The sequence below is a fragment of the Bufo gargarizans genome, chromosome 9, assembly GCF_014858855.1.
Source record: "Bufo gargarizans isolate SCDJY-AF-19 chromosome 9, ASM1485885v1, whole genome shotgun sequence".
In the NCBI taxonomy this organism is placed as follows: Eukaryota; Metazoa; Chordata; class Amphibia; order Anura; family Bufonidae; genus Bufo; species Bufo gargarizans.
In genome coordinates this window covers 160,068,663-160,357,020 of record NC_058088.1, presented here as the reverse complement: position 1 = coordinate 160,357,020, position 288,358 = coordinate 160,068,663, and the positions used below count along the sequence as shown (strand labels likewise).

Below are 288,358 nucleotides of genomic sequence, written 5' to 3'. Positions count from 1 at the left end.
GGGGGAGAGGCTGAAGGAGGACTGACTCAAACCAAGGGGGGGATAGAGAGGAGAAAATATTTTTTAAGAAAAGCACTAGAGATGGCCCAAAAATGGTCATAAACTAAGGCTGACTATATGGGTAACAGCTTGCAAATTTCTAAAGCCACTTTTTCACACCAAAATCATCCTCCCAGTGCCTCCCCATGACATCACTGAGTAGTTAAAAATGTTACGTATACCCTTGAAAGCATTTTTGTATTGTTCAACTATACACCACCAGTCATTTGGGCATATCTTTTTGATCCATGTCTTGCTTTTTTCTACATTGTAGATTTGTATTAGAGACATGAAAATATTGAAAAAACATATAGAATTAAGTAGTAATCAAAAAAGTGTTAAACCAGAATATGTTTTAAATGTTAGTCTACATAGTCGCCCTTTTGATTTGATGACAGCTTTGGATTCTCTGTCAGCTTCATGAGGTAGTCATCTGGAACGGTTTCTCAATAGCCTTGAAGGAGTTCCCTGAGGTGCCAAGTACTTTTTGGCTGCTTTTCCTTCACTTTGTGGTCCAAATCATCCCAACTGGCTTAAGATTGGGTAATTGCAGAGGCCACGTTATCTGACGTAGAACTCTCTAACTCTCCTTTTTGGTCAAATAGCCCTTACATAACCTGGAGATGTGTTTTGGGGTCATTGTCCAGTTGAAAAACCATTGGCAGCCATGCTGGCTCAGTGTGCCTTGAATTTCGAATAAATCACCTGTAAAGCACCCTCACACCTCCCCCATCATGCTTCATGATGGTAACCACACATGCAAAAACCTCTCACCTTCGGTTGAAGACAGAATTCAAAAATTTTGAGTGATCACAACAGATTACAGATTTATATTGGTCTAATGTCCATTTGTTTTGTTTCTTGGCCAAAAAAATGCTCATCTTCTTCTTGTTTCTCATCAGTGGCTTCTTTGCAGTAATTCAACCATAAAGCTCTGATTTTCACAGTCTTCTCTGAACAGTTGATGTTGAGATGTGTCTGGTATGTGATCTCTGTAATGCAGTTATGTAGGCTCTAATTTGAGGTGCTGTTACTTAGCAGTTTCTGAGGCTGGTATCCTGGTCTTTATACCTTGGAGCAGAAATAAGAGTCAATTTCTTCGTAGCGTTTGATGGTTTTCATTAGAGATTGTGAATGTTTCAAATAAAAAATAAATAAAAATCTGGTTTGATCAAAATACATTTGCTGTGAATTTAGTTTAAAAACGACTATTTCCTGGCTGCAGAGAGCCTTTATACTGGTGTAGAACACTGTGCCTTGCAGTAAAACGCATAGGGAGTCTGCTTTGGTAGTGAAATAATACTGTGAGTCTGTATTACATGCAGATGACAGGCGTTGTTCTTAGTATCACTGCACACTTCACTTATTTGGGCAATCACGGTGCCAAAACTGTCCAAATATCTCAAGTATGAACTCAGCCTTACAGGTCGATGTAAGTGCCAAGAAGAAGCGCACTCCTTTCACACCGTCGTCAGCTGATTCCACATAGATGTCTACAGAACCTGTTCTATTAAACGCTTATACAAGTAGAGCTCCCCGACAGAGTGGAGAAGGTGTCAGCAGTAAGTTTGTGTTGACGTCAGAACAATAACACACAAAAAACGGATCCCGTCTGTAGAGCATTCGCCTTCACTTGGTCAGCATTTGGTCAGTAATCCATCAGCATTGCTAATGCCAAAAAAAACCAGGAGTGGATCCAAAACAGAGATGACACATGAATGGAATATTTGCATGTCTTCTGTGTTTTGTACCCACTCCTGCTTTTGGCTACTAAATCATAAGCCAATTCTGATTGGACCATACAGGCCTTACTGCTGCTACACAGACAGGATCCATTGTGCGTCACAGGATCCATTGTGCGTCCCATTTTTCCTTCCTTCTGACAGATCAGAAGAAGGGTCAAATAAATTATGTCAGCCAACCCAAAAAGGCTAAATAGTGGCCCAGTCATGAAGTGGGGAGGGTGAGAACAGCATGAGAAATCCACAGAGTGGCCCTATGACATAGTGGTGAGGTGAAAGCAGCATGAGGAGACCACAGAGTGGCCCAATGACAGAATCTGGAGGTGGCAGCAGTATCAGGAGACCACAGAGTGGCAAGGTGACATATTGTGGAGGTAGCAGCAGCATCGGGAGACCACAGAGTGGCGAGGTGACAGTGTGGAGGTGGCAGCAACAGCATGAGGAGGCAACAGAGTGGCAAGGTGACTCTGTTGCAAGGTGACTCTGTGGTATTGTGGAGGTAGCAGCAGCATCAAGAGACCACAGAGTTTTAGGATGTCTTGCAGATGGGTGGAAGACTTCAGGAACTGATTGACAACCAGATTGAACACGTGTGCCATGCAAGGCGCATGGCTCAGCCCTCCTTGATGCAGCGCCGACACCATGTTCTTCCCGTTGTCGGTCACCATGGACCTGAATTTGAGTTGTCGTGGAGAAAGCCAAGATTCGATTTCTTGCTGAAGGACATGGGGCAGTTCCTCCCGTGTGCGACACTGTTTGCCCAGGCAAACCAGATGCAGAGCAGCATGAGAGTGATGAGAGGGGTCGCACATGGCTTGCATACACTACATGCCTCCAACATAATTCTTGGATCTCTAAATGAAAATAATGTATTTGCTGTAAATTGCGAGGGGCATAGTTGGAGACATTAACTTTACAAGAGATACAGAGCAGCGGTGTTCAGCCACCTCTATTTGCTTCCTGCTGTTTACTGCTCCTCAATTAAAATTGGGGCAACTAGCTTCAGCTTACTCTGATGTGTATGCCTATGGAGTTCTTTTGTTATGGCTTTGCACAGTGAGCAAGAATGTTATGCACAATTATGATGGAACTCCTGATCTTAAGAAACTGGACTTGGAGATCGAATGCAGATGGAGCAGATAAAAACACATGAATATTTTCAGCTTACTGAAGCTGCTTGATTTAATTGTGAATAGACTGTGTGGGGTTTTGCTCTGGTAGATAGGGTAAGCAGGCACAGTACAGAGGCAAAATACAAGTTTTTAACTCAAAACATACACTTGAGGTAATTGCACAAAACAGCATGTAACTTTGCAGTCTTGGTGTTAATTCACATACAATGGAAAGTTCATATAACATAAGTCACCTTGCTAGCAGTTCTGCATCCAGTAGTCCCCAGCAGGCTTTAGGGGGCCTGTTTCCCCAGCGTGCAGCTCTCAGCCCTCCAGCACGGCACAAAGCCTCACATTCCCAAAAACAGATACAGCTCTGCTGAGCCCAGCTGCTTATTTAAGGACAGCCAGGTGCTGCCAAAACCCGGATCGGCATTTAAACTCTGGTCCGGTATTTGACCTCACCTGGCTGGAAACCATCCCAGCCACACATTCTGGCCTCCATCTGCAGATAAGCCTCCATGAAGGCCCTAACAACAGGCTTCATTTTGTCATGGGGCACTGGTTGTAATACAGGTGGTTTAATGTACGACTTACAATTGTGCCTGAAAAATGCGGAAACCAAAAATATTGGAGTTCACGCCATCTTCACCAATTGTGGGGTTGGGCTCTGGTAGATAGGGTAAGGGGGCATGGTACAGAGGAAAAATGCAAGTTCTTAACTCAATACATCAGTGTTTATTCACACTTGAGGTAATTGCACAAAACAGCATGTAACTTTGCAGTCTTGGTGTTAATTCACACACAATGGAAAGTTCATATAACATACAGACGTGGACAAAATTGTTGGTACCCTTTGGTCAATGAAAGAAAAAGTCACAATGGTCACAGAAATAACTTTAATCTGACAAAAGTAATAATAAATTAAAATTCTATAAATGTTAACCAATGAAAGTCAGACATTGTTTTTCAACCATGCTTCAACAGAATTATGTAAAAAAATAAACTCATGAAACAGGCATGGACAAAAATGATGGTACCCCTAACTTAATATTTTGTTGCGCAACCTTTTGAGGCAATCACTGCAATCAAACGCTTCCTGTAACTGTCAATGAGACATCTGCACCTCTCAGCAGGTATTTTGGCCCACTCCTCATGAGCAAACTGCTCCAGTTGTGTCCGGTTTGAAGGGTGCCTTTTCCAGACTGCATGTTTCAGCTCCTTCCAAAGATGCTCAATAGGATTGAGGTCAGGGCTCATAGAAGGCCACTTTAGAATAGTCCAATTTTTTCCTCTTAGCCATTCTTGGGTGTTTTTAGCGGTGTGTTTTGGGTCATTGTCCTGTTGCAAGACCCATGACCTGCGACTGAGACCAAGCTTTCTGACACTGGCTAGTACATTTCTCTCTAGAATTCCTTGATAGTCTTGAGATTTCATTGTACCCTGCACAGATTCAAGACACCCTGTGCCAGACGCAGCAAAGCAGCCCCAGAACATAACAGAGCCTCCTCCATGTTTCACAGTAGGGACAGTGTTCTTTTCTTGATATGCTTCATTTTTTCGTCTGTGAACATACAGCTGATGTGCCTTGGCAAAAACTTCGATTTTTGTCTCATCTGTCCACAGGACATTCTCCCAGAAGCTTTGTGGCTTGTCAACATGTAGTTTGGCATATTCCAGTCTTGCTTTTTTATGATTCGTTTTCAACAATGGTGTCCTCCTTGGTCGTCTCCCATGTAGTCCACTTTGGCTCAAACAACGACGGATGGTGCGATCTGACACTGATGTTCCTTGAGCATGAAGTTCACCTTGAATCTCTTTAGAAGTCTTTCTAGGCTCTTTTGTTACCATTCGGATTATCCGTCTCTTAGATTTGTCATCAATTTTCCTCCTGCGGCCACGTCCAGGGAGGTTGGCTACAGTCCCATGGATCTTAAACTTATGAATAATATGTGCAACTGTACTCACAGGAACATCTAGTTGCTTGGAGATGGTCTTATAGCCTTTACCTTTAACATGCTTGTCTATAATTTTCTTTCTGATCTCTTGAGACAGCTCTTTCCTTTGCTTCCTCTGGTCCATGTCGAGTGTGGTACACACCATATCACCAAACAACACAGTGATTACCTGGAGCCATATATATAGGCCCAATGGCTGATTACAAGGTTGTAGACACCTGTGATGCTAATTAGTGGACACACCTTGAATTAACATGTCCCTTTGGTCACATTATGTTCTGTGTTTTCTAGGGGTACCATCATTTTTGTCCATGCCTGTTTCATGAGTTTATTTTTTTACATAATTCTGTTGAAGCATGGTTGAAAAACAATGTCTGACTTTCATTGGTTAACATTTATAGAATTTTAATTTATTATTACTTTTGTCAGATTAAAGTTATTTCTGTGACCATTGTGACTTTTTCTTTCATTGACCAAAGGGTACCAACAATTTTGTCCACGTCTGTAAGTCACCTAGGTGGCAGTTCTGCCTCCAGTAGTCCCCAGCAGGCTTTAGGGGGCCTGTTTCCCCAGCATGCGACTCTCAGCCCTCCAGCATGGCACCAAGCCTCAGATCCCCAAAAACAGAGACATCTCTTCTGAGCCCAGCTGCCTATTTAAGGACAGCCAGGTGCTGCCAAAACCTGGACCGGCACTTAAACTCTGGTCCGGTATTTGACCTCACCTGGCTGGAAACCAGCCCAGCCGCACATGCTGGGAGGAAAATACCTGCCTTGCCAGACACAACCCCTCATTGTGTCACAACGGTAAAGGCAAAGTTTGCTGGTGTGTGGTCATCAGCGTCTTCATTATGTTTACTGCAGGACCCACGATGACGTAATTCGATCCATACAGCAAAAGGAGGTATACAATCACCCATTAATTTTCCAAAAAAAAACATATTTGAAATAAAAAATGTCTCAAATGAAAGGATAATGGAATTCGGTTCATACCGAACAAAGTCTACAATCACCCATCAATTTTCCCCAAAAAAGCCTGTTGCACATAAAAAATTTCACCACTACGTCATTTGGTCCATACAGCAAAAGAGGTCTACAATCACCCATCAATTTTCCAGAAAAAAACATGTTTGAAATAAAAAATTTCAACAATGAAAGGATAATGAAATTCGGTTCATACCAAACAAAGTCTACAATCAAAAAATGTCATCACTACGTAATTCGGTCCATACCGCAAAAAGGGCTTTACAACATATAACTGCACTGCTGAACGGCAAATAGGCCCTAATGTTTTTCCACTTTTACACTACACAAGGCTTTTCAACATATGAGTGCAATGCTGAATGGCGAATATATTTTTCTTTTGCCACCAATACACGGCAGACAGGGCTTTAGAATATATAACTGCACCACTGAACGGCAATTAGGCCCTAATTTTGTTCCACTTTTCCACTACACAAAAGGCTTTTCATTATATAAGTTCAACGCAGAACGGCGAATATATTTTATTTTGTTAGTAATACAGGGCAAAAAGGGCTTTAGAATATATAACTGCACCGCTGAACGGCAATTAGGCCCTATTTTTTTTTCCACTTTTCCACTTTACAAAATACTTTTTAACATATAAGTGCAATGCTCAACGGTGAATATATTTTTCTTTTTCCACTAATACACGGCAAACAGGGCTTTAGAATATATAACTGCACTGCTGAACGGTAATTAGGCACAATTTTTTTTTCCACTGCACAAAAGACTTTTCAACATATAAGTGCAACACAGAACGGCAAATATATTTTTCTTTTGCCACTAATACACGGCAAACAGGGCTTTAGAATATATCACTGCACTGCTGAACGGCAATTAGGCACTCATTTTTTTCCACTACACAAAAGGCTTTTCAACATATAAGTGCAACGCTGAATGGTGAATATATTTTTAATTTGCCACTAATACACAGCAAACCGGACTTTAGAATATATCACTGCACCGCTGAACGGCAATTAGGCCCAAATTGTTTTCCACTTTTACACTACACAAAAGGCTTAGTGCATAAGTGCAACGCTGAACGGCAAATATATTTATCTTTTTCCACTAATACATGCCACAAAAGGCTTTAAAACATATGAACTGCACTGCTGACTAGCAAGTATATTTTTTCTTTTTCCACTAATACACGCTACAAAAGGCTTTAGAACAGATAACTGCACCGCTGACCGGCAAATATATTTTTTCTTTTTCCACTAATACACGCTACAAAAGGCTTTAGAACAGATAACTGCACCATTGATCGGCAAATATGTTTTTTCTTTTTCCACTAATACACGCTACAAAAGGCTTTAGAACAGATAACTGCACCATTGATCGGCAAATATGTTTTTTCTTTTTCCACTAATACACGGCACAAAAGGCTTTAGAACAGATAACTGCACCACTGAACGGCAAACATATTTTTTTCTTTTTCCACTAATACACGCCACAAAAGGCTTTAGAACATATAACTGCACCACTGAACGGCAAATATACTTTTTCTTTTTCAACTAATACACAACAAAAAGGGCTTTAGAACATATAACTGCACTGCTGAACAGCAGATATATTTTACTTTTGCCACTAATACACAACAAAAAGTGCTGTATTTTAGCACTTCACCACACAACGGCTAATAAACTCTTTTTCCCACTAATACAAGCCAAAAAATGCTTTAGAACATATAACTGCACCGCACAAGGGCAAATAAGACATATAAATATTTCCTTTTAATAAACCCTGTTAATACCTGTTCAAACAGCACTTGCACCCTAATAAGAAAGGTTTGCTGGAATTACAGAGCTGTATAATGGCAATTCGGATCCCCAGTCAGTACTGTAACCTCCCCTACCGAACCCTGTTCAACATAAATGCTGCGGTAGGAACCCCCCAAAAATCTGGGGGGGGGGACAGCATTTTTGCTCGCCGGGTATATTCTTATTCAGTAAACTGCAAGTTGTTTATATCGTTAAATTTTAAGTGTGTGTGCGTGTGTGAAAAATCTCACAACAAAAAAAATATGCAAAAGGAACAGTTCTTTGTTTATCAGGTCACAGAAATTATATTGGCATATATTTCAGTTATTCCGGGTACTTTCTCTGGCAATCCCCCCGCCGAAACAATAATCTCCCCCTATTTATAATTTACTTACAGTTCTGAAGACTCAGGGGTGCTGGCTGTCTTGGCCTCAGGGGTGCTGGCTGGCTTGGCCGGGCAGAAGGAGTGTGGGAGACTGTGAGGCCTTTTTCTCCAAGCTGCTCCGAATCAGCGCTCTGGGCAGCTGGGCTCTGGGCTGGAAGTGGGCACAATAAGAAAAAATTTTTTTTCATTACATCTCAGGTCAGACCATCAATCAGACCCCCAATGTTAATCAGACCTCAGCTAACAGCCCCAATAAGATCCCCAATGTTAATAAGACCTCAGCTCACACCTCAGCTGAGACCCCAATATGAATGACCCCCAATCAGACCTCAGATAAGAGCCCCATGCCTCATAGCAGCCCCCAGTGCCTCTCATCAGCCCCCCCCCCCCAGCGCCTTTCATCAGCCAGTAATAACAGCCCCCCTAATCATGTGCCAGTAATAACAGGCCCCCCCAATCATGTGCCAGTAATAACAGGCCCCCCCCCATCATGTGCCAGTAATAACAGGCCCCCCCCAATCATGTGCCAGTAATAACAGGCCCCCCCAATCATGTGCCAGTAATAACAGGCCCCCCCAATCATGTGCCAGTAATAACAGGCCCCCCCAATCATGTGCCAGTAATAACAGGGCCCCCCCAATCATGTGCCAGTAATAACAGGGCCCCCCCAATCATGTGCCAGTAATACCAGGCCCCCCCAATCATATGCCAGTAATACCAGCCCCCCCCCCAATCATGTGCCAGTAATAGGGCCCCCCATTATGTGCCAGTAAAAAAACTAAGCATTGTACATAGTAGTGCCGGCAGCCTATCAGAGGAACAGGAAAGGGACACACCTCCCTGCCCTGCTCCTCCGCAGCCTTCTGTTTGTATCGCTGTCCTGAGGACAAACAGATCACTATGGAGATGAGTGCTTCGCTTCCACAATGGAAGCGCTCATCTCAGTGTCTGCCCCGCCGCACACACTGCTGCTGGGGGGGATTTGACCAAACCTGTCCCCCCCCCCGCATTATTTCCTGGGGGGGATCCGTCCCCCCTGTCTCCTACGCCCATGCTCTCTATACTTTCCCTATACCTTGAATAATCTTGTCCTGCACTTGTAAATATTTTTTTTTAGCACAATGAAGTTTTTTTTCTAGCAATGTCCCTAGCGCCTGTTGACGTCTCTCCCTGCACTAAGTACACTGTAAAATGCCAGAATCCAAGATTGCTGAGGCTATTTATAGGGCTGTGACATCACAGGGCTGGCTGGCTGATGATTGGCTGCATGCATGGCATTATGGGCGATTCCCCGCTTTCCAAGAGTTCCTTTCTCCATGTCCTCACACGTGCAGCAACCATTTTAGGAAAAGTTACCACGAATCGCAAGGAAATTAATCTTCGGTGCAAATAGAATTTTTCCTGAAATTTTACTTCGTCAGCTTTGATTAGCTCATCTCTAGTTTTTTGACTGCACTTAAGCATAAATTCAAAATTCGGGAAATTTTCCAGACTGACTGACCTTCATATTTGAAAATAGGGATGGACTGTCATTTCTCTTTACTTAGTTGAGTGGTTCTTGCCATAATGTGGATTAGAACAGTAGTAGAATAGGGCTATACGCTGTATAGAACTGTGTACCAATCCTACCTTCGCACAACACAACTGATGGTCTTAATTGTATTATGAAGACAAGAAATCCCACAAATTAACTTTTGACAAGATATACCTGTTAATTGAAAACCATTCCAGGTGACTACCTCATAAGACTGACTAAGAGAATGCCAAGAGCGTGGAAAACTGTCATCAAAGTAAAAGGTGCCCAAGGAGACGTCAGTTAATACAGGGTGCCCGGCCGTCTGGTGCCCAGCGCCTCCTTCCCAGTCATACTCGCCGCCTTCCTCACCTCAGCGCCGCCTCCGCCAGATCCGGCCGGCCCTCTGCTAGGACCGGCACCCGCGCACTATGCTCAGCCTGATGCGCCGCAGACTCCTGGCAGCGGCTTCGTTGAGCGAAGTGCGCATGCGCCCGGGCCGGATCTAGCAGAGGGCCAGCCGGATCTGGCGGAGGCGGCGCTGAGGTGAGGAAGGCGGCGATTATGACTGGAAAGGAGGTGCTGGGCACCAGACGGCCAGGCACCCTGTATTAACTGACGTCCCCTTGGGCACCTTAGGTAGGCACTTGACCGGTTATAAAAACCTGTTTTATGTGCTAATAGAGGCACAGGCAGATTTAATAAGTACAGTTTCGGATTCATGTTATTTGTACGGACCTGGCCCTATGTTTAGGTTATAGGGCTAAAATGTCTGACAGAATCCCTTTAAAATGTTCTGCAAGTTAGGTTTTAAATGATGAGAGTTCTCCTCATTTTTATAGCACATTACTGCACTGGCAATTCTGCTGTCCTCTTCCAGCTGCTTTTGGGAACCCACAAGTACTCGGGCTTACATGTTTGAACACACCCAGCTGACAAACATCACATAAACTTGTTTTTCATGCACAAGATTACAATATAACTGAGCACAACGGGTGCTGAAAAACATTTTCAGAATCTGAGCTCATTTCCAGTCTTTCCTATGTTTTTGTAACTGAATCCAAACTTGGACGCAAACCAATGCGTCTGCTTGTTATGAGACGTAGGAACTAAATCAAAATTTCACTTTAACTTTACATGTAGGGAACGATTCTTATTATTGCAGTCTGGTATTACAGTCACGTGGGTGATATTCTGTGAATTACATGAGAGCTGTACCAGCTTTTCCAATAAGTAAGTTCTAGTATACATAGCCACAAGCTGGAGCCCTCCAAATACCACAACCTTGAACATGGCACACACGGATCTCATAGGGTCCCATAGCAAAATTTTGTATACTTCCCCTGAGGTTTCTGACTATTAGGGCTCATTCAGACGACCGTATGTACGGGTCCACATCCGTTTCGCAAATACGGACCTATTCATTTCAACAGGGCCGCCAAAGATGTGGACAGCACCCATTACGCTGTCCGTATCCGTAGTTCTGTTCAAATTGCGAATAATATACAGCAGGTCCTATTCTTGTCCGCAATCAACAAGAATAGGCATTTCTATATAGCGCTGGACCTGTGGACCGCAATTTGTGCTGGCAATTTGCGGACCGCAAAACACTTACGGCTGTCTGAATGAGTCCATAGTGAATAAAATTCTACCAGGCAATGTGGAATGCAAAGTGCAATGCCCCAGCTTTCTGATTAACTTATTATTATTTTTTTTATTAAGCTGAAGACTTTTTAATAAAAAATATGATAAAAATGGCACCCTCGGCCTAGCTTCTGTGTCAGAAAAAAAGCAAAACGTGTGCTTCATCAATAAATAAGGTGCTTCATTCTAAACACCCTATTCGTGAAAGCATTTATATCAGACAACTGGCATAAATACGCTGATAAATCTCCAGCTTACCTTCACAAAGTGTAGTATAAAACTGACTGCCTACGGGCTCAGTGAATAGGAATTTATGCAGTTACCATTGACTGCAATGAAAGTTTTAAAAATCTCTTTGCACTGAGCTCCCACTAGTGGCAGCTGCATGAAAATGCAGCGTTTACATGTGGTAACAGAAAGAATTCAGTGCCAGGTCCCATACCAGTCATGTGGTCAGGCTCCATGAAACCTTCAGCATCATCTGCAGCTGGATATTGATGGATGTCACAGCTGATGCTTGATGATCAGAAAGCTAAAGTTTTAATGTCTCCAAAATCATATTCTCAGCCTATCCACCCCATCAGAACACCATATTCCTCTTCCACTTTTTACAACATAGAAGTTGGCATGGCTGAAGGCACCATATATTATATATATTATGTTATAAAAAAAATTACGACAATCAATATCTTCAGTATCTCACTGGGAGGGCCATAAGTTTTGTTACAGTGCCCTATTACATCTGTATATAGTGCAGGTACAGTACATGGGGATATTATGGTTTGAGCAATAAAGGTTCCCACTGCAAGCAGGGAAGTAGCTATAGGGGCACAGTGGTAGCAGTTGCACCTAGAGGCACACCTTGAAGCTCCTGGTAGCAAAATCTGTACCCATGCCCCATACCCACTATATGCCATTGGTGAGACAGCTGCTTCTGTATCTCCTACTGTTACACCCTGGTATCGCTCGGGCCCTGGTGCATAAGAGGTCTAAAGGCCCCTCTGCCACACACTTCAGTATTATAAAATGGTAAATAGGGGTTCCTTTGCATATGTTGCACTGGGGTAGCTTTGAGATATGCTTCTGACTACACACAGAGAGATCTTACACCCTGGGTAATTCATACAGAAAGTATATTAGTCAACATGCAATGAACTAGCTTTATTTGCTGATACCAGAATGCCCCTTTAATTAATAGAAAATGGCCTTCCGAAGGCTACAAATACTCTTGATTTTCCAAAATACTGCATCAGAAATGAAAATTATGAAATGTGTACAAATGTTTTTTTCCCCCTGATCAGTTCCGGTCATGGTTTGTCATATTTTCTGATGTAGTCATTGGTATGGCTTCGGTTCCACTGACGTAATTCTGTTCTTTTGGCATTTGGTAAATAGACAGTCCAGCTGCTTGCTATACAGAGGCAGTTTAGGGAAATCAGAATGGGACTAGGAAAAAAATTATTTCCAACCACGGTTATTTATAAAATCAGCTGCCCGGTTAACTTGTGAACAAATAAAAAATCCCCGTAAGTCATCCACATTTCCTGAATGCACTTTATGGACTGAGAGGAATAGCAAGACCTTCAGTAAGATAGGCCAGAAACTTTGCAAGCCTAATAAGCGTTATTCTTATTAATCCACAACTATAGTATTTGCATGTGACTGGCTACACATAGGGTATATAGGGCATATAGGGTAAGTTATAGGGTACAGATATATTGCAACGCAGGATGCGCAACTGCTGTGGCAGGCAGGTTCACAGATCAGCGGGATTCCATAGAAATGAATGGGATCGCAGCGCAAGTTGCAAAAAATCCAACACTGCTGACATTTTTGGGACTCACGTTCCAATCCCAATAATTATTTATGGGATCACCACTACTCCAACCAGCGTCGGCATGTAGCCATTCCCTTAGGCCCCTTTCACACGGACGTTGCGGGAACACCCGCGATTTTTCCGCTCGAGTGCAAAATATTGAAATGCGTTTTGCACTCACGTGAGAAAAATCGCGCGTGTTTGGTACCCAAACCCGAACTTCTTCACAGAAGTTCGGGCTTGGGATCGGTTTTCTGTAGATTGTATTATTTTCCCTTATAACATGGTTATAAGGGAAAATAATAGCATTCTGAATACAGAATGCATAGTAAAAAAGTGCTGGAGGGGTTAAAAAAAATACAAATTTTTTTAACTCACCTTAGTCCACTTGATCGCGCTGCCCGGCATCTCCTTCTGTCTTCATCTTAGCTTTGTGTAGCAACAAGGACCTGTGGTGACGTCACTCCGGTCATCACATGATCCATTACCATGTTGCAATAGCAGCTGGTTGGTTTCCTGCTGCTGCTTATTAGACTCCCACTGTTGCAAGTTAGCCTCCATGACGGCTTTCACGACAGCTTCCATTTTGTCTACAGACAAAGGTTGTAATCTCGCTGGTTTGATGTAAGACATACAACCATGCCAGGAAAAACTAAAATATTTCGGCCTTCACGCCAGCCTCACTGCACTTGCACGCATCCTCCACCAATTGTGGGGATTCGGTCTGGTAGTTGGGATAAGTGGGTGCAGAGGCAAAGTTCAAGTTTGTAATTCAAATGTCCATGTTTATTCACACACAAGGTCAAACAAAAAACAAACACTCTTTGCAGGTTTAGTGTTTGTTCACACCGAATAGAAAGTTCATGCATAACAAAAAAAAGTTACCTTGTCTGCGGTTCTGCCTCCAGCAGTGTAAATGCAGGCTTTAGGTGGCCTGCTCTCCCAACACACGGGTCTCAGCTTTTCAGCCCAGAACAGGGCTCAGATCATCACAACACACATGGCGTTCTCTGCTGCTGAGCCCAGCTAAGGATAGCCAGGTGCTGTCAAAACCCAGCCTGGAACGTGAGGAGTAGTCACCCATCCAGCACTTTGACTACTCCCAATAAGAGCCGCCCCGGGTCAGTTATTTACAGCTATACTAAATAGCAAAAGTGTCAATCAGCATTAGCTGCTGCTGACACATAAATATACCGACTCTTACTTCACAGAGGCCAAGAACATACGGTAGGTATCAATGACGACCCCTTGTACCTTCCTACAGTAGTTAAAAATGAAATTAATATTTTTCTAAATTATGGACAATAAAGAAGTCAGGCCAGTTGAACCTTTACCTTATATAATGTAATGTGGAAGCATGTGTCAATGATTTTGCATCTGACCCAGAATCCAAATTAACTAAAAAAAAACATAAGTGTACCTAATGTCATTGTCTTCATATCAGGCTAAATCAGTACAAATCATGTAAGAAAATTACAGTAAGTCTTTAGTTTGAAATAACCTGATTGCTGAGGGTTCTGCACATTGTCCTTATGAACGTTATGTAAAAATGAAATAAAATAAATCATAGGAAAAATGTTGCCATCATTAATGACTCTCTTTAAACATGCGTGAAACAATCTCGTAGAAATCTGTGTAAATGAAAACAAAAAGTAAATTTCCTTTAAATCACCTCTATTTCTTTGGTGTTTGTTTATAGGTAAAGGGATTTGGGTTACCTGTTGCCCTATAGCAGGTGGGAATGAAGTAGGCTTTCTACCATAGATCGTGTGATCCAAGGTCTGTGTATAAGGGACAAAATGGATGCCCCCTCCCCAGGATTTGACATGAACAATTTCCTTAGGAACCAAACAAATGTAGAAGATGGGTGTTTCAGTTCCCTTTCATAACATAGTGTGTGAAGGTAAATTTCCAGACAATGGCTGGCTATGTACTATCAAATGGCAATTCAGTTGACAGCCATCTTTCCAACCCTCCACCCGATACACATGCATGCATTGCTTTCAGAACGGCGAGAGGAGAAAAAGCGGCACCAGACCATGGCTTATCAACCAGAGAAAAAAAGGACTGGGCAGGTAAAAATACAACTGCCTGAACCTTATCTCCCTATCCAGGGCCGGCCTTTGGGGTGTGCAACCCGTGCGACCGCACAAGGCGCATCACTCCAGAAAGATAAAGGATTCTTAGTAAAGTGCTGCTGTGCGCTGCTGTCAGCTAGCCTGCCATCAAGGAATATTCAGGAGGTCCCCCCATACAACTACATGGTTGGCCGATCCCGTTGGAATTAGCAAATTCAGCTAACATTTTGGCCTCTTTCACACTACCGTATGGCTATTTCAGTGTTTTGCGGTCGGTTTTTCACAGATCCGTTGTCCCGGTTTTTTTTGTTTCCGTTTCGTTTTTCCGTATGGCATATACAGTATACAGTAATTACATAGAAAAAATTGGGCTAGGCATAACATTTTCAATAGATGGTTCTGCAAAAATGGAACGGATACGGAAGACATACGGATGCATTTCCGTTTGTGTTCCTTTTTTTTGCGGACCCATTGACTTGAATGGAGCCACGGAACGTGATTTGCGGGCAATAATAGAACATGTTCTATCTTTCAACGTAACGGAAATACGGAAACGGAATGCATACGGAGTAGGTTCCGTTTTTTTTGCGGGACCATTGAAATGAATGGTTCCGTATACGGACCGTATACGGAACGTAAAAAACGGCCCGCAAAACGGAAGAAAAAAAAAAACGGTAGTGTGAAAGAGGCCTTATCCAGTGTGTATGGCCAGTACAGGCTCTATTCTGTTAGCTCAGGTATTTATGTGAGGGCAGAATGGGTTAAAGGTATGAGACGACAGACGCACAGACAGATAGACTGTGAATACGAGGCTGCATCAGGGCATTTTTTCTGGATTATCATCTGGATTAGATTACCATATTAAGATGAAGTCACACCATTACTTTATACCTGCCTGTTACACACATTACATGGTATATGGTGTTTATTTTTTCGTCACCAAAATTATCCATCACTTAACCCATTCAAGTGACAGCCAGTTTGGATTGTATGCCAGAGCCCCATTTTTCAAATCTGACATGTGTCAGTTTATCTGGTAATAACTTTGGAACGCTTTTACTTATCCAAGCCATTCTGAGATTGTTTTCTCGTGACATATCATACTTCATGTTAGTGGTAAATTTGAGTTCATATGTTTTACCTTTATTCATTAAAAAAAATCCCAAATTTACATAAAATCTGGAGAAATTCGCTATTTTCAAATTGATAATTTCTCTGCTTTTAAGACAGATACTTCATAAAATTGTTATTACTTTATATTCTCCATATGTCTACTTTATGTTTGCATCATTTTGTAAATGTCAGAAAGTTAGAAGGCATAGAAGTTTAGAAGCAAATCTTAAAATATTTAAGAAAATTGCCAAAACCCACTTTAAGGACTAGTTCAGTTATGAAGTCACTTTGTGGGGCTTATATAGTAGAAACCACCCATAAATTACCCCCATTTTAGAAACTATATCCCTCAAGTTATTCAAAACTGATTTTACAAACTGTGTTAACCCTTTAGGTGTTCCACAAGAATTAAAGCAAAATGCAGGAGAAATTTTTAAATTTCTTTTTTGTGTGCAGATTTTCCATTTGAATCCATTTTTCCTGTAACATAGCAAGGGTTAACAGCCAAAGAAACCTCAATATTTATTACCCTGAGTCTGCAGTTTATAGAAACACCGCATATGTGGTGGTAAACCGCTGTAAGGGCACATGGCAGGGCTTAGAAGGAAAGAAGTGCCATATTGTTAACAGAGGGCAGCTTTTGCTTGAATAGTTTTCAGGAGCCCTGTCACATTTGAAAAGACCCTGAGGTACCCCTAGAAAGAAAACCCCCAAAAGTGACCTCATTTTGGAAACTACATACCCTCATAGAATAAATCTAGGGGTGAAGTCAATGCTTTGACCCAACAAGCGTTTCATAGAATTTAGAAACACATGGCTGTGAAGATGAAAAATTAAAGGGAACCTGTCACCGGGATTTTGGGTATAGAGCTGAGGACATGGGTGGCTAGATGGCCACTAGCACATCCGCAATACCCAGTCCCCATAGCTCTGTGTGCTTTTATTGTGTAAAAAAAAAGATTTGATACATATGCAAATTAACCTGAGCTTAGTCCTGTCCCTGGCTCATCTCACGTACAGGACTCATCTCAGGTAAATTTGCATATGTATCAAATCGGTTTTTTTTACACAATAAAAGCACACAGAGCTATGGGGATTGGGGATTGCGGATTTGCTAGCGGCCATCTATCAACCCATGTCCTCAGCTCTATACACAAAATCCTAGTGACAGCGTCCCTTTAACTTTTATTTCCAATATAATGTTGCTTTAGTCCCAATTTTTTTTTTATTTTGACAAGGGAGAAAATGCACCCCACAATTTGTTATGCATTTTTTCATGAATACGACAACACCATTAATGTAGTTGTAAACTGCTATCTGGGGGCATGGCACCATTTAGAGGGGAAGGAGAGGCATCTGGGCTTTCTAATGACATTTTCTGAAATTGTTTTATTGTATAGGGGCCATAACATTTTTATTTTTTTCACCAATATAGCTGTTTGGGCGCTTGTTTTTTTTGCGGAACGAGCTGTAGTATTTGTTGGTATAATTCTGGGGTAAATATGTCTTTTTTATCACTTTTTATCACTTTTTTGTAAAGGTGAAGTGGGTAAAAATGATATGGGTTGATACTGTTATGGCAATACCAAATTTATATAGTTTTTTTATGTTTTACTACTTTTACAGCATAAAATCCCTTTTTGTTAAAAATAAATGATATTTTGCATCGCCATATACTAAAGTCCATAACATTTTAATTTTTTCAACAATGTAGCTGTGTGGGGGCTTATTTTTTTTTCCGGGTGGGCTGCAGTCTTTATTGGTATTATTTTGGGGTACATATGTGTTTTTGATCACATTTTTTTGTAGAGGTGAGGTGAAAAAAACAGCAATTTCGTCATTGTTTTTTACATAAATTTTTTATGGCGTTTACCATGTGGGATTAGTAACATGATACTTTTAGAGATCAGGTCGTTATGGATGCGGCGATACCAATTATGTGTAGTTTTTATTTTTATTTTTCCATGAAATATAAATGGATTTGAAATGGATTGAAAGAATGGATTTGAGAAAAGAATTTTCATTTTATTTTAATTTAAATTTTTTATTTATCTTTTTCCCATTTTTTTTTTACACTTTTTAACTTTTTTATTTTTACACTTTATTTTTTATTTTTATCAAGACCTATTTGGATCTTGAAGATCCAGTGGGCCTGGTGGATATACAGTGCATTGCAATAGTCATCTATTGCAATGCACTGTATAGTCAATGCTACATTTACACTATGGCTGATCAGACCCCCAGGGTCTGATCAGCCTTAGGTACATGTCAGCCCGGAAGCCTTTGTTGCCTTTTGCCATGGCAACCGTCGGGCGCTGTCTCTCCATCTCAACCCCATGGATGCCGCTGGTGGCTACTGATCGCAGCATCTATGAAGTTAAACGACCGAGATCGGTGCCAGCAACAATTTCGGCCATAGCAGCAGTTACAGCTAAGTTACAGCTGACACACTCTGCTGATGGCTGCGGCTCTGTCCCTGAGCCGCTGTCTTCAATGCCGGCAACAAAGGAAGAAGCTGTAGGGGGCATCAGGGGTAGTGGGGGCATATGGGGAGCAGTGCATATATTAGGGCCACAGTGGCAGTAATGCCTGATTTCATGCTGGAGATCACAGCCTGAAACCGGCATTTCCTCAATGAAGCGCTCAGATTGGTTAGTCTGCAGAGACTAGCCAATCGGAGCGCTTGCCGGCAAGGGACCACTCCTATTGGTCCCTTGCCTGCTTCCCCGGTGTCTCTGCTCTCAGAATGAGCGGAAACACCACGGCTGTGACACTTTATAGTTACTTGCAATTTAGACGTAGAGTTATGTCAAAATGCCTGAAGGAGTTATAAACTGGAAAGTCACGGGCAGCCACTACACAATGGATGGAGCTGTGCCGATCGGATACCGATGACCTACCTATTCTAAGGATAGGACCTCAATATTTAAATCTCAGAAATCCTTTTAAGAACTGGAATATAACATTGATTGGTTATTACCCCTTATAACAAAGTACTGGCTTGGTAAAATGGCTTCTGGGTACTGGAAGAGTTGGTTGACGGGTTGTTTCTGGAGCGTCTTCTCCGTCAAGGATCACTTAGAGCACTCCAGATTTATGATGGCCATGCATTGTACATTTTTGTTGGTAGATCCATAACCTCTGAAGAAAGTATGGTCCCAGCCCAACGTTTGTTAAACATCTCCTATAGGGGAATGTAAGCTGCACCAGAGGTGTCTTGGCAGTCTCTTATCTCCCCACACTAGGATTGAGCTGAATATACACAGTTATGGAAGAGCCAGGGACCAAGCAAAACCTTTCATTACTATTTGCTTGCATCAATATAGGACAAGATCAGTTATATAATTTTTATCTTCATACTCCGTTGCATTATGACGCTGTGCTCCAGCAAACCAGCAGTAAATGCATTAAAAGGAGTCCTCTGTAAGTCATCTCCTTTATGTGCTTGAGCTCAGGAGTCCTCTCAATACATTTTACTGCTATACACTGTTCACTCTAGTTTTAGGGGTGTTTTGGTGGTTCCCTTTAACCAATGTAAAGTCTGTAAATACAGCAATATTGCAATTTAAGTGTGGCAATAATCGCTATTTTCAAGCAAAGGGATGGGAATATTACAGCCATGACTGGCGGCTGCAGCAGCTCAGATCATTCGACTTTTCACCTTTATTCTCCATTTTATACTACAAAAGCAAAGCTGTTAAATGTACAGTAGTCGGCCATTTATTATGACTGTAGCCCTGGCATTTAATGTGCCAGGCTTCACAATAGAAAATCCATGTCATGTCAGAACACCAAAGCTATTTAATATTTCTGTAGCACAACAGCACAGCCAGGAGTAAGGGGAAATCAATGGGCTCTTTAATGCAGCCATTTGAAGTGATTTAAAAACGTAAGCAGAAATTGTATTTAAAAACGTTTCTTAAGTTTACCACAAATGCTTTGAGGGCTCCCGCAGCTTGAAGTAGCATAAAAACTGGTTATTGAAAATTATAAAAGAATTGGTATTTTCTCAATGATAAAAGACTGATAGATTTTTAGCTGTATTTAACCCCTTAGTGACCAAGCCTGTTTGGGCCTTAATGACCTAAGCCAGATTTTGGAAATCTGACATGTGTCACTTTAGCAGAGAATAACTTAGTAAGGCCCCTTTCACACGGGCGAGTTTTCCACGCAGGTGCAATGCGTGTGGTGAACGCATTGCACCAGCACTGAATCCGGACCCATTCACTCAAACGGGGCTGTTCAGATGAGCGGTGATTTTCACGCATCACTTGTGCGTTTGGGTGAAAATCGCAGCATGCTCTATATTGTGCATTTTTCACGCAACGCAGGCCCCATAGAAGTGAATGGGTCTGCGTGAAAATCACAAGCATCCGCAAGCAAGTGCGGATGCAATAATATTTTCACGCATGGTTGCTAGGAAATGATGTTAGAAAATTGATAAAAGTCAGTTTACTGTATTATTTTCCCTTATAACATGGTTATAAAGGAAAATAGTAGCATTCTTAATACAGAATGCTTACTAAAATGTGGCTTGAGGGGTTAAAAAAAATAAAAAATTAACTCAACTCATCCTCTTGTTCATGCAGAAAGGCATTGTCTTCTTTCTTGACCTGCAAAAGGACCTTTGTTGAGGTAATCGCGCTCACCACGTGTCGTCAGCGCAGGTCCTGCTGAATGAAGATAGAAGATCCTTTACATCATCAAAAGTCCTTTTGCAGGTCCTGAAAGAAGAAGAAAGAAGAAGATGATGCCGGCTGCGCGAACTAGAGGATGAGGCGAGTTAAATAATTTATTTATTTTTAACCCCTCAAGCCACATTCTACTAAGCATTCTGTATTAAGAATGCTATTATTTTCCTTTATAATAATGTTATAAGGGAAAATAATAAAATGAATAGAACACCGAACCCAAACCTATACTTCAGTGAAGAAGTCCGGGTTCGGGTCTGGGTACCACATTCAGTTTTTTCTCATGTGCGTGCAAAACGCACTTGCACTCGCGTGGAAAAAACTGAACATCGGAATGCACACTCGCACACGCAACACATCCGGAGCAAATCCGGGATGCCCGTGTGAAAGAGGCCTAAAGGTTTTGCACATCAAAGTAATTCGGACATTGTTTTCTTGATAAAATATGCGTATCTTTATTAAAAAACTTAAAAACTGTTGTGCCTTTTCATAGGTAAATGCATTGATATCCAATTTATTTTAGTCAAGATGAATGTTCATTACCTTTAAGAGCCATGCTCGACTATAGTTACAATTTTGTATGTCTTGAGAAGGCCAAAGTAAGGTCACACGAAGGTTTCTACTTTTTAGTGTTATTCTTCTCATGAATGTACCAGTCTGAGAAGAGGCCTTCTTATGTACTTTTAAATTTATGACGGAAGATAAAGATAAGCTTTATGCAGCTGGTGATAATTACCTATACAATTAGGCATTTATCAATGAAGCAAATATATAATATTCATGTATTCATTTAATGAGCCTTAGTCCTTAGCATAAGACAATCAGTAGGACATATATATATATTATATTATACTGTTATATGTTATGAAGACAACATGTATCCAGTATATTATATATATTTCTCATTAGGAGAATCTTTGTCTCTAAAAGAGTGTCTGTGAAGATGTGTGTTTTGTAACAATTATTCACCTCTTTGGTATGAGAGGAGGTACTGATATCTCTGAGAAAACAAAGCCATTGAAGTTATTTATGATTCACAAATAAACAGTGTGAGAAACATTCAGAGAGACGCCTAGAGGTCTGTCTCTAATTGCTACAAGTGTCAGAATTAATCCCTATAGCCTTGAATTAAAGCTTTTAAGGATAAAATGTATATTATACCTTTATTCAGACTTACAGAAGTTAACCCTTTATACTATGATGCAAATAGCTTACACAGCAGTGCCACCTAGGTATGAGTAGGTGACATTACAACAGTAGCAAAAGTGCATTCTGGGTAAGGTTATGATGTAATTTCTTATCAATAGTCACACCCATCCGACAATGATTGGAAAGCTCCAAACTAGGAAGGTGTGTCTAACTGATAAGTTTGTGATCATAAACCATACACAGGGGGGAGAAAGGACACAGGACACACACACAAGAAAGGGAGGAAAGAGAAGTTAAGCTCTCTAGAGGTGTCTATCAGGATGAAAGCCATGGTTACATGCTCTATGATGGATCACCCAGCTTTCCTAGTAGCAGAAGTGAGATTTCTACTAGGACTTGGTAAGAGATACAGAAAATGATATTTCATTTTATTAAGACTAATTTGATAGTGTGGGTGAAATTATACCATCTAGATTGGCGAATAAATAAATAAATTAATTAATTAATCATCTCCATTTTGAGATGTAATCTTAGGATATTGTGAGACTTCATTCTACCTGCAGAAGAATTAAGACTCATAATCTAGCAAAGCATTAAATGATTGCTTTTATATATATATATATATATATATATATATATATATATATCTTGATAGAACATTCTTCGCCAAGCTAATTGATGGATTCCCACAGGAAAGACATCTTTCAAAGTCCTTCCCATTTAAGATATGATCTAGCAATGATCCTAGATCCCTGTTTTTTTGTCTTAATAGTCTTACCAAAGTCATATGTGTGAAAATAGTCCAGGATGGGGCGGAAGGATACAGTTATCTCTTCTAAGTTATATCCTTGAATGGATTTGCCCATGCCTGAAGTCATGTGATGTGTAGTTGGTTAGAGGGGGGTGGAATGTATTTAGCATTCCATATTGATGTCTAGGATTAGACATGTCCGTCCTGATATCATGAGATTTTCTCTGAACAGAAGTAATGTATATAAATTATGTTCATATTTTTGATATCCTAACCTAATAATAGCTTGGTTATAATGTGACAAGTTATTTCCACTCACATGTATTGTTAAGCTTGTAATGCTTTATATCAATGCTATATATATTCATTTGCATGTTTCATTGTATTTATTTACTTATATATGTTTATAATCTTGTAACCAATAAATCTGCATATTTTTATAATACCTGTGTATTATTGTATAATGCAGAACTACATGTTTTATCATTAACGTCATCTCACGTCAAAAAGAACTTATTTATCTGAGGAAATAGTCGGACTCAGATGTGAATTGTATCAATTAGGTTGTCTACAATTCACCAGGTCATGATTTTAAGAATTTATGACAAATTTTATAAATTTTTTTATGGTTAATTATTTTTATGACCATAATTAATAATTCTTAATTGACTTATTACAACCCGACAAAACCTATGGAAATTTTTATTAATTGGCACATTTTCCTATTTTCAACTGCAATATTTCACATGCATAAATACTATTCAATATTTTTATCAGAAATATATTTCCACATCTTTACTTTATTTTGGCTGCACTTACAAAAAACTTTAACTTTTTTTAATTAAGCATTTTTTTAAAGACAACTTAACTGCTACAATACATGGGGTAGCGCCATCCTGGTTTGGATACACTAGCTCCATAGGTGAGTCTCTCTTGTTCATTGCAATTATTTTTCTATTGTCAGCAGTCTGTAAGATTTTATGTCCCTGTTTATGGGCAGTATATCTTCCTGTGATATTTATTTTCTGGACCTCTGTGTATTTTTTGTGGAGACTTTTTGTCCCTCAGAGACTCAGCCACACAGATATATTATAATAATCAACACTTTGTGAGAATCTAACTTGTAGCTATTGTCCTACTGGGATGGTGGTTTTCTTGATGCTACCTTTTTAATCACAACGTCTTTTATGTACAGTACAGACCAAAAGTTTGGACACACCTCAATCAAAGAGTTTTCTTTATTTTCATGACTATGAAAATTGTAGATTCACACTGAAGGCATCAAAACTATGAATTAACACATGTGGAATTATATACATAACAAAAAAGTGTGAAACAACTGAAAATATATGTCATATTCTAGGTTCTTCAAAGTGGCCACCTTTTGCTTTGATTACTGCTTTGCACACTCTTGGCATTCTCTTGATGAGATTCAAGAGGTAGTCACCTGAAATGGTTTTCACTTCACAGGTGTGCCCTGTTAGGTTTATTAAGTGGGATTTCTTGCTAAGTAAAGAAAAACTAGTGGCCATCATTACTTTAAGAAATGAAGGTCAGTCAGTCCGAAAAATTGGGAAAACTTTGAAAGTGTCCCCAAGTGCAGTCACAAAAACCATCAAGCGCTACAAAGAAACTGGCTCACATGCGGACCACCCCAGGAAAGGAAGACCAAGAGTCACCTCTGCTGCGGAGGAAAAGTTCACCCGAGTCACCAGCCTCAGAAATCGCAGGTTAACAGCAGCTCAGATTAGAGACCAGGTCAATGCCACACAGAGTTCTAGCAGCAGGACACATCTCTAGAACAACTGTTAAGAGGAGACTGTGTGCATCAGGTCTTCATGGTAGAATATCTGCTAGTAAACCACTGCTAAGGACAGGCAACAAGCAGAAGAGACTTGTTTGGGCTAAAGAACACAAGGAATGGACATTAGACCAGTGGAAATCTGTGCTTTGGTCTGATGAGTCCAAATTTGAGATCTTTGGTTCCAACCACCGTGTCTTTGTGCGATGCAGAAAAGGTGAACGGATGGACTCTACATGCCTGGTTCCCACCGTGAAGCATGGAGGAGGAGGTGTGATGGTGTGGGGGTGACACTGTTGGGGATTTATTCAAAATTGAAGGCATACTGAACCAGCATGGCTACCACAGCATCTTGCAGCGGCATGCTATTCCATCCGGTTTGCGTTTAGTTGGACCATCATTTATTTTTCAACAGGACAATGACCCCAAACACACCTCCAGGCTGTGTAAGGGCTATTTTACCATGAAGGAGAGTGATGGGGTGCTGCGCCAGACGACCTGGCCTCCACAGTCACCGGACCTGAACCCAATCGAGATGGTTTGGGGTGAGCTGGACCGCAGAGTGAAGGCAAAAGGGCCAACAAGTGCTAAGGCTCTCTGGGAACTCCTTCAAGACTGTTGGAAGACCATTTCAGGTAACTACCTCTTGAAGCTCATCAAGAGAATGCCAAGAGTGTGCAAAGCAGTAATCAAAGCAAAAAGTGGCTACTTTGAAGAACCTAGAATATGACATATTTTCAGTTGTTTCACACTTTTTTGTTATGTATATAATTCCACATGTGTTAATTTATAGTTTTGATGCCTTCAGTGTGAATCTACAATTTTCATAGTCATAAAAATAAAGAAAACTCTTTGAATGAGAAGGTGTGTCCAAACTTTTGGTCTGTACTGTATGTACTAATGTAACTCAATAAAGTATATCTTTTGTATTGGTACCTGTGAGCTTCAATTTTTGTAGGTCTTTGCTACAATAAATGGCAGAGGTGCCAGAAACATCTGAATAAGTAGTAATAGATCACTAATTCCCCAAATGATGTCAGGATTTCTAGACGTGTTATGGGGTGTCCACAAAAAAAAAAAATCTTAATAAAGCCCTTAGGCCCCTTGCTAGGTCCGGATGCCTTGCAAATGCGTTCAGTGAAAAATGCGCGATTTCACAGGCAAAGTCATTCATGCCTGTGATTGCGGTCAGTTTAGTTTTTATAGCGCGGGGCAATGCGTTTTGATGCGTTTTGCACGTGCGTGTTAAAAAATGTAATGTATACAAACAACATTTCTTAGCAACCATCCGTGAAAAACACATCGCATCTGCACTTGCATGCGGATGTGATGCGATTTTGACGCAGCTCCATTCACTTCTATGGGGCCAGCATTGAATAAAAATCACAGAATATAGAACATGCTATGATTTCCACGCAACGCACAAGTGATGCGTGAAAACCAATGCACATGTACACAGCCCCATTAAAATAAATGCGTCCGGATTCCGTGCGGGCGCAATGCGTTCGCATGACGCATTACATCCGTGCGGAATACTCGCTCGTGTGTAAGGGGACTTAGTGTACTGGTGAGGAACAACTCAATCAATAGAGATCCTCCAAATAAAACAATATCATGCCAATATCATGATACAGTAATGTGAATGGAATTAACAGCTTTGGGTGGCAGGACATGGTCCTAAAAAATTTAATTAGGAAAATTAAGAAAAATCAGTAAAGGTCAAATTTGTTCCAATGTCTGAAAAAAATAATTTGCTCCACAACCCATCCCAAAAGGATCCCTCCCTCCCTGTAAAGCCCACAAACTAAACAGAAAATGAGAATAAATTGACTTCCTGAAAAGATTTTTGGCACAATTTTTGGTATTAAATAAAATTAATAATTAGCAACCGTATGGTACGTCTCAAAACAGGGATAATTGATGAGGCCTGGTTGTGATGGGCAACTGGGGCAGTAAAATTAGGTGTCCCTCCTCTTTCCGTGTTTGCTACACACCCGGCATCGTTTCTGAGGATATGCATATTCTGAGGATACTTGCAGGCAGTGATTGGGTAAGGGAAGTGGCGTTCTGAAAGCCTTCGAACATCCTCAGATTCAAAGGCTTGCCCAGGTGCGGGGGACTCAAACAGGAGACTCTCAACCACCTTCTCCTAGAACTCAAGGAAGTTGAGCGTTCCTTGGGCCTTTTTGAACAAAACAAAACTATTATAGGTAGCAATCTGAATGAGGTAAATTGCTACCTTTTTATACCAGGCCCACTTTATTCACTTCACCAGGTAGGGTTGAAGCGCCTGGTCCGAGAGATCTACGCCTCCCATAAATTTATTATAGTCTGTCACACAGACAGGTTTGTGCTTTTCAGCAGTAGCCCCCCTCTCCCTAACTGCCACTGTGGTGTCTGCGTGCACGGTGGTGAGCATGCAGACATCCTTCCTGTCCTTCCACTTTACTACAAGCAGCTGGTCACTTGCAAGGGCAAAGGATGCTCCTTTCTCAAAACGCTTGGACACCAGCGGTTGTGGGAATTCCACTCTATTTTTACGGACTGTCCCACAAGCCCCTGTGTTTGCAGCATGGAGGGATTTAAAAAAGGGTATGCTGCTATAAATATATATATAAATATATATCAGTGTAAACGTGGTACCCTTTGTGTAGGATGGCGCCCACGCAATTTTTCCCGATGTCCTAATATTTTCGGGGCAGCCTGGGGGGTTAAGTTGGGAGTCTCTGACCTTATATACAGGCAGACCGCAGGTGTAGCCGGTTGTTATGTCGCACACCTTATATAATTTTACCCCATATCTGGCACGCTTGGAGGGAATGAACTGACGGAAGGAAAGGCGGCCTTCAAAACTAAAAAGGGATTCATCAACGGATAGATTTTTATCAGGGGTATATCATTTTAAGAATAAATCCCTAAGGAGGTAAATAAGGGGTCTCAATTTATTTAGGTGGCCGTCGGCTCGGTCAGTTCTGTGGAGGGAATTGTCTGAAAAATGCATAATCCGCATTAGGGCTTCATAGCGGTTTCAGGACATAACTGCTGCAAACACAGGGGTTAAGTGGGCAGTACTCGCAGCACAATAGGATCAGACAGATGGCTTTTTTATAATGCCCATGTCCAGGGTAAGCCCCCAATTTTTTTTTATTTCAGGGACACTTGTGGGGGTCCACCGTCTTATATGGGGCTTTTGTACAGATTAGTCTTCTGCACAATTAACTCCAGGACTTTATTGTCCACAAATAAATGAAAAAAATCATAAGGGGTAAAATTGGTGACGTCCACATTAATTTGGGGAGTAAATAAAAATTGGGGTACTTGGGGAAATGAAATAGCAGGAACCTATGTAGCAGAAGGGACGGGACCGCTGAGTGGAGAATGAGATGAGGTGGTGACTTCTACCACCATTGGGCTATGGGGTCTGGAAGCAAAACTAGAGTCCCTGCTATCGGAAAATATTTCCGCCTCTGAAGTTGTGTCGGATTCAGAGTTTTCAGCACATAGAAATTCATTTGCCTGCTCTGCACTGAATAATCTTTAAGCCGTTTTTTTTTTTTACTAAAAAACTCAGAAAGAAAAAAAAATATATATATTCCACCCTAAAAATAAAATGTAAATGTTCTCTACCGTTAGTAGCGATGCGTTCACTGACCGACAATTATGGACAGACCCTTACCCACTGAGCCAGCAACAGACAGACACAGGGTCCCTAATGAAAATAACTGACTGTCCCTAATAGACGCCTAATGACGGACACCCACTGACTGCCAGTTACGGATGGACAGTTTATAAATGTATTTATTTTTTCCACAGTAAATCGCACTATTAGTCCCTGATGGTTACTGTGCTGAACGCAGATCTTCAGCACAGTAACCACTGCGCATGTCAGCGCCATTTTGTTATTTTATTTAATGTGGGGTGGGGCCCTACTCTTTAATAAAACATTTAGGGGCCATATAGCCCCGATCGGGTTGCTGGGTGACCCAATCGGCGGCACATGCGGCAGGCCGCCATCTTTCTTGAGGGCACGCAGAGGTGGGGTTGAGGATCAGGACCCAGGTTTCTCTTATGGGGAAGCTGGGGGACCCGATTCTTGCACCGGAGACTTTCTCCCTCCTCTCTTACATGAGCGGAGGGAGAAAGTTTACTGCCAGTATTTTCGATGATACAGTGTATCACGGCGATCTCATGATCAGAGACCGCTTGTCACAGTCTCTGATCACTGCCCCGAGCTACCTCCAATAGCTGCGGGCACCGAGCTCTAGCCCTAACTTAGGCTGAAGTGCAGTCGTAAAAAAGGCGGCGCTCCAGCCTTAGTGACCGCCGTAAAAAAACACGTATGGGTGGTCACTAAGGGGTTAAAATTAAAGCGCTGACATGAGGTTAACAATGTCAATGAAGATATCTAGAGTGATATTCAGAAAGAGGACATCAAAGAATAAATCAAAGTGTATATATATATATATATATATATATATATATATATATATATACACAGTTGCAAGAAAAAGTATGTGAACCCTTTGGAATGATATGGTCATTCCAAAGGGATCTGATCTTCATCTAAGTCACAACAATAGACAATCACAGTCTGCTTAACTAATAACACACAAAGAATAAAATGTTACCATGTTTTTATTGATGTGCCGGTGGAAAGAGTATGTGAACCGCTAGAATAATGACATCTCCAAGAACTAATTGGAGTGAGGTTTCAGCCAACTGGATTCCAATCAATTAGATCAGATTGGAGGTGTTGGTTACAGCTGCCCTGCCCTATAAAAAACACAAACCAGTTCTGGGTTTGCTTTTTACAAGAAGCATTGCCTGATGTGAATGATGCCTCACACAAAAGAGCTCTCAGAAGACCTACAAATAAGAATTGTTGACTTGCATAGAGCTGGAAAGGGTTATAAAAGTATCTCCAAAGGCCTTGCTGTTCATCAGTCCACGTTAAGACAAATTGTGTATAAATGGAGAAAGTTCTGCACTGCTGCTACTCTCCTTAGGAGTGGCCGTCCTGTAAAGATGACTGCAAGAGCACATAGCAGACTGCTCAATGAGGTGAAGAAGAATCCTAGAGTGTCAGCTAAAGACTTACAAAATTCTCTGGCATATGCTAACATCCCTGTTAGTGAATCTACGATATGTAAAACACTAAACAAGAATGGATTTCATGGGAGGATACCACAGAGGAAGACACTGCTGTCCCAAAAAAAAACATTGCTGCATGTTTACAGTATGCACAAGAGCACCTGGATGTTCCACAGTAGTACTGGCAAAATCTTCTGTGGACAGATGAAACCAAAGTTGAGTTGTTTGGAAGAAACAGACAACACTATGTGTGGAGAAAAAGAGGCACAGCACACCAACATCAAAACCTCATCCCAACTGTGAAGTATGGTGGTGGGGGCATCATGGTTTGGGGCTGCTTTGCTGCGTCAGGACCTGGACGGATTGCTATCATCGAAGGAAAATGAATTCCCAAGTTTATCAAGACATTTTGCAGGAACTTAACACAATCTGTCCACCAGCTGAAGCTCAACAGAAGATGGTTGTTGCAACAGGACAACGACCCAAAGCATAGAAGTAAATCAACAAAATAATGGCTTAAACAGAAGAAAATACGCCTTCTGGAGTGGCCCAGTCAGAGTCCTGACCTCAACCCGATTGAGATGCTGTGGCATGACCTCAAGAAAGCGATTCACACCAGAGATCCAAAGAATATTGCTGAACTGAAACAGTTCTGTAAAGAGGAAGGGTCAAGAATTACTCCTGACCGTTGTGCACGTCTGATCTGCAACTACAGGAAACGTTTGGTAGAAGTTATTGCTGCCAAAAGAGGTTCAACCAGTTATTAAATCCAAGGGTTCACATACGTTTTCCACCTACACTGTGAATGTTTACATGGTGTGTTCAATAAAAACATGGTAACATTTAATTCTTTGTGTGTTATTAGTTAAGCAGACTGTGATTGTCTATTGTTGTGACTTAGATGAAGATCAGATCACATTTTATTACCAATTTGTGCAGAAATCCATATCATTCCAAAGGGTTCACATACTTTTTCTTGCAACTGTGTATATATGTATACACACACACTGTATATATATGTGTATGTATATATATATATATATATGTGTGTATGTATATATATATATATATATATATATCTTATGCCAGAAAATTGGAAGGTTGCAGTTGAAAATCAAGAGTCAAAAGACCTATAGTAGGTAATTTTCTAAAAAAAAAAAAGGTCATTTTCCCTTTTTTTTTTTTTTTTTTTTTTTTTTTCACCTTGCAAGACCCTTAACTTTTATTGACTGCTTATTTTTCTACTGGACAAGTATTTTGGCATATTTGGTGGGACAATTTAACTTATCATGTCATGTATTAGAAAATAGGAAGAAAAAATTATCTTTTTGGGTTGATAATAAAAAACAACCCTGCTATTGCTATTTTGTGTTACGGTGTTTACATTCACTAAAAATGACAACTAGCCTTTATCGTGCGGCTGTGGAGAAGGGGGAATCCAGTATCCACCATCAGGATAAAATCAGTCCTTTAGTGAAGTTCCTTAAAAATCCATAACACAAAAGTATAGTAGCAAAACACCTACACGTTTCAGACACTGGCCCTTAGTCATGGTTTACCGGATACTGGATTTTCTCTTCTCCACATTACCACGTGTTTCCCTAAATATCCAAACATTTGCTGTGTCATAATAGTTGTTGGGTAAGCTGGACTTTCATGTTGCTATTTATCGTGTGGCTAAGCAGGGTTACGGCCATAACAAATTTATAGTAGTATTCAGGGGTGCACTTAGCCTTTCTGATGCCTTTCCTCCAGCCCTACTGTTAAAGACATACTTGGAAAACATTACATACAGCACTACAGAACATACAGGGTAATACACTGCCACATACCTCTTACATCCAGTGATGTGTCCTCCGATGTAGATGTTCTCTTTCTTTGTCTTCTCCACCACGATGATTTCTTTCAGCCATCTCTTATCTCTGTAGAGTTTGACAAACAGACATCTTAGTTTCCTACTTTTCCATCCTCCTTCCTACCTTCTGAACACCCCATCCTGCCACCTCTAATACTGTGTCAACTGTGCTTCCCTATACTATACTGCAGAAACAGATAATCCCCCTGAAAATATTAGTACCATACAGATAGTGACCCCCTTAATAATTATTGCCACACATTGCCTTAAAAATAACTGTGCCCATCAAATAGTGCCCCTGAAACTTATAGTGCCATAAACAGTGTCCTCCAAAAATAATTGTGCTAAGCTGATACTCCCAATGTAACAGTCCTCTCAAAAGTCCCACCAATAGTGCACTATGTGGTAACAGTTCATTCAATAGTAATAATGCCCCTTATTTTGTCCCCCCCCCCAAAGTAAAAATGCACCCATAGTGGCCCAGTAGTAATAACTCCCCCTATAGTGCGTGTCTGTACAAAAAAAAAAAAAACCTTAGTGTGTTCCAGTACAAAAAAATGACTGCTTGTAATGTTTGCTAGTAAAATAATTCCCCCTTGTAGTGTGTGCCAGTGCAAAATGCTCCCTTATAATGTGCAGCAGTACAAAAACACCCCCTTATTTGTGCCAATACAAAAAATGCTCCCTTATAAACGTGTGCCTGTATAAAAAATAAAAATTATTTTAGTGCTAGTGCTCCCTGTAGAACACATTTCACCAAGGTGGCCACATTAGAATGTGTGCCAGTATATAAATGCTCCCTTATAATGTGTGCAAAGTACAAAAATCCGCCCTTATGTGTGTAATACCCCAGAGTGGTATTACCATTCCTACACTCTGCTACTGTCTCTAATAGTTAACATAAATGTAATCTTTGTATTTATATCTAGGTCCTTCACATTGTGCATTTCAAATATTGTTATGAAACTGGTATGTTCATGTAATATGCCTGGTTTATCAGCAGGTGGCAGCATGTATGGTAGAGCTATCTTTAGACAGAATGGAACTTACCATTCCATTCTCCCCATTTTGGGCAGTCCCATTTCCTACTAAAGGGAGGGGCAGCAGGAAGTCTAGTCAGAGTAAGTTAGGGCAGTGTTCGATGTGGACATGCCCATGATGTAGCAGCAGGGGGAAGATTCCTCTGCTGCGGCAGGAGTCTCTCCACAGGGAAGTAGCTCATAGAGCACCCTGACTCCTTGCAGATTTGCAGAGTGTCGCTAGGGTAGTCAACAACAACCAAAGGCACCCCACTCCAGAGATATCAGAACAGTCCTAAAGTCCAGCTACCAGACAGAGTACTCAGGGTTGCCTGACTATTTATGCCAAAGCCTGCTGGAACCAAGAGAGAGCCTGAATATTGTCTGGATGTAACGGGGTGCCGAAGGCGCACTCGGTCTCCTATCAGCCGCAGACCTGCTGCTTAGCTTCGGATCTGTGTTTGACCTCGTTCCCAGGGCAGCTTTGCTAGCTGGGAGGCTCCCTGCTCCTAGGTCTGTCTTGAGCGCCGAGCTGATCACTCGGTGCTCGACTGGTCGGTCATGTGACGCTGGCCATGTCACATGATCCTCACTCCCCACTATAAATACAGGCAGCCTGCTGCCCACAGGTTGCCTGTTAATTTAGGTTCCTGTCAGTTGTTGGATACCTATGTACTTACCTGATCCTGTTCCCTGACGATCCTTTGCCTGCTCCTCCTGTACTGCGCATCCTTCCTGGTATATTGACCTCGGCTTCCACCTGACTATTCTTTGCGGACTCCTTTGGTACTTCTCGACTGTCCTGGTATTTATGACCCCGGCTTCTCCTGACCTTTCTTTGCTTATCCCTCTGTACTGCGTTGTCCTCTTGATTTTGACCCGGTCCGTTCACTATCCGTTATTTGTCTTGTCTGTCCTTCCCACACGTATTCTAAGTTAGGGACTGCCGTCCAGTTGTCCCCTGTCATCAGGACTCGTGAGGCAAGTAGGCAGGGCCAGAGGTGAGGGTGGAGCGCAGTGGTCACTATCCTCCCCCCTGTGTGTGTGTACGTGACCGTTACACTGGATACAAGTTGATGCAAGTAAAGCTGTTGAACTTTATAAAAGTCTGGACTCTACTTATTCTCCACCTCCACCATTACTCATCCCCTTTATTGCTTCGGAGCCTAACCTTGGGAATCAACAGTATCCAGGTAGGAGCACTGTGACACACACAGAGACAGTTAAGGCCACACCACTCAGCATTCCTATAGACCTGGGACACGATAAGTCCTAGGGGCGGCATGTTGCATGTGCCAGTACAAAAAAATGCTCCCTCATAACCTGTGTCAGTACAAAAAACGACCCCTTTTTAGTGCCCCCAGTAGAAAAGATGTCCCCTTAGGGCCACCTTATAAAATGCTCCTTTTTACAGCCACAATGTCCCCATAGTGCTTTCTCCGGTTACAAAATAATGACTCCCACCCCATTGTGGCTCAACACCATGCTTCCAAATAAAATTAAACTCAAATACTCACCTCCATTCTGCGGTCAGTGATGCAGTGCAAAATACAGAGCTCTACAAGTCTGTACCCTGAGCTCTATGCAGCCCGGCTCAGACATCAGGATAATAATGACACTGGCCTGTGATAGGCTACAGGAACTAGGACTAAAGCCTATTAGAGGAAACAGTGGGCTAGGGAAACATCCCTCATGTGCCCCATCACAACATTCAACTGTATTGCTGTCCTAAGTACAGCAATGCAGTTGAATATGTAAAGATGAGTGTTTCCACAATGGATGTGCTCATTGCCCATGGTCCTTCCGCTGCCCCCCTCTTGCCCCTACCTGGTGCTGCCTGAGGCAATTGCCTCACCTCATTGACAGTGCTCCCCTGGTAGTTTTTCTTTATGCTTTACTACATATAATTTTACTATATTTCTGTCTACCGAGCTGTGTGAGAGCTATGGTTCGAACTAAGCTCCTAAGCCGTGGCCATAGTTTTTTTTTTTTTTACTTTCGCTGTGTATATATATATATATATATATATATATATATATTGTGAGGGGTTAGCTCTTCTCCGGGGGTTATTCACACCGATACGGCTTAAGGACACCAGGTTTCATGTCCAAACAGTGCATTTATTGGGACACACCAGCACAAGCAAAATGACAAAAAATAATAAGCAATCGCCCGTCCAGGCTCTAACTAAACACAATACTCCTGACTCACCCTGTGAACACATGCGGCTTTCTCAGCCAATGTCCCACAGCCTCCTCCACAGTTACCCCCACTGTCTCCATTCCAGTGTCTCTTGGGGAATAGTGGTCTCTCAGCCCTCCTGGTTTGGACCACACAGAGCCTCCAGGCCCAAAGTTCCGGCTATCGCTCAGGCCTCACCAGGACTCTGCTTCAACAAACACTCCAGAGTGAGCCACACCCAAGATCCAGTAGCAGGATTAAATAGGATCCCTGGACATGAGCATGCCCTAAGTCCCGGACTGAAGCATGGGGAACAGGCACGCACCCAACACATTGCCTGTTCCCAGTAAAAGCCCGCCCTGAAATAGCTGAACCAGCTACACTATCTATATGGTTTCCCCCAATACTTTAGTGGACACCTGAACTAGGACTTTTACTCCACCAAGGCCGGGCCCTTGGCGACACGCTCCCGGTGCACACAACACCCCTTTTATCCTGCTTCCCGTGACTTTACTGCACACCTCAATGTTCACATTGCCACTATATATATATATAGTGGATGTCAATAAGTGGTTAAAGATGTTGTCCAGGATTTTGGCAATATTAATACAGGCAGATGGAATGTGGTTAAAAAAAATTAAAAAAAGTGTAGTCTCTGAACCTGGCGGTACTAACACTACTGCTCTCAGTTGAATCAAGCTTCTCACCACTTTGGTCACGGTCATCATTGCTGCTACAGATGTTGCATCTGCAGCCATCTTCTCTGCAGGACATCACCCCATCGGCAGCTGTCTCATCTCCTTCAGTGGCACACTTGCAGTTGGGAGACTCCATTTCCTCTACATGACCAGCTCCTAGGGCTGTTCCACATAGAGTTGGGCGATATATCAGTATCTGCGATATACCGCAGTATTAAACAACAGCGATACCACCATTTCTTAATTACCCCGGTATTTTAATGATGTCATAGGGGCGGTCAGACTTGACAGTGCTGATTGCTTCTAAAACAGACGCTGTGTATGTCAGTCCTGAGTTCACATCTTGTTCATTCCACAACCTTTTCTCAGATTGCAGCTCTACACTGTACTGGCCACTAAACGCTACTTTCCTCCCCAGGAAGTGATGAGACGAAGCAGCCAGTGTTGGCTGAGCATGTGCGGAGCATTGGAGTTCCCTCTATGGCACTGGCATGGTAGCAGGGCTGAGGAGCTGCAGTCAGAGAACAGACATTTCAGTGTTGTATGCGCTGACCTAGTGCCTCCCTGCACCTACTGCTCAGTGTATAGTGGGCACTGCTGGCATGGCATATCGCCTATCAGGAGCGGAGTCCACTTGTTGATTGTAAGTTCTCCAGGAATAAGGCCCAGGACGTGACCAGCCACTGTCAATGCGTGCAGTCCTCCAACACTAGCTATCTGCGGCAGCGCTGTGACTACCTGCACCATGACCTCAGCGCCCAGCAGTGGGACGTTTTATTGTGCAGGAAGAGGTTGCTGGTTTGTGTGCGGATGCACACAGTAGGGTATTTGTTTGGCGCACAAAAGACGACCTCAGTCAGTGGACTTTTGGTGAAATAGCTGTTTTTATTGTTCAGTAGACAACGCGTTTCAGAGTTTATAACTCCTTTATCAAGTCTTATCGGGCGTCAGCAAAGAGACTGGCCAGAAGCGCCGGCGCTTCCAGCTTAACCAGACGCTCCAGCCATATGGCCAGTCTTTTTGCTGACGCCCGATAAGACTTGATAAAGGAGTTATAAACTCCGAAACGCGTTGTCTACTGAACAATAAAAACAGCTATTTCACCAAAAGTCCACTGACTGAGGTCGTCTTTTGTGCGCCAAACAAATACCCTACTGTGTGCATCCGCACACAAACCAGCAACCTCTTCCTTCACAGTCCCTAGGAGTCCTTGGCAACTCCACCCTAAGGGACCGAACGGGTATTGGCAGCACCGACCACCCTAAAAAAAAAAAAACACGCCCACTTGTTTCTCCACGTGTACCTGCCTCCACGGACGTTGTGCTCCAACCCGCATAACACCAAAAGGTGAGCACACTTCAACCACTACGCCAAACCACACAACCGCTACCCACCACCCTATGAGCGCCTCTCCCTTCTCTTTTTTCTCTCGCCAAATTGCTGTTTTATTGTGCAGGCAGGATCGGCCAAAGCTCAGCAAGCGGCCTATACACAATGGACTGCTAATCAGCAATGAGCAGGAGAGCTACACTGACATGGCCAGCCTGGTGTTGTGGTGCATGGGACTGGGTATCTCCTATGTCAGCGTCTATGACCCGCAAGCTAACCATGGCAATGATCAGCCAATGACTTCACTAAACTGCCCGATCACACGGGCAGTTTAGTCGATTGGCACATTTAGTCAAGTGGGATATTTTTTTGCGTAGTGGCCAAAAATATCCAACCTGACAGATTAACCACTGTCCAGACTTTAGTCGCTGATCAGTGACTACTTTTTTGGAAGGCCGAATGTCAAAAATTTGCCATTTTTGCAACAGAAAATCTAATGTGTATGGCCACCTTTAGACTACAACAGACAGTTCAGGTCATGTCTTCGTTACATAGAATTTTCACTTATTACTGTGACCATTATCAGTTACAGGATATGTAAATATAGTTTTTTTTTCTTTAAATCCTATGACTATTTGTAATAGGAGTAACTGTAAAATGTGTTATACTTTACAATTAAAGACCTGAAACGCAAGTACATTTTGAGTGTTTTTTTTTCTCCTAAATGGATATTTATCACAATATAGATCGTTATTGTGGGAATATTTTTGATATTGCCCACCCCTAGTTCCACATCACTGGCTGTTCCTTCACTGTGGTCATTTTTTAGGTCACTGCAGCTGCAGGGATTGCTGTTCTTAGTCCCAAGCCAGGGAATTGCTTACTCTCCCAGACCGTTGCTTCCTCCCCTTCTTGATTGACCGGGCAATGTTCAGTCATCTTGTATATCATGTTCTGAAGCATGCTGTTAAGTATGATCTCTTATTAAATCCTTAAGTACATTTCCACCTGTTGACATTAAAATTATAAAAATTTGTATTTCTTTGAATCTTTTTTTGAATGTAGATATTACATTGACTTGTCACCCCCTTGATATTATGCTGGTAAATTCATAAAGATAGTGCTTTGGTAACTACTGCTCTACATTCCCCTAAGAACTTGAGAATGTAAACTATCAAGACAGGCCCTCATTTTTTACTCATGTTAATCTATCCAAGACCTTTTACAGACCTCTACTTCCGTCTGACAGGACAAGTCATTAGTTGAGATGCATTTGGTTGTATTTGAAACCCTAGCAGAGTCAGTTCTCTTGATGACACATGACTGAAACTGTATTCAATGTCCTTTCAATGTCACTCATGACCATATTCACTTCTGGATCACAAAGGGATGAACATTTCCAGAAATATAAATATTTACCATCAATAAACTCAAAAGCATATACAGGTGAAACTCGAAAAATTTGAATATCGTGCAAAGTTCATTTTTTTCAATAATGCAACTTAAAAGGTGAAACTAACATATGAGACTCATTACATGCAAAGCGAGATATTTAAAGCTTTTATTTGTTAGAATTTGGATAATTATGTCTTACAGCTTATGGATCCCCAAAGTCACAATTTTGAGGTCCCCTTTGCTCAGGGGATATGGATTAATTAGCCGACTAGTGTGACACTTTGAGCCTAGAATATTGAACCTTTTCACAAAATTCTAATTTTAAGCTGCATTAATGCAATTCCTTTTAATTTGCATTACTGAAATAAATGGACTTTTGCACGATATTAAAATTTTTCGAGTTTCATATATATATATATATATATATATATATTTAAATAAAATTAATAAAATAATTTATAAATAATATATATATAAAACATATAAAATGCACATAACATTAAAATGGTTGGCCTATTATATAGCCTGTATGAAAACTGGGATAGTTCAAGATTTCCATTATATGGATGGTTACGAGGAATGAGCGAATCGACTTCAAATGAAACATCCGAAGTCGATTTGCCTAAAATTTCGTCTGAATACTGTACGGAGCGAGCGGTCTGTACAGTATTAGAATGTATTGGTTCAGATAAGCCGAAGTTCAGGAAAAGGGTTTTTAACAGTAGAAATTAATTTTTGAAGTTATTATAGTACACTCATTGACAAAAAAAAGTTGTTGGAATCGAATGAAACCTTATACTGTATGTGTGAATGTGATGATGATATATAGAAGGCTAGTTTCACACTAGCGTTTGGGAGATCTGGCAGGGAACATCCTGCCAGATCTCTCTGTACCCTGCATTGCTGGAAGCTACAAGGATGCCGTCCGGCACCATTAACTATAATAGGAACCAGAGGATATCTGGCCGCAACCCAGCAAATATGCTGAGAATCAGCTGGAAAAATACAGCTGCATGCAACAGTACTTCATTAATGGGACCGGACCACCTCTAGCCTGGATAGAAGATACGGTTGGGCACAGATGCGTACAGGTCCAGTATGGTATCCTGCGGCTCAATTGTCAACAGATGTTGTAGCTGGGCCTGTAGATTCTGCACACTTTTAGATTGCTGAAGCTGGTGTCCCAGCTGGTCCCATAAATGCTCGATTGGCGATACATCTAGCGACTGGTAAGGCCATGGAAGTGTTGTAATCTGGCAGAGACATTCCTGGAAAACCCTTGCTGTGTGGCATTATCCTACTGTAAAATGACAGTTAGGTGCCCCCTATGCAGGATGTCCTGCATATATTGCTGAGCTGTTCCTTCATATCATTGCTAGGGGTGACCGACTGTTGTATGCGATGGCTCCCTAGATCAGGGATGCTCAACCTGCGGCCCTCCAGCTGTTGTAAAACTAGAACTCCCACCATTCCCTGCTGTAGACTGTCCGTCCATGCTAAGAGTTGTAGTTTTGCAACAGCTGGAGGGCCGCAGGTTGAGCATCCCTACCCTACTGTAGATCATCACACCAGCAGTTGGGGCAGTGTGTTGCTCCACAACAAAGGCAGGACTGAAGTGCTCACAACAAGCCTCCATACTAGAACCAGACAGTCGTGGGATCCAAAACAGAACCCGGAGAAAGGGGTGTGTAATGAAGATGCCATCTGTGTCTGGATAGTGGGCAACAAAACTGTGCTTGTGGGATCAAACACTCATCTCTACTGGTGGCCTGTCTGGGTTATCCACAGCTTGTGCGTGCCTTCACGTAACCACTGCTTTCAACCTCTAACAGCTGTGTCAGAACGGCCTACATGGAGGCAATTCACCAATATGACCATCCTGTTTCTCTCAGTCCAATAAAGTCAGTCAACTGGACAAAATGTCTTCTATTGTGCTGCAGAGCCATGTCTAGCAGTTAATCTCTCACCAAGAGGTACACTACCCAAAAGTATCCTCTGAGAGCATTTTTATAGGGCAGCAGGGAAAGCACTTTTACAGCCTCTTGTGGCAAGACCCAATGTTTAATCAGACCACCTCTATGGTCATTTACATATCTGCCTGAGACATGACTGCATGCTGAGATTTGCAGCAATCTGAGATTTCTATCCGGGTGCATTATTTTTTGTCAGTGTCTATTCCCTGTAAATGTTTTTTTTTTTACCTATATGGCGGTTTGATACAAGTTGCACAGATGTAATGTTAGAAATAATCAGTTTATAAAACATGGCAATACTTCTGACAATACAATCAGTATGGTTTGATGTGCTAAAGCGTAACTGCTAAATCACTAATGTTTCCCGTTGTCATCTTATACTCACACATTAGGATATCGCACAATTCTTGAAGATGGGTAAGAGTGATGGGTATATTTTTAGAATATAATGCCAGCATAATACACTTACTGTCTTCACAAGCCTCCTCCTCGTTCTCATTCCCTAGCAGAAAACTAAATGTGAACTGAGGATAAGTGGTTGCATCACCTATATCGGAAGAAAATGTCCGGCAATAAGATTTATTTGATATTAGAAAAGAGAAAACTATTTGGAACTCACTGGACCACAGTGCCCGTTACACATGACATACAAAACATAGGGGTAGTGACTAGTGGGGACGCTTTGGTTCATTGTTAAAACACCCTATTAGTGCATTATTTGTAAACAGGAGGGACCTACTTTCCCAACCTTCATCAACTAGTAAGGGTATAAATTGGCTGCAGTGGGCAACTCCCTGAACCACCCAGCATGTCTGGATGACATTTAAAGGGGTATTACCATCACATACAATGTGGGCATATCGCTAGGATATGCCCCCATTGTCTGATAGGAGACAAGGAGAACGGAGCAGGGAGAGCTGTGGCTGGAGGACCCCGGGTTTCCCAGCGTCCGTCTACCACCAAGCACTGCTCCCATACAAGTTAATGGGAGCGCAGCGCCCGCGTGCGGCCCCTGCTCCCATTCATTTCTATGAGGCAGATGGAAATAGCCGAGCCAGAGCTCAGCTATTTTCAGCAGCCCCATTGAAATGAATGGAGGGCAGCTGAGCATGCGGAGTGCGCCCTCCATTAATTTCCCCACTCTGTTCTCATTGTAAGACAATAGGGGCATATCCTAGCGACATGCCCCCATTGTGTGTGATGGCAAAACCCCTTTAAGGCCTAGTTTACACAAACGTTTTTTTGCGAGTGTACGGGCCGTTTTTTATGTTCCGTATACGGTCCATATACGGAACCATTCATTTCAATGGTTCCGCAAAAAAAATGGAATGTACTCCGTATGCATTCCGTATTTCCGTTCCGTTGAAAGATAGAACATGTCCTATTATTGCCCGCAAATCACGTTCCGTGGCTCCATTCAAGTCAATGGGTCCGCAAAAAAAACGGAACACATACGGAAATGCATCCGTATGTCTTCCGTATCCATTCAGTTTTTTTCTGAACCATCTATTGAAAATGTTATGCCCAGCCCAATTTTTTCTATGTAATTACTGTATACTGTACATGGCATACAGAAAAACGGAATGGAAAAACTGAAAGGAAACACAACGGAACTCAAAAACGGATCCGTGAAAAACGGACCGCAAAAAACTATAAAAGCCATACGTTCGTGTGAACTAGGCCTAAGGGGCCCTGCAGGGAAACTGGATGCTTCTAGTATTTGAATGACTCCAGCTAATACCCTTACTTGAAATCCAGAGGGATTCAATGGCAGAAAATGGATTTACCAATGTGTCTGAAACAAAGCAGTAATGCAAAGAATGAGCTAAAGTAAAAAAAAAAAAAACTAAAAAAAACAAAAACAACCAAACCAAAATATATAGAAATTGCATTTGTAATGCTAAAGCAATTGTAAGTAGTTATTAGGATTGAGGGGGCAGTCACTTTTTTACATTTGACACACAGAAGCAATTACAAAGTAAAGTAAATGCAAAGTACTGTAAAACAAAATGCATTTCCTTTTTAACAAATCTAATAGTTGATGGTTGTTTTTTTTATACATTTGATTTTTTTTATCAGTTATTGCTATAAAACAACAATGGAATGGAAAGATCCTGCATTAGGCCTCTTTCACACAAGCAAGTTTTCCGCGCGGGTGCAATGGGTGACATGAACACATAGCAACTGCACTGAATCCTGACCCCTTCATTTCAATGGGTCTGTGTACATGAGCGTTTTTTTTTCACGCATCAGTTCTGCGTTGCATGAAAACGCAGCATATTCTGCGCGGGTACAATGCGCTTTGATGCGTTTTTCACGCGCGTGATAAAAAACGGAAGGTTTACAAACCAACAGTGAAAAACGCATTGCATCCGCCAAACATAGCACATGCTGCGTTTTTCACGCAACGCAGAACTGATGCGTGAAAAAAAAAAACGCTTATGTACACAGACCTATTTAAATGAATGGGTTAGAATTCAGTGCGGGTGCTCACGTCGCATTGCACCCGCACAGAAAACTCGCTCGTGTGAAAGGGGCCTTACTGCTGACAGTTGAAGACAGGGACAGTCCAAGTCTGCCTAGAAAGTTTTTATGAGATGGTACTTGCTGCCAACCTGCACTGCACATTATGTTCCAAATTGCTCCTTGCTTGGTTCTGGGGGATATAATTACCTGGTGACATGATACATACATGACAAAAAGATCTGCATAAACAGTCTTTTCCACTTAAAGGGGTATTCCCATCACAGATAGTGGGATGTGGGACTTGCACCTATCTTGTAAATTCAAGGCCACCCTCTTCATTTATATGGGGCCACCGAAAATAGCCGAGCGAATGGTCGTCTATTTTCGTCGATCCCATAGAAATTAATGGGAGTGCAACGACGGAAATAGTTGCGCTAGTGCTCAGCAATTTTCGGTGACCCTAAAGAACTGAATGGAGGGCGGCTGAGCATGAGTGGTGCACTCTCCTTCACTTTGCATGCTCAGCTTACGAGATAGATGCGGGACTGGGACCCGAACCTATCAGACAATGGGGGCAATATTATAGCGATATGCCCACATTGTCTGAGATGGGATTACCCCTTTAATAATGTGCAAGGACCCTTGCAACTTTCCAGCAACATGCTGACTTGCGAACATTGACACTTTGAAAGATCATGGGCATCCTCACAGAACTCAAGGCAAGGATAGCAAAAAAGCATGGTTGTATCTAATACAAATTTAAAGGGATTATCCAGGTATTGATAATGATGACCTATCCACAGGATAGGTCATTATAATTAGATTGGCAGGGGTCCTGGCCGATAAGCTGTTACAGGAAGCAGCCACACTGATCAGTAGGGGTCTCGGGTTTTGGACTCCGGCTGATCTGATATTGATGGCCTATCCCGAGGGTAGGTCATCAATATAAACTGCTGGATAACCCCACTAAGAAAATCTGATGACCATGGCTCACGTGTATTGACTTTGCCTATCTTACCAGTTTGTTTTCTCGCTGCTTTACCATCATCTGCTGTACTGTTAAAGGACGGCCCTTCCTGGAGCCTTATTTTGAACATACCCATCTGCATGACTACTTTGGTTATCTTGTAGTATGCTTACCACTTGTTACCAACCATAGTTTTTTCTTCTGCTACAAAATATAATGTTTTTGGACAAATACTAATTAAACGACATCTTGACAATTAGTAGATACAAAGTTCCCCCAGATGGGACGCCCAGCGATCATATGTATTCTGTGGGGAATCCTGGCAGCATGGGTTCAAGATGACTGCAGTGCCACCACAGAGGAAAATAAGCAGTTTGTCCCAAGATTTACAGTCAGATCCATAAATATTGGGACATTGACACAATTCTAACATTTTTGGCTCTATACACCACCACAATGAATTTGAAATGAAACAAACAAGATGTGCTTTAACTGCAGACTGTCAGCATTAATTTGAGAGTATTTACATCCAAATCAGGTGAACGGTGCAGGAATTACAACAGTTTGCATATGTGCCTCCCATTGTTAAGGGACCAAAAGTAATGGGACAATTGGCTTCTCGGCTGTTCCATGGCCGGGTGTGTGTTATTCCCTCATTATCCCAATTACAATGAGCAGATAAAAGGTCCAGAGTTCATTTCAAGTGTGCTATTTGCATTTGGAATCTGTTGCTGTCAACTCTCAAGATGAGATCCAAAGAGCTGTCACTATCAGTGAAGCAAGCCATCATTAGGCTGAAAAAACACAACAAACCCATCAGAGAGATAGCAAAAACATTAGGCGTGGCCAAAACAACTGTTTGGAACATTCTTAAAAAGAAGGAACGCACCGGTGAGCTCAGCAACACCAAAAGACCCGGAGGCACATGGAAAACAACTGTGGTGGATGACCGAAGAATTCTTTCCCTGGTGAAGAAAGCACCCTTCACAACAGTTGGCCAGATCAAGAACACTCTCCAGGAGGTAGGTGTATGTGTGTCAAAGTCAACAATCAAGTGAAGACTTTACCAGAGTGAATACAGCGGATTCACCACAAGGTGTAAACCATTGGTGAACCTCAAAAACAGGAAGGCCAGATTAGAGTTTGCCAAACGACATCTAAAAAAGCCTTCACAGTTCTGGAACAACATCCTATGGACAGATGAGACCAAGATCAACTCGTACCAGAGTGATGGGAAGAGAAGAGTATGGAGAAGGAAAGCAACTGCTCATGATCCTAAGCATACCACCTCATCAGTAAAGCATGGTGGTGGTAGTGTCATGGCGTGGGCATGTATTGCTGCCAATGGAACTGGTTCTCTTGTATTTATTGATGATGTGAATGCTGACAAAAGCAGCAGGATGAATTCTGAAGTGTTTCGGGCAATATTATCTGCTCATGTTCAGCCAAATGCTTCACAACTCATTGGACGGCGCTTCACAGTGCAGATGGACAATGACACAAAGCATACTGCAAAAGCAACCAAAGAGTTTTTTAAGGTTAAGAAGTGGAATGTTATGCAATGGCCAAGTCAATCACCGGACCTGAATCCGATTGAGCATGCATTTCACTTGCTGAAGACAAAACTGAAGGGAAAATGCCCCAAGAACAAGCAGGAACTGAAGACAGTTGCAGTAGAGGCCTGGCAGAGCAGCACCAGGGATGAAACCCAGCGTCTGGTGATGTCCATGCGTTTCAGACTTCAGGCTGTAATTGACTGCAAAGGATTTGCAACCAAGTATTAAAAAGTGAAAGTTTGATTTTTGATTATTATTCTGTCCCATTACTTTTGGTCCCTTAACAAGTGGGAGGCACATATGCAAACTGTTGTAATTCCTACACCGTTCACCTGATTTGGATGTAAATACCCTCAAATTAAAGCTGACAGTCTGCAGTTAAAGGACATCTTGTTTGTTTCATTTTAAATCCATTGTGGTGGTGTATAGAGCCTAAAATGTTAGAATTGTGTTGATGTACCAATATTTATGGACCTGACTAAGTTTATCCCGCATCCACAGGCGACAAACCATTTTTTCTATTAGAATTTTAACTGTAGACCAGATATTGATGACCTATGCTGAGGATGTGCCATCAATATCTGATTGGTATGAGGTTGACTCCTAGCACCCTGTCAACCAGCTATTTGAAGAGCCACTGAGCTCGAGCAAGCCCTTTATGCCATCTCCCTTGTTGTGGCAGTGCAATGTAATTACAAATTCCTATTCCTTTCACTTGAATTGGAAGCATAGCTGTAATTACACTGCAACAAGGGAGAAGGCATGCAGGTAAACACTGAAAAGCATGCAATGCTTGCACAAGTACTACAGCCCCCGCCCATATGATATTGATCACCTATCCCGAGAACAGGTGATCAATATCTGTAGCCTGGAAATGCCATTTATCTGAACTTGAGCTACAGACTACAATATAGTCCAAAGCAAAATTTACAATTCTACAGGCTGCAGAGCTGAAATCTCTCAGCATCATTTGCTTGCTCAGTGCCTGCTAATTCTGGTCAACCTGTGAGGGTGTATCCCAAAAATTGTTGACCGTTTCCAATAACCAGCAGAATGCAGTTATACAACCTGCATCTCAGGGTCAGAGAAGTACTACAAAGGTATTTACAAAGCCACTTAACTTTTTACATAGATTTTGTGATGGAAACCCCAAGTAACACAATCATCAAAATTCACTGATCAGTAGTCATGTGTTTATGAATTAGAGTTTTCCATAGACTCTGTGAGGTTGTATTCAGTGAAATGAAATAGAGTGCTCAGTAGTCAAATTTAATAGTACTTTATATTTTAGTTCATTGGGTTTACACACCGCACCTACACCAGCACTATTAGCACACTTTGAAAATAAGAACAGCAATCTTTTTATCTTTAAAACAATAAAGGACGTCTGTAGCAGATATGGGAAAGAAATCTTTAGCAGTTCATGTTATGTTTCAGATATATAACTTTTACAGTAGCTAGCGTTAGTACAGGAACTAAGAAAAAAGTAGATATACAAAATAAACCAAACTTTTTATATACTGCATATATACACAAACCAGTGCCTCTTAGTGTAACCTGCTTACACTTAAAACAACGTTATCACTGATGCAGCAACTGCGAGCGAAACAAAACCAAGTATAAATTAAAAAAAAGGTACAAGGTGCAAAACCGCCATTCTATGTCTGAATTCTACACGACATTGTAACTCCAAAGGAATGACGCGTGCGTTGTGTTTAGCACCTAAAGTGCAGATCTCATACTGCTGCATACTAGCCCTAGAAGTGGAGCAATCTGAGAGAGTCTCTCCTAAGTGGGGAAAAGAACAATTGGCCCACTCTTTCCAAAGCTGCTGGAGATTAAATATGAGTCTTCTGTTCAGGATCTTTTTCTGTAAAGGTCCATTAATGGCTCCAGATATTAGCTGTTGCTTGCTCCTTTTTGAGGCATTCAGAGAATTGCCGTCCGATCTACCGCGGGCCCCAGACAAAACAAGAGCTAACGGATTAACAAGTTATATACAAATTCTATAACAGTAGCTGTGAGGCGTGAGAGCTGAAATGAACAAACTAACATTGCCAGAAAGACAAAGACAAGTGCTTTAAACCCAGGAAAGTAGAGAACAAAAGCCCCTTTCAGTGTTGTAAGTTGCCTGGAGAACAGGCCATCTGAAGATATTTGACTGTTCTCAACGACCTTCTTCGGTATCTGTGGACTACCTCCCTGACTGAGTGAGCGCAACACATAGATACGCTGTACAGCTACACGGTGCAGACAGTGCTTTGTGGCTACAAACTTGCATTGGCCACTAGAAAGGAGGACAACATACTAACGTGGTCTCATTCCACTTCTTAGCATTATGGTGGGTATGGAGATAACAGTCACCTGCTCTAGACGTGAGGTTGGCATGAGGCTCCTTTTTGTCATCATATATTTCAGTGAACTCTACGGTTTCAGTACACGATAGGGATACGTCTTGGAATTATTAGATGGCCACATAATTTAACATCTGGGGCTTAAAAAGGCTGAGCTTTTGATGTTGAAGACGTGTTACCCCCTATGATAGGTTTATAGCAGCTCAAAATACAGTATTTTTTAAAGCAGTTTAGGACAATTAGTCTATAATAAAACTCCATCTCAGGTTGTAAGAACAAAAAATAAATGTGTTGCAATAGTTTAAGCCTAACAAATTGATTTTGGTATTAACTGTATTAAGCGAAGATGCATTAAGAATCACCGCTGCTCATGGCCAAGCACCGACTAATCAGCTCATGATTCCATAACGTACAAGTCGCTTCGTAAGCTCAGTGGCTTTATAAATGTCCTTATTCTGCATATGGAAAAAGGCCTAATGATTACTCATTATTTCGTTGTTACCTTAAGAACAATTCCTCGTCACTGAACATTTAAAAAGAGAAAAATGGAATCCACAGTGCGTAAATGATGGAAAGCTAGGTCTTTTCTTCACCATTCTCTGGAGGTGTTAATAGGAGGCCAGAGATACCTTATCGTACATATATCTGACAAGCACAGACGTACTACCATCCTGCCATGCTGCACTGCTGGTCCTCTTACATACAGGCAAACCAAAATATCTGGCCAAGGAAGGCAACAGAAGGTATCATGTTTTCATAAAGACGTAACTATTTTACATGAGTTGGGGGTGTTAAGAGGTCTCTTTTCCTTGCACACCAGTGGCTGTTTTTATGGAGCTGAGGGTCCTGTTGAACCAGGTCTTCTTTGCTGCTTGCACTTCATTTATGGCAAGGCCAAGATGGTGCTCCAGATCCTGAAATGCAACCATGTAAAAATATATTAGAAGCCTAAAACTGGCCATATACACATGACAACTGCAAACCAAACAAGTATTTAGCTGTAATTTCCTCTGAATGTACCAAAGACATGCAGGCCCAGATGAGCAAATGGGCATATTAATGTGTCCTGAGAGCTGAAGCTGGTGTCCACTTGCACAAGACAGACTGTGGACTGAACAAGCAGAGCAACTCTACATGGAACAGACTTGATCAGGCACAAATGGATCATCTGGTGCATGGACATCTTGAAGTGGATTTCTTTATTGGAAAACAACGCATGTTGGGGCTCAGAAGCGCCCTTCATCAAGTGAAGTTGGTGGACACACATTGGATTCATATACACATACACCTGAGAATGTTGGCTGATTCTGCCCAAATCAACTTCTTCAAACAACTTTTGTCTTTTAAAGTCCCCATCCATACACCTTAGACTACTGTCATCCAAAACGGTCATTTTCAGCAGGACAGGAAAACAGTTTAGGGGGACATTTATGAAGTCGGGCGATTTAGATGTTAGTCTTCGACCCTACTGCACTATGTAGAGGTGCCGGTGGACTTCCACTTAGTTTACACCAGCTCCCTTGCTGGCATAGATTTAGACTCTTTTCTATGCTTAAAACAGGTGTAGAAAATGACGAATGAGACGGGCCTGCTGGCTGCTCTTTTTCCGGCCCACAGCACGCCCCATTTTTGACCTACCATGTGTGGTGAAATGGGGGAAGAGTATAATATCCTTTGCGCCACAATCTGCGACAGATATACGCCAAAAAGTGGTATATATCTGTCCGTAAATTACCCCCTTAATGTGTATGAGAACTCTCGACTCCGCCACAAGAAATTATGTTGGGGGAGAAAAAGTTCAGGCACGCTTAATTTCAAACAGGTGTCTGGCATCGTCTAACTGTCAACTGCTATTGAAGGAACATGGGCACCAGTTGAACCTACGTATTGTAGAGAATAGGCCTATATACAAATAGGAGACATCTGACAATAGGCTCTTAGGGATTTGTAGAACTTTAATTCCGACAGTGTCCTACAAATCCATCCTCAGAGTAATGTCTGCCATTAAGTCTATTTAATAGCGTACAACTTTACTTTTCCTGTAAAGATAAGGCCGACTGCCCTAATGAGTGTTAGGGCTCATGCACACAAATGTATTTTCTTTCCGTGCCCATTCCATTTTTTTGCGGACTGTATGTGGAACCATTCATTTCAATGGGTCCGTCCAAAAAAAACAAAAAAATCAGCCGAAAAAAAAACCGGAAGTTACTCTGTGTGCATTCCGTTTGTCCGTATTTCTGTTCCACAAAAAATAGAACATGTCCTATTATTGTCCGCTTTGCGGACAAGGATAGGACTGTTCTATTAAGGGCCAGCTGTCCGGTTCCGCAAAATAACAGAATGAACACGGACGTCATCTGTATTTTTTGCAGATCCGTTTTTTGCAGACCGCAAAATACATACGGACGTGTGCATGAGCCCTTATGAGTAGGACCCTCGCTGATGGTTTACCTGTATCTTACACTCTGCTTCCACCAGCTGAAGTTTAGTTTGAGCCAATTCTAGCTCCATTTCCCGTAGCTGGTTCTTCAGACTCTCCTTCTCTTCATCAGTGTCTTCCTCAGAAGAGTTCTCCTTCTTAGTGCTGACCAACTTCACTCTTCCTTCGGTGTTAAAGAACTCTCTGCAGCGTTCACAACCATCCACCTTTTGCTGAGTGGTTAAAGACCGAGAATGATTATGGGAGTCAGGACAAATACACATTACTTAATAATTAGCTTCAGCACCAATACATCTAAATCTGGAAAGACAGGTTCCACCATGTCCAGATAATGGAAAGTGCCATGCTTGGCTGACACTTATGGTTTTTCCTCCTGTTTCCAACTGCACTCAAAAAGGTACAACACCCCCCCCCCCCCCCCCCATTGTCTTCATATATTTTCTCCCATACAGAAGGTATAGGATTCTGAGTGTGCAGATATAAAAAATGTCATTATTAAAGTTTCAATAACTACTCAGGTGAATAAACATAAGACTCAACTTTTAAAGGGGTTCTTCATGTATGATTTAAAATGGCCGCCAGCAACCTGTCTTAGAATGTGAGCAGGACTGGTTGCATTCACTTGCAGAGTTGTCTGGGGGAGGCGCACTATGTTTGCCCTAAGATTCCTAGCCACAGAGTAACCGCCCTGACAAGGGAGACCCCGTCCTGAACCTGGCACTAATCTATGCAGCCCTATACTGGCCTACTATACTAATATGTCATGTTTGCTATGTCCACTCATCAGGGAACACAGATAAGATTGGAGAGCTCTGCTGTGTGCAGTATGGGCACTATGCATATGGCAGTAAAGTGCAGTTTACAGGTGTAGAACACAGAATCTGTACACACATATATGACTATAGTTTACAGGTTCTGTATGTGCGACAGTGAAAAACACTGCAGACAGGCCCAAACAGGGGCCTATTTTGCTACAAAAACAATAAAATCAATAAATAAAATCTACTACAAAAATTATTTAGGATGTTTTTAACATTTTATGTTTGGGAACAATTTAATTTAAATATATAATATTGCATTAAATGGCTTCGAAGATTTTGAGATACCTGGGCAAATATATTAGAGACCAGCACTGTGTTTAACCCTTAGGATACCGGAGGTTTTTCGTTTTTCTTCCCGATATTCCTTGAGCCATAACTTTTGTATTTGTCTGTTCACATAGCTGTATGGGGACTTATTTTTTGCGGGACAAGTTGTACTTTCTAATGCCACCACTTAATGGCATACAATGTAGTGGGCAAGCGGGAAAAAATTCCAAATGGGGTGGAATTGGAAGAAAAACGCAATTCCTCCAGCGTTTTATGTCCTACGGCGTTCCGTTAGTGGAAAAACTGACCCGTGCCCTTCATTCTCTGGGTCAGTACGATTACAATGATACCACATATGTATATATTTTTTTTTTTTCTAAATAGTGTAAAAATAAATTTAAACTATGAGAAAATGTATTTTTTTTTACACCATATGCTGACCCCCATAACTTTTTTTTTTATATAGTTAAATCTACTGAGCTGTGTGGGGCTCATTTGTTGGGAAACAATCTTTAACCCTTTCACATCCAATGACGTACATGTACGTCATCGGGCCGGTCTTTTAACATGGCGCCCGCTCACGCGCGCTGTAGCCGCTGGGTTTCTGCAGCACATGTATGCGATCAGTCATAAGGCTGATCGTATACATTTTCCCCTTCAGATGCCGTGGTCAAATGTGACCACGGCATTTTCGCAGTCCCGAAGCGGAAGTTGCGTACTTCGGCTCCGGTAACAGAGCTAAAAAACAGCCAATTTTTGTCACTTCAACTACCCAATAATTTATTTTATAAAAAGTGATCAAAAACACTTCAAATTGGTATCACTGAAAATAATCGTCCTGCAAAAAATGAGCCCTCACACAGCCCCGTACACAAAACTTCAAAAAAGTTATAGGGGTCAGAATATGGTTAAAAAAATGTATATTTTTTTCCACAAAGGTCTTAATTTTTTTTCAGTTTTAAAACACAAGAAAAAATATACATGTGTGGTATAGTTCGAACTAAACTGAATTTGAGAATGAAGATAACAGGCCAATTTTACAGCATAGTGTACAGTGTAATAAAAAAAAAACAAAAAAAAACCTTTATCAGAATTGTATTTTTTCCCCCCAATTCTACCCCATTTGGAATATTTTTTCCGCTTCCCACTACATGATATGCAACTGTAAATGGCGCCTTTAGAAAGTACAACTTGTCCCTCAAAAAAGGGCCTCATAAGGGTATGTGAATGGAAAAATAAAAAAGTTAGGACTAGGGGAAGGCGGGGAGTGAAAAACAAAAACGCAAAATGGCCCGGGCCTGAAAGGTTTAATTTTTATTGATACTATTTTGGAGTGTGTGTGACTTTTTGATCACATTTTATGATTTTTTTTTTTTGGGCAAGAGAAGCAATGAAAAAATTGCAAATTGCCCATTTTGACCCTTTTATCCATTATGCCATTCCCCGTATTGGAAAAATATTTTTATATTTTAATAGAATGTTATTTATGTACGGTATTAATTTTTTATTATATCGAAAGGGGGGTGTAACTTTTATATATATATTTTTTTTCTATGCCATGGCCCAGCAGAGACCCGCGGGCCATGGCACCTGCTGCACATGTACGGCACCGGTAGCAAAAGGGTTAAAGGCTATGTACACCTTTGAGAACAATTTTTTTTTTATTATTGCATTGTACTCATTTTGAGCTAAAAATATATATTTTTAATTGGTCTTTATTAAAACTATGGCTTCCTTTTTTCTTTTTAGAGCTCCGGTAGAACCCTTTGGATTTTCTGTCTTTTCCACCAGAACAGGAGCAGACGGACTCCTTATCTCTGCTCTATGAGCTCCTCATTATAGCTCAGTCCTTATCTTACTGATACGAATGTGGCTTAAATAAGTGTTTATGACCTCTCAGTAGTTTAGAGATAAGGTTTATTAGATGACCGGCACAAAGTGAAAGTACCAGGGAAGAAAGAGATGCAAATGAGCACTTAACAAGCTCTGCCTATAATGCCACCAGATGTAGGGCAGCTATCCTATAAGTCAGTGATGGCGAACCTTTAACAGACCGAGTGCCCAAACTGCAACATAAACCACTTATTTATCGCAAAGTGCCAACACAGCAATGTACCTTGAATACTACAGTCCAATATAGTATATCTTCCATGTATTTTATAATTTATCTACAATATCCTGCCTACATTCAGTGCGCTGCCTGTGCTGTTCATGGTGCGCCCTGCACTGATGACTGACAGGAGAAGTCTAATGCATATTGGTACACCATAGACTTTTTCCAGGGTGTGGGTGCCCACAGAGAGGGCTCTGAGTGCTGCCTCTGGCACCCGTGCCATAGGTTCGCCATTACTGCTATAAGTCAATCTTTAACCCTTTAAATAGGCCTTGAGACAAGACCTCAATATTAAATAAGCCAGCACTTCATCTGCAGACAGCTGTTTTAGGGTGATTGCCGCCATCAGTGTAGAGCAGAGAGTACTGGCTTAACTGGATGAGAGGCATGTCAGGATTTGGGGGGTACTCTCTATCCTTGGGTAGAGCGCCTTAATCGGTGTGAGGAGACTTATAGGCCATACATGCTCCTCTGGAATTCTGGGAAAAATGGATGCAAATTAGCTCAAACAAGCTCCATCTCTAATGCCACCAGATGTAATTAAAGTCATGTCTCAAGGCCTATTTAAAGGGTCAAACATTGACTTATAGGATAGCTGCCTTAAATCTGGTGGCATTAGAGGTGGAGCTTGTCATGAGCTCATTTGCATCCATTTTTCCCAGAATTCCAGAAGAGCATGTATGGCCTATAAGTCTCCTCACACCTATTAAGGTGCTCTCTCCCCAGTGAAAGTATCAGTCACACAGTTAGAAAAACAGTTTACCATTTGAATTGAAAACATTATTTTTAGCCAAAAATTTGTAACATAATCATAAAAAAATGCTTCTGAAGTTTTACATAGCCTTTAACTCCCTAATTAAACTTTCTTAAGAAACACAAAAGTGCAGCGACACAGAATTTTGATTCTCAGAATACAGAAGGCTGTTTATAGAGGTCTCTGGCATTCATACATGATGCAGGTACTGAGACTAGCAAAACAAAATGTCTGTAGTCATGTAACAAGCTTCAGCAAACTTTATTGCCGCAGGAGAAATTATATCAATTGAAGTTTATTAGGAAAATGCACACAGCATGATAATCTAATGACAAAAAGTCATGACCCATGGTTCAGTCAGTGTGAACTTACCCGGATTTTCTCAATTTCAGCTTTGTTTGTAGACTGCTGCTTCTCCAGTCGATCGCTCAGCTGGGAACATATCTGCAAACAAAAGTTTGGATTTAGATGACGAGGATTTCCATTCATTATCCAAACCTGGTACTCGGAACACAAAACTCTAAAAATATAGAAAAATACTAAACAATCCTAGCACTTCTTTCCTTAACCCCTTAAAGACCAGCCTGTTTTGGGCCATAACGAGCAAGAATTTTTTTTATTTTTTATTTTGTTGCATTCCAAGAGCTATAACTTTTTTTATTTTTCCATCGATATAACCATGTGAGGCCAATGCAGTAGTAAAGTCCCGGCGCAGGCGTGTGTGATGACGTCATTGCGCGTGCCTGTGTCGGGACGCAGCAGCACAGTGAAGTGTGCGTGCCTTCCTCTGCAAGCAAGCGCAGGTAAATATTTAGCTTTTTTTTTATTTTTATGTGCCAACTTTGGGGGACATGGGGGAGGGACACACAGGAGGACATGTGGGGGAAAATATTATGGTGAGATACTGTGTGGGGGCAAATTATTATGGGAGGGATTACTATGTGGGGGCAAATAATTATGGGAGGGATTACTATGTGGTGGCAAATAATTATGGGAGGGATTACTATGTAAGGGCAAATGTGGGGGAAACTACTGTATGGGGCAAATTACTATATGGGGCAGTGTGGGGGAAACTACTGTGTGAGGCCAACTACTGTGTGGGGGAAACTACTGTATGGGGCTAGTGTGGGGGGAAACTACTGTGTGAGGGCAGTTTGGGGGAAACTACTGTGTGGGGAAAATTACTGTATGGGGCAGTGTGGGGGGAACTTACTGTGGGGCAAATTACTATATGGAGGCAGTGTGGGGGAAATGACTGCATTGGGGGGCGAATTACTATGGGAGGATTACTATGAGGGGCAGTGTGGAAAAAATACTATATGGGGCAGTGTGCAGGGCTTTGCTATTGGGGAGGCACTGGAGGGGCAATTCTATTATTTTTGGGGACACTATACAGGGATTATTGCCTGGAGCACAATATAGGGTGTTATTATTACTGGGGGCACTCTAGGGGGCATTTTAACTGCTGTGGACACTATAGGGACATTTTGGGTAATTTATCAAACTGGTGTCAAAGTAGAACTGGCTAAGTTGCCCAGAGCAGCCAATCAGATTCCACCTTACATATTTGACAGCTCTTTTGGAAATCAAGTTCTACTTTACACCAGTTTGATAAATGACCCCAATTATGTCTACTGGGGTCACTATTTTTTTTAGCAGTATAGTTCCTGGGGCATTGGGGGGCACAACGGGCACAGTATTGGGGGTGGCAGCAGGATAACACTGTGGGGACACCAGGATGCGGAGGTTGATGGAAAAACTGAGAAATCTAACATGTCTGTATTACAAACTCCGTAGAGACGAGGTGCGGCTAAAAGAATTTGCCATGGCGGTCTGGGTCAAACAGAGGAGAAGAGGAAAGAGAAGTTCTACATGACAGGAGATGTCCCTGGATGTAAGAGGTATGTGGTCAAGTATTAGGGGGAAGGCGGAAGGGGGCCAGAGAAAGGACCTGCCCTGGGTGACAAACACCATTTTTCTTTTCGGCTTTTACCATACAGGATAAATTACATGATAATTGTGTAGTGCGGGTCGATACCAAATATGTGGAGAGGATTTTACTTTTGAAATTCTTTTAACTAAAAAGCATTTTTTTTTTTTACAATGGAAAATTTTCCATTTTTTATTTGGATTTTTATTTTTATTTAATAAAACTTTTTAATCACTTAGTTTAACAGACGATCTTTTGATTGTTTCTATAATATCCTGCACTGATTATGCAGTGCATTGTATTATACTGTCAGTGCTATACTGACAGTCGCCAGCAGGCTGCCCCAGAGAAGCGCAGCCTGATGTCGATGCTCTACAATCGGGCCTGGAGCCTTCATTAGGCCCCGGGATGCCATGCTAAGACATCGGCACCCAGTGATCTCATTCGCAGGGTGCCAATAGGACACAGAAGTAGCGCCCTCCCTCTAAACCACTTAGATGGCGCAGTAGCTATTGACACTGGCATCTATGGGGTTAAACAGCCCGGATCAGAGCTTACGCCAGTCTGGGCCATTAGAGCAGGAGCCACTGCTCTCCGCTGCACAAGAGACCTGGGCAGCGCTTAGACTAGGATGCCGTAAAAAGGGGCGTCCCAGACTAAGGCCTCTTAATATTGCCGTAAAAAGGCGTATTTGTGGTCACTAAGAAGTTAATTGTTGATTATATTTTATCTTATATTTATAATTCTCGCAGTAGATTAACCATTTCCCCCATTCTCCTCACAATCCTTTGACTGTAAAGAATCCTGTAGATAATTGCTAACAAACACTCATTCATCGGGTAATAGATCATTTGTGCAGTCACAAAAATGACTGTTTGCCGGCAGCAGATGGTGCTGTGCATAGAGCATCTACTGCAGGCAAACGAGTCAGAATAGGGACCAGCGACGGCATTAGTGATCGCCCCCCATATTCTGAAGGAGTGGGCAATTGTCGGGAAGGAATGCTTCTGATATTGGAGGTCATTGAAGTGAATGAGGCCGAGCTGTGATACCAAACACAGACGCTACTGTGGACATCACTGTGCTTGGTGAGCAGAGAGAAGGCTCTGACGTTACTGTGAGCACTGGTGCCTTCTCAAACAGCTGATCGGCGGGGCTCCCGAGTGTCAGCCCCCCACTTATAAGATACGGAGTCATCAGTAGAAAAGTCCCTGTAAACCTCTTTAATGTGGTATCAAGACAAAACCAGTATCTTTTCATTGGTTTGTATTATATTTGGGAAAACAGGGAACATGTCGGAAAATGCATTCTTTTTTCTATGTAAAATGTAATTTCCCAAAAAGCTTTACAGCATATTATAACCGTCTCTCATGTGTAAAGCAATACCAAACATATACTCTGCCCAACATACAATTGCTGGAACGCCGCTATTTTATCCACTACCACTATCTGGTATATTAGATCTGTAAAATGGGCGCAAGGTACAAGCAGGGGCCGAGTGGCCATAGACTTTTCATAAAGTGTATGACAGTGGAAGTTTCTGGGGACGTATTTTGTGATGGACTGTGGTATTTGGCTCTGTTGGGGTGGTATAATGTGCCACAATATGGTATTGCTGGCCCTGCCTTCCATCAATTTGGGACCAAACTACAAAGTGGGACTTTAAGTATTTTTTCCAGGGCCACTTTAAGTTCCTAGTCCGCCCCTGGGTACAAGCATTTTTATTTTAGGTGTTAAAAGCAAAAACGGCGGTGTTTAAGAGACGAAAAAACTGTGATGTTTTGTATGATAATAATGCCGTATACTATGGGTGGGGCCCATGTGACGTAAACCCATGTCCTGGTGACACAGGCGAGTTAGGAGAGTATTTGTACTATTATATACACACATATACCATTTATCTAACTTGGTGAAGCTGGGATGACATGACATGGCTTCCACCGGGCAGTCTTCTACAGTGATGGCCAGTTCGCAGTGTTCGCCGACGAACACATACGATCTGCCATCTTTATTCCCAAGCCCGGCGATGCAGAGGTAAGTCCTCACCTGTGCCTGCGCCGCAGCCGCTCTGAAACACATGCAAACTGGCCATCACTGGTCTTCTGTATACAGATCACGGATAATGCCAGGCATTAGCTGTGATCAGTATGCAGACGAATGCTAGGATACAGACCATGTCCTCTGAGCATGCTCCTCATCTCCATGTGACAACTGAAAGCTTGTGATGTCATCATGACATCAGCCTAAACCTAATGCTCGCTTTAAGTGCTGTGTTTGCTAATGCTCTCTGTCATCTTAGAATTGGCTTGATGCTCTGGGATGGCCGAGAGCTACACAGAGCATTCTGCCATTAAAGTCGGGACTATAGATATAGCGTCGTGTGCAGCACTTTGGCATACAGCTGGGCCATACATTTGGCTTATATGCCGTAAAAATGACTTGTGAATACAGCCTTGGAAAAAGATGACTGAAATTCACAACTTATTAAATTCCTCTAAAAACTACAAAGACGTAAAAGCATCACTGAATGTACGGAAAATAAAATTGGACCTGTCAACTGCGTCAAGGACTGTGAGCAGAAGTATCCAGCCGGCAATCCATTCACTAGGAATCGGTGACGTCAGTATGAGACCAGACTTATCAGCGATTCTGACCACATCGGCTATTTCTGTACTTCGCCCAGCTCTTCATCTAAGCTTTTTTTTTTGGGCTTTCATTGTTTAAGCGATGCAATGGTAGAGTTTTCATATGAATAATGAATGTTTTCGGCACCCACTCAGAGCACAAATATCTCCGGTAAACATCCTCAGCACATCCGCTTGTGTCGAATGAGACGCCCACCAGTTAACCTATTTTTCTATGTTCTGAATTTTAGGCAGATGACAACATTGCACAAGTAGCTGATGGTCAAAATAACCGACGGCAGCTACTTCAATAAAAAGGCAGATAACACTGCTTATTGTCAAATGTGGTGCCTTCCATAAGAGAACATAGCTCCTTATAGATGGGGGCTATAATCCGCCATGCATGATAAGATGCCCGGGTCATGAACATGAGATATGTTCAGTGGAATGGCTGATTTCATCTTTCTTGATTTTTCACCTAGTAATCAATCTGCTGATATCTTGATCAGTTTATGCTGGGTCATGGTTATTGGGACTGTATAGGGGATTGTTCATATTGTGTTTCTGCTGTACGTGAGCCTATACTTTTATAAACTGAAAAACATATTGAAACATTACTTGATGTAACCACTAGACTATAATGGGGCAAACGTAGTATAACGAGTGGCCTCGTTATGCGAAGTGCGCCGGCCGGCGCATGCGCACTTCTCATAACGAGGCCGCTGCCAGGAGTCCCCGCTCGTGCGCACTAGGTATAACCTGATGCACCCGTGCGATCTGGCTGAGGTAGGCGGCTCTAATAAAAGCTGGGCACCGAAAGGAGATGGCTGCAGCCGGGCACCCTGCATCGTGAGACGACCCCTTGGACACATTTGTGATGTGAGTGACAGGTGATATAAACCTGTTTTATAGGATTATAGAGCCACAGGCGCATTTGATAAGGTCACTTTAGGATTCTGTGTATTAGTAGGGACCTTGCCATATGTTTAGCTTATAGGCCTAAATTCTGATGACAGAATCCCTTTAAGGTCGATGGATACAAAGAACGATATGTTGGCGTATGTTTTTACTGTTTACAAACGTATTCGCTTGATGTACAGCCAAAAACAAGATGTGAACAGCTCCTTAGTTCCCTAAGAACAAAAGGATTGGGCATGCTGAAATCCAACACAGCAACTATATCCAACATAATCTCTCCACCTGAGGACAGAATCGAGAGGTCAGATACAGATTAGATGGCCGTCCGGTCCTCTTGAAATTGCAGGTACCGCCATCATTTCTCTAATGTGTACAGACAGATATAGGGCTTTCTGCTTTTTGGGATTTCAGCAGGACCATCTAATATGTATGAAGCCTCCCAACTCTCCTCCGATTTCTGTATACACAGAGATAGCTGTCAATCACTCAATAAGCCCGCCCTCTCTAATCCTAAAGAAAGAATAAATTACAAGAGTCACTTAATCTTTTCCCATATAAACTATATATCAATCTGTTCAGCCCCTCCTACTCTGTAACAGGACGCCTTGCTTTTTCATGGTGACAGGTTTGCTTTAAATGTGAGTGTTGATTTGGGACCTCAGCAGTCGGGAATTTACTTCAGTAAGGCCTCATGCACACAACCAATCCGTTTTTTGTGGTCCGCCGCAACGGAAGCCGCGCGTGTTGCCTTCCGCAATTTGCGGAACAGGCGCCGGCAATATAAATGCCTATTCTTCAAAGCGCGGACAAGAATAGGACATGCTATATTTTTTTAGCGGGGCCACGGAACGGAGCCACGGATGTGGACAGCACACGGAGTGCTGTCCGCATCTTTTGCGGCCCCATTGAAGTGAATAGTTACGCATCCGAGCCGCCAAAACGGAGGCTCGGATGCGGACCCAAACAACAGTCGTGTGCATGAGGCCTAAGGATGCATTGCTCCACAATACTCACATAAGGACAGAAGAAGCTTCTGAACCCACAAAGCTTTTGATTTCCCATTATACAAGCACTGATCATATTCCTATTAATTGCTTACTAACCTTTATGGATCAGTGGCCTGAGTGCCCTTCCATAGTGAATGGGATTTTAACTGTGTCATTGATCCTGAAAGGGATAGGATCTTTATGGAGAGGGATGTTTCTACTCCGCCCCAGGGGTCCCCTTTATCCTGCTTCTGCCAGGGATCTGGTTTTGTGGATGTATGGGGACATTTGGGGCCGGTGAAACAGGTGCATTCTTGTGTTAGTAAATCCGTTAAGACCATGTCTAGGGTAGATCTAACTTTGATAAATAAAAAGTATTTGAATTATATAAAACTTATGAAATACAAGGCTAAGTCTCTATCGGATCACCTACCTCTCTCCATTGAGCTATGGATGGTGGAAGAAAGATTAAAAGGGGTTGTCTAGGTTCAGAGCTCCGATGCGCTCCCTTGCCCTGCGCAGGGCACGGGCTCTTTTGTTTTCAATAATACACTGCTGGGCGGAAGCTTCCGCCCGGCAGTGTGTTCGGTGACGTCACCGGGCTTCCTGGCAGCCCCATGGAGAGCCCAGTTTGTCACCTGTAAATACCTTTTCCCTGCGCGATTTAGCATGAACTGCCTGGAAGAAAATGGAGGTACGTCCGGGTTCAGCTCTGAACCCGGACAACCCCTTTAAGATTAGGTCCCTATTTAGATTAAATCCTTACTGGATTTCTATAATGGATAACCATGAAGCAAAATAACAGGAGATGGAGTTATTTTGGGATCGTAACTACAATACATCAAAAATATGTTCGGTATGGGATGCATTTAAGGCCTTTATGAGGGGAGTGTTCATTAGCAATAGCTCTAATTTAAGAAAAAGTTATGCCAGGATAGAGAGAGATCTGCAAAAAGCAGCTGTTGATGCTATGGACGATTTCTCCACTAACAATACAGAACAAGCTAGAGAGACTATGCAGAGAGCGGGGGAGCAGTATACTTACCATCCGTGCGTCTCCCGGGGCGCTTCAGAGTGACGTCAGGGCGCCCCACGCGCATGGATGACGTGATCGCATGCGCATGGGGCGCTCTGACGTCATTCTGGAGCGCCCCCGGAGCCGCACGGACGGTAAGTATACCGCTCCCCACTACTACTATGGCAACCAGGACTTTATTAGCGTCCTGGGTGCCATAGTAACACTGAACGCATTTTGAAGACGGATCCGTCTTCAAATGCTTTCCGTTCACTTGCGTTTTTCCGGATCCGGCGTGTAATTCCGGCAAATGGCGTACACGACGGATCCGGACAACGCAAGTGTGAAAGAGCCCTAAATAATATTCTTTATGTCCAGTTATTTTTATTGATGAAATATCTTCAGGATAGGTCATGGTTATCAGATTGGCAGGGGTCCAACACCCAGACCCAGCTGATCATCTGGTTGAAGTGAAGTGCTTGTTCCTCCTCAAATGTATAAGAACCAGTTGACCCATAGAAGCGAATGGGACAGCTTAGGTGTAATTACACTTGCTCACCGCTGCGGTTGCGATGTCGAGCAGGTAAACAATGAAGAGAAGGTTGCGCTGGCACGTTGCGCACCTTCTCTTCAACCAGGTGCTGGACTCCCACTGATCTGATATTGATGACCTATGTCGACATGCTACAGTGCTGAAATAAGTAGCTGCTTTGACAGACCACTACTGATGCACATTTAACTAGATGTAGAAAGAATATGATATGATGACACACTAGTGTTTCTTAAATCTGCAGAACTGAATTCCCTTATATGACAGGTAACATACAGGTATAGCAGGAGATGAGAGAAATCATTGCTGCTCATAGTTCATCAGTAAGGCTATGGCTATGCCGTTTAAATATTACATTGAATAACATTGAATAACCATTTGTGTATCATCAGTATGAATGAAGACTAAACCCTCATGGAATCATAGATGCAACAATTGTACATATTGTCAAGACCAGCAAAGCGGGGAATAACCTGAAATTCTGAACAGATATACTTACCTTCTCTTCAGAGGAATTCCCATGGGGAACCTCATGATCCAAAATAAAAAACTACTCTAACTCACAGATGGTGTGCACTAGGGATGAGCGAATCGACTTCGGATGAAACATAAAACTTTGCATAAAACTTCGTTCTAAACTTCGCAGGAGCTCCATACAGTATTGGAATGTTTTGGCTAGAGATTAGTGAATCAACTTCGGATGAAACATCCGAAGTCGAGTTGCATAAAACTTTGTTCTAATACTGTATTAGAATGTATTGGCTCCGATGAGCCAAAGTTATTGCTGTGCGAAGTATCACGGGAATTCGTACAATAAGTTCATAAATTAATTTGTACTGTAAAAAACTATTTCCCGAACTCTGGTTCGGTTCCAAGGTACCACTTGGAACCGAACCCGAGTGTCACGGTGCGGTGTGGGGGGAAAACTCCACACCGAACACTGATGGGAAACGGGAACAGAAACTAAGCCTGGACCCTTGGGAAAGGGAGCTGGTCACCTCCTAGAGCAACCCTAACAAACTACAAGTATGAACAGGCCTCGATGGTAGGGAAGTTCTTACACCGGAACCTAGGGCCCTAACTCACCCTGTAGAACCCTGGTAATAGTGTCAGGACTAGAGATGACCAGTTCCTCCACCAGAAGGATGAACCAGAATCTCCCTCAGGTCTAGAAATAAAGGAAAGAGAAAGGCAAAACTTACTAACATGTTCTAGCGCAGGTCCACCTGACCCCTAGAACATCTAACAACAAGTTTTCAATGAAGTTCTGGAACCCATGCATATGTACTGGAACCCAAACTCCATACAGAACACAGTACAAACAAACACAGAACCCAGCACACCAGTAACTGCCTGGACCCCCATACGTAGAGGAAGCATGGCGGCCTCAGGCAGAGCTGCACAATGACTCGTTGTTCCCCCTCCGGGGAACTCAATAGCCCTTTCACCGAAGGCACAGACAGGGGAAAATGTCTAGCATCCATGCAGCACTATTCACACCAGAAACGGACCAGGCATGGGAAAACAACTAGACATACAACACCTACCCGAAACATAAACCATACCACACATATAAACATAGTAGGAAGGGAAGGTGACATCAATGTCTCACTAGGTGGCCCTCAAGAACTGGGCAGATGGAACACCCAGGACAGGAGCAAAGCTCCAGCACCAAACAAAGGCTGGAGGACAACTAAACCTCCTGGCCCTCAGCAACAGGATGAAATAGCACCTAGTGACCACACCCTGCCCAGAACCTTTACCGCACAAGTACCAGACAGGGAAGGAACCAGGATACAGTGCACACACATGCTGCAAAAACTACATGTTGCACCAGGCAACCAGCATACAAGGCAAACGTGTCACAGCGAACAACACCGAGACCGTGACACTGAGTTTGGGAAATGTTTTTTTACAGTAAAAATTAATTTATGAAGTTATTGCGCAAAGTCTCTCGGGACTTCGCGAAGCAATAACTTTGGCTCATCGGAGCCAATACAGTCTAATACTGCACGGAGCTCCTGCTCCGTACAGTAGTAGAATGAAGTTTTATGCAAATCAACTTCGGATGTTTCATCCGAAGTAGATTCGCTTATCCCTAGTGTGCACCAGTATCACTGGGTAGAGCATCAATAATATCTGGGTAGGTATATTGAAGGTTTTTGAAGTGCCAAAGAATGAAGATCCTCATGGGCCTGAAGTGTCTGACTATTGAGTACGTTTCTGATCTGAATCCTGTGATTAGCCTTTTAAACTGCTACCCTACAAAAATTGGGGAAACTTCTCTGTATCATGATATATTGTTGTTAGGCAGTCGCATACCCTTCAATCACTGAGCCATGCACCGCCACTGAATAGATAATTTAGAGAATTCACAAAACACATAGTATAAAAGTCTATATAAAATGTCTATTAATATATACTGTAGATATCAGTTAAAGTGACCCCATTAAGAGAAACTTAAGATACCTTAACTCATAGGGTAATAGTCATCCAGTCAAACTGGCCCCAGGCATGGCTGTGTGTCAAATTAGCGGCACTAATGAAATAACAGGAATAACGCATGCCTGGTGCATGGCACCAGGGGGTTTGGTTGTGTCTGAATCTCTGCGTCGCGCAGCACCCCCTTAGGCTCTGTGCTGGGCATAACAGAATGCATTATTTCTGACCGGCCTCTATGTACTAAAAAATGACAATGTAAACAACACCCCTCCACAAATCAGAACATACAGAAATAAGACTGTCAAGAGGTATACCTGCTTGTAATCTCCGATGATAGAGCTGTTCTTCTTGATTTCCGATTCTGCCTTATCAAGTTCTCTTCGACACATTTCCTTCAACTGCAAAACAATATAAAAAGAACAGAAGTAGGCTACAATTGTGGTTGCACGTGTGGTTTTGCAGTCACAATGATGTTACAAAGGAGTCCTGAAAGAAGCTATTTTAGATTTCAGGCTTCTGCCAAATGCAGTTGGTGAACACCTTCAAATAGTTTTTTTTTTTTTTACATATGTTAGTGGTTACCTTGAGTTGAAAGAAGTGGCACTAAGTTTCATTGTGCAATATGTGCCACCATTAAATGTAGTTATTGTAATATAATGCAGCATAAAAAACGAGCTACTTTTTAACACACATGCTCTAGTTCTGGTGCTTAATCTGTATAGTTATGTGCACGTCCACCTACTTAGGAGGTCGCACATGTTCAATTCCACCAGTCACATCTATTGTTAGAAGATGTGAAAGTTACAGGAAAAGAGCTGCTGCTATGGATAATAATTCTCCTCATTGTGCTTCTCTGCACAAATTTATATATACGGTACATGTAGAAAATTGGTTGCAGATATTCCTGTGACTGCCCCATTTATATGAACTATCATCGGATAAATGGTGTACAAATATGAATTAACCTCAGAATTTCACCCCCACCGCCAAAAACCCATACTTACTAAAGTTTATAATGTTGATTAGCTGCGTTCGTGTATAGTATAGTGCAGAACTAGTTTACTTCCCTGCAGGACTTATGGAAGAAACAAGGTGGACACTGATGTATTTACTTCTCAGACTAAGGCCTCATTCACATGGCAGTGACGGCCGTCACGCAGCCGTTTTTTTTTTTAAAAGGCAGGTACGTAGGTAGACAGGGATGCACCCATCTGATGGCCATTAAAAACAGTTACAAGGGTATTTCAGGGGTTAAAAGTAAAAAATTAAAAATCGCATTATCCACTTGACTGCAGATGGACATTTGCCCCTCAGCGGAGGCAGCAGGACCTGATGCTCTCAGCATAATGTCACATGATCACGCTGGGAACACGGGTCCTGAAGCATCCTGTGAGCAGCAAAACTTTCAATTGCAGTTTTAATAAGCTGGTAAAAAACTGCCAGGAAATAGATGCACACAGTAATGCAAAATGGACATGAAAAACTAACAGTGTATCTGTTTTTAAATGAACTTTTTTTTCACTATCGGGTAAGTAAAGTCTAACACTGAATCCACAGGGTCAATAAAATCTATTACGACAGAAAGAAAGGAACTTGGGAGCAAAAGGGTTAACTGATTTTTTTTGTAGTATTCAGCCTTAATTACCATTTTATTTGATCTCAAGGAAATCCATTATTCAAATCATTCAGTCAAGTGATCTCATCTAGTACTGTTAGGGCCACGACAGTTGCCCCTCCGTTGCTGTATTGCGGCCCGCATACGGCGGATTCGCAATACACGGGGCACTGGCTGTGTGCATTCTGCATCACGGATGCGTACCGGTTCACTTGAATTGGTCCGCAAATCCGGAGATGCGGAACGGAAGCACGGAAAAAGATAGAACTTGCTCTATCTTTTTGCGGAACGGACGGATCACTTGAATGGGTCTGCGTTTCGCATGCGGCTGGCCCACGGTCGGTGCCTGTGCATTGCAGACCGCAATTTGCGGTCCACAGCACGGGCACGGAGGGGCAACGGTCGTGTGAACGAGCCCATACCAACATGACTAAAAAGTCAATAGACAATCTGAAAGTTCTGAACAGTGGTAATTCTGTGCTACTACAGTGACAACTCTGCACACACTACACTTTTATTAATTGGAGGATACATTTAATTACTGTAAGTGGATGACAAACAAGTAGAAAACCTACACTAACCGAAAGAGTAAGATAATAAAACTGTTCCAAAAAAACACACACGATCTTCTAAAAGGAACACTCCAGCCAAAAGCATCCACTGTGTTATGCCCAGTGCACCATTCCTGTGTCATGCTCGCCCCCTAGGCCCCTTTACTAGGTATAACACAGGATGAGTTTTTTCTGGAGTGTCCCTTTTAACAAGGAAGATGGAAGACTGTCCACTGAACTGTGGCTGTAGGTGACCACCACACCTCCTGTGTATTTAGGCATACGCAGTGTGTAATATCCAGGGGGAGTCAATCAAGTTCAAAAAGACAAAAAGATTTTTAACTAGACACCCCTTTAAATGTGCGTTGTATAGTACACCAAGTTATTATGTCAAAACCTGTACCTGACCAGACTCTTCTTCTAGTCGTCTCTTTTCCTCTTCTGCATCAATCAATTTCTGCTTCGTCATCAGCAATTCTTTATTTAGGGCATCTGCCTTTTCCTCTGCCTAAAAAACAAAAGAATCTTTTATCGTTAGTGTGCGTTATGTGTCTTTATTACAGGGATCTGCTGTCATGGTTGTCTAAGTAGAAGTGGATCAGCGCTCGCCCTTTGATGCTAATAAATCTTCACTTAATTGCCATAAACAGAATACAGGCAAATGTGACGCGTTTTAGTTAAACAGCCTTTTTCAAACTGCTTTTCAAAAAAGTCTGCATAGCCAAAACGCGTCACATTTGCCTGTATTCTGTTTATGGCAAAGTGAAGATTTAGTAGCATCAAAGGGCGAGCGCTGATCCACTTCTACTTGGATGTATAGGCCTGAAATCCCAGGATACGAGCACCACCACCTTCTTCCAGAGAGCTGACTGATTATCTCTATGAAAGGGTTGTCTAGTCTGGAAAGAGCCAAGTGCAGTCATGTGGTTCAGTATGGCTAAAACGGATCCGTACTGCCCTAATGCATTCTGAGTGGATCCGGATCCACTCAGGATGCATCAGTCTGGCAGAGTTTGGCCTCCGCTCTGCTCAGCAGGCAGACACCCGACCACAGCTTGCAGCGTTCGGGTGTCCGCCTGGCCGCGTGGAGGCAAACAGGTGCTTTTGAATTTGACACTATATGGCTCAATTTTCAAACGGATCCGTCCCCCATTGACTTTAAATGTAAAGTCTGGACGGATCCGTCTGAGGCTACTTTCACACTTAGAATTTTTTCTACAATATAATGCAGACGGATCCGTTCTGAACAGATCCCATCGTCTGCATTATATGAGCGGATCCGTCTGGGCAGAACCCAGACGGATCCGCTCTAAACGCAAGTGTGAAAGTAGCCTAACATGAATGTCAGAAGTGGCTACCCCTTTACGATTAATTCACATAGGACTGGACGACGTTTGGTCACATGGGACGTCACGGTGATGCTCACGGCAGCACAAGAGGAGTGCAGGGACCTTGTAAGAGGCAATCACCTGTCGTCCTGAGCTATGAGACTTGTAAGAATAAGAAAGAACATGACAGGGACAATGTCATATGAGGAGAGGAAGCGCCAGAAGCCACAGATTGTGGAAGAAGGGCATCAAAACAAGGTTAATAATCAGTGACACTTTAAAAAAGGAGGTTACAAGAACTTTCAGAAAGGCAAAGTTCAGTAAGCTAAAGGTGCCCATACAGCTTTCACACGACCGTATGTATTCTGCCGCCTGCAAAATATATGGATGACATGTGTAGTGTCCGTGTTGCATCCGCGGATCTATTGTAACCATGCCCATTCTTGTTCGCAAAGCTGCCAATTTGTGTAGGATAGAAAAAGTTGTCTGCTTCTTTTTCTGGAAACAGCACCACTTTTTCCCCATAGGCCAGTTATGGTATTGCAGCTCAGCCCCATTCAAGTAAATAAGGATAAGCTGCATTACCTGACACAGGTGCTGTTTTCAGATCTCTCTCTAATCTCATACAATCCTACCAACCCTTTAATTTCCAATCAGGTAAATATTCTATGGTGAAGAAGATATATTTAGAATAAGTAATCTCTGACCTTACCATATATGATACGATGGCGCAGTATGCTGTAGAGCAGTGGTCTCCGAACTGTCGCTCTCTGGCCGTTGTGAAGCCCTGAGTATGCTGGGAGTTTAACTTCCCAACAGCTGGTCCACCACTGGATGGAGACTACTGATACTCGGAATAGCCTGCAGGAGCCTCTGTAACTTAAAGGGGTATTCCCATCTCAGACAATGGGGGCATATGGCTAGGTTATGCCCCCATTGTCTGATAGGTGCGGGTCCCGCACCTACAACGGGAACGAAGTGGGGAGCGCTGTGGCTGGAGGACCCCGGGAGATTTCCCGGGGTCCATCCACCACAAAGTGCTGCTCCCAAAGAAGTGCATGGGAGTGCACCACGCATGCGCGGCCCCTGCTCCCATTCATTTCTATGGGGCAGACGGCAATAGCCGTTCATTTCCCGACTCCGTTTTCATTGTAGCGATATGCCCACTGTGAAGGAACCCAGCACCACCCGCATCCTCCGAATCTCCTCCTTGCTCCCCTGATGTCACATAGTTGAAGTGCTGTAATCTCGCGCGTGCCGGCTCGTTCCCTGAGGCTGATGCCAGCACAGGGAATGACCACCATACCGTCAATGCACATACGCTTTAGTTTTGTGACGTCGGGGAGCAAGGAGGAGATTCGGAGAATGCGGGCGGTGCTGGGCTCCTTCACAGTGGGTGTGGCTGGGCACCAGAGACATTAGTAACAGCCCCTTGGGCTTCTTACTTGCCTCATTTACATACATATATATATATATATATATATATATATAAAATTGTTTTTTTTAACAAAATAAAAGCACTGAGAGCTATAGGGAATGTATATTGTGGACGTGCTAGCGGCGATCTAGCAGTGCATGTCAGCAGCTCTATACCCAAAATGCAGGTGACAGTGTCCCTTTAACACACATGACTGCTGAGGCCAGTAATTGGCCGCAGTGGTCACAAGACCGAGCCACTTCATGTCCAACAGGGACAATGGCTCAGTCGGCTCTTAAGGGTGTATTAGACTGTCAGATCCTATAAAAGATGAGCGCTAACGAGTATTCCTATGAACGCTTGTTAGCAATCGTTTGGCAGTCTAATACTGCCTCCAAATGCCCAATGCATGCTTAAAAATCACAATGGTGCCGGTGGCAGATTGCACTGTGTAACAGCGATCTGCTGGCTGCAAACTGCTGCCCTGGATGGGGACGAGTGATGACCTAGCGATCGCTCCTCCCCATGAAACGGAGGACATTGCTGCATGTAATAGCTGTGGTGTCCTCAGCTAGCTATCTGACGATTGCCGGGAGGGAACGCTACCATCCTGACAATCGTCTGCGGCATTGCGGTGTCCAATACACCCTTTAGATTGGGCAAACCATTTAAGCAAACAGTTAGGTCAAAGAAAGTAAGTGACCCAGTGTTTTAGGCTACTTTCACATATGCGTTTTTGCTGTCTGGCTTTGAGATCCGGCATGGGATCTCAAAACCACGCAAAACGCATCTGTTTGAATAATACAACCGTCGGCATCCGTTCAGAACGGATCCGGTTGTATTATATTGAAAATGAACATGCCGGATCTGGCACAACGGAACGCATTCTGGCGCACTCCGTTCTGGTTTGTTCAGCTTTGTCCCCATTGACAATGATTGGGACAAAACTGAAGCTTTTTCCTCTGGCTTTGAGATCCTCTGACGCATCTCAAACCCGGAAAGGGAACCGCAGATGTGAAAGTAGCCTTAACCAGATTGTCACCAGTTTATGTTAATCTTAGACAAGGTAGCATAAAAATGGTGACCTATTCCCTTTAACGTAGTTCCCAATCAGCATCATTCTTACAGGTCCTCATAATATGGGACTAAGCATAGGTCTATGGAAACGTTACAGGTGATTAGTCAAAACTCAAAATGTAAGAGATATAAAAGTGTCAAGGGTAGAGATAAATAGCTATTGTCCTTACATTATCCAGGTCCTTACGCAGGGCAATCTTGCTGGTAACTAACTCATGAGCCAAATCATCATTTTCTTGCTCCAGCCTCATATTTGCCTCCTGGAGCCGCCTGTTTTCACGCTAGAAAAACAAGAGAGAGTTTTTATATTTGCCAAAAGTCTTAAGCTTTGGGTGTATGTACAGGAGTGTACTGTATGTTGTGTTCCCCTCGTATACAGAGGCGGTCAGGAGAGAATGAGTAATCCAAGCTCCACCAAGCTTTGTTAGATATGAAGTCAACCTGAACAAACGTATAACTTGTCCGGACGCCAAGGGTACAAACTAACTACACTAGGCTGAGTGATGTGAAGACAGTAACGCGCTGATCACATCGATTTAGATTAGGCTCAACAGAAAAATAATGAATATAGTAAAAGTATGTTCCATCAGGTCAGTTACAAGCAGTTCTGTGCAGTGTTAATGAATGCTGAAGATGAACATCACCCATTTATTAATATATCCTTTCTTTAAGTTCCGCACTATTTTCTTAAAGGGGTTGGGCAGCCAGTACATATTGATGACCTAACCTCAGGAGAGGTCATCAATATCTAAATCAGTGGGTGTCCGATTCCCGGCACCCCTGCCGATCAGCTGTTTGAAGAGAAGGCGGCGCTCGTACGAGCTCTTCTTCCTCTTTAACATCACACGCCGCGACGTCTCTGAAGTCTCTTTATTTAAAGTGCTTGTTCCATTCACATTTGCCGCCGCTGCAAGCAAGATGACGCACTCTGTGATCTTGAAGAGGAAGTAGGGCTCATATGAGCACCGCCTGCTCTTTAACCAGGAGACGGGTCTCCACGCTATCAGATATCCTAACGATATGTCATCAATAGGTAGCTTCTGCACAACCCCTTTAATTTTTTAAGCCATACACTCACCCTCTTGTTCAGCAAGCCTGCTGTCCCATCCGCACCCAGCTCATGCCCCAGCAATGGCTGCCGATGGAGGGGCATGTGACCGTACATAGCACTCCACCGCTCAAACACACTGCACTGTCCCACTGCGCTAGATTTATGACCAGAGCAGTGTGTCTGAATCATGGGGGCTGAATGACGTGTATGGTCATAAGCCCCTCCGTCAGCAGCCATCTTGTGGACATGAGCCTAGTGCGGGAGAGATAGTAAGAAGGGCATGGCTTCAAAAATTAGGAATCAAAAGCAGTGATAGACAATGGTTGACATTGCACATTCCACCTCGTCTATTCCGACAACGGAACATATATGAATTACATACAGCATTCTTAAATATGTTCTACATTTTCCCTACAATGTCTCTGTGGAAACACGCCTACACTCACATACTGGGCTAGAAAATACTTGGGGCTTTTCTGGATTGATGCACATCAATAAAAGTAAATCCATTCTGGTTGACCAGTGTAACTGTATAATATTCTATGAAGTGTGAAAAAATTAACAGAAAATGAATGAAAGTGTAAAACACGCCATTACTCACCTCAAATCTTTCAACTGGGTCTTCCTGCTGTGCTTGCTGCTCTCTCATCATGTGATACTCACGCTCGTATTTTTTTAGCTTTTTCTGACTAATCTGAAATGTAAAATATAAATGTTAACTCATTCGGAATGGCATTTATTTCCCCATAATGTTTCAAGCTGAAAAAAAAAAAATAATAATAATAATAACAACACATTAACCCCTTAAGGACCGGCCATTTTTCCCCTTAAGGAACAGATTTTTGCAAATCTGACATGTCACTTTATGTAGTAATAACTTTGGAACGCTTTTACTTATCCAAGCCATTCTGAGATTGTTTTCTCATGACACATTACACTTCATGACAGTCAAAAATTTGAGTCGATATATTTCACCTTTATTTATGACAAAAACCCAAATGTACCAGAAATTGGAAAAATTTCTATTTCTCTGCTTTTAAAACAAAAAGTGATACCTCATAAAACATTTTTTAATTAACATTCCCAATATGTGTACTTTATGTTTGCATCATTTTGTAAATGTCATTTTATTTTTTTTGGAACGTTAGAAGGCTTTAGAATTTTAGAAGCAATTTTTAAAAAAATTAAGAAAATTTCCAAAACCTACTTTTTAAGGACCAGTTCAGGTCTGAAGTCACTTTGTGGGGCCTACATAGTGGAAACCCCCCATAAATGACCCTATTGTACAAACTACACCCCTCAAGTTACTCAAAACTGATTTTACAAACTGGTAACCCTTTAGGTGTTTCACAAGAATTAAAGGAAAATGGAGATGACATTTCTAAATTTCACTTTTTGGGCAGATTTTCCATTTTAAACCATTTTTTCTTTAACACATTGAGTGTCAACAGCCAAACAAAACTCTATATTTAGTACCCTGGTTCTGCGGTTTACAGAAACACCCTGCATGTGGTCGTAAACTGATGTAAGGGCGCACGGCAGGGCACAGAAGAAAAGGAGCACCATATGGTTTTTGGGAGGAAGATTTTGCTGAACTGGTTTTTAGATGCCATGTCCCATTTAAAGCCACCCTGAAGCACCCTTACAGTAAAAACTCCCAAAAAGTGACCCGCTTTTGGAAACTAGGGCAGAGATGGCCAACCTGAGGCTCTCCAGCTGTTGCAAAACTACAACTCCCATCATGCCTGGACAGTCTACAGCTATCAGCCTACAGCAGGGCATGATGGGAGTTGTAGTTTTACAATAGCTGGAGAGCCAGAGGTTGGCCATGCCTGAACTAGGGGATAAGGTGCCAGTTTTATTGGTACTATTTGGGGTACATATGATTTTTAATTGCTCTATATTACGCTTTTTGTGAGGCAAGGTAACTAAGAAATTGATTTTTTGGCACTGTTTTTATTTTAAAATATGTCTACTTTCTTTGTTTGTTATATTCAGTTTTACATAATAAAGCATTTTTTTTAAATAAATTATGTTTTTGTGTCTCCATTTTCTAAACGCCATATTTTTTTTTTTATTATCCGCTGATTGGTTGTTTTAGCACAATTTTTATTTATTTATATTTACAGCGTTCACCCGAGGGGTTAGGTCATGTGACATTTTTATAGAGCAGATCGTTACGGACGTGGCAATACCTAATATGTAGACTTTTTATTTATTTAAGTTTTACACAATAATAGCATTTTTGAAACAAAAAAAAATGATGTTTTAGTGTCTCTATAGTCTGAGAGCCATAGCTTTTTTTTATTTTTTTACCGTTTGTCTTAGTTAGGGTATCATTTTTTGCGAGATGAGGTGACGGTTTCATTGGTACTATTTTGCGGGGCATACGCCTTTTTATTAGCTTGGTGTTACAATTTTTGTGATGTAAAGTGACAAAAAATGGCTTTTTCTGGTACGGTTTTTATTTTATTTACGGTGTTCACCTGAGGGGTTAGGTCATGTGATATTTTTATAGAGTTGGTTGTTACGGACCTGGCAATACCTAATATGTATACTGTTTATTTATTTAAGTTTTACACAATAACAGCATTTTTGAAACAAAAAAATGATGCTTTAATGTCTCCATGTTCTAAGAGCCATAGTTTATTTTATTTTTTTGAGCGATTTTCTTATTTAGGGTCTCATTTTTTGCGGGATGAGGTGACGTTTTTTTTAGTACCATTTTGTGGGACATATGCATTTTTGATCACTTGGTGTTGCACTTTTTGTGATGTAAGGTGACAAAAATGGCATTTTTTTTACATAGTTTTTATTTATTTTTTATGGTGTTTATCGGGTGGGGAGGATCATGTGATATATTTATAGAGCGAGTTAACGCAAAACACTGTGCGGTGATACCTAATATCTGTGTTTTTCTATTTTTTTATTATAAAATCTGGGAAAATGGGTGTTTTTTTTTACTTAAAAACTTTTATTAAAAACACATTTTTTTTTAAACTATTTCTGTCCTACTCTGGGACTTCAACTTTTAGGGGTCTGATCCCCTCTGCAAAGCATTACACTACATCTGTATTCTAATGCATTGCCTTTAGGTGTATTACACTGAATAATACACCAACAGGTTGCCTAGGAGACGAGCCTGAGGCTGGATCTCCTCAGCCCCCTTAAAAGGCAGGTACCGATGCTGTGCAAGGCATTGGGCAGATTCTGCACGGCATCAGGCTGCTTTGTCACACATCGGGTCGCTGCCACAGCAGAGCGGGGACCCGATGGGCGCCCTCACCGGCAGCAAACCCCTTCTATGTCGCGGTCAGCGATGACCGCGGCACAGAAGTGGTCAATCCGCCGGCATCGCTGTAAAGAGCGATGCCGGCGGATACAGCAGGGGCCCGGCTATCAGGGACTGCCGGGCCCCTGCAGTGATCGGGCGGGCGCAGCTCCTGCACCCGCCCGATCAGCCCGCCATGCATGTACGGCGGAATGCGTTCTGGCACAACTTACCCTGCCGTACATGCACAGTGTTTTGCGTTAAGGGGTTAAAGGGATTCATTGATGCCAACGCCACCACTCAAGAGAACAGGGGACCCTCTACTGTGTTAAAGGGGTTCTGCACTTTCAATTAACTGATGATCTATCCTCTGGATAGATCATCAGCTTCTGATCGGCGGGGATCCGACACCCGGGACCCCCCGCCGATCAGCTGTTTGAGAAGGCAACGGCGTTCCATGGGAGCTAAAAATGGCATGACGTCCTTATTCTGCAACTTAATTCGATGACGGCGATACCAAACTTGCATAGTTTTTATTCGGTTTACTTTTTTTTTTTAATACAAAAATCGAAATTTTCTTTGCATTGCCATTTTAGGACAGCCATAACTTTTTTATATTTAAATCTACAGAGCTGTATGGGTTGTTTTTTGCGTAAAGAACTGTAGTTTTTATTGGTAGCATTTTTGTGGTCTGTACGACTTTTTGATCACTGTTATTCAATTTTTGGGGGGACATGAAAACTAAAAAATGGCGAATTGCGTGTGTCTCCCCCCCCATTACGGTGAAACACAGGAAATAAAATATATATTTTTTTAATAGTACAGACATTTTGGGATGCGGTGATGCCTAATATGTTTTATTTATTTTTTTGTTAGTTTTTATGTAAAATTGGGAAAGGAGGGTGATTTAATCTTAATACTTTTTATTTTTTTTATAACCATTAGCCCCCTTACTTAATGGTAACCGATTGGAGCCCTGCAATTTCACTGTGGGGGCTCTGATTAGAAAGCAGAGGGAGCAGTTACCCGTCACTGTGGCCGGGTGCCTGCGGTATGATACAGCCGGCACCTGCCGAGTATGGAGCAGCATTACCTTAAGGCCCCTTTCACACGGGCGAGTTTTCCGTGCGGGTGCGATCCGTGCGGCGAACGTATGGCACCCGCACTAAATCCTGACCCATTCATTTCTATGGGGCTGTGCACATGAGCGATGTTTTTAACGCATCACTTGTGCGTTCAGTTGAAATCGCAGCATGCTCTATATTTTCCGATTTTGACGTGACGCAGGCCCCATAGAAGTGAATGGGGTGTGTGAAAATCGGATGGCATCCGCAAGCAAGTACGGATGCCGTGCGATTTGCACGCATGGTTGCTAGGAGACCATCGGGATGGAGACCCGATCATTATTATTTTCCCTTATAACATGGTTATAAGGGAAAATAATAGCATTCTGAATACAGAATGCATAGTAAACCAGCGCTAGAGGGGTTAAAAAAAAATAAAAAAAAATTTAACTCACCTTAGTCCACTTGCTCGCGAAGCCGGCATCTCCTTGTGTCTCCGCTGCTGATGAACAGGACCTGGGGTGAGCTACTCCATTAAATAGAGCTTAAGGACCTTCGATGACGTCACTCCGGTCATCACATGATCTTTTACCATGGTGAATCACCATGGTAAAAGATCATGTGACGTACCATGTGATGACCGGAGTGACGTCATCGAAGGTCCTTAACCTGTATTTAATGGAGCAGCTCACCCCAGGTCCTGTTCATCAGCAGCGGAGACATAAGGAGATGCCAGCTTCGCGAGCAAGTGGACTAAGATGAGTTAAATACAATCTTCAGAACATCAATCCCAAGCCCGAACTTCTATGAAGAAGTTCGGGTTTGGGTACCAAACATGCACGATTTTTCTCACGCGAGTGCAACGCATGACAATGTTTTGCACTTGCGCAGAAAAAATCGCGCATTTTCCCGCAACGCACCCGGCTCTTATCCGGGCAAAAAAACTCACGCCCGTGTGAAAGAGGCCTAAGGGGTTAAACCTGCCTCAAGATGTAACAGTACAGTAATTAACAGCTGGCATCCCATTGTAATGGTCAGGATCAGAGATAACTGTGATCAGGGCCACCACAAAGTGTAGTGTAATCTTCAGGCAGAATGTTATAAAGCTGGAGGAGCTGAGCAAATTTGTAATTTATACATTTAAACCTCTACTCTTAAGAACATGTGTACAACTATCAGTGAGTGGCAGTTATCTCTGTATACACACTTATGGCTCATGCACACAAATGTATTTTCTTTCCGCTTCCATTCTGGGGGTTTTGCGGACCGTATGCGGAACCATCCACTTCAATGGGGCTGTAGAAAATACAGAAGTTACTCCGTGTGCATTCCGTTTCTGTTTGTCCACATGGACATTCCGCAAAAAAGTAGTGCATGTCCTATTATTGTCCACAAATCACAATCCGAGGCCCCATTCAAGTCAATGGGTCTGCAAAAAAAAAAAAAAAAAAAAACGTGGAACACATCCGTATGTTATCCGGATTTCATCCGTATTTTGCGGATCCATACTGTAGAAATGCTATGTCCAGCCCATATTGCTTATGTGTTTGGTGATTAATAAGTTACTGTTTCTGTATACGATCCGCAAAAAAACTGATTAAATACGGAAACAATATGGAAATGTTTTGTGCAATAACGGAATGGAAGAGGACTTAAATCAGAGGAAAATAACCTCAGATACTGAACGGATCCGTGAAAAACGGACCGCAAAACAACAATGGTCGTGTGCATGAGCCCTTATACAGAGAATGCCATCAATCACTGATAACAGCTCCCCATCTACAATTATCAGAGACTGACAGCTCTGTATACACATGTACACGGAGAATGTTATCAATCATTGATAACACCTCCCTCCTGTACAGCTATCAATGACTGATAGCTATCTCTGTATACACACTTACACAGAGAATACTATCAATCACTGATAACACCTCCCTGTGTACAGATATCAGTGACTGACAGCTATGTATACACACTTACATAGAGATTGCTATCAATCAGTGATAGCACCTCCCCCGTGTACAACTATCAGTGACTGACGGCTATCTCTGTATACACACTTACACAGGGAATGCTATCAATCACTGATAACACCTCTCTGTGTACAGCTATCAATAACTGACAGCTATGTATACACACTTACATAGAGATTGCTATCAATCAGTGATAGCACCTCCCCCGTGTACAACTATCAGTGACTGACGGCTATCTCTGTATACACACTTACACAGGGAATGCTATCAATCACTGATAACACCTCTCTGTGAACAGCTATCAATAACTGACAGCTATGTATACACACTTACACAGAGAATGCTATGAATCACTGATAACACCTCTCCCATGTACAGCTATCAGTGACCGACAGCTATCTCTGTATATACACTTACATAGCGAATGTTATCCCTGATAACACCTCTCTGTGTACAACTGAACTCAGAAAGAGCTGATATTTAAATGTATAAATTACAATTTTTACTGAATATTTTCCCACAAAACTATATATCAATCTGCTCAGCTCCTCCTGCTCTTTAACATGCTGCCTGCAGAATGCACTAAATTTTGCATTAATAGGTCCTCTTTAAATGCTACAGATATCGCTGCATATCTAACAGCCCATATAACGTTATATACAGTGAATGGTGTAAAAAAAACAAAAAAAACAATAGCAGATGTAGATGCCATTGTTATGAAAAGTTTAACAATACAACAAGCTTTCATACTGCTAAAAAAAAAATAAAAAAAAAAATTCACAGCTCATTGTATGTGAAAAATATTTTAGAGCAATATAAAAAAAATATAACAAAAAAAATAAGTACCGTTCATGCACCTATGACATATCAATAATGTGAAAGTAATGCGCAAATACACAGCACCAACATACTGTACAGTGCTATATAGTGTACACAATTCTTCCCTTTACCTTTGCTAAACTGAGGGGGCAGAAAGAAGACGTAAAACCTGACTGCAAGCTAAGCGCAGGATTTTGTGTTAACCAAGGAAACACAAAAGGTCTGCAGAGGAGCTGAACAAGACGGTCGGATACTTTAAAAATAATATATCTTTTTATTTTATTTTTGGATGAACAGGAACAATTAAAAAATGTTGCAAATATGTATATAATCATTAAAATATAAAAATATTAACCTAGAAAAGATGTTTTACAGGGTTATCCACAGAAATGAATTATCACCTATCACAAGGACAGGTGATAAATATCGGATTGCAGGGGTCCGACTGCTAGGACACCACCCTCCCCCCACAAGTCTTCTCTAGTAGTGCACGTCTGTCCACCGCCCCATTGACTTTTATGAGGCTGACGTAGACAGCGTTCCATCAGTGCCATAGGAGTGAATGGAGCAGTGCACTACCGCTAAGTTCAGAGTGTCACAGGATGACAGACAGCCTTCTTGTACACACACTGTGTGAGCGGGGTAATCAGGACTCTTACCGTGTTCCGAACTGTAAGGATTTACTCGGCTTTTTACATAGAAATCCTGCCCCAAATCATATAAACCTATATATTCTAGCCCAGACTACCTATTGTATCCTGTTCTCAGGAAAGGGCAGCATAAATTATCTGACACATTCACTTTAAAGGGGTTGTCCCACCAAAAATATTCTGCAGTTTTCAAAACAGAACCTAGATCTGAATACTTTTGTAATTGCATATAATAAAAAATGTATTCTAGCTACAGAGTTACTCAATGAAATATTATCTGTATAGCGCCATCTGCTGTTTGCTCTTTCTAATTTCTCTGTCCTGCTCACTGAGATATGCTCAGTTCCATCCTTCAACTGCCACCAGCTGCAGCAGAAAGGACACACCCCTGAGAAAGGACACGCCCCCTGAGCTGCCAGCTTGAAATAAATCTAGCAGGACAATTGGGGCAATGAATGGGAAGATCTCTGGTTCCATGTGAGGCACAGGGTTGGTTCTAGATTTAGTAGAAAGAGGTCGGCATGTACTAGCCCCTTTAAGCAAGCAAAGTTCCATCCAAATCAGTGTCAATCTGCTTACAATGTGCTGTAAGAAATATCTGAGTTAAACCCAACGGTTATAATCCTTCTGCAGAACCCTTTCATTCTAGAAATCAACGCTAATGTGATCTTCTCCCACTTACTATTACTTATCGGATGACTGATTTTATGGGATTTCACCTTAAAGATTAAAGAGGTTTTCTGAGATATTTTTATTGATGACCTATCCTCATGACACTCTGTCCGACACCCAGCCCCCCGCCGAACAGCTGGTTGAAGAGAAGGTCGTGCTCCGTGCGAGCGCAACCTTTCCTTCATTGTTTACCTGCTCGCCGTCGACATCGCAGCGGCGAGCAGGTGTAATTACAAGCCGTCCCATTCACTTCAATGGAACGGCTCTGTAGTATACACTTGAATAGGAAGCATAGAAGTGAATGGGATGGCTTGTAATTACACCTGCTTACCGCTGCGATGTCGACGGCGAGCAGGTAAACAATGAAGGGAAGGCTGCACGCGCACGAGCCAGGCCCTCTCTTCAAACAGCTGATTGCCGGGGGTGCCGGGTGTCAGACCCCTGCCAATCTAAAAAACTGATGGAGAGGATAGGCCATAAGTAGTGAAATCCTGGAAAACCCATTTAAAGGGACTATCTAATCAAGATGAAAAATGTCAGTGATTGCAGTGGTTCTGGAATCAAAACTCCTGCAGAAAATTGGGGCCAGCCATATATTCCCCTGCTGCAGACCGCCAAATAAAGCAGGGACGGGGCCAGCCATATATTCCTCTGCTGCAGACCGCCAAATAAAGCAGGGACGGGCAATTTTCCACCTGGATAATCAGAGGAATCCCGAGTGGGAGACCACTCTGTACTGAGTCCATACATCCTAACAGGACATCTGAAAAGTGATAGCCATCTAGTAATACAGAATTATTCATTATGTCTCGTTTACAGATAAACACCAAGCAAAAAATAGCAAATGCTCATCTACATATTACTAATGCTAAAAAAATGCACATTTCAGAGGTTTTTATGCACTTTTTGTATCAGTAAGTCATCAGTACATACAGTTTTTCCAAGCTGTCATTCAAGAGATGAAACTTGGGAAATGAACAGGGCCCACGAGGACTGGCCTAGACTGTGGTAACGGGGGTCCTGGAACGGTTCCATGCCGTTCTAATCTCTAGGACTCCATGTTCGGCTATAAATTGCTATACACCAGAAGCATGTGGAAAAGTCTGATAACTGGGAAAAGGATCCCCAATGACACAGATAAGAGACAGAACGCAGCAATCGGCAGGATACTTACAAACGTGAATCAGCAAAGAGGAGCCGCCAATGAATGCAGCTTTCCTCGGGCATGCTAGGAGAGCAGACAGGATATCCTTGGATGGAAACAAAACCTCCTGCATTATTAACCACTTTCCAGAATAGCAGGGCTCGCCAACGGCGTGCATGGAGCGCAGAGCTAAGCAAACCATTACAGATCCTGATCACAGGGCAGAGAGTTAAATAGGCACCGCAGATCACCCAATACATGGTGCCCTATCAAAGCCTCCATAATGCAAAAATGGTTTCTGATGATCGTTATGGGCTTTAACGTCTGAAAATCAGATTATGTCCTAATACAGGCATGCTCAACCTGCGGCCCTCCAGCTGTTGCAAAACTACAACTCCCATCATTCCCGGACAGCCCACAGCTATCAGCTTACAGAAGGGCATGGTGGGAGTTGTGGTTTTACAACAGCTGGAGGGCCGCAGGTTGAGCATCCCTTCCCTAATATATCAGCATTACTCTGAGTGGTGTGTACCCACAGCAAAAAGTAATACTTATCCAGAAGGACCACTAAAGCACGAAGTACAGAAATGCTTCTGGAGATCATACGACTGCAGACGAAACAGGGGAGGGGGATCCTGCTGCAGCCAGAAATATCAGTCAAACATGTGTATAGCAAATCACAAAACGAGGCCAATGTATATTCACTACACTAGTTCAGGAATGCCCAACCTGTGGCCCTCCAGCTGTTGCAAAACTACAACTTCCAGCATGCATGGACAGCCGACAGCTATTAGGGCATGCTGGAAGTTGGAGTTTTGCAACAGCTGGAGGGCCACAGGTTGAGCATCCCAGCACCAGTACAATATAACATTGGTCCAAACAAAATAAGGCAACATTGAGAGACGCGGCACAGGAACATGGCAGGCTGTTCCAGCAGAGAATGGGAACAACATAGCCAGATACTGCCACGTGTCCGTCAGATCTCATTGACTATAATGGGAAACTTAATGGATTTAACCGGACAAAAACAGTTTTGTGCAGCAATGGAATCCTTGTGGAATCCCGGAATTTTTGCCAGGGAGCGCCCGAATCACTGCCGCTTCCCATAAAAGTCAATGGGGTCCAGCAGGCACGCGGCACTATCCAGCTATGCTGGATACAGAGAACTCCAGGAAGCCGTGTTCTGCCAGAACAGCCTACAGGACTGCCATGCCACATGTGTGAAACTAGCCTCAGGCACAACTGCCGTTTCAAAATGGTAGTGCCACCCATGGCAACCATTGAGGTTCTCTTGGCAGCATGGTGAAAAACGGAGGCTATAGTTGATATTTTTGTAGCACCAACAATATTAAAGGGGTTGTCTGGGCTACAGATATTGAGGACCTATTTTAAGGATAATTCATCAACCCTAGATCGGCGAGGAGGGTGGGGGGGGGGGGGGGGTGCCTCCTGGAAGAGGCTGTGGTACTCATGTGAGAGCTGCATCCTCTTCAGTGTTTACCAGCACGGCGTCTCCATTGTAGCGGCAGTGCAGTGTAATTACAGCGTTTTGTCCCATTTGAATTAGCCGCCCACCGATCTGATGCTGAAGACCTATCACAAGGACAGGTCATCAATATCTTTAGCCCAGATAACCCCTTTAAGACCACAGTGTACACTCAAGAGGCCTCAAGGACCCATATTCAGTTTTTCCGGTAGTAATTACATTTTATCTAATGCCTGCTACCTGCTTCCAGAAACAAAAGATTTATACTTACCTGCTTCCGCTGTTCCCCGCACTGTCTACATCTGGCCGTTCGGAAGCATGGTCATAAGTTCCGCTGCAGCCAATAACTGGCTTCAGCAGTGATGATGTGCTGCTTGTGGCCAGTTATTGGCTGCGGCAGATCACGTGACCATGCCCATGCACTACCGGATGTAAACAGTGCGGGAACCGGAAGATAAAGACAGCAGAGGCAGCATGAAGGACCGGAGTGGTGAGCAGCAGGTCAGTATGAATCTTCTTGTAGGAGGGAGGCTGTGGACATTAGATAAAATGTAATTATTACAGGAAAACCCCATTTATACACCACAGACTGGAGGGGACTTACTGACTACGGGAGCGTTTGCTCTGTGACCTCTGCAGAGGTCATTGTACAAGGAGGGAGTAGACAAGCTGTGATATCAGCCACTGTGAATGGTGGATCCTATGGTGCAGTTATTTTTATATAGCTTTAACCTTTCATTGTAATATTGCCAGTGATAATAATGAGATGACTGCTTAAAAGTGATCTGTACATACCGAGAAGTGGCGTCTATTAGGTTTATTGGCTTGTGCAAATATTGATTGTGACACGGACAATAAAAAAAAAACAAAAAAAAAAACTATAAACACAGAAGAAAATCAGCCGGCACTCGGTGTGTATAGTAAGTGGTGTGGGCGTCCAGGGTCGGCATCCCATCAAAGAACAAAGAAGACTGGCACTCGCTGTATTGGATTAAACTTTTATCCTTTTATTCGCACATGGAGGAACAAAATTGATGCGTTTCAACTCAAACACGAGTCTTTGTCAACCTGCTTGACAAAGACTCATGTTTGAGTCGAAACGCGTCAATTTTGTTCCTCCATGTGCGAATAAAAGCTGCATCCAATACAGCAAGTGCCGGTGTTCTGCCAGATCTCTATACCTTGCGAAAAGTCTATACCGGAAGTGACGCAGTCGCACAGGAATCAGCTGGAGGAGGGTGAATGCGGCGCTGTGCAAGCGCACATCCTCCTCCAGCTGATTCCTGTGCTGCCACGTCACTTCCGGTATAGACTTTTCTTAAGGTATAGAGATCTGGCAGAACACCGGTTTTCTTTGTTCTTTAAAAACCCTATAAAAACATTTATGTTTAACATAATTTAATTTAAACCATAGGTTATTTTCTGATGGCGCATTCCCTTTAATTCTGATGACTTGCATGGTACCAATAGTTTGGCGTAAAGCTGAAAGCTGCTCATAGTAAAAACAATTAAGAAAGCATCTGTCAAACAGACCTTTGCTCAAATATTCAACAATCTCCAACCATATTCTAGATCTGCGCCTAGTCTGTATTTTTTGCGAATCTCCCAAGGTCCCATTTATTTCTATGGGTGCTCCTCACCAAAAAAAGACAGCAGTGATAAGTCACATTTTTATATCAATAGGGAACAGGAAGTAGAGACCAGCCCTGTACCTCAGATGGATCCAGAGATCTCCCCATTCATTGCTCTGCTAGATTTATATGGAGCTGATCGCTCAAGGGGAGTGTCTTTTCTGCTGCAGCTCAGGGGGCGTGTCCATGCTCTCCCTATCACAGCTCAGGAGGTGTGTCCATGCTCTCCCCATAACAGCTCAGGGGGCGTGTCCATGCTCTCCCTATCACAGCTCAGGGGGCGTGTCCATGCTCTCCCTATCACAGCTCAGAAGGATGAAACCGAGCATGTGAGGCCCTCGCAGTGAGCAGGACAAAGAAATAAGAAAAAGAACACACAGCAGATGGCGCTATACAGATAAATTTTATTAGCTCAGCGGCAATAATACATTTTTAATTACTGCAATTATAAAATGTATTCAGATCCAGGCGCTGGTTTGAAAGCTGTAAGAATTGGTGGGACGACCCCTTTAATGAGTAAACAAATAGGTCATCATGTGACATGCCATGTGATGATCTCTTCATTCATAGAGGATTGCTATGCTTTATGGGTCCAATTGCCATTACCCAACCACTGATTAATGTCACTTTTTTTTTTTACAGACATAGCTATAGTCCATGTAAACAGATTTATTTTTTTCAGTTTGCCAATAAATGTATCAATTCTACAATACTTTTGTAATTTTTTATGTAAAAGTATTTAACATCACATAGCCATAGCGCATGAATAAGACAACAAGGTCGCTGTGCGCCATAAAGCGCCATTTCCCTTCTATTTTCTTATTCAAGTGGGGGTCTTAGCACCAATGACACTATTTTGGCAATTTTATGAAGCATTCCCTAATTTTTTACATTAAAATTCTATTGCCTACAGTATCTCAACATATAAAATGATGTCTTGAGAATGACCTTTCAGTGCTTTACACCACAGCTACTTGTCCCCATTAAATACATTACTACACAAGCAAGGACTAGCTGTATTTACACCATTTTCAGATTTTTAGGCCCCTTTCACACAAGCGAGTTTTCCGTGCAGGTGCAATGAGTGAAGTGATTGCATAGCACCCGCACTGAATCCTGGCCCATTCATTTCAATGTGTCTGTGTAAATGAGCGTTTTTTTTTCACGCATCAGATCTGCGTTGCGTGACAATTGCAGCATGTACTATAGGCTACATGCACATGAACGTTGTTTGTTTCCGTGTCCGTTCCGTTTTTTTGCGGATAGGATGCGGACCCATTCATTTAAATGGGTCCGCAAAAGATGCGGACAGCACACCGTGCTGTCCGCATCAGTATGTCCGTTCCGTAGCCCCACAAAAAGAATAAAAATAGAACATGTCCTATTCTTGTCCGTTTTAGGGGGGGGGCGGACTGCAAAACACATACGGTCGTGTGCATGTAGCCATATTCTGCGTTTTTCACACAGCCCTGGCCCCATAGAAGTGAATGGGGCTTCAGTGAAAAACGCATTGTCCAGATGCAAAGCATTTTTCACTGATGGCTTGTAGGAGATGTTGTTTGTGAATCTTTAGGGTTTTTTCACCCCCACCCAAAAAACTGAAACACTGAATGCAATTGCAGACAAAACTAACTGAACTCGCTTGAGAAACGGTGCGAATTTCACTGAACGCACCCTGACACGATCTGTATAGTTCGGGTGAAAGAGGCCATACAATGAACTCCCCAGACGCCATAATCAGAATATACGATGATCCGGAAAACTGAACTACCCTGGAAATTGTGTTATATCAGATGGGTTTATTGTCTGATCACGCACTACAAGAAATATTCACGTAGTCAGGAAAACCTAAAAAATCCCCCAGAGGTACAAAGGACGTCACAGTAAAAGTAAAACTCATCCTTGTTATCAGTAATGTGCAGTGCGCAAATCTAAATAACGTTGTGTCTTTATGTGCGGCAATTACAACATGAAGCTCTGAGCCGAGTCAGCAGTATGTTACATCAAATAGTGCAAACCCGAAAATATATCTGGAATCCATAATCAAAAGTGTATTAACCCAGCCATGGGTGTATTAACCTCAGCCATGACATTTACCTTTAGGCTGCAGGCCAGTTCCATTAACTTTTTCGCATTGTCCTCCGAGCGATATCTCTTTGGAAGCTGGACGCGGAAGAATTTTAGAGCACCCTCAAAATCTGTAAGGAGCAGATCGTCCTTAGAGGTCTAGGAGATATTGAAGCAGACAGGTTTTTGTAACAGTGGAAAAAAGAACTGAAAGTCCAAATCTAGCCGTCCAGGTTACTGCTACTTGTTACTACAATTTCTTATAGAAAAAAAACCTACCTTTAATAATCCCAGTGCAACGTTAAAAATGACACTTATTCCCTGTGGACAAAAACGAAAAATCATAATGAAGTTATTGATAGCACACTACTAATCGCAAACGCATAAAGCAATGGCATCCTGCTTATGACTGGTGGGGATCCGGCCTGTGTACCACCCCAATCCTGAGAACGAAGGGGACGCAGCACTAGGTTAGCACAAGGAACTGCAGCCGTATGAAGTGGAGCATGCTGTAGTTCTCAGGATAGACCTCTGGGACCCCCATAGCTGATACGGCCATGCTATCACCATCTTGGACATTTAAGTCACTTTTAGGACCCCGACCTATCAGGAGAACAGGTGTCCCCTGTGTATATGCCACAAATGTCGAAAGGCTCATCATCATTATTAACTCGTTGCTTCCCAATGACCTGGACGATAACTGACTTGTGTAAATGAAGAAAAAGATGAGCTATATGTGATTATTTCCATTTGATCTTCATCAACTGGACCGCTGTAAAAAATGTCTTTACTGGCAGCAAGATCTGAGAAGGGAAATTCTACTTGCAGCAACATTTCCAGAGAGCAGTGCTGCTTAAAGGGGTTTTCCGGGATTTTAATATTGATGACCCATCCTCAGAATAGGTCATCAATATTAGATCGGCAAGGGTCCAACACCTGTCACCCCTGTCGATCAGCTGGTTGAAGAGAAGCCTGTGCTCAGTGCAAGCGCAGCCTTCCCTTCTTTGGTTAGCTGCTCGCCGTCAGCATCACAGCGGCGAGCAGTGTAATTATAAGCCCATTCACTTCTATGGGATGGCTCTGTAATACTGAAGTGTATAGGAACGAGCCGCCCCATAGAAGTGAATTGTAATTACACTGCTCACCGCTGCAATGTCTATGGTGAGCAGGTAAAGAAGGGAAGGCTGCGCTTGCACTGAGCACAGGCTTCCCTTCAACCAGCTGATCGGTGGGGGTGCTGGGTGGCAGACCCCCGCCGATCTGATACTGATGACCTATCCTGAGGATGGGTCATCAATATTAAAATCCCGGAAAAACCCTTTAAGGCCCCCATACACATTAGAGGATTGGTGGCTGAACTATCGGGACAGATAAGTATCGGGAAAATTAAACTTCATTACATTTTTATGTTCCTTTGGGATGTAAGCCACCGTCAGAGGCTTGGCTGTGTTTTTTCCTCTTCCCTCATTGAAAACACATACATGCTCGACCAAACCGAACAGATTTGTGTACATGGGAAGAGTCAGCGATCGGCCGAACATGCATTTGGCTGACATCTAATTGAGGCGTATGGGCACCTCTACAGTTTCAATAAGGACTCATGCCCATGAAGGTAAGGGCTCCATGCCTGTGCTGTGGACAGCAAATAGCAGCCCGCAATACATGGGCACTAGCCGTATGAACTCCGTGCTCCAGATGAGGCCCCATAGACTTGGATGTGTCCGCGATCGGCAAGATAGGGCAAAAGGTAGGAGACGTCTTATCTTTTGCGGTGTGGAGACATGGATCTGAAAGCCCACATAAGGGCTTCACAGTGTTTCTGTGGGCTTCCGATCTGTGCCTACGCTCCGCAAAAGATAAGACATGTTCTATCTTTAGCTGTATCTTGCCGATCTTGGACCCATTCAAGTCAATTGTTTGCGGTCTGCAATAGGGGCATAGAGCCCTTATGTTCGTGGGAATGAGCCCTAAATGTCAAGTTAAGATATTGGTTGAAACTGTAATATTACACATTAACCTTATAAAGATATATAATGGACGTATTCAAAGAGTTTGAGCTTTACCACACAAACAAAATTAAAACATTTTAAATGACAAATATCATAAAAATGTGTAAATGTTAAAATAGGTGTAAGCATTGCCCTATATTCCAGCGCACTGAAGAAAACATTTAACACTTATACAGGTTTCAAATTCTATTCTGAAGTCTGTGAAATCTGGTTATCCAGCATCACAACTGTCCTGAGTATATACTGTATTAGCAGACGTGTGGGTGAACACTGGACGTATGAGCTAGGATATCTCTTATGCCACCAGCAGAGGGCAATGCAGGCCAACAAATCAGGACCATAGTGCTAGAGCTCATTGTTCTGTGCCAAGCGGTTATATCTGCCGATGTATAAAGATCTATCAGAAGATGTTCAAAAACATTTCATTTCCACACATCACTGCACTGATTGCATTAGGCAAGTCTCTGAAACATGTCCCAGATTGTCAAAGATGCTTTAAATGGGACGCTATCTATTTGTTTTAACTGACCTCTAGCAATAAGATGATCATGCAGTGTCCCACTGCTGGGCCCTAGTGATCTGTGGGGGAACCCGGCAGCAACTGTTTATTTCCACTGCACCACCATTGCAGGGAAAATATACTAATACAGGTCCTTCTAAAAAAAATTGCATATTGTGATAAAGTTCATTATTTTCTGTAATGTACTGATAAACATTAGACTTTCATATATTTTAGATTCATTACACACCAACTGAAGTAGTTCAAGCCTTTTATTGTTTTAATATTGATGATTTTGGCATACAGCTCATGAAAACCCAAAATTCCTATCTAAAAAAAATTAGCATATTTCATCCAACCAATAAAAGAAGTGTTTTTAATACAAAAAAAAGTCAACCTTCAAATAATTATGTTCAGTTATGCACTCAATACTTGGTCGGGAATCCTTTTGCAGAAATGACGGCTTCAATGCGGCGTGGCATGGAGGCAATCAGCCTGTGGCACTGCTGAGGTGTTATGGAGGCCCAGGATGCTTCGATAGCGGCCTTAAGCTCATCCAGAGTGTTGGGTCTTGCGTCTCTCAACTTTCTCTTCCCAATATCCCACAGATTCTCTATGGGGTTCAGGTCAGGAGAGTTGGCAGGCCAATTGAGCACAGTAATACCATGGTCAGTAAACCATTTACCAGTGGTTTTGGCACTGTGAGCAGGTGCCAGGTTGTGCTGAAAAATGAAATCTTCATCTCCATAAAGCTTTTCAGCAGATGGAAGCATGAAGTGCTCCAAAATCTCCTGACAGCTAGCTGCATTGACCCTGCCCTTGATAAAACACAGTGGACCAACACCAGCAGCTGACATGGCACCCCAGACCATCACTGACTGTGGGTACTTGACACTGGACTTCAGGCATTTTGGCATTTCCCTCTCCCCAGTCTTCCTCCAGACTCTGGCACCTTGATTTCCGAATGACATGCAAAATTTGCTTTCATCCGAAAAAAGTACTTTGGACCACTGAGCAACAGTCCAGTGCTGCTTCTCTGTAGCCCAGGTCAGGCGCTTCTGCCGCTGTTTCTGGTTCAAAAGTGGCTTGACCTGGGGAATGCGGCACCTGTAGCCCATTTCCTGCACACCCCTGTACACGGTGGCTCTGGATGTTTCTACTCCAGACTCAGTCCACTGCTTCCGCAGGTCCCCCAAGGTCTGGAATCGGTCCTTCTCCACAATCTTCCTCAGGGTCCGGTCACCTCTTCTCGTTGTGCAGCGTTTTCCGCCACTCTTTTTCCTTCCCACAGACTTCCCACTGAGGTGCCTTGATACAGCACTCTGGGAACAGCCTATTCGGTCAGAAATTTCTTTCTGTGTCTTACCCTCTTGCTTGAGGGTGTCAATGATGGCCTTCTGGACAGCAGTCAGGTCGGCAGTCTTACCCATGATTGCGGTTTGGAGTAATGAACCAGGCTGGGAGTTTTTAAAAGCCTCAGGAATTTTTTGCAGGTGTTTAGAGTTAATTAGTTGATTCAGATGATTAGGTTAATAGCTCGTTTAGAGAACCTTTTCATGATATGCTAATTTTTTTAGATAGGAAATTTGGGTTTTCATGAGCTGTATGCCAAAATCATCAATATTAAAACAATAAAAGGCTTGAACTACTTCAGTTGTGTGTAATGAATCTAAAATATATAAAAGTCTAATGTTTATCAGTACATTACAGAAAATAATGAACTTTATCACAATATGCTATTTTTTTTTTAGAAGGACCTGTATATAGTTCTCATAAAAATTGTGCTGTCCATCTGAATTCATGGATTTATTCTGAGCAAGAGAGGCTCATTATAGCTTTATCTAATTTTATTTAATAGATAAGGGTCCTAAATGCCCATCTAAAATGTCAGAAATGATCTTGTGTGCTAAACAACTTCTTGAAGAGGTGGTCTCACTTCAGCAAATGGCATTTATCATGTAGAGTAAGTTAATACAAGGCACTTACTAATGTATTGTGATCGTCCATATTCCTTTGCTGACTGCTCACATTATACACTGCTCATTTACAGGGGTTATGACCACCTCTGCAGCGCAGATACGAGGTGGCCGGGACGGGAGCTGCTGTGCATGTGCCTATGCGCACTCCCATGGTCCTGGTTAGGTTTGAGCGAATCAAGCTCCGAATCGTAGATCAGAAGTGGATTTGTTCAAAGACTTTGATGTTAATGCAGCTTCCGTACACCATTAAAATGTATTGGCTTCGTGGAGACAAACTTTGTCTCGCCCAAAGTGGCACAAGACTTTGGTGAATTACTACTGTATTCATATCTGTGTATTGAAAAACATTTTAAAATAGGCTTGGTACTGGCTGGTACCACTTCAGATTTCTATTTTAAAATGTTTTAAAATACGCAGATACGAATACAGTAGTAATTCACTGAAGTCTAGCGTGACTTTGGGCGAGACGAAGTTTGTCTCCACGAAGCCAATACATTTTAATGGTGTACGGAGACATCATTATTATAGAAGTTTTATGATCCCAAGCTCAATTCACTCAAGCCTAGTCCTGGCCATCAGAGGCCGACACTTTCTCCTATAGTGTGCAAGCACGACCACTACTGATGGATTGCAGGGTGGTCTGTAACCATAGAAACTAGCAGTGTATAATGTGAAGGAGAAATGAATCCAGCCAGCAAAGGAGGCAATATGGACAACAACAATACATTAGTGCCTGGCATTAACTCTCTCTACATGATAAATGCCATTTGCTGAAGGATGTGTTCACATCTACATCAAAGGTTCTGTTAGGAGCCTTCATGGCCGATTCCATTACAATATCCAGACAAGACAGCGCAGCATGCTTCCAATTTTATAATTTTTTTTGTAAAATGCCAGGCTCTCTGATGGAAGCACGACAGGCACCATTTGGTTCCATCATGTGAAGGCTGCTTTTTCAGTTTTGGTTCCTTGGTTAATTAACCCTAAATGATCAGTGAGGCTACTTTCACACTAGCGTTCGATCGGATCCGTTCTGAACGGATCCGCTCATATTAATGCAGACGGTGGCTCCGTTCAGAACGGATCCGTTTGCATTACCATGAACAAAAAAAAAAAAAAAATAATTTTTTTTTTTTGTTCATGATAGTTCAAACGGATCAGTTTTGACTTTACATTGAAAGTCAATGGGGGACGGATCCGTTTGAAAATTGAGCCATACTGTGTCAACTTCAAACGGATCCGTCCCCATTGACTTACATTGTAAGTCTGGACGGATCCGTTTGCCTCCGCACGGCCAGGCGGACACCCGAACGCTGCAAGCAGCTTTCAGGTGTCCGCCTGCTGAGCGGAGCGGAGGACAGACGGAGCCAGACTGAGGCATTCTGAGCGGATCCGCATCCACTCAGAATGCATTAGGGCTGACCGGATCCGTTCGGGGCCGCTTGTGAGAGCCTTCAAACGGAACTCACAAGCGGAGCCCCGAACGCAAGTGTGAAAGTAGCCTAAGATCACATCTGGAAGTGTCACATAATATTGCCTATTGTACCTACCTCACACAAGAGCAAGTCAATGATGTGGAAGACCATGTAGAGCGGGAACTTGGCAGTAAAGAGTGTCAGAAACCATTGGGAAGCGTACATGTGGGCTTCAAGGCTGATCTCCAGGAAGTGAGAGTACAGGTCTGCAATATATTCCTGACAACCGGGAAAAAAAGACTAATTGAAGGTTCTCTGATACTAAACATATGATGTTACATGCATTAATTACTGAACACCAATCATATATATGGTTATCATCAAAGGGGCTTCCAGGCAGGAAGAACTTGCCCCAAAGGATGGTAATTGTCTACCAAGGAGGCCAGAAGCGCTCACATGTTGCCAGGCTGCATGGACAGCACGGTGGCTCAGTGGTTAGCACTGGTGCCTTGCAGCGCTGGGGTCCTAGATTCAAATCCAACCAAAGACAACTTCTGCATTGAGTTTGCATGTTCTCCCCTTGTTCGTGTGGGTTTCAAACAGGTTCTATGGTTTCCTCCCACACTCCAAAGACATACTGAAGGCAGCCATGTTTTTCTACTCCTGGACAGCCCCTTTAATATATTTATTCATCCCCTTCCAGGAAAAAATTTGGAAAACTTCTTTAAAGACAATCCTGGCTTTACGTTGCTAATGATATTTATCTGCCTGCACTGATGAGACCCAAAAGGCTGAAGCACATTTCTGTAAACTGTGGTATTCTAAAATTGCTGAGAAACAGACTCGGGCTTCATGCACATGACCGTTCCGTTTTTTGTGGTCCGCAAATTACAGAAGCCGCATCTTTTGCGGCCCCAATGAAGTGAATGAGTCCGCACCCGAGCCGCAAAAACGGCGGCTCGGATGTGGACCAGAACAGTCGTGTGCATGAGGACTTATAGGGCAGCGGAGAACACTGTCGTATGAAGGTGATTTGCTCATCTGAGACATCAAAGACACCCATCAGTCACCTGCAGTCGGGCAGACACTTCCCAGCAGAGCAGAAGCCTCAGCCGGTGAGCGGCTATCCGCATGGCTCATACAGGGGAGTGATTCTGAACAGTTTTTTCATTTTAAAGAGAATTATTAAGCTCTCCAAGCTGGTTTGAAGGCCATTCGCATGACCATTAACAGCAGGACTGACACACAAATACAGCAAGGGGGCCAGAGAAATTTCAGCCAGCCAGCACGCTGGATAGCCTGTGTCCCATATACAAGCTACAAACATAGACGTCTATTGGGTGCAATAAGAATCCACCCTCATCAAAAGTGCAGTAGTTCCCTATAATATTGAATTGGAAATCATTCATTTAGCAGTGCCATAGCACTGTATGCAAACCTCCAAGCAGAGGTTCCCTGTGGTATGCAGAGGACTGGCTACATCTTTCCGGGCTTACCCCGAAATTCTTTCATTTTAGAGACTCAATGAAAAGTTAAACAAAAGTTTCCATATTTTTGGGAGAAATTCAACTATTTCTGCCGCTACTAAGAATAGCCAAGCTAAACAGGAATGTCTCCAGGTGAAGAAACACACTGATAGGCATCGAGACGGGCGGAATCGCTGGGCACCAGCTGTGTCTGAACCAGATGTATTACTGGAAGCAGAAGCTGATGAAGAACGTATGGGACAGCTAACAAGCGTCAGGTGAACTGAGGATCAAACTAGTAGGTGTCATACGGCGGCATAAGGGTAGATTTCTAGGGAGGTGATGAGTAAGGTCTTCATGTTTTGCCATGTATCTTCCATTTTTTTTAAACTGAAACCAAGCTCAACCACGCTAAATCCTAGAGGATATTTCTATGGGCAGCATGGTGGCTCAGTGGTTAAGCACCGTTATCTTGTAACCGCTAGAGCTCTGGGTTCAGATGTGACCAAAAGTAACATCTGCATGGAGTATGCACGTTCTCCCAGTGTTTGTGTTGGTTTCCTCTGAGGAATCTGGTTTCCACCCACACTCCAAAAATACACCGATAGGCTATCTGGCTTCCTATGACATTGTTCCTGATGTGCGTACGTCTGCAACTTAAAACTAAATTAGGAACAGGGACTGATGACAACTTCTGTACAATGCTACATAATATAATTAGGTTATGTAAGCGACAGAGACAGAAACAAATGACTGAATTTGTAAATATTTATACCAGTTTAAGTGAGAATATGTAAATAATAATTTTGCAATATGGATGTTGAAATAGAATAATAAAAAAATATACAAAAAAAAAAAAACGCAACAGAAAACAATACATATTCTGTATTTTTTAGATGCAAAACTTTAAGGGCATCTGTCAGCAGGATCAGCCCAGCCATAAAGCCTGGTAGGGCTGACACTGCTGATTAAAAACATACGGTAACTTTGTTCCCCAGATCAGTTGCTGTGTTTAGGAGAAATGTGTGTTTTAAAGGGGTTATCCAGTAATAAATACTGATGATCTATCCCCAGGAACCCTGCCGATCAGCAGTTAGAAGAGGTCAGGTGCTCAATGAGCACCGCGGCCCCTTCCTACGCCATGTCAGGTCACCATACATCGGTCACAGGGGCTAGTTGCAGCTCAGTCCCACTGAAGTGAATGGGGCTGGGCTGCTGTACTATGTAAGGCGCCGTGCTCACCAGAGCTCCGGTGAGAGTGGCGGCTCCCTGTAACAGCTGACCGGCAGGGGTGGCGGCGCTTGGACAACCGCCAATCTGATAATGATGACCTAACCTGAGGATAGGTTATCATAATATATTACTCTACCCATTTAATGTATATGTAGGCTTAAGTGCACTGAAGGTGGGCCCTAGCTACTCAGTGCACCTTAGCCCCTCTGTTCTGCTACCCTAGATACTCCTCATTTCACTTGATTAACAGGGACAGTCATCTAGGTGAAGGGTGGACAGTCTCTTGCTGCAGAGCTAAGGTGCACAAAGTAGGAATTGCTTGCACTCAGTGCACTTAAGCACTCATTTAAAAATCTTTAAAAACACTTATTTCTCCTAAATGCAGCAACAGAAGGGAGACAAAAGGTATGCTTTTAATCAGCGGTGTCAGCCCTAACAAGCATTACGTCTGATTTAGTTGGGTTGCTCCTGCTGACAGATGCTCTATAAAGAGGTTGCCTGAAAGATTTTTTTAAAACTCCCCCAAAGTCCCTAAATGCGTTAAAATAATACAAAATTGTATACTCTGTACCAGTTAATAGCCCAGCCATTTCCAATGATGTGGGAATAAGTAGCGAGTGTAGGATCTTTTATTATTTTACCATATTTAGGGATTTTGGGGAGATTTTTAAATACATTGTACCCCTTTAACTTAAGAAATCTAAAAGGTGGACCTCGCTTATTGTGCTGATGACACTGGAATGAGCTTCTCAAACAATATATAGCAATATTATAAAAAGGCTATTCTCTAGATTAGGGTTAGGCAACCTCCGGCACTCCAGTTGCTGTGAAACTACAACTCCCAGCATGCATACTTGCTCTTCTCTTCTCAGACCTCCCATAGAAATGAATTGAGCATGCTAGGAATTGAAGTTTTATAACAGCTGTAGTGCCGGAGGTTGCTGACCCCGTGCTCTAGAATGTCACTATACAGGATTGTCCTTCACAAGAACTAAGGGGATTCAAGTGCATTGTAAAGGTTGAAACCCTATTAACGGATTAAAAACTCACAGGGCAAGTCTGTTTACCCTAAAGGTTTTCCCCACAGTGTGCGTTTCTGATTTCTGAAATCACAGCCACTTCGCTGCTGCTGCAAATGCTGTGGATTTTCCGCATTAAATTCTGATATGGAGAATCAACAGTATTTACGCCACGTCTGGCCAGAACCTTAGCATTGATGTCCCCACTCAGAGTGATCTACCACTTCTTGGCTCTCCTGTGGTTCTTCCTCGATATTTTAAAAGGTCATTAACTTTTTGCAAAGCTTTTGATATGTTGTACAGACTAGGGCTGCGGCAAACAATAATTTTAGTAATCTAGTATTCTGATTATTTTTACGATTAATCAAGTACTCCAATAAGAAAAAATAAATTAATAGACTGTTTTCCTTTCTAAAAACTCATTAGACCCCCTGCCATCAGTCCCCAACACCCTTCGTTCCCCCCGTGCAATCATCCCAAGTGCATCAGCTCCACTATCCCCCAGTGCCATCAGCTCTCCCCCACCCCAGTGCCATCAGCTCTCCCCCACCCCAGTGCCATCAGCTCTCCCCCACCCCAGTGCCATCAGCTCTCCCCCACCCCAGTGCCATCAAGCTCTCCCACCAACCCCAGTGCCATCAAGCTCTCCCCCACCCCCAGTGCCATCAAGCTCTCCCCCACCCCCAGTGCCATCAAGCTCTCCCCCACCCCCAGTGCCATCAAGCTCTCCCCCACCCCCAGTGCCATCAAGCTCTCCCCCACCCCCAGTGTCATCAAGCTCTCCCCCACCCCCAGTGTCATCAAGCTCTCCCCCACCCCAGTGTCATCAAGCTCTCCCCCAACCCCAGTGTCATCAAGCTCTCCCCCAACCCCAGTGCCATCAGCTCTCCCCCAACCCCAGTGCCATCAGCTCTCCCCCACCCCCAGTGCCATCAGCTCTCCCCCATCCCCAGTGCCATCAGCTCTCCCCAACCCCAGTGCCATCAGCTCTCCCCCAAGCCCAGTGCCATCAGCGCCACTCCCCCAGTGCCTTCAGCTCATTAGACCCCCTGCTATCAGTCCCCAACACCCTTTGTTCCCCCCCGTGCAATCAGCCCAAGTGCATTAGCTCCGTTCCCCCAGTTCCATCAGCTCTCCCCCACCGCAGAGCCATCAGCTCTTCCCTACCCCAGTGCCTTCAGCATTCCCCCACCCCAGTAAAATCAGCTCCACTCCCCCTTGGGCCATCGTCTTTCCCCCCTTGTGCCATCACCTCTGCTCCTCTTGTGTCATAGTCTCTGCTCCCCCTTGTGCTATCACCTCTCCCCCCTTGTGTCATAGTCTCTGCTCCCCCTTGTGCCCTCCTGCCCCTATTCCTGACACCCGGAGTGCACAGCGTCATTAATTGCCATGACACTGTAGAGTATGGGCGCCCGGCCATAGTCGCGTCGTCACCGCCTTGGTGTCACCGACTTACGTTTCCAGCAGGGGTGCCACCGACACTCCATCGTTCCGCGCTGCTCTGGGCCTGACGTCACACAGTGCGTCAGGTCACGGTGTGCGTAAGTCAGGAGGAATGCAGAGCAGGACGTGCTGTGGAGTGTCCGGAGTGAGTTTTCCTGGTGCATTGCAGGCCAGCGGGAGACCACAGACCGGAAGTAATAGCAAGCGCTTCATTCCCGCTCCGTGGTCATGTGACACATATGAATCCTCGATGCAAAGGGTTTTTTTTTGTGTCGAATTACTCGATTTAATAGAGTACTCGCTGCAGCCCTAGTACAGACATCAAAAGTTTAGCTCGGAGTGATCCCTGGGACAAGCGGAGAGAAGCATGCATATAGCCTACTCTCTCTCCTTGCTGCACAAGACGGGCTCCAGCATGTGCTTCCCTTTCCCTTCTAGGTATCATGGGGGGATATCATTTTGATATGTCTACAAAATATCAAAGATTTGCAAAACTTTAGTGACCCTTTAAGTCTACAATAGCAGTAGCTGCTATAAGAAACTAACCTGCCGCAGAAGTGTGGAACCCTTTGGCACTGCTGCTTCCAAGGCTTCGCACTGAGCCAACCATCTGATGAGGGTGAAGCTCCCTGAAACAGCTGTCTACAGATAGATATCTGGCTTGGCCACATTCCCCTGTCAAATCCCAAAGTTTTTTGAAATTCGTATCTTGACTCAAAGGGAGCCAATTTGGCGCTGGCGAGACAGTTCTCGTTCTTGGGAGATACCTCTCTGCATATTCGTTTCCCATGGAGCATTGCCAATAAGTCTCCATACCATGGAGCACTTCCAGCAAGCCTCTATACAGGACTGGTCTCTTCAAGGAGATTCAGCACCCTGCCTAAGCACTGCCATACTGACATTGACTAAGCTCTGGGAAATGACCCATGGCTGTTTGCAATGAGCGTAACCTTTGCACGTGGTTTCCACAATTGTACAAATTGTACAAATTCAGCGTTTCTACATGCTGACCTGCATCAGCCGCTCCAGCTGGTAGAACTTGCAGTGCAGATCTTCAAAGTTCTGTTTGAAAAGTTCCCTGAGTCCATAATCGAACATGATTTTGACCAGGACGCTGAAAGCTTGTTCTTCAGGCATCTGTGGAAGCAGAAAAAAAAATTGTCATCTTCCTGCCGGATCTCTTCAATGTAAACACTACTGCTATTCTCCAGACACATGTTTTTATAAAACATCCCAGATGAATAAGATCACAAAGGCCATGACAGGTCAGGTCTTCACTATCGGCATCGCTACACACCAGCATAATAATATAACGCGTCCTACCTGGTTACTGGCAAGATGCACTGACATGCGTTGTCAACACAGCAAAAAACCGACATCCCTTAATGATCAGTTTGGAACTCAAAAGGATTTCTCAATTTCAACCTTTCGTAGCCAAGATGTGATTAATTACAATGCTAGTGGTACACTGACAGGCATAATAGTAAGGTATCGATGGCAGCATGATGCCATGTTGTAGGGTGCCAATGGACTGGCGGGCACTGGCAGAGGAAGCCCCCTTCCTCTCTCAAACATTTTTCATGCCATGTCATGCCCCCTCCACAATCTCATGGATACACTAGGCACTTTGCGTAATCTAGACACTCCTGTAATGTGAAGAAAAAGGCAGCACGGATGAATCCCCCGGATCTGGGGTCATGAGAAACTACAGTGCATAATTTTCAATGGATCTGGCCCCTTGGAATTTGGGATAAAACGCAAGTTTTATTTACTTGATTAAAAGAACTCCATGGTCCCACGGGAGGACGCGTTTCGTGCAGATGGCGCTTCATCATGGAGTTTTTTTAATCATGTAAATAAAATTTACGTTTAATCCTAAATTCCAAAGTGCTGGATCCACTGAAAATTTGTCACTAAACACCCCCAAGATCACTGTGATTGATATATCCACTGGAGGTAGTTCCCACCCATGAAGAACATATCCATCATTCGTCTTCGTTAAAGGGGTAGTCTCACTTCAGCAAATGCAAGCAGTGTATAATGCGATGGAAAAAATGAATCCAGCCAGCAAAGGAGGCAATATGGACAATCACAGTACATTAGTAAGTGCCTTGTATTAACTTTATCCAAATAATAAATGCCATTTGCTGAAGTGACACAACCCCTTTAAAAGGGTTAATATATAGTGTCCGACCCAAGAAAATGCAAGATTTACTGAAACAAACAGGAGCGTAAACCTACGTGTAGCAAGAGAACTGCAGCGAGGAAGGACTGTCCTTGACAATACCCGATCTCCTCATCGTACACAGAATAGGCCTGGAAGAAGAAGACAGCAGACAGATGGTCATAACATCCTCAAACAAGTCGGAAACTCTGAGCAGAGCCAATAGTAGTACTTTTCAGATACTCACCGGGTCGTGAATCACAAGTACATGGCAGGCATCTCATTCTGTGATTTATACTGTTTACAGAAGTGAATGAACGCTCACATACTAGTCATAACGGTGGAAAGACACATGGGAGCCATACGGGTAGTCAGATCAAAGACATACATCGCACAAAAAGGGAAAACACAGTGAGACAAAATCCATACTGTATGTGGTATTTCCCAGAGCTACAGGTGAGTTCTCGACATGATGAGGCCAGGGCAATGCCTTGAAGGGTGCAGCAGTGTGTTCCTTAAAAAGAGGTCCCTGCAGGCTGGATAGCACCCAGGATCCCTGACCACTGCCCCTTACAACTGAACTCTCATCCTTGGGAGCCACCACCACCACTTTTTTCTCACTTTTTCTGCAAAAGTGCAGTACAATAGTGCAGGACAATAATCCCGCAGGCGGTCCGACGTGCACAGCATCATTGTAATCTATGATGCTGTATACTGCTGTGCGCGCGATCATTGTCGCTCCGGGACATATGGCCCGCATATCTCGGAGGGCATACGGTCGTGTGCAAGAGGCCTTACAATGAGAAATGACACAGGGAAAAAGTATTGAACACAAGAAGAAAGAGAGGTGCAAAAAGCCATGGAAAGTCATGACCCCAGCTGACCACCTTTACATATCTCTCCCTAACACGTGTTGGGACTATACAATTATTTATTTACAATTGGTCACTAGGACCATAGATGTCCCTGATTGACACGTGTTACTAAGTCTAAAATTTAAACTTTTATTACTTGTCCTTAAAATGTTTCGAACACTACAATTAAAATAATCAGCTATGCTTGCTAGATACATTCATCATAGTGCCAATGACTCTGTTTACTAGGTGATCCCACTAGAGGGCGCTTGTAACTGTTAGCTGTTTGAGGCTCTGCTGCCTATTATTACGGTGCCCCAGTGCTATATTACTGCGCTCTGTTATTGTCACAGTGCGCTGTTTCAAACAGCAGTCGCCCTCATGAGGTACACTTTCTCTCTTTGTATTAACAACAGATCATTTCCTAGCCATGCATACACTGGCTAAAACACGCTATCTGCCCCCCGACATGTTTCGCCAAACACTTGGCGTCTTCAGGGGTTTGGGCACTTCACTCTATCAGTAATTAGAAAGCAATCCCTCCACTGGTTCAACTGATGGCCTATACAAAGGTGTCTCATTACCAAGGTGCCACACGAGAAACATGATGGGTAAAACGATTAAGCTCTCTCAAGACCTTTGCAACCTTATTGTTGGCCTTGGTTACAGAAGATACACACACAAAAGGCACTACATATCACCCCAAAAACACCATACCAACAGTGAGGTTTGGAGGTGGGAACATCATGGTGCGGGGCTTTTTTTTAGGATACGGCACTAGCAAACTTCATATAATTGAAGGAAGGATGACTGGACAAATGCACTGAGACATTCTTTAAAAAGAAATCTTCTGCCGTCTACCAGGATGATGATGATCCCAGCCATGTGTTCCCTCCTCCTCATACAGATTCATGGTTTCTGACAGCATGATCTGCTGCCCTGATTGGTAGTGCCTGCATGAACGGTAGGATCACTCGACAAACGAGCGAAACGGCCGTTCGCAGGAATAGACATCCGCGATAATCTGCCTGATTCTCGGGCCATCTAAATGCACCTTAACCCCTTAGGGACCACCCATACACCTTTTTACAGCGGTCACTAAGGGTCCTTAGGCTGGGCTGCCTCTTTTTTACGGGGGGCCCCGTCTAAGCGCTGCACGGGTCGCCGAGAGCCACAATCCCGCTCTAACAGCCCCCCATCGGCACGCCGCAAATGTGATCACGGGGTGCCGATGTGTGTGAAGGCTGGCTGGGGTCTGATGTAGGCCCCAAACCAGGCTTGGGAAGTTTTTAGTAAAGCACTCACATTAAAATGCAATGCACTAAAGAGACAGTGCATTGCGTTTTTAAATCAATCAGAATATTGTCTGTTATAGCCACCTCGTGGGACTATTAAGTGGTATAAAAAATAAAAAGGGGACGGGGACACATTAAATAAAAAAAACTATTCCAGTAAAAATAAAAACATGCTTTTCAATGAAACCCCCCCCCCCTTATATTTTGCATCGCCGTGTCCGTAATGACCTACACTACATAAATATCATGCAAACTTATACTTAGCTGCCACTGAAAAAAACTTAATAAGTGATCAAAAAGAGTAATTTACTCCAAAATGATACCAATGAAAACTACACGTCGTCGCGCAAAACTCAAGCCCTCACACAACTCTATAAAAAGAAAAAAGTTATGGGTCTTGGGACGCAGTGATGCAAAAATTGTATTACTTTTTTAAAAAGGGGTTTTATTGAACAAAAGTAGTAAAACAGAAAAAAACTACATGTATTTGGTATCGCTGTAAAAAAATGAACGCCGTAAAAACAGGCTGCATGTCTGCCCCTGTTCTCCGGGTACATGGCTCATATAGTGTACTACAGGTTTAAAGTCAAGATGAGATAAAATGACATTTTATGTTTTCAGCGGTCTATGATGCATGCATTACCTTGCAGATTTTGTAAAGCGAGTCCTGTCCATCTCCTCCAGTATCTTTGAAGTAGTCATGGGCTGGGAACGTCCTGTTGATATCACGTGTGATGGCGCTGTCCTGTGGAGACTCCTGAGAAAACAAAACCGTATCATATGAAGTCCCCAAAGTTTTACCTTCAATAACCTTACATTCATTCTTCTCCTGAAGAAGGCAGAGGGGTAACATTAGTACATTTGTGTGTATCTGGCATGATGTATACAATTCACCAACAATTATAAATATAAGGGATCATTTATCAAACTAGTGTAAAGTAGAACTGGCTTAGTTGCCCATAGCAACCAATCAGATCCCACATTTCATTTTAGACAGCTCCGTTAGAAAATGAAAGGTGGAATCAGATTGGTTGCTATGGGCAACTAAGCCAGTTCTACTTTACAACAATTTGATAAATGACCCCCAAAATGTGCAAATATAACGAATTATAGGGCATTTGGGTCTAATGCAATATATACAAGGATCCTGCCCTACTATTCCGAACACATATATATATGTGTTGGCAAAATGCACGTGAATTGAGCACCACACATTTTGGAACCACGACAGGCCCAACCTGATGAGCACTGCACCAGTATGAATGATCTTCTCCAAAGTAGTTGAAAGTCATGAGCAGATGGTTATCAGAATACAAAGGGTCATAGTGTTAAGAGCTTTTTTTAAGTCGCAGAGCTTCAAATCATCTGCTTCCCTTCACACAGCCATTGAGATACCTGGTAAAATGATATCTACCTGCAGCCAGGTAAAGGTAGGTTCACACTAGCATTTAAAGAAGCCACCAGGCTGTCCCAGAAACCGGCAGGACCCAGCCTAGTTGAATACTGCTGTTCACCGCTGGACCCAATTGACTATAATGACATCTGGCGAGGATCTGGCTGGTTTGATAGTCAGGTTTCTGTCCAACAAAAACCGTTGCATGCAACATTTTTTGTCCGGCTAAGAACCAGTGCTCATGCCGTAAAGCGTCTAGATCCCTGGCGAATCCCATTATAGTCAATGGGGTCCGGCGGTGAACGGCAGTATCCAGTTACGCCAGATCCGGTGAACTCCGCCAGGCTGTCCCCTGCCAGAACACAATGCCAGATCTGGTAAACACAAGTGTAAACCTATCCTAAATCACACCACAGATCTAGGCAGATTTCCCATTCAGAAATATAGGACAGCTGGGATACTATGTTGTCTGTCACTCAATTTTTCTAGAAAAATATGCAACCAAAAAAGTCTACTCACAATTTAAGGCTACGTTCACACTGGCGTTTTGGCTTTCCGTTTCTGAGATTTGTTCAGGGCTCTCACAGGCGGTCCAAAACGGATCGGTTTTGCCCTTAATGCATTCTGAATGGATAAGGATCCGCTCAGAATGCATCAGTTTGCCTCCGTTCAGTCTCCATTCCGCTCTGGAGGCGGACACCAAAACGCTGCCTGCAGAGTTTTGTATCCGTCTGATGAAACTGAGCCAAACAATGTAAGTCAATGGGGACGGATCCGTTTTCTCTGACACAATCTGGCACAATAGAAAACGGATCTGTCCTCCATTGACTTTCAATGGTGTTCAATACAGATCCGTCTTGGCTATGTTAAAGATAATACAAACGGATCCATTCTGAACGGATGCATGCGGTTGTATTATCTGAACGGATCCATCCGTGATGGATCCGCACCAAACGCAAGTGTGAAAGTAGCCTAAGAGAAGATGCAGCCAAGTTTCCTTTAAAACGTGTACCTGCACTTAAAGGGGTTGTCTCTCTCCAGAAAATCACATTCATCATGTTGAGAAAGTTAATACAAGGCACTTACTAATCTATTGTGATTGTCTATATTGCTTCCTTTACTGGCTGGATAAATTTTTCCTTCACATTATACAAGGCTCGTTTCCATGGTTATGACCACCCTGCAATCAATCAGTGGTGGTCATACTTGCTACAGGAAAAAGTGGTCATGCACATTACAGAAGAAAACATCAGCCTATGTGCGCTCCCACGGTCCCGGCCACCCGAGAGGCCGACGCTTTTTCCTATAGTGTGCAAGCACGGCCACCGCTGCTGGATTGCAGGGTGGTCGTAACCATGGAAACGAGCAGTGTATAATGTGATGGGAAAATAAACCCAGCCAGAAAAGGAGACAATATGGACATTCACAATACATTAGTAAGTGCCTTGTATTAAGTTAACTTTCTCTTCATGATAATTGCCACTTGCTGAAGTGAGACAGCACCTTTAAAGGGTTACTCTGGTTACCCAACCTAATTTTTAAAAAACATACTACCCACGGCGACTATCTAACACTACCTAACCTTATGACTTTGGCATTTATACACATTCTAAGTACCTTTTTCAGGACCTAGTCTGAATGTGTGATGCCTGGTTTTTGATGTGCACCATCATGACCGCAATGCTTGTAACATGTCCAAGTGCCAAAAACTACCATTCAGACAGCCCCTTGTTCACTGGCTTGCCTTTGTGCGTGTTCATGTGGACTAAGGCTCCCTCATTGGTTGGCACCAGCCCTGTAAGATGCTCACTCATTGGTTGGCAGCAGCTCGGTGAAACGCACCACCATTGGCTGGCAGCAGCGCTGTGATACGCTCACATCACAAAACACCTAGAGCACCTCCTGCTAGCGACCCATAGACAGAGGCTGTAAACACTCATGAAGTGAAGCGCATGCACGTGGCTCGGGATGAAATCTCACTCTCGCAAGGACAGCAACGAGACTGTCAGTTCCCGCACATACCTTTCCTTCATAACGGGAAGCAACTGCACATGATCCACCAGTGATAGGCAGATGACACAGGTCCTTCCCATGGGGAACCGCTAAAGGTATTAATTTTTTTGGGCGAACATTAGAAAACTGTAAGGGCCAGTTCACATGACTGACTTTGAAATACACGCTTAAAAAAAATCTGCACGGAATACAATGCGGGGAAAAAGTGTGCTTTTTTTGTGCAATTTTTTACGCTTTTTTTTTTTTTTTTTACCAATGGGTGTTCACTTCAATACAAAGCAGAATTTTCAGCATTAAGTTTTTGAAGCAGATCTTTGCCAAAAATGCATGGACTTTCACGGAGCTGTTGTTATTTTCTGCTTTCTATTTATTTCAGTGGGAGATTCAGCGCTGCTTCTGCCCCACGATAGGGCGCGCTGCTTCTGCCCCACGATAGGGCGCGCTGCTTCTGCCCCACGATAGGGCGCGCTGCTTCTGCCCCACGATAGGGCGCGCTGCTTCTTTTTTTTTTTTTGTCTTCTTTTTTCCACGTGTAAAAAAGAAGCAAGTACTGCTTCCCATTGAAATGAACGGGAGGCTGTTTTGAGGCATTTCTCGAGCTGATTTGAAGCTGATTTTGAGGCAGAAACGCTCCGAAATAAGCGCCAGTGTGAACTGGCCCTAAATTACACTATATTAGACATTATTATTTTGGGAAAACATAACATAAATTGAACTTTGAGAAAACAGAATACTCGTTTACTAAAATCTTTTGATATGTCATAGTGAATTATCAAGGTTTTTCTTGGTGGGGGTCTGAATGCTGAGACCCCCACTAATCTAGGACATGGAAAGAGAAGCAATCATCCAGAGTGCTCACTCTCCTTGCTCCAGGAGACAGTCTAATGGGGGAGATTTATCAATCAATCTGCGGCAAAATTACATGCAAATGAGGCCAAATTTATCACATAGCAGAAGGACCCGGCTTCACACGGGTATATTTCATGTATATCATTTAATGTTTGTGTATGAGGTTAAAAGATATTCACAGTGTTCTCCATCACAGTGACCTCTACAGCATCCTGCCCCTTTAAAACAGTAATTTCCACAGTACCCTGCTCACTTTCCAGTGACCTCCACAGTACCCCACTCTCTGAGGTCTCCTGCACACGAACGTGTGTGCCCCGTTGCCATATTGCGGATCCGCAATACACGGGTGTTGTTCCGTGGGCATTCCGCATCACGGATGCGGACCCATTCACTTCAATGGGTCCGCAAATCCAGAGATGCGGAATGGTACGGGACGGATGCACATAACGGAACCCTACGGAAGGACTACGGACTGCTTCCATGGGGTTTCGTCCCGTACTTCCGTTCCGCAAAAAGATAGAACATGTCCTATCTTTTTGCAGATCGCGGACCCATTAAAGTGAATGGGTCTGCGATCCGCTGCGGCTCCCCCACGGACGGTGTTCGTGCATTGCGGCCCGCAGCACGACCATGGGGCGCACACATTCATGTGCAGGAGGCCTTAACAGTGACCTCCACAGTACCACGCTCCCTTAACAATGACCTCACAGTATCCCGCTGCCTTAACAGTCACCTTCACAGCAGCTACCCCTTTAATAGTGGCCTCCACAATCCCCTGGCAACTTAACAGTGACCTCCACAGTGGCCTGCCCCCTTAACAGTAACATCCACAGCACCTGCCCCTTTTAACAGTGACTTCCACAGCGGCTGTCCCTTTATTAGTGACCTCCACAATACCCAGTCTTAACAGTGACCTCCATAGCAGCTGCCCCTTTATTAGTAACCTCTACAAACCCGCGCGAGTAGGTACCCAATTGCAGTCAGTTTTGACTGCGATTGCGTTCCGTTGCTCAGTTTTTATCGCGCAGGTGCAATGCGTTTTGCACGCGCGTGATAAAAAAAACTGACTGTGGTACCCAGACGCGAATTTCTTCACTGAAGTTCAGGTTTGGGTTCGGTGTTGTGTAGAGGTTATTATTTTCCCTTATAACATCCTCATCATGCTGTTCACATTTTGACATCATGAGACCAAGACAACACCTAACAAATGATCAACACTACCTCGCCATTGCGAGGCTTCAAGCCGGATGTCACAGAGTGTCATCAGCAGGTTGCAACAGAGATACAGAGACACTGGAAGTAGGGGTGGGCGATATGGCCTAAAATCTATATTGCGATATAATTTTAAGCATGTGCGATATATATCGCGATATATTGTTTTCTATATTTTTTTGGGGGGGGGGGGGTTAAACTTTTTTTTTTTTTTTACTTTTTATTTAATAACTATTAGCCTCCTTAACGGCTAGAACCCTTGTCATATTCACCCTAATAGAATAGGACTTTACACTCTCCCTGCTGCCCTGTGCTTTGTGCACACAACAGCAGGGAGCTGACCATGGCAGTCAGCCTCTCATGTGCCCCCCAGCCCCTGATCCGCCCCCCAGCCTCTCATGTGCCCCCAGGCTCTGATCAGCCCCCCAGCCTCTCATGTGCCCCCCAGCCCTTGATCCGCCCCCCAGCCTCTCATATGCCCCCAGCCTCTCATATGCCCCCCAGCCCTTGATCCACCCCTCAGCCCCTCATGCCCCCCAGGCTCTGATCAACCCCCCAGCCTCTCCCTCTTATCAGCCCCCTCTGGTAACTCAACCCCCCCTCCCTCCCCAGTATTGATCATTGGTGGCAGTGGCCACAGGGTCCCCCTGCTCCCCCCCCATATCATTGGTGGCAGTGGGCAGTTCCGATTGGAGTCCCAGCAGTGTAATGCTGGGGCTCCGATCGCTTACCATGGCAGCCAGGACGCTACTGAAGTCCTGGCTGCCATGGTATGTTAGTGAGCAGCATTATACTCACATGCGCCGTGGCCGCCGAGCGCTCCTTCTTCTCATAGGTCTGTGCAGCGCATTGCTAATGCTTAAAGCATTAGCAATGTGCCGCACAGACAGAAGGAGCGACCGGGGGCCACGGCGCACGCGAGTATAATACTGCTCACTAACATACCATGGCAGCCAGGACTTCAGTAGCGTGACTCCTGGCTACCATGGTAACCGATCTTCACTACCGCTCCACGACCATATCGCAGTCCGGCGATATACACAAAATCCATATCGTGGCACAAATTTATATCGCATATGTCACCTATATCGCCCACCCCTAACTGGAAGAGTTACAGAAAGGCATAGAAGTGGACATCCTTTGGCTACATCCCACACTGATGACCGCTTCATTGTGAACAATGCCCTCCGGAACCGGATGATGAATGCCACACAACTCCAGGCACATTTAAGAGAGTCAAGAGGCACCCAAGTGTTGTGACAGACCATTTGCACCCGTTTACATCAGCATGATCTGTGCGCTAGACGACCTGCAAGAGTATCTGACCACACCACCAGGCACAGGCGTCATCGTCCTGCATGGGCAAAGGGAGCAACTATGCTGGACGAGGGACCAGTGGGTCTCAGTGCTGTTCACTGATGAAAATCGATTTACGCTGAGCAGAAATAATGGCCGTCGACTATGTTGAAGACATCGAGGAGAGCGCTATGCATCAGTCACTATTTTCCTTTGGTGGTGGTGTTACAAGTGTGGGCAGGTGTGTCTAGTCAATACAGAACTGTCCTATACTTTGTGAATGGTACAGTGACAAGCCCATACTACTTGAATAACACCATTATTCCAGTTATTGTGCCTCTGCATGAACAGCACAGGCCTGATTTCATCTTCCTGGACGACAATGCGCCAGGTCGCATCATTAGAGAACGGCTGCTGGAGACTGGAGGACCTCAAATGGAGTTGCCTGCACTTTCTCCAGACCTGAATCCCATTTAAACCCTATGGGAACAGCTTAGTCGCTGTGTAGAGGCTCTTAACTCTGTACCCCAGAATCTCACTGACCTGAGGGCCACCATTCAAGAAGAGTGGGATGCCATGCCTCAGCAGACAATAAGTTGACTTGTGAACAGCATGAAACGTCGCTGTCAAGCTGAAATTGATGCTCAAGGCCACATGACAAGTTATTAAGACATTGACATTTTTGTGGGGTATACCCACCACTGGTGTTGGCTTTTGTTTCAATAAATTGTTTGAGATGAGGAAATCATCACTGCATGCTTCTACTTAAAGAGGACCTTTCATTAAAATAAAAAGCTAAACTAAGCATACAGACATGGAGAGCGGCGCCCAGGGATCTCCCTGCACTTACTATTATCCCTGGGCGCCTCTCCGTTCTCTTCAGATTTTCAGCTCAACTGGGAGGAGTCTGCCGGCATCTCCTTCTCCCAGGCTGTAGCGCTGGCCTGAGAGAAGGAGACTCCGGCTCCTCCCAGTTGAGCCGAAAATCTGAAGATACCGGAGCCTATACCGGGAGAACGGAGAGGCGCTCAGGGATAATAGTAAGTGCAGGGAGATCCCTGGGCGCCGCTCTCCATGTCTGTATGCTTAGGCTACTTTCACATTTGCGTTCAGAGCGGATCCGTCTGAGACGGATCCGCTCATATAATGCAGACGATAGATCCGTTCAGAATGGATCCGTCTGCATTAGGGTCCATTCACACGTCCGTTGTTTCTTTCCTGATCTGTTCCATTTTTTGCGGAACAGATCTGGACCAGTTCTGTACACATTCATTTTCAATGGGTCCTGAAAAAAAATAAGACATTGAGCTGTCCGATTTTTTTTCAGGACCCATTGAAACTGAACAGATCAGGAAAGAAACAACGGACGTGTGAATGGACCCTTATATTGTAAAAAAAAAAAATTCTAAGTGTGAAAGTAGCCGCAGACGGATCCGTCCAGACTTTACATTGAAAGTCAATGGGGGACAGATCCGTTTGAAAATTGAGCCATATTGTGTCAAATTCAAACGGATCCACCCCATTGACTTACATGGTAAGTCTGGACGGATCCGTTTGCCTCCGCGCGGCCAGGCGGACACTCGAACGCTGCAAGCTGCGTTCAGGTGTCCGCCTGCTGAGCGGAGCGGAGGCTGAACGCTGCCAGACTGATGCATTCTGAGCGGATCCGCATCTACTCAGAATGCATTAGGGCAGGGCGGATGCGTTCGGGCCGCTTGTGAGAGCCTTTAAACGGAACTCACAAGCGGAGCCCCGAACGCAAATGTGAAAGTAGCCTTAGTTTAGATTTTTTATTGTAATGAAAGGTCCTCTTTAAATACCCTACTCTCATGATATAATATCATTGTAGCGTGAACTTTTTTTTGTGTTCCATCTATTTCACGCAAAAGCCAAATACCCCTAACTTTTTGTGAGTAGTGCATCTAAAAATATATAAAAAAATTTTTACCACCACAAAAATAAAACATTGTATACAATAGAAACCTTATGTAGGACTGTATATGTCCTTACATAAACGCGTGTGTATCAGTCCAAAAATGAGGACAATCCTGAGTGCCCAGACAACTCCTGCCTGAGGAAGCTGGTTATTCTAGTGATACGTATTGGGCTAGGCTGGTGAGCATACATGGACCTGGAAACTCACTTTAACATCATGTGTATACTTGCTTAACATTTTGTATTGGATGTCATGTTTTAGCATCTTGCATGTATTTATTGCCTTATTTTTGAGTTGTCTGGGCACTCAGGATTGTCCTAATTTTTGGACTGGTGTGCCCACGTTTATGTAAGGACATATACAGTCCTACATAAGGTTTCTATTGTATACAATGTTTTAATTTTGTGGTGGTAAAAAAAAATGTACATATTTTTACATATGTTGGATGTACAGCTTTCTTTTATATAATCCTTCTGGTTGTGGAATTGTATTAGCATTAGTAACCGGGACTATTGGCTAGCACTCTATTACATTTGTAGTGTGCCCACTGGTCGTTATTTTTCTATTGATCCCATCTCCAGCATGAAAGAGAGCGCGCTATGTGACTGCTTCTTTCTCCTGGTTTCTAGCATCAATGGGGGAGGGGGGTCAGTATTCTCCCACTAAGCAAAACCTTTGATATAATTTTAAATGATTTTACATAAAGTCTGTGAAGGTTCTCATTTATCCAGGTCATGGTATATCTGTAAAGAATAAGTCAAGGCAACTGGACTTACTGTAGATTTCTTGAAAACGTTTCACTCGTTCTCCCAACGAGCTTTCTCAATTCTGAGTGACTGTACAAGAATTCTCTGGAAAGAAATATGTAATTGAATCAACATCTGGTAATTATACCCAGCATGGGGTCAAAGGTGTTGATTTCATTATCCTAATTGGAGTCAGTAGGTGATAATGACCTCCCAGAAAAAGGTGTCAAGACAGCATTGTATGTGGCAGACAATAGATGTCTAACCCCCCCCCCCCCCCCCCCCCTATTCAAGCTTGGCTTCTCCATTTTTAAGTAGATGGCCTCCTTCACACCTCATTTGTACCAATCGGCCTCCTTATCCAAAACACGTACTTGACTGTCTTCAAGGACCTGTTTCGTTTAGATGTAAGTACATGGCTAAATCTTGACCAGAGGTTTTGGCTCTTCTATGCTGAGCCATACGCTGATGTAGTTGTTGTTTTGTTTCGCCGATATACACCTTTTTCTGAAAGGTCATTATCACCTACTGACTCCAATTAGGATAATGGAATCAAACACCTTTGACCCCATGCTGGGTATAATTACCAGATGTTGATTCAGGTTACATATTTATTCCAATAGAATTCTTGTACAGTCACTCAGAATTGAGAAAGTTCTTTCTTCTTTACAGATTTTACATAAAGAAATCTTTTCAAACTTTTGTATTTCCAGGAAAAAACATGAAAGAATATGTATTTCTCCTAAAAGCGTCATATAAATAATTAAATCACAGTAAATCAGTCACATCCGTGTTACCTACATCTATAGCTTGAAATCTAACAAAGTCTCCTAGTGCCCTTTATTAACTTCCTTCAAGAACCACATAAAAACTGTGAACATCTAGAACAATAAGGACATAATCGTTAGAAGAGGAGATTTTAAAGGGACGTGGTGAGTTGGCATTGAATAAATACTCATTACACATAAAGGGAATTATGCATGAAATAGGGATTCTTCCATCACCTCACATGCACCAGTCGTGGCTCTGAGGAAACTCAGCCAGAAGTCTCACATGTGGTTCTTTCTATTCGATCCCATCTTGAGGAAGCGATAACAACACAGAAATGATTTAAACAAAGAGCATGTTATTCTAAGCTGGGTCCGCACAGAGGACTGTGCCATAGGCATTGGCTAACCTCCTCCTATTTTTATACCTTTCTGTGAGAACTGGCTCCCTGGGCAATTTCTCAAGCTTGAAGGGGAGTGGGAACCATAGGAAGCCCTTCAGAGTCCACACCCTGTGTAAACGCAGGCTCAGAATGGCAGGAAGATAGGGAGAGCAATAAACATTGAAGGAGCCATGTGAAATAAGCTTCGTAGTACAGGCTTATGTTCCCATAGCAAGAAAAAAAAAGAAAAAAGTTAAATATAGAAGAAAAGAGAAGAGGAGCAGAGCTTCATAACAAACATCAAAAAGGTTCCTCAGACAGCTCACGTCACAGAACAAACCAAAACCCTCAGTGTCATCAATATCTATTAACTTCTGCATTATCCCTGCCAATTAGGGTTTATGTGAGCGGCCTGACCCTTTGTGGGGGTAATCCATGCTAAACTAACTGCTGACATGCCACAGCCCCATGTCAGAAGACATTATCATGGGGGTCTGCGAGAATGCAAGAACCGTGTCAGATTCCAAAGTTAACCTATGACTGTGGCTACTGGGATGTAGGCGCTTAGGATCCCCTAGATCTTAGGAAAAGTGACTGAAACATCCTGAAGATGAGTTGGCATGGGTTTAAAGGGGTATACCCATCTAATAGAAGCAACACTCACCAAAGCCAACAGCAAAGGGCTACCACCCATTGCATCCAGAAGGAGAAGGAATGGAAAGGTGAATTATTCCATTCAGGTCTATGAGAACACAACATTTGGCTGAATTGGTAACTCCCACAGAACAGAATGAAGAAATGCGCATAGTTGCAAGGCCTCCTCTCAATTTTTTCTCCACTTTGATATGATGGCCAGCGGCCACCTTATTAGGCAGGAGGGGGGTTAGGTGTGGATCCTAGAAATGGACATCCTATGATTATACCATAAATCTCTGAGATAGGAATACCCCTTTCAAATGTACTTCCAGGAAAAAGTGCGTTTAGATCCTCCTGTACAGAAGCTTTGTGAAGTAATTTGCCATGTCTGTCTACTATGGCTCCTAATTCACTAAGAGGAAGTTGTCATTGCCGTATGACAGACACAGTGGAGCGACAGCCTGGACACAGTCTCTACAAACATGGCTAATCACTCCTCTCCCCCCCCCCCCCATACTGGGAGGTGGCTGCTTTCTTCAATCAGTGCCAATGCTGCCATATTCACAGGATTCCATAAGCTGCAAGTTTCCTCTGCCGACAAACAGGCAGCATGCAATTTCTTATTCAGGGAAGATACCCAAGATACTTTAGCCATCTATCTTTCTCAGCAGGGTGGAAGTAAAGGGCTGATGTAATTCAAGTCATCTACTTGCCCAGTATTGAAATGACTTTGAAATGCATTTTGCAAGTGAATGAAATCCAACTGCATACAGCTTCATTTATTTTTTATTCTAGACTAAAAAACTTACATTTACAAGTTCAATGTGTCCCTGTACGATGTCTAACCAGCGCATACCCTGTCAGGGAATGGCCACAGGGCGCAGACATGCTGCAGTTGGGACGCAGTGCCCTATGGCCAAGTGCCGCACATTCATAGAAGGTGCTGCAAGATCGAATTAACAAAATACAAGATAACAGTTTATCTGTTTATTGAGCATCCATTAATAATGAACACCAAATAAACAATTTTGTTCTAATTAATTAATTCTGCAGCGGTTTCTATGGCTCCACAGTGCTCATCCACAAAGCACCTCATCCTAACTGCAGCATGTCCATGCTGTGTGGCTGCATCCTCAGAGTATGTATGGAAATTACCTTCTAGGAGAATGCTAACAACCAGTTACACGACCTCAATGTTTCCCCAACCTCCACTGTGGTCTCAAAGTCTTCATTGGGCCCCAATTGCCGAAACAAGCCATCAAAACCCTGTAATAATTTTGTGCGGGGCTGAATGCACAGTGGCAAAGCTCTTAGATGTCACAGTTGCTATTGACGGCAGTATGTAAGGAGTTGGTGTCCATTCACACGTCTGTTCCACAATTTTGCAGAACGGGTGCAGACCCATCCATTTCAATGGGACAGCACACCGTGTGCTGTCCACATCCATAGTTCCATTCCGTGACCACGCAAAAAAGATAGAAATGCTCTGGGATATGTTCTATCATAGTGCCGGCCATGTGCGGTCCGCAAAATGCAGAACGCACATGGCCAGTGTCCGTGTTTTGCGGACCACAAAACACTTACGGACGTGTGAATGGACCCTTAAAAGAGTTGGGATCCAGTTATCTCCTATCCTGGCCGTTGCTGCAGGATGTCAGCTCTATGTAATGGCCGACTTCCCCTGCTGCTGCTGCTGATTACATCATTTGATATAAATGTATGAAGGGTTGTGTGAACTACCCGCCTGCTGCACCATAAACAGATGGAGCAGTATGTGAATGGGTTAAAGAAGCGTTCAGCGTATTTTTGGGAGGTATAATGCTAACTCACCAGCAGTATTCTAGCTGTATGATTTGGGTAATTTGAGCTTGGCTTATTCAGACACGCAAATTTTAAAATCAGGTTTTTGAATGCAGTTTTTGATGCCAAAACCAGGAGCGGATCACAAAAGGAAGGACCAATACTATTCTCTCTCAAAGACTGTACATGTGAATATGGAGGAAAAGTGAAACATAGTCGCAAAATGCTTTCATTATACAGCGTTATAAAGCGGGGAAATCATTGTTTAACTCCTCAGTAACCAGAGTACATGTGAGTTATAAGAAGAGTACTTTATAAGTAATAGCCACCTTCCTCCCATTGTCTGACTGCAGGCAATCTCTCAATGCGGCCTCTTCCACACGAACGATACAGATTGTGTCAAGATCTGTTCAGGGTTTTGCATGGAAGTTCAGTCAGTCTTGTCGGCGACTGCTTTCAGCGTTTCGTTTTTCTCCGCGCAGTTGCAGTGATAAACACATTGCATGCGGAATGCATCCAGATGCAATCCGTTTTTCACGCAAGCCCCAATTCACTTCTGTGGACATGCATGAAAACCGCAGAATATGAACATGCTACAATTTTTCTGATAACAGAAATAATGCGCGAAATATGACACTCATGTGCACAGACATATTGAAATGAATGGGTCAGAATTATGTTTCACGCATCGCTCCCGGACGGACAACTCGCTTGTGTGAAAGAGGCCTAAGGGTAGAGGTGGGAGGATCGCTCCCCCTGTAAATACAGTGGACGGAGGTCTAGCCTTGGATATCTGCAACAAACCCTCTTGAAAAATACGTTAGATTTGTCAGTGGCTAACCCGAGACTTGTGCTTATACCCTTACATATCCGTGGTACAGGGCCACAGTAATCTATGGGGCCATACTGTAACATATTTGCATTCAATTTTTAAACATCGAAACAAGATTTTATTTTTTCTGAAAACTGCTCGAGAATCCAGAAGAAGCCAAGGGAGCCAATGGTGGCATGCAGCACTGCATACATTAAAGGGAATCTGTCAGCAGTTTTGACTATGCTAAACTGAGAACAGTACAAACATAACTTTTGTGGATTTTTTTTTATGATCAGGAGTAGTGTGCACTTTTTATTCTGGCAGATCTTACTCCTAGAGGAGTGCTTCACTGTGAAGGGCCCTTTACACCGGCCGACAATTCAAGAGATTATGGCAAACACGTTAGTTAGCAATGATCTTGCGGTGTAAATGTACCGCCGATTACTTGATGAATGAGCAAAACGCTCATTCATTGGGTGATTGGATCTTTTGTGCAGCACAAAAGATAGTCTTTCCCAGTGGCAGATCGTGCTGTGTAAACACCAACTGCTGCCGGGAAACAACGAGCTAGTATGGGGCAGAGCGATGGCATAGCCAGCTAGCGATCAGCAGATTGTCGGCAAGGACTTCCTGACAATCTGCTAGACTGTCGTCCTGTGTAAAGGGACCTTGAAGTGCTCTCTGCTTTAAGCTGCTTTAGAGCCCCCCCTCTGCTCTCAGTGACAGCTGTAGTGGTCTCCTGGTTTGATGCTACAGCTGTCACTCAGAGTGTGGGGGGGGGGGGGGCAGTGAAGCAGCGTAATTTAGAGTACTTCATAGAGAAGGTCTGTCTCAAGAACACTTGCATGATCAAAGCCTTGCAGAATAAAAGCTCATACTAACACTACTCCTGATCATAAAAGCTCCATAAAAGGCAAGTTTGTCCTCAGCCCCTAACTAGTGCTTTTGGCAGTTTAAAGGGGTTATCAAAGACTGAACAACCCCCCCCCCCCCCCCCCTACGATGCCCGGACCCCTCATATTGACAATACTTACCTCGACGCTGGTTTCCTTCCAGATCGCTCCACAGCCGTCTTCGCATCTCCCCTGACTGCAGAAAACAACATTTGTCGACTGAGGGGGTGCAGCCAATAGCAGGCCACGCCAGTGACCTGCCCCCTTGTGTTTTTTATTTTTTTTAACTCCATTTCCATAGAAAACCCCCCTTTTTTTTTTTTTTTTAAAGCATTTTGGGCTTATTTAATTTTGGCAGTACTATACTACTGAAATATAAATATAAAACATGTCCTTCTTTAGCGGTCAGAGATAAAACTCCTACGTAGTTAGATAACCCATTGTTATCTGCTAGTAAAAGAGTAGATTAGTAGAATTGAGCAGATTGATAAATAGTTTTGTGGGTAAAGATTCAATAAAACTTGTAATTTATACATTTAACCCCTTAATGAATAGCTCATTTTTGTCAGTTTTTGCAACTCCATGTTTAAACATGTTTGTTTCATTCTCATGGCTGTATAAAACCTTTTTTATGCAGGGGTACCGTAATTCCATTTTGTGTGTCATTTGAGAGTACATATACAGGAAATATAATTTATATACAGATTATTATTATTTTTTGCTTTATTGTTTACACTGTTTAATCTAACACTGCATAACCTGCCAAATGAGTTGCTCAATTTATTTTCGTCACGTGGATGGCTGATAATTGTAGATTTTTTGCAAGCTATATTTTTTATTTTTTTTACATCCCAGTAAGGGATTATTTTATAATGTATATTATTTATAATGTATCAGCATAATCCTGTATGCTAATACAGAATGCTTCGTGTCTCTATGGCACAGGTTGCAGTTAGGGTCCCAACAGTGTGACTACTGAGTGTACAGTTTTTGGCTCCTTTGTAGGTCCCCAGGGCTAACTGCAGAGGGCTTACTCAGCCTCTGATCAGATCACTAGGACCCAATCAGAGGAGGAAATCCCCTTTGATCATGACAGACTGCAGCAATCAAATGGTTAAAAGGGTTGGCCCATCTTACACATTGATGGCATATCGATATGCCACCAATGTCAGATGGGAGGCCCAGAGGTGGACTTCTAGGGGTGCACCATAAAATAGCTGAGTGTTAGCTCTGCTATTTCTGGAACTCCTATGGAACGCCTTGCGTGGTGCGTTCTCCAGTTGCTTCTATGGGATTTCTGGAAACAGAGTATGCTCGCTTGTCTCTTTTCAGAAGTCCCTTAGACATTATTGTAGAGCACGTCATGCATGTGCGGCCCATTTGGCGATTATCAGTGATTGACAGCGCTCTAAGTGTGTATGCCCAGATGTCACTGACAACCCTATACACAAATTTACTCCGAAACAGAGAATTAAAGGAAATGCGTCATCAGAAAATGACCTGCTGTTTAAATCACTTAAGTTTAATGTATTTTTAAATAATTTTTGGTTATTTTTAATTTTCCATGTTATTTTTTATATTTAAACTAAAACGAAAAATCCTGCAGTTTTCACACTGGCCACTATGTGTAATAATTAACATAGTTTATAAGGCTGAAAAAAGACTTCTGTCCATCCAGTTCAGCCTGGTATCCTGCAAGTTGATCCAGAGGAAGGCAAAAAAACAACAACAGGAGGCAGAAGCCAATTTTCCTCACTTTTGGGGGGAAAATTTCCTTACTGACTCCAATCAGAATAACTCCCTGGATCAACAACCCATCTTATAAGGGCTTTACACGGGTCAATGCAGCGGCCAATTTTCCAGAAGGAATAGTTTGTTCCGGACAGTCTGCTGCTCGTTCAGTGGAGGAGACCGCAAGCATTTACATGCAGTGATCTCCTTCACTGTATGAGACCACGCGATCTGCTGCCCAGTAACCATGATTAGTGGTACCTGCACGAGTGACAGGATCACCCGATGAACGAGTGTTTCGCCCGTTCATCGGGTGATCAGCGGCATATTGTCGGGAACAATCGTTCCCGTTAATCTGCCCGAATATTGGAGCTTCTAAATCCACCTTAATCCTGCCTGTAATGATATCACCTCTGTGAACAGATAAGACAGGATCCACCACTCACAATAGGCGATTGTCCGAGCTTATCTATTCCCTCCTTGTACAATGACCTCTGCACAGGGCACAGAGCTGCCTAGAAGACTCTCCCATAGACGTCAAACCATTGTGTCTATGGACCATGGGGCTGCCGTAAAGCAATTTTCTTAATGCTGTTAAGAACAGCTCAGGCAGGATGGCCGCCCCCACAATCAGAAAATAAAAACAGATTTGAAAAAAAAGGATGTGTTACTATCCGATTTTAGCTTTAACATTTTTGTGACGCATTTCCTTTAAACCTTTAAAGTAAAAGTTTTGCTGGATCTCTACCCACAAAACGATACATCAGTCCGCCCCGCTCCTCCTGCCTTCAGATTGCATTGCATTTTCATGGTGTCAGGTTCTCTTTACAAATCACCTTACAGAAGTATAAAATAGTGAACTGTAATCTAAAAAAATCTGATAGAATATAACCAAATAAAACCTCCACGTGCTCGAATGAGTCAGTCACTTTCTACCGCGCCGTTCCGTAAATTATTAATAAGGGACTGCTCATAAATTATGCCTGCAGATGAAGGGCACATTACTTAGTGATAACAATTAGTGAACCTGCTAAACGCTGCCCTAGTTAACGGAATCATTATATTTAGGAGTCCGACCTTCTCTGTCTGGCACAGAATAAACACAATAATGTAGCACTTTTTTTAAAATCCTTCCACTTCCGGGTTTTGTCTGTGGCTCAGACATTTGTATTTGTTCGTCTCCTATCTCCATTTTTAACAAATGGGCAATTAATCTGTGCCCCAATTGTTATGAATTGCTATGGAAATTGCAAATCCTAGTCCAACGTCTGGAGCCTGATGCGCTGTGCTGGTATATGGAGTCGAATCTTTTATCCATAGTGTTATTATAGCTTGCTTCTAAAAATAACAGTCCCCTGTGAAATTGGCTTCCTCAGACATTTCTTCCCTTTTATGGCTGATGTTGCCCCACAGGCAAGTTCCTTTAGTGTTCTTTGGCAATAATATAACATCACGTAGAAAAAATAAAATAAAAATTCTGATGAAAACCGTGTGGTCAACATTTTCACTGCATTATGGAATGTTAATTAGATAGGAGAATACTTAAAATTCTGGGGAACGGCACCACTCCTGACCTGCGATGGCGGCAGAATCGTATAATGGAGGGGATTAGCAGTTTTGTTCACATAATGAGGACACTCTGACACTGGCCTAAATTATTAGCATGGAATAATGTGCTAACGTAAATTTGCAAGCGCTGGAAATGAATTAGAGTCTTCCTCTGTAATTACAGGCATGGAAATCAAAAAGCAAGTTCATAAATTGAGATCCGCCAAAAGCTAATAGGGTTTTTAACTGATGGAGTCTCTATCTGATCGGTGGGGGTCCGACACCCGGGAAGTGAACCAGGCTGAGCTGCAATACCAAGCACAGCCACTAAAGCTTGTATGGTGCTGTGCTTCGTAAGCTGAGACAAGGCCATGGTGCATACAAGAGCCTTGTCAAACAGCTGATGAGCGCGGGTCCCAGGTGTTGGACCCCCACCTATCAGATACTGATGACCTATCCAGAGAACAACCCCTTTACACTCTATCCAGTACACATGATTCCCACATTATATGACAAAACTTTTACCAGTTGCTGAACAGGGATGTTATGAGGGCAACTATTATTTTGTATTCCAGGGAGGATGTAACTTTTGAGCTCTGTTCATCCTGGAGGTTTTTTTAAGGCTATGTACAACTTTGAAGGCAATTTTGGTTTATGATTGCATTTTACTCATTTTTGGCTAAAAATCTTATTTTCAATTGGCCTTTATTAAAAATATTGAGCCATTCTGCAACAAAGAGTTAAAGGGGTTCTGCAGTTTTTTTAAACTAATAATCTATCCCCTGGATAGATCATCAGCATTCGATCGGCGAGGGTCCGACACCCTGGACCCCTGCCGATCGGCTGTTTGAGAAGCTTGGAGCTTAGGCCAGTGATACTAGTCGTGACTGGGCCTGCGGTAAACAGCGAGAAGGCCGCTGCACTACTGCCAGCGCTGCTGCCCTCTCAAACAGCTGATCAGCAGGGGTCCCGGGTGTCAGACCCCCGCCGATCAGATGCTGATGATCTATCCAAAAGGATAGATCAGTTTAAAAAACTGCAGAACCCCTTTAACTGTTTGTCTAGCTGTCCGACTGGTATTTTCACTTAGTGCCGGTCATCTAATAACCCTTATCTGTAAACAACTGAGAGTTCATAAACGCTTATTTAAGCCACATTCTTAGCAGTAAGACTACTTTCACACTTGCATTTAACTACTCCGGTGTTGAGATCCGGCAGAGGAAAACGCTTCAGTTTTGTCCCGTTAATTGTCAATGGGGACAAAACGTAACTGAACAGAACAGAGTGCTGCAAAATGCATTCCGCTCCATTTGGTTGCGTTCCCATACCGGAGAGCAAACAGCAACAAGCTGCGGTTTTCTGTGCGGCATGGAATGCGGAGCAAAACAGATACAGCATGACACACAATGCAAGTCAATGGTGCCGGATCCGTTTTCTCGGACACAATAGAAAACGGATCCGTCCCCCATTGACTTTCATTTGTGTTCATGCCGGATCCGTCATTGCTAATTTAAAGATGAAACAACCTACCGGATCAGGCAAAAACTTAAGTGTGAAAAAAGCCTTAGATAAGGATTGAGCTTTGATAAGGGTTTATAAGGTCAGAGATCAGAGATAAGGAGTCTGTCTGCCCCCCAGATGACGGAAAAGAAGGATAATCCACAGGCAGCTAGTACAGCATCGCAGCTATGTACAGAGACATTGATTTTATATTTATAAAAAAAAAAAAAAAGTTTAGCTAGAAATAAGTACAATGCAATAATAAATAATTGCCCCCTAAAAGGTGTATGTAGCCTTTAAGGTTATCTTTAGACCAGATGTGAGCAACTGAGAGCTTGAAACTCTGTGTGCTTACTGTATGCTTAAATTCTTCAGCGATGACTGGCTTCTTTTCAGATCTGATTCTAATCTCCACACTGTATCATCATGTGGTTTTAGGATCTACGCTGAATAATTCCTTTATTTGCACTTGAACTTGGTTAAACTTAAAACTAGAAGATGAGTGAATCAAATCTAAAATTCGACCCAAATGTAACAAATCCGAATTTTGTATGATTAGGAGGGAGAGGGAGAAGGAGAAGGGGGAGAAGGAGGAGAAGGAGAAGGACTTTTTCCGGCTATTGGGCCACTTTTGATTTGGGTCAAATTTATTCAGATCCGAATTGGAAGGCTGAATCGAATTTTTGTTCGCTAATCTCTAGTCAAAACAATGGAAGCTGCAATTCTATGTTTTCAAAAGTAAAATCATGCCATAGGGAGAAGGACTCCTCTGTCGGAGTCTGATATTGGCAGTTCTGTGTTATCCAGGACTTCAAAAAGAGAAATATTTAGAGGACTGATTTCTTCAAAATGAGTGCACAGTGTGGGCAGTAGAGAAAGCAAATAGGATGCCGGGCGGCATTGCTAGAGGTATAACCGGCAGAAAGAGCAAGTGTATGACCCTGCTATATAGAGAGCTAGTGATACCACATTTGAAATATTGGGGCACATTTATGAAGACAGGCGATTTAGACGCCGGTCTTCATCCCTCCTGCACTTGTGGTTCTTCCTCCGAAGTTATTCACAGGCGCCGGCCTCTACATAACTTAGGTGGCCTTTACACTTGTCTAAATCTAGGCCAGTTCCCTTGCTGGCATAGATGTAGACCATTTCGTACATCTAAAACGGGCGTAGAAAATGATCAATAAGACAAGCTTGCTTGGTCCGCCCTTTCCCCGCCCACACCCTTTTTTTTTTAGGGGGAAAAGTCGCAGATTGTGGCGCAAATTACCTTTGCTCTTCAATCTGCAATAGATATACTCCAAAAAGTGGCTTATATCTGTTCGTAAATGAACCCATTGTGTTCAGTTCTGAGAAGCTCACCTACCCCGTACTCATAAAATAGAATGGAGCCAAAGACAGGCTATAAAAAATGGTGGAGAATCCCAAGTATGAAACATATAAAGAAAGACTGAGGGCCCATTCACATGGTATCTGCCATATATACCACTGTAATGCTGGGGACCCACTGAAGGGAGCTAACCCACAAATGGATACCCGCCGCAACTTCAAGCAGCATGCATCCAGACACCTAAGAAGGGACATATCCGGCTGTAAAATGCCAGCACATTAACTACAGCACAGGTAGATACCATGCAGCGGCAGGCAAAATTTTAGAGTGGTGTCCGGGTCAAAATTCTGGCTGGCGAATTCCGTAATGTGAATGTGGAGGGCTCCTTAGTTCGACATTTTTTTTACCCCCTGTACACCAGAAAACTGGCACCCAAAAATGTAGTGCATGCCATACTTGGAGCCCCAACTTCAGGACTGTGAAGTCAGTAAGCCAAAGTTCTGACTCCAACTTCTGCATTTTATCAAAATTCCGACTTCTTCATAAGTGGCCAATATTTTAGTAATAACAGTAATTTCCAGTAATAAAATAGCGATGTCTGGTTTATCACTCACATAGAGGCCTAGGAGCACTTCACACTTGCGGCAAACCTATCTGGAAGGTTGTTGCGGCTGGGCAAAAACCACTGCATGCAACGATTTCTGTTTGGTCAAATCTCGGTATTTATGACGGGGAGCGGACAGATCCCATTATAGTCAACAGGGTCCGGCAGTATCTGGCTATTCCGGATCCGGAGAACACCAGCAGGCTGTTCTCTGTCAGAACAGCCTGAACGCTTTGCAAGTGTGACGTTAGCCTTAGATTGACAGAACATAAAATATATTTATTAACATTTCTGAACTTTATGAATTTTCTGAACATTTATATGAAAGTTAATATATAATAACAGATAATATTATTTTCAAGCTGGGGTCAGAACATTTCTACCTACTCCACCCAAAACTAGCTTGACTCTGACTCCACAGCCCTAGATTTGTTATCATCTACACCAGGGAACTCCCTGCTGGTGTAAATTTCCACTTTGATGCAAGGACTTGCAACAGATGCACCACAATTATTTAGAGGTGTATCTGACGACAGAGGGGGACAGGTAAAGACTGGCGTGTAATACGTGAGTCTTAGTAAATGTCCCCTTCAGTATATACGGCCTTGAGGAAAGAACCCAGGAGGCACAATCTTGGGGGAAGATCAGACACATTGTCAGAAAATATATTTTTCTCCAAATAGTAATAGATTCTTTGACACAAAATTTCAGCAGATGTGGTTGGAAAAGCAACGGTAAGTGAACAAATAAAAAGATAAATATAAAAAGGTAGTCTAGAAGATGGACCATGTGGTCTTTTTCTGCTATTATTCTTATATTTCATTTTTAAAAAATGAACAGATTTCAAAGGTTCTTCAAAATATACTATGTAATCAAATGTGCATCTTCATTGCCGCGGTCTCTGAACGTACGGCTGTATTACACCAACAGATTATCTGACCAATTTCTGTCCAATCAGAGCAATAGTTGGTGTGTATAACAGAAAGATCTGCGTGTGTAAACGGCCATCTGATCAATGATTGATAAGAAAATCTGTCAGTGTAATACAGCCCTAAGGCTGGGTTCACACCTGAGCGTTTTACAGCGCGTTCCTACGCGCTGTAAAACGCTCAACAAGGAGAAACCAATGATTCCCTATGGGAATGGTTCACACTTGGGCGTTTTACAGCGCGTACGATCGCGCTGTAAAACGCCCGACGCTCCAAAAAGTACATGAGCGACTTTTGGGGCGTTTGTGGCCATAGGACACTGTAGTGAATCACACAAACGCGCGTCAAACGCGCGTTTACTATTACAAAAACGCGCATAAAAATGCGCGTCAAAAACGCGCGTAAAACGCGCGTTTGCGCAACGCTCAAGTGTGAACCCAGCCTAACAACGAGCATAAACAAAAGACACTGACAATCTGGTTACTATGGCTACGTCCATGGACATTTTATGTACAATAATATATACCGTATTTATCACCCTATAAGATCCACTTTTTTCCCCAAAAATACTGTAGAGAAAAGTCCTTCATGAAGGACTTTATCGACAAAAAAATAAATAAAAAATAAAAAAATTACTGAATTGAAAACTGAACCGATCCCATTATAAATTGGACGTTAAGTTATATGACAACTCCAGCTTTTCCGTTATTTCTGTTCTTCTGCCCCTATAACGGAGCAGAAGACAGGAAAATAATAGCGACGATGTGAACAAGCCCTAACACGACCAACTAAAGGTGTAAGAAAGGAGAACTGTGCAGCTTTTAGGCTCTGCTCACATCTGCCTTGTGGCTTCAGTTCTACAAAGAGACCTTGACAGAGTGCTGGATAAACCCCATGACCGCCACCACCCGCGCCTGACAGAACCCACTGACTTACAACTGGGTCCATCAGGTAACACTGAGTTGCCTGTAGGGGATAACCGTGCTTTGCGCAGCGCTATTCTTCAAATGTGACTGCATCCATATCGAGGATCCGCAGTATGCGGACCACAAAACAGATATGGTCATGTGCATGGGGCCGTATGCATAAGAACTGTAGACGTGAAACAAAAGAACTATTTTGAATCAAGACTATTTGACAAGTTGGTTATTCTCTTATTCTGGATGCACAAGTCCAAATGGTTAACATATCGGGGGACATGTAGCATTACATGCTATTCATTAAAGCAGATTTCAGAGAATGTTGCTCCAGTGAAGTTGGGTGTTCATCTAGCCACATGACCACTGCAGCCAATCACTTGCCTGTCACGTGGGTAGATGAACGCGTCATTACCAGAGACCAGTGAGTAAGTAATTGGTGAGGGATTAAACAGTTTGCATTGATTTTTTATTTTTTTTCCGCTTTTTATTTTAGCCCAATTCCTGCCACAGTTTTTACATTCGCAGAAGGCCCCTTTAAATAGGAAACCTACATATGTCCCACAGAAGTCAATGGGTACCAAATGACTGCTCTCTACAAGTGGAGGTTGTATGAAGCAGTAAGGGCTCTTACACACGAGCGGATGCCATGTATGGAATCCGCTGCGTGAAAGACAGCCAAGCCCCGCTCCGGACAGCAGAGACTCGGAGCATTAACATGATTGATAATGCTCCGTGCCTTTCTGTGATCTTTTTACTACAAAATCACAGTGACAACTTTATCTCATTGTGATTTTGTAGTAAAAAGGACACAGAGGCACAGACCATTATCAATGATGTTAATGCTCCGTGTCTCTGCTGTCCGGAGCGGGGTTTGGCTGTCTTTCATGCAGCGGATTACCCGCACTACATCCGCTCGTGTGAAAGAGCTCTAATATAGTCATGCGCATTAGCCCCTTATTTGTCACCATGGTACCCAAATACACAGGCACAGAAGCGAGTGCCTCGTCTCATAGACAATGGCTTTTCTTATTAAGCTCTGCATGGTTTTTTTAAGTATTTTCAGCCCCATTCACTTTAATGGGGCTCAGCGCGATACCAAGCACAGCTGCTATTCAATGTACGGCGCTGTGCTTGGTGAGCACGGAGAAAGCTGCGGCACTCCAGGAACGCTGGTACCTTTTAGAACAGGTGACTGGTGGGGGTCAAGGCTGTCGGACCCCCACCAATCTGATACTGATCACCTATCCAGAGGATAGGTCATCAGTAGAGATGGGCGAAGTATTGTACAATTCTATTCTATTCTATTTGCCTGCGCTGCTCCCCGTCATTGTACCTTTTAGATGCCAAAATCATACATAATCGCGGAATCCGATAGTAAAAATACAGTGTAAAATTAAGAGAAAAACTAATTAAAACATACTTACCTTCTCCATTTGCTTGCGACAGGCCGCCCGCTGCCGCCTTGCTTGAAGGCAGACGTCACCGTGCACGGGATTTCGTGCAAGATCTTCAAACCAGATGGCGGCGGCCCGCCCATCGCAAGCAAATGGAGGAGGCAAGTATGAGTTTTTTATTTTTTTTTACACTATTTCAGGTTAAAATGATTTGCTACCACGAAGCACGAGGAAAATAGTCTTTGCAGTGAATCAAATTTAGCTTAAAATTCTGATCAAATTCCACTTGGTCTGGTTAGATTCGCTCAACATTAGTCACGAGTATCGAAATTCTGGAAAACCCCTTTAAAGTTTTTTTTGTACGTAATGTTGTTTCTAAAGGTCAGGCCCTAATAAGGAAGGCTGGATGTATAAGGACCTTTTAACTGTCGATAAAAAAAAAAAAAAAAAAAAAACAAAGATCCAATAACTACATCTGAGAATATTTCTATTATTTTTTTTTTGCATTTTTACAGCTTTCAGTCTAAACAATACATTCATGTAGTATGGGACATCACATCATTAACAGTTTTGCTGCCAAGATAAATTGCAAGGCAAAAGTTTAATTAAGAAGACTAAGTGCAGGCCATGACTGTTCAGCTTGTGCTGAACTACTACTCCCATGGTCAGGAAGTAGTACAACACTCGCTGACAAGTCACAGAGTACCATTAGCCCCACTTAACGCACACCTGGCATCTAGATACAGTGATAACTAGATATTATATTATTTAAGGGTGTCTGATATAATTCATGAGAATACAGCCCCTCGGTCCTCTAGAAACCTTACATGATGAAGTAGTCAGGCTTCATACACATTAGGCAGCGGTGCAATGTCCTCCTTCACTCCTAGCAGACGGAGGGGTTATGTACTGGTTCGGGTCACCACAAACTCTCCAAAATGTAGGTACCAGACGCACTCACATGGCTGCCCTAACATATGACTATTACAAACATATTAAGCTAAACATTCTTAAATTACACTTAAAAAAATTCCAGTGGTCAACAGTTAAATACCAATAATATATTATATTCTTTTCCATTTAGAAAAATATTGTACTACATTTGTTTGGAACCAAAATTACCTATGCATGTAAAAATGCAAATATATTAAATGGATGGGCTCGGCATGATGGCTTTCTTATGGAGACATGGGGGATGGTCATTATGTTTGTTTAAAGAACTCCCAATAAGGATAATCCATTATGCTAACAACCAGATCCAGCTTGAGTGGAAATCCAAATATTTGGCCCCAGAAGTGGCGCGGTTTGGAGACAGAGACCGCTCGCCGGTAACATTTCCACTCTTGGGAGATGAATCCAGTGGCGTCAATGCATCCCCAGGAGCGTGGAAGTCACTAAACAGATAGAAAAAGCAGCTGGATCCTCAGGGATGGATCTTAAGTGATAATACGGGAGCAAGTTAGGAAACCACAACCTAGAAAGCCACAATCTCCAGTAAGATTATTACAGCTACATGTTGGGTCCACAATAGGACTAAAGCACTCAATATATTCTGGCATCACTGATGCTGTTCAAATGCTCCTGGTGGAGACTCCATAATACTGTGAACACATTTCCTAATGCTAGAGTACTAAATGTACTAACATTTTTCACATTACACAGTTTGGGTAGACGTGGTTTGGGTTATTTAGGGATTGCAGTCAGTTGTGGGTCTCTTAGGGGCAGCACCAGTATCGTCATGACCTTCACCTTGCCTGGAGCAGGAAGCACAAACAGCCCCAGAAAGGCGCTTCAGACCTTTCTGGAAGACACTGTTGGACATGCTGTAGATGACACAGTTGCAGAAACTGTTGCTGATGGCTAGCCAAGTTGTCAGAAATGAGGCAGTCTGATTGGAATAGACCCTAGAGCTCTCCAGGAGGAAGTAGATGATATAGGGCAACCAGAGAACGTAGAAGACACTGGTAATGCGGAAAAGTACAGTTGCATAGCGCTTCTCCGGACTAGGTTGTCCCTGGGCAGGTTCACTGTCAGTGGTGCTGAAACGTACACGCCTTTCATTTATCTCCTTGGTGTGCTGCTGGCAGATGCGGAAGATATTGAAGTATGTGAAACAAACAGTCGTAGCCGCTGGGGCATATAGCATCACCACAATAAAGGAAGTGAAGTATGGACTGGTGTGCCACGAATACGCACATGACTGAAAGACATCTCCATGGTACCCTGGTTTTCCCCATCCTAAAAACGATGGCAGGAAAATGGCACACGAGTAGATCCAGAGCAAGAGGATGCAAAAACGTAGACGACATGCGGTGACTAATGTGTTGTACATGAGCGGTTTCGGTTATGGCGATGTACCGGTCGATGCTGATACAAGCCAAGGAAGTCATGGAGACACTCTTCAGGACAGACACTACATAACCAAACATCTTACATACAATCTGTTCTGGAAGCAGGTCAGTCTGATTAAGCAGAGTAAACGATGGAACCAAGCAGCTGACTCCAACCAAAAGGTCTGCATAGGCCATGGTCTGAATGAAGTAACTTGTGGTATGGTGGTTCAGGAGGGGAGCACAGTGGAAGACAAAAATAACTATTAAATTGCCAGAGATGATGAGAACAGTCAGGAAGATGATGATCCCCACTTCCAGGAGGCAAACAGGAATGGCTTCATGAGATCCCAAACCCAAAAGGCAGAATGGACTACTACTGCTGCTGCTGTTAGTTCCTTCAAAGGAAGAGTTCATTTTCAGATCTCCAAAGATATCAGAGTCATGCCTGCGTCTCTGCCGTCCTTCAGCTAGAACTCCAGCCGTGCTGCGTCTGTAATGTGGACCCCCTTTAACTTCAGCAAAGAGCAACGCCGTGCCAATTTCCTGCCATGGCAGAAAGAGAGGAGAAAAAGCTCGGGAAAGGAGCTTGGGACAAAAAGGTGCAGTCATCAGGAAGCTAGGGTCATGTGGGTTCTCTGTCCTCTATCCGAGGCAATCCCACTCCATCATTACGCTTCCACACAAGACATCAGAGCAGCTGAGAGGAGAGAATGTGACATTGTTTGTACATTATCCAGCCCATCACTGCATCTCTTACACTTTTCGCATCCCCGTGCTTTATCACATACATAAATAGCCATTTTTCAACGTCCTGAGATTTAAGGACATACGACAATTCCCATACGGTGCAGATCTGCCGTCCCTGAGCTACAGACGGCACAAATTGCATTAATATAAGGATATCAGGAATGGGAGACTGACATTCATTTTAGCATGCGGTCTGTGCCTTCTCCCAGTGACATTTAGAAGCCCCCCAGTCTACATCTGCAGCCCTGCGCTGGTATCTACTGCAGCCCTAGGACAGAATAAAGGACACCGGCTGCCGGCATCAACATCCACCCCGCAACTCAGCATCTACACTAATCTAATATCCATCTAGTCATGCACATCTAACACCGGCATACAGTCTATTACATGTAAATTAAGTAATACCCTGACTGCTGCTTCAATCCCCTCAATGCTGCAGAAATAAAAGCCCAGACCATTGCTCAGATGATTTACCTGGTAATGCACATGGGTCGCAGGCTCTGTAGAAGTCCCGCAGAAGGACTGCAGCTCACTTTGCTGCAGAATGGAGAAAATGTCTTTGTGAGTGTGGTCCTCTGCAAACCCTCCTCTCCTCCGCCCTCTCATGCATTGCCAAGATCAGCCAGGATCCCGGACTGCACTACAGCACCCAGACACGGGGTCTGCAGGCATGGAGGAGCAACATCTGCAGCCAGAGAGGCAGGACAATGTAAGCTTTACACGTATGACCAGACACAGGGACCTGGCGAGGCTTATTATGTTCAGTCTTAAAAGGTCAGTGCAGAAGGCACAATTGGAGGCTCTCGGGCTCAGAAACACAGGATATTTACTACAGATGGCATGACGGGGATATAGATGGGACATCAACACTTAACAGCCTTGGAAATCGCATCCTCTAAATCCAATCCTCATTGTATGTGGGCTATAATGTGCATTTAAAGTTTATTCTTTTAATTACTGTAATTATAGTCATTTTGTAACAATGCACTTTCTATAATGTTACATCATCTGCCGATAAAATCATACACATCACTCAAATCACATCAGTTTCTGTTGACTCGCAGCATGACCAGACACATTGGAGCGGTAGTATATAAACTACACTCAGCTTTCCTACAAGCAGTGTGCCGGGGTACTACTAGCAGAAGATTCTCACATTTACACAGGCATTGCGGATTCAGCAAATAAAAGTTATTCTTCGTATTATGAAGAGTAGCGCAATTTCCAATATATGTTCTACATCAATCCCTCCATTTTCAAGGTCTCTGCTTGCTGTCATTCAATAAGAAACATTGCGCACTTCTTAGGGATGACACGTCCTGGCCATGTGATGGCTGGCTCGCTATCAGAACTATGTCTTGCAAAGAGCTGGGCACCGCCTAATGTAATGTGCACAATGTGTTCAGCTGCCCACAGACTTAAAGGGGTTGTCTCACTTCAGCAAATAGCATTTAATATGTAGAGAGAGTGCCTACAAGGCACTTACTAATGTATTGTGATTGTCCATATTGCTGGCTGGACTGATTTTTTCCATCACATTATACACTGCTCGTTTCAATGGTTACGACCACCCTACAATCCAGCAGCGGTGGCCGTGCTTGCACACTATAGGAAAAAGTGCAGGCCTATGTGCGCTCTGCCGCCCTCGGCCACCAGAGAGGCCAGCACTTTTTCCTAAATTGTGCAACCACGACCACCACTTATGAATTACAGGGTGGTCGTAGACATGGGAAAAAGCAGAGTATAATGTGATGGAAAAAAAATTAAAATCAATGAAGCCAATGAAGCCAGCAAAGGAAGCAATATGGATAATAACAATACATTAGTAAGTGACTCGAATTAACTTTCTCTACATGATAAATGCCACTTGCTGAAGTGAGACAACCCCTTTAAGATGTTGGGAGAACCACTAGCTATCCCTCCTATGTACATGTAAGTCCAAGCATGCATGTGTTCTGGTAGCTGAGAACAAAAGAAGAGCACACTAAATAATCCAGCTACCCAATACTCCCCGAATCCACCATTTGTGACACCTCCACACACATTAAATGTGGACGGTTTTCCACAATCACATTTATAGGTTAGAAACATTTCTCTACACTCCGAATGACACAAATAGACTAGGGCCAACTTCATCAGGAGCCAATTAACGTGCCAGCGCGCTAAGTACTGTGGGAGGAAATCAGAACATCAGAGGAAGTCCTTGGGAGCACAGAAAATATGTCAAATATGGACTAGAAGAACGCAGAGATGGAAAGCGCAGACTGATATCAGAGAGCGGGCCTTTCCTTCATCAATCCCACAAACATGGGTCTGGCGTACCAATCCAAAAACAACATAAAAGCAGAAGGGGTGCAGGTCACGGCTACTCCGGATCATACAAGCGCTGAATATGGTGGCTTACACATCTTGCACGAAAGTAACCTCTCCTAATAAGAAGGACAACATTAAGAATGGACTAAACACTAGTCAATTATTCAACCAATTTTCTGGTACAAGTGAAAAAAATATGTAAAAAAAAATTTGATGTGTATATATTATATAAAGGCTGTGAAAAGCCTACAGTATGTAAAATCATTTTCCATGTGTATGTTAGCGACCTTCTTAGGTTAAAAAAAAAAAAAAAAAAAAAAAGTTGTGCTGTTTCAGTCTACAGTCTTCATTCAGGCCCCTGCCATTCAGTTTACAGCCTGCTCCTCTAAGGCTCGGTTCACACACGCGCTTTGAACTTTGGCAGTCTGTTTCGGCAGAGGAACAGACTGCCGGAATTCACTGTATCTGGACCGGCATACAGGCTGGCTTTCAACTGGACAAAATATACTACACACAGCAGCTTTCTGACTGGCTGAAAGCCGGCATATACGCTGGAAAGGAGATGGATCCCTGCCAGATCCTATTACAGTGGCAGCGAACCTGGCAGTGCACGGTGGTACCCAGCTATGCCGGATATTCCTCTGACAGGACAGACTGCCGGAATTCACTGTGTCCCGCATACATTGCAGGGGACCCGGCAGTGCACGGTGGTACCCAGTAGGGCTGCACGATATGGGAATTTTGTGCAATTGCGGGGGATCTGTGGATGATGCGCAGTTATGGGGTGGATCTGTGGATGATGCGCAGTTATGGGGTGGATCTGTGGATGATGCGCAGTTATGGGGTGGATCTGTGGATGATGCGCAGTTATGGGGTAGATCTGTGGATGATGCGCAGTTATGGGGTGGATCTGTGGATGATGCGCAGTTATGGGGTAGATCTGTGGATGATGCGCAGTTATGGGGTGGATCTGTGGATGATGCGCAGTTATGGGGTGGATCTGTGGATGATGCGCAGTTATGGGGTGGATCTGTGGACGATGCGCAGTTATGGGGTGGATCTGTGGACGATGCGCAGTTATGGGGTGGATCTGTGGACGATGCGCAGTTATGGGGTGGATCTGTGGATGATGCGCTGTTATGGGGTGGATCTGTGGATGATGCACTGTTATGGGGTGGATCTGTGGATGGCACTGTTATGGGGTGGATCTGTGGATGATGCGCAGTTATGGGTTGGATCTGTGGATGGCACTGTTATGGGGTGGATCTGTGGATGGCACTGTTATGGGGTGGATCTGTGGATGGCACTGTTATGGGATGAATCTGTGGATGGCACTGTTATGGGATGAATCTGTGGATGGCATTGTTCTGGGGTGGATCTGTGGATGGCACTGTTATGGGGTGGATCTGTGGATGGCACTGTTATGGGGTGGATCTGTGGATGGCACTGTTAAAGGGGATGTGTGCTATGACACATAGGGCCATGAGGGGGGGCCAGCATAAGACACACATATAGCATCTTATGCTGGTCCCCCTCATGGCCCTATGTGTCCTAAACTGCGCACATAACTGGCTGTGTGTGTAAAGTATTTTACTACTGTGTAAAACAATCTCTCTCCTATTGATAACATGGCCAGCCTCTGTACTCACTTTCACAGTACTATGAATGCAGTGCAGCGAGCGGGCCGGCCGGCGCGTGACTGACGTCACTTAGTAACGCTCCTCCCACTTCAGGAAGTAGGAGCGTTACTAAGTGACGTCAGTCACGCGCCGGCCGGCCCGCTCGCTGCACTGCATTCATAGTACTGTGAAAGTGAGTACAGAGGCTGGCCATGTTATCAATAGGAGAGAGATTGTTTCACACACTAGTAAAATACTTTACACACAAAGCCAGTTATATGCGCGGGGCCCCTTCATATATAATCGTGGCATTTTCGGGTCGGCCAAATCGCCATATCGCATTTGCCGATTAGCGCAATTCGATTAATTTTGCGATTTATCGTGCAGCCCGAGTACCCAGCTATGCCGGGTATTCCTCTGACGGAACAGACTGCCGGAATTCACTGTATCCGGCATACATGGCAGGGGACCCGGCAGTGCACGGTGGTACCTAGCTATGCCGGGTATTCCTCTGACGGAACAGACTGCCGGAATTCACTGTATCCGGCATACATGGCAGGGGACCCGGCAGTGCACGGTGGTACCTAGCTATGCCGGGTATTCCTCTGACGGAACAGACTGCCGGAATTCACTGTATCCGGCATACGTGGCAGGGGACCCGGCAGTGCACGGTGGTACCCAGCTATGCCGGGTATTCCTCTGACGGAACAGACTGACGGAATTCACAGCACACATGTGAAGAGTGGTCATACAGATTAGTCTAAAGTTGTTTAAAATGGATAATTTCAACCAAAACACGTCTGTCGGTTAAAATTGAACAACAATCGTTTTAGATGACTGATGGCAAACCATTATCGTTTGAAAAGAATACGGCGCCCTTTATATTTCCATCCCATAGATCTTTCGTTGAAAGAAAGAACATTTGTGAATGAAAAAATCTTTCTTTGAAAGAAGGTTCCCAGAAAGATCTTTTGTCCATCGCCCAATTTCATTGACATGTATGGCCAGTTTGAGCAATGGCCGATATGGACTCGTGTGTATGGCCGTTTCCACGAAATAATCGTTGATCAATGACCGTTTAACCCCTTGGCGACCAGCCTGTTTTTGGCCTTACTGACGAAGCGTTTTTTCTTCCTTTTTGCATTGTTGCCTTCCAAGAGCCGTATGAGGGTTAGTTTTTTGCGGGACAAGTTGTAGTTTGGCACCATTGTGGGGTACACATAACTTTCTGATTAACTTTTATTAACTTTTTCTGGAAGGGAGATGTGAAAAACCCTAATACTATTTTTAAGTTATACATTTAAGGCTACTTTCACACTAGCGTTCGATCGGATCCGTTCTGAACGGATCCGATCATAATAATGCAGACGGAGGCTCCGTTCAGTACGGATCCGTCTGCATTATTTTAGCATATAACAGCTAAGTGTGAAAATAGCCTCGGACGGATCCGTCCAGACTTTCAATGTAAAGTCAATGGGGGACGGATCCGCCTGAAGATTGAGCCATATTGTGGCATCTTCAAACGGATCCGTCCCCATTGACTTACATTGTAAGTCTGGACGGATCCGCACGCCTCCGCACGGCCAGGCGGACACCCGAACGCTGCAAGCAGCGTTCAGCTGTCCGCCTGTCCGTGCGGAGGCGAGCGGAGCGGAGGCTGAACGCCGCCAGACTGATGCAGTCTGAGCGGATCCGCTCCATTCAGACTGCATCAGGGCTGGACGGCTGCGTTCGGGTCCGCTCGTGAGCCCCTTCAAACGGAGCTCACGAGCGGACCGACGAACGCTAGTGTGAAAGTAGCCTTACAGCGTTCATTTTTGAGTATAAATAACATAATATCTTTATTCTCTGGGTCAGTATCATTACAGCGATACCAAATACATAGTTTTTATTTTTTTACGTTTTACACTATTTTTGTGCAATAAAACCCCTTTATTTAAAAGGAAAAATATATATTTTTGCATTGTCGCTTCCCAAAACCTTTTTATTTTTCTTTCTATGGAGTTGTGGGGGGGGGGGGGAGCTTGATTTTTGCAGGATAAGGCCTCCTGCACACGACAGTTTATTTTCACGGTCCGCAAAAACGGGGTCCGTAGGTCCGTGATCCGTGACCGTTTTTTCGTCCATGGGTCTTCCTTGATTTTTGGAGGATCCACGGACATGAAAAAAAAAGTCATTTTGGTGTCCGCCTGGCCGTGCGGAGCCAAACGGATACGTCCTGAATTACAATGCAAGTCAATGGGGACGGATCCGTTTGACGTTGACACAATATGGTGCCATTTCAAACTGATCCGTCCCCATTGACTTTCAATGTAAAGTCTGGAGTTCTTTTATACCATCGGATTGGAGTTTTCTCCAATCCGATGGTATATTTTAACTTGAAGCGTCCCCATCACCATGGGAACGCCTCTATGTTAGAATATACTGTCGGATATGAGCTACATCGTGAAACTCAGATCCGACAGTATATTCTAACACAGAGGCGTTCCCATGGTGATGGGGACGCTTCAGGTTAGAATATACTGAAAAACTGTGTACATGACTGCCCCCTGCTGCCTGGCAGCACCCGATCTCTTACAGGGGGCCGTGATCAGCACAATTAACTCCTCAGGTGCCGCACCTGAAGGGGTTAATTGTACTATCATATCCCCCGGTAAGAGATCAGGGCTGCCAGGCCGCAGGGGGCAGACCCCCCCCCCCCCCCTCCTCCCCAGTTTGAATATCATTGGTGGCCAGTGCGGCCCCCCCCCCCTCCATTGTAATAAATCGTTGGTGGCACAGTGTGCGCCCCCCATCGGCCCCCCCCTCCCTCCCTTGTAATAAATCGTTGGTGGCACAGTGTGCGCCCCCCATCGGGCCCCCCCTTCCTCCCTCTATTGTAATAAATCGTTGGTAGCACAGTGTGCACCCCCCATCCCTCCCTCTATTGTAATAAATCGTTGGTGGCACAGTGTGCGCCCCCCATCCTCTATAGCAGTAACAACATTGGTGGCTTGGTGGCAGTGTACGGCCTCCCATCTCCCCCCCGATCATTGGTGGCAGCGTTGTTCCGATCGGAGTCCCAGTTTAATCGCTGGGGCTCCGATCGGTAACCATGAAGCCACTGCAGCCCTGGTTGCCATGGTTACTTAGCAATAGTACAATAGTAGAAGATTCATACTTACCTGCTTGCTGCTGCGATGTCTGTGACCGGCCGGGAGCTCCTCCTACTGGTAAGTGACAGTTCTTTAGCAATGCGCCGCACAGACCTGTCACTTACCAGTAGGTGGAGCTCCCGGCCGGACACGAACGTCGCAGCAGCAAGCAGGTAACTATGAATCTTCTACTATTGTACTATTGCTAAGAAACCATGGCAACCAGGACTGCAGTAGCGTCCTGGTTGCCATGGTTACCGAACGGAGCCCCAGCGATTAAACTGGGACTCCGATCGGAACTCCGCTGCCACCAATGATCGGGGGGGAGATGGGAGGCCGCACACTGGCCACCAATGTTGTTACTGCTATAGAGGGAGGGGGGCCGATGGGGGGCGCACACTGTGCCACCAACGATTTATTACAATAGAGGGAGAGAGGGGGGGCCGATGGGGGGTGCACACTGGCCACCAACGATTTATTACAATAGAGGGAGGAAGGGGGGGGCCCGATGGGGGGCGCACACTGGCCACCAAGCTATTATTACAATAGAGGGAGGGAGGGGGGGGGGCCGCACTGGCCACCAATGATATTCAAACTGGGGAGGGGGGGGTCTGCCCCCTGCTGCCTGGCAGCCCTGAGCTCTTACAGGGGGATATGATAGTACAATTAACCCCTTCAGGTGCCGCACCTGAAGGGGTTAATTGTGCTGATCACGGCCCCCTGTAAGAGATCGGGTGCTGCCAGGTAGCAGGGGGCAGTCTTGTACAAAGTTTGTAGTGTATTCTAACTAGAAGCGTCCCCATCACCATGGGAACGCTTCTGTGTTAGAATATACTGTCGGATATGAGTTTTCACAAAGTGAAAACTTAGATCTGAAAAAGCTTTTATGCAGGCGGATCTTCGGATCCGTCTGTATGAAAGCAACCTACGGCCACGGATGCCAATTTTGTGTGCATCCGTGTTCTTTCACGGACCCATTGACTTGAATGGGTCCGTGAACCGTTGTCCGTCAAAAAAAATAGGACAGGTCCTATTTTTTGGACGGACAGGATACACAGATCACGGCCTCGGCTGCAAAACGGTGCATTTTCCGATTTTTCCACGGACCTATTGAAAGTCAATGGGTCCGCGAAAGAAAACTGAAAACGGCACAACGGCCACGGATGCACACAACGGTCGTGTGCATGAGGCCTAACTTGTAGTTTTCACTGGTATAATTTTGGAGTAAGGCTACTTTCACACTCGCGTTTTGGCTTTCAGTTTGTGAGATCCATTCAGGGCACTCACAAGCGGTTCAAAACGGATCAGTTTGCATTCTGAATGGAAAAGGATCCGCTCAGTTTGCCTCCGTTCCATCTCCATTCCGCTTCGGAGACAGCGTTTTGGTGTCCATCTGACGAAACTGAGCCAAACGGATCCGTTCTGACACACAATGTAAGTCGGATACGTTTTCTATGACACAATCTGGCACAATAGAAAACGGATCCGTCCTCCATTGACTTTCAATGGTGTTTAAGACGGATCGTCTTGGCTATGTTAACCCCTTCAACCCCGGTCTGTTTTCACCTTTCTGCCCCGACATTTTTTGTAAATCTGACATGTGTCACTTTATGTGGTGATAACTTTAAAATGCTTTTACTTATACAGGCCGTTCTGAGATTGTTTTCTTGTCACATATTGTACTTCATGACAGTGGTAAAAATTAGTAAATAAAAAAAAATACCAAATTTACCAAAAATTTGGAAAAATTTGCAAAATTTCCAAATGTCTATTTCTCTACTTTTATAATAGATAGTAATACCTTCAAAAATAGTAATTACTTTACATTCCCCATATGTCTACTTCATGTTTGGATCATTTTGAAAATGCCATTTTATTTTTTAGGGGACGTAAGAAGGCTTAGAAGTTTGGAAGCAAATCTTGAAATTTTTTGGAACATTTTCAAAACCCACTTTTTAAGGACCAGTTCAGGTCTGAAGTCACTTTGAGAGGCTTACATAATAGAAACCACCCAAAAATGACCCCATTTTAGAAACTATACCCTTCAAAGTATACAAAACTGATTTTACAAATTTTGTTAACCCTTTAGGTGTTTCACAAGAATTAATAGAAAATGGAGATTAAATTTCAGAATTTCACTTTTTGGGCAGATTTTACATTTTAATCCATTTTTTCCAGTAGAAAAGCAAGGATTAACAGCCAAATAAAACTCAATATTTATTACCTTGATTCTGCGGTTTACAGAAACACCCCACATGTGATCGTAAACTGCTGTACGGGCACACAACAGGGCGCAGTAGGAAAGGAACGCCATAAGGTTTTTGGAAGGCAAATTTAGCTGAACTGGTTTTTAGATGCAATGTCCCATTTGAAGCACCCTGATGCACCCCTACAGTAGAAACTCAAAAAAGTTACCACATTTTGGAAACTACGGGATAAGGTGCCAGTTTTATTGGTACTATTTTGGGGTACATTTGATTTTGAATTGCTCTATAATAAGTTTTTTGTGAGGCAAGGTAACCAAAAAAAAAATGGATGTTTTTGCACAGTTTCTATTTTGTATTTTTACAGCATTTACCTGAGGGATTAGGTCATGTGACTTTTTTATAGAGCAGATTGTAACGCACGTGGCAATACCTTATATGTCAACTTTTTCTTATTTATTTAAGTTTTCCACAATAATAGCATTTTTTAAACCGAAATAATGATATTTTTGTGTCTCCTATAGACACTGCCATTGCTTTTTTATTTTTTGACCGATTCTCTTAGGTAGGGTCTAATTTTTTGCAGGATGAGGTGACGGTCTGATTGGTACTATTTTGGGGGGCATACGCCTTTTTGATCACTTGCTGTTGCAATTTTTGTGATGTAATGTGACAAAAATGGCATTTTTTTTAATTTATTTTTATTTTTACAGTGTTCACATGAGGGGTTAGGTCATTTTTTGCGGGATGAGGTGACTGTTTAATTGATACCATTTTGTGGGAGTCAGTGGGACATACACCTTTTTGATCGCTTGGTGTTGCACTTTTTGTGATGTAAGGTGACAAAAATTGCATTTTTTTTATTTTTATTTTTACGGTGTTCACATGAGGGGTTAGGTCATTTTTTGCGGGATGAGGTGACTGTTTAATTGATACCATTTTGTGGGAGTCAGTGGGACATACACCTTTTTGATCGCTTGGTGTTGCACTTTTTGTGATGTAAGGTGACAAAAATTGCTTTTTTTTACACATTTTTTATTTTATTTTTTTATGGTGTTTATCGAACAGGGTGGATCATGTGATATATTTATAGAGTCGGTCATTACGGACGCAGCGATAGCTAATATGTGTGGGTTTTGTTTGTTTATTCAGTTTATTATAAAATAAGGGGAAAGGGGAGTTTTTTACTTTATTAATTTTATTACTTTATAAATTTTATTTAAAAAAAAAACTTTTTTTTTACTTTTACTTTCTTTACTTTATTTATGACATTCACTTTTAGGTGTCTGATCCCCTCTGCAATGCATTACAATACATCTGAATTGAATGCATTGCCTGTTAGTGTATGACTTAGGCTGGGTTCACACCTGAGCGTTTTACAGCGCGTTCCTACGCGCTGTAAAACGCTCAACAAGGAGAAACCAATGATTCCCTATGGGAATGGTTCACACCTGGGCGTTTTACAGCGCGTACGATCGCGCTGTAAAACGCCCGACGCTCAAAAAAGTACATGAGCGACTTTGGGGCGTCTTGTCGCGCGTTCCCGTACATAGACTTCCGGGAACGCGCGACAATGGGCGTTCGCATACTACTGGAGCCGCGTAGGTGAGACGCCGGAGAATCGCGCATACACAGTGCTCAGGTCTGAACCCAGCCTAAGGGTCATACACTAACAGGTTGCCTAGGAGACCCAGCCTGAGGCTGGATCTCCTCGGCTCGAGTAAAAGGCAGCTCCAGATGCTGTGCAAGGCATTGGGCAGCCTCTGCACGGCATCGGGCTGCATTGTGTTGCATCAGGTGCCCGCCACAGCAGCGCAGGGACTCGATGCGATCACTCACCTGACACAAACCCCTTCTATGTCGCGGTCAGCGCGGACCGCGGCATAGAAGGGGTTAATCCGCCGGCTTTTACAGCGATGCCGGCGGATACAGCAGAGGCTTGGCTACCACGGACTGCCGGGCCCCTGCAGTGATCGTGCACACACCGCTCCAATGCCCGCGCGATCACTATGACGTACTATTACGTCAAATTGTGGGAACGCAGTGGTTCCCATGACGTAGTAGTACGTCATAGGTCGGGAAGGGGTTAAAGATAATACAAACGGATCCGTTCTGAACGGATCCGTCTGTGCAGATCCATGACGGATCCGCACCAAACGCGAGTGTGAAAGTAGCCTAAACTACACTTTTTGATCGCTTGTTATTAAGTATTTTACGGCGTTCACCGTAGAGGATAATTTACATGGTATTTATGTAGCCCGGGTCGTTATGGACTTTTTTGCTAGATTTTTTTTTTATTGAAAAGTGTATTTTCAATGGAAAAAAAAATATAGCAAAAAAGTCCATAACGACCCGGGCTACATAAATACCATGTAAATTATCCTCTACGGTGAACGCCGTAAAAAAATTAAATAAAGAAATTACAGATTTGCTAATTTGTTCTTAGTTGCCACCGAAAAAACGTAATAACAAGCGATCAAAAAGTGTAGTTTAGTTTTTTTTTTTTTACTTGAATTTTTTTATTTAATAAATGTGTTTGTTTGTTTTTACTTTTTTTTTTTTTTACCACTTAATTGTCCCACAAGGGGACTATAACAGGCAACATTTTGATTGCTTTTAAAATACAATGCACTATCCCTATAGAGCATTGCATTTTAATGCCTGTGCTATACTGACATTAACCAGCAGGCTGTGCCAGAGAGGCAGGCTTGGGGCCTACATCAGACCCCAGCCAGCCTTTACACACGATCTCATTTGTGGAGTGCTGATGGGAGACAGAGGGGAGGGAGTACGCTCCGTCTGGCAGCACTTTATATGCGGCGGGCACCATGGCCCGCAGCATGCAAAGCGTTAAACAACCCAGATCATCACTCCTGCCAATCCGGGCTGTTAGAGCAGGACCGTGGCTCTCATGTGAGAGCCTGGTCCACATGCAGCTCTTAGGCGGGGCTGTCGTGAAAAAGAGGCGGCCCAGCCTAAGGCCCCTTAGTGGCCGCTGTAAAAAGATGTATAAGTGGTCACTAAGGGGTTAACTGCTGTTCAACCAACAACCATCTTCTATCTAATGTTTATGGCCATACTTTTCTCATATGGTTTTCCCTCCCAGCAATACATGCTAGATGTGAGGTATGTGTGTCCCGGATGCTGCTACTTTTACTAGTTCTCCATCAGCTCAGCTTCATTTTTGGACTGGTTTCCCTTTCTACAGCTCATGAGGGATCTCCTCCTCTCCCTTGTCTGGACAATTACTGATACTGAGGAGTACGTGATTCTCCTTTCCCCTGTAGAGTTTGGCTATGCTTTTATTCTACACTTATACACAGCCTATGTGATTATCCTCTTGCAAACTACCTTGTGTGTGCTTTATCTCCAGCCCAAGAGAGCTGAGAGATGGGAGGGGAAAGACAGAATGAATAGTCATAAACAAAACAGAGTCCTGACTGATTTGTTAGTTTCTGCAGCACCAGCAGCTAGGTGAAGGATGTACACACACTCTACAAAAGAAAAACGGAAACTGACAAATTTTGTATTTCAGAAAAAAATGTACACAAAAAAAACAAAAACTGTGCAATGTTTGCAATCTTTAGCAAAACGTCTGAATATCTTTCTTGATCACGTTCTGCTAGCACAGTAGACATTGTTTACCAAATGATGAAGCACAAGATTATGAGATACATGTAACAGATTTTGGGTGGTTACGGACATCGGACTCTCTATACCATACACACAGTAGTAGTTTATTGCCTAGAGAACCTATACTGGATACATGAAGAAAAGAGGAGCTCTGAAGTATAGTACTGAATGAAATCCCATTTAACTTCAACTAATGTCAAGATATCATCATACCAGATCATTAGCTATTGTTCCCAAGTCCTGCACATACAAGAGATGTTGGCATTACCTTGGCACTGACAGGTAATTACAATTAAGCAAACATATACACAATCCAAAAGGACATGAAGCCATCCTGTCCGGGCTATGTTATCTCCTCATAACAATCCAATTGTGCACACAAATCAAACTATTAAATGAATCAAACTGTAGTTTCAGCTTTACGTTTTTGACCCCTTTAAAGTGCATCAGAAAGAAACATAAAAGATGACGTTAGCATATGCAGACAGCCCAAGCTTTTTGCTTAAAGGTGGATGCATTAATATTTCAGTGCTCTATAACTCATGATTTGTCACAGCAGGAAAGCAGTCAGCAGGCATCAGAACTGCAGCCACGCTGGAAGCCAGGGACATATTCTTGTCAGAGGGCTTTCCGAATAGCGTATCCTTCAGCTGCGACCAGCACTGGTCAGCGGCTATAGGTTGCTGGTGACCCTTTTACAGTGGTAATACCACTCATGTTGAGCTGGGCCTATTTGCTATGCTATTTCTGTGACCTACTACCTTATGTAAATGTGGCGCCGTGTTTGACAGACCATATAACGAGACTTATGCTGCAGTGAGACGCCAGGGTTGTCCACTGCTGTTAACCCCCAGGATACTTTAGACTAAAGTGGTTGAACGGCACTCCTCTTTGGAGATAGGCGGTGCTCAGTGGTAAGAAGGTGCCAACAGTAGTAGTACAAACCACGGCACTAGCAAAAGATTTTGTAGTAATTTCTTATTTATTTCATTCCATTATTTAAATCCATCCGCATAGTAAATTACTGGCCAACGTTTCGGTCCAACATGGACATTGTTCACGGCCGTTCACTTAGTATTATGGACATCTCAGGTGGCGGATAGGTCCATAATACTAAGGCCGTGAACAAGGAAATGAAGGGATCTCATTATCTAATTACATGCATCTCATTATCTAATTGTGTGTGCGCGCATGAGGCAGGCAACCAGGCCCTAAAGCCGTGAGGCAGGCAACCAGGCCCTAAAGCCGTGAGGCAGGCAACCAGGCCCTAAAGCCGTGAGGCAGGCAACCAGGCCCTAAAGCCGTGAGGCAGGCAACCAGGCCCTAAAGCCGTGAGGCAGGCAACCAGGCCCTAAAGCCGTGAGGCAGGCAACCAGGCCCTAAAGCCGTGAGGCAGGCAACCAGGCCCTAAAGCCGTGAGGCAGGCAACCAGGCCCTAAAGCCGTGAGGCAGGCAACCAGGCCCTAAAGCCTTGAGGCAGGCAACCAGGCCCTAAAGCCTTGAGGCAGGCAACCAGGCCCTAAAGCCTTGAGGCAGGCAACCAGGCCCTAAAGCCTTGAGGCAGGCAACCAGGCCCTAAAGCCTTGAGGCAGGCAACCAGGCCCTAAAGCCTTGAGGCAGGCAACCAGGCCCTAAAGCCTTGAGGCAGGCAACCAGGCCCTAAAGCCTTGAGGCAGGCAACCAGGCCCTAAAGCCTTGAGGCAGGCAACCAGGCCCTAAAGCCTTGAGGCAGGCAACCAGGCCCTAAAGCCTTGAGGCAGGCAACCAGGCCCTAAAGCCTTGAGGCAGGCAACCAGGCCCTAAAGCCTTGAGGCAGGCAACCAGGCCCTAAAGCCATGAGGCAGGCAACCAGGCCCCAAAATGTTCAGCCAGATTCATACCAACCACATAACACAAATATTCACTATATAACAATCATAAGTACAATCATCATAAGGAGTACCTTCTTTCATAGCCGTGGGGTCTGCCTGATCTAGGCTCCTTCATCCTCGTCTGAGCCGCACACCGGAGGATGCGCTGGCATACATGTTCCTTCCTTGGATCCAGGCTGCATGCGGTGGAAGGCAATACCCCCCTGGGGGCCGCTTCCTCTTACCCATGGATCTGGGTAAGTGCCCTTACTCCACTGGAGGGGCCCACGCACCTGCCGCAAGAACCGAACGGAGGGCCCGGGCCGCCCACGGCTCCTAGGGTCCTGTCAGTCCAAAACTATGGCGCGATAGACCCTGGCAGAAATTACCACATAGCCCTCCAGAACATTTCTGGGACTTCCAGACTAGCGGTACCTAAAAAGAAAACTGCAGGTCTCCTGCTCCAGGGACAGGAAGGTTGGAGAGAGGCTCTGCCTTTTTGTTCTGCAGGTTTCCTGTCTCTATGTGGTGCTGTCGTGGGGGGGGGGGGGGAAGATGACCCTGAAGGTGTCCATAGTCTTTAAAATTGGGAAAACAGGTACATAACAAAATTTTTCAAAGAAATGCAGCAGAACCTGTTTTTTTTTTTTTATCTGATCAGAGACCGATTATCAGTACTTCTAGAAGAACAGGGTCAGCATAGCTAAGGCAATTTTAGGCAGTTTAAAAATGCAGGGACCCAATTAATTGGTGACAACGATTGGCCTATAAAGACATTTTTCCAAGTCTCACAAGTCCGCTGTCTTGAGATTACCTTCATTCCACCTAACATGCCGAAAATCGGCCGGACGGAAACCACTGCACGCAAGTGGTTTTCAACCGGCCGGTTCTCAGCATATTTGCTGGATTGTAGCCGGATCTCTGCCGGTGCCAATTATAGTGAATGGGGTCAGACAGAATTTCTGCAGAAACCGATCCAGTAGGCTGTTCCCGGGCAGGCCAACCTGCCGTATCTGCGTATCTGTCAAGTGCAGATGTGAGGCCTAAGCGTCGTAACGTATATAGTGAGCTATGGCGCCATTCTCACAAGAATGCAATCCTTCCCATTTCTTACAGAACATAGCACTCAGCTCTATCTGTACACATATCGTCTGAGCAGTTCAGGTGCTTGTAGTCAGCAAGAAATTTGCAAGCGTGTATATCTGCATTCTACAAATAATAATATAGATGGGCACCACTTATGGGCTATAATATCACAAGAAACCTCTGAGCGACTCTACGCAATTATGAGGAAACCTGCAGGCTACTCTGTAATAAGGTAGGCACTGGTGTTTGCTGATCCACAATTACGTGTATACCTCTGACATGAGGGCCGACAGACTGCAAAATACCTGGCGATTAGAGGAGTGGAGGGGTGTAAGTCTGCTACTCAAACTCCCAATTAAATATTAACCCTGCTGTGCTTGTGGCTGAATATCGCAGTGGATTGTATGGAATCATTCTGTACATTATAATCAGGCATGCAGAACAGGATTTGTCAGTCTAGCCTCGAAACTGTACCAAGTGCAAAGTGTCACTGAAGAAACTGGTAGACACTGAAGTCGTCCATTATATTACAAATAGCCTTATGGCTACGATACAGGATCTTATTGTATAGCCCAAAAAAATTTAATTATTTTTTTTTTTTAACTAAGAGTGACATGGATTTGACTCCAGGTGTATCATATAGTGGTAAATGTTCTAGAAATTAAAGGGGTTTTCCAGGGTTAGAAAAACATGGCTGCTTTCTTCTTGAAACACAGCCATATGTGTCCACCGGTTGTGTATGATATTGCAGCTCTTCAGTGGAGCCTAAGGTCTCAAGCAAACAGCCAAACCATATTTTGCAGTCCGCAAATCGCAGATCAGCAAAACACAGATACCGGCCGTTTGCATTCCGCACTTTACGGAACGAGAGGTCTTGCCCTCAATAGACCAGTCCTATCCTAATCCGTGATATAGACAAGAATAGGTCATGCTCTATCTTTTTTGTGGGGCTGCAGAACAGAGGTACGGATGCGGACAGCACACGCACTGAAGTGAATGGATTCGCAAAAAATGCGGCTCAGATGCAGATCCAAACAACGTTTGTGTGCATGAGGCCTAAGGCTGGGTTCACTCACTGAGGAATCATTTGGGGCCACATCAGGACATTTTAAATCTATTTCTCTTTTCAATAATGGGCAAGGATTATATTTTTTTTCATGGGGGCTGGCTTTGGAGTCCGATGGCCAGTGGATCAGGGCGATACTATTTTCACACTGCTGCCGCCACCAGTAAGGATCGCGCATGCACGATGAGCCGGCAGCCAGACGCAGAGGGAGGGGGGGGGGTGGGCACACCAGTGGATGAGGGCGATGTTCTTTCACAAGGCTGCCGGCACTGTAAAGGATCGCTCGCAGGAGCCAGCTAGCAGCCAGACGCAGAGGAAGGGGACGGGCTCACAAGGCTCTGACATTTCGTGTACAGAGCCGGGCCACTCCATAAGGCATGGATAAGCCTGTACACGAAACGTCAGCACAGGGAGCTGGCTGGATGACGTCGGGGGTCACGTGACCCACAGCAGCTGCTGAAGAAACCCGATAATATAGATGATAACACTATATTAGAAAAGTATTATGTGGTAAGTTATAAGGCACATTGTAAGAAATATATGTAACTCGGATAATCCCTTTAATACGAGGCACATGGTTTTATATTACTTTAGTACCTCCATGTGCCGAATATTAATAGTAACAGTGACCCCATCATGTACCTCATATAACGGGCAACATGGGGTTAATGATGGTGTCACTTACTATAATTGTATAATTCTATTTGAACATGGAGGTTCAAAATTGATAACATCAGATGCCTCACATTAATACTAACCTCTTCACATAAATGGAGAACATAGGGTTAATGTAAGGTACATGATGGGGTCACTTACTATTAATGTTAGGTACATGGAGGTCCAAATTAGTAACGCCACATGCCTCACATTAAGGGTGCATTCATACGATCGCGTTTTGCGGTTCGCAAATTGCGTATCCGAAAAACACGGATGGCGGCAGTCTGCATTTTGCGGAACTCACATGGCCCTCCCTATATAGAACTGCCTATTCTTGTCCGGGACATGCTCTATATTTTTGTGGCCCTCACGGTACGGAACTACGGATGCGGACAGCACACTGTGAAATGAATGGGTCTCCGATCCGTTCCGCAGAATTGTTGAACAGGTGTGGACCCATTTATTCGTTCATGTGAATGTACCCTAATAGCAACCTCATCGTGCACCTCCTTACATAATGGGCAACATGGGGTTAATGTGAGGTACACAGAAGGCCAAAATCGATAAAATCATGTGCCTCACATTAACAGTAAGCAACCCCATCATTTACCTCACATTACCCCAATGTTGTCCATTATGTGAGGAGGTACATGATGGAGTTACTACTGACGTGAGGCACATGGCTTTATCAATTTAGACCTCCATGTGCCTCCCATTATTAGTAAGTGACCCCATCAAGGACCTCCTCACATAAACCGCACACAGAAAAATACTCACACATTGATCTCATGTTGCCTGGCAACGTTCATTTGTGGGTATTTTTTTATGTTTTTCTTTTTTTTGAGTGGTACCGAATGGCATCGAGTATCGCAATACTTTTTCTTGGTATTGGAATCGAATCAACATTCTGGTATCATGACAACTCTCTGACACAAGCAAGTCAGTGGATTTCACTTTCATCCAAGATGGCACAAGTTTCTGTCAGCAGGGTAATGATACTCTATAGCAGTACAGGGTCAGCAGGCACAGATGTCCACTCTGCTGTCAAAGGCTCCCCATAGCTTAAAAAGGGAAGAGATGCAGGGCGCTAGGAGGGATGGAGGGTAATGAACAGCACTATTACCTGTACAGTGACTCTCCCAGCCACCCACTGTGCACATAATGGCAAGGCACGTGGCAGAGAGTGCCACTGTGCTGGAGAAAATACAAAGGGCCCCCAGTCCCTTCGTTCTATGAATCAGAGGTGGTCCCAGCGGTCGGACCTCCACAAGTCATAATGTATGTCCTAGCAATCCCTTATACACATAAAATGAATTTCTAGACAAAATTTGGGTTATCCTATCCAGGCTAGATGTGTTCGCAGAGGGAATTGTCCTCTTGGGGGGTGATTTTAACATGGTTCTGAAACCCTTGCTGGACTCCTCCGCGGGTAAATCGACGGTTCCAAAATCCACACTCCTGAGTGTAAAGCAGTCTCTTACCCTAAGACGATTGGTAGATGTCTGGCGCATTTTACACCCTAAGGATCGGGATAACACTTTCTTCTCCCCCTCTACATTTGTCATATAGCAGAATTGACATGTTTCTTATATCCTAATTCGCGCTGACATTCCAACCAGTGGCGCACACTTGGACTCCGTACATGGTCAGACCATTCTCCGGTGTTCCTTTCATTAGAACTCCCGGGTTTAATAGCTAAGGAATGGACTTGGAGATTAAATGAGACATTGCTTACAGATGGTGTTTGTAAGGCGGACATTGAAGATAGTATAAGGGACTTCCTAGAGATCAATACTTCAGACGCCACAACCCTCTCTGTACAATGGGAATCTCTAAAATGTGTCATAAGGGGTATTCTGATCAAACATGGGTCCAGACTTAAAAAGGAAAAAGCGGCCAAAATCTCTTGTTTATGGTCACAAGTGGCTACTCTACAACAGTCTCACAAACGGTCCTTAGATTCTCAAACTCTCATGGAAACTGCTGCACTCAGGGAACAGCTCCAGACATTACTGAATGAAGCATCACACAGGATTCGGAAACTATTCCGTAGCTACCTATTCGAACATTCGGGACAATCTGGTAGGGCTTTAGAGAGATTACTTTATCCTCGGTAACAAACGAACTACATACCCAACATTAAAGATATGTCAGGGCTCCCTGATCCACCATCCCATTCAGATCGCTGAGACTTTCAAAACTTACTTTGAATCACTTTATAACATTCAAGGACAATTAGCAGATATGCCGGTGACTGCAGTCGAAAACCAGATTAATCAATATGTACAAGATGCAGCTGTCCCGACGAGATCTCAAACAACAGCCACTAAACTAGATGAAGAGTTCTCAGACACTGATATTGGGGAGGCCCTATCTAAATTATAAGGGGGGGGGGGGGGGGAGCCCTAGGCCGGATGGCTTCACTGTACCTTTTTTTAAGTCATTTAAAGACCATTTTGTACCTTTTTTGAGGAGAGTGTTCAATAGTATCTCTCCCACATGCCTTCCCTAAACAGGCTTTAGAAGCCCATATTGTTTTGATTCCGAAACCCAACAAAGATACATCGGCCTGCAGTAATTATCGCCCTATTTCATTAATTAATTGTGACATCAAACTGTACTCCAAATTAATTGCTACACACCTAAACAAAGTGATCCCAGAGATCATTCATAGAGACCAGGTGGGTTTTATAGCAGGGAGGGAGGCTAGAGATAACACCATCAGGACCATAAATATGATACCAACAGCAAGAAGCCGAAAGATCCCCTTATGTCTCCTATCGGTTGACGCGGGAAAAAAACTTTCAATAGGGTACATTGGGGCTTTATGATAGCTTCCCTGCAACAAGTCGGTTTAGGCCCCACCCTAGTTAATTGGATCGGTGCCCTTTACTCACATCCTCAGCTAGGGTCCGGAACCAACGGTATTCTTGCTCCGGCCTTTGAGATCCGGAACAGCACCCATCAGGGCTGCCCTCTATCGCCATTGCTTTATGTCCTGGTTATGGAACATTTGGCCAACGCTATGAGAAACAACCAGGATGTTTTAGAGATAGAAACGAATGGACACCAGCACAAACTAGCGTTATACGCGGATGATCTACTTTTGTACACTTCGAACCCTCATGTTTCCCTCTCATCCATATTAAAAGAATTTAAAAAATTTGGGCGCCTTAGTAACTTTAAGATTAACCTCAATAAAAGTGAAATGCTGAACATCATGTTATCAGAACTTCTCTCTCAAATGGCAGACCACAAGCATTACATACTTGGGTCTACAAATCCCGGCACAACTCCATCTCCTCTATCCACTTAACTATCTGCCTCTTCAAAATAGAACGGTAACAGATTTAGGGAGGTATTCTCTTAAGACTGTATTGTGGTTTGGTAGAATAAATGTGATTAAAATGGATATACTCCCAAGATTCCTTTACCTTTTCCAAACCATTCCCATTTGCATACCCGGGAAATTTTTTATTACCCTGACCAAAGCTATGACACGCTTTATATGGGGTTATAGCAAGTCTAGATTAAGCAATCGGACAGTGACTAAAGCCAAACACAGAAGAGGTATGGGCATGCCGGACCTGAAACTTTATCATGCATCGGCATTACTCATGCGGACCCCGAATTGGTCAGAAGGACCAGGTGCGAAGCTTTGGGTTTAATTGGGGTTTGATCTCTCTCCCTTGGATCTAAAAACAGCACCCTGGTTAAGGGTTGCAGATAGACCTCAGATGGAGGAGTGGCCCTTTTTAGTGTGACATACCCTACTTTGTTACATATTTGGTGGGCTTGCCCTATGATCAAAATCTTCTGGGACAAGGTGCTACGAGTCTATAAGAAGTTCTCTGGAAGGAAGGAAGGAAGTTGCAAATACCCCCAAAATTATCCTTCTTTCGCTGGTGCCTGTTTCTTTGGCGCAAGTGAAGAAAAATGCGCTAAGATTCGGCAAGGATGTACTTCTACATCCTTGCCAAACGGCGCCACCCCCTCCGCTACGTCATTTAATTTATTCACTGCACCGTCCTTGCTTCCTTCTGTCTTGGCCTCCGAAATCCCGCGCAGGCGCAGTATCACTGAGTGCCTGCGCCTGTACGATACTCCTGCTCCAGAGGGCAACAGAGCTCTGATTAAGTCACTGGGCTCGGCGCATGCCCAGTGACACTATTGAGGCTGTTGCCCTCAGGAGCAGGAGTATTGCACTCAGCGAGACTGCGCCTGCGCGGTATTTCGGAGGCCAAAAGAGGAGGAAGCAAGGACGGTGCAGTGAATAAATTAAATGACGTAGTGGAGGGGGCGACGCTGTTCGGCTCCGATGTGGGAGTACATTTATTTCTTAGGAGGCGTGCTGGGCTTGGAAGAAAGGCGGGCTGGGCACTGCAGGGGGGCGTTACTGGGCACTAGAGCAGAGTAATAACGCCCCTCTGGGCACATTGAGACTTAATTTGCATATCAGAAAAATCGCTTTTTCATCTGAATGAAAAGTTGAATAAAAGAAAGAAGACCCATGCTGGAATGAGGGTACTTTATTGCACATTGCTATGTTAACGGTTTTATATGGTCAAAATAGGTGACAGATTCCCCTTAACATGACTGATAATGCTCCGTGCCTCTCAGATTTTTTTTTTACCACAAAATCACAGTGAGACGTGTCTGTGCTGTCCGGAGCGGGGCTTGGCTCTCTTTCACGCAGTGGATTCCACGCACGGCATCCACTCGTGTGAAAGAGCCCTTACAGTGTGTAATACACTTACAGCCAATGCATAACAATACAGAAGTAAACATTTTTTGTCACCTTTCATCACAAAAAGTGTAATAGCAAGTGATCAAAAAGTCATATGCACCCCAAAATAGTGCCAAATAGTCATCTCATCCCAAAATGATACCCTACCTAAAACAATCGCCCCAAAAAAATGTATATGGTTCTCAGACTATGGAGACACAAACATAATTTTTTTTGGTTTCAAAAATTATATTGTGTAAATCAAAAAAAAAAGTACGGTATACATATTAGTTATTGCCACGTCCGTAACAACCAGCTCTATAAAAAAAAAAAATCACATGACCTAACCCCTCAGTTAAACAGTGTAAAAAAAAAAAAAAATAATAAAAAAGGGTAAAAATGTTTTGGTCACTGTACATCACAAACCGTGTAATAGCAAGCGATCAAAAAGTCATACGCACCCCAAATACCAAACAAACAGTCATCTCATCCTGCAAAAAATGAGACCCTACCTAGGACAATCGCCCAAAAAATAAAAAATTAAACCTATGGCTCTCAGAATATGGAGACACTAAAACATATATTTTTTTTTGTTTCAAAAATGCTGTTTTGTGTAAAACTTTAATAAATAAATAAAAAGGTATATATATTAGGTATCGCCACGTCCGTAAGAAGCTGCTGTATAAAAGTATCACATGACCTAATCCCTCAGGTGAACACCGTAAAAATAAAAATAAAAAGTGTGTCAAAAAAGCCACTTACATCACAAAAAGTGTAATACCAACTACCAAGCAATCAAAAAGTCATATGCACCCTAAAATAGTACCAATCAAACCATCTTGAGCCCCTACATAAGACAGTCGCCAAAAAGAAACAAAAAAAAACTATAATATGAAGACACTAAAAAAAATTAATTATGTAAAACTTTTTGCCTCACAAAAAGTGTAATATAGTCAAAATAGTACCAACAAAACTTCCACCTTATCCCGTAGTTTCCAAAATGGGGTCACTTTTTTGGAGTTTCTACTCTAGGGGTGCATCAGGGGGTCCTCAAATGTGACATGGCAACTAAAAATTATCCCAGTGAAATCTGCTTTCCAAAAACCATATGGCGTCCCTTACCTTCTACGCAATACCGCGTGTCGTACAGCAGTTTACGGCCACATATGGGGTGTTTCTGTAAACTACAGAATCAGGGTAATAAATATTGAGTTTTGCTTGGCTGTTAACCCTTGCTTTGTGGCATGACTGTTAAGGGGCCACTGTGGAGATCACTTATAAGGGGTTGACCCCCTGAATAGGTCAGTGTAAAGGGGGCAGGGCACTATGGAGGTCAAAGGTAAGGGGGCGGGGTTCTGTGAAGGTAGCAGTTAAAGGGGTGGGCCACTGTGGAGGTCACTGTTAAGGGACAAGGTGCTGTGGAGATGAAAGTTCAGAGGGTGGGCTGCAGTGGAGGTCACTATTAAGGGGGAGGGGTTCTGTAGAGGTCGCTGTTATGGGGAACACTGTGGATATCTTTTAACCTGACACACAGCCGGGTCATCCCGCTAATATGCTATAAAGATGGGGAATGATATGATGGGGATATAATGATAAGCAAAATATCTATAATAATTTAATTTCCTTAGTTTTAGACGAGATATGATTAATATGGCCTGTAGGTGGCAGCAGCTCACATTTTGAGGAGGAGACTGCAGCCTGGGATTGACAAATAGTCTACATGGAGCAAAGGGGGCATGTAGATATTCCTGCAAAATAAGAAAAACTGCATGGGCGACCTAGCTGGTATAGAGTTGGGCGGTAAACCGGTGTCAACGATATACCGCGGTATTAAGAAACAGCAATATGGCGATATTGCTGTTTCCAAATAACTGTGATATTTTGTGACGTCATAGGAGCGGTCATATGCGCACTGACTGCTCCTAAATATGTGCCCAACCCTGCATTGTGCAAATGCGTACCGTACATATTACTTCCTGCAGCAGCCGCCCCGGCTACTCCCCGCTCCCATATTCAAGTTTCCGCCCACTGACCGAGCACAGGAGTGAGGCGCGCAAAGTCAGTCAGCAGTCCGTGTCCAAGCCAAGGTGGGGGAAGAGGAGTGAGAGACCCTAATGGCCCAGGTGTCAGAAATAAAGGTTATACTGTCTATGTCTTCTGTGGCCCTGGCCCTGCCTGCAAGCTGCACTGCACATGGTAATGGCATTAGGGAATAATATACAGGTCATCATGAGTCCCATCAGTAGAATAGCCTCATATAGTATAATGTCTCCCTGTTGTCCCCATATAGGAGCAGCAAGAAGACATTACTGTATGGGGGCCAAAAGACATTATACTGATGGCGGAGGGGTTACACACTGTTGTCCAATAAAGTATAATGTCACCTTATGGCCCCCTTACAGTATAGTTCCTGAGGTCAGACAGTATAATGTTTCCTGGTATAGTGACTCTTGTGGCCCTCTGTCTGCCTAGCGGCCAGCCTATACAGTATATAATGTCTCCTTATGGCCCTCTGTCTGCCTAGCGGCCATCCCATACCATTATTAATGTCTCCCGGTGCCCCGCTCCCTGCCCATACAGTATATAATGTCTCCCGGTGCCCCGCGCCCTGCCCATACAGAATATCTCTCCTTGAGCCCCGCTACCTGCCCATGCAGTATATAATCTTTCCTTGTGGCCCCCATACAGTATAATCTCTGCTTGTGGCCCCCATACAGTATAATCTCTGCTTGTGGCCCCCATACAGTATAATCTCTCCTTGTGGCCCCCATACAGTATAATCTCTCCTTGTGGCCCCCATACAGTATAATCTCTCCTTGTGGCCCCATACAGTATAATCTCTCCTTGTGGCCCCCATACAGTATAATCTCTCCTTGTGGCCCCCATACAGTATAATCTCTCCTTGTGGCCCCCATACAGTATAATCTCTCCTTGTGGCCCCCATACAGTATAATCTCTCCTTGTGGCCCCCATACAGTATAATCTCTCCTTGTGGCCCCCATACAGTATAATCCCTCCTTGTGGCCCCCATACAGTTTATAATGTCTCCTTGTGGCCCCCATACAGTATAATGTCTCCTTGTGGCCCCCATACAGTATAATGTCTCCTTGTAATCCCCATACAGTATAATGTCTCCTTGTAATCCCCATACAGTATAATCTCTTCTTGTGGCCCCCATACAGGATAATGTCTTCTTTTAGTCGCCATACTTTATAATATCTACTTGTGGCCCCAAGTTGTGTTTTTTTTTCTAAATGGGTATTTATTGCGATATATATCGTTATCGCAATAAATTTCTTAATATAGTTATCGTAGGAATATTTTTGATATCTCCTAACCCTAAGCTGGTAATGGAGGTATAGCAGAGAACTTGTGGTCCACATACTGGGCTAGAAAGTTAGATCCTCACTGGTCTCAACCTCACTGTTCTAATCAACATAAGTGTTTCGAAGAAGATTTCCATAGGATCCCACTATGGTTACGTGGAAAGCAGTGAATTCTATTATAGGACTCAGCAGTGCTCCAAATTAGGCGTGCAGCTATTTTCATTGCTACAGATGGCTTTCATTTGCTTCTGCTCATCTTATGCTACATGTCGTCTTATATTGTTCTATTATATGCACTAGGACAACAGAAGAATATGGCGCTCAGAGTGAAAATTACAAAACATATAGAACCTGAAAAAACTAAATCATGAGCTATAACAATAAATGCAACTAGGGCTGAAACGATTACTCGAGTAATTTGACACAAAAAAATTTGCATCGAAGATTCATTTGTGTCATGTGACCACAGGAGCGGGAGTGAAGCGCTTGCTATTACTCCACTCTGTGGTCTTTCGCTGCGCTTGGAATACTCACCTTTCCAGCAGGGGCCTCCGGACACTTCACAGCACGTCCATGGTGCAGCGCGGAACGATGGAGTGTCGGCAGCGCCCCTGCTGGAAAAGTATGTTGGTGAAACCGAGGGGGTGGGGGCGCCCAGAGTGCACAGCGTCATAGCAACCAATGACTCTGTGCAATCCGGGTGTCAGGAGGAGCAGGGCGGGAGAGCTGTCGGCACTGGGGGTGGGGGGAGAGCTGATGGCACTGGGGGCGGGGGGGGGGGAACAGAGCTGATGGCACTGGGGGTGGGGGGGGGAACAGAGCTGATGGCACTGGGGGGGGAACAGAGCTGATGGCACTGGGGGGGGGGAACAGAGCTGATGGCACTGGGGGGGGGAACAGAGCTGATGGCACTGGGGGGGGGAACAGAGCTGATGGCACTGGGGGGGGAACAGAGCTGATGGCACTGGGGGGGGGAACAGAGCTGATGGCACTGGGGGGGGGAACAGAGCTGATGGCACTGGGGGGGGGGGAACAGAGCTGATGGCACTGGGGGGGGGAAACAGAGCTGATGGCACTGGGGGGGGGAAAACAGAGCTGATGGCACTGGGGGGGGAAAACAGAGCTGATGGCACTGGGGGGGAAAACAGAGCTGATGGCACTGGGGGGGAAAACAGAGCTGATGGCACTGGGGGGGAAAACAGAGCTGATGGCACTGGGGGGGAAAACAGAGCTGATGGCACTGGGGGGGAAAACAGAGCTGATGGCACTGGGGGGGAAAACAGAGCTGATGGCACTGGGGGGGAAAACAGAGCTGATGGCACTGGGGGGGAAAACAGAGCTGATGGCACTGGGGGGGAAAACAGAGCTGATGGCACTGGGGGGGAAAACAGAGCTGATGGCACTGGGGGGGAAAACAGAGCTGATGGCACTGGGGGGGAAAACAGAGCTGATGGCACTGGGGGGGAAAACAGAGCTGATGGCACTGGGGGGGGGGGAAACAGAGCTGATGGCACTGGGGGGGGGAAACAGAGCTGATGGCACTGGGGGGGGGAAACAGAGCTGATGGCACTGGGGGGGGGAACAGAGCTGATGGCACTGGGGGGGGGGAAACAGAGCTGATGGCACTGGGGGGGGGAACTGATGCACTTGGGCTGATCGCACAGTGGGGAACGAGGGGTGTCAGAGACTAATGGCATGGGGTCTAATGAGTTTTTATAAAGGAAAACAGTCTATTAACTCATTTTTTTCTTATTAGATTACTCGATTAATCGTAAAAAAATATTCAATAGAATACTCGATTACTAAAATAATCTTTTACTGCACCCCTAAATGCAACCGATATCTGTATCACCACAAGATACAGTTTAACAAAGGACTGAAGGGTTTTCAGTCGGAATGTGATTTGTAAAGCAGTTCAGTGACCTGCTACCAAGTCTCCCATTAATAATTTAAGTCATGCATTAATATATAAAGACATAATTATTTTTTTTTCACCCCAACCTTTCACACACACACAAAAATTAGTCATTGCACTTAGTAGAAATAATGCAGCTAGGTGATATGTTACCGCAGTATCAAACTCATGCTAATTAAAACCATGGTAATTAAAAAAGAAAGAATGCCTATAATCTTGTCAGAAAATAGTTTTATACCAAATCACAGGATACATGATAAGCATCCGATTGCTGGGCGTTCAACTGCCGGGACCACCAGCAATTATGGCAATCGGAGTCCAATATCCCCCGTTCGAATAAAGTAGCAGTTGTGTATGCAGGCTGTTGCGCCATTCAAAAACTAAAGGACTACAGCATTTGGCTATCTTTATTAGTTCCACAAACCTGGAATGAAGTAGCGCTATGCAAGCACCACAGAAGCTCCAACAGGGGACACAAGTCCTCCAATCTAGTAATTAGTGAGGGTCCCAGCGGTCGGAGTTAAAGAGGTCATCAGAATTGGGCAAAAATTGCCCATGGGGGAGGTAAAAGTGATAATAAAATGAGCAATACCAAGATGTTTATTACGCCACAGTTTTTTTGTGTACTCATGCGACTGCTGAAGGCAATCGCTGTACTTCAAAGGTATTGGCAACAAGAGTACTGAGGCCAGAGATTGACTGCAGTAGAAAAAAGGGGTATAGGGGCACGTCATCATCCCTGCAGCCATGTAAACAGAGACCCATGGGAACAGCAGGGGAATAAAGGAATGAGTAATGCTTCTCTTAAGTTATCACGTTTCCCCAGTTAGGCAATTTTTTGTCCAAATTGAACAAACTCTAGAGGACAGTCCCAAATTCAGAACCTCCATCATGTGTAGAACAGCTACAAAAAACTTCTCTCACTGGAGACTACACCTCTGTCCATGCATCACGTGAATGTCCCATAGATATCAATCAACACCTTGTAATACTGCATGTTTCCTGTGGAGGTGCTGCAGGGGTACTGAACAATGGCTGCCTGGTTCTCCCAATTATACCTCGCCACTGAGGGTCTGGGCGGCATGACAACCCATGATTATTTTTTTTCCCATATATAAAATTTTTTACTTTTCAAGTGGACAACCTCGTTAAAGGGGTTGGCCAATAATGAGGCTAATAAGGTTCTACTGTGCAGGGTAAAGGAGACGTTGTAAATTGCTGCCTGCACAGTACAACCTATCTGGCCGCAGCATTATAAAAGAACAGGGGAACGATTCTCAGGTGCAGAATACAAGAGAGATTAGAAAGCCGATGCACATTCTCCAGTCTGACGCCAGCACAGAGGAGAGAACACCACTATCTTCTACTGTGCAGATGGGCCACTCGTCACAATCACTTGCAAATTTCATGTGTCACAGTGTACAGAGAGTACAGCATTCCAGATCATTTAGATTTCACCACAAGCATCATGGACTTACCTTTGTGATGAGCAGCCTGTACTTCTCCACAAGGTAATCATTATTGTGACATCCTGCAAGGAGTTGCCAGACTTCTCCTCTTAATGCCTCTGGCACGCCGCTCCTCACCAGTGTGGATAGCTGCTTCGGACGCACACTCAGATTCAAGTGCCTGAAATATTAAATGATGCTAAATTGAGACAATATATGGCAAAAGTATTCGGAAAAACATGTCACCGCTTTATGAAAGTTACTAAACTACATATGTGCACAGTACTAGAAAGTGGAAGCATCTGGTATGTTAATATCTAATATGATTCAATTGTTTTAAATCTATATAAAATATTGAGTAACATTAGAAATACTTTTGCCTACAGCCACCACTAGAGGGAGCTAAGGAACCTGCTGCATACTGTCTATACATTCAACTCCGTATGGGCACATTCACTCCATCTTGCGGTGAACATCATTGGATGTATCTCACTAGTATCTCCCGACTTACAACTTCCATATGTCATGGTATAGGCATTAAAGGGCTTCTGTCAGCCCACTAAACCGTTTTTTTTTTTTTGGTTAATAATAATCCCTACACTGCGATCTCCCTATACATAAGCTAAATATTCATTTTTGTTCAGTAGATTTTGTTAAAAAGCAATTTTTATAATATGTAAATTACCTTGCTACCAACAGTAGGGAGGCTACTTGCTGGAAGCAGCCGCATCCTCCTCTCATAATGACGCCCCCTCCGCTGTGTGATTGACAGGGCCAGGGAACGGGATCGTTCTCTGCTGGCCCTGTTTGAATTAAAAATATCGCGCCTGCGCCGTACCTGTCTTTAATCGGCGCAGGCGCACTGAGAGGCGGCCGCTCTCTCAGCCGCTCCATCCTCAATGCGCCTGCGCCGGGTGTAGATGTGACGTCATCGGCGCAGGAGCATTGAGGATGGAGCAGCCGACAGAGCGGCCGCCTCTCAGTGCGCCTGCGCCGATTAAAGACAGGTACGGCGCAGGCGCGATATTTTGAATTCAAACAGGGCCAGCAGAGAACGATCCCGTTCCCTGGCCCTGTCAATCACACAGCGGAGGGGGCGTCATTATGAGAGGAGGATGCGGCTGCTACCAGCAAGTAGCCGCCCTAGTTTAGTGGGCTGACAGAAGCCCTTTAATTTAAACCCCATGTTAATAAAAATACACACCACACAATATACCATACTTTTTTTCATTTAGTTAATGGAGATCTCATACAATAGCTTTGTTGTCTACATTATTCTATACAGTCAATGTACACCGGCCTGACAAATGCCAAAAGAACCCCCCTTTGGCACTTATCTGGTTAATAGGCATGGTACATCAAAAACACCATGCAAACGCAATATGAAAACACCTTGATTACACATCACGCCCTGAGCTCTTAAACTCCCTCTAGTGGAAGATGCAGGTAGCCAGCTTGAATCTTTACAACATGATGTTGTACCAAAAAATGCCATTTTGATAAAAATAAAAATGGAGACTCAAGAAGACAGGTCATCTATCGTGGACAGAGTAATGCTGCAAGCAGCGTTTTTTTGTCCGCCATGTGTTGCGGAGCAAGACGTCCTGACACACAATACAAGTCAATGGGGACGAATCCGTTTTCTCTGACAATAGAAAACTGATCCGTCCCCCATTGACTTTCAATAGAGTTCATGACTGATCCATCTTGGCTATATAAGACATAATACAACCGGATCCGTTCATAACGGATGCAGACAGTTGTATTATAACAACGGAAACGTTTTTGCTGATCCATGACGGATCCAGCAAGAATGCTGGTGTGAAAGTAGCCTTAGTCTGTCAATAATTGCCCAAAGATCTGTAATTACCCTATAATAACAGCTTTCATTAATAACCCCTGTCCCTTTCCACTGGTCCCTTAAAAGACCGTTGCCAGGGCTTATCTGTCTTCCCTTTAGTGTAAACAGAACACTGCATGCCTGCATTAGGCTTCAGAGTGAGGAGGCGTGTCTCTCAGTAATTCAATCTGATTGGCTGGCATAAAGCTTCTAGCTAAAGCAAGTGTGTATGTGAAGTGAGGGAAGGCAGTTTTGGCCTCAGAGAACTAGCAAAGGAGCCATCTTGAGAAGGTCCTCATATTGTAGGGTTCAATCATAAATAAGGGAAAAGCTCAAGGAAAACAGTGGAATACGGAGAAACTAAATATTGCTTTATGCAGAATGCTGCTGCAGCAGTAACATATGCTAAAATAGATTTGTTGATGAAAACATGACAGTTACACTTTAAAGAGGTATTTCAATATCAGAATGGACCAAAATCCCCCACCCCATGATCTCCTCCTGTCTGAATACAACTGCCACCGGTAGTCGAACTACAAAAACTAAGCTAAGTGGCTGTGCTACTGTTTCTATGACTCATATTGACTTGTATGGGAACTCCGGAAGCAACACAGCACAGGCAGCTTGGCTGTTTCCGTAGTTCTGGTCACATCTGGCTGTTGCATTCAGACAGGAGGAGGTCGTGAGGGCCCCTTTTAGAGATGGGTGCGAGTTCTAGAAGTGTTACCCACATCTGTCAGGCATTTAGGTCATATCTCATGGATATATCATAAACGTTTGAAATGGTAATACCCCCTTAAAGACAAGAAAAACAAATGTGGAGCCTAATGGGACAAGCTCTGAAAATCTATGAATCAAAACACATGGGTAAATAGTAGTTTCCTAGAGAGGTCTGCTTTAAACCAGGGGCTTTTAGCAAAGGCGTCCACCGTAAGACGGTCCTGGTATGGTGTACAGCAGAGGTAGGCAACCTCCGGCACTCCAGCTGCTGTGACACTACAACTCACAGCATGCACACTTGTCATACTTCTCAGAACTGCTATAAAAATGAATGGAACATGCTGGGAATTGTAGTTTCACAATATCTGGCGTGTCGAAGGTTGCTGGCCCCTGATGTACAGCATAGGAAACAGTGGAATGGGCCAAAGAGCGCTCTAGTGTATCGTCACTGAAAGGACAGAAACAACATTTCTAAAGTATAACTTTCCCTGCAATATTGCCTGCAAGAGTTTTACAGCAATCCATACTGCTATTGATAAAGCCCAGAAACGCATTATCTGGCCAACACTGAACTAATAGAGAAATCTTCTTACTGGACATCTCGTGGTTTACTGTAAACTCTTGTGGGTTACATAGTGTTGAACGGCCAGTGAAAAAACATTGCCGAGAGTTACACTTTATAATGATACTACATTAGAGGACAGGGGCTAAGGATTAGATTGGTGGGGGTCCTACCACTGGGAACCCACCAATCACAAGAACAGGGGCCCCTTACTCCATGCAGCCCCCTCTGGAGATAGCAGAGTACAGCGCTTGGTTATCTCTGAAACTCCCATAGAAATTAATAGCGCGGCGGCACACAGGCCCAACCGGCCTTTCTGTTCATTTCAGGGGAGCTGCAGGGGGTAGGGGGCTCCCATTCTCGTGATCGGTGGGGGTCCCAGCAGTAGGATCCAAACCGATCTAAGGCTACTTTCACACCTGCGTTTAGGTGCAGATCCGTCTGGTATCTGCACAGACGGATCCGCACCTTTAATGCAAATGCTTATCAGTTCAGAACGGATCCGTTTGCATTATATGAACAAAAAAATAAATAAAAATTGCACCATATTGTGTCGGTAAAAACTGATCCGTCCCCATTGACTTACATTGTCAGGTCAGGACGGATCAGTTTGGCTCAGTTTCGTCAGACGGACATCAAAACGCTGCAAGCAGCGTTTTGGTGTCCGCCTCTAGAGTGGAATGGAGGCTGAACGGAGGCAAACTGATGCATTCTGAACGGATCCTTATCCATTCTGAATGCATTGGGGCTGAACTGATCCGTTTTGGGCCACTTGTGAGAGACTTGAAATGGATCTCACAGGTGGACCCAGAAACGGCAGTGTGAAAGTAGCCTAATAGTTATCCCCTATCCTGTGGACAGGGGATAACTTCAAACAACAGGAATACTCCTTTAACATCTATTGCAATTATTTCCAAATGCCAACTCTTCAGCTGATGCAAAACTACAGGGCGACATGAAAGAGAGCAACCACTTGGAGACCCCTGGTCTATACTATCCTGCCCATTAGTTTTTATTAAGAAATATCTATCATCTTCATCCACTGCTTGAAACATTGTGTTACTGCTTGTGAAAATATTTGTTTGGGAAACAGGTTTCAGCGGTTACAATAACTGGAGGGATGGGAAGGACAGGAGAGTGCTTTCTCTTAAGAAACATTTATGATTCACATTTATTAAGAAATTAACTACGGCTTTATGCCCCGTCTACCCCCCTATGTTCTTAATCACACATCCTGCAGTTGGTAATGTGTTCCGCCTCTCACTTATCAGGTCTAAGCCACACTTCTTCTTACACACTTATCCTTTTTCCTAAAATTGTTCGGTTTCGTTGTGTTTTTGGAAAACTGTACAACCACGTGCTAACTTTTCTCTGCATGCAGGTCCACACTAAAGCTATGGATAGCGGCTGGCGACATGACAAACTAAATGGCGATGATCTCTAACCTATAAAAGTACACTGCTTAGAAAGCTTGAATACTCATATATCCAATGTCTCCACAAGCAGAAGGATGACACATAGAATGAAAGCATGTCTAGCACACACACGCGTACTACCCGCTAAATGCCTACTGCACAGCCCTTGGCAAGTGAAGCACCCTCAAAACACAATGCCAGCGAATCAGACTTATGGCCAATAGCGACCCAACAGGGAGGAAGGGACTGGAATTTGGCATTGAAGAACGTATTTTGGAAAGGATCACAATGCGACAGCTTCCTCCTTCAGCTCTGCAAGTAACATTACTGCTGAAATGGGGCACCTGGTATAATGTCACTTGTTTCACTTACCATGCCACTGGGAACTGAAGAAAGACCACAGTAACACGTGGCCATGTTTTCAAATCCTACTCATATCCAGAATTCAGGTTGGAAATTTAAAGGCGATGTATACCTTCTGAAGCAATTTTTTTAGGATTGCATTTTACTCATTTTGGGCTTAAAAACATTTTTTCAATTGGTCTTTATTAAAAAATATTCAGCAGCTTTGTCATAAAGGGTTAACTTCGGCCTGGCTGTGAGAATCATATGTTTACCTTGTGCTGGTCATCTAATAACCCTCATCTTTAAATTACTAACCCAGGGGGAAAAAAGAATGTGGCTTAAATAAGTGTTTATCAGAAAATAGAGATAAGGAGCAAGCACAGTAAAAATACAGAGCATGCTACTAGTAAATCTCAAGGCTGGACATAGAAAGGGGCTCAAAATGAGTAAAATGCAATAATAAATAAAAATTGCCCCCAAAGGTGTCCATAGTCTTTAAGTCCCTTTCCAGCTGCATGATTGGACATTCATTTTGAGCCTTCATAGAGTGAGGAAAGCAGCGTTCCTCATGAATTTTATTCCAGCCCAATGCTTCAGAAAAAAGTGGGCAGGCAGGCGCTGGATAAGGACATCACCAGCCTGCCCTATTCACTAGATCATTTTGGCAATTAATTACAGACTGTCACATATACTCATCGTCCACGAGGAGGTGTCACAGTGGGAAATGGGGGAAACCCAATGTGGGGAAAATAAGGTAGCAGCTAGGCCTGGAAACAGGGAAAAGGGAGCTGGTAACCAACTAAGCATCCCTAAATTATATCCCTGACCTCCTGACTGTATGAGCCGCCCTCAATAGTAGGGGGACTCATACTCTCGAACCAGGGCCCTACTGACTCTAACAGTCCCTGCAATATGGCGTCAGAAGGTGGAGACACCGATTCCTCCACGAAACGGAGGAATCAGTTTTCAAAAGGCCTAGCAACAAAGGGTAAGAAAGCAGCCAGCAGTGGGCGACACGACAGGTAAGTGTCCAGAGGCAGAAAGCACCACTGCCAAGAGGACCAACATGGACACCTACCTGAAACAGCTGTAACAGGAACTCGAGCCGTCCACGCCGCTACCACTGGATCCTGGTAATGCATATAAGCCCAAACACACACACCAGGCAGGACCTAGCACAGCTCCCCAGGAAAGAGTCTCTCCTCTAGCAATCAAGGATTCGCCACAATGGTGAAGTATTGTCAGACTCTGAATATTAAAAGGGTTTATTCTACTTACAAACACATCCTTATTCAAAGCACATCAAAGTCTTAAAACCGCATGGATGTGCACGCGGTTTTAAGACTTTGATGTGCTTTTAACAAGGATGTGTTTGTAAGTAGAATAAACCCTTTTAATATTCACAGAGACAGAGTTCGGCAATACCTCACCATTGTGGTGAATCCTTGATCCCTATAGGAGAGTCTAGAAGAGGAGAGACACTTTCCTGGGGAGCTGGATGGTGTTTTCAATGTCCGATGAAAAATAGCCCGTTGTGATTGACGAGGAGATTCATATTGGTGTACAGCAGAGCGGTCTGTTTGATTTTATTGCTTTTAAAGTGTGAGACTTACCCACGTCACAGTTTGGATTGCAGCGCTGAAATATATAACAACGTATCGTAGTTGCTTTGTATTTTTTAAGGACCCAGCACAAACACCAAACACAGAATCCAGTAGAAACAACCTGGACCACCATGAGGCATGAACCATGGCGGCACCAGGCCGAGCTGCTTGTAGTTTCCCCTCCGGGGAACTCCAGGGACCCCCTTTCGGGGGTGAGGACATACAAAAGGATATGTCTGGCATCCATGCTGACCTAAAACACCAAACAGGCCATACATGAAACACCAAACCAAACATAACAACAAAGCTCAAACATAAACCCACACCAAACATACAACAGGTGAGGTAGGGTAACAGCAACAGACACAAAAGGGTGACATCAGGTGACATTGATGTCCCATAAGGTGGCCCTCAAGGACTGGGCACATGGAATAGCACCAGCTCCTCAAGACAACGAAGACAATCTGACCTCAGGCTCACAACTCAGAACAATAAGAGCCAAGAGGCCACACCTAGCACAGACCTATTAACCCCATACACACCAGAAATGGGAAAGGAAACAGCCTAAAAGGGGAAGTGCACACGCATGCATAACAAACAACACGTTGCCATCGGCAACTATCATGCGCGGCGAAAGTGTCACAGCAAGCTACCACCAAGCCGTCACAGGAGGGCAGCAAGAGTCTTTTACAAGAACGCATGAACCCCTAGTGCAAAAATAAGGGCTGAACATAGCTAAGCAACCCATGAAATCCTACTTAAAGAGGACCTTTCACTAGAATAAAAAAATCTAAACGAACTATACAGACATGGAGAGCAGCGCCCAGGGATCTCCCTGCACTTACTGTTATACCTGGGCGCCGCTCCGTTTTCCTGGTATAGCCTCCGGTATCTTCATATGTTAGGCTCCACCCAGGGGAACCTGCTGGCGTCTCCTTCTCCCATGCTGTAGCGCTGGCCAATCGCAGCGCTCAGCTCATAGCCCGAGATAAAAAAAAGCCTCTCAGGCTATGAGCTGAGCGCTGCGATTGGCCAGTGCTAGAGCAGAACAAGGGCAGACTCCGCCTACCATAACTTAGTGACTGAAATCTCTGCCTACTATAACTTAGTGAGCGGAGATACCGGAGGGCATAGCAGTAGTGATGAGCGAACTTCTGTTTTAAGTTCGGCGTCTAAAGTTCGGCTTCCGGTTAGCGGAGAATCCCGATATGGTTCCCGATATGGATTCCGACTTCCGTTGTGGTCCGTGGTAGCGGAATCAATAATCGGCCATTATTGATTCCGCTACCACGGACCACAACGGAAGTCGGAATCCATATCGGGAACCATATCGGGATTCTCCGCTAACCGGAAGCCGAACTTTAGACGCCGAACTTAAAACAGAAGTTCGCTCATCACTACATAGCAGGAGAACGGAGCGGCACCCAGGGATAATAGTAAGTGCAGTGAGATCCCCGGGCGCCGCTCTACATGTCTGTATACTTAGTTCACAGTGTAATAATCGGTGAAAGGTCCTCTTTAAGTAAGTGATCCACTTGCTTGCGGTGTCGGTCACTAGTTTATGTTGCCCTCAGATAGAGCAGCGTAAACCTGGTAGCCGACTCCCTTTAAATCACTTCTTTTAATCAGATTTTGAAAACTTGCAAACAATTCTTCACATTTACAGATGGGCACATCTTTGCACATTAAAGGGGTTGCCAGTTATTTTTTTTATTCTTTGTATGTTTCTAACTGAAAATACGTTATAATTCACTTTATCTCAAGTTGCTGGTTTCTCCGATTTCACTGAGGGTCACATGACCTGCGATGTCAGCTTCTCTCCCTGCTCTGATAATGATTGGTGCACAAGCCTGAGAGAGATGTACACCAGACGTCACTGTGCTGGCCACGCCCCCCTGCACTGCCAGCTGCTGCTTATTGCTCTCTCCCTGGATTCTTAACCCCTTCAGCTGCACAGACTAAGGGCTGAAGGCTTTACTGAGTAGCTGCAGGCAGTAAGGAGACAAATGCTGGTCACAGGAGCTGACAGAGGAGTTCTGCAAAGCATTGCACAACAGATAGGTGGAAGATCTTGTGTGTATCTGCAGTGTCATTGTACAGCTGGGACCTGTAGTCCGACACATACAACACGCTGCTGAGTCTCCGAGCAGGCAGACATGTCACTCAGGGCAGACTTATTCACTCCCTTTGCAGAACAGGGGGAGGGGCAGAGGATTGTTTTTATTGCAGGTAAACAAAAGGGCCAGGGAAATGAGGAAAAATAACTTTTTTAACCTAAAACTTGCTTAGCTCAGTTATATATTGCTGCCCATCAGATTTACAGTGCTATATTATTATTTTTTTCAGAACTCGGACAACCCCTTTAACACTGACACATACTGGCATCAGTGCAGGCTAGTCAAAAATACAGTGTCGGGTCAGGGACACAAATCTGAAGAAGTCAGCAGAAGGACATGTATGTCCCCATAAACCTGGTCACGACATCAAGATCTAGCTTGTACCAAAATAAGTTCTGCTCTATTAAAACCTAATGGCCAGCTCTATGATCACCTCACTACACACTGTCTACACCAGACTGATACTGACTAGATTCTCTTACCATTTGGACAGGAGATCTCCCCACGTTTCCAGGATTTTCTCTGCACATTCTTTGGATACATCGCCAGAACCACTTAAAAGGGGCTCATCATTATCTAGAAAAATAAAAAATAAAATGAGGTTTTCAGGAATACATCACCAGGAACAATAACGTAAAGTTGACCATACACATTAGACGTATGTAGGATGAACCCGCCACCTTTGGCCAACCATCTAAGGCTACATTCACACAACCATATTTTTGGATCGCATGTGGACCAATTATATGGGGCCAAACAAAAATCGGACAGCACACAGATCTGTGTGTTGGCCGCACTCGTGCATCTGTATCTGGACGGTATCCATATTCTGCGGATCAGTGGTTTGCGGACCACAATAAGGATACGGCTGTGTAAATCTAGCCTAATGTGTAGATGATGGGAGAAAAGAAGAAGAGGTGGAGATTCTGGATTTCAACAAGTCCAATACTTATGAAAAAGGAGATTTTTGTATAACTTACCAGTTAAATCTCTTTCTCGCTCTTCCTTGGGGGACACAGACCTTGGGTATAGCTCAGCTCCCTAGGAGGCGTGACACTAAGTAAAACTGTTAAGCCCCTCCTCCATCAGCTATACCCTCAGCCTGGAGATAGAGGCTACCAGTTGCGTGTCCAAGTAGTGAAAGGATAACAACCAATAACGGAAACAACCAGCCAGCAACCCAACGGGGCGCCAGACCATAACCCTGTAACCAAACACAGAAGGGTGGGTGCTGTGTCCCCCAAGGAAGAGCGAGAAAGAGATTTAACTGGTAAGTTATACAAAAATCTCCTTTTCTCGCCCATTTTCCTTGGGGGACACAGACCTTGGGACGTTCAAGAGCAGTCCAAGAAGAGAGGGACCACAAACCCAAGGCGGAACACCACCAGAGCATCAGGAAACCGCTGCCTGCAAAACCAGGCGGCCCAAAGCAGCATCCGCTGATGCATGCGTATGCACCCTATAGAACTTTGTGAAAGTGTGCAGAGAGGACCAAGTGGCTGCTTTGCACAACTGTTCAGCCGAGGCCCGATGCCTCTACGCCCAGGAAGCTCCGACTGCTCTGGTGGAATGAGCAGTGACGCCGAAAGGCGGAGGTCTGCCCTTGGCTCGATAAGCCTCAGACACCGCCAGTTTAATGAAACGGGCAATAGCCACCTTGGAGACCGCCAACCCTTTGCGCGAACCCTCCGGAACCACAAACAGGGAGTCCGTGCGCCGAAAGGACCCGGTGACCTCCAAGTAAATCCTCAACGCCCTGACCACATCCAGACGGTGCAGTTCCCGTTCTCTGGGGTGGGAAGGAGAGGGACAGAGCGACGGAAGGACGATGTCCTCATTGATGTGAAAGGCGGAGACCACCTTTGGCAGGAAAGTCGGGACAGGCCGAAGCACAACCTTATCCTGGTGGAAGATCAGGAAAGGTTCGGAGCAAGAAAGAGCCGCTAACTCCGACACCCGTCGGAGAGACGTGACGGCCACAAGAAAGATGACCTTGCAGGACAGAAGGCGAAGGGAGACCTCCCGTAAAGGCTCGAAGGGGGCTGATTGGAGCGCCGAGAGCACCACATTCAGGTCCCAGGAAGGAACTGGAGGGCGGTACGGCGGAACAGAGTGAGCCACCTCTTGTAAAAAGGTCTTAATTGGCCCTAGAGGGGCCAGGGGACGCTGGAGAAGAATAGACAGCGCCGAAATCTGACCCTTCAGAGAACTGAGGCACAGCCCCAGGTCCAGACCCGACTGGAGGAAGGACAGGATTGTGGGAAGAGAAAACCGGAGAGGTGGGATGCTCCGGGACTCACAGAACCCCAGATAGGACCTCCAAACCCGATAGTAGATCCTAGAGGATACGGGCTTACGAGCCCGGATCATGGTGCGGACTACGTCCGCGGAGAAACCCCGTCGCGTTAAGACGGCGGTCTCAATAGCCACGCCGTCAAACGTAGCGAGCCTAAATGCTCGTGGAAGATCGGTCCCTGAGAGAGAAGGTCTTCCCTGGAGGGCAGTGGCCACGGTGCGTCTGCCAACAGCAACATTAGGTCGGCGTACCAAGACCGGCGGGGCCAATCCGGGGCGATTAGAATCGCGGGGACGCCCTCTGCCGCGATCCTCCGAAGAACCCGTGGCAGGAGGGGAAAAGGAGGAAAGACGTACAGAAGGGAGAATTCGCGCCACGGAAGGACGAGCGCGTCGGCGCCGTATGCCTTCGGGTCCCGTGCCCTGGCCAGGTATAGGGGGACCTTGTGGTTGAATTTGGAGGCCATGAGGTCCACGTCGGGGCGACCCCAGCGAAGACAAAGGGCTTCGAACACCTCTGGGTGCAGGACCATTCTCCCGGGTCGATGGTGGACCGGCTGAGGAAATCCGCCGCCCAGTTGTCCACCCCCGGGATGTAAATCGCAGATAAGGCCGGCACGTGCGTCTCCGCCCAGAGGAGAATGAGGGTCACCTCTTGCATCGCTGCAGCGCTGCGAGTGCCTCCCTGATGGTTTATGTATGCCACAGCCGTGGCATTGTCCGATTGGATCCGAACAGGGTGGCCCCTCAGCCGATGGGTCCAATGTCTGAGGGACAGAAGAATCGCCCTCAGTTCCAGAATATTGATTGGAAGTCTGGACTCCGATAGAGACCAAACGCCCTGGACGGACCGGGGAGAGAAAACCCCCCCCCACCCCCGTAAGCTGGCATCTGTGGTAATCACCAGCCAGTTCAGTGGATGGAAGGACTTCCCCCTTAGAGGGATATGCAACCACCAGCCGAGGGAAGCCCGAGCCAGGGGAGGCAGAAGAAAGGTCCTGTCCAGACTCCTCGGTGATTTGTCCCAGGCCGACAGAATTGCCCTCTGAAAGGTGCGGGATCGGAATTGTGCGAACGGCACCGCTTCGAAACAGGCAACCATCTTTCCCAACAACCGCATGCTGGATCTGAGGGAAGGGCGGTGATGACGGAGGAGACTGCGAACCGACCCGCGAAGGGCCAGACGCTTGTCCGACGGAAGGCGGACCTCCGCCAACTCTGTATCCAGGAGCATCCCCAGGAAGATCAGCCATCTGGAGGGGGTAAGGGAAGATTTGGGGTGGTTGATAATCCAACCGAACCGCGTCAGGGTCTCCAGAGTGAGTTCCACACTGCGGGATGTCTGAGAGAAGGAGGGTGCCTTGACCAGGATGTCGTCCAAGTATGGGAGAAGAAAAACACTTCTTGAACGTAGAAGGGCCAAGACAGGGGCCAGGACCTTGGTGAACACTCGAGGAGCCGTCGCCAGACCAAAGGGAAGGGCGACGAATTGGAAGTGATCGTCCCCCACCGCGAAGCGCAGGAAGCGGTGATGACATGGAGCAACCGGAACGTGGAGGTATGCATCCTGAATGTCGATTGAGGCCATGAAATCCCCTCTTTCCAGGGAGGCCACTGCGGACCTGAGAGACTCCATCCGGAATCTCTGCAGTCGGAGAAAACGGTTCAGGCGTTTTAGGTCCAAGATCGGACGCACTGAGCCTTCCTTCTTGGGAACCACAAAGAGGTTCGAGTAGAACCCCCTGAACCTTTCCGTCGGAGGCACGGGGGCGACGACACCCTTGTCCATTAGAGAGTGAATGGCCGCGAAGAAGGCGGCCACTCGTACGGGATCTCGCGGAGGACGGGATCGGAAGAAACGGTCTGGCGGAATGGACGCAAATTCGATTTTGTATCCGCAAGATACAATCTCGAGCGCCCATGCGTCTGAGATGTGGGCCCGCCATACGTTCCTGAATAGGAGAAGGCGGCCCCCCACCCGGTTGGGTGGGGGCGCACCTTCAGGCAGAGGGCTGCTGGCCTGTGGGAGCCCAGGCAGGCTGGGACTTGCGCCAGGTAGGTTGCGTCCGAAAAAACGGCTTCTTGCGTCTATCCTGGGCTGGGCCAGAGGAAGAAGAACTGGCCGCGGGTCTAGACCCGGTGGGCTTGCGAAAGGACCGAAAATGGGACGAACCAGCGCGACCACGGGGGGCGCCCATTGGCCTGGACTGGGGGAGGTGAGTACTCTTCCCACCCGTGGCCTCTGATATAAGTTCGTCCAGACGGGTTCCGAACAGGCGGGAACCCGTGAATGGTAGGCCGGCCAAAGAGCGTTTGGAAGCGGCGTCCGCCGCCCAAACCTTCAGCCAGAGTTCCCTCCTGACAGAAACTGCCAGGGCAGAGGAACGGGCAATGAGGGCACCCGCATCAAGGGAGGCCTCACAGACAAATTTTCCGGCCTGAACAATTAGTTGGGCTAAGGAACGGAGGTCCTGAACAGGGACGTCCGACCTTAACTCCCGTTCCAGTTGCAAACCCCATTCAGAGACCGCTTTGCCAACCCAGGCGGAGGCAAAGACCGGTCTAAGGGCCGAACCAGAGGCAGTAAATATGGCCTTGGAGAGGGATTCCGTACGACGGTCCTCAACAGACTGCCGTCCTGTACAGGAATAGTAGTGCTTTTGGACAGGCGAGCCACGGGAGGATCAACCTTAGGCGGGGATGTCCACGTGGTCACAGAATCCGCTGGAAAGGGATAACAAATGTCCAGCTTTTTGGGTGTAATAAAGCGGACGTTAGGCCGAGTCCAAGCCTTGGATACCACAGAAGAAAAATCAGCGTGTATGGGAAAAACCTTGGAGGCCTGTTTGGGGCGGAGAAAGGACACGCCGGCCTGTTCAGAGCTGGGGGGGTCATCGTGTAGCTGAAAGGTATCACGGATGCTAGTGACAAGATGCCCCACCGCGGACGCCAATTTGGACGGAAGCTCTGAGTCCATGTCCACGTCCGAATCCGCCAGTTCTCCCTCAGAAAGCGTATCCCTTTGAGAGGATAGACTTGACTGAGCTCGCACGCATGGCGGAGAGAGCGAAGCATCTGGAGAAGATGTGCGCTCAACCCTTGAACGTTTCTGAGTATGCCGGGCCCTGGAAGATTCGCTGGGAGGCAGGGAACCAGTGGGGGCGGCAGAAACGGTAGTCCCAGCGGGTGCGACAGGGATTGTGGCAGCCTGCGGGAGAGGCGGTCTATCCACGAGACGGCCCACTACGTGTGTAAGGCTTTCCACCGCCTGAGACAGAGACCTAGCCCAGTCAGGGGGTTCAGAGGCACCGGGGGGCGCAGCGGGAAGCGGGCCCTGCACCGGGGCCTGACATGCAAGGCAATGCGGCTCAGATTGCCCCCGCGGAAAAAGTTCCTTACAGGCGGTACAGGCATGGTACCAGGGTTTGGGGGCACCTGTGGGATCTGACATGCTGAAGTGTGGTTGTACTCTAATATAGAGACCACAAAGGGTTATAGCAGCTATGACCAGGAGGGTTAGGAGAGGGTTAACTGTCCTACCAGTGCCTCAGAAGAACGTCAGGAGATGGCCCAGATCAGCAGCAGCAGAGAAGCAGTGAACAGCAGTGAGCAGCAGAGAGCGCCCACAGAAGCCGAGCGATGTACACAGGAGGTTAGAGTCCCCCACCGTGTCCCAGCTTCCTGTCAGGAGTGAGGAAGCGCGGGAAACCTCAGCAGAAAGCACGGGGAACAAGCTCCGCCCCCTCCAGCGCTTGAAATGTCTCCTGTGAAGGAGAACATAGCTCCGCCCCCAAAATGACGCGCGCGTAAGCCCCGCCCCCTGTCGGGACCGCTAAGCCCCGCCCCCCGTTCTCGGCGGGAAGGGGGAGAGAGAGAAGAGAAAAATGGAGTCAGCCCCGAATGAGGGGGAGGGGGGGGAGAAAGATAGCAGCGTGGGGGGGAACGGCGTGGGGGTGCTGAGGATGCTGCTGTGCTGCATTGTCCTGCAGATGAGCGCTCAGAATGAGCGACCACGGGTGCCCCCCTTACCCAGAGGGGTAGATGCTGCAGATAGGGACGGGGTATGGGCTGGAATAGCCATCTCACCGTGCGACGTCTTCACCCTCAGTCCTTTCCAGCAGGGTCGCCCCTTCAGCCACTGGCACCGCAGTGGCAGGAAGCTGGAAGAGGGGCTTGGCGTGCGGGCGACCCCCTAGCTGGCGGGATGTAGGGGAGCCATTGCTGCCCAGATCCTCCTATTGCTTCTGTGGGGGAGGCAGCAGTGCAGATAAGTTGGCACTGGCGCAGCTCAACCCCGGGAGAGCAGAGAGGTCTAATGCGTCTCTGGTATCCCTAGGAAAAAATAAAATAACAAAATTAGAAGAAAAAGTAAAAATAACAAGGAGAAAACAGCCCTGCAGTAGCAGGGAGTGTCTTGCCTCCTTGGACACTAAGCTAAAACTGGTAGCCTCTATCTCCAGGCTGAGGGTATAGCTGATGGAGGAGGGGCTTAACAGTTTTACTTAGTGTCACGCCTCCTAGGGAGCTGAGCTATACCCAAGGTCTGTGTCCCCCAAGGAAAATGGGCGAGAAAAAGCCACTGCCACAGGTGTCTGGTAGCGGCTTTCTCCCTTCTTCCATTAACAGTGCATGCATGCTCAGCCAAGCCGAGCATGTATGCGTGTAGGGGGCACAAGAAAGATACCTGTAGGCCAAACACTGGTTCAGCTGACAGTTATCTCAAATGTGTGGCCAGCTTTTTTGACACAAGATACTGAAAATTTATACATATTTGGATGGCTCTCCAGAAGACATACAATGGTTCTAAGGCTATAAAAAATAATAATAATAAATAACGGTAGGCCATCATCCTCTCTGTACTGCAGCAGGGAACTTTTAGTAGCATATACCCCTCTGACGTATTGCGTCTGGAACATCAGATATATATGGGACCATAAATCTGGTAGCGCTACTTATAGGCAGGACCATGAGCAACCATGGCATTTGTAAACTTATATGCATTATGCATTGATAGTAAAAAAAAAATGTTGTGAACTGGAAGGTCACTTTAACTTGCAAGTCGGCTTTTGATGTGATTCACTGTAGGATGGACTCACATCTTTATAGGTGATGAGACATGGGCACTTCTCATCCTAGCTTAACCAAAGCTTCAATTTTACCAGCTGCCAATAAAATGCAGGGCTCAGAAGACTTTTATGCAACGACGCCAGTCAGTATGAGAGGAGCCGTGAACACCTTTCCTACTTCCTACAGTCACTTGCTGAATCCACTTCTGCCTACAATGTGCGTGTGACAACTTACATCAGCACTTCACTGATTACAAGAGTGAAAATAATCATCTAAAAGGAAAGCGGTCCTGTAAAAATACACAAATTATTAACCAAATTGTTCTTATGAAAAATAACACAAAACCTGGAAACCCTGCACAGTTTTTCTGCTGTCACTTCTCGGAGGCTTGGAGCCACAAGATCTAAATAAAGTCAGTCACCAGAAGACATTGGGCGCTTTAGTTATTTATTGCAAAGTGACTTTTGCACAAAACACATATAAAAAATTCATACCCCATCCCCTTGCCAGAGATGCCAAGGGGAAACACGTGTAAAATAGCACGCTCAGTATGATGATAGACTGATTCCGCTTTCCACCTTCCAAGACATGCGGCATACAGGGGTATACTCCACCTTCAGTCATGTTCTTTAGCACAATAAAGCGGTTTTCCAGGCTGCTAATACAGATGACTTATCCTCAGGAGAGGTCATTAATATTTGATCAGTGAGGGTTCAGCACCCCCACCAATCAGCTGTTCTCTGGAAGTGTAGTGGCTGTGCCCGGTTAATGCAGCTCGGCTGGCACGGAGGTAACCTGGCACAACCAATACACTTTAAACAGAGCTGTGCTTCCACAAAACTGCTGATCTGTAGGATTGCTTGGTGTTGGACCCTCAACAATTGGATATTAGTGACCTATCCTGAGGACAAGTCAATATCAGGAGCGGATAGTAGGTAATGGGGGTTGTAGGAGGTTGTTTGAAGCGGTAAAACCTGACTGGGGTTCCAGTTTCTGAGCCCGAGATCGCCAACCTATGACCACAGTAGGGAATGTACCACACAAAAGGGAAACCAGGCAGGTCCGGCCAATACTTGTCACTGCTGCTTGCAAGCCTGCGTGTGGCACGTGAGCACCCGCCATAACTCTGCACAACCTAAAGGAGCAGTGCCAGGCATCTGGGAAGTCCATGATTGGAACCCGTACGGGGCCGAAGCCTATGTGGATGCTTGTTAGGTGTTCTGACTGGCATGCGTGTCTGACCCTGGCCATAACCAACTCTGTCCACAGCGTAAACAATCTTGCAAAGGTCCCTGAGCAATCATAAAGGGCCCTTTAGGTATCCGTCAGCAGAATTCTAACTATGAAACTGGCTGACTTGTAGCATGTGCGTTGGCAGCTGAAGGCATCCGTGTTGGTCCCATTTTCATATATGTGACCGCATTGCTGAGAAATATGTTTTCATATCTAAAAATGAGCCTCTATGAGCAATGGGGGCGTCACCATTACACCGAGAGGCTGTGCTCTCTCTCTCTCTCTCTCTCTGCAACTACTGATCCTTCTTCACTTTGATTGACTGGACAAGGCATGATGATGTTTTCACTGCCTGGTCCTTATTAAAGTAGAGAGGGTGCGGTAGATGCAGAGAGAGCGGAGCCTCTAGGGTAACAGCAACGGCCCCTGTTGCTCCTAGAAGCTCATTTTCATGTATTAAAACATAATTTTTCTCAGCATTGTGGGCACATATAAACATGGGACCAACACAGATGTCTTCAGCTGCCAAGCGCACATGTAACAGGTCAGCCAATGTCATAGGTACAAATCTGCTGACAGATGCCGTTTAGGGAGCCAAAAGCAATCCTTTCTGACAGCAGAGAGACAATATTTGGTACAATGGGGAAGGTAATTGTCAATTTAGAATATAAAAGAGACGTTTGACAAGGTCGGATCATCTTATAAACTCCCCCGGTGGTTTCCGATTCCTGATGGCATTTCTTTTCTTCCAAAGTTGCACCTGTATAAGGGACTTCCTCCAGATGCTGCACAGGAAGGCCTTTGTTATACAGATGCCAGAACCTGCATGAATCTGATGAATCAGACTCTCCAGGAAAAGCAGCAATTTCACTTTTCTATTAAGTCTTTCCTGTTTCTTTCTTATCTTCCACCCTCAGGCGATAAGGACAAGAATGTAGTCGCAACCCTTACGACCGCTAGTTCCTAATAACTGTACTGCCTCATGATTGTGTAATCCTTGGATGGTTCTCGATCTTATTTTGTTATTGCTCTAAAAAGGGCAGCATGGGAGATTTAATACAGATGTCTGTGAGGTCAATCTTACATTTTTTTTGAGGTATTGATCAGCAGAAAGGCAAAAACAAGCCCGTTCTCAGGTAGTTGTCAATCGGGTATCCATATGACAGAGAGGAATATGGTTAAAGTAATGACAAGACTTTCTAGAAGAAACTCTGGAAAAGAACGGCTATATTTAGGCCAGACTGTGGTTAATGCTGCTGGCCGCAGAGGAGCAGGCAATGTCTGATAGAGGAGACACTTTGGTGTCAGAAGGTTACACACGACAAGCAAATTTAGGAGACTTCAATGGTCAGACAGCAGTGTAAAAGGATGGATCCCTACACAGTCCAATGACTATTAAGTGCAAAAAATAAAAAATGTAATATTTGGTCACTACTGATAGCGTTCAGTGAATAGTATTAGACTACTGAGCTCACCCTCCTCTTCATCATCCTCTGGGGGTGAGGGTATGTTGGTTGCTTGAGGCCCACACTGTGAAAGGCGGATTGATGGACTTGCAGTAGTTTTCCTCCTCTCTCGTTCCGATTCACTTTCTAAGCACATCACCTCATAGAAAGTATCGCAGTTACTTTTCCGCTCTTTCCTTTCGATCTGTAACAGAAAGCGTCATGTTTCAGACACAGAAATAATAAAACCTTGGCTGATACTGGTGTTTTCTATCAATCCATCACTCTAGCTCTCTCTCACTTAAAAGAGTTGTCCAAGTTCCAGATTTTGATGGTCTCACCTCAAGACAGGCCTTTAATATAAGATCAGTGGGGGTCCGACACGCAGCACCCCCCAACAATCAGCAGTCGCCGGTGCCAGAAATAACACAATGGAAGGAGCCAGACGCACAAACCTCCATCCATCGTGTAGAGGCCAGGCCGAGTTACTGAGGCTCAGCTCCCATTCACTTTCTCTAGACTAAGGTGATACTACTGAAGAGGACAGCAGTTTCTTACCATTATCGTCATTTCTTCCCCCAAAATGTAAGCTCTGACACTCAAAAGCATTTTACAGATTTTAGTTCCTCCGTGCCTGTGTAAACATTGAGACAAGTGCGGCAGTGCCATCATTGCGCTGATCGGCAGGGGTCCCAAAGATCAGACCCTCACTGATCATACATTGATGGCCCATGCCAAGAAAAGTAATCAGAACCTAATTAAAAAGGGGTCACTCGACCTTATTAAAAAAAAATATAAATAATAATAATAATAATAATAATAATAATATTATATATTCCTCCTGTGTCCTTTCATATTTTTCACAAAATTCAGGTTGGTCCAGCTCCATTATGGCGTCATTAGTTACAGGCACCACAATTACAAACAGGGTGGACCCGCTGCGCAGAACCACCATTCTTAAACGACACCCTCCCTCCTTGGACTCATCACTGCCCCCGCCTCAGTTCAAATGTTACTCCCACTGAAGCCTGTATCCAGGCTCATGGTCACCCTGCATGATGCTTCACCCAAAAGCAGAGGGGCGTTGCATTCAGAGGACGCTCAGTGACATTTTATATTCAGAGTAACGACCATAAAGTAGATTGCCATTGATCTGGTCAGGAAATAGCGCCAGTAGGGTCACATGACCGGCTTACATAATGCTGAAGCGGGGCATTAACCCAAGAGACCACATATTAGTACCTGCTTTATACTAACGTGATGGATTAATTACAATAAACTTTTCAATGGATAACTCTGCTAATGATACAGACGTGATGTACAATGGAAGAATCGACCAGAAACCACCCCAGCACGACTACACTGCAGTGGTGCTCCTGTGGTCTGGAGCCTTCATGGCATGTGCTAGGCTGCTGGACGCAGAATATTGGGGCTCAAGAAAACATCTCCAAGTACAAGCAGAGCTCTGCCCTCATCAGGAGGATTTCTGATAAAGTAGGCCGTTTAATTATTTAGATGCGCTGTGCAGACAGCCGCCGGAGTCGCAGCGCCGAGCACAGAGAAGTGATTGATAAATGAGAAGGCTTTCAGATGTCACACTGTGCTAAGCCTTCACCGTTTAAAGGGTCATATAATTGCACATGAATACGAATACAAGACCACGTGTACAGAGCTAAACTGCTCATATACTGCGTGTTATAACCGTAGACATTTATGACATATCCACAGGAATCTTGGAAATGCCATAAATCTTTGCTCGGCTTACAAGGAGAAAGGCTGACACGGTCAGTCACCTTTCCATTCAGAATGGGTGTCGGGGGACCTCTAATGTTTTTATAAGATGATTTTCAAGTGGTGGCTATGCCAGAAATGTGCAAAACTGACTTTAAGTCATGTGCATCTCTGTCCCTCTTAACACAGTAGGAACTACACCTGACTTTTGGCGTCGCCGAAATATCTCCCTTGCAATCTAGCAGGAGCAGGTCAGGTGCCGGCTGTCTGACACAGCCAAAGACCCAGAGGAAGAGAGAGAAGTGGTTTATAATGGCTTCCATCTTCTATTGTGAAGACTAAATAGCGCTCAATGAGGGAAATGTAGTGAATAGAGGAGGTGATAGTGCTGCTGCCCCTACCAGATCAGCCTGGCTGTGACTATCCCCGTGACAGAGGACTGATTTCCCCTGTAAATGGGACTCCTATGGATACAGTGAAAAATGCCCAATAAAAAAAATAAAAAAAAAGACATATGATGTACGGTAACTAAAATATATACAACATTAAGGAAAAATGCAACAAAAAATTTGTAAGAAATAAAATAACCACGTCTTGCCCCAAAAAGAAAGTGAATTATAAAAACACATTGACTTGTGCAAGTATTACATTACCAAGTGCAGACAGGCAAAAACAAGACACATGATGCTGATCACTAAGGCCCTTTCAGGCCTGATCACTGAGGGGTTAAATCATGACCATAGTTTTTAAACATTTAGTTTGAAGTCATTAAAAGGGGATGGCCACTTTAGAAAAAATAAAAATAAAAAATGAATGGCCATACAATGGATGCTGTAACAGAATGAAGCCACAGCAGGCTTATAAGTCACCTGAACTCCTGTTAGGAAGTCCTCTGGATGTCCATTGCTTATGTAAACACCACAGTGCCAGGGCCGCTGCAGCCCTGGTAGGCAAAACCATGGCGGGGCTTTACAGGAAACCAGTAAAAATCCAATAGACCAGTACTATTGCAGTCCATGGTATAAGCAATCTGGGGATCACTAAGGGGACTAAAAATTAGCATTAAAAAAATATATAAAAAAAAAACTATTTTAGCAATTTTACATTAAAAACAATAAAAATAAGGATAATTGGTATTGCTGGATCTGAAAAGGACCAAACTATTAAAATATAAAAACATTTATAAATATTTTTCAAATATGTCCCGTGAAAGCTGCAATAGAAAAAAAAAACTGAACGATTTGCAGTTTTTTTTGGTCACCATGCAACCGACCACCCAAAAAGTGATGAAAAAGTTGTTTGTACCCCAAAGTGGTACCAGTAAAAACTGCAGCAAAAACAAGCCCACAAACAGCTCTGTAGCTACGGAAATACAAAAAAGTTATAGGTGTCAGAATATGACAATACAAATATATATTTTTTTTTTTAAAGTAGTAAAACATAGTAAACATTACATTAATTTGGTATCACAGTAATTGTACTGACCCACAGAATAAGATCATGTCAATTTTTGAGAACAGTGAATAACAAAAATAAAACCCCAAAAAACAGTGGCAGAGTTCTGTTTCTTTTTCAAATTTACCCCACATAGAATTTTTTTTGTTTTCCGAAACAATATATGGTAACTTGAAGGGCACCTGTCACCGGGATTTGGTGTATAGAGCTGAGGATATGGGTTGCTAGATGGCGGCTAGCACTTGCATATGTATCAAATAGTGTTTGTTTTTTACACAATAAAAGCACACAGAGCTATGGGGACTGGGTATTGCGGATGTGCTAGCGGCCATCTAGCAGCCCATGTCGTTAGCTCTATACACAAAATCCTGGTGACAGGTTCCCTTTAAATGGTGCCATAAAAAATTAAATAAAAAAAAAAAAAAAACTTGTACCGCAAAACACAAACATTTAAAGGGCTTTGTGAATAGAAGTGTAAAAAAGTCATGGCTCTTGGAAGGTGTGGAGGAAAAAACTAAAATGAAAACGGTCCTAAAGCGGTTAATAGTTCGGACATTTTCAGAAGCAGCAAAACCAATTCTGCTTAAATTTTATTGTTTTATATGTAAAATTGAGAAAGGGGGATCTGAATATTTAATATTTTTATTTTTTTTAATACATTTTGAACTGTGATTTTTGGTCTCTTTAGGGTACTTGAATATGTGTCCTCAGATTGCTTATAACATCGGCTGTAATAGTATACTATTGCAGTCTATGGGATTTTTACTGGCTTCCTCTAAAGCTCTGCCGCCATTTTGTTGCAGCTTTGGCGCTGCCGTATTTAAGGCCATTTCAGAAATATTCTTCTAAAGTGGCCAGCCTCTTTAATGACTTCAGAACAAATGTTTAAAAACTGTGATCATGATATAACCCCTCAGGCCTGAAACTGCCTTCTTTTTGCCTGTCTGCACATGGTCGTTTAATTCTAACAGACTACACTACAATTATAAAAAAGTCAAAATGTGCAGTAACTCCCACATGTAAAAATTACTGTTTCTTTGATTTCATTTTCAGATCATCCATCTACTGTGCCCAGTGTTGTTTAAAAGAAAATCCTTGCAGTGCAATAACTAATTTAATCAGTCTCTATGAGGTAAGTTCTAGACCTGACAGCGGCGAATCAATGGATGTCGTATATCTGGACGTCTCCAAAGCATTTGACACTGTACCGCATTAAAGGTTAGTATATAAAATGAGAATGCTGGGACTGGGAGAAAGTAACTGGCTCAGTGATAGAAAACAACGGGTGGTTATTAATGGTACACACTCAGACTGGGTCATTGTCACTAGTGGGGTACCACAGGGGTCAGTATTGGGCCCAATTCTTGTCACGGGTAATTGGGAGGGGATAACACCAAATGACACACAGAAGGAATAGACCGGAGTCTCGGCCTGAAAGCTAAGGGAGAGGGATGGTGACCTCCTAGAAATCCCTGACTCCTGCCAGTACGAGTAGACCCTAAAGGTGGAAATACTCATACACCGTAACCTAGGCCCTGAAGACCCTGGAAGGCCCTAAGAATGGTGGCAGGGAATGAGACTACTGGTCCCTCCCCAGATGAAGGAATCAGCATCTCCCTGAGGCCTAGACAACACAGACAAGCGAACAACAAAATGCAAGACAAAATGCATTTAGCTTAAAGCAGAATGGAGGAGCAGGAGATCCAAAGGAACACACCAGCTCAACCAACTCCAGCAGGAAATATCAAACGCAAGGTAAGCAGTGTGAGTCAGAACTAAATAGCCTCAGTAATGACCATCAGCTGCACCAGACAATAGGTGTGGTCATTACCAAACAACACTGAAAGGAGAAAACAGAGAGACTGTCAGAAACCCTCACGTGCCGCCAGTCTCTCCTCTGTCGTAGGAGGGACCGTGACAATTCTCTACAATATATTTGTTAATGATCTTGTAGAAGGCTTGCTAGTAAAATAAAAATTTTCGCAGATGACACTAAACTGTGTAAAGTAATTAACACTGAAGAGGACAGTATACTACTACAGAGCGATCTGAATAGACTGGAGGCTTGGGCAGATAAGTGGAAGATGAGGTTTAACACTGACAAATGTAAGGTTATGCACATGGGAAGGAATAATGCAAGTCACCTGTACATACTAAATGGTAAAACACTGGGTAACACTGACATGAATAAGGACCTAAAATTTTAGTGAACTGCAAATTAAGCCGTAGAAACCAGTGCCAGGCAGCTGCTGCCAAGGCCAATAAGATAATGGGTTGCATCAAAAGAGGCATAGATGCCCGTGATGAGAACATAGTCCTGTCACTTTACAAATCACTAGTCAGACCACACATGGAGTACTGTGTACAGTTCTGGGCTCCTGTGAATAAGGAAGGCAGACATAGCAGAGCTAGAGAGGGTTCAGAGGAGGGCAACTAAAGTAATAACTGGAATGAGGCAACTACAGTACCCTGAAAGATTATCAACATTAGGGTTATTCACTTTAGAAAAAAAAGATGACTGAGGGGAGATCTAATAACTATGTATAAATATATCAGGGGTCAGTACAGAGATCTATCCCATCATCTATTCATTCCCAGGACTGTGACTGTGACGAGGGGACACCCTCTGCGTCTGGAGGAAAGAAGGTTTGTACACAGACATAGAAGAGGATTCTTTACGGTAAGAGCAGGGAGACTATGGAACGCTCTGCCTGAGGAGGTGGTGATGGTGAGTACAATAAAGGAATTCAAGAGGGGCCTGGATGTATTTCTGGAGTGTAATAATATTACAGGCTATAGCTACTAGAGAGGGGTCATTGACCAAGGGAGTTATTCTGATTGGAGTCGGGAAGGATTTTTTTCCCCTAAAGTGAGGAAAATTGGCTTGTACCTCACAGGGTTTTTTTTTGCCTTCCTCTGGATCAATTTGCAGGAGAACAGGCCAAACTGGATGGACGAATGTCTTTTTTCAGCCTTATAAACTATGTTACTATGCTATAAACTGTGTACATGAACTACTGCGCATGTGATCAGCGCTGGTGGGCACACATAAGGTGGATGTTCACAAAGGGAATAAAAAGAACAGCAGGGGGCGCCCTAACAAACATGCAATAGCTAGACACTTGTAAAATAGTTATATCTTGAATGACCGAAAAGCGAGTTTTACTGTACAATTTGACTTATATATGCTTTTCATTGTAATTTTACATACTTATAGTCTAGTCTTGAGGTATTAAACTACACTCAAATATATCTTTATATAGTTAAAGGAAAGACTCCCAAAGGTGCTACTATGTGGGTATGGGAGATGGTTCAGTGCAATCAGATCCTGTTAGCTCAGACTTTCCATCTGGACACAGGTCAGGGGACATGCATTAGGCGACTTGGCTTTATTGTTATGATCAAACTAAGGGCTCTTTCAGACAAGCGTGTACTGAGCGGAGTCACTGTCCGTGTGTGAGAGGGATTTCCCATTATGGACATTGCTTGTTTCGCAGTAGCGCACGGAATTATACCGATTTATAATGCTGGGTGTCTCTGCATGACCTCACTTCTACGGAATTATACTGACATAACGCTGTCAGTATAATTCATTAATACAGGTCATGCAGAGACACACAGCATTATAAATCAGCATAATGCCATGCACTCCTAAGAAATGAGCAGTGTCCATAACAGGGAATCAAGGTTACACACAGAGCTTAATTTCCACAAATCTGAAACTAGCCTATTGTCCGTGTTTCATATTTCCCTGCTATCTTGACTTAGATTTCGAAGTGAAGCTGCATTTTAAGAACTAGTTTAATATTTCCCTGGTCCGGAAAAAATCCTTAGCCTGGAGCCCTGATGAGCCCCTTTAGCAAATACAAGTAAAGGAAGTCCCTTATTCGCCTCCCTTTCAAGGACAGGCATATTATAGGTAATTTTTAGGTCCTTCACATGTTCTGTGGTATCCAGTAACTGGTAGAGAAAAAGATTTCAGTTATCTGCAGACTGTGACTGATCTTGGTCCTGTTGGTCACAGATCATATAGTTACGCATATTTAGCCTTTTATCTGTTTTAACAAAGTTCTTATTATTTAATGCAAAAAAATGTTACACATTGAAAGTGGTGACTAATCATGTTAGGTTACAGCCATCACTTAACTCTCATGTGGTCCCAAGGTCTGGAGATGATGGCGTTGTAATGTCACTTCTCCAAACAAAAAAGCAACTAGGACAGCATTCATCTATGTATATTTGAATACTTGAAGCTAAACACTGACCAAACTGCATCTTGCATAAACTTAAAAGGGCTGTCCGTTTCGGTCCGTATCCAATCTGCATTTTGTGTGGATTGGATGCAGACAGATTCACTTCAATGAGGCCGCAAAAGATGCAGAGAGCACACCATGTGCTGTCCATTCCGTGAAAAAAAATATAGAATATGTCCTACTATTCTGGTCCTTTTTGCGAACAAGAATAAGCATTTCTGTCACAGGACAGAATGTTCTGATCAGAAAAGCATGTGGCCGGTATCCGTGTTTTACGGTCCGCTAAAACAGATGCAGTCATTTAAATGGACCCTTAGTCCTATTGCACACGAACGTGTTTGCGCTCTCTGGCCATATTGCGGACCGCATTTGCGGATCCGCAATACACGGGCACTGTTCCGTGTGTATTCTGCATCACGGATGCGGAACCATTCACTTCAATGGGTCCGCAAATACAAAGATGCGGAATGTAAGCCTATAACGGAACCCTACGGAAGCACTACGGAGTGCTTCCATGAGGTTTCGTCCCATGCCTCCGTTCCGCAAAAAGATAGAACTTGCCTCACTATTCTGGAGGGGACCTGAAACGGTTGGAATGGTAGACACGGCACTGGAAGGCTTGACTGTGAACAGGTGGGTGTTTTTTTTTCTTAAGGTACATATTCTGGTCATTTATTTCTTGAAATAAGGCTACTTTCACACTTGCAGTAGCCTTTTCCAGCAGGCTGCTCCGGCGGGGTAACAGCCTGCTAAATCCGTGCTACCGCAAGTCAACCGTGCTGCCAGAAGTCCACTTCTGCCCCATTCACTATAATAGGGGTGGGCCGGAAGTCCGGCCGCAGCATGGCAGACATGCGACATCTGTTGACACTGTGGACTTGCAGTAGCATGGATCTGGCAGGCTGTTCCCCCACTCGAATAGACTGCCGGAAAAGGCTACCGCAAGTGTGAAAGTAGCCTAAGGGTCCATTCACACGTCCGCAAAATGGGTCAGCATCCGTTCCGCAATTTTGCGGAACAGGTGCAGACCCACTCATTTTCAATGGGGCCGGAATGTGCTGTCCGCATTTGCGGATCCGCACTTCCTAAAAAAAAAATCGAACATGTCCTATTCTTGTCCGCAATTGCGGACAAGATTAGGCATTTTCTATTATAGTGCTGGCAATGTGCAGTCCGCAAATTGCTGAATGCACTTAGGCGATGTCCGTGTTTTGCGGATCCGTGTGAATGGACCCTAAATTGGATATCCTAGAGAATTTCTTGGCTAAATAATCTGTAATATCACCCATTGCGAATGGTGGATCTTGTGTTACCTATATATAGGTGTTATCTGTCATTTTAAAGGGGTTCTGCACTTTCATTTAACTGATGATCTATCCTCTGCTTATCTCTCCTGGCTGACGCGACCCATCAGTAAGCTGGCAGGAGGGTCAACTACTGTAATTTCAAAATTGAGTCACCATATAGTAGTTCGCCTCTCAAGTAGTAGTGTGACGAGGGATCTTCTTGGGTCTCCTTTGTTTACTGGAAACGTCCTGCCAGGTATCCTTTACAAGTATTGGTGGCAATGTAGAGATATTTTGTGCCGGACACCAATCTGGAATATCCAGCTCCTGTATATCCAGAGCTTCACAAACTCTTGTCAAGTCCGCATGGCTCCTAATCACTTGTTTTCGGAGTGGGGTATTAATCAGGAGACCGAACGGGTGAAGCCATCGGTACGTTAGCTTCTTCTGGTGTAGGGCTTCTAGAAGGGGTTTAAGATGTCTCCTCTTGTTCAGGGTCATAGGTGATAAGTCCTGATAGAATACCACTACAGAGCCCTCAATCTCTGCCGTCTTATTCATTCTTGCGGCAGCCATGATCATCTCCTTTACCGCACAGCTTGACATGCGGCATATGACATCCCTGGGGGGATCCTGCGGCTTTGGAATCGGCCGGAGCGCCCTATGGAATCCTGTACTATTTCAAAGAGGTCGGCTTGGCTATCTGGTACTAGGCAGGGTGAACAATTGAATGACTTCCTGCTGAAGGGATTCTAGCGATACCGACTCAGGGATACCTTTCATCCTGATATTGTGTCTGCGGCCCCTGTTGTCTTGATCTTCCACCAGGGAATACAAGTAATTTCTATGGGCTTGTGCGTTGTCCAGGTTGTGGGACGCTTGACCACTGAACTCAGTAATTGCATTCTGCGCGGTCTCGATTTCGTCCACTCTGGAGCTAAGGTGACGCATATCTTTCTTTATATCAGATAGATCTTGCCCGATCGAGTAAAGAGCGTCATGCAAAATGTCCTTCATGAAAGCCCTGGAGAGAGGTAAGTCCTCAGCTGAAGCGGCTTGCTCCTGTTCGCCATCACCATCTCCCTCCGAATCAGCCTCTTTATCCTCTGCACGAGTCGCGTGGCGTGCAAGCGCCATCTTGGAGTCGGATCTCATGTCCGGCCGCCGGACAAATCTCTCTATATCGCTCTGGCTAGTCGCGATTTTCTGTGTTCCCCGGGGTGTCCTCAGGCTTTTCCTTGCTGAGCTTTCCCATTTTGGGGCTTTAATACAGGCTTAAATCGCTCAAAAGGACTCTGTCAGCGGCGGAGCTCCTTACAAAGCCTGCATCCGGCTCGGCCGCTAGACTCCGCCTCTATCCTCTGGATAGATCATCAGCTTCTGATCGGCAGGGGTCCGACACCCGGGACCCCCGCCGATCAGCTGTTTGAGAAGGCAGCGGCACTCCAGTAGCGCCGCGGCCTTCTCACTGTTTACCACCGGGCCGCTGGCCCACTGATGTCACGACTAGCATCAACTAGCGTGAACAGAGCTTAGCCGCGCCCACGCTAGTTGATACTAGTCGTGACGTCAGTGGGCCGGCGGCCGGCGGTAGACAGTGAGAAGGCCACAGCGCCGCTGCCTTCTCAAACAGCTGATCGGCGGGGGTCCCTGGGTGTCGGACCCCCGCCAATCAGAAGCTGATGATCAATCCAGAGGATAGATCATCAGTTAAATGAAAGTGCTGAACCCCTTTAATCCTGCCTGTAATGATGATAATATTTTTTATATAGCACCAACATATTCCGCAGCGCTTTACAACCAGAGGGTTCATGTACAAACAGAATCATACATTACATAGCAACAAACAAGTCAACAATGAAAACAAAAAGGAATGAGGGTCCTGCTCACAGGAGCTTACAATCTACGAGGAGATAGGGGTGACAATAGGTAAAAAGTGCTCGTTTTGTACAATGGTCTGACCATCTTAAAACAAACTTTTAAAAGACTATAGGGTTCAGAGTCAAGTACTACAGAAAAGATTTGTGGAGAAAGGCTATGGAGAAGAAGAATTGAAAGAACATATGTTAAATATTGAGTAGAGTAGAGAATTAGGGGGATAAAGGGAAAGAGAAAAAAAAAAAAAAAAAAAAAAAAAAAAAAAAGATAGGGATTTTCGTTTTGCCTTTTTAACCCAATATAGTACAAATGCGGGTTTCATAAGGAATGCAATGGAAAAAAAAAAAAAACTGGTCCACACTAAAAAATGACCCCGTATTAGGGAAAGTAATAACGGTTCGTCCGGATATTATTTAAAAGAAAGCTCCGAACATACGGACACACCTGGTACACAGCTCCATTCGGCCAATAGCGGAAAAGAAGAGTATGAGTAGATTCACATGGTGCGGTTTTTGTATAGCCTGTAAGAATAGAAGCACCGCGAATAGGTGCAAACACACTGAAGTTATAACATCAAAGGCTAACGGACAACAATTTAAAGTAAAGGAGGCCTTTCTTGTGAAAATGAAGGGGTTATATACCTATTGGAGTGCCCGTGTGGCCTCCAGTACGTGGGGAGGACATTGAGAAAATTGAAGGTACGAGTCCAAGAGCACATAAGAAATATAAAAAAGGGCCTGGTCACACACAGCGTTTCGCTACACTTTAAACACCATGAAAAAACCCAAAAGGGCTGAGATTTACTGGGATTGAATTGGTGAGAGCTTATTGGCGAGGGGGAGATCCGGCAGCTCAGATAAACCGTAGGGAAGTAGAATGGATCTATAAATTAAATACTCTCCAGCCAAATGGATTGAATATAGAATTTGACCTGAAACCGTGCTTGATATGAATAGGTTTATCTGGTATCCTTGTCGCATATATTGTGTAGTAATGGTGTATGCGAGAAAAACGCTGTGCCTCCTTACCTGTGGAAGAGAAATGGCAAGTTCACGGGAGTTCATTGAATGGAAACCAGGTCGATCATGGAAGCGCATTGAATGGAAATCTAGCGGAGGACTGTTTGCGATGGACTCGTTTGGAAATCTTAAATTGGCTGAGAAAAACATGTGACCATATTATGAACGAAAGGCGGGGAAGGGTTTGGTGTAGTAGGAGAGCGATAGGGAGACAAGTGCATAAAGAATGTATTTTATGTATAGGGATTTTTACATATGTGATTATTATATACTTGTACAATTGGATCTGGATTGTTTTATAATGATGTTTTTATGAGCATATTATGAGTGGTTTTAAGTATAGCCTGGATGGTGACGTGTTTCCTCTAGTGAGCTGGGGGAGGGTTTGGGTTTAAATAGACATAGCTCAGTATAGCCTTAGGGGCTTTCACACGGCTTTCACACGGGCGAGTATTCCACCCGCACTGAATCCGGACCCATTCATTTCTGAGGGGCTGTGCATATGAGCGGTGATTTTCACGCATCACTTGTGCGTTGTGTGAAAAATCGCAACATGCTCTATATTTTGCGTTTTTCACGCAACGCAGGCACCATAGAAGTGAATGGGGCCGCGTGAAAATCACAAGCATCCGCAAGCAAGTGCGGATGCGGTGCGATTTTCACGCAACCATAGGGAAAATAATAGCATTCTGAATACAGAATGCAAAGTAAAATAGTGATGGAGGGGTTAAAAATCAAAAAGATTAACTCACCGAGTCCACTTGATCGCGTAGTTGCGGATCTCTGTCTTCTTCTGTAATGCTGAGCTGCTGTGTAAGGACCTGTGGTGATGTCACATCACATGATCCAATCACATGGTCCCTCACCGTGGTGATGAACCATGTGATTGGACCATGTGATGAGCACAGTGACGTCACCACAGGTGTTTTGCCAGGTCCTGAAGATAGAACAGAGACCGGCAGCTATGGAGTAGGTAAGTTAACTTTTTATTTTTTAACCCCTCCATCCCTAATTTACGTTGCATTCTGTATTAAGAATGCTATTATTTTCCCTTATAACCATGTTATATGGGAAAATAATAAAATCTACACAACACCTAACCCAATCCTGAACTTCAGTGATTAAGTCTGGGTTTGGGTCTGGGTTCCAAACATGGCGATTTTTCTCACGCGCGTGCAAAACGCATTAAACCGCTTTGCACTTTTTACCGCAACGCACCCGCATCTTATCGGGCCCGGGTGTGAAAGAGGCCTTAGATTTCGCCCCTGAGTAAGCCTTGTGCGAAACCCGGGTTGGGCTGTGATACGAAGGAGAAAATATTGTGTTTTAAGATATGCTATAAATTTATCGTGTTTGAGTATAATAAAACCCTTATTTATTCAATTGCACTGAAAGTACTTCACTATTGTGTGATTTTTTTATGCTCTGCAGACGCTGTATCAGTATCTTGTGTCGGAATACTGGGTTTACTGCATTCGGAGGATAGTGCTATTTGCACCAACTTCACCCCCTGACGAAGGCACGCCGAAACGCGCGTTGGGGTAGCGCCATCCTGGTTGGTCTCCTCTTGGTCTGATACCTTGGCGAGTTTCATTCATTCTTTTATACTCCGGTTTTGTTCCATATGGATTATTATTCCTCTGCTAGGTCTTGACTTGCAAGCCGGATGTCCTTGCTCCTTCTTGTGTGGGCATTTCATTTTTTCTTTCCCTTACATTTGGGACTCACCTTTGCCATTATATTTACTGTGTATCCGCGGTGTTATTATGCTATTATTTTTCTTCATCATTATGTATTTATCCCGCTGATTACACTTACTACTATTTATGACCGGAGTTTCCCACCCAGGGTGGCGCCGTTTGTTCCTTTCCCTGTTCCTTTTTTGTTTTCCTGTCCCACTGCATTTTTTGTATGTAATTTTGATGTTTTTTCATGATACAATAAAATATTTATAATATTTATCATTTTGGCTTTTTGCGCTCCATTCCTTCTTTATTCTGATTTGTGCTCGGGAGCTTTAGCAGAGTTATTTTTATAGGGGTGTCATCTTGGGTACATTGGGTGAGCACTGGCCCCCCTGGATTTTTCTGTCCCCCCTTCTCTGACGCCCCTAGGGTCACCCCCTTCCCTTTCTGTTTGCACCAACTGAAGCAGCGCGGTCCCAAACTAACGCATTCATTTTATGAAACCTGTCCAAAGGTAACCATATCGGGGCGTTATGAAGCACATACAAAAGTTGGGGCATCATCACCATTTTAAGGAGGTTCACTCTACCCACAATGGAGAGAAACAATTTACTCCATGCTTTAGTCTTCTTTCTAAATTTTGCAAGCAAGGGGGATAGGTTTATCTCTTCAAAGTCTTTAGTCCTGGGTGAAATCTGTATTCCTAGATATTTAATATTGTTTACACAGGGGATATTATGAGCGTTGGCTACCTCAGATACCTCCTGGCCATCAATAGGCATTAGTGCTGATTTTTGCCAGGTAATATTAAGGCCCGACAGACTGCCAAACTTGTCCAACAGAGACATAGCTGCCGATAGGGAAGATGTCGTATCTCCCTAAAACAGAAGAGTGTCATCAGCGTATAGCGTAATTTTATTATTTATCAGCCCATATTGAAACCCCTTTATGTCTGGGGACCTAAGCACCACCACTAGCTAAAGGCTCAATGGCTATCGCAAAGAGGAGGGGGGGGATAGTGGGCAGCCCTGTCTGGTACCCCTAGCCAGCTGGATGTAGGTAGACACACTCCTGTTAGCCCTAATACGTGCTCTCGGATCAGAATATAGGACTTGCACCCATTTAATGAACCGTTGTCCTAAGCCCATACAACTCAACGTACTCCAGAGGCATCCCCATTCCACACTGTCAAAGGCCTTAGCCACATCAAGAGACAAAACGGCCCTATCCCCACAGTTATCTGACGGGATTTGTAGGACTAGCATATACTCTGCGAATGTTGATAGCTGTAGATTTTTGGAGCAATAGGTAGTTTTCTGATGACATTACCTTTACGGATAAAAAGTTTTCAACCAGAATGCTGGACATATAGAATACCTGTTTCAGTTTGAGGAAGAAGTTTTCTGTAGAACTCCTCTTGCTAAATGGCCAATACAGGCGTTCGCTGGCTGAGCAGACTCGCACCTTTGTTTCTAATAGGAATCGCACAGGCTCCTGCACTTCTGTAATCACCAGGTCTACTGCGGTGGTCATAAAAAGCACCTTGTCTGTGGGAAAACACACAACAAATCAGAGAAAGTTTTCCACACTGAAATAAAAATACTGTTCACCTACAAAGATAAGGGTACTTTCACACTAGAGTTATTCTTTTCCGGTATTGAAATCCAGTAAAGGGTCTCAATACCGGAATAAAAACGCATCAGTTTTGTCCTAATGCATTCCTTCAGTATGCATCAGGATTCCGTTCCATTCCTTGTACTGTATTTGACCGGACTAAATACCGCAGCTAGCTCCTGGAAATTGCCGTGCTGCCGGATCCGTTTTTCCAGTCTGCGCCGTGATATAGGACGAGCTATTTTTCCCTTTGATCTTTGAAAAAAAAATGACCGGATCCAGTCCGTTTGCATACGGTTTGGTAAAGGTGGTCGTGCATGCGCAGGATTGTTTAGTCTCCTGCTCTCTATTCAGAGACTGTCAGGGCTTTATTGGTGCCACTGGGCATGTGCAAGCACTGCTACTACATTCTCTACCCTGCTGCTTTTGACTGGGCAGTAGAAAGTTTAAGGAAAGAGCTGCACAACAAAAAGGGTACAACTACACTGCCACATGTTGCGTGACAACATTTTTTGTAACAGTCAAGCACAGGAGATATCAAGACCAGCACAGAAAGCACCAATCTTAATAAATCTTCCCCTTAGTGCATGGGCGGACCGGCCATAGACCCTACAGGGAAATTTCCTGGTGGGCCGACACCCAGGGGGCAACCAGCCAGGTACACAAAGATCAGATGCTCTCAGAATTAATGTAGGAGGAGCCATCATGCACTGGGCCAGCAGCCGCAAATGCCCTCCTGAATTCAACGGAATTGCCATCCTCATGACACTAATACGGTTTCATACTTTGGTGTGGGTGGAAGTATTTTGTGGTGTACTGTGCTATCTGGTTCTGCTGGGGCAGTATTTCATGCTGCGATATCTGGTTCTGCTGGGGCAGTATATTGTGCTGCACTGTGGTATCTGGTTCTGCTGGGCAGTATTTCATGCTGTGCTGTGCTATCTGGTTCTGCTGGGGCAGTATATTGTGCTGCACTGTGGTATCTGGTTCTGCTGGGCAGTATTTCGTGCTGTGCTGTGCTATCTGGTTCTGCTGGGCAGTATTTCATGCTGTGCTGTGCTATCTGGTTCTGCTGGGCAGTATTTCATGCTGTGCTGTGCTATCTGGTTCTGCTGGGCAGTATTTCATGCTGTGCTGTGCTATCTGGTTCTGCTGGGGCAGTATTTCATGCTGCGATATCTGGTTCTGCTGGGGCAGTATATTGTGCTGCACTGTGGTATCTGGTTCTGCTGGGCAGTATTTCATGCTGCGCTGTGCTATCTGGTTCTGCTGGGGCAGTATATTGTGCTGCACTGTGGTATCTGGTTCTGCTGGGCAGTATTTCATGCTGCGCTGTGCTATCTGGTTCTGCTAGGGCGGTATTTTGTGCTGCATTGCGGTATTGCTGGCCCCACCTACTTCTGTTATCCTGCCTTCTGTCAGTTTGTACCCACTTACAACATGGGGCAACTTTTTTTTAATTTTTTTCCAGGGCCACTTTAAAGGCTATGTGCACCTTTGAGGGCATTTTGTTATTATTGCATTGTTCATTTTGAGCACTTCCGCATCTTGTATAGCATGTTGGGCAGTTAGTGATTCAAGGTAGAGGCACGCTCCCACAACTCCCCCGCCTCACATGAAAGATAACATAGCCTATCCCCCTGGCAGAATAGGTGGCAAGATATTTCCTCTTCTCCCTGGAATCATCCTAGCATACAGATTTTCCAGGCACGAGAAGATGTCTTTACTGTGTGCCAAGGGAACAGGAAGCAGCTGCCCCTCCAGCTACAGGGTACGTGCTGCATCCAGCACTGATTCCAGCTACAGAGCACAGGAGTTGTGAGAGCTCATTACAAGGCAATCACTGCAGACCGCTCCTTTTGCCTGCGGTTATAGTGTAGTAGGACAGTTCGAGGGGAGAAAACTTTTCCTCATCTCCCTCTAAAATTCTGGTGCTATAGTAATAGTACATGCACCAGGCTGTCTGCAGTAATTAGCTTGTAATGAGAGCCGAGAAGCTGTTGACAATCAGTGCGGACAGCTTCTGCTGCATGTAAAATCAGTATCAGGGGTGGGCTGGAAACTTAAAGACCATGTAAACCTTCAGAGTCAATTTTTACAGATTTTTTTTGGCTAAAAATAATTTTTTCAATTGGCCTTTATTAAAAAATATTGAGCCATTCCATCACAAAGGGTTTTTCTAGCCGTGTGATTGGTACTTTCACTTTGTGCCGGTCATCTAATAATCATACAAGTGTCTGTGCCCGATACAAAAGACTTTAAATGCTATTGTAATTTGACTTCTTATTGTGGTTTTACACCATAATATTGGCCAACATATCCTTGTAATTAAAGGGGCTGTCCCATGACAAACACTATCCACAGGAGAGGGGATAAGTGCCTTACAAGTCGAGGGGGTGTCTGGCCACTGAGGACCCCACCAATCACTGTGCTCCATTACTTGAATGGGGCAGCGGTCATGCATGCGCACCACTGTTCCAGTCAACTCTACAGGACTGATCAACCCCCACCAATCAGACACTGCTGTCCACCAATGCTGGGGATAAGTGTTTGTCATGTGGTAAGCCCTTGATGCTAACAGTAAGATACAGTTTCATATACCCCAACAACAAATAATTTAAAGAGGCAGGTAATTAGGCCTTAATTGGGCCCAACACGAATAGATTTCCCCAGTGATTTCAAACACAGACTTTGCTCCTTGATGCACATCACAACTGCAACCTCCGAATGTCACCCTGAAGATGAAACAGAAAGGGAACCAGATTATTGGGTCTGACACCCAACACCCTTGCTGATAAGCCATTTGTGAGTGGTTCCAGCACTAAAGGCTGTCTCTGAGCTACTCAGCTCCATGGTGTAGTGGACTACGCTGGTTACCATTCACTTTGATAGGAGCAGCAGTGCAGTTGCCGCAGCTGTGTAGTTCTCCAACCGGAGCTAGTCAGAAACAGCTGATTGGGGAGGTGCGTGGTGTCGAAATATATCAGATACCGATGGGCCACCCTGGGGATAGGCCGAGTCCCAATATTATAATCCTAGACTATGCCTCCAATCACATAAGTGCTGTGGATGTGACCATGTGATACGTCAACCACCAGGTCAATAAGAGCGTTCATTTGAAACAGCATGCTTTTTAACAGCGCCCATTCAGGACACCATTCGGCAGGTGTAATAGCACTCGCTGCATCACCTGATATCATCAACTCAAACATTTAAAATATTTTCAACTATATAATCCTTGCATCATATCAGATATGCCACTGATTATCATGATGGATTTTATGGAATCTTGAAATGAAGCCTGAAAATTGTATTTCTATGCCTGGAGTATAGCATGTAAATGAGCTCTTAAAGAGGTTCTCCGGGCTTTTAATATTGAAGACCTATCCTCCTTCGCCATAGGACATAGCAGAGAGGCAAGCAGAAAGAGATGGCATGCGCACACCTTCCCTTCATACAGCTGATCGGCGGGGGTGCTGGGTGTCAGACCCCTGCCGATCTGATACTAATGACCTATCCTGAGGATAGCAGTAAAACATAGGTAGAAGCAGCACCACACGGTCCTTGGTCGATGTATCACACGATGCAACAGCCTCACCAGTGACCCACGATCCAGCAGGCCATGAAGATAGGCGAAAAAACAAATTGGCACCGGTAGCATCTCACATCATCCGAATTTTTATTGCGACCTCAAGACATAGTACAAAAATGCAGCAACGTTTCGGCTGATACTCAGTCCTTTGTCAAGACAAAGGCCGAGTATCAGCCGAAACGTTGCTGCATTTTTATACTATGTCTTGAGGTCGCAATAAAAATTCGGATGATGTGAGATGCTGCCGGTGCAAATTAGTTTTTCTCCTATCCTGAGGATAGGTCATCAAAACTAAAAGCCCGGAGAACCCCTTTAAACAAGACTAAAGGGCTTTTTAAAAAAAAAAAAAAAAAAAAAAAAAAAAGGTCCAAACATTGACTTACAGGATCGCTGCCTCACATCTGGTGGCATTAGAGGCAGAGCTCATTAAGAGCTGATTTGCACACCCTCTTCTCAGAATTCCAGAGGAGCATGTATGGATTATAAGGCCTCTTTCACACGAGTGTGAGTGATTGGCTCCGGATGCGTTCAGGGTGCGTTCAGTGAAACTCGCACTATTTTTCAAGCAAGTTCAGTCAGTTTTGTCTGCGATAGCGTTCAGTTTATTCCGCACGGGTGCAATGTGTTTTGATGCTTTTTTTCACACGGTAACAAAAAAAACTGAAGGTTTACAAACAACATCTCTTAGCAACCATCAGTGAAAAACGCATTTCATCCGCACTTGCTTCCGGATGCAATGCGTTTTTCACTAAAGCCGCATTCACTTCTATAGGGCCAGCACTGTGTGAAAAACTGCAGAATATAGAACATGCTGCGTTTTTCACACAACGCAGAACTGATGCCTGAAAAAAAACACGCTCATGTACACAGACCCTATTGGAATGAATGGGTCAGGATTCAGTGCGGGTGCTGTGCGTTCATGTCACGCATTGCACCCGCGTGGAAAACTCGCTCATGTGAAAGGGGCCTAAGTCTTGTCACGCCATTTAAGGCGTTCTCCATGAAGAGATCTTGTATCTCCCATATGCCTGGAAAAAGCACATTTATCAGCGAATAAATATAATTCAATGCAGTTATTGGAAGCCAAGTTTGCTGCTTCATCATGTCAGCCACTGATCTGAACAGCTTTTGCAGTCCGATAGTTCACGCTGTTACACAGGGATTTAGTATTTTTTTACCTTTTGGTGTCTCCTCATTTACAGCCTGGAAATGTGGGGATTTTGTGTTCCAGCTCCCAGTGATGATATAGGACTTTCCATCTGAGCTTTTACCCATGGACTCCTAAATGTCATGATAATATAATGAATAAAGAAAACGATTCTGAATTTGCATTTCGAGTTCTGTACACACCTTTGTTTTGGGTATTTTTATGCAATTTCTATTTAAAAAAAACTTGATAAAAACAAACACTTCTGACATGGAAAAAAATTTACTTTAGTCATTGCATTAAGTTAAATGCTGGAGCTAGGTTTCAGTCTGCAATCTAAATTCCTTCATTTCCAGAACCCATGGTATTTAGTTTGCAACCAGCTCCTAATTTTAGATTTTTTTCTCGTGGGTACGTTGCTCCCATTAATACATACTGGATGTCTGGTATGTGTGTTCAGCATGCTGCTGCCTTCACTAGCTCTCTTGTATCAGTGCATCTTAAAGGGGTAAAGAGTGCTGCAGCTCAGTTCCCATTCAACTGTATGGGAGCCAAGTTGCAGTATGCTGGAACAGCAACTAAACAATGGATGGAGCCTTCTTCTTTCATCTCCGGCAACTGAATACTTTCTGGCACAGCTGGCTGCCAAAAACTCCCGATAGGAGAATATGGTGGGTGTTGGACCGTCAATCTGATATTAATTACCTACCTGGAGGATAGGCCATCAATATCAAAAAGCTAGAATCTCCCTTTAATTCCTGGACCAATTTCCTCATTTACAGCTCATGAAGGATCTCCTCTCACTTGTGCTTGCAATCACAGATCCTGAGGCGAACACACTATTCCCTTCCCTTTCTCACTACTCTTACACAGCCTATATGATTCTCCTCCTTCAAACTGCCTTGTATGTGATTTCCTCTCTGACTATAGTCTGTATGAGCTGCCCTCCTTGGTTTCTTCCCCCCCTCTAGACCCACCTCATGCAGGACTTACACAGACTCTGAAAAAGTAGAATGGTAGGAAATGTTTACTAAAGCTTATTGAGAAAGGTATTTCCTTTTGCATTTAGGAAGAAATGCAAAATTAAAATACATTTCAGTACAAAGCTTTTTATAGCCTTTAAGACGTAAGAACATCATAAAGGAAGATCCCCTGCTAGGACCTTATAGTGGGGGGCCACTAACAAACAGCGCCTTTTACTTGGCTTACCATTCACTTACCAGCTCTAGTAAGTGCATGTCACTATTCCGTACATCTCTGCCAGGGCTAAGGAGGAGTCCAAAACACCTGCAGCAAAACATACAAAAGTAAAAAAATGTTATTGATGTCTTACTTTCACTGCTTCACTTGCACCAGTCGGTTTCCTACAACATTTAAAAGGTGTTGTCTCAAGAAGACAAGCCCTAGACATATGCCCTTTATAGAAGAGATCAATGCCAGTATCTCACTTTATGAACCACAACGGGGAATTGCATCCAAGCATTACATACAGCCATTAAAGTGGTTTGGTCAAGTATAACTAACTGATGGGTGGGGGTCTGAGCATCCCCAGTGAATGGGGATCCCACGTTCTCGTCCTAACGGCAGGCCGAGCATGCACCCTGCCACTCCATTTATACTCTATGGGACTGCTGGAAATAATAGAGTACTGTACTCGGCTATCTCCAGTAGCCCCTACAGAGAATGAATGGATCGGAAGGGAACATGCTTAGCCTGCAGCTCCATCAGGACAGGGACATGACATCTTCGTTCTCAACTCAGGTGGGGGTCTGACTACTGGTTAGTTATCTCCTATCCTGTTTATAGGGGACAACTTTCATACTTGGCACAACCTTTTTAATTTCTGCCATGTAAAGTCACAGCTTCCACACACAAAAAAAAACGGGTTTCCTTAATTATACAATCCCTTAAAAAAAAAACATTATAAAAAATCATACGTTTGGAAGCTTCCAACAATTTGCACAACTGTAACAACTACATACTTCAGATTTTGCACCACAGTCACTGCATATAGGCTTCACTTACACCAAGTAAGCTTTCTGTCACATGTGCAAGCAAAGACCTACGCTAGGGCTACACAGCGACATGTGTCGCACGACAAAAAAGATACAACTACACTGCGATAATGTGTAGCCAATGTCCTCCGAAATTTTTCATAATGATTGTCAATGGTGTCGCACTGTGACATATCGCGACTGTGATACGACAGTCACACAAAAATCAAACTTGGATAGATTTTTTGCGACTGTTGTGTTGCAGTTTCAGTGTGACATCATTGACCATCATTATAAAAAATGTTGTGCGACTTTTCTGCAATGTGTCACGGTGTAGCACTAGTCTAAAGGGCCCTTTACACAGGCCGAGAATCCCGCAAAAACAACACTCGTTAGAGATTATCTGACGGTGTAAATGTACCGCTGATTACCCTATAAACAAGCAAAATGCTCGTTCATAGGTTAATAGATCATTTGTGCAGTCAAAAAAAAATTATCGTTTGCCAGCAGCAGATCGTGCTGTGTAAACAGCATCTGCTGCCGGAAAAAAAACTAGTCAGTATGGGGATGAGCAATGGCATTAGTGATTGCTCCTCCCCATACTGTGGAGGAGATATCTGCATGCTCCTCCAGCGAGCAGGCGATTGTCAGGAAGGAACTCTTCCTTCCTGACAATCTGCAATCTGCTGCTGAATTGTCCTGTGTAAAGGGACCTTAAGAAAATGGATTGTAAGAAATTATTTAGCTTGCGGGATGATAATATCAACATAAATTACCTCTCAATTGTTAGTTCTTTGTTGGATGTCTGCTGAACATAGATCACAATCTTCTTATCAACTCCCTGCCGTAGTCTGAAACACTGCTTGTCCTTATCTTTAGAAACCGCGCTATAAAAAAAATAATAATAACAACAATAACCTGTTAAATACATCGTAATGTAGGCAGTAAAAGAAAACCGGAAGTAGCAAAGACAATGTGTTTCCAAAGGGGTTCTGTACTTTCTTACTGACAGCAAATTATTAAGTTGGGGCATCAATATGTGGTCAGTCAGGGTCTGACTACTAGGATCATGCAGATGGCAAGAACTAAGGGGATATGGTCCTTTAGCAGTCTGACCAGACGCAGGGTCACAATCTGTGTGTGCTGAGCTGCAATACCGTACACAGTGTAAGGAGAAGAGAGAAGGGGAGTCTGCCAAAACATCCCTGATAGCGGTCATCAGTTCCACCAATAGGTTTAATCATGTCATTAGATGAATTCAGCATATAGAGAGGCAGAAGCCATAAAGCAACAGACTACAGGGCCAGTTTATTGGACGCCTTCAGTAAGGTTAGGATATACTGTCAGAAGCAAAAGCTCCTCCACATTGTAATTTTCACAGCTTTGTTCTAGTGAACGGTGGAATCTCAGAGCCTGGTCCACTGCTAACAGAGGTGGAGCAGCTCAGGCCCCAACATCCTCATGAAGTAGACAGAGAACCACCCATCCACATGCTGGGCTAACGTGATCTACAAGCCATATGTGGTCCATGAGCTGATGAGGGTTACAACATTAGAGGAGGAAACTAGTAACAAAGCACATAAAACTAATCACACTTCAGAACCTACCTGAAGTAGCCCTTCCCATCATCCTCCTTAATTTCAAGTGACACAGAAAAAGAGAAGATGTCGCTATCGGGGGTCTGAGGAGGGATGGAAGCAGAGAGAGGCGTCTGCTTCAATGAACGCCGGAATGCTGTCGCAAAACTGTAGAGTATCCGACTGACCTAATAAAGATATATAACTTAGAATGAACATACTGTAACAAAAAGTGTGCACGCAGCCCGTGGTATGTACACAGGAAAAATAGGCATATTCGCATCTACTGTATGTAGAACTGTACTCGGCTTAACGATCACATATATATTCTGACACCATTCACATCTATGTAGAACTGTACTGGGCTAAACATCACATATATATTCTGATCCTTTGAAATATCTAAAATTGAAAAGATGCTAAAGATTTTAAGGGAACACACTCCAAGATAATCAAATGAAGTGTTTGAAGGCTAATTAAGGGCGTGGTTGTGTAGTGATTGACGTAGGGATACAAAGAACACCAAGACAGTCCCAGTGTCAAGCACCACCCCATCAGGCTCTACACTAGGCATATCCCAATGTAATATATTTTACCTTGAGTGATCACCTAGGGCTACTTTCCCACTCGCGTTTTGGTTTCCGTTTGTGAGCTCCGTTTCAGGGCTCTCACAAGCGGTCCAAAACGGATCAGTTTTGCCCTAATGCATTCTGAATGGATAAGGATCCGTTTAGAATGCATCAGTTTGCTTCCGTTCTGCTCTGGAGGCGGACACCAAAAGACTGCTTCGCGGGGCCGGCGCATGCGCACTAGTTGAGTCAATGCCGTGCCCACAATGGGCATCGCAGTGTGCATGCCCCAGCTCAGAGAAGCAGTGCAAAGGCCCGGGATCTCGGCCGGACCTAGGGATGACGCAAGGGAATAGGAGGGCGGGCAAAGGAAGAGGCTGGGAAGGAGTAATGTAGAAAGAAGGCGGCGCAGCCTGTGCTCCTACACACTGAATGCCGCCTCTGGGCACTTGCGAGCCTTCATTTGCATATGAAATTAAACGTCGTTTTTCACGCTTCTGCAAGTCTAAAGAAAATAACAAAGGTACCATTACATTCATGTGTAGGTGTGCTACAGAACAATGTAAGCTCTGGATGTGGTAAAATAGTGGTGACAGACTCCCTTTTAGTGTTTTTGAAAGTGTAGGGTATTCCCATCTTAGACAATGGGGGCATATCGCTAGGATATGCCCCCATTGTCTGATAGGTGCCTGGTCCCATTGCTGGATAGAGAATGGAGCAGGGATCGCTGTGGCTGGAGGATCCCAGATTTCCCAGGGTCCGTCCACCACCAAACGCTAATCCCCGCCTCTCCCATAGAAGTGAATGGGAGCGTGCCACGCATGCGCGGCCCATGCTCCCATTCATTTCTATGGGGCAGACGGCTATAGCCGAGCGGCCCCATAGAAATGAATGGAGGGCGGCTGCTCATGCGCAGTGCGGCTCCGTTCTCGATATAGGTGCGTCGCACCTATAAGACAATGGAGCATATCCTAGCTATATGGCCCCATTTTCTGAGATAAGAAACCCCCTTTAAAGCAAACCTTATGAAGGAATTTAATACAGGACTTCATAAAACTAAAATAAAAAAATAAAAAGATAAAAAAAAATGCTCTGATGAAATCTTACCGCCTCCTGAATCTCACAGCGGAAGACATGTATCCTGAAGAGCTCGGCATTGTAATGACTCTCAGTGAAAGCAAAGCAGTCACTCTCCGGAGTTCCGTCATGGCCTCGGACGCAGAACAGAATCTTATATATTGGATATTTTGCTATTTCAGTGTTTGTTTGAGGGTCGAGGAGTCTGTTCATAGTAATAGAAAGATAAAATGCATCAGTACATGCAGCTGGTTACATAGGCTTGCACTTTATGCATATTGGAAATAAACAGGTCATACCTGACTGTCCCTTCAGACACATTAGGTACGGAGAGAGTAACATCCAGTGCGTTCTGACATTGCCCCCGCAGAATAGAGATCATTCTGAGAGCTTCTACCTCACTCCGCGGAGCATTCACGGAGGCACAGCCCAGGTACGTGAGCTTACTGAACACGACGCTGTCTTCATCAGGAACCGGCGAGTACAAATCAGGCCCCATCTCCGCAATCTGAGACATTAATGGAAACCAATTATTTAATTTGCAACACTAAGTTTAATGCCTCATGCACATGAACGTATTTTGTTTCTATGTCCGTTCCGTTTAGTTTTTTTTTGCAGATAGGATGTGGACCCATTAATTTCAATGGACCCCCACCGATCAGATCCTTATGACCTATTCAGAGGATAAGTCATCAGTATTAGGCCTAATGCACACGGCCGTGCCGTTTTTTGCGGCCCGCAAAAACCGGAAGCCGTCCGTGTTGCCTTCCGCAATTTGCGGAACGGAACGGGCACCGGCAATATAAATGCCTATTCTTGTCGCAAAGCACGGACAAGAATAGGACATGTTGTATTTTTATAGCGGGGCCACGGAACGTAGCCACGGATGCGGACAGCACACGGAGTGCTCTCCGCATCTTTTGCGGCCCCACTGAAGTGAATCCGGCGGCTCGGATGCGGACCCAAACAACGGTCTTGTGCATGAGGTCTTAAAGTCTCGGAATACCCCTTTAACTTTGTCTACATGATAAATACCATTTTCTGAAGTGAGACAGCCCCTTTAATATCCATGTGGATTACCTTGCTGTGCTGGTTTCACAGGCAGGCTCATTTCTTGTTTCTGCATGCCAACAGATGAAGGGTTAATGGAAGAAGAAGTGGAGGTTTCATTTGAAGACTCATCCAGATCATCGGGAAGGGCTTTCTCCACCTCCTCTGCATGCTGCTCCTGGCCTTCACATGGCGTATCCATTAAAAGATCTTCCAGCTCCTTCTGAAGTTGCTGTTCGCTCCCATTTCCAACAATCTGGAGATTAAAAAAAAACTGTATATTACAAGAAAAATACACTCCGGTATGACCAGTAGTGATAGTCTGGCCATAGATTGAAGCACTAGGCTGAATCCTTTATTGGTTACTATCCCTCATACAGGGTATACCATGGACCATGGAGCACAGTGAGAGATAATTCTGTCAAAATCTCCACTGCTCTGGTCCCTGCTGCAAGAAAGGTAGGATTCAGTCTTATCTTATGTCAGATACATTTAAAATTGTCAAAATTAGCTATTTATGCATGAAGTACAGAATGAACTAGTAATGGTTCCCTGCATAAATAGTAACCTCTTAATATTATGTATGCCTGCCTATTTTTATTTCAATTACTGCAACTTTGGTACTAAAAATACTCCTCAAAAATGCTAAGAGGGTATTTTTACTCTTCCGGATAAAAGTGCAGTGTGACCTCTGAGCCCATGTGCAGCAAAACAAAAATAAAAATATCAGCAACCCTGGGAACTATACCCCATGGAAAACCAAATCTGTAGGATATCAGGACACTAGTCAGATGAGAGCATGTCGTACCCTAGCTTCAGTTATATCCATCTCTGGGAAAGCTTAGACCCACCACACTAGACCACCATGAGTAGTCCCCAGCATTGCCAGCCTCCTGATGTAAGAGAACACTGGATGTTACGCTGCAAACTAAAATTATGCTGTCATTCTGTCATTTTTGGTAAATCCCCTAGCACTGGCTCCCTGCTACTTCTCTTCTAGGCCTGGGCTGCTTCACTGAAAACATTTGGTCTGACATCGCCGCAGCCAATCACTTGCATCATGTGACCATCCTGACGCAAGAGGAGCAGGTCACCGATGCGGTCAGCGATTGGCTGTAAGCGATGTCAATCCGGATGTTTACAGCGAGAGAGCCCAGTGGCCAGGAGGAGAGGGAGCCACTGAGCTTCCCTTTATAGGTCCAGCTAAATGGAGGTGGAGGGTCCCCCACTTCTTGCACAACCCCTTTAAGGGCTGATTCACAAGACCACACTTGAGCTGTGAAACACAGGCCATGTGTTGGCTGCATCTCCCAGACTGACTGCGGCTTCCCTGACCTTACGTCATCAAAGTAATTCACGATACAGTGAGTTATCATCTGATTGCGGCTCTACTGTGCTGGACTCGCATCATGGGAGTACGGTACAATAAAGCCGCAATCAGATAGGAACTAACTATAGCAAATTACTGTGATGCCGCCGGTTTGGGTCAGGGAAGCTGCGATCGTTGTGCGACATGTTTTCGGTTGTATGAAGGCCTAACAGTGAATTTACTGGTGATAGATTCCTTTTAGGCTACTTTCACACTAGCGTTGTTTTAATCCGGCGTTCAATTCCGACACTGGAACTGCCCGCCGGATCCGGAAAAACGTGTGAAAACGGATTACATTTGAATCCTGATCAGGCTTTCGATCACAATGGAAAAATGCATTGGAAAAAACGGATCCGCCATTTATGGACTTTAACTTTTTTTTCACATTTTTCGGGTTTAACATGCAAAAGCCGGATCCGTTTTGACTGAACACACGGGGCCGGATCCGGCGTTAATGCAAGTCAATGGGAAAAAAGCCTGATCAGGCGTTCAGTCAAAGTGTTCAGGCTTTTTGTAGGTAAAAATACTGCATGCTACGTTTTTCTGAAAAGCCTGATCAGTCAAAAAGACTGAACAGAAGACATCCTGATGCATCCTGAAGGACTGACTCTCCATTCAGAATGCATTAGGATAAAACTGATCAGTTCTTTTCCGGATTTGAGCCCCTAGGACGGAACTCAGCGCCGGAAAAGAAAAACGCTAGTGTGAAAGTACCCTTAAAAGGGTTTTCCGAGGTTTTTATACTGATGACCTATCCTTTGGGCAGATCTACAGAATCTGATTGGTGGGGGTCTGACACCTGGGAACCTTGCTGATCAGCTGTTTGAGAAGGCAGCGGCGCTCCTGTCAGGTCGTTCATCGGTCACAAGGCCTAGGAGCTGCTCAGCCCCATTGAAGTGAATGAGGCCGAGCGTGATACCAAGCACAGCCGCTATACAATGTATGGTGGTGTTCCCTGTAAGCTGCCAGAAGGCCATAGTGCTCACAGGAGCGCCAAAGCCTTCTCCAACAGCTGATCGGAGGGGGTCCTGGGTGCCAAACCCTTACAGATAAGAAGATACCGATGACCTATTACAAAAGGATAGATCATCAGTATAAAAATCTCAGGAAAACCCCTTTAAATTTAAGCAGGCACAAATGAGACACTTCTCTCAATGTGGGTGAAATGCAGCAATCATAAATTTAGCTTTTTGCTCTGACCTCACATTAACCCTCCAAACTTATTATATGTGCAGTCATCACCCACACCGTCAACTCCATATAAAATATATGCCAGTCAACACTATGAGAGATCAATATCTGCCACAAATGCGAGTGCAGACATGTAGCTGAAGGATCAAGGAACAGGCTCAACAAGAACAACGATTCACAAAGAGAGCACAAAGTGCGAAACGATATGGACACAGGTAGGAAGAAACCGGGATTTCTAGACCACCATCTGCCCATCTCCCCCTTAGACATTAGCCTCTTACCTTAAGGCCGGTCTTCTCGTCATCACTGCCATTATTTGCAGAATGCATGTCATCACCTTGTTTGTAGACCAGCACAAAGTCCTCGCTGTTCAGGGTGGACACAGAGTCAGAAGACACACTGATCTTCCCCACAGAAGCCCTGTCATCCATGTTTCATGAAGGAAGGACCACTCATGAACGGCTCTCTGGAAAGATACAGATTTTAGGTTGCGTGCACAGGGAAACAGATGCCAGTGATGGCGTCATGTGCTAGAATGCCGTGTTCTGTGCAACCCGGCATCGAAAATGTCACATGAAGAGTCGACAGGGTGTGTAAACTAAATGACAAGGTAGGAAGAAAAAGAAAGGCATAAACAACAGAGCATGCCCCAACAAAGAGCAATTGTGCAACAAAAGGCAGAGGTCGGGAAGGAAGCAGGTGTCTCCAGCACATTCCGAGGAGCTGCTGTCCCGTAACGTCTTCTTAATTAAAATGTAGGAAAAGACTTGAGTAAAGTTAAAGAGGTTGTCCGAATATGAAAAAGAAATATATAGCACTGTAAATCTGATTGGTAGCAATATATAAGCTAAGCAAGTTTTAGGCAAAAAATATATATTTCCTCATTTCCCGTGTTCTCATCTGGCCCTTTGTTTACCTGCAATAACAAAAACTTCTGCCCCTCCCCCTGCTCTGTAAAGGGAGTGAATACAAGAGCTGCCCTGAGTGACATGTCTGCCTGCTGGGAGACTCAGCAGCATGTTGTATGTGTAGGACTACAAGTCCCATCTGTACAATGACACTGCTGATACACACAGATTCTTCCCCCTACCTTTTCCTGTGCAATGCTCTGCAGAACTTCTCTGTGAGCTCCTGTGCCCAGCATTTGTCTCCTCACTGCCTGCAGCTACTCAGTAAAGCCTTCAACCCTGAGTCTGTGCAGCTGAAGGGGTTAATGTTTTCCCTCAAGAATCCAGGGAGAGAAGCAATAAGCAGCAGCCAAGTGCAGGGGGGCATGGCCAGCACAGTGACCTCTCCTACAGGCACATATCTGCTCCTCAGGCTTGTGCACAAAACATCATCAGAGCAGGGAGAGAAGCTGACATCACGGGTCATGTGACCCTCAGTGAAATCTGAGAAAGCAGCAACTGGAGATAAAGTAAGCGAATTGTAAAGTCCTTTCATTTGCAGAGTTATAAACATACAAAGAACAAAAAAATAAATAACATAGGACAACCCTTTTAAGAAGACATCCCCCAAGGTAAGGCTGGATGAACCTTGGAAGTCAGAAAGCTCCTGAAACATTTTGAGTTCTCTAAAGAAACTCCACCAGACCACAAAGGATATAAATTGTCAAGCCTTAAAGGGGTTGTGTCACTTCGACAAGTGTCACTTATGTAGAGGAAGTTATACAAGTCACTTACTAATGTATTGTTATTGTCCATATTGCTTCCTTTGCTGGCTGGAAAGTTATTTGCTGAGGTGACACAATCCCTTTAAGAAAATGGTGGCCATACACATAAATAAAAGTTGGCTGAATCTTTTTTGAAGGCCAGCCATGCACACGAGAAAGAATGCTCTTTTTGCAGATCCTTCCATACATATGTCTGGCCTCATCAGATGTCATGGGTGAGTCAGGAGGCACCTTGGCACATTGGATGCTCAGCTGATCCCACCAAAATTGGTAGGTTTGGTTAACATGAATCTAATGTTAACTAAAGTCAACTTAAAGGACATTTATGGCATACTAATAAACAGTCCATCCTAGGACGGTGACCTTCATAGAAAATGCATCCACTTAAAGGGCAGAATTTTTGTCCAAGGACAACCATGCAATCACAGGATGCATTCACATGGCCAAGACCACGAACCACAGATCTACAAAATATGGACACGTCGTGTGCACCCCACATTGCAGTGTGGACCCACTGGGTCTGTGCTGCTGCGCCAGTTATGATAGGACATGTCCAACATGTGGATCGCAGACCCTTAGGGTGCAGTCACACAACCGTATGTAATTTGCGGATCTGCAAAAATAATACAGATGGATGTGTGTGTGGCATCCGTTTTTTTGTGGACCCATTGTAACATCTTTGTGAGGGACTGTGGAACGGACATACGGATACAGACAGTACACAGTGTGCTTTCCGCATCCAGTCCGCAAAAAATGTGGATCAGATGCGGACCAAAAAAATGGTTGTGCGAGTGGGGCCTTAATCAGCTCCAGGAGCTATCCCGCTACTAGGAAGGTTATAGACCTCCTTCCATGGCCACCAGGGGCCCTGATGTCACTGCTTCCCTTACAGTTATGCCCCTGTGGGTGCCTCTCACTGTATTTGTATACCCCAGAATCTGTAGGAGGCCGCAGCACGCCAATAGATACCTCTGCAGACACTTCAAGAAATACTTTCTAAAGTTAAAACTGCAAGTCATACAGCAGGAAAAAGGTACACAGAGTTCACAGAAAGTTCCTGTTTCTTCAGCATTTGAGAGTTGTAGCCACAGTTATAATTGTCTACAGCAATGAGGTGGTTTGTAATTAAGCAAAAATTTAAATAAAATTTAAAACTTGTGGTGAAAAAATAAATAAAAAAAGCTGTGAAAGTTTGTCATGTAAGCTTTAATAGAAAAGCTAGCAACTTCTAGATGTGCCACATTTTGAGATTACAAGAAAAAACACCCTAGGAAGGACGAATCTACAAAAAGTAAAAGATGGGCACCAAGTCTAATTGTCACGGTCCCTCCTGTGAGAGGCGAGTAGATGGGATAGACTTGCTGCACGTGAGGCTATCTGACAGGTCTCTCTGTTTTCCTATAGATATATATATATATATGTTATTGTTTGGCAGGATCTCACCTCTCCTCAGGTGCCGCTCGTTATCAGTGGTGAGGCTCTATTTAGCTCCGCCTCACACTGCTGACCATGCGGTTGGAGTTGCTAGTGCTGGTTTGTCTTTGATCTCCTGCTTCTCCATACATCTCTAAGCCAAGTACTTGTTGCCTTCGCTGTTTCTTATTATCTGGTGTGTGCTGTTTCTAGGCCTCAGGGAGACGCAGGTTCCTTCATTCTGGAAGGAACCAGCTGTCTTATCCCTTGCTACCTATCCTAGGGCTCATCAGTTTTAGCAGGGCTTTAGGTATCCGGTGTACGAGTATTTCCACCATCATGATCTGCTCATACTGGCAGGAGTTAGGGAAAGGCCTAGGGATTACTAGGAGGTCACCATCCCTCTTCCTTAGCTTTTGAGGCCTAGATTGTTGTCTATTCGTTGTGGTGTGTATTTGGTGTTTTCCCCTCCCCTTAACCTGTGACACATATACAGGGAATATCCTTCTTAGCAAAACACCACAAGGGTGCCCGCAGAGGTGCCATGCAGAACAAAGCTGCAAAATACTACTGTACTAAAAACATGCAGTGAATTGTAAAAAAAAAAAAAAACTGCAGAGCACAACAAAAAGAATGCCCTGAATTGAAAGGAATTAAAAAAGTAGTATTCTCTAAAAAACAAATTTTTAACGACCTATTTAGTACAGTAACACAACAGTTCTCAATTACTAGTGCCCCAAAGCCACATGCAGCTGTCACACACTCGTCTGAAACCAGTCAGGACGGGCACTGGAAGGGCTGACATATGCAGAAAAACTGAATATATCACTCCATGCTCCATGTGCGGCAGTCGATACACCCAATAATAATAGGAGCAAGTCCATAAAAACATCATCAGGTAATTTAATTAAAGACCGTTAACACTGCCGACATGTGTATTTTAGCAAATAACTAATGCTGATTATGTAACATTTCTGGAGCATTTTTTCTCTAAATTCTGTAGTGTTGTTCCTCTGTTATTCCTTCTATTAAACAAATGCATAAATCTACAGTTGTGGGTTTTCCAACACAGTTTGACTCGGTCCAATTAAGGCTACTTTCACACTAGCGTTCGGATCCGCTCCTGAATGGAGCGGATCCGCTCAGACTGCATCAGTCTGGCGGCGTTCAGCCTCCGCTCCGCTCGCCTCCGCACGGACAGGCGGACAGCTGAACGCTGCTTAGGCAGACAGTATCAGGCCTCGTCCACATTTCCATTTCACGTCCATGAAAAAAAAGTGTACGTGTTTCATCCATGAAGGATCCATGGTTAGTCCGTTTGTCCATTTTTACCATCCGTGTGTCATCCGTAATTCACTGACGTTGCTCTTCAGTGAAAAACGGACGCAACACAGACACAACATGGATGTGTGTCAGTGATTTGCATGGACCCACAGATATCAATGGGCGTGCTTGGTTTGCATCACAGATCAAAGTAGTGTATGTCTGCGTGATTATTTTTTTTACTGACCCACGGTCAGACACTATCCTGTGTAATCCAAAGAATATCCTCAATCACTGTAGTTATAAGGCAGAGGAAAAACATACATTGTAAATGAGAACAAACGTCTTCATTCTAGATATCGGGATAGGTCAATATCAGATCGACAGGAGTCCAACACCCGGGAACCCTGCTGATCAGCTGTTAGAAGAGGTCGGGCGCGCTCAGTGAGCACTGCGGCCTCTTCCTAGGCCATGAGACATCACATCAGTCACGTGGCCTATTTGCAGCTAAGCCCCATAGAAGTGAATGGGGCAGAGCTGCAATACCAAGCACAGCCACTATACAATGTACGGTGCTGTGCTTGGAAAGCTGCTGAACGGCAGGGATGCCGGGACTTGGACCCCCACCAATGTGATAATTACCTATCCTGAGGATAGGTTATCATTATAATTTTCTGGATACCCCCTTTAAGATGGCAAAGCTTAGACAGGCTGCCTAGACCTGCACCAGATTTATCACAGAGGCTCGGGCTGGATCATGTCTGAACAAAGTGTAGAAACCCTAGATTTGCCAAATTGCAGCACTTTCCAGACAGATTTTTGGGGCAGACACATTAGTAAATCTGGGCCACTCATTTATGTATATCTCTATGACACAACTGAAGACAACCGGGGCGGTGTCATTTACAAAGACCAGTGTTTTACCCCAGTCTGCGCTGCCAGAGGATTCGACTCGTCATAAATTAGGCATACCTCTGCACTCCTCTGTTATGCCAGTTTCCAGGTGTAAAAAACTTTCAATTTGTCGGCGCCAAAGTCCCAGCCCCGGCCCCTCCAAAGTGGCAAGGAGGGAGTGAAAATGGCCATGCAACAAAATACTGTCACACAGGAGTTAAAGTAGCAAAACAGGGTCTTGCAACCTTTTTTTTTTTTACGCTAAAGAGTTGCCTCGCCCACTTAGTAAATGCACATGTAGCACCTATCCATACCCGTCTCACTCACTTGCACGCCCGCTCTGAGGAGTTACTAGAAATACGGAAACAGCCTCTTCACCATGACCATGCCTGTGAGGAGGCGAGGGATGGGGGTCCCCCATTTAAGCAACTGCTGGGAGGATATAGTTAACTGTTGACTACTCCATAGTGAGAACCTGATCCAGTCCTCTGTGACAATACCTAAAAGATATATTTATTACACTAATGTTGGCCGAACCTCCTATTTTTAGCTAAACCACCGAATAATCTAATATGTATGGGAGGCTCTCGAGTCTCTGCCAATAGATGTTGAGGGAGAAAAGGACTGGGCGCTATCCTGTTGTTCTCTCAGGAGATAACTTACCACCACAGGTGTCTGGCAACTCTTCTCCCCATTGACAACACATACAGGGGTTCGGCCGGGCATGCATGTGCATGGGGCGTCAGGAGAGAGGGTTGCTGATGGCTACTGAAGCTGTGAAGGCTGCCTGCTGCAGAGTAAGAAGCCAGCAGTACTTAATAGCTGGTATGTTAGACAAGTGGGTGGCATGTGTAACCAGAGGAATAATTGCAGGAGATATTACTTACTACTTAGCCAAATGTAAAAAAATAACTGCAAAGCAAATATTTGAAGTAGATAGTGGTACAGCAGCATTCAATAGTAAAACTGCCCAGCTTTGTTCTCTGAGAGGGCAGAGCTGAATTCACACACTGCAGATCTGTTGTGGCCATAGAGCCATACATCCGCGCAGTAAAGTGCAGCACAAGATTAGTGAATAAGGTTTTAAATGACTCCATTAAAAAATATATATATAAAAAATAAAAATCTGCAGCGGCTTCTAGTCATGATGTGGATTTTCTAAACTGCAGCGCGCCTGTTACAGAAACGCTGCAGAATTGAATATACATGTTTTAGGACACACTTCACGCCGGATCCCAGACTTCAACCTAGCCTCATGTCCAGTCATGAGCATTAGGCCTCATAAACAAGACTGTATGTATTTTGCAGTCCTCAAAAAAAGGATCCACAAAAAATATGGATGTCGCCTGTGTGCATTCCGTATTTTGCGGAACAGAACAGCTGGTCCCTAATAAAATAGTCCTATCCTTGTCTGTAATGCGGACAATAATTGGACACGTTCTAATTCTTTGCGGAACGGACATACGGAAACTGAATGCACAAGGAGTAACTTCCGTTTTTTTGCGGACACATTGAAATGAATAGTTCTGCATACGGGCCACACAAAAAAAAAAAAAACTGAACTGACAGGGATAGACAATGTGTTTGTGTGCATGAGCCCTTAGATAGCTGTCAGATGAACGCCTCCCAGGCCAAGCATGCGTGTGTCCTGAACAGGGAGGGAGGAGAAGTAGCGAGCAGCTGAAAACTAACAGCCCTATTCTTATTCCCCTCCCCCCACATTTGCCTTGGGGGAAGACTTTGGCCCCAGAGACGTTAGATGCTGGGACAGATGTTTTTGCAAATTCGAGCCAAAACCACAGCCTCTGACAGCAAATTTGTGGTAATCACAACAGACCACAATTTGACCACACCACGAGAATAAACCCTAAGGCCTCTTTCACACGGGCGTCCCGTATTTGCTCCGGATGCGTTGTGTGTGCATTGCGGGAAACCCACGAGAGTGCACACGCAATTTCAGTCAGTTTTGACTGCGATTGCGTTGTTCAGTTTTTATCGCGCGGGTGCAATGCGTTTTGCACATGCGTGATAAAAAACTGAATGTGGTACCCAGACCTGAACCCGGACTTCTTCACTCAAGGTTCAGGTTTGGGATCGGTGTTGTGTAGATTTTATTATTTTCCCTTATAACACGAGTTCCGTTTAAAGGCTCTCACAAGCGGCCCCGAACGGATCCGTCCAGCCCTAATGCATTCTGAGTGGATGCGGATCCGCTCAGAATGCATCAGTCTGGCACCGTCTGTCCTCCGCTCCGCTCAGCAGGCGGACAACCGAACGCTGCTTGCAGCGTTCGGGTGTCCGCCTGGCTGTGCGGAGGCAAACTGATCCGTCTAGACTTACAATGGAAGTCAATGGGGACGGATCCGTTTGAATTTGACACTATATGGCTCAATTTTAAAAAACGGATCCGTCCCCAATTTTTATTTTTTTGTTCATGGTAATGCAAACGGATCCGTTCTGAACGGATCTAAGTGTTTGCATTATAGGTGCGGATCCGTCTGTGCAGATACCAGACGGATCCGCTCCGAACGCAAGTGTGAAAGTAGCCTTATAAGGGAAAATAATAGCATTCTTAATACAGAATGCTTACTAAAATGTCGATTGAGGGGTTAAAAAATAAAACCTTATCCTCTTGTTCGCGCAGCCGGCATAGTCTTCTTTCTTCTTCTTTCAGGACCTTTGACGTAATCACGCTCACCACGGGGTGAGCATGGTGACGTCAGCGCAGGTCCTGCTGAATGAAGATAGAAGATCCTTATGTTATAAGGGAAAATGATACAGTGAATTTACTTTAATGGGGTCAGGGGTTGTTCAGCCCTATCATCTCCTAGCAACCATGCATGAAAATCGCACCGCATACGCAGTTGCTTGCAGATGCTTGCGATTTTCACGCAGCCCCATTCATTCTTATGAGGCCTGCGTTGTGTGAAAAACGCAGAATATAGAACCTGCTGCGATTTTCACGCAACGCACAAGTGATGCATGAAAAATCACTGCTAATCTGCACAGCCCCATTGGGTCCGGATTCAGACCCTATACATGCCTTAGCGAAACCACTGAGTTTAGCAGGACCATCTGACCATCTAATGTGCGTGGGAGCCTCCCAACTCCTGAGAGGGAAGGATCAGATGTTGGATTTTACAGACCACCCTGCAATCCATCAGTGGTGGTCGTGCTTGCATACTATAGGAAAAAATGTAAGCCTCTCTTGTGCCTGGGACCATGGGAGCGCTTATAAGTTGGTGCTTTTTCCTATATTGTGCAAGCACGACCACTACTGATGGATTGCAGGGTGGTCGTAACCATAGAAACGAGCAGTGTATAATGTGATAGAAAAAATGAATATATTCAAAGGAAACAATATGGACAATCACACAATACATTAGGAAGTTTCTTGTAATAACTTTCTCTACATGATAAATGCCACTTACTGAAGTGAGACAACCCCTTTAAAGTCTCACATAAAGGCCTCATTCACACAACCGTTTTTGGGTCTGTGTCCGTTCCACATTTTTTGCAGACCCATTTTATTTTATTTTTTTGTGGCCCCATTGAAAATAGACATTACACAGATGTCATCCGTGTGCGGTCCACATCTGTACCACAAATTATTCTTGTTCCTTTTGCAGATAAGAGCAGGCATTTCTAGGGGCCGAGGAAAGTGCTGGATGCTCACAGCCGGTATCCGTATTTTGCAGACCCGTGGCTTGCGGAGAGCAAAACGTGATGGCCTTGTGCGTGAGGCCTAACCAAAATGAATCATCACATAAAGAAAAGTTCTGGAACTTTCTAATGTACCTTGGGGGTCATTTATTAAGACCGGCATTTTATATGCCGGTATTAAATAAGCCTCTGCTCTGGCGGTGGATCCGGGGGCACCGCCACTTCTAAATCTAGGCCAGTTCACTTGCTAGCATAGATTTTAGACCATTGTCCACACCTAAAACAAGCACAGAAAATTATGATCAAGACGGGCCTGCCGGCCCCTCCCCTACCACGCCAGGCCCACTTTTTTAAACCTGGCGTGAGAAGAAAAGTGGCAGATTGTGGCGCAAAGAACTTTTCTGCACCAATATGCGCCTGAAATACGCCTAATATAGACAGATTTCTGTTAGTGTTTGTCTCAATTTGCTGTCAAGGAACGCGCTACCCATATTGACCTAAAACTTCTAAAATTATAGCCAGTTATCCGCTCGCTAAATATCCCAGCAAAACAAATCTCTCTCCTGTTCTGTTTGCTACAATGCACCAGTGGAGGTAAGACATCTGGAGGCCACAGGTTGGAGTCAGGGCGCTTTCACATAGCAGTAAAAACGTTAGCGCCACATGTTAGCTGAAGGTCTATGGGGAATATAAACCCCATCAACATCAGATCTGCGCTGCCTTCTCTGCTGTTTACCTGCTCGCTGCAGCGATGAGCGGGTATAATTCCAAGTATGGCGCCCCCATTACTTCTGTGGACAGACAGAGTAATTACACTGCTCACCACTGCTGCGAGCAGGTAAAGAGAGCGCTCATATCAGCACTGCCTTCTCTTCAAACAGCTGGTCGGAGGGGGGGGGGGGGGGCTGGGAGTTGGACTGACGCGAATCTGATATTGATGACCTATCCTAAAAAGTGGACAACCCCTTTAGGGTAAATTAGGCCGATTATCGGGAACAAACGTTCCTACAACGGCTCATTCCTGATAAAAAACGGTCCGTGTAAAGGTGCCGCTGATCACCGGATTTCAGGTGATTTCATAGTAGGTCATTTATTAAAGCTCATCTGGTATAAAAAATAGTCGCAAAGGAGATTTTTTTCAAGTATTTTGATGCCTGTGGAACAATATTTTGTCAAATGGGAGTTTTTACGCCACGGCATGTGGGCGGAGCTAAGACACCAGTCCCGGCAAATTTACTACTTTTTCACGTGGAAATAGGCAAAAAAAAAAATATATAAAAGTACCTGAAAACTACACAGGCAGGGTGCCTAACTTATGACGGGGCGCACACCTCTTCATAAATTAACCATATACTACAGCAGCGCAGAGGTGAACAACAAAGACTTGCATAAAAAGTCGTCTTAGTAAATGTCCCCCATTGTTTCTGGTAGCAGAGCATGCCGTCTGCCCGTGAATCTGAACGACTGTCGTAGCCATCGATCCCCATACAGTGGAGGTGATTGTTGTAAGCAGGCAATTACTGGGAATGAACAGTTTCTTCCACATAATTACCTGCTCAGTCGGTGCGTGTAAATAGAACTTTAATTCGTTTTATTTTGCCGTCTGTGCTTTTTGTTCAATTTGCTGGAAGGGAATGCAGCACAAACACAGAATAAGCCTTTTATTTATGCCTTTACTTTCGCCGCTTCCAAAATGCCGCATGTGCCAGCGAGGACTTCATACGACTGGCGAAGGCTCTCCGACATGAGAAATGTCCGTTCTTGTCAAATCAGTCTATGAGCATCTGTATGAATCCATATAAAGACTCCTTCCATGTAGATCTATAGAGAAGCGCGCCGAGGACTGGAAAGCACAATAAATGGGTGATGACTGAGTTCTGCCCAAGGCGCACAATGGATTTTTGTTTTCTTCAACTGGGAAGTGCCTCTGCAAACAAGCGCTCCAGCAGGAACCTCCATCACGAGGAAAGTCCGGTGACCGCGCTCTGTACATGTTTGGTGTGAACAGAGATGTAGCCTGCGACATACACCAGAAACACTGCTTCCCCCATTAAGGCCTCCTGCACACAACCGTTGTTTTGGTCCGTATCAGAGTTGCAGTAGTTGCGGCTCGGATGCGGACCCATTCACTTCAATGGGCCGCAAAAGATGAGGACAGCACTCCGTGTGCTTTCCGCATCCGTTGCTCAGTTCCGTGGTCCGCAAAAAATATATAACCTGTCCTATTCTTGTCAATTTTGCAGACACGAATAGACAGTTATATCAATGGCTGTCTGCGCCGTTCCACAAATTGCGGAACGCACATGGACGCCATCTGTGCTTTGCAGACTGCAAAACATACAACGGTCGTGTACGTGAGACCTAAGCCTCATTCACACGTCGGTGATCATTTCCATCAGTGATTTTGAGCCAAAACCTGGTGCGGCTTTAAACACATTACAGGAGCAATAACTAGGATTGGAGCCTCCACATATATAGCGTATAAGACCTGCACCTGATCTGTGTTCAGAGCCACCCCTGGTTTTGGCTCACAATCACTGACCGAGGCATCAGTTTGTGCCACAGAAGTACTGTAAAGAGTTTCATCATCACTTACACGACACCAATCAAAACCACAATCTATATAAAGCATCACTACAGTGCGGTAATATACTGCACGTCGCTGATAATACGAGCTGCTTGGCTCAGCAGTACATACGCCGGTCTTTGTTGTTCTCCCCTGCGCCGCTGTAGTATATGGCTCATTTATGAAGAGGCGTGCACCTAGTCATACATTAGGCGCATATCCTAGTCCTGGCGCCACTGGCTGGTGTAGTTTACAGGGGAAAAAGTAGTAAATTTGCTATGGCTGGAGTTTCGGTCCAAAGCTGGCCCATTTGTCATACGTGGCGTAGATGAGCTTTAATAAATGGCCTACTATGAAATCAGCGGCACCTTTACACGGACCGTTTGTACCCGATAGTCAGCCTGACTTACACGTATGCCTCTAAATATTCAGGTGTTACTAAAAGAGGGTGCTCGGAAACAAGTGCGGTATATAAAGTGTTCCCAGGCTATGTTCACGTGTCCGTTAGGGCCCATTCACACGACCATATATTTGTGTCTGCATCCGTTTTGCAATTTCACAGAATGGATGCAGACCCATTCACTTCAACGGGGACGCAAAAGACGTGGACGACACACCATGTGCTGTCAGCTTGCGTACATCTGCTCTGCAGCCCCACAAAAGATAGAGCATTTCTATCATGGGGCTAGCCGTTCCGCAAAATGGAGAAGGGACTCGGCCGTACCCGTGTTTTGTGTACCGCAAAAACGTATACAGTCATGTGAATGAGCCCTTAAAGAGATCCGGCAGCCTGATCCTGCACAACTGCCGGCCGGATCTTCTCCAGACCTCACTACAGTCAGTGGGGGAGCTGGCGGCAAAGTACGGGATTCGGCGGGCTACTCTGTGCCACAATAGCCTGCCGAATCTCCTACCGGAGAGTTGAACAAGGCCTTAGATCAACTGGGGGAGAGCTAGCAAAACCGAGGCAAAAGTAGAAGAGCGGCCCACAGCCTTTCAAAAAGGCTGCTGCAGAAAGATCTGGAATCTGACTGACGGCTAGGGCTACATGGCGACACGTGTCACGTGGCAAGGATATGGCTACACAGCGACGGCCTGACAGAAAAATCCGCAAGATGAATAGTCCTCCATGGATTCTAAAGACATTCAGGTCTGTCTACTCTAAAAATACGTACATATGTGCTCCGCTGCGGAAAACATGGTGGGGGTCATTTATCAAGACAAGCGATTCTAAGCCAGTCCTGATATCCCCCCGTGTCACTGCTTAATTTAGGAGATTTATCAAACTGGTATAAAGTAGAACTGGCTTTGTTGCCCATAGCAACCAATCAGATTCCACCTTTCATTTTGGACAGCTCCTCTGGAAAATGAAAGGTGGAATCTGATTGGCTGCTATGGGCAACGAAGCCAGTTCTTCTTTACACCAATGTCATAAATCTCCCCCTATGTGCCTAGATTGAAATCCGCTCCAGCTCGTACCTGGAGTAGATTTCAATCATCATTTACGCCAGTAAACCAGTGAAAACGATGGTAAATGTGCCAGGAGGCCACTGCTTCGTAAAAACATCACTTACGCCTAAACATTTTACTTTTACGAGAGAAAACGGGCATGGAGGGAATAGAAAATGATCCCCGATATGTAGCGGATTTTGTGAGGCACAATTTCTCCACAGATTTCAATGGAAAATTATAATCTGCAATACAAACAGCACAAACCTAAAAATATGCAGATTTCAGAGTGCATTTCTCTTCCACGTGTGACGGCACCCTTACATCTCGCTCCAGTTCTAAAAAAAGTGGTCGGGACCGTGGGTGCGGTTAGCTATGGTACTTAGTGTCAACCCAGATGTATCACTAAGGCCGAATGCACACGGCTGCGGTATCCCGGCCTGGCATCCTGCTGACAGCTGGAGCGCACGGCGTCATTGGTTGCTATGACGTCGTTCGCTTCATGCCGCCGCTGCACTACAGTAATACACTAGTGTTCCACGGCCATGTGCATTCGGCCTAAGGGTGGGCGCACATCACGTTTTATGCCTCCATTTGACATACAAGGTCTTGTATACTGCACAGTCTGGTATAATAATAAAAAATAAAAAAAAGTATGTGTTTTTTAGAATTGCAAAAAAAATGTGCTTCTTTTTACCATCACACTCTATGGTGAACGGAGACCACTGTATGGCATCAGTCGGATGAATGGTGAAAGGATGCAAACTCGCTCCAGGAGGGGTTGGAGTACACAAACTGCAGTGGTATTTCTAGATAAAAGTGTTAGGTTTAAAGGGGTTGTCTGACTTCAGCAAATGACATTTAGGGCTTGTTCACATGAACGTATTTTGCATTCCATATACGGGCCATTTTCTGCATTCCGCATACGGTCTGTATACGGAACCTTTCATTTCAATGGGTCCGCAAAAGATGCAGACAGCACTCCGTGTGCTGTCCGCATCCATTGCTCTGTCCCGTGGCCCCACAAAAATTATAAGTCCTGTCCTATTCTTGTCCGATTTGCGGACAAGAAAAGGCATTTCTATAATGGGCCTCCTGTTCCATTCTGAACACGCGTGGCCTCCTTTTTTTACAGATCCGCAATTTGTGGATCGCATAAAAACGGCACGGTCGTGTGAACAAGCCCTTATCATGTAGAGAAAGTTAGTACAAGGCACTTACTAATGTATTGTGATTGTCTCCTTTGCTTGCTAGATTCATTTTTCTCTCACATTATACACTGTTCGTATCCAGGGGTTACGACCACCGCTGTAGAGCACAGGATAGGATCTGCTGCGCATGCGTGCCTATGTGCGCCCCCACAGGTCCGGCCACCAGAGAGGCCGACGATTTCTCCTATAGTGTGAAAGCACGACCACCGCTGCTGGAAACATCCAGAAGTTGATTTACTGTACGGAGCGAGCGTCTGTACAGTATTAGAATGTATTGGCTCCAATGAGCCAAAGTTATTACTTCGCAAAGTCTCGCGAGACTTCACATAATGACTTCAGAAATTGATTTATACTGTAAAAAAAAACATTTCCCGAACTCTGTTTCGGTTCCAAGGTACCACATCGAACCAAACCCGAGTTTGGGAGATGGTTTTACAGTACAAATTAATGATATTATTATGTAATAACTTCGGCTCATCAGAGCCAATACATTCTAATACTGTACAGAGCGCTCGCTCCATACAGTATTAGAACAAAGTTTTACGCAAATCAATTTTGGATGTTTCATCCTAAGTCGACTCACTCATCCCTAGTCATAACCTTTGGATACGACCACTGTATAATGGGATGGAAAAATAAATCCAGCCAGCAAAGGAGGCAATATGGATAATAACAATACATTAGTAAGTGCCTTGTATTAACTTTCTATACATGATAAATGCCACTTGCTGAAGGGACACAAACCCTTTAAGGTGCCTTTACATGGGCCAATTTTGCAGGCGATTGACAGGAAGGAAGTCTTCCTTCCCGATACTCTGCTGATCGCTGGTGGAGGAGACCACTGCGGATCTCCTCCAGAGTATGGGGAGGAGGGATTACTATCGCCATCGCTCTTCCCCATAAGGACTCGTTTGCCAGCAGGCGATTGTGTTTACAAGGCAAGATCTGCTGCCGGTAAACAAACATGTTTGCGTACACACAAACAATGGGATTACCCGATGAATGAGCGTTTTGCTCGCTCATCGAGTAATCAGCGGTACATTTACACCATCCAATCGCTAATAAGTGTTACTATGAAAAGCTCGTTAGCGATAATCTAAGCGATTCTTGGCCCTTATTTAAGCCACATTCTTATCAGTAAGATAAGAGCTGGGCTGTAATAAGTGTTTATAATGTCAGAGCAGAGATAAGGAGCACGTCAGATTAGTTGGCCGACGGAGCAGAGAGAACATTCAGATTCCTCTATTAGAGCATCTCAGCCGAGTACAGAAAAAGGGCTCTATATTTGTAATAAAGGCCAATAAAAAAAAAAAAGTATTTTTAGCTCATAATGAGTACAATGCAATAAAAAAAAAGGCCCCACAAAAGGTGTACATAGCCTTAAAGGGCTCTTTATAGGGCACACATAGGAACGCTTGTTAGCGATTATCTGGCAGTGTAAAAGGTGCCGCCGATTACCCAATGAACGAGTGAAAGGCTCATTCGTCAGGTAATTGGATAGTTTGTGTAGGCACCTAAATCGTCGTTTACCAGCAGCAGATCTCTCATACTGTGGAGGAGATCGCTGGTTGCAGAAGGCAGTGGCGCTCCTGTGAGTACTGCTACCTTCCCAAACAGCTGATCGGTGGGGGTCCCAGACCCCTACCAATCAGATACTGATGAGCTATCCTGAGGATAGGTCATCAGTATCAAAATCTTGGAAAACCCCTTTAAATTTCCACATGACAGCCCATCTGTCATTCAATGGCGCTAATCCTTGTGTTTCCTAACTGAAATAAATAGCGCTCGGGCCACACAGCGATCTTGGGCATTACATGTCGTGCGACCAGGGATCGCAGTGCAGCCATAGAAATGGCAACCGAAAACCTCAGAATCGCAAAATACGTATGAGCGGCCCTGCGACCCTATTCATGTCTATGGCTTCCCAGCCACACTGCAATCCTTGGTCGGCCACCACCTGTTGCGCCAAAATCGCTGTGTAGGCCCAGCCTGACTGAACGACCTGCACGAAATTCATTCAATTTACCTCTAAGTAACTGCGTGTGGAAATCCCATTCACATGCACGGGTGCAGCAGTGTGAACATACCCCATGCAGAATTTTACGCCATGAAGAAATCCACGTCTTACGTGAATAATATTAGTTGTGGATTTGGAGGCAGATTTCACCCGGTCAAAATCATCCACGCATCCTACGGTAGAAACCCGCTGCCGCTTCTGTGGTGGGTTTTTATTTTCAATGCTGTGGTCTCTCCACTGAATAGAGATAAACCACGAGCAGGCTCTTTCCAAAGGGTCCGCACCAAGGTGGACGTGGACGTTCCTGGCGTGGTCTTGAAAAACCGCACGTGAAAATTCCTGCGGCGAAGCTTCTCATTGAAAACAATGGGAGGTGGTTTCAGCACCGGACCCCCAGTAAAACCTATGCCAAAGATCCGTCATGTGGACATAACAAATTCACATGGAAATCGGAATCCAAAACTTGTGGATTGGCGGCAGATTTGTCCGAACTGTCATTTCACACCACACAGAACAAGGGACATAGCACTACAAGTTCCAGCATGCTCTGGGGCAGAGAGCTCCCATCAAGACCTCTATTCCAGGGAAGCTTCTCCATACAGGGCTCAGGCTTCCCCTCCCTTCCTGCAGGCTGGACTGCACCCACACTGCCTGACAGCGCAATCACCTCAGACAGGCCATGTCGTGACTGTCGCAAAGCGAGATAAATGAATGCACAGCTGGGAGCCGCCGACTCTTCTGCACAGCGCCGTGCACACTGTGACAGGCAGCCTATGCACTACGGAAGCCGCACTGTAACAGCTCGAACCGACAGTCCCCCGGCGCTGCCACCCTCCGCGCCATCACACCCGACAGCGCGCCAACCCCCTCCCTGCTTTACTATACAACCCCCTACTCAGGTTCCTCACCTCCCGGATCCAGGCCATGAACGGATCCGCGCCGGAAGTGACGACACGCGCCGCACCACGTGACACGAGAAGGCATTCCACTGTAAACATCCGCTGCTTAGTCAATGAACTTTATTGACAGCTGTCAAATAGCAACAAGCGCCCCTAAATAAATATTAAAGCAGTATCGGCATGTGTAGCCCCTGGCAGCTGTCTGCTATAGCTCACAGTGCTGTATTATACATTGGATGCTGCAGTGGTAAGTAGGGGAGTTGTCAAAATGAGTGCACTGGTGATGTTGGCCACAGCAACCAATGAGGTTACTGCTTTCATTTTTATTATGCTTTATGAACAATGAGAGCTGAAATCTGATTGGATGACTGCTGTGCTTTCTCTTGCACTGTGTATAGGTGACTGTACACATTAGACAGAAGACCGCTGACCGAGTATTGTCTGGTGAATGCTTGTTTGTTACGTCCAGGGTCGAGCTGGCCCACCAGAGTTCCAGAGGGTCCTCTAGTAGGTCCGAGCTCTGATAATAATGGACTCCTACTAAAACAGGACCCCTAAGGTCCTCTATCAGAGTGGGCCCTCAGAATGCTTTCTTCAGGTGGGCCTAGGCCCTAGGGCAAACTTATCAATATTTAGGTTGGTAAAATCGGGGCATATAAAACCCCACCCCAGGACCACCCACATTAGTCACGCCCATTTTCAGCCCAAATTTTCAGAAACAGTCTCTAAAAATCAGGGACCATACCTGCAAATTCAGGACTGTTGGCAACTTTGGCCTAGGGACTCCATCCAGTCCAACACCAGTTACATCTATGCAGCCAAACACATTGTAGCAATATTGGCTTTTACAGTCATTCAAACTGGTCATACGTGTCCTGTATCCGGGGGGACAGTCCCAAATTTCCGCCTTGGTCCGGGGATGGCTGCCGCATGTTCTGACTTCAACAGTATCTGCTTCCTCAGGACACACACACAGTTGAACATGGTGGTGAAGCAGGGAGCCCTGAGCTTCCTGCTCCACTATTCCCCTGCTGCCAACAATTCGGTGCCTCCTGCTCCAAACCACAGACTGGGAACCTGGTATAGGTGATTATTTAAACTAAGTGGCATCACTGTGTATGGGCACACTTATGAAACATTCATACTGTGTTGGGAGCACTTAAGTGGGCATCACTCTGTGTAGGGGGGCACTTGCAGGGGCGGATTAAGTGCCTCATAGGCCCGGGGCTGTTTCCCAAACTTGGGCCTCTTTTCAATATTTATCAATGACCCCGACCCCCCCCCCCCCCCCCCCAATTCGGTGTTCTGCCCCATATTTATAGTAAATATTTAAAGATAACTACACAACATGAAATTATTTGCAAACTTCGAACCTTTATTGAAGTTTTTATAACAATGGTAAATGGTCCTTCAAATAATATATTAAATGTTTTTTTTGTTTTTTTTATTACAGGGAAAGATTTATCCAAACAAAATTAAAAGGAAAAGTGACTTGGTTACTTATAGCAAACAATCAGATTCCACCTTTCATTTCCCAAATGAGATCTGAAAAATGAAAGGTGGGATCTGATTGGTTGCTCGGGACAACCAAGTCAGTTTTCTGTACAACCAGTTTGGAAAATGTACAATAGTGCCATACTGTATACAATAGTAAGTGTCAGAGGACATACACTCTTACAGACCACATACATTTATAACATCCCCCATAATCATGCTCAAAAAATGAACAATCTAGAATCCGAAAATATTACAAAAAATATTACAAAATCATATGTGCACTCTCCACCCAGTAACTGCCTCTAAGATTGGCGCAAGTAAATGTGCCTTGTGTATAATGAGACCCCAGTATAAGGCTTTGTCTCACTTCAGTAAGTGGCATTTATCATGTAGAGAAAGTTAATACAAGGCACTTACTAATGTATTGTGATTGTCCATATTGCCTCCTTTGCTGGATGCATTTTTCCATAACATTATAACACTGCTCATTTTCATGCTTATTATGACCACCCTGCAATCCATCAAATCCATCAGTAGTGCTAGCACACTATAGGAAAGATTGTGCACTCATGTGGTCTCGGCCACCAGTGAGTCTGGAACTTTCTCCTATAGTGTGCAAGCACGACCACCGCTGCTGGATTATAGGGTGGTCGTACCTATGAAAACTAGCAGTGTATAATGTGATGGAAAAATGAATCAAGCCAGGAAAGGAGACAATATGGATAATCACTATACATTAGTAAGTGGCTCATGTTAACATCGTCTACGAGATAAATGCCATTAGCTGAAGTGAAAACCGCTTAAGTATAGAAAAAGCAGAGGGTTATACATGTATAAGTTACAAGTTTGGATGAATATTTAACCAAAAAACGTATAAAGCTCCTTTTGCTATATAAAAGTTATGTTTACAGTTGAGGACGAGTTGAAGAAAGCCAAGTTTTATTCCATATCTGTTGATATTTTATATCAATCCTTCATACAGCAGATTTGAACTTTACTACCTGGTGGCAGGTTATTATTATTTTTTTTATAATGGATTATTCTGCACTATATAGGCCAAAAAAAAATTGTACGGAGTGCTTCTTTAACTGATTATTAAAGGGCTGATTTTAACAAAGGCTCTGGATTTGGTTTTCTGATTTACATATGCTCCATATATAAATATATTTAACTTCTCACCTTTGAAATGAATAGCTTGTGATTCTCTTGTAGGACTGCCTGCCCTCGTCTTGTAGGCTTCTGTGAGACGTATTTCTGAGGCGATAATGATATCTGTAGAATAAATATAACATATTCTAGCTGCATGCTAAAATTCTTAAAGGGGTTGGACACTTTCTGGCTACTGTTGATTAATGTGTTTGTGAGATCATTATATAGCACTTACTTATATAGTCCTTGTTGAAATTCTGAACCATTTTCTATATTTGATCAAGTATGCTTCCTTATTTCTACATAGAGGTCCTGTCCATAAAATAGCAGCTGATGGTCCTGTGACCAGGGAAATCACCTCCATTTGATGGCTCATTCATTCAAACACACTGCACCTGTACTAAACTCCAAACAGAACAAGTACAGATGGCAGATGCAGTGTCTTTGCATAGAGGAGACATCACATGGAGGTGATTTGCCTGGTCACATGACCCTCCATCAGCGGCCATCTTATGGACAGGATCTCTGTGTGGACAGCACAAGAGACTTTGTAAACAAGGGAGCATACCTTATGAAATATAGAAAATGGTGCAGAATTTCACCAAGGACTATTAGTAAGTGTCATATCATCTCAGAAACACATTGGTCAACAATTACCAGAAAGTGGCCAACCCCTTTGAAGGGAATTTCTCACCAGCGACCTGCCTACCAAACAGTTTGCATAGACAGCTTCTTACCGTCGAAATGAATGGCTTGTGATCCTCTTGTAGGACTGCCTGCCGTTGTCTTGTAGGACTGCCTGCTCTTGTGTTCTTTGCTTCTGTGAGATGCTGGATTTCACAGGAGGTAATCATAGTGGAATAAGCAGATCTGTAGAATAAATATAACATGATGGTGGATTAGTAATCTATATTTGAGGAGGAACCACTCTGGAACTTTGGCTCGGTTCTGACTGAAATGGCGACTGCTGGCCAATGTCTCTGTGCCACTGCTCCTCACAGGTGCCCAGTAGTGTTGAGCGAACTTCTGTTTTCAAGCTCGGTATATAAGGTATGGGTTATCTAAGAATTCCATTATGGATTCTGCAAACAGGAACCATAACTTAGGGTCCGTGGTAGCGGAATATCCATAACGGAATTCTTAGATAACCCGAACTTTATACGCCGAACTTGAAAACAGAAATTCGCTCATCCCTAGTGCCCAGCTCAGCACACCAAGTGTTTGAACATCAAAATGGTGGATTCCTATTGATCCTTCTCCTCACACGTGCCCAGACCAGCACACCAAGTGTTTGAACATCAAAATGGTGGATTCCTATTGATCATTCTCCTCACACGTGCCCAGACCAGCACACCAAGTGTTTGAACATCAAAATGGTGGATTATTAATCCCTGTATCATACAGGGATTAATAATCCATCATTTTGATGGTCAAAAACTTGGTGTGCTGGGCTAGGCACCTGTAAAGAGAAGGATCAATTGTAATCCACCATTTTAATATCAAACACTTGGTGTAATAATCCATAATTTTTATAGTCAAACACACTTTGTGATGGGCAGTGGCACCTGTGGTGAAAAAAGAGGCAGAGCAGAGGCCAGACAGCAGCAGCCATTTCAGTCAGATTAGAGGCAGAGCCAAAGCCGCAGAGTGGCTGTAGCCTGTAATCTGACTAAAATGGCCACTGCTGCTCTGCCTCTCACTCACAGACACAGGCAGCCCACAGTCCCACTGCCCTGCTGCCCAGGCCATCACCATTCATTAAAATTTACTAGCTTTGGCTGCTGCTGCGCCTGCCCACTGGAATGCTGGAAGTTAACTCCGACGAAGCAGGTCCTCCATGCTGCTTTCTCTCACAGACCCAGCCAGGCTGCCCTGACTCCTGGCGCTGGCAATAGTAAGTGGTGGCACTGAGAAGACTGGGGGCGGGAACATCGGTGGTGGGAATAAAGCACTGCAGCGTGCCTTCTGTGATGGAGGAGGCGGAGCTACAGTGAGTGACTGACTGAGTCACGTGCCCCCCTCCTCTCCTCAGCACTCTGTCTTCCGGTGAATCCGTCCTGCTTCATTTTTACAGCCTTCGGCGCTGACGGGGGCAGGATCAAGCAAGCCGGCCGGCTGTTACTGTCTGCACTGCAGCAGGCAGCGCTGGCTGTGCGTCGCTACTGCAGATATATTTTAGTAAGTTGGAGTCTGGTGGTGGCGCAAAATGGGGCGTTTAGGATGGCAAATTGGCGATGGGCCCTTCACTCACCCTGGGCCCGGGGCTGCCGACCCAAACGCCCCAATTATAATCCGCCACTGGGCACTTGTGGCAACTTTCGACTGTGAGAGAAAATTAGGGGCATCATACTCCATGGTGGATACTAAGGGAAGCATTATACTGGGTCAGGGACACTAAGAGGACATTTTAACCGGGTATTGTTACTATGTGTGGGGCACTGTTACTGTATGGGAGCAGAAGAGGGACTGGGCAGTACTGGGTGTGAATATATAGGCATAGATTAGGTTAGAGGCATGGCTTAAAACTATTTGCTATGGTGTGCCGCTGATATCGTCCCTCCTTTGCCTTCTCAAAAGATGGCACTAGGCTAGGGCGATGGACAAACGGTTGTTCTAGGAACAGAAATACTGCTGCTATAGTATTTTCTCTGCCATAGGATTCAATGGGGAAATTAAAGGGGATTTCGGGTTCACACCCACATTTTAAAAATAATCATATATGTAGGTCACTGTAATTTTGTAATGTATTTATTTTATCTTTATGCCTCCTATCTTCTGGGCTGTGGTCACATGACCATGTCCGTGCAGCTCTTGCTTACTTCCTGTGATGTTATGTGCATGGGCATGTGAGTGATAGGAGAGTGTCTATGTTACTAGCTGGGTGGGAGGAGCTATAAACTAGTTAGGCGTAGTGAGGGGCAGTGCTGCAGCTGTGGCAGAGGAAGTAGCAATGCATCATGGGTTTGGATGGATACGGCAACAGGAAGTACTACATACAGGATGGAAACAAACCAGAGAGGTTGGTTTACATGGTGAAAATGGGTCAGGAGGGCATATCCTTTAAGTTGTCACACACTTTTCGGGATATTGAATGATATCCAGTGCTCAAGACACACTCATTCCCTCTGCAATATTCTGATTGCGGCTGCTATATTACTGATTGCGGTAAATTGGAAATCTATTGATCCCCCTACAAAACCACATTGGATACAGAAGTGTGATCAGTTATACCGACTTGAACAGATTGCACACTGGGACTCTAGAACCACTCGTAGATTTGAAGAAATTTGGGGTCCCTGGAGTAAATACAGGAAATTACACCTAAAATGACAGAGATTTGCTAGGGATGATGGTCTCCAGTTTGCGGTCTGATATATCTGCGAAACAGATCTCCTCTTTGAGTACAACTACAATATCATACGAGATACACTATACTTACTAAATTACATTTATACAATGCCCTTCTCCCATGAGAACTGTTTCATGTAGTGTCATACCTGTCACAGTACTCTGCCTACAATTGAAACCTACCTTAAGACCATCCAGGCTTCCAGAAGACCTTCTTCTCACTCCCACCCTGTTCCCTTAAATCCATTATTTTGTTCAGTAATGTTTTGTGCAATTGTATTGCACTATTGGTCTGTTACACAGCTTTATACAGTCCTGTAAAAATTTTATCTTGTTTGTGCAACTTGACATTTCACTGTATCAGAATAATTTTACAAAAAGTTGTCACACACTGTGGGCAGCACGGTGACTCATTGGTTAGCACATACATATTGTTGGATCCGTACTGACCTGGAGAATGAAGATAATGGGTCAATTTTACCGCATAGTGAACAGTGTAAAAAAAAAATTAAAACCTTTGCCAGAATTGTGTTTTTTCCTTAATTGTACCCCATTTGACATTTTTTTTCTGCTTCCCACTACATTGTATACAACCGTAAATGGCGCCATTAGAAATTACAACTTATCCCGCAAAAAATAAGCCCTCATAAAGCTATGCTAATGGAAAAATAAAAATGTTAGGACTATGGGAAAGCAGGGAGTGAAAAACGAAAATGGAAAAGCGCACTTTAATCCCCTGCACCATGCTCTGGTCCTCCCCACCAGTCTTGGTTTATCACTGCAGTAGTGATGTGTCAAATACTCCCTCATGTCTGAGATCCCGTCTGGCGTGACATCATAGTGATCGTGCTACAAGCCAAATTTCTTCAGGCTATGGCGCAGGGAAGGGAATACAGGATAAAGCCACCCTTCCATTTGCAGGCTTTGCATTACACAATGGTGAGATTGCGGAGTAAAGACACCCCCATACTTTCTTTGGTATTGGTGGACAATACCCCAAAAGTCAGTCAGCAATGTTTGCTGTGTGCAGTATTTAGGTTACCTGGTTATACCAAGAGAAGGAAACTGTGTGTTGGACACCTTACTCTAGCGGGCAGAAACCCGGGGAAAGCCGTTATATGTTTTGTCTATGTATGTCATTATATGTAAATTCACACAGCACTTTGTATTTTATTGGGTACCCAGAGCTGATTCCTTCACCCTCCTAGCGTAAGCCGAGGACGGCTTAACTTAAAGTAAGGGGGTATGTAACATCCCAGAGTATGTCACTAAACTCTTTCTCCCCGCTACAACATGTCAGGTGTATATGTATTGTCATCTTGTGTAATCTAACTTAGCATTTTCCTGTATATACATTTTCTAGGCCTGTTTTATGTATTTTGCTGTAATTTCCATGTGCACCAGCAGGTGGCAGCAATATGTTCAGCAGACCTTAGCCAGTTTAGTATTGCTAGACTGGAATAGTTCATTCCAGTCTAGTCTCCCCTGTGTGAGCAGAAGTGGACTGTTCCCATGTCCTGTCTCATGAGGAGGAAAAGGAAGTTAAGTTAGTGTACCAGCCACCCCTGCTTGGGGAAGGCTGTGTTAGTAGGAGCTCCCAGAACCAGGCTGAGGCCAAGGATCACTCTTCCCAGCCTGAGTCATCTACCTCAGCTGGTGACAAAGCAGCAACACCTCCCAGAACTACAGATCTCCAGAAAGAAACCATTCCCTGCGAGCAGTCCTGTGAGTACTTATCCAGAGTCCAGGAGAACAAATCACTGAAGAAAGTGCACCAAACGGATATACCACTGACTATACTAGCTGGTCATACAAGCAGATGTTAAAAGCTGAGACTTTTACCAATATATTCCTGTCAGGAAGATATCGGAGCCCAACATGCACCACGTCACGGTTCTCAGCATGGTGCATGTTGGGCTCCGATATCTTCCTGACAGGAATATATTGGCAAAAGTCTCAGCTTTTAACATCTGCTTGTATGACCAGCTAGTATAGTCAGTGGCATATCCGTTTGGTGCACTTTCTTCAGTGATTTGTATAATTGTATTGTCATCCGCACAATACTCCAGTCTGTGTAGGATGCTGTTGTGGTGCATGTGGACCGCGCGGGCGTCCTCCTTTGTACGCATAATTGCTCGGGATGGTCGTTTGCTGCGGTCCACATGCGGTGGGACTGCTCCCCCAATGAGAAACACGCCACAGTGTTTGGGGTTTGAGCAGCTCCCCCATACTTGCCACGGTATTTTAGTGGTTCACATGCGGTGGGACTGCTCGCCCAATGATAAACACGCTACAGTGTTTGGTGTTTGGGCAGTTCCCCCATATTGGCCACTATATGTCTGTGATTCAGAGACCAGGAGAAGCCAAATTCCTCCTCAGCTAGTCAGGCCCACATCAAGCAGAAGACAGAGCAGAAGATAGATACCTGCCAGATCCACTAGGCATATGACAAGAAGCAGAATATATATAGATTCCTGCCCATATTGCCAATACTTGCTGGGACCCAAGACTAAAGCTGTAACTTATATGGATTTCTGTTGCCATTCAGTAAAGAAAAGTTGCATTATACTTCAAGTCTGGATCTCAATCATTCCTCCATTACTCCTATTGACCACACTCAATTTTATTGCAAGTGAGCCAGGATTCAGGAGTCCAGACATACCAAGGTAGGAGACACCGTTGACACTACACAGAGACATTATCTCCCTCTGGCATTCCTCACCTGGTACGTGAGTTATAACATCTTAAAGGGCCCTGCTACAGTACCTGCGCAAGCTGCAATTGGAGTCACGAACAAACTATAGACTTAGGGTCCATTCACACGTCCGTTTTTTCTTTCCTGATCTGTTCCGTTTTTTGCGGAACAGATCAGGACCAGATCTGGACCCATTCATTTTCAATGGGTCCTGGAAAAAATCGGACAGCACAATGTGTGCTGTCCGTTTCCGTTGTTCCGTTCCGCATGTCCGTTTAAATATAAAACGTCCTATTCTTGTCCGCAAAATTCGGATCCTGGTACAATACAAAGTCAATGGATCCGCAAAAAACGGAAGACATTCGGATGTCATTCCGTATGTCATCCGTTTTTTGCGGAATCCCTTCCTGGAAACACATAACAAATTTTATTTTTTTATTTTTTCCATTTTTTTTCAAAGAAATCCAAACAACTTTATTTGATTATTGAACTTTATACATGTTTCCGTTTTTTTTGCGGATCCGCAAAAAACGGATTACATAGGATGACATACGGAAACATTTTCAGGAACAACGGATCCGCAAAAAACGGACCGAAAATCGGGATATAGGAAAATACTGACGTGTGAATGTAGCCTTATACATATATCTATCCTGACCCACTGCATTGTACCACGGTCCTGCTCATTGCAGGTGGAATTAGGAGATGAAGTAGAATAATGAGAGAGGCAGAAGTTGAACCAAACAGGAACTTGTAATTTGTTGTCTTGCAATAAGTATCATCCAATAGCAGCACTTTGTCATCCATAAAGATGGTGAAGCTACAAATCCCAATAGCAGGCTCAGTGAGGTAGTGTATGTAGGTTCCAGCTCAACTTTGTAGGAGGAATGATGGTATTACTTTACTTGGTTCCTGATCTTGCTCTGGTTACTCAGCTTTTCAATACTCTGGATCCTCTGTAACTAATATTCAGCAACCAAAGGGTGGTCTCCCTCATGGCAGGCATCAGTCTTCTGCTCCATTCTTTGAACAGGTTGCACACACAAAGTCTACCTCCTATCCTTCTCCAAACTCCCAACTTCTCTCTAACCTGCTCTATATAAAATTTATAAATGGTGTTACAACACCACCTAGTGTTCAGTGTGTGTAGTGCATTTACCAGCCTGAGATAGGAATTTGCAGCTGTAACAAGGCAAGTGTATAAATGACACCAGATGACATATACAAATTTGGAGTGTCCCCTTTCTCACTTAGTGGGACACTGCACTGACTCATGTCATCACGTGCATGCTAATTAAGCTGCATGGTGGCTCAGCAGCTAGCACTGGTGTTGGCTTGTCTCCACATGATATCTGGATGGAGTGTGTACATTCTCTGCGAGTGTCCTCTAAGAACATGCAGCTAGGTGGTGACCTCCAATAGGAACAGAGAGTGATGGTCCTTGTTGTATAGGCCCAGGGCTGCAGAGTAAATGGAAGTCTTGCTTGAGGAGATAACAAACGATCGGTCAGGTAAGTATTTATCCTCAGTTTATTTTGCTCACTTACCATAGCAGCTCCATATTACATGTGTAACGCCCCCAAGTAGCATTAACACTCCTACGCCCTGCTACTATCTGTGTATGCTAATATCATTTATTCTTAGTATTTTGTCCAGGTCCTCCACATTGTGCATTCCTATGCTATGAAATTGTATATGTTCATGTAATGTACCTGGTTCAACAGCAGGTGGCAGCAAACACTGCAGAGCAACAATTGGAGACAGGGCCGGCCTTAGGTGTTCAGGCGCCCTGTGCGAGCTAATCTCGTGGCGCCCCCCTCCCCGGTTCACCTAAACATACACAAAGAGGAAAACAATCTTTGTAACAAACAGTTTTCTTTAATTACAGATAATTTAAGTGCAAGTGCAAACAAGTACAATCATACCTAGTGTCACCCATAGCCAGTCTCCTGCCCCCCTTAATCATACCCTGTAACCTTTGCCCAGTCCCCTGCCCCCCTTAATCATACCCAGTGTCACCCAGAGCCAGTCCCCTGCCGCCCTTAATCATACCCTGTCACCTTTACCCAGTCCCCTGCCCTTCTTAATCATACCTATTGTCACCCTTACCCAGTCCCCTGCCCCCCTTTAAATTAAGGGTGACAGACACTGGGTATGATAAAGGGGCAGGGGACTGGCTTTAGTTGACACTGGGTATGATTAAGGGGGCAGGGGACTGGGTAAATGTGACAGGGTATGATTAAGGGGGGCAGGGGACTGGCTATGGGTGACAATGGGTATGATTAAGGGAGGCAGGGTCTAATTGAGGGGGCAGGAGACTGGGTAAAGGTGACAGGGTATGATTAAGGGGGGCAGGGGACTGGCTATGGGTGACACTGGGTATGATTAAGGGCCTTAATCATACCCAGTGTCACCCATAGCCAGTCCCCAGCCCCCCTTAATCATACCCTGTCACCTTTACACAGTCCCCTGCCCTTCTTAATCATACCCAGTGTCACCCTTACCCAGTCCGCTGCCCCCCTTAATCATACCCAGTGACTGTCACGGTGTCACCCACCTTATCCAGTCCCCTGCCCCCTTAATCATACCCAGTGTCTGTCACCCTTATCCTTATCCAGTCCCCTGCCCCCAGGCCCCATTTAAAGAAAGATATTTGGTTAAAAAAAAAAAAAAAGAGTACCGCACATACCTGTAACATCCAGTGACGTCTCCAGTGAAGTAGACTTTCCTAAGCATCTTCATTCGGAGATAGGACCGTCATGATAACTTCTTTCAGCCACGTCTCGTCTCTGCAGAGTTTCACAGAAATTTATGGGGATTTCTCACTTTACTATCATCCTCAGATAACAGACCTCCCCCGTAGTGCCCATAACTATAATGCCCTCTGTATAATTATAATATATACTGGCCCCTTTATATTATTATTATTTCCTCCTCTGTATTATTATTATTAATATTATAATGGCCCCCTCTGTAGTATTATAGTAATAATTTTGCCCCCACTTCAGCCCCTCCAGCATACAGTCCCATGTAAGACACATTACTTTCCTGCCATCAGCTCCTCAAGCATACAGTCCCATGTAAGGTAGATCACTCTCCTGCCTTCAGCCCCTCCAGCATACAGTCCCAAGTAAGGTACATCACTCTCCTGCCTTCAGCCCCTCCAGCATACAGTCTTGTGTAAAATACATCATTCTCCGCCTTCAGCCCCTCCAACATACAGTCCTATGTAAATAATATCACACGCCCTCTCTTTGCCGTCTGCCTTCAGCCCCTCCAGCATACAGTCCCATGTAAGATACATCACACTCCTGCCTTCCAGTCCTTCTTGCACAGTCCCATGTAAAATGCATCACTCATCCTGCCTTCAGCCCCTCCAGCATACAGTCCAATGTAAGACACATCACTTCCCTGCCTTAGCCCCTCCAGCATACAGCCCTATGTAAAATAATATCACCCTCTTGCCTTCAGCCTCTTCAGCATACAGTCCCATGTAAATAATATCACCCCAACTACCCTCTCTTCAGACCCCTCTAACATACAGTCTCCAGTACAAAGATGATTCCTTCTCCCTTCAGCCCCTGCAAAAAGCCCCTCCAAGTAAAAATAACAGTCACTATTCTCCTCCACATACTTACCTTCACACTCTGCTCTTGCTCTGTAGAATCTCCCGCACATCATTAGGCCACGCCCCCTTGGTGGCGAGACTCCGCCTCTTCCCCTGACATCATACCTCCTAGGATCAACTACATTCTACACACTACGCTCGCTCTACTGCCTCATAGGCTTCAGGCCACTAGCCTAAAGCCTATGAGGAAGAACAGAGGGGACGGGAGCCATAGGCTCCCATGATCCTCATTTTAGTGTTTGCTGCCTGGCGCCCCCTGCAATTTTGCACCCAATCTCGGCTCAGGTCGGGCCGGCCGGCTGCTGTAGCCTGTAGAGACCGACTGCAAGCTGTGTCGGCCGCCGGGCGCCCCTGTTGCCATGGCGCCCTGTGCGGCAGCACAGCTCGCACACCCTAAAAGCCGGCCCTGATTGGAGAGAATGGAACCCTTCTTTCAATTCTAACCCTCTCTCTAAGGACGGAGACTAGTTAGTTAGAGGTCAGTTATCCTTCTAGGGGAAAGTCCTAGCTTACCCCAGCTAAGCAAAGCAACCCAGCAGAGCACCTTCAGCACTGCTGGATATAGAGGCCACAGCTTGGAGCCTCATTAGTCAGGAGGAAAAGTTCCTTGGCTTAATCTAGAGTCAGACTACAGAGAAAAGTTGCAGCATACAGCAAAGGAAAAGATTCCATTTAAGCCTATCAGCACAGCAGAGCCAGAGAGCAACTGATGTAGTAGTGTCGAGTGTGTTCGCCTGCCAATTTCATGCTAATGCCTGCTGGAACCAAGATAAAGTCTGTAAATCATTTGGAGAAAAATGTTTATATGCAAAGTAAAGCTGCTTCTCAATTTCATCACAAGGTCTGGACTCAATTTATTCTTCATTCCCTAGTTCAACTACCCCCCTTGTCTGCTTCGGAGCCAACACCTGGGGTCCATAGTATCCAGGTCAGAGCACCGTGACACGTGCACAAAACATTAAGGGACATTTAGGCCATAGGAAAACTTAATCCAGCTCACCTCTCTGGTATAATGTGTAGTCCCGGCTCCAGAGGCCCTAGGGGAGTGTTCCCATAGCAGGCTGCAGGTAAGTAGTGAAAACAGGTCCCGGAGACAAGTGGAGTCCTCTTATCACTCTTCTTTATTTGTTCATATAAAATTGACAGACATCATCACCTCCTCATAGCAAGACGTTGACGCGTTTCAGGTAGACACCCTTAATCGTTACGATTAAGGGTGTCTACCCGAAACGCGTCAACGTCTTGCTATGAGGAGGTGATGATGTCTGTCAATTTTATATGAACAAATAAAGAAGAGTGATAAGAGGACATTTAGGCCACTCTGGCATTCCTACACCTGGGTACCACCAACACTATTTATTCAAGGGACTCTGTCCCATTGTTGCTTTGCTGCGCCTGGCGTCACCAAAAACACTTATCTCATCTTAAAGGGACCCCTTGCGGACAGACCGTGTTACACATGGCTGTGTGAGGAGCTGTGTAATATGTCACTGCTGTGTAAACGAGGAACATAAATGGAGGTCCCATAGAGGAGACCAATAAACATTACTGACCTTCTAAAGTAAAATTTGTTAGTCCCTGCCCCATTGGAGCTTACCACATATTTTTGGAGGAGAACATAAAAACTCTATACAAATTATATCCACGATTGGATTCAAACCCAGAACCCCCACACTGCTAACTACTGTGCCCACCATGCAGCTCAATACCAACCACCCCTATTTAGTGAGTGGTGACATGAACAGCAACAGGGGACGTCCAATTCTTCATTTTGACGTTCCCTCTCCTTGGTGTACAATCCTTTATAGCTTTTTTAGGTGATTAGATGTTTAAGTACTTTCCACGCCTGATACCACCTAGTGATATATATTACTCAAGTACCTACATGGTGAGCGCCAATGAGGACAAGGAGGAATCTTTATACAGTGCTGTGGAATAGATTTTGATGCTATATGAATAGAAAGTTCACTGAAAAGTTAGTATTTGTTGGTCCCCTCTAGAGGCCATGCTTTACTTGAATTACACGGCTCCTTACAGACACTGTCATCTTTCACAATGAAATGTATCTGGAGAGTAGGAAGCAGACCAAGGAGAGGACACAGTCGCCACACATGTAGTTTGATCAGATTTGAACTAAAGACCCAAATGCTAGCTAAACTATAGTGCTAAATGCTGAGCTACCATGCTGCCCAGGACTATCCAACTTGCTGAGGTAAGTAGTGAACGGGAAGAGGACCCATCTTTTGCTAGGACGTTTCTTATCCTTGATGTACGACCCTTTAAGTCATAAGCTAGCTAGGTGCTTTATTGCAGTGTTTCTGAAGGGTCCTTAGCCTAGTACCCCTTATTCAAATACATTACACAATGTTTTAACTTTGGCTACATCTGTAGCTCTAGAAATTGTGGCCATGCCTGTGCGGTGTACAGGATCATACGCAAAACTCTGTTATGCAGGATGAGTGCTTTGCCTTCAGGAGTGATCCATCGGAGACTCTATAGTCCAATTCACTGGTAAACTGTGGTCGAGCATTCTCCTCAAGATTTGAGGGCTCCGGATTCCTTTTCAAACCAGATTCCCAGGTGTGATGGTAATGGAAAAGAGTCCGAGATAGACACATGCCAGTCTCTATTGAGCATAGCTACTGACTTCCAGCAGTTCACCGTGGCTCCTTAAAGGGTTATTCCAGGTGGCTACTGTTATCCCCTATCGACAAGATATCAGATCGGTGGGGGTCCTACCACTGGGACCCCCACCGATCACGAGAACGGTGACCCATATCCCCTGCAACTCCAAATGACCAGAGCATCCGGTTGCACATGCGCATGGTGGCTCCGTTCATTTCTATGGCAGTTCTGTAGATAGCCGATTGTTGTACTCGGCTATCTCCCGCTATATGTGGATAGGGGATAACTTTAACCAACTGGAATACCCATTTAAGCTGGTCTAACTCCTCACATGTCTGGATGACTACAGTCTCTGAATATTGGCTTGTGTAATAGACAGTCAAGATCCATGTAGAGTCAGCACATGCAGAGTAGTTTCCTAATGCACTTTTTGATAGTTTAGCTGCATCTAGCCTCCTGGAGAAATCGATGTTTTATTCAGCCGCTGCCCCCTGCTTCAAGTCAGGTTTGAAGTCAAGGGGGCAGTGGCCTAGGCGTCTCGAATGCTGCTCTCCCCGCCTCCCGCCGCCTTTATTGACACGCCGGATCTCAGTGCCGGGACCGCGCTCCCAGCCTGCATGCGCAGTAAAGGGCTGCTGTAGCGCGATCCGGGCTCCGGCTCGTACACTCAGCCGGCTTCAGTTTCGCTACTGCGCATGCGCCCGCCAGCCTTACATACTAGCGCAGTTACAGAAGATGCTGGGGCACATGCGCAGTAGCGAAACTGAAGACGGCCGAGTGTACGAGCCGGAGCCGAGATCACGCTACAGCAGCCCTTTACTGCGCATGCGGGCTGGGAGCGCGGTCCCGGCACTGAGATTCGGCGTGTCAATAAAGGCGGCGGGAGCAGCATTCGAGACGCCTAGGCCGCTGCCCCCTTGACTTCAAACCTGACTTGAAGCAGGGAGCAGCGGCTGAATAAAACATCGATTTCTCCAGGAGGCTAAATGCGGCTAAACGAAGAAAAAGTGCATTAGGAAACTACTCTGCAGCACTATAAGGTACTATTAACAGTTTAGTATCCGTTTTTTTGGTTACAGGTTCCCTTTAACCCCTTAAGGACCGGGCTCATTTTCACCTTAAGGACCAGGCCATTTTTTGCAAATCTGACCAGTGTCACTTTAAGTGCTGATAACTTTAAAACACTTTGACTTATCCAGGCCATTCTGAGATTGTTTTTTCGTCACATATTGTACTTCATGACACTGGTAAAATAAAGTCAAAAAAATTAATTTTTTTGCATAATAAAATACCTAATTTACCAAAAATTTGGAAAAATTAGCAAATTTCTAAGTTTCAGTTTCTCTACTTCTGTAATACATAGTAATACCCCCAAAAATTGTGATGACTTAACATTCCCCATATGTCTACTTCATGTTTGAATTATTTTGGGAATGATATTTTATTTTTTGGGGATGTTACAAGGCTTAGAAGTTTAGAAGCAAATCTTGAAATTTTTCTGAAATTTACAAAAACCCAATTTTTAGGGACCACTACAGCTCTGAAGTCACTTTGCGAGGCTTACATAATAGAAACCGCCCAAAAATGACCCCATTCTATAAACTACACCCCTCAAGGTATTCAAAACTGATTTTACAAACTCCGTTAACCCTTTAGGTGTTGCACAAGAGTTATTGGCAAATTGGGATGAAATTTGAGAATTTAATTTTTTTGCCTAATTTTCCATTTTAACCCATTTTTTCCACTAACAAAGCAAGGGTTAACAGCCAAACAAGACTGTATCTTTATTGCCCTGACTCTGCTGTTTACAGAAACACCCAATATGTGTCCGTAAACTACTGTACGGCCACACAGCGGGGCGTAGAGTGAAAGGTGCGCCGTATGGTTTTTGGAAGCCAGATTTTGCTGGACAGTTTTTTTGACACCATGTCCCATTTGAAGCCCCCTGATGCACCCCTAGAGTAGAAACTCCATAAAGTGACCCCATCTAAGAAACTACACCCCTCAAGGTATTCAAAACTGATTTTACAAACTTCGTTAACCCTTTAGGTGTTGCACAAGAGTTATTGGCAAATTGGGATGAAATTTGAGAATTTCATTTTTTTGCCTAATTTTCCATTTTAACCCATTTTTTCCACTAACAAAGCAAGGGTTAACAGCCAAACAAGACTGTATCTTTATTGCCCTGACTCTGCTGTTTACAGAAACACCCCAAATGTGGCCGTAAACTACTGTACGGCCACACAGCGGGGCGTAGAGTGAAAGGTGCGCCGTATGGTTTTTGGAAGCCAGATTTTGCTGGACAGTTTTTTTGACACCATGTCCCATTTGAAGCCCCCCTGATGCACCCCTAGAGTAGAAACTCCAAAAAAGTGACCCCATCTAAGAAACTACACCCCTCAAGGTATTCAAAACTGATTTTACAAACTTTGTCAACCCTTTAGGTGTTGCACAAGATTTAATGGAAAATAGAGATACAATTTCAAAATTTCACTTTTTTGGCAGATTTTCCATTTTAATATTTTTTTTCCAGTTACAAAGCAAGGGTTAACAGCCAAACAAAACTCATTATTTATGGCCCTGATTCTGTAGTTTACAGAAACACCCCATATGTGGTCGTAAACTGCTGTACGGGCACACAGTAGGGCGCAGAAGGAAAGGAATGCCATACGGTTTTTGGAAGGCAGATTTTGCTGGACAGTTTTTTTTGACACCATGTCCCATTTGAAGCCCCCCTGATGCACCCCTAGAGTAGAAACTCCAAAAAAGTGACCCCATTTTAGAAAGTACGGAATAGGGTGGCAGTATTGTTGGTACTAGTTTAGGGTACATATGATTTTTGGTTGCTCTATATTACACTTTTTGTGCGGCAAGGTAACAAGAAATAGCTTTTTTGGCACGTTTTTTTTTTGTTATTTACAACATTCATCTGACAGGTTAGATCATGTGGTAATTTTATAGAGCAGGTTGTCACGGACGCGGCGATACCTAATATGTATACAATTTTTTTTATTTATGTAAGTTTTATACAATAACTTCATTTTTAAAAACCAAAAAATTGTTTAGTGTCTCCATAGTCTAAGAGCCATAGTTTTTACAGTTTTTGGGCGATTATCTTGAGTAGGGTCTAATTTTTTGCGGGATGAGATGACTGTTTGATTGGCACTATTTTGGGGTGCATATGACTTTTTGATCGCTTGCTATTACACTTTTTGTGACGTAAGATGGCAAAAAATTGCTTTTTTTACACTTTTTTTTTCTTTTTTTTTACGGTGCTCACCTGAGGGGTTAGGTCATGTGATAATTTTATAGAGCCGGTCGATACGGTCGCGGCGATATCTAATATGTATACTTTATTTTTATTTATAAAAGTTTTACACAATTATTTTATTTTTGAAACAAAAAAAATCATGTTTTAGTGTTTCCATAGTCTAAGAGCCATAGTTTTTTCAGTTTTTGGCCGATTATCTTGAGTAGGGTCTCATTTTTTGCGGGATGAGATGACGGTTTTATTGGTACTATTTTGGCGTACATGCGACTTTTTTGATCACTTTTATTACCTTTTTTGGGAAGTAAGGTGGGCAAAATTTCAATTTTCTCATAGTTTTTATTTTTTTATTTTTATGGCGTTCACCGTGCGGGGAAAGTAACATGACCGTTTTATAGATCAGGTCGTTACGGACGCGGCGATACCTAATATGTGTAGTGTATTTTTTTTTTTTTTTTTTTATTCAGTGATAAATGTTTTTTTATTTTATCTTAACTTTTTTCACTTTTTTTAAAAAAAATTGGACCCAGACCCACTTGGTTCTTGAAGATCCAGTGGGTCTGATGTCTGTAAAATACAGTACAGAACCTATATAGGTTTCTGCACTGTATTTTACTTACACTGAACAGATCTATGCTTTCAGCACAGATCTGTTCAGCACCATGGACAGCAGGACGCCTGAGCAGGCGTCCTGTTGCCATGGGAACCTTCCCCGTCTGTCACAACTTCGCAGACGGGGAAGGGTGAGGACGGGGCTTCGGGGGGCTCTCTGGGGGCTCTCTCCCTCTCCCATCGGGGGGCTGCAAAGGCACAGCAGCCCCCCGATCGGAGAGGGAGGGAGCTCCTTGCGCTGTTAACCTTTTCCATACAGCGGTCCGTACGGACCGCTGCATGGAAAGGGTTAAACGGCTGACATCGCATCACCGATGTCAGCCGTTTATACCAGGGTGCCAGCAATGTGCTGGCACCCTGGTATAACCCACTAGACGCCAACGATTATGCAATGGGAGGCGGGCGGGGGATCGCGATCCCGCCTGCCGCACCGCCCGCCTCCCGCAACGCCCCCACTGCCTGCGACACCCCCCCTGCACCACCCGCCGCCATCAAATCATGCAGGGGTGCAGGGGGGGGTGCGCAATATTGATCAGAAACTGCAAAAAGCGCAGCAAACCGCAGGTCTGAATTGACCTGCGGTTTGCTGCGATCGCCGACACGGGAGGGTCAAATGACCCCCCCCCTGCATTGTTACGGGATGCCGGCTGAATAATTTCAGCCGGCGTCCCGTTCCGATTAACCCCCGCGGCGCCGGAATGCAGATTTTAAGTCAGGACGTACCGGTACGTCCTCGGTCCTTAAGGACTCGGGAAATAGGGCGTACCGGTACGTCCTCGGTCCTTAAGGGGTTAAAGAGGACTTTTCACCGATTATGACACTGTGAACTAACTATACAGACATGGAGAGCGGCGCCCGGGGATCTCCCTGCACTTACTATTATCCCTGGGCGCCGCTCCGCCTCCGGTATCTCCGGTCACAAACTTATGGTAGGCGGAGTCTGCCCTTGTTCTTCTGTAGCGCTGGCCAATCGCATTGCAGAGCTCACAGCCTGGGAGAAAATAACCTCCCAGGCTATGAGCTGAGCGCTGCGATTGGCCAGCGCTACAGAAGAACAAGGGCAGACTCCGCCTACCATAACTTAGTGACTGAAATCTCCGCCTACTATAACTTAGTGGCCGGAGATACCGGAGAGCATAGCAGGAGAACGGAGCGGCGCCCGGGGATAATAGTAAGCGCAGTGAGATCTCCGGGCGCCGCTCTCCATTTTTAGTTCACAGTGTCATAATCGGTGAAAGGTCCTCTTTAAGTGCAAATTTCCTGGTCCTGGTGTAGTGATCTCTGTAATATCTCTTTTCTGCCAGACAGACTCTGCGAGGAGCTTATAGACCAAACAAAAAGGAAAGGTGAAGGAGGGCAGCCTTGACTGACCCAGAAAGGTTAGCCATTTACCAACACTGCACTGTAAATGTCAAGGTACAGAAGGTTAACATACAAACAGAAAATTCTGAAAAGCCTTGTCCAAGAATTAAGTCTAAGGCCTCTTGCACACGAATGTTTTTTCTTTCCGTTTACGTTCCGTTTTTTGCGTTCCGTATACGGAACCAATCATTTCAATAGATTCCGTTTTTCCATTCAGTTCAAAGATAGAACATGTCCTATTATTGTCCGTTGTGTTTCCGTTTCTGTTCCGTTTTTCCGTATGGCATATACAGTATACAGTAATTGCATAGAAAAAATTGGGCTGGGCATAACATTTTCAATAGATGGTTCCGCAAAAACAGAACGGATATGGAAGACATACGGCTGCATTTCGGTATGTGTTCTGTTTTTTTGCGGACCCTTTGACTTGAATGGAGCCACGGAACGTGATTTGTGGGCAATGATAAGACATGTTCTATCTTTGAACGGAACGGAAACAGAATGCATACGGAGTACATTCCGTTTTTTTTGCGGACCCATTGAAATGAATGCAAAAAAGTCCCGTAAACAGAAGGAAAAAAAACGGTTGTGTGCATGAGGCCTTAACCTGTGGGTTAGCTTTGTTAAAGTAGCACAATGCTCTGCAGTTGTACTCACTATCAAACTACTGTAGCATGCCGGCCGGCAGCGTAACGTCACTGACTCCGTCACGCGCCTGCTCCTCCCACTTTATTAATGAAGCAGGCGCGTGAGGAAGTGAGTGACGTTACGCTGCCGGCCTGCTACGGTAGTTTGATAGTGAGTACAACTGCAGAGGATTACGCTACTTTAACAAATTTACATTGTTTTCCATTTTATGGGGGGGAAAAATATATGTCATAATTGCCGTTCAGCGGTGAAGTTACATTGTACTACAGCCTTTTTTGGGGAGTATTATTTCAATTTTTATTCTTTTATTATACAGTATGTCAGACAGACAGGTGGCAGGCCCTTCAAAAGACAAATATTTCTGTTGCAGGCACAAGTAGCAGCATAAGAAGGGGGGTTGGCAGCAGGAGTTGCAGCGAGAGGCCTGAGCTCTCGGTGTCATCTTGCGGTCGTGTCTTGACCAGAAACCCAGCGGTGCTTAAATGGTTGCCTCGGTCTTTGACTTCGTCGCAAGTGACATCAGACACCCCAGCCAAGAGTCGGTAGGTTCCTCTGACACGACACCTAGTTTGCATGGCCCAAGAGCAGGCCCTGTTCCCCCACCTGTCCTGAACCTTCCTCTGTCATTTTCAGTTCCCTCAGCGTGAGAAGTATTATATGCCTTAGGCTCTGCTCCACTTTTCAGCGAGGACGAGCTACTAGAGGACAGTCAGCAGCTACTGCCCAGCCAAGATCTGGAGGAGACATCCACCGCTTCCTCCAGTAGGCAGGCAAGTATTGATGAGGAGAGTCACGTGGGAGCAGATATTGCGAGCGGTCAGGCTCCTGGCCTTGGGACCGTTGAGGGGGACATCAGTGAAGTGCAGATAGTAGCAGAGGATGATGATGTAGCCAATTGCACTTGGGAGCCGGTTGAAGAAGGGGCTTCATCATCATCATCAGGAGAAGAGGGTGGCAGCTTGCACGTGAGGCAGCGGCTGAGCCAGCAAGGTGGTAGCGTGGCCGTGAGTGGGAGGTCAGGAGCCAAACGAGCCTGGGGTAGACCACACCCGCTTCGCAGGAGCCTACCTGCCTGGAAAGTAGCAGTGCAGGGATTCACAGAGGCAGCGGTAGCAGGCAGTCAAGCATGAAGTGTTGGGGAGAAAATGCCATACTCGGTCCCCCAACATAGGCTGAAATGCGATGTTTCCACCTGTTGGAATTTCACCCCTTATTTTTTGGACCGATTATATGAACAGAGAAAGGCCATAAATGATTACTTGATGATACAGGCGGACAGTGGTACTCCCCTATGTAACTTCGATGTTAGCCAGTGGCACCTCATGCGTGACACCTGCAGTACCAGCTCCATCAGCAGCAACTTAAAGGGGTTGGCCACCCTAAGTATCAGAAATTCAAAGTGCCCTAGACAATAGCCAAAACCATAAAGTATTTATATCATGTGACATGTACTGGCTATATATAATTTTTCTAACCTGTTCACCATGACACGCTTCCCTGGAGGAGCTCCTCAGACAGGCTGTGTGGGAGGAGCAGCTACAAAGTAAAAGTAAAAATCCCAGCATGCATTGCAGCAAGCATGTTCAGAGGAGCAGTCACATGACATCCCTGCCCGCCTGTGTTTCCATAGAAATATCAATAACTCAGTCATCAGTGAATAACTGCAGTACAGACATAGCATAGGAAGTACGCCCCAGTCCCAGCAGCACACAGCAATATGATGCTAATGTATCATACATATGTTACTGGGGGGAGGGAGGGGGCCTGTTCATAAACTTGCTGTGTGGCCCAGTCATTTCTAGTTGCACTATTGGATTTAAGCCATGAACAGAATGAATAGAGGGGGAGATTTATCATTTCCCTTGTCTCTGAAAAGCGGCGTGAAAAAGTTGTAAACTATGTGTTTGCGACTTTTTAACTGCGCCTTTAAAAAAAAAAAAAAAAGGGGGGGGCGGGGGGGGGGGGGGACAGCTTGTGACAATGGCCAGGAGGGGATGTGACCAGTCGCCCCAACAAATTTATGTTCATTTTTGCCAGTTTTCTGAATCAAATTAAGTCAGGAATCTACAGCAGCTCTGATCTGTCATAGATTTCTGTTTAGGCGCACGGACTGCCGGAGGAGGGGGCTGTTGAGCGGGGGGACAGATCTTTGTTGCACAAGAGCTCTGATGAATACATTTGTACAAATCGATCTTGTCACATAGAGAGGAGCCTCCTGTCTATCATCACCTGACTAAGGCTACTTTCACACTAGCATTAGCAGGGTCCGGCAGGCTGTTCCCCTGCGGGATCCGTGCTAATGCTAGCCCGCTAGTGCCACCCGAAGTGCGCTCCGGCCCCATTCACTGATGCCCAGCATGCAGCGTTTTTTGTTTGGCCGCCTCTCAGTTTGCCGTGTTGCGGCCGCATCTCTGACCTGTCCCCATTAAAGTGAATGGGGCCGGAGCGGACTTCCGGCGGCAATCGTGGGCTACCATTAGCACAGATCATCGTATATAATGGGTCACGGATCTCTATATGCAGCGCTTCCCTGGCCCTGCTACATCCTCACATGTTAGCAGGATCCTCTCAGTACAGGAGATACAGAGGGGGCAGAGCCTGCAGTCAGATCAGCAATCACAGCTTCTCCTCAGTCTCCTACCTCCTGCAAAAGTTTCTTTAGGCCTCTTTCACACGAGCGTGTCCGGATAAGGTCCGGATGTGTTGCGGCAAACCCGCTTGCCCAATTGCAGTCAGTTTTGACTGCGATTGCGTTCAGTTTTTATCGCATGGGTGCAATGTGTTTTGCACGAGCGTGATAAAAAACTGAATGTGGTACCCAGACCCGAACGTCTTCACAGAAGTTCAGGTTTGGGTTCAAGGTTGTGTAGATTGTATTATTTCCCCTTATAACATGGTTATAAGGGAAAATAATAGCATTCTGAATACAGAATGCATAGTACAATAGGGCTGGAGGGGTTAAAAAAAATAAAAAATAATTTAACTCACCTTGATCCACTTGTTCGCGCAGCCGGCATCTCTTCTGTCTTCTTCTTTGAGGAATTGGACCTTTGATGACATCACTGCGCTCATCACATGGTCCATCACATGATCTTTTACCATGGTGATGGATCATGTGACGGACCATGTGATGATCGCAGTGACGTCATCAAAGGTCCTTTTCCTGTGCACTGCAAAGAAGAAGACAGAAGAGATGCCGGCTGCGCGATCAAGTGGATGAAGGCGAGTTAAATTATTTTTTATATTTTTTTTAACCCCTCCAGCCCTATTGTACTATGTATTCTGTATTCAGAATGCTATTATTTTCCTTTATAACCATGTTATAAGGGAAAATAATAATGATCGGGTCTGCATCCCGATCGTCTCCTAGCAACCGTGCGTGAAAATCACCGCTCGTGTGCACAGCCCCATAGAAATGAATGGGTCCGGATTCAGTGCGGGTGCAATGCGTTCACATCACGCATTGCACCCGCGCGGAAAACTCGCTCGTGTGAAAGGGGCCTTATTTTAGCTTTTAACAAGTGTCCTTGCTAAGCCCCTGCCAGCCCTGCACAGCCAGGAGTGCCAGTCACAGAAGGAAAGTACCTTTCCGAAGTCTCGCGCATGCGCAGTGCCCTCTGTTTTACTGCACGATCCCATGTCCTGACATGGGATTGCACATTAAAACAGAGGGCACGGCCCATGCGCGAGACTTGGTAAAGCTAAGCCTAATTTCGGGCTGTCACTCAAAGGCAAGAGGGGGTGTGATTACCTTGACTTAAAGCTGACATGCAAATTAGCCCGGACGGAGGATAAAAGAAAATTTTCTGACCTTATGCAGCATCGGACTGCAGGATGAAAAGTATGATTAGTATCACACTGCGGGCTACCCTGAGGTACTGCTGGCGGGTTTACATGCATTAAGGTGACAGGTTCCCTTTAAGAAGATATATTAGCAGGTGTAATATCTCCCTACTTTCTTTATAATTTTAATAAGTGCCAACACGTGGCCAACCCCTTTAAGTGTTGGAAAACCCCTGTAAACAAGTGAGATTTCTTACTGCACAATGACGACCTGTCATTGGTCAGCTAAAACAATCATTTAGGTACAAATTGGCCTTTTTGATAAACTTTGGTACAAGGAATAATTACTTTAACTTACAGATTTACAAACCTTTAAAGCTATCATAAGAGAATGATCCAATTAGGAAGAATTAAAAAATATCCATTGGGTCTGTTTTACATTTTTCCTTCTGCCAAGATCTAATTCAGTCGGAGTTAACACGAGAAGGCCATTTATATAGGGTATTCACAGAAAGGGGTTATCCCACAAAGTTATTAATCACCGACTCACAGGATAGGTGACAAATATAGGCTTGCAGTGGGTGTGACCATTGGGACCCACAACAATCCCAAAAAGGGGTCCCCTCTCTGAATGGGGTGGTAATGCGTATGTTGGTACACCAATTTATTCACTTCTATGGGACTGATGGACCACTGTCCCAGCAACAAAATACCCTACAATCTAATATTTATCCTGTGGATAGGTAATAAATATTTTTTTGTGGGATACACACTAACAATTGATGATTAAGTGGGTGTGGCTTGAGTTCAATTGGTGTGTTTAAATCAGTGGGTGTTTCTAATTAGTGCCTAAAATGATCCTCCATATGTAGACCAAATTGTAAATAGGCAATGTAAAGGTGCAGCAGTCGCGCGAATAGCTCATGTTCATGGAGGGCCAGGTTGCTTCAAGGGCTTGTCCAGTATAGAAAACTCCAGAGAAGATAGCAGGGGGGTCACTATTCTGATTGATCATCTCTTGTTAAAGTGGAGAGTGGCTACAAATAGCATCTCTTACCCTGAAGGGCCCATCCTGTCCTGTATTACACAGCCAACACTTTGATTTCAGTGGCTGCTGTGTAATGCACACTTTTTACTGTGGTTATGCTGCAGAGATCTTATTTTAATGTAAATTCGAAGGTTTGAGAATAAATAGGCCTACACAGGCTAAGTGATAAAAATATTTAATAAGTGTAATAAAAAAATTACAAAGACAAATTACATCCAGAGTAGTAAAAGGTAAATAACAATCACCTGTTCTGCAACACAATAGGGGAGCTCCAGCTAACACACTACCCACATAGCACATGGCAACGTCCCATGGTAATACAACGGAGTTAGTAACCTACATCTTACCTGGATGATGTTCTGATTGGAGCCGAGTTCTTTTTCTTTGTGCACAAAGGTTTATACACCTTAGCCCAGCCTCAGATGTGTATCACACATGTCCTGAGATGTGTCTCCGAGATCTCCACTCAGGAATGTAGCCTTATCAGCTCAATGGGGGATGGGTACTACATTACAAGGAATATCCTTACACAGAATACTAAAAGTAATATAAAAGAGTCAAAATTAAAGGGGACAGAACCAATCAGTACTTAAAAATACCCTTACAATACAGTGTTTGTTAGGTGTACTAATAGCAGCCATGTGTACAGGCTCCTCTCTGTAGACCAAAATTATTTTTATATAACGATAATGTGATGTAAAAATCAAACAAAGCTGCACTACCTAGCAAAGCCACTACTAAATGTATGACGTCATGGTGATGTACGGAGCAATGGAGGCTACAGTGATCACCCGAGTGCCTCGTCCGTTCATACAGCTGATCAGCAGTGGTCACAAGAGTCAGACCTCCACCAATCTGATGTTGGTGGCCTACCCTAAAGCTAACCATACACAGATATATGGAGGCTGATTTTGGCAAGACCAGAAGACCATCTACTGTGTAACGGGGCCTCCAGACTCTCAACCGATATGGAAAATAAGTATTGGGCAGTTTTTACCATACAATCCTTTTGTTCTCCAGAAGATAATTTGCTAAAGGACCCTTTACACAGGCTGAGAATACTAAAGTTAATCAATAACGAGCGTTTGCGGGAATTCTCGTCAGTGATTATCTCGTGGTGTAAATGTACTGCCGATTACCCGATGAACGAGTGAAACGCTTGTTCATGGGTAATTCGACTGTGCATACACAAAAATGGTTGCTTGCCAGCAGCAGATCCTGCACAATCTGCTGCCGGCAAACAACGAGTCAGTACGGGGACAAGCCGATGGCATTAGCGAGAGGAGTTCTCCTCCATCAGCGAGCAGCAGATTGTCGGGAAGAAACGCTTCCTTCCCGATAATCTGTTCATCTGTCGTCCCATGTTAAGGGACCTTAAGTAATAGATGCAGACAGTCAAAATGTAGCTAAATGAAGACACAGACAAAGATTAAAATCTAAATATATTATGCTGTAAAGCAAAAACAAGGTGAACTGATTTGTGACAATGTAGAATTACAAATATAATTTACAACATGTAATTCCAAGGAGAATGGCACATTTCTATAAACACGTATGTATTCATTATTTATAGACAATTACAAAATATTTTATACAAGATTTACTTCTGCTCCACAAAGAACATGCAAATAAAAAAAACCTCACACACAAGGTTATCCTCACTTTATAGCTCTGGACAGAAATGCTGGTAGCTCCAGTATGTGTACGGAATGTACAATTTTTCAATTGGTCTTTATTAAAAATAGTTGACAGTTTTTAAGATACAAGGGTTAAAAAAACAAACAAAAAAAAAAAAACCTCTGTTTGCAGAGTATCACGTCATCAGTCCCATTAGCAGACGGCTCATCTGAAGCTTTATTTTTGATCTCCTGACCTCAAACATTGATTATAGCTAAACTCTGATTAAGCTGATAAGAATATGGCTTAAAGAGGACCTTTCATTGGTCCAAACATTGTGAACTAAGTATCATGACATATACAGCGGCGCCCAGGGATCTCCCTGCACTTACTATTATCTCCGAGCGCCGCTGCGTTCTCCTGTTATGTCCTCCGGTATTTTCGGGGATTTGGTTATAGTAGGAGGAGCCTGCCCTTGTTCTGCTGGGCGTCTCCTTCTCCTAGGCTGTAGCACTGGCCAATCACAGCGCAGAGCTCACAGCCTGGGAGAAAAAACCTTGGGATAACGGGAGAACGGAGCGGCACTCAGGGATAATAGTAAGTGCAGTGAGATCCCTGGGGGCGACGCTGTATATGTCATGATACTTAGTTCACAATGTTTGGACCGATGAAAGGTCCTCTTTAAATAAGTATTTAAAGTGTTTGTCCGGGCATTTAATATTGATGACCCAAGTTTAGGATAGAGCAATAACACTTTAGAGCAGCACCAGTACATCTCAGACTCCCTCAGGAATGCATCAGCAAGTCCACAGCCATAGATCCTCAACGGTCAACAGATCAACAAAAAACCAACAGATGACGGCAGCATATCCAAAACGAGGGTCCTTTATTCCCCAAACGTCCATGAACAATGTACAAAAAAGTATATAAAATGCAACGTTTCAGCTACGTTTGGTGAATAAAGGACCCTCCTTTTGGATATGCTGCCGTCATCTGTTGGTTTTTCTATGCTCAGGATAGGTCAATATCAGATCGGTGGTGGTGCCGGGTGTCAGACCCCCACCAAATCTGATATTGATGACCTATCCTGAGGATAGGTCCTCAATATTAAGTCAGGACAACCCCTTTAACCCCTTAGTGACCAGCCTGTTTTTGGCCTTACTGACTAAGCGTTTTTCTTCCTTTTTTCATCTTTGCCTTCCAAGAGCTATAACTTTTTTATTTTTCCGTCTATATAGCGGTATGAGCTTGTTTTTTTTTTGTGGGAAAAGTTGTAGTTTTTAATGGCACCATTTGGGGCACACAACTTTCTGAGGGAGAAAAACAGCAATACTGCCACTGCGTTTTTACGTTATAAATTTTACAGCGTTCATTTTTCAGTATAACATTTTTATTCTCTGGGTCAGTGTGATTACAGTGATAATATGGCTCTCAGCCAGAACCTCAGCCAGATGACCACACAAATATGCCTAATAATTGGGTATAGTGTATATCACCCATTGAGTGATATCAGCATGGCCAGTAGCCATTTGGTCATTGTGTCCCTTGTTAGCATATCAAAGGCAGGAAGGGCACATTGTAAAAGCAGTTGGACAACATTCTCTTGGACAATAAATTGGGAAGATATTTGGGTGGTCACAGGGTGGAGTCCATGGTGGGGGCTGGGACACAGGAACCTATAGGTGACATGAAACTTGGGATTCTCTCTCTCTTCCTGGACCCCCCCCTGGACCAACATCATTTCAGGAGCAAGCTAAGTTATATGTGTATGTATATAAGTATAATATCCCAGTAGACTTTATATGTGTGCATATAGATATATGTAGACTGCAATTGTATTACCAGTAGATTATATATGCTATTTATGCATGAGTCTCTATATGTACATGTACTAATGGTCAGGTACTGGATGTAAGGCTACTTTCACACTAGCGTTCGTCGGTCCGCTCGTGAGCTCCGTTTGAAGGAGCTCACGATCGGACCCGAACGCAGCCGTCCAGCCCTGATGCAGTCTGAATGGAGCGGATCCGCTCAGACTGCATCAGTCTGGTGGCGTTCAGCCTCCGCTCCGCTCGCCTCCGCACGGACAGGCGGACAGCTGAACGCTGCTTGCAGCGTTCGGGTGTCCGCCTGGCCGTGCGGAGGCGTGCGGATCCGTCCAGACTTACAATGTAAGTCAATGGGGACGGATCCGTTTGAAGATGCCACAATATGGCTCAATCTTCAGGCGGATCCGTCCCCCATTGACTTTACATTGAAAGTCTGGACGGATCCGTACGAGGCTATTTTCACACTTAGCTGTTATATGCTAAAATAATGCAGACGGATCCGTTCTGAACGGAGCCTCCGTCTGCATTATTATGATCGGATCCGTTCAGAACGGATCCGATCGAACGCTAGTGTGAAAGTAGCCTGAGTTGGTTAGAAGAGTAGATCCAGTAGACTGTATATTAGTGGACTCTGGATATACTGTATATACATACACATTATTAGCCACATTTGCTTAGCATCCAGGGTGGGCAGGAATGGAGGGGGCTGTGTGCGGTGGTGTCCTCTATGTATTGTGTTATCTATCTTTATGTATAATGTCCATTGCTTTGTCATCTTTATGTTATTAGTAAACTATTTTTATCTGTGAGGGCTTGATTTTTACAGGACTACTTGTATTTTCCATTGGTATCATTTTGGAGTAAATTATACCTTTTGATTACTTAAGTTTTTTAAGTGGCAACTAAAAATAAATGAGCAATTCTCGAATTATTATTTTTTTTATGGCGTTCGCCGTAGGGGATGTTTTACATGATATTTATGTAGTGTGGGTTGTTACGAACGCGATAATACCAAACATATGGGCACGTTTTTTATCAATTTTATTTCACTGAAAAAGCATATTTTTATGGAATTGTTTTTTATTTAATAATATTCCCACAAGGGGACTATAACAGACAATATTCATATGGATTTTAAAATGCGATGCATTATCCCTATAATCAAGTGCATTGCATTTTAATGTCAATGCTATACTGACATTGACCAGCAGGCTGCGCCGGCATTAAAAAAGCAAAACGCCGCTGCCAGATACATACAGGCCAATAAGATATTTTAAAATTATAGAGCACCATATCTGTAATGACATTTTAGCATGTTAAAACAGTTTCCTGGAATTTTTTTTTTCTTCTAAAACCGAAAAGAGAATGCCTTAGAAAAACCTAAGTGGGGCAGAACACTGAGGCCGGCTTCACATCATGTTTTTGCCATCTCTCTAACACATCCAAAATATGTATACGTTAACAGATGCCCCACAATGGCATTTGTCACCATAGAGTCCCATGTGAATGTATAGTTTTTGGGGGGGTTTACCGAACTCTGCAGGATGGAAAAGCCTGGTAAGCTATGCTGCGAGTCAGCAAGGAATGCTGGAAGATTTCAGCTCTGACATCTGCAGAATAGTAAATGCAGCACTGGACTATTACTCAGGATGCATTATGCAACATATTTACAAAGCTATTTACAGGTTAAAGGGTTTCTGTCACCATATATATCCCTATTAAACAGGCTGACATTATACATGTGCGCTGGGGAAATCTTGCGCCTGCGCCGTCCCGTTCAGTATTCGGCGCAGGCGCAGTGAGGAAGCCGGCAGCCGGTGAGCGTCCTTCCCTCAACGCGCCTGAGCCGAATACTAAACGGGATGGCGCAGGCGCGAGATTTCCCCAGCGCACAGGGCCGGCAGGAGGAGGTGAACGCTGCCTGGCCCTGTCTATGAAGGATGGCAGGGCGGGATATGAGGTGGGAGAACGGAGCCTTTAGGAGCAGGAGCAACGCTTTATTTTCTGCAAAGCACAACTCCCGACCTGGTTCTGACAAACCGAGACAACCAGATGCAAGTGGAGACACGCTGCAGTCCCATCACAATGGCCGGTCTGAACTGTGTAAATGTAATAAAGTGTCGCCTTTTACCTCATCTCCAGAAATACTACTGCTTGGTATGGTAGGAAACCTCATCAGAGGGAGAGCTCGCATCTCTGTTTCATTTCCGTTCTTCTAATCCGTAAGAACAGGAATAAATAAAAAACAAAAAACAGATCCTGCTGCACATTTGGCATCCGTTTGAGCCATTTCAGTCAGAGATCCGTTATTATAGATGGAAAAAAAGTTCTGTATGCAATATTTTATTTTTTTTGTCCCAAAAAAACCAAATCTCAGATGGAAACGGCTGAAACGGATGCCAACTGTGCAACAGGATCTGTTTTTCTTTTTTTGTCTTTTTACAGGATCCTTTTTTTTCTGTTCTTCTGACAGATCAGAAGAACAGAAAATGAAACAGATGTGAACTCTCCTTAAGGGCTCATGCACACAAACTTATTTTTTTTCCCATGTCCGGACCATATGCGGAACCATCTACTTACAATTACTCCGTGTGCATTCCGTTTCCGTATGTCTGTATTTCCATTCCACAAAAAAAATAGAACATGTCCTATTATTGTCTGCATTACGGACAAGGATAGGACTGTTCTATGAAGGGCCAGCTGTTCCATTCCGCAAAATACGGAATGCACACGGACGTCATCTGTATTTTTTGCGTATCCATTTTTTGTAGACTGCAAAATACATACCCTCAAGCCTCATTCACACATCAGTGTTTGGTCAGTGATTGGCCTCATGCACACGACTGTTGTGTGTTTTGCAGTCCGCAAATTGCTGATCCATAAAACACTGATGGCGTCAGTGTGTGTTCCGCAATTTGCGGAACGGCGCGGACAGCCATTAATATAACTGCCTATTCTTGTCTGCAAAATGGACAAGAATAGGACAGGTTTTTGCGGACCACGGAACGGAGCAACAGATGCGGAAAGCACACTGAGTGCTGTCTGCATCTTTTGCCGCCCCATTGAAGTGAATGGGTCCGCATCCAAGCCACAAATACTGCGGCTTGGATGCGAACCAAAACAATGGTCGTGTGCATGAGGCCATTGTGAGGGTTTATCCTGCTGAGTAAATTTATACCTCATTTATAATCCTCCATTGTACTATTCCTGAGAAAAAATAGTCTCCTCTGCAGTCACCCGGTCGCCCCCAACAGGACACTCCCCCCAACAGGACTAGGCACCTGTGCAGAGCAGAGGAGCTCTGGTGCTCCGAGTGGCTCGAGACCACTGCCTTAGTGACCAAAGACCTCATTTACATACTAAGGGCTCATGCACATGTTTTGTGGTGCCCAAACTGCAGATCCGCAAAACACAGAGGCCACCTGTGTGTGTTACGCAATTTGCGGAACTGAGGGGGCAGCCCATTATAGAAATGCCTAATCTTGTCCGCAAATAGGACATGATCTCTAATTTTTGCGGGGCCACGGAACGGAACAACGGATTGAAGGGAATGGATCCAAGCTGCAAAAAAAGTGGTTCTGATGCAGAACCAAACCACGTTCGTGCGAATGTGCCCTAATAAAAAGTAATTTTTATCAGGGCCAACACAAGAGAGGAACAATAATGAGGTGTCATTTTACTCAGCAGGATCAACCCTATCAGGAATTATCCATAGTTTGATGGGTGTAATCCTGCTGACAGATGCTCTTTAATGTTAATTAACTTCCAGAAGTAACGTGAAATAACATGTGAGCATCACCCTTTTCACATTCAGTAGATAAAAGACGGCAAAAAAGGTGCAACATTATCTGCTGATTGGACAAACTGAGCAGTGACTAACTTGTGACGAATTTCTTATTAAAACAAATTGATAGAATATTTTGTTAACATTTTTTACTTTAGACTTCTCTATAAAAAGTTATTTAACCCATTTCATTGCCAGACTTTTTTCACACTCTAAGGCTACATGCACACGACCGTATGCGTTTTGCGGTCCACAAATTGCAGATCCGGAAAAAAAAACGGATGACATCCATATGCCATCCGGTTTTTTTTTGCGGATCCATTTCAACAATGCCTAAAACGAACAAGAATAGGACATGTTCTATTTTTTTGGCAGGGCTACGTCACGGACATACTGATGCGGACAGCATTGAAATGAATCCGGAAAAAACAAAACAAAAAAAAACCGGAACGGACATGGAAACAAACAACATCCGTGTGCATGTAGCCTAAGGGCTCATTCACACGAACGTGTCCTGCCCGTTGCCGTACTCCGGACCGCATTTGCGGATCCGCAATACATAGGCACCGCTCCGTGTGCATTCCGCATCACGGATGCGGACCCATTCACTTCAATGGGTCTGCAAATCCGGAGGTGCGGAACGGAAGAACGGAAAGGAAAACTACGGAAGCACTACAGAGAGCTTTCTGGGGATCCATTCTGTGCCTCCGCACTGCAAAAAAATAGAACGAAATTTGCGGTCCACAGCACGGGCTTCACACGGTCGTGTGAAAAAGCCCTAAGGCCTCTTGCACACGAACGCATTTTCTTTCCGTGTCCGTTCCTTTTTTTTTGGCGGACTGTATACAAAACCATTCATTTCAATATTTGTATATCCATTCCGCAAAACAATAGAACATGTCATATTATTTTCCGCATTATGGACAAGGATAGCACTGTTCTATTAGGGGCCAGCTGTTCCGGTCTGCAAAATACAGAATGCACAACAGTGTCATCCGTATTTTTTGCAGATCCGTTTTTTGCAGGACCAGTCATGTGCAAGAGGCCTAGATATACATAAATTATGAAATAAAATATCATAATATACCCCAACACCCATATAGTTTCTGAAATTAGAGAACACTAACAAAATGCCAATTCGCCCTTCACATTCACAAGGCGCCGTAATATAATTTTACATTATTTTTTGCAGAGTTTTTTTTATGGTTAATAGTCTAACTCGGGCATCCTCAAACTGCGGCCCTCCAGCTGTTGCAAAACTACAACTCCCAGCATGCCTGAACAGCCTACAGGTATCAGAAGGGCATTATGGGAGTTGTAGTTTTACAACAGCTGGAGGGCCGCAGTTTGAGGATGCCCGAGTTAGACTATTAACCATAAAAAAAACTCTGCAAAAAATAATGTAAAATTATTAGTCTAACTCGGGCATCCTCAAACTGCGGCCCTCCAGCTGTTGTAAAACTACAACTCCCATAATGCCCTTCTGTAGGCTGATACCTGTAGGCTGTTTAGGCATGCTGGGAGTTGTAGTTTTGCAACAGCTGGAGGGCCGCAGTTTGAGGATGCCTGGTCTAACTTACGCAATGCTGATGTAGTACCTGAGAACGGCCACTAAACAGTGTATGGCGCTGTGGTATTCTGGCTCTGTACACTGTTTAATTCTGGTACTACAGCAGCCAATCGCTGAAGGTGCCGGGTGTCTGACCCGACAATCCGATATTGATGACCCATGCTACGAATAGGTCATAATTAGTCATTAATAAATCGATTTGTTCACAATGAGTTCCTCACCTGTCAGGGGTTGTCCCTGCTGCTGGAAAAACTCACCCTTGACAATTGACAGGACCAGACACCTGCCCGACACAGACAATCTTGTCCCCTGAGTAGCAGCGACTGTGCCACTTTCAGGTGGTGGCGCATGAACAGTCACTCAGAGCCTCTGCGCTTACACCCCTACCCGGAGCTGTGGCGCAGACATAACATTGTCAAGGCTCGGCGCGATGTCTGGTTCTGTCAATCAAAGGGCAGGGAGGCATCTTCAGCCCCTCGCAGGTGAAGAACTCATTATGATGAACTAATCGATTCCCTCATCTCTAGTCAAAATATGTTGGTCCTGGAAAAACCCTTTAAAACGCGGTCCAAAAGAAAAATTTTTGTAAAAGGTTTAAAAAAATAATAATAATATATGGTAAATACTCAATCCCCTGCGGTGTCTATTCCTCCTGCCAATCTCTACTTCGCGGCCCCTCTTGACTGCTCAACTAATCAATGGCTGAGAAGCGACATGTCCATGTTGAGAAGCACTGGGTCGTAGAGACCAGCAGGGGTCCTGAGACACGACAGAATGGAGCGTCAAGGATAAATAAGGCGTGACCAAGGTCTCTCAGCGATTACTGTCCATGGTTGGAGTATCCCTTTAAGACTTCACATAACCCAGTAAAATCAGAAAATAATGCAACTGAAGTCAATGACAATGCAGGATTCTCTGGAAACGTCATCACTCCATACCACATTATATGTTAGACTATAGAATAAGCACATATGCAAAGCTAGATCTCTGGAATTAAAAAGCGTCAGAATCCGAAATAACCAGAAAAAACTGTCTGAAGGCTACCGTTACAATGGGAACGAAGGGAGACAACACATCACATTGTACAGCCAGTATGTTCTAGAGCAGGAGGAGCTGAGCAGAGTGGTCTGTGGTTTTATGGAAAAATATTCAGTAAAACCTGTAATTTTTACACTTAAATCCAGTCCCTGATCAGGACCGCCCTCTGGACGAAAAACTAGACTAAATCTATCCCACATAACTATATATCAAACTGCTCCGCTCCTTCTGCTCTATACCATGCTGCCTGCAGCTCAGACACAGATCGGCACACTTTAACCCCTTGGTGCCATAAACAATTATTTTTTTTTTTTTCGCTTTTCCTCCCTGCTCTCCAGAGCCATATGGTTTTTATTTATTTTTTTATTACCATAGCTGTATGAGGGTTTGGGTTTTGTGAGCAAGTTGTACTTTCTAATGGCACCATTTATCATTCCATACATTGTATTGGTAACTGGTAAAAATAATTATGATTGGGGTGGAACTGGTAAAAAAAAAAAAACAACAACAAACAAAAAATACACAATTCCACTCTTGTGTTACAGGTTTCGTATTACGATGTTCAATGGGGAGTGAAAATGACACGTTACATTTATTGTGAGGGTCAGAGTGATTACAGAGATACCAAATTCATATAGTTTTTGTTATACTTTAAAAACTTAAAAAAAATGACTTTGAAAACTTTATTTTTATTTCTGTCTATGGGGCTGTTCAGGGCTCTTTTTGCATAGCAACCTGCAGTTTTTATTGATGCAATGTTGAGGTATACTATTACATTTTTTTAGGGAGATCAAGCGACCAATTAAGGCCTCTTTCACACAAGCGTGACGGATTAGTTCCGGATGCGTTCAGTGAAACTCGCACCATTTTGCAAGCAAGTTCAGTCAGTTTTGTCTGTGATTGCGTTCAGATGTTCAGTTTTTTCCGCGCGGGTGCAATGCGTTTTGATGCGTTTTTCACGCGCGCAATAAAAAACTGAAGGTTTACAAACAACATCTCTTAGCAACCATCAGTGAAAAACGCATTGCATCCGCACTTGTTTCCGAATATAGAACATGCTGCGATTTTCACGCAATGCAGAACTGATGCATGAAAAAAAAAAACGCTCATGTACACAGACCTATAGAAATGAATCGGTCACGATTCAGTGTGGGCGCTATGCCTTCACATCACGCATTGCACGAACGAGGGAAAACTCGTTTGTGTGAAAGGGGCCTACAGGGACTCTGCCATTTTGATCCCCCCCCCCTCATTACAGCATTCACCTTATGGAATAAATAGTTTTCTATATTAAATGTTTGGGCACTTTCAAACACAGCAATACAAAGGATTATTTATTTTTTATCTCAAAAAGGAGAAAGAGGGAGATTTTAATTTCCCTTTCTTTGCAACAGATGATTGGTCTCACCTAAACCGCAGGGGCTATGTGCATCTCTCTACACCGACAGTGGGGCTATGTGCATCTCTACACATTGACAGTGCTGCCCTGATTTTAGATTATATAAATATATACTTAAAAACTTTTAAAACTTTTTAATTTTCTTAAATCATTACCTAAAATATTGAGAAAATCGCAAAACAAATATGTGGTATACCTTTAAACAGCATGGCTAAAATCTTAAAGGGGTTATCCAATTTCTCAACCAAGACCACATGTGCTGGACCTCTCACTGGTAATACACTTACCCCGCTCCCAGCACCGCTCCTGGTCCCTGCACCGCCGCTGCTGCTTCTGAAAACATCCGTTGTCGGGGAGGGCGGGGAAGCAGCTAACGGCAGGCGGGGACAGAGATGACCCTCCCGAGCATCACGGGTGACGCTAGGGAGGTTCGTCACTGGCTGCTCCCCCCCCCGGAATGGTTTCATCCGTTTGCAGGGAGAAGCAGCAGTGGTGGTGCGGGGACCAGGAGCATCGCAAGTATAGTACCGGTGAGGGGCCCGTCACATGTGGAGGGGGGATTTTGAGAAATTGGATAACCCCTTTAAAGGGGTTCTCCAGGATCTTTCAACTATCTGATCAGATGTTGGAGAAGGCACATGCATTCGCTGGAGCACTGCGCTCGCAGCTTACCAAGAACAGCGGCGTACATTGTATCGCGGCTTTGGTTGGTATCACAGCTCAGTCTCGTTCAATTCTATGGGGCTGAGATGTGCCTAGGCCATGTGACTGACGAACGTGACGTCTGATAGCCTAGGGAAAGCAGAGAGAAGAACACAGCACTACTGCGAGCATCATTGCCTTCTCCAATAGCTGATCAGCAGGTGTCCCCACCGATCAGATACTGATGACCTATCCTGAAAAATCCCAGAAAACCCTAGTGGACAAGAAAGGCACTGTTTCTGGGAAGGTGGGGGGGGGGGGGGGAGAAATACCTCATATAACCTAATTAAAGGCTATGGACATTTTTGGTGGCTTTTTTATTATTACATTTTACTCATTTTGGATTAAAAATAATTTTCCAATTGCTCTAAAAAAAATATATATATATGTATATATATATATATATAATGTATTTCAATTATTGACAGATGGATAAAAATGATGTAGCCTATACAGTGTTTATGAGCTGCTGGGAAAGTAAAGCTAAGGGCTACAGATCGAGCCGACAGAGCAGCTCTCTGACGGATTCACTGGGAAGGAGAAGCAATAGTCTGCAGCTGAATGCTGTAGAGAAAAAAAACAGCCCAAAATAAATAGAATGCAATAATAAAAAAATCTCCAAAGGTGGCCATAGTCTTTACAGAGGTCACATGAGAAGGTTTTCCCGGAAACAGTGCTTCTCTTGTCCACTACCCGTGTCTGATACTCCAGCCTAAACCAAGCTGAAAAAAATGTAAATGGACTGAACTGTAAAACCAAAACACGGCCAATGGAGAGTGGAGAGGTGAAAACCCTTTACACACTCTATAGAGGAGGCTAATTGTAATCTATAGTGATTTTTGTAATGGAGTCCAAGCCTGGTTTATCTCCACTTTTTGCATGAACGGAGCTGAGATGTTTCTTCAGGGCGGACTTGTGCTTAAAATCCATGTCACAACAATGACACTTGTAGGGACGGTCCCCGCTATGGATATTGAGATGGTCTTGCAAGGTAGTCTTAGCAGTAAACGTTTTCAGACATACAGAGCACTGAAACGGCCTAATACCCATGTGTCCACGGATGTGTCTGTTCAAATTCTTCTTCTGGGTGAAGGTTTTTCCACACTGCAAGCACAAGAAGAGCTTATGCATTTTTAAGTGGCGTAGATAATTCTCCAGATGTAGGAATCCGCGTGGGCACTTAGGGCACTGATGTCTCCAGGAACAGACTCCCTCTGCAGGACTCTGAAGACCATGAATGATACCAGAAGATGGATTCCCTCCTTCTTGAAAGTTCTGGAAGTGACCGGGCGGTAAATCACTCATGCGGTTTTCCACGGTGGAGTTAATCATGGAATGCTGAGTGTCTGAAAAGTACATGCTGGATTTAGAAGATGTGCAAGGCTGAGAGAACTGCTCACTGTCCAAATGGTTCTCATGATCCGACATGGAGCCCATCCTAAAAACGCAGATATCACCGTCTTTGTAGTCAATTTCCACTGAGGGCAGATCATTCTTCTCCGGTTCTAAGCTGTGCAGCTCCGCTTCATTATTTCCTTCCTTCTTAACCTGGTAATCTAGGTCCTCTGAGAGTTCAATGATCTCACAGTCTTTATCCTGACCCTTCGCAGGATCCTCCTCAGTAGAACAAGGAGGACTCTTACCTGGATGAAGCGTTTCGTCACTCTCACAGGACTCGCTCTGTAGGTAACGTGAGAGAGCTTCCGTGCACCTTTCAACAATGTGAACCATTTGCAAGTAACTTGCCGCCGTCAGATACTTCAGAAGCTCTTTTTTTCTCACCTCCAGGACCCCAGTATAACAGGAAAGGAGCAATTTTTGTCCCACTTCTGCATTCTGCAATATAGTGATCCGCACCTGCCGAGACTGATTCAGTAGAAACTGATCCCTCATGAACGTAGAGCAAGCGGCAAACACAACCTTATGTCCATGAAATTCAGCGTCGTTAATATATACAGAGACGTCACAGAACAGGTTCTGCTCTCGGAGAATATTCATCTTCTGTAAGACGACATCTCCTTGCTGTTCAAACCGGAAGTGAAGGATGTCAGATTCGGACATGGTGGCAGCTCTGAAAAGATACAAGACATACAAGATGGTTAAGACTGCACATGAAATTTCCAATGTCACTGCACCGAGGGCCTGAGCACAGTAATTGTAAAGCTTACCTCATCTTAAAGGGCATCTGTCCGCAGTTTTGTACCTATGAAACTGGCTGACCTGTTGCATGTGCACTTGGCAGCTGAAGGCATCTGTGTTGGTCCCATGTTTGTATGTGCCCGCATTGCTGAGAAAAATGATGCTTTAATATATGCAAATGAGCCTCTAGGAGCAATGGGGGTGTTGTCATTACACCCAGAGACTCTGCTCTCTCTGCAACTACTGTGTTCTCAGCACTTTGCTGGCGGAGCCAGGCTTGATGATTTTTTTTCACTGCCTGGCCCTGTCAAAGTGGAGAGGGTGCAGCAGTTGCAGAGAGAACTGAGCCTCTAGTGCAATGACAACACCCCCATTGCTCCTAGAGGCTAATTTGCATACATTAAAACATACATTTTTCTCAGCACTGCGGGCACATATGAACATGGGACCAACACAGATGCCGTCAGCTGCCAAGTGCCCATGTAACAGGTCAGCCAGCGTCATAGGTACAAATCTGCTGACAGATGCCCTTTAACCCCTCAAAGGGAATGTGTCATCAGAAAATGACCTTTCATTTAAATTATGTTTTTATGTTTAATATATTTGTAAAGAATTTTTGATGATGTTATTTTTAATTTTCCAGGTCAATATCTATATTTAAACAATAACCATAAAATCCTGCAGTTTTCGCACTGGTACAAAATCACGGTGAGATAAAGTTGTCACTGTGATTTTGTAGGAAAAAGATCACGGAGAGGCACGGAGCATTATCAGTCATGTTACTGCTCCGTGTCTCTGCTGTCCAGTGCGAGGCTTGGCTGTCTTTCATGCAGTGGATTCCACGCACGGGAAACGCTCGTGTGAAAGAAATGCATCAGAGAAAAATAAACATGGTTAAAAATGGACCGTTTTGCCATTTTAAATGGCCGTTTTTTTGTTTTTGTTTTTTCACGGCTGTTGTGCAACTATAGCTCTGTCAGGGAAACACGGCCCGTGTGTCAGCCGCATCTCAATCTCATATGATGATGTGAGTACTGTACAATAGACCAGCGGTCGGACAGGGGGGGAGGTTTGGAGAGACCTGGAAACAGCTGATATCACTGCCCTCCATGTGAATACAGCAAAGGAACCTTCATCTACCCGGTAACTGACTTGCTCTGTGTAATCCTGTTTGTACCATACTACCTGTATTTGTAACCTCAGACCACTGTATATATTCTTAGTGTATAGTATGTTATCTAGTGTGCCCTTACGGCGATTAAATATATAATTTAATCTTGTGCTGTCTTGTATCTCGATCACAAATCCTCATGTCCGCGTTTCCGACTAGTTATAAGCTACCGCAGGGTGGTTTCTCACCCTATATAATCCGTTAGCGGACCGGGCATATATCAAATGAGAAGCTGGTGAAATCTATGATTTCACAGCGGCAGTGAAAAGGCTCTCAGCTTGTTGCCTCGCTGTGCCCGCGTGGACTGGAGGTGTCTGTGTCAATTGTACCAAGCTGATCTTACATGCTCCTCCAGGAGGGAGTAACGTCCCGTCTTGGTAACCAGGGACCATACCGCGTCTCATGAGCTCGACGTCAAGCGGGCACAAGGGGTGGTATTCGTCACACCAGGCATAATGCCTAGTAGGGTTGATCCTGCTGATTGCAATGACTCCTCTATTGCTGCAGTCGGATGTTCCACTGCAGAGAATTATATATTTTTATGTTTATGATAATTATATGGTCAGAGCACTGCTCCCCTTCCCGCTGCCATTCTCTCTGTCCCACTGACTGACAGGACCAGACATCCTTAAAGGGGTATTCCTGTTATAACAAGTTATGCCCTAGCCTCAGGACCTTGTGGCTGCACCTTGAATGGAGCAACAGTGAGCATATGTGACCACCACACCATTCAAATGTGGACAGGCGATAAACACATTCTGTGAGCCCACTAGGGGCTATCCTGGTAAATGACGACTTATGCTTATTATCACATCGGTGGGGGGTCCGACACCCGCCGCACTTATTGAAGCTCCAGTGAGAACAGCAGACTCCTGGCAGTTCACCAAGCACAGTGCCATACATCGTTCGGCGCTACATAGAAAACGCCTATATTTTTTGGGGACCGCAGAACGGAAGTATGGATGTGGACAGCACGCGGTGTTGAAGTGAATGGGTCTGCACCCCCAAAATTGCAAAATGGAGGCAAACCCATTCATACGGTCGTGTGAATGGACCCTAAGGGTATGTTCACACAACCAATTTTTTTATGTGGCTTTCACTGCATATTATGCTCCAAATCCATGTGGGATTTCTATGCTGTGCGTGTGAATGGGGTTCCTGAAAATGAAGCAGCTCCTTTGGATAATGAAAGGTGAAATTTGATTGGTTGCTATGGGCAACGAAACCAGTTTCCTTTGCACAAGTTTTTATAGATCATCCCCTTAGACTTTATTTCTGGGGCTTATCCTCCTGTTGTGTCAGCCTCGGGTGGTTCTAGTGGAAAATACATGCAGCGTCCCACATAGGAGTTTAAATGGGACACTTCAAACATCTGAATATATATATGTATTGAATTGCAATGTATTCTATTCTCTATTAGGCCTCTTTCACACTTGCGTTGTCCGGATCCGGCGTGTACTCCACTTGCCGGAATTACACGCCGGATCCGGAAAAACGCAAGTGAACTGAAAGCATTTGAAGACGGATCCGTCTTCAAAATGCGTTCAGTGTTACTATGGCAGCCAGGACGCTATTAAAGTCCTGGTTGCCATAGTAGTAGTGGGGAGCAGTATACTTACAGTCCGTGCGCATGGATGACGTGCCATGCGATCAGCATCATCCATGCACGTGGGGCGCCCTGACATCACTCTGGAGCGCCCCGGGAGCCGCACGGACGGTAAGTATACTGCTCCTCCGCTCCCCACTACACTTTACCATGGCTGCCAGGACTTTAGCGTCCCGGCAGCCATGGTAACCATTCAGAAAACGCTAAACGTCGGATCCGGCAATGCGCCGAAACAACGTTTAGCTTAAGGCCTTTCAATGGGCATTCATTCCGGATCCGGCCTTGCGGCAGGTCTTCAGGATTTTTGGCCGGAGCAAAAAGCGCAGCATGCTGCGGTATTTTCTCCGGCCAAACAACGTTCCGGTCCTGAACTGAAGACATCCTGATGCATCCTGAACGGATTTCTCTCCATTCAGAATGCATTAGGATAAAACTGATCAGGATTCTTTCGGCATAGAGCCCCGACGACGGAACTCTATGCCGGAAGAAAAGAACGCAAGTGTGAAAGACCCCTTATCCGTCTGGCAATTTCATTTACATCTAATCGCCCCTAGGTGGCGCTGGCACCACATAATATATATAGTGGGGGGGGTGTCTAGCTGAGTGGATTTAGAATGTAGACAGAGTTAGGGTCCATTCACACGTCAGTATTTTTACCTTTCCAGATAAACGTTCCTGTTTTTTGCGGATCCGAAAATCTGGATGACATGAGGATGCTTTTAGCATGTCTTCCAGATTTTCGACGGATCCATTGACTAGAATGGGATGACGGAACACAAAATCGGACAAATAGTAGGACAGGGTATATTTTTTTTCCAGGATCCGAATAACAGAACCCACGGAACAGAATCACGGAATCGGAGAGCACCATGAGTGCTGTCCGATTATTTGCTGATTCCATTGAAAATGAATGGATCCGCATAACGTTCCGTTTTTAATCGGAACGGATGCGGAACACCAAAACGGACGTGTGAATGGACCCTTAGGAGAAGCAAGTTCATGGAGGAGAGACACAGGCTAAAGTCACCATGTAGCGGTGTTCCTTTCCTCTGGGCCCTGATCAAGCCTGTAGAGGATAACTACAGAAGCCAAGCACCAGACAGTAAGTCTATACACCAAGATGCAGAGAGCCTAGCGAGGGTAACCTCTAACTATAGCTTATGGACCTCATTAGCACAAGTGACCAGGAGTAGCTTTCCGAGTGCCTGGACACGACTGGATGAATAAAGGGGTTCTGCAGTTTGTTTAATCCTCTGGGTAGATCATCAGCATCTGATTGGCGGGGGTCTGACACCTGGGACCCCTGCTGATTAGCTGTTTGGGAAGGCAGGAGCACAGCGGCCTTCTCACTGTTTACAGCAGGCCCGGTGATGTCACTACTAGTATCGCTGGCCTGGGCGAAGTTCGGTTCACCCCTGGAGCGCCGCTGCCTTCTCAAACAGCTAATCGGCGGGGGTGTCGGACCCCGCTGATCAGATGCTGATCTATCCAGAGGATTAAACAAACTGCTGAACGCCTTTAAGGCCATAACTGACCTTATCCACTACACAAGCCTTACGGGTCATAGTGGAAAAACCTAAACCTATTTAGAAGAGTTTCCTGCAAATAATGAAGCGGGAGAACGCCCTTAAAGGATAACTCCTAAATAGTTGATAGCATCTTTAGTGCCAGAGTGCTGTAAAGAGTGAACTTGGGATTACCACCAGGATCCTTGCCTGTAGAGTATCAGGCTTAGGCCTCATGCACACGACCGTAGTGTGTTTGGCAGTCCGCAAATCACGGATCCGCAAAACACAGATGGCGTCCGTGCACATTCCGCAATTTGCGGAACGGCACGGACAGCCTTTAATATAAATGCCTATTCTTGTCTGCAAAGCGCGGACAAGAATAGGACATGTATTTTTTTTTGTGGGGCCGCGAAACTGAGCAACGGATGCGGACAGCACACAGAGTGCTGTCTGCATCTTTTGCAGCCCCACTGAAGTGAATGGGTCCGATGCGGACCAAAGCATGCGGCCGTGTGCATGAGGCCTTAGAAGGATCCCTACATTGACAACTGCCACTACCTGATAATAGGAATACAATTTACCTTATTATTATTTGTGCTATACAAAATGCTTTCCATTGATGAACTGTACCAACTGTCCAGAGGCTATTGTCTATTGGTTTACAACAACCGACTCCTCATTCTTACTACTACCCTCAACATTTGCACCTGACGGTGCTGGCGTCACCGACACAGGGGCCCAGCCACAAAAGCACCCAACACCAGTTACCATCAAGGGCTCCTCAACCAACACCTGGCTGTGTTCCCTGCCCCGGAGGATTTCGTGCTGTCCTCCCATCCACTGTACGCCGGCTCAGGGAGGCACCTGCTAACCCTGAGAACATGGACTATTGCCCTGTGGTCTGGTAATGTTACATACATGGACTATTACCCAGTGGTCTGGTAGTGTTACATACATGGACTATTACCCAGTGGTCTGGTAATGTTACATACATGGACTATTACCCAGTGGTCTGGTAGTGTTACATACATGGACTATTACCCTGTGGTCTGGTAGTGTTACATACATGGACTATTACCCTGTGGTCTGGTAGTGTTACATACATGGACTATTACCCTGTGGCCTGGTAGTGTTACATACATGGACTATTACCCTGTGGTCTGGTAGTGTTACATACATGGACTATTACCCTGTGGTCTGGTAGTGTTACATACATGGACTATTACCCTGTGGTCTGGTAGTGTTACATACATGGACTATTACCCTGTGGTCTGGTAGTGTTACATACATGGACTATTACCCTGTGGTCTGGTAGTGTTACATACATGGATTCCAGTCCCTCACGTCAGTGCTGGCAGCAGCTCCCACATTTCTACAAGCCCTGTTCAGATGAATAGGGAAATAGAAATTTCTGCAACAAATCTGCTGTGTGTGAATTGAACCCAAGAAGTAGCAAGTACTCCAGTCAGGAAGTGAGCAGCGGCGGCCATTGTGGCCTGTAGTTGTAGACAGAACCGGCATGACGTATCCTCTGCCGGACTACTAGAACCCAGTGCCCCCGGTCACTGCCGGCACCCCGACATCCGCCTCACCTGTGACGTCACTCTGCTCCGGACCCGGTGCCCATAGAACCCACACACTCTTCGCCTGACGGAGCTGCTAGCTGCTGGAGTGGCAAAGGACCTGTGGTGACGTCATGACCATGTGACGAGTCACGTGTGTGGGAGGGGTCAGCTTTGCACAGCAGCTGGTAGTGTGTACAGAAGTGCAGTCATCGTGTGTAACCTGCATGTAGCAGAGCTGTGTATATAGAGCTGTGTGTGTAACCTGCATGTAGCAGAGCTGTGTACTGGGTATATAGAGCCGTGTGTGTAACCTGCATGTAGCAGAACTGTGTATATAGAGCTGTGTGTGTAACCTGCATGTAGCAGAGCTGTGTACTGTGTATATAGAGCCGTGTGTGTAACCTGCATGTAGCAGAGCTGTGTACTGTGTATATAGAGCCGTGTGTGTAACCTGCATGTAGCAGAGCTGTGTACTGTGTATATAGAGCCGTGTGTGTAACCTGCATGTAGCAGAGCTGTGTACTGTGTATATAGAGCCGTGTGTGTAACCTGCATGTAGCAGAGCTGTGTACTGTGTATATAGAGCCGTGTGTGTAACCTGCATGTAGCAGAGCTGTGTACTGTGTATATAGAGCCGTGTGTGTAACCTGCATGTAGCAGAGCTGTGTACTGTGTATATAGAGCCGTGTGTGTAACCTGCATGTAGCAGAGCTGTGTACTGTGTATATAGAGCCGTGTGTGTAACCTGCATGTAGCAGAGCTGTGTACTGTGTATATAGAGCCGTGTGTGTAACCTGCATGTAGCAGAGCTGTGTACTGTGTATATAGAGCTGTGTGTGTAATCTGCATGTAGCAGAGCTGTGTACTGTGTATATAGAGCTGTGTGTGTAATCTGCATGTAGCAGAGCTGTGTACTGTGTATATAGAGCTGTGTGTGTAATCTGCATGTAGCAGAGCTGTGTACTGTGTATATAGAGCTGTGTGTGTAACCTGCATGTAGCAGAGCTGTGTACAGTGTATATAGAGCTGTATGTAATCTGCATGTAGCAGAGCTGTGTACTGTGTATATAGAGCTGTATGTAATCTGCATGTAGCAGAGCTGTGTACTGTGTATATAGAGCTGTGTGTGTAATCTGCATGTAGCAGAGCTGTGTACTGTGTATATAGAGCTGTGTGTGTAATCTGCATGTAGCAGAGCTGTGTACTGTGTATATAGAGCTGTGTGTGTAACCTGCATGTAGCAGAGCTGTGTACTGTGTATATAGAGCTGTGTGTGTAATCTGCATGTAGCAGAGCTGTGTACTGTGTATATAGAGCTGTGTGTGTAACCTGCATGTAGCAGAGCTGTGTACAGTGTATATAGAGCTGTATGTAATCTGCATGTAGCAGAGCTGTGTACTGTGTATATAGAGCTGTATGTAATCTGCATGTAGCAGAGCTGTGTACTGTGTATATAGAGCTGTGTGTGTAATCTGCATGTAGCAGAGCTGTGTACTGTGTATATAGAGCTGTGTGTGTAACCTGCATGTAGCAGAGCTGTGTACAGTGTATATAGAGCTGTATGTAATCTGCATGTAGCAGAGCTGTGTACAGTGTATATAGAGCTGTATGTAATCTGCATGTAGCAGAGCTGTGTACTGTGTATATAGAGCTGTATGTAATCTGCATGTAGCAGAGCTGTGTACTGTGTATATAGAGCTGTGTGTGTAATCTGCATGTAGCAGAGCTGTGTACTGTGTATATAGAGCTGTGTGTGTAACCTGCATGTAGCAGAGCTGTGTACAGTGTATATAGAGCTGTATGTAATCTGCATGTAGCAGAGCTGTGTACTGTGTATATAGAGCTGTATGTAATCTGCATGTAGCAGAGCTGTGTACTGTGTATATAGAGCTGTATGTAATCTGCATGTAGCAGAGCTGTGTACTGTGTATATAGAGCTGTATGTAATCTGCATGTAGCAGAGCTGTGTACTGTGTATATAGAGCTGTGTGTGTAATCTGCATGTAGCAGAGCTGTGTACTGTGTATATAGAGCTGTGTGTAACCTGCATGTAGCAGAGCTGTGTACTGTGTATATAGAGCCGTGTGTGTAACCTGCATGTAGCAGAGCTGTGTACTGTGTATATAGAGCCGTGTGTGTAACCTGCATGTAGCAGAGCTGTGTATATAGAGCCGTGTGTGTAACCTGCATGTAGCAGAGCTGTGTACTGTGTATATAGAGCTGTGTGTGTAACCTGCATGTAGCAGAGCTGTGTACTGTGTATATAGAGCTGTGTGTGTAATCTGCATGTAGCAGAGCTGTGTACTGTGTATATAGAGCCGTGTGTGTAACCTGCATGTAGCAGAGCTGTGTACTGTGTATATAGAGCTGTGTGTGTAACCTGCATGTAGCAGAGCTGTGTACTGTGTATATAGAGCTGTGTGTAACCTGCATGTAGCAGAGCTGTGTACTGTGTATATAGAGCTGTATGTAATCTGCATGTAGCAGAGCTGTATATGTACCCTGTTTACAAATGAGATTCTAATCAATCAATCCGACCTTAACCCTTTCCTGATTTAGTGATTTTCCATTTTCATTTTTCACTCCCTGCCTTTCCAGAGTCATAACTTCTTTCCGTTCACATATCTTTATGAGGATTTTTACAGGACAAGTTGTACTTTCTAGTGGCAGCATTTATTATAGCAAATGATTTAGTGGGAAACTGGAAAAAAATAATCAAAATGGGGTGGAATTGAAAAAATAGCCATTCCACCACAGATTTATTGGCTTTTCTTTTTTTACAGCGTTCTCTATATGGTAATGTTTAGTTCTCTTCATTCTCCAAGTCAGTACGATTACAACAATACCACATTCATAGTTTTTCTTTTGTTTTAATACTTACAAAAAACTTTTTAGTTTTTCTTTGCATCACTTTTATTTTATCATATCTATATTTTAACCCCCGTAATTTTTTTATACTCGCGTCTATGGATCGGTGAGAGGGCTAATTTTTTGTGGGACGATCTGTAGTTTTCAGTTTTTTTATACAATTTTGGGATGGGTATGAATTTTGATAAATTTTTGGGGGGAGAAGTGACGAAACTGCAAATCAGCCATTTTGACTTTTTTCTGTTACAGCATTCACCGTACATTTTATATTTTAAAGTTTGGACATTTTGGGATGTGCCGATGCCTATGATGTTTGTTTATTTTTTTATTATGTGAAAGGGATGTGATTTATTTTTTTATTTTTTTACTTTTTATTACCCCCTGCCCCCCCCCAGGGGACATGATTGTGCAATCATCATATTGCCTCACACCAATGAGATTTAACCGCTATGTACACCTTTGGGGGCAATTTTTTATTATTATTGCATTGTACTCATTTTGAGCTAAAAATAATTTTTAAATTGGTCTTTATTAAAAAATATGGCTTCCTTTTTCTGTACAGAGCTGAGATGCTGTAGTAGCGCCCTTTGGATTTTCTATTTTTCCCGTCAGACCAGGAGCAGATGGACTCCTTATCTCTGCTCTCTGACCTTATATAAACTCATTATAGCTCAGTTCTTAAATAAGTGTTTAGAGAGAAGGTTTGAGATGAGGGCACAAAGTGAAAGTACCAGTCACACAGCTAGAAAAACTGTTAACCCTTTGTGACAGAACAGCTCAATATTTTTTTTTTTTTTTTTTTTTTTTTTTTTTTTTAAGTTTGAAAATACTTTATTCCAAATCTTTAGCAGAAAATACAGAAGATAAAACATCCCCACAACAGGGTACACATTTCCAATTCGTACAGTGAAATACAAACATTTTCAAGTACCTGCAGTAATGAGGAAAAAGGGGGGGGGAAGAAAGAAGAGAGAAGGGAGGGGGGGGGAAGGGATCCTACTTCTCCTTTATTACCAATCACTAAGTTACTAAGTTCTATTCACCATTATGAGGAGAAATTCCTATATTGTTTCCATGGGGACCATGTGGTTTCAAACACCTGTGTTCTTTTGGACTCCCACCCTGCTATCTGTTCCAACCTATAAAGTGCATCACATTTTGTAATCCACCGAGAGACGGTCGGGGCCCTACGACATTTCCACAAGAATGCTATCAGAACTCTCGCCGCCGCGAGTAGCTGCCTCAATAAGGAGATAGTATATCTGTTTCCTGTATCTTTTTCCAATAAACCTAATAGACAACTTTTAGCTGAGGGCTTAAAATGTACCCCACTGACTTGTGAGCAAATTAAACAGACCCGTGTCCAATACTCAACTATAGTAGGGCAGGTCCACCATATATGTAACATGGATCCTTCAGCCTTGAGACACCTCCAGCATGAAGAGTCACTATTTGGGTAAATAAGATGCAGTTTCTGGGGCGTGTAGTACCACCTAGTGATGACTTTGTAAAGGTTTTCTTGCAACTTCACGCATCTAGAAACCCTGGGAGCGTTAGAGCATATACGCGCCACTTCCCTACCTGAGAACTGAACTCCCAGTTCCTCTTCCCACTTACGGACAAAGCTATATGAGTCAGGTCTGGTCTGGGAAACAAGCACAGAGTATAGCTGTGCCACTTTTTTCCTAGGTGGCCCCTTGGAAAGTGCCATCTTTTCAAATTGCGTCGTAGAAGCTATTGGAGAGACTGTCTTTTTCCCCATATATTGCTTAATGAATAGTTTGTGAATAAAAGACAAAGTAAGCAATTTAGGATGGTTATCCCACCCTTCTTTTAGTATCCCCGAGGGGTCCATTAAGTCTACTAACGGAAGGGACAGATCTCTAATTCCTACTGGCAAGGTAGATCCGAAGATTCCCCCAGAACTCCACAGAACATCCCTCACCTGTATCACAGGCGACACCTCGTGGTCTGACAACAGCCTTTTAGAAAGCTCAGAGTGCCATAGTTTCAATGTATTTTTTGTCATGTCGCTAAGTGACCTGATCTGTTGGGGCATATCTTTAGGGGGCGAGAGAAGAAAGGACCGCAAAGGAATTCTCGAGTCTCCTGCCTCTGCTAAGGTATCCAGTCTGTTCTCTGAGTTCCTAATCCATTCCAAACACCTCACTCCCTGGATAGCCCTATAATATTCCGCCATGTCCGGAAGACCCATTCCCCCTAGCTTGTTAGGCTGTATCATTGTTGTATGCGGGATACGGGGCCTAGCTTTTTTCCAGAGGAATCTAGAAAAACATTGTTTTAGTTGTGCAAAAAAGACTTTCGGCAGGTGCACAGGCAATACCGACATATAATACAGTATTTTAGGAACTAACACTGATTTAATCAGCGTACGTCTCCCAAACCACGAAGTGAAGGGGATGCTCCATGAGTCAATAATAGCTGTTATGGATTTAGGTAAATTTCGGAAATTGGTCTCAAATAAGTCCCTTGGTACTGAGGTTATATTTACTCCTAAAAATTTGATTGAACTAGTTGTCCAGACATATTCAAATTGTGTCTCTAAGGACGACTGTATGTCCCTACTAACCGTTACATTCAGAGCTAGGGATTTCGTGGGATTTATCAGGAAGTTGGACATGTTTCCAAATCTCAGGAACAAGTTCTGTATGGCCGGGAAAGCTTCCGATGGGTTGGTTATAATGACCAAAAGGTCATCGGCAAAAGCCGCTAACTGGTGACTAGTGTTTCCCATCTTCATACCCTGGATTCTATCATCCTGCCTTATTGCTTGAAACAAGCATTCTACTACAATGATAAAGAGCAGGGGTGACAAAGGGCACCCCTGTCTTGTACCATTACCTATAGTGAAGCTGGGAGATAGAATGCCGTTTACCATTACTCTGGCTGTGGGGGCAGCATACATAGCCATCGTGGCATCAATGAATTGGGATGGTACCCCAAATTTAGCCAGGGCCAGACGCATAAAAAGCCAATCAATTCGATCGAATGCCTTTTCTGCATCTGTCCCTAGGAGGACCAAAGGAATAGATTTCTCCCTGGCGTGGTGTATTATATTGACTATCCTAGTGGTATTCATGCTTCCCTCTCTGCCAGCCACAAAACCCACCTGTTCCGCATTGATCAGTTTAGGCAAAAAGGGTTGTAACCTTAACGCAAGCATTTTTGCATAAAGTTTCAGATCAGCGTTTAAAAGTGAGATGGGTCTGTAGCTGGCACAGGATGAAGGATCCTTACCCTCTTTCGGTAAGATAGTAATTAGAGCAGACAGCATTTGTGTCGGGAGCGGATTACCTTTATACACCTCGTTGTATACTTTGAGCAGTTTGGGCAACAAAACTGAGGAAAATGTAGCATAATATCCTGCCGTTAGTCCGTCGGGTCCAGGGCACTTGTGCTTGGGAACTGTGCTTAGAGCTTTATTCAGTTCCTGTAACGAAAAAGGTTTAGCAAGGGAGTGTGCTTGATCCTGAGTAAGAACCGGGAGGCGTAAACCTGCTAACCATCTCTTGATGTCCCCTGACCGTACCTCAACTTCCGCCTCACTATCTTTCTCTCTCAGATTATAAAGCGAGCTATAGTAAACACAAAATTGTTTAGCAATTAGGTCAGTGGACATAAGAGATCTGGCAGATGCATCTTTAACAGAATGTATGTAAGATTTAAGTCTCCGCTTTTTCAGACTAGCCATCATGAACTTTGACGCTTTGTCCCCGTGTGCGTAGTATTTAAACTGTGCAGACAGGTATAGTTTGGCCACCCGGTTATTCAATATGTTCTTAAGCTCCGCCCTTAATCTATTCAACCTTTCCAACACTTCTGGTGATATTTGTTTTTTGTGGAGTAACTCCAACTTTTGAATCTGATCCTGCAATGTCATAATAGCTGCTTCTCTTTTCTTTTTGATATGTGAGTTTAATGCAATGAAATGCCCTCTCACGACCGCCTTGTGAGCTTCCCAGACCAGACCCGGCGACATATCCTCTGACTCGTTGAAACTAAAATATTCCTCAATATGTTTACGTATATCTTGAACATTCTCTGATTTGCTCAATAGAGTCTCATCAAGCCTCCAAGTAAACTGTGTTCTAGGTATAGACTTAACCCTAATAGATAGGTACACCGGGGCGTGATCTGACAATAATATATTGCCTATTGAAGCTTGAGCGCAATCATTTAGAGACCGTAGGGGAACAAACAAGTAGTCTAATCTCTGATAGGAAACATGTGCTACTGAATAATATGTATAATCTCTCGCGGTTGGGTTCATTGCCCTCCAGGCATCCACTAACCCCAATTCAGCCAGTTTTTTCTTAATTCGCCGAATAGTGACCTGGGAAAGGGACGAGAAGCTTTTAGATGTATCTAGATACGGATTCAAGGCTGTATTTATGTCCCCTCCTACTATCAAGGAACCCTCAGCAAAGTCATGCAATTTTGATAAAGTGCTTTCAATCCACACTGCTTGAGCCACATTTGGAGTATACATGTTTCCTATAGTGATTTTCTGGGTACCCAAAGTCCCCTTTAAAAACAGATAGCGGCCCTCATCATCATGGAGGGTTGAATGCACCACCAGCGGGACATTTTTGTGAATCGCTATCGATACCCCTTTTGAGGCCCCCGAGGAAGAGGTGCTATGGAACCACTGGTTATACACCATGTGTGAGAGACGCGGCACGTGGTTTCTCTTGAAATGAGTCTCTTGTAAGAGAGCGATACTCACTTTTTGCCTATTAAGGAAATGGCAAATCTGAGTACGTTTGGGTGGTGCATTCAAACCTCTCACATTATAAGTACACAGTTTTAGCTCCGCCATACTGATTTTACAATGAACATTATGAGCTGATAATATCTGCTACCACTATAAATATCGGTCAATATTTCAGAAGTAGGAAGGAGGGAGAGGGAGAGCAGAGGGAAGAAAATAAGGAAAAAACAAACAAAACAGTTAAATCTCATTAAGATTAACAGGGATAAGGCTTTGATGATCCGCTGCCTAATTTCAACAGCGCTATTAAGCACCTGCCCTACTGCCGCGGCCATCAAGAGGGGGTAGAGAGGACCAATGAAAGGGCCCTATATGTGCAAACGAGTATGTAAATATCAAATGGCTAGACATAGCTATAATATAACCGAACAAATGAATCCTTTGTGAAGAGATTCAGCTACCAGCCTAAAACACTGGCAGAAACCCCTAAGGGGTAATGCTTTCACCATCCTGACGCGGTAAACAAGAATACGTCCAGTCAAAAGAGGTTGAGCATGAGGAACAAATACTATCAACTGTCCCTAATGACGGTAACTCACGCAAAATCAGGTTCTGGTGTAGAACTGTTCAAGTCCCTGAGAAAGACACTCCTTGGCAAACAATATCGTGAGACCTGTCAATCTTCATCCATGTCTGGCGCAGTTATCATGGGGTCTCCCGGTCTCCTGCCCCCGGTACGATTCTTCGGACGCCTCACTGGAGTCCATGGATCCACTCCTGGTAAGACCGGCAGTTCTGTCAGGTCTTTCGCCGAATGCCAAACAGGGATATCCAGAGAGGTTATTTCCAGTACGTCACATACTAACGGGATGTCAGCTGGAGAGCGCACCGTCAATTTTCGGCCTGGCGCATTAATCAGGAGGCCAAAGGGATGAAGCCAGCGGTAAGTGATACTCTTGCCTCTGAGAACATCCAGGAGCGGTTTCAGCAACCTTCGTTTCTGAAGGGTAATTGGGGATAAATCTTGAAAGATCTGCACCTCTGCGTCTCCAAAGGGGACACTTTTCTTGGATCTGGCTGCCTTCATTATCTGATCTTTAGCCATGAAGCTGGCCAGCCGACAGATCACATCTCTCGGAGGTTCTCCGTGCTTTGGAGGAGGGCGCAGAGCCCTATGGATTCTGTCCATAGTGAGGTCTCCCACATAGTCCTGGCCTACTAGCGCTGCGAACATTTCAGTCACCGCACCTCTCAGGGCCTCAGGCCCAATGTCTTCTGGCAGACCCTTCAGCCGTAAGTTATTGCGACGCCCGCGATTGTCTTGGTCTTCCACCATTTCATATAAACGGTTAATGTGCGCCTGAGCTCTGTCTAGGCTGCCGGCTACCGCTGTGCTGTGCAATATAACTGCCTCTTGCTGGCTCTCCACCTCCTCCACTCTCTCCTTCACTTGCCTGAGGTCCCTTTTGAATTCCTGCAGGTCTTTACGGAGGGGGGAGATCGCGTCCGCCAGTAGTTCTTTCATAAATCTTCTCGATATGGGCAGGTTTTCTCCTTCCATCTCCGGCTCATGGTCACTGTCTCTCTCGGAGTCCGCTGAGACTTCCGACGCTGCTGGGGTCTCTGCTCTCGGCGCCATCTTGGAGGCCTGCTTGCTTCCCGCCGCGCTTTGCTTGCGGACAAATTTGTCCATGTCCCCCTGGCTAGCACTCAGTTTGTTCGGTCTCGGGGTGTCCTTGGACCTGTCTCTCAAAGTCTTGCCCATTTTCTGGCTTGTATATGCTCTCCAAAAACTCGTTTACACAGGACCCAGAGCAGAGCTCACAGCGGCATGTGTGTCTCGCTCTGCTGCCAAGCTCCGCCCTCTGAGAACAGCTCAATATTTTAAATAAAGGCCAATCTAAAAAAAATACTTTTAGCCAAGCATAACTAAAATGCAATCATAAAAAAAAAATTGCCCCAGAAGGTGTACATAGCCTTTAACCACCTCAGCTCCCCTAGCTGAAACCCCCTTAATGACCAGAGCACTTTTTACACTTCGGCACTACACTACTTTCACCGTTTATCGCTCGGTCATGCAACTTACCACCCAAATGAATTTTACCTCCTTTTCTTCTCACTAATAGAGCTTTCATTTGGTGGTATTTCATTGCTGCTGACATTTTTACTTTTTTTTGTTATTAATCGAAATTTACCTTTTAGTTTTTTTTTGCAAAAAATGAAATTTTTCAGTTGTAAAATGTTTCAAATAAAACTACATTTCTATATACATTTTTATCTAAATTTATTGTTCTACATGTCTTTAATTAAAAAAAAATGCAATAAGTGTATATTTATTGGTTTGCGCAAAAGTTATAGCGTTTACAAACTATGGTACAAAAATGTGAATTTCCGCATTTTGAAGCAGCTCTGACTTTCTGAGCACCTGTCATGTTTCCTGAGGTTCTACAATGCCCAGACAGTAGAAAAACCCCACAAATGACCCCATTTCGGAGAGTAGACACCCTAAGGTATTCGCTGATGGGCATAGTGAGTTCATAGAAGTTTTTATTTTTTTGTCACAAGTTAGCGGAAAATGATGATTTTTTTTTCTTACAAAGTCTCATATTCCACTAACTTGTGACAAAAAATAAAAACTTCCATGAACTCACTATGCCCATCACAAAATACCTTGGGGTGTCTTTCCAAAATGGGGTCACTTGTGGGGTATTTATACTGCCCTGGCATTTTAGGGGCCCTAATGCGTGAGAAGTACTTTGGAATCCAAATGCGTAAAAAATGCCCTGTGAAATCGTAAAGGTGCTCTTTAGAATTTGGGCCGCTTTGCGCACCTAAGCTGCAAAAAAGTGTGTCACATGTGGTATCGCCGTACTCAGAAGAAGTAGGGCAACGTGTTTTGGGGTGTATTTTTACATATACCCATGCTGGGTGAGAGAAATCTCTCTAAAAGTCAACTCTTCACATTTTTTTTATATTTATACAAAGTTGTCATTTTAGAGAGATATTTCGCTCACCCAGCATGGGTATATGTAAAAAAACACCCCAAAACACATTGCCCAACTTCTTCTGAGAACGGCGATACCACATGTGTGATACTTTTTTGCAGCCTAGGTGGGCAAAGGGGCAAACATTCCTTTGAGGAGGGCATTTTTAGACATTTGGATTCCAGACTTCTTCTCACGCCTTAAGGCCCCTAAAATGCCAGGGCAGTATAAATACCCCACATGTGACCCCATTTAGGAAAAAAGACACCCCAAGGTATTTCGTGATGGGCATAGCGAGTTCATGGAAGTTTTTATTTTTTGTCACAAGTTAGTGGAATATGAGACTTTGTAAGAAAAAAAAAAAAAAACATTTCCGCTAACTTGTGACAAAAAATAAAAACTTCTATGAACTCACTATGCCCCTCAGCGAACACCTTAGGGTGTCTACTTTCCAAAATGGGGTCATTTGTGGGGTGTTTGTACTGCCCTGGCATTTGAGGGTCTACGCAATCATTACATGTATGGCCAGCATTAGGAGTTTCTGCTATTCTCCTTAGGCCTCATGCACACGACAGTATTTTTTCACGGTCCGCAAAAACGGGGTCCGTGATCCGTGACCGTTTTTTCATCCGTGGGTCTTCCTTGATTTTTGGAGGATCCACGGACATGGTGTCCGCCTGGCCGTGCGGAGCCAAACGGATCCGTCCTGAATTACAATGCAAGTCAATGGGGACGGATCCGTTTGACTTTGACACAATATGGTGCCATTTCAAACGGATCCGTCCCTATTCAGTGTGTCTCCCCCTTCCTCCCTCTATTGTAATAATAGCATTGGTGGCAGTGTGCGCCCCCCCCCCCCCATCATTGGTGGCAGCGGAGTAGAAGCATCATACTTACCTGGCTGCTGCAATCTCTGTGTCCGGCCGGGAGCTCCTCCTACTGGTAAGTGACAGGTCTGTGCGGCGCATTGCTGTCACTTACCAGTAGGGGGAGCTCTCAGCCAGACGCAGACATCGCAGCAGCAAGCAGGTAAAGTATGAATCTTCTACTATTGCTAAGGCTAAGTAACCATGGCAACCAGGACTGCAGTAGCGTCCTCGTTGCCATGGTTACCGATCGGAGCCCCAGCGATTAAACTGGGACTCCGATCGGAACTCCGCTGCCACCAATGATCGGGGGGGGGGGGGGGGGCCGCACACTGCCACCAATGTATTAAAAGAATAGAGGGAGAAAGGGGGGGGGCGCACACTGCTACCAATGTATTAAAACAATAGAGGGAGGGAGGAAGGGGGGGGGGGCGCACACTGCTGCCAATGTTAATGCAATAGATGGAGGGAGAGGGGGCCGCACACTGTGCCACCAATGCTATTATTACAATAGAGGGAGGGAGGGGGGGGGGGCGCACTGGCCACCAATGAAATTTAAACTGGGGAGGGAGGGGGGTCTGCTGCCTGGCAGCCCGGATCTCTTACAGGGGGCTATGATAGCACAATTAACCCCTTCAGGTGCAGCACCTGAGGGGTTAATTGTACGGATCACGGCCCCCTGTAAGAGATCGGGTGCTGCCAGGCAGCAGGGGGCAGTCATGTACACAGTTCGTTGTATATTCTAACTAGAAGCGTCCCCATCACCATGGGAACGCCTCTGTGTTAGAATATACTGTCGGATCTGAGTTTTCACGAAGTGAAAACTCAGCTATGAAAAAGCTTTTATGCAGACGGATCTTCGGATCCGTCTGTATGAAAGTAACCTACGGACACGGATGCCAATCTTGTGTGCATCCGTGTTCTTTCACGGACCCATTGACTTGAATGGGTCCGTGAACCGTTGTCCGTCAAAAAAATAGGACAGGTCTTATTTTTTTGACGGACAGGATACACGGATCACGGTCTCGGCTGCAAAACGGAGCATTTTATTTTATTTTTTTCCCACGGACCCATTGAAAGTCAATGGGTCAGCGAAAAAAAAAACGGCACAACGGCCACGGATGCACACAACGGTCGTGTGCATGAGGCCTTATATTGAGCATACGGGTAATGAGATTTTTTTTCCGTTCAATGTGGATGAAAAAAAAAGGAGGGGAAAGGCGTCTGCCAGGACATAGGAGCTCCGCCTTTTTTTTTTTTTTTATATATACAAAGTGTTTTCCAAAGCATATGAACACCGTCGCCTCCTCAGCTCATATGCCTCGGCAAGCGTCTATCTTTTTTTTTTTTTTTTTTTTTTACTGCAGAGGAGAAATCTCGTCTTGCAGCGCGGCATACACAGACTTGCGTGTAATCTGACAGCAGCGCAATTCTTCTGTCAGAATGCACATCAGTGCTGCAGCTAGTCGATCGGTTGGTCCACCTGGAAGGTAAAGAAAAAAAACAGGTCGCAATGCAATAAATTTATTAACATGAACTTTATAATAACATTTGAACAGAACATTAACTTTTATGAACTTTGGAAACAGAACATTAACTTTTTTGCTTACTGGTGATTTTTTATTTATTATTTAGCTTTTTTTACCTTTTATAGAACAAACCTCTCCTTCCCCATGGGACAATGTGTAAAGCGCAAATCGCCCAGAGATGTGGCGAAGTACATTATGCACTTTGTCCCATGTGAAAGGAGACGTTTGCAGCAGCTCTGTGTGAATGGTCCCTAAAAGCCCTGTGTGCCTGTCCTGGTGAGATGTGATCCCTATGCTAGGTGTACCTGTATGTGGTACCGTATTTTTCGCCCCATAAGATGCACTTTTTCTTCCCCCAAAATGGGGGAGAAATGCCCCTGCGTCTTATGGGGCGAATGCTGCCACTTTTACATCGCAAGCTGCGATGTATGAGCAGAGCGGGGACTCGGGGAGGGACTGGGAGGAGCTGGGGGCCGGCAATAGCGGCGGGGCGGTGCAGTCAGTGTAGTATAGCACCGCCCCGCCGCTCCGGTATGCTAATATAAGATCTCATATTTTAGTAATAGTTAATAAACTTGCCCCCCAACTGCTATTACTACCTTACCTCCTAATCGCTGCTGTAGAATTCAGGCCAGGCGGGCGGGCGGCAGCGTAACTCGTGTCACGTGCCTGCGCCGCCTACTCTATGAATGAAGTAGGCGGCGCAGGCAAGTGACGTCAGTGAGACGCGCCGGCCGGCCGTCCTGCCTGCCTGATTTCTACAGCAGCGATTAGGATGAAAGGTAGTAATAGGAGTTGGGGGGCATGTTTAATATCTATTAATGCAATATGACAACTTATATTTTGTGCTGGCGGGCGGGCGGGCGGGAGGGGGTAGGTTGGGGTTGGTTCGGATTGCGATCTGTGGATGGCACTGTTACAGGGGGGGGGGGGAATCTGTGAATGGCACCGTTATGGGCTGGGGGGGTCTGTGCATGGCACTGTTATGGGCTGGGGGGTCTGTGGATGGCACATATATAACAGTGCCATCCACAGATCCCCCCTGTAACAGTGCCAGCCACAGATCCCCCCTGTAACAGTGCCATCCACAGATCCCCCCTGTAACAGTGCCATCCACAGATCCCCCCTGTAACAGTGCCATCCACAGATCCCCCCTGTAACAGTGTCAGCCACAGACCCCCCCCCTGTAACAGTGCAAGCCACAGATCCCCCCATAACAGTGTCAGTTATCCACAGATCCCCCCATAACAGTGTCCGTCATCCACAGATCCCCCCCATAACAGTGTCCGTCATCCACAGATCCCCCATAACAGTGTCCGTCATCCACAGATCCCCCCCATAACAGTGTCCGTCATCCACAGATCCCCCTCCATAACAGTGTCCGTCATCCACAGATCCCCCCATAACAGTGTCCGTCATCCACAGATCCCCCCATAACAGTGTCCGTCATCCACAGATCCCCCCATAACAGTGTCCGTCATCCACAGATCCCCCCATAAGTGTCCGTCATCCACAGATCCCCCCATAACAGTGTCCGTCATCCACAGATCCCCCCCATAACAGTGTCCGTCATCCACAGATCCCCCCCATAACAGTGTCCGTCATCCACAGATCCCCCCCATAACAGTGTCCGTCATCCACAGATCCCCCCCATAACAGTGTCCGTCATCCACAGATCCCCCTATAACAGTGTCCGTCATCCACAGATCCCCCATAACAGCGTCAGTCATCCACAGATCCCCCCCCCCCATTACAGTGTCAGTCATCCACAGATCCCCAGTAATAGTGCCATCCACAGACCACCATTAGTTCCAAACCCACCAAACACCTTTTGGCTAAAAATTTTTTTTTTTCTTATTTTCCTCCCCAAAAACCTAGGTGCGTCTTATGGGCCGGTGCGTCTTATAGGGCGAAAAATACGGTACTTCCGGAAACACTCCCCTAAGCATAGGGCAGGGTGGTCAGGGCAGTCAGGACAGAAATAGCGGGGGTCACGCCTTATTCCACTCCTGCTACAGACACAACATTTATTTCGGGGTGGCGGTCGTTTTGAGGTACCAGCAACGACACTGGGGAAATGTCGCTCGTGTAGACGGCTAACTACACTGGTGGATGGGGCCACGGAGCCTCCTGGGTACAGGAGGTTCTCGATGATCTCTTCCCTAAATTTGAGGAAGGATCTTCTTGTTCTCCCAGCCTTAGGCCTCCTGCACACAGCCGTTTTTTTTCCCCGTTTACTGGCCGTTTTTTGCGTTCTGTATACGGAACCATTCATTTCAATGGTTCCGCAAAAAAAATGGAATGTACTCCGTATGCATTCAGTTTCCGTTTTAACATAGAACATGTCCTATTATTGCCCGCAAATCACGGTCCGTGGCTCCATTCAAGTCAATGGATCCGCAAAAATAAGTAACACATCCGGAAATGCATCCGTATGTCTTCCGTTTCCATTCCGTTTTTTCCTGAACCATCTATTGAGAATGTTATGGCCAGCCCAATTTTATCTATGTAATTACTGTATACTGTATATGCCATACGGAAAAACAGAAACACAATGGAAACAAAAAAACTGAACGGATCCATGAAAAACGGACCGCAAAACACTGAAAAAGCCATACGGTGGTCCTGTGCAATAGGCCTTACTGTAGAGAACAAAACTATTATATACAGCCAATTGAATTAAATATACAGACACCTTCTTATACCAGCGTCTGGTTCTGTGGGAAAGTAAATAGGGAGCCAACATCTGGTCATTGAAGTCCACCCCTCCCATGAGCGAATTATAGTCTTGGACTGAGGGGTTTTTCAATGACACTGGTTGCTCGTTCAATTTGGATTGTCGTGTCTGCATGAATGGAGGAGAGCATGTAAACGTCACGCTTGTCTCTCCATTTCACTGCGAGCAGTTCTTCGTTACACAAGGCAGCCCTCTCCCCCCTTTCAAGACGGGTGGTAACGAGCCGTTGGGGGAAGCCCCGGCGACTAGGTCGCGCGGTGCCACAGCAGCCAATCTGTTCTAGGAACAAATGCTTGAAGAGGGGCACACTTTTGTGTAGAAATTGTCCACATAAAGATGGTACCCCTTGCCAAATAAGGGTGACACCAAGTCCCAGACTGTCTTCCTACTGCTCCCCAGGTAGTCAGGGCAACCGACCGGCTCCAGGGTCTGATCTTTTCCCTCATAGACCCGAAATTTGTGGGTATAGCCTGTGGCCCTTTCACAGAGCTTATACAATTTGACCCCATACCGGGCGCGCTTGCTTGGGATGTATTGTTTGAAGCCAAGGCGCCCAGTAAAATGTATAAGGGACTCGTCTACGCAGATGTTTTGCTCAGGAGTATACAAATCTGCAAATTTGGTGTTAAAGTGGTCTATGAGGGGCCGAATTTTGTGGAGCCGGTTAAAAGCTGGGTGGCCTCTGGGACGGGAGGTGGTGTTGTCGCTAAAGTGCAGGACACGCAGGATGGTCTCAAATCGTGTCCTGGACATGGCAGCAGAGAACATGGGCATGTGATGAATTGGGTTCGTGGACCAATATGACTGCAATTCATGCGTTTTAGTTAGACCCATGTTGAGGAGAAGGCCCAGAAAAATTTTAAATTCGGAAACTTGGACTGGTTTCCACCGGAAAGACTGGGCATAATAGCTTCCCGGGTTGGAGGATATAAATTGAGTAGCATACCGATTCGTTTCTGCCACGACTAAGTCCAAGAGCTCAGCAGTCAAGAACAGCTAAGAAAAAACACAGTGCCGATCCGATCTGAGCTGTCTCAACCTGAACTCCAGACTGGGCGGTGAAAGGGGGACCTACTGGTGCGGCTGAAGTTGGGGGCTGCCAATCAGGGTTTGCCAGCACCTCAGGGACTCTACGGGCCTGTCTGTGCGGTGGCTGCAACGGGGGAACTAATGCACGTTCCACCGTACTAGCTTCAACTGCCCTTCTGGTGCTCGCCACTTCACCATGTTGCTGGTACTAGGTCCAGGATGGGCTGCGCTGCTGGTGTATGCCTCACCACGTAATCCGACAGCGCCAGCCCCACTCTGCTATCCTTGAAGCGGATCCTGCGCAACCTGTAGTCTAGCAACACGGGGCCGGGTATGCCTGGTGGTATCAGGGACCTCAACCTCCTCGTCACTTCTACAGGCCCCACGGAAATAGCCGAGCCAGCACTTGGCTATTTTCGGTGGCCCCATAGAAAATGAATGGAGGGCATGCACAGTGCACCCTCCAACACTTTAGGGGCTCTATTCTCGATATAGGTGCGGGTCCCAGTGGATCAGACAATGGAGGCATATCTTAGCTATGCCCACATTGTCTGTGATGATACAAACCCTTCCTGCCACAGTCACAGCAGGAAGAGGTTAATTGACACCCTGCCTAAGCCGCACTCAAGGCATCGCACCCAGAGTCCTACCCGAAACAGCTGTCTACGGATGGATATTTGGCTTGGCTGTTTTCCCTTGTCATGTTTCAAAGCTTCTTAAAAAGTTAGACTTGCGCGCAGGACTTTTTTTTCCGTCTAAAATACCGGATCTCAGATGGAAATGGCTAAAATGTGCGTATCGGATGCTTAACATACAGGAACCCTTTTTTGTTTATTTTTCTGTTCCTCTCACGGATCTGAAGAACAGAAAACGGAACGGTGATGTGAACCCACCCTATAGCAGACTATAATTAGATATTATTTAAATCCTGAATATCCGTAACACCATCAGTGTGGACCCACTGTGCCAACAGTTTGGCTTTGGGCTAAACCTAAGGGCGTTGTGCTGGTGTTCCCTGGTATTCACCCTTTAAACCAGGGGTCAGCAACCTTCTGCACTCTAGCTGTTGTGAAACTACAATTCCCAGCATGCTCTTTTCATTTCTATGACAGTTTTGAGAAGAGCAGAGCAAGTATGTTTTCTGGGAGTTGCAGTTGCACAACAGTTGGAGCGCCGGAGGTTGCCTACACTATACAGGGATCTGGACTTTACTGCAGGGAATCAACCGCTGCTTCCTGGTGTAGCTGACAGTGGGGATCAGAGACATCGGTGCAAGCATGTTAAAGATAATACAATTGGATCTGTTCACAACGGATGCAGACCGTTGTATTATCAATAACGGAAGCAAAAACGCTAGTGTGAAAGTAGCCTAAATAGGAAGGCTGATCAGCACCTTAGTCAGCAGCTGGACAGAGAGTAAGATGGAAGGATTAACTCTAGCAGCGCTGAAGAGAAGTTCACTGAGCACTAGTCCCAATACACACAGGGAGAGTGGAGTGTGCAGTGTGCTCTGACTCGCTAAGGGGGTCCTGTTCTTGAATGGGTCCCAGAGGTGGGACCTGCACCTATGATGGCATATCCTAGCAATATTATAAAATTATAGTGAAGATAAAAAGTCCCCTCCATCTCGCCTACTTTATCCGACTTCTATGTCAGAAAACGTGGATCAGGTGCTTCATAAATTGGCGCTCACATCATATTTCTCAATGGATTTTCATCAATTGGCATAAATACACTGATAAATCTCCTGCCTCCCCTCACACATTGTATGACTAGCTGTCTGAAGCCACTACTGAGGGGAGCTCAGTGCATAAGATTTTATACAGTTACCACTGACTTGAATGGAAAATGTCAATCTCTTTACACGTGAGTAGTGGTTTTGTTCACTGGTTTGTCACCTCTAAAATGAGCACTCTTATAAACGCTCGTGCGGCTTTAGACAGGCACTAGAGTTGAGCAAATCAGGTTTGGATTGCTGTATCTGAACCCGATTCTTTAAAAAAAAAAAATACGTTAATGTGGGCTCCGTCCTACTGTTAAATGTATGGCCTCCACTGATGTCTTTGACGTTTCAGCAAATATCTGATAACTGTGGCGGAATTGCTTACCCCCCCCCCCCCCCCCCCTATTGCACCTCATTTGGATTTTTCTTTCCCGCTTCCCATTACATCCTATGCAGTAGTAAATGATGGCATTAGAAAGTACAACTTATCCTACAAAACAAAAAAAGCCGGAAAAAAAACGGAAAAAAAAAACTCTGATATCCAAGGGGTTAAAGGCCTCTGTAATCAGGAACAGTGATGGCCAGTTCGCATTGTTTGCCCGCGAACATATGCGGGCTGCCATCTTTTTTCACAAGCCCTGAAAAGGCACAGGTAAGCCCTTACCTGTGCGCGAGCCGGTCTGAAAACAAGTGCGGTCAGCGGGAGCAGGCAGTTCTGAGAACAGCCCGATGAAGGCCGCCGGCGGCCTGTTCTCAGAACTGCCTGCTCCCGCTGACTGCACTTGTTTTCAGACCAGCTAGCGGGACAGGTAAGGGCTTACCTGTGCCTCGCCGGACTTGTGAAAAAGATGGCAGCCCGCATATGTTCGCGAGCGAACGATGCGAACTGGCCATCACCGATCAGGAACATGATTATTAATCTGGCTGACTGTAAACATGTCCTAATGTCAGCTGAAGCTAACAGTCTTTGTCGCTTCTTTCTATGTGCCTCCGTTTTTGTGAAATATGAATTTATTTTATGCAAATGAGCTTCTAGGAGCAATGGGGGTGTTGCCCGTACTCCGAGGGGCTCTGTTCTCCCTCTGGTCACGTCCTTGTTGACCTCATCCTGCCTGACCCTGTCAATTAACATGATGAGGGTACGGCCAGAGGAGGGAGAACACAGGCTCTAGGACCCGCATCTGCAACGAGAACGGAGTGGGGAAGGTGGTGGAGGGCGCACTGCACATGCACAGCTGCCCTCCATTCATTTCTATGGGGCCGCCGAAAATAGCCGAGCGCTGGCCCTATAGAATTGAATGGAAGTGATGGCCGCACAAGTGCGGTGCGCTCCCATTCACTTGTATAGAGAGAGCTTGGCGGTAGGCATCCACCAATCTCCCCGCTCCATTCTCGGCGTAGGTCCCAGTGGACCCGCACCTATCAGACAATGGGGGCATTATCTGTAATGGGAATACATCTTTAAACGGATCCATTTTGAATTTACACATCAGGATGCACCTGTTTCGTTAGGATACGGTTGTGTGAAATCAAAACGGAAAAAAACGATCAGTCACTAAATACATTGAAAGTCAATGGGTAACAAATCCGTTTTTTAGGCTCCTAAAAAAACTGATCTGTCACCATTGACTTAGGCCTCATGCACACGACCGTTGTTCAGGGCTCCATCCGAGCCTCAGTTTTTGCGGCTCGGGTGCGGACCCATTCACTTCAATGGGGCCGCAAAAGATGCGGACAGCATTCCGTGTGCTGTCCGCATCCTTTGCTCCATTCCGTGGCCCCGCAAAAAAAACACAACATGTCCTATTCTTGTCCGTTTTGTGGACAAGAATAGACACTTCTACAATGGGCCCCCGTT

At 44.4% G+C, this 288,358-nt stretch overlaps 3 protein-coding genes across 5 annotated transcripts; all 3 read right to left on the bottom strand.

Annotated features, from left to right (window-relative positions):
* Positions 1-46,367: 46,367 nt before the first annotated feature.
* On the bottom strand, positions 46,368-222,529 carry RABGAP1 (RAB GTPase activating protein 1). 3 transcript variants are annotated; one of them, XM_044269095.1, is made up of 26 exons: positions 222,451-222,529; positions 205,676-205,860; positions 202,865-203,090; positions 202,084-202,292; positions 201,815-201,989; positions 200,169-200,326; positions 199,338-199,448; positions 197,788-197,854; positions 196,599-196,701; positions 191,592-191,761; positions 176,938-177,112; positions 167,350-167,443; positions 158,295-158,445; positions 102,157-102,270; positions 99,442-99,516; positions 98,212-98,337; positions 92,175-92,318; positions 86,417-86,458; positions 86,168-86,296; positions 71,959-72,051; positions 70,477-70,587; positions 66,888-66,992; positions 64,633-64,716; positions 54,226-54,297; positions 49,910-50,110; positions 46,368-48,372 (listed from the first exon to the last, which is right to left on the bottom strand). In XM_044269095.1, the coding sequence occupies exons 4-26, from the start codon at positions 202,281-202,283 to the stop codon at positions 48,250-48,252; spliced, it is 2,823 nt and encodes a 940-aa protein (XP_044125030.1). In that variant the 5' UTR covers positions 202,284-202,292; positions 202,865-203,090; positions 205,676-205,860; positions 222,451-222,529; the 3' UTR covers positions 46,368-48,249. The 3 variants fall into 3 exon arrangements, with proteins under 3 accessions (XP_044125030.1, XP_044125031.1, XP_044125032.1); XM_044269096.1 differs by lacking the exon at positions 222,451-222,529 and adding an exon at positions 221,552-222,390; XM_044269097.1 differs by lacking the exons at positions 158,295-158,445; positions 167,350-167,443; positions 176,938-177,112; ... (8 more) ...; positions 205,676-205,860; positions 222,451-222,529 and adding an exon at positions 129,762-129,933.
* Positions 126,719-129,890, bottom strand: GPR21 (G protein-coupled receptor 21). The gene is given in 3 exon segments (XM_044269099.1): positions 126,719-128,548; positions 128,550-129,237; positions 129,762-129,890. Coding segments are annotated over 2 exon segments (1,254 nt in total). The 5' UTR covers positions 129,150-129,237; positions 129,762-129,890; the 3' UTR covers positions 126,719-127,894.
* Positions 222,530-260,447: 37,918 nt separating the features above from the next.
* ZBTB6 (zinc finger and BTB domain containing 6) lies at positions 260,448-268,179 on the bottom strand. The gene is made up of 2 exons (XM_044306671.1): positions 268,060-268,179; positions 260,448-262,114 (listed from the first exon to the last, which is right to left on the bottom strand). The coding sequence occupies exon 2, from the start codon at positions 262,102-262,104 to the stop codon at positions 260,860-260,862; it is 1,245 nt and encodes a 414-aa protein (XP_044162606.1). The 5' UTR covers positions 262,105-262,114; positions 268,060-268,179; the 3' UTR covers positions 260,448-260,859.
* Between the last annotated feature and the right edge of the window lie 20,179 nt (positions 268,180-288,358).

Coding starts and splice junctions, on each gene's coding strand:
- RABGAP1 (XM_044269095.1), bottom strand. CDS start 202,283: ATGGGGCCTGATTTGTACTCGCCGGTTCCTGATGAAGACAGCGTCGTG. Junction 102,271..158,294: donor ACAGGCTGCTCATCACAAAG/GTAAGTCCATGA, acceptor TTGTTTTCTCAG/GAGTCTCCACAGGACAGCGC. Junction 86,459..92,174: donor TTGACTTGCTCTTGTGTGAG/GTAGGTACAATA, acceptor TTTTGTCCACAG/GGAATAAGTGTCATTTTTAA.
- ZBTB6 (XM_044306671.1), bottom strand. CDS start 262,104: ATGTCCGAATCTGACATCCTTCACTTCCGGTTTGAACAGCAAGGAGAT.